The sequence below is a fragment of the Chiloscyllium plagiosum genome, unplaced genomic scaffold (assembly GCF_037043375.1).
Source record: "Chiloscyllium plagiosum isolate Xiang-an unplaced genomic scaffold, Cpla_swu_hap1 HiC_scaffold_24, whole genome shotgun sequence".
NCBI classification, from domain to species: Eukaryota; Metazoa; Chordata; class Chondrichthyes; order Orectolobiformes; family Hemiscylliidae; genus Chiloscyllium; species Chiloscyllium plagiosum.
In genome coordinates this window covers 10,834,160-11,122,517 of record NW_028270162.1, presented here as the reverse complement: position 1 = coordinate 11,122,517, position 288,358 = coordinate 10,834,160, and positions in this window count along the sequence as shown.

Sequence of the window (288,358 nt, the reverse complement as noted above, 5' to 3'; positions counted from 1 at the left end):
GTTCTTCACGTTTCCTACACTACAACACCGACTGTTCTTCACGTTTCCTACACCTCAACACCGACTGTCATCACATTCCCTACACCACACCGACTGTTCTTCACGTTCCCTACACCACAACACCGACTGTTCTTCACGTTTCGTACACCTCAACACCGACTGTTCTTCACGCTCCCTACACCACACCGACTGTTCTTCACTTTCCCTACACCACAACACCGACTGTTCTTCACGTTTCCTACACCACAACACCGACAGTTCTTCACGTTCCCTACACCACACCGACTGTTCTCCACGTTCCCTACACCACAACACCGACTGTTCTTCACGTTCCCTACACAACATCGACTGTTCTTCACGTTCCCTACACCTCAACACCGACTGTTCTTCACGTTCCCTACACCACACCGACTGTTCTTCACGTTTCCTACACAACACCGAATGTTCTTCACGTTCCCTACACAACACCGACTGTTCTTCACGTTTCCTACACAACACCGACTGTTCTTCACGTTCCCTACACCTCAACACCGACTGTTCTTCACGTTTCGTATACCTCAACACCGACTGTTCTTCACGTTCCCTACACCACACCGACTGTTCTTCACGTTCCCTACACCTCAACACCGACTGTTTTTCACGTTCCCTACACCTCAACACCGACTGTTCTTCACGTTTCCTACACAACATCGACTGTTCTTCACATTCCCTACACCTCAACACCGACTGTTCTTCACGTTCCCTACACCTCAACACCGACTGCTCTTCACGTTTCCTACACAACATCGACTGTTCTTCACGTTCCCTACACCTCAACACCGACTGTTCTTCACGTTCCCTACACCTCAACACCGACTGTTCTTCACGTTCCCTACACCACAACACCGACAGTTCTTCACGTTCCCTACACCTCAACACCGACTGTTCTTCACGTTTCCTACACCACAACACTTACTGTACTTCACATTTCCTACACCACAACACTGACTGTTCTTCATGTTCCTTACACAACACCGACTGTTCTTCACGTTCCCTACACCACAACACCGACTGTTCTTCGCGTTCCCTATACCACAACACTGACTGTTCTTCACGTTCCCTACACCACAACACCGACTGTTCTTCACGTTCCCGACACTACAACACTGACTGTTCTTCACGATCCCTACACCTCAACACCGACTGTTCTTCACGTTCACTACACCACAACACCAACTGTTCTTCACGTTTCCTACACTACAACACCGACTGTTCTTCACGTTCCCTACACCACAACACCGACTGTTCTTCACGTTTCGTACACCACAACACCGACTGTTCTTCACGTTCCCAACACCACAACACCGACAGTTCTTCATGTTTCCTACACTACAACACCGACTGTTCTTCACGTTTCTTACACCACAACACCGACTGTTCTTCACGTTTCCTACACCACAACACCGACTGTTCTTCACGTTCCCTACACCCCAACACTGACTGTTCTTCACGTTCCCTACACCACAACACCGACAGTTCTTCACGTTTCCTACACTACAACACCGACTGTTCTTCACGTTCCCTACACCACAACACCGACTGTTCTTCACGTTTCGTACACCTCAACACCGACTGTTCTTCACGCTCCCTACACCACACCGACTGTTCTTCACTTTCCCTACACCACAACACCGACTGTTCTTCACGTTCCCTACACAACTCCGACTGTTCTTCACATTCCCTACACCACACCGACTGTTCTTCACATTCCCTACACCACAACACCGACTGTTCTTCACGTTCCCTACACAACATCGACTGTTCTTCACGTTCCCTACACCTCAACACCGACTGTTGTTCACGTTCCCTACACCACAACACCGACAGTTCTTCACGTTCCCTACACCACACCGACTGTTCTTCACGTTCCCTACACCACAACACCGACTGTTCTTCACGTTCCCTACACAACATCGACTGTTCTTCACGTTCCCTACACCACACCGACAGTTCTTCACGTTCCCTATTCCACACCGACTGATCTTCACGTTCCCTACACCACAACACCGACTGTTCCTCACGTTCCCTACACCACAACACCGACAGTTCTTCACGTTCCCTACACTACACTGACTGTTCTTCACGTTCCCTACACCACAACACCGACTGTTCTTCACGTTCCATACACCTCAACACCGACTGTTCTTCACGTTCCCTACACCACACCGACTGTTCTTCACGTTTCCTACACAACACCGAATGTTCTTCACGTTCCCTACACAACACCGACTGTTCTTCACGTTTCCTACACAACACCGACTGTTCTTCACGTTTCGTACACCACAACACCGACTGTTCTTCACGTTCCCAACACCACAACACCGACAGTTCTTCACGTTTCCTACACTACAACACCGACTGTTCTTCACGTTTCCTACACCACAACACCGACTGTTCTTCACGTTTCCTACACCACAACACCGACTGTTCTTCACGTTCCCTACACCCCAACACTGACTGTTCTTCACGTTCCCTACACCACAACACCGACAGTTCTTCACGTTCCCTACACCTCAACACCGACTGTTCTTCACGTTTCCTACACCACAACACTTACTGTACTTCACATTTCCTACACCACAACACTGACTGTTCTTCATGTTCCTTACACAACACCGACTGTTCTTCACGTTCCCTACACCACAACACCGACTGTTCTTCGCGTTCCCTATACCACAACACTGACTGTTCTTCACGTTCCCTACACCACAACACCGACTGTTCTTCACGTTCCCGACACTACAACACTGACTGTTCTTCACGATCCCTACACCTCAACACCGACTGTTCTTCACGTTCACTACACCACAACACCAACTGTTCTTCACGTTTCCTACACTACAACACCGACTGTTCTTCACGTTCCCTACACCACAACACCGACTGTTCTTCACGTTTCGTACACCACAACACCGACTGTTCTTCACGTTCCCAACACCACAACACCGACAGTTCTTCATGTTTCCTACACTACAACACCGACTGTTCTTCACGTTTCTTACACCACAACACCGACTGTTCTTCACGTTTCCTACACCACAACACCGACTGTTCTTCACGTTCCCTACACCCCAACACTGACTGTTCTTCACGTTCCCTACACCACAACACCGACAGTTCTTCACGTTTCCTACACTACAACACCGACTGTTCTTCACGTTCCCTACACCACAACACCGACTGTTCTTCACGTTTCGTACACCTCAACACCGACTGTTCTTCACGCTCCCTACACCACACCGACTGTTCTTCACTTTCCCTACACCACAACACCGACTGTTCTTCACGTTCCCTACACAACTCCGACTGTTCTTCACATTCCCTACACCACACCGACTGTTCTTCACATTCCCTACACCACAACACCGACTGTTCTTCACGTTCCCTACACAACATCGACTGTTCTTCACGTTCCCTACACCTCAACACCGACTGTTGTTCACGTTCCCTACACCACAACACCGACAGTTCTTCACGTTCCCTACACCACACCGACTGTTCTTCACGTTCCCTACACCACAACACCGACTGTTCTTCACGTTCCCTACACAACATCGACTGTTCTTCACGTTCCCTACACCACACCGACAGTTCTTCACGTTCCCTATTCCACACCGACTGATCTTCACGTTCCCTACACCACAACACCGACTGTTCCTCACGTTCCCTACACCACAACACCGACAGTTCTTCACGTTCCCTACACTACACTGACTGTTCTTCACGTTCCCTACACCACAACACCGACTGTTCTTCACGTTCCATACACCTCAACACCGACTGTTCTTCACGTTCCCTACACCACACCGACTGTTCTTCACGTTTCCTACACAACACCGAATGTTCTTCACGTTCCCTACACAACACCGACTGTTCTTCACGTTTCCTACACAACACCGACTGTTCTTCACGTTTCGTACACCACAACACCGACTGTTCTTCACGTTCCCAACACCACAACACCGACAGTTCTTCACGTTTCCTACACTACAACACCGACTGTTCTTCACGTTTCCTACACCACAACACCGACTGTTCTTCACGTTTCCTACACCACAACACCGACTGTTCTTCACGTTCCCTACACCCCAACACTGACTGTTCTTCACGTTCCCTACACCACAACACCGACAGTTCTTCACGTTTCCTACACTACAACACCGACTGTTCTTCACGTTTCCTACACCTCAACACCGACTGTCATCACATTCCCTACACCACACCGACTGTTCTTCACGTTCCCTACACCACAACACCGACTGTTCTTCACGTTTCGTACACCTCAACACCGACTGTTCTTCACGCTCCCTACACCACACCGACTGTTCTTCACTTTCCCTACACCACAACACCGACTGTTCTTCACGTTTCCTACACCACAACACCGACAGTTCTTCACGTTCCCTACACCACAACACCGACTGTTCTTCACGTTCCCTACACCACAACACCGACTGTTCTTCACGTTCCCTACACAACATCGACTGTTCTTCACGTTCCCTACACCTCAACACCGCCTGTTCTTCACGTTCCCTACACCACAACACCGACAGTTCTTCACGTTCCCTACACCACACCGACTGTTCTTCACGTTCCCTACACCAAAACACCGACTGTTCTTCACGTTCCCTACACAACATCGACTGTTCTTCACGTTCCCTACACCACACCGACAGTTCTTCACGTTTCCTACACTACAACACCGACTGTTCTTCACGTTTCCTACACCTCAACACCGACTGTCATCACATTCCCTACACCACACCGACTGTTCTTCACGTTCCCTACACCACAACACCGACTGTTCTTCACGTTTCGTACACCTCAACACCGACTGTTCTTCACGCTCCCTACACCACACCGACTGTTCTTCACTTTCCCTACACCACAACACCGACTGTTCTTCACGTTTCCTACACCACAACACCGACAGTTCTTCACGTTCCCTACACCACACCGACTGTTCTTCACGTTCCCTACACCACAACACCGACTGTTCTTCACGTTCCCTACACAACATCGACTGTTCTTCACGTTCCCTACACCTCAACACCGACTGTTCTTCACGTTCCCTACACCACAACACCGACAGTTCTTCACGTTCCCTACACCACACCGACTGTTCTTCACGTTCCCTACACCACAACACCGACTGTTCTTCACGTTCCCTACACAACATCGACTGTTCTTCACGTTCCCTACACCACACCGACAGTTCTTCACGTTCCCTATTCCACACCGACTGTTCTTCACGTTCCCTACACCACAACACCGACTGTTCCTCACGTTCCCTACACCACAACACCGACAGTTCTTCACTTTCCCTACGCCACACCGACTGTACTTCACGTTCCCTACACCACAACACCGACTGTTCTTCACGTTCCATACACCTCAACACCGACTGTTCTTCACTTTCCCTACACCACAACACCGACTGTTCTTCACGTTTCCTACACAACACCGAATGATCTTCACGTTTCCTACACAACACCGACTGTTCTTCACGTTTCCTACACAACACCGACTGTTCTTCACGTTCCCTACACCTCAACACCGACTGTTCTTCACGTTTCGTATACCTCAACACCGACTGTTCTTCACGTTCCCTACACCACACCGACTGTTCTTCACGTTCCCTACACCTCAACACCGACTGTTCTTCACGTTCCCTACACCTCAACACCGACTGTTCTTCACGTTTCCTACACAACATCGACTGTTCTTCACATTCCCTACACCTCAACAACGACTGTTCTTCACGTTCCCTACACCTCAACACGGACTGCTCTTCACGTTTCCTACACAACATCGACTGTTCTTCACGTTCCCTACACCTCAACACCGACTGTTCTTCACGTTTCGTACACCACAACACCAACTGTTCTTCACGTTTCCTACACCACAACACCGACTGTTCTTCACGTTTCGTACGCCTCAACACCGACTGTTCTTCACGTTTCCTACACCTCAACACTGACTGTTCTTCACGTTTCCTACACCACAACACCAACTGTTCTTCACGTTTCCTACACCACAACACTGACTGTACTTCACATTTCCTACACCACAACACCGACTGTTCTTCACGTTTCCTACACCTCAACACTGACTGTTCTTCACGATTCCTACACCACAACACCAACTGTTCTTCACGTTTCCTACACCACAACACTGACTGTACTTCACATTTCCTACACCACAACACCGACTGTTCTTCACGTTTCCTACACCTCAACACCGACTGTTCTTCACGTTCCCTACACCTCAACACCGACAGTTCTTCACATTTCCTACACCACAACACCGACTGCTCTTCACGTTTCGTACACCTCAACACCGACTGTTCTTCACGTTTCCTACACCACAACACCGACAGTACTTCACATTTCCTATACCTTAGCACCGACTGTTCTTCACGTTTCCTACACTGCAACACCGACTGTTCTTCACGTTCCCTACACCTCAACACTGACTGTTCTTCACGTTCCCTACACCACAACACCGACAGTTCTTCACGTTTCCTACACTACAACCACCGACTATTCTTCACGTTCCCTACACGACAACACCGACTGTTCTTCACGTTTCATATACCACAACACCGACTGTTCTTCACGTTTCCTACACCTCAACACTGACTGTTCTTCACGTTCCCTTCACCTCAACACCGACTGTTCTTCACGTTCCCTACACCACAACACCGACAGTTCTTCACGTTTCCTACACTACAACACCGACTGTTCTTCACGTTCCCTACACCACAACACCGACTGTTCTTCATGTTTCCTACACAACATCGACTATTCTTCACATTCCCTACAACTCAACACCGACTGTTCTTCACCTTCCCTATACCTCAACACCGACTGTTCTTCACGTTTCCTACACCACAACACTGACTGTACTTCACATTTCCTGCACCACAACACCGACTGTTCTTCACGTTTCCTACACCCCAGCACTGACTGTTCTTCACGTTCCCTACAACTCAACACCGACTGTTCTTCACGTTCCCTACACCACAACACCGACAGTTCTTCACGTTTCCTACACCTCAACACCGACCGTTCTTCACGTTCCCTACACCTCAACACCGACTGTTCTTCACGTTTACTACACCTCAACACTGACTGTTCTTCATCTTTCCTACAGAACACCGACTGTTCTTTACGTTTCCTACACCTCAACACCGACTGTTCACGTTCCGTACACCACACCGACTGTTCTTCACGTTCCCTACACCTCAACACCGACTGTTCTTCACGGTTGCTACACAACACCGACTGTTCTTCACGTTCCCTACACCTCAACACCGACTGTTCTTCACGTTTCGTACACCTCAACACCGACTGTACTTCACGTTCCCTACACCACACCGACTGTTCTTCACGTTTCCTACACCTCAACACCGACTGTTCTTCACGTTCCCTACACCTCAACACCGACTGTTCTTCACGTTTCCGACACCTCAACACCGATTGTTCTTCACGTTCCCTACACCACAACACCGACTGTTCTTCACGTTCCCTACACCACACCGACTGTTCTTCACGTTCCCTACACCTCAACACCGACTGTTCTTCACGTTCCCTACACAACATCGACTGTTCTTCACGTTCCCTACACCTCAACACCGACTTTTCTTCACGTTCCCTACACCACAACACTGACTTTTCTTCACGTTCCCTACACAACATCGACTGTTCTTCACATTCCATACACCTCAACACCGACTGTTCTTCACGTTCCCTACACCTCAACACTGACTGTTCTTCACGTTCCCTACACCTCAACATCGACTGTTCTTCACGTTTCCTACACCTCAACACCGACTGTTCTTCACGTTTCCTACACCTCAACACCGACTGTTCTTCACGTTTCCTACACCTCAACACCGACTGTTCTTCACGTTCCCTACACCTCAACACCGACTGTTCTTCACGTTCCCTACACAACATCGACTGTTCTTCACGTTCCATACACCTCAACACCGACTGTTCTTCACGTTCCCTACACCACACCGACTGATCTTCACGTTTCCTACACAACACCGAATGTTCTTCACGTTCCCTACACAACACCGACTGTTCTTCACGTTTCCTACACAACACCGACTGTTCTTCACGTTCCCTACACCTCAACACCGACTGTTCTTCACGTTTCGTATACCTCAACACCGACTATTCTTCACGTTCCCTCCACCAGACCGACTGTTCTTCACGTTCCCTACACCTCAACACCGACTGTTCTTCACGTTCCCTACACCTCAACACCGACAGTTCTTCACGTTTCCTACACAACATCGACTGTTCTTCACATTCCCTACACCTCAACAACGACTGTTCTTCACGTTCCCTACACCTCAACACCGACTGCTCTTCACGTTTCCTACACAACATCGACTGTTCTTCACGTTCCCTACACCTCAACACCGACTGTTCTTCACGTTCCCTACACCTCAACACCGACTGTTCTTCATGTTTCCTACACAACATCGACTATTCTTCACATTCCCTACAACTCAACACCGACTGTTCTTCACGTTCCCTACACCTCAACACCGACTGTTCTTCACGTTTCCTACACCACAACACTGACTGTACTTCACATTTCCTACACCACAACACCGACTGTTCTTCACGTTTCCTACACCCCAGCACTGACTGTTCTTCACGTTCCCTACACCTCAACACCGACTGTTCTTCACGTTCCCTACACCACAACACCGACAGTTCTTCACGTTTCCTACACCTCAACACCGACCGTTCTTCACGTTCCCTACACCTCAACATCGACTGTTCTTCACGTTTCCTACACCACAACACTTACTGTACTTCACATTTCCTACACCACAACACTGACTGTTCTTCATGTTCCTTACACAACACCGACTGTTCTTCACGTTCCCTACACCACAACACCGACTGTTCTTCACGTTCCCTACACCACAACACTGACTGTTCTTAACGTTCCCTACACCACAACACCGACTGTTCTTCACGTTTCCTACACTACAACACCGACTGTTCTTCACGTTTCCTACACCACAACACCGACTGTTCTTCACGTTTCCTACACCACAACACCGACTGTTCTTCACGTTCCCTACACCCCAACACTGACTGTTCTTCACGTTCCCTACACCACAACACCGACAGTTCTTCACGTTTCCTACACTACAACACCGACTGTTCTTCACGTTCCCTACACCACAACACCGACTGTTCTTCACGTTTCCTACACCACAACACCGACTGTTCTTCACGTTTCCTACACCTCAACACTGACTGTTCTTCACGTTCCCTACACCCCAACACTGACTGTTCTTCACGTTCCCTACACCACAACACCGACAGTTCTTCACGTTTCCTACACAACAACCACCGACTGTTCTTCACGTTCCCTACACGACAACACCGACTGTTCTTCACGTTTCGTACACCACAACACCGACTGTTCTTCACGTTTCCTACACCTCAACACTGACTGTTCTTCACGTTCCCTTCACCTCAACACCGACTGTTCTTCACGTTCCCTACACCACAACACCGACAGTTCTTCACGTTTCCTACACTACAACACCGACTGTTCTTCACGTTCCCTACACCACAACACCGACTGTTCTTCACGTTTCGTACACCACAACACCGACTGTTCTTCACGTTCCCAACACCACAACACCGACAGTTCTTCACGTTTCCTACACTACAACACCGACTGTTCTTCACGTTTCCTACACCACAACACCGACTGTTCTTCACGTTTCCTACACCACAACACCGACTGTTCTTCACGTTCCCTACACCCCAACACTGACTGTTCTTCACGTTCCCTACACCACAACACCGACAGTTCTTCACGTTTCCTACACTACAACACCGACTGTTCTTCACGTTCCCTACACCACAACACCGACTGTTCTTCACGTTTCCTACACCACAACATCGACTGTTCTTCACGTTTCCTACACCACAACACCGACTGTTCTTCACGTTCCCTACACCCCAACACTGACTGTTCTTCACGTTCCCTACACCACAACACCGACAGTTCTTCACGTTTCCTACACTACAACACCGACTGTTCTTCACGTTCCCTACACGACAACACAGACTGTTCTTCACGTTTCGTTCACCACAACACCGACTGTTCTTCACGTTTCCTACACCTCAACACTGACTGTTCTTCACGTTTCCTACACCACAACACCGACTGTTCTTCACGTTTCCTACACCACAACACTGACTGTACTTCACATTTCCTACACTACAACACCGACTGTTCTTCACGTTCCCTACACCACAACACCGACTGTTCTTCACGTTTCGTACACCACAACACCGACTGTTCTTCACGTTTCCTACACCTCAACACTGACTGTTCTTCACGTTTCCTACACCACAACACCAACTGTTCTTCACGTTTCCTACACCACAACACTTACTGTACTTCACATTTCCTACACCTCAACACTGACTGTTCTTCACGTTTCCTGCACCACAACACCAACTGTTCTTCACGTTTCCTACACCACAACACTTACTGTACTTCACATTTCCTACACCCCAACACTGACTGTTCTTCACGTTCCCTACACCACAACACCGACAGTTCTTCACGTTTCCTACACTACAACCACCGACTGTTCTTCACGTTCCCTACACGACAACACCGACTGTTCTTCACGTTTCGTACACCACAACACCGACTGTTCTTCACGTTTCCTACACCTCAACACTGACTGTTCTTCACGTTCCCTTCACCTCAACACCGACTGTACTTCACGTTCCCTACACCACAACACCGACAGTTCTTCACGTTTCCTACACTACAACACCAACTGTTCTTCACGTTCCCTACACCACAACACCGACTGTTCTTCACGTTTCGTACACCACAACACCGACTGTTCTTCACGTTCCCAACACCACAACACCGACAGTTCTTCACGTTTCCTACACTACAACACCGACTGTTCTTCACGTTTCCTACACCACAACACCGACTGTTCTTCACGTTTCCTACACCACAACACCGACTGTTCTTCACGTTCCCTACACCCCAACACTGACTGTTCTTCACGTTCCCTACACCACAACACCGACAGTTCTTCACGTTTCCTACACTACAACACCGACTGTTCTTCACGTTCCCTACACCACAACACCGACTGTTCTTCACGTTTCCTACACCACAACATCGACTGTTCTTCACGTTTCCTACACCACAACACCGACTGTTCTTCACGTTCCCTACACCCCAACACTGACTGTTCTTCACGTTCCCTACACCACAACACCGACAGTTCTTCACGTTTCCTACACTACAACACCGACTGTTCTTCACGTTCCCTACACGACAACACCGACTGTTCTTCACGTTTCGTTCACCACAACACCGACTATTCTTCACGTTTCCTACACCTCAACACTGACTGTTCTTCACGTTTCCTACACCACAACACCAACTGTTCTTCACGTTTCCTACACCACAACACTGACTGTACTTCACATTTCCTACACTACAACACCGACTGTTCTTCACGTTCCCTACACCACAACACCGACAGTTCTTCACGTTTCCTACACTACAACACCAACTGTACTTCACATTTCCTACACCACAACACCGACTGTTCTTCACGTTTCGTACAACTCAACACCAACTGTTCTTCACGTTTCCTACACCACAACACTGACTGTACTTCACATTTCCTACACCACAACACCGACTGTTCTTCACGTTTCGTACGCCTCAACACCGACTGTTCTTCACGTTTCCTACACCTCAACACTGACTGTTCTTCACGTTTCCTACACCACAACACCAACTGTTCTTCACGTTTCCTACACCACAACACTGACTGTACTTCACATTTCCTACACCACAACACCGACTGTTCTTCACGTTTCCTACACCTCAACACTGACTGTTCTTCACGATTCCTACACCACAACACCAAGTGTTCTTCACGTTTCCTACACCACAACACTGACTGTACTTCACATTTCCTACACCACAACACCGACTGTTCTTCACGTTTCCTACACCTCAACACCGACTGTTCTTCACGTTCCCTACACCTCAACATCGACAGTTCTTCACATTTCCTACACCACAACACCGACTGCTCTTCACGTTTCGTACACCTCAACACCGACTGTTCTTCACGTTTCCTACACCACAACACCGACTGTACTTCACATTTCCTATACCTTAGCACCGACTGTTCTTCACGTTTCCTACACTGCAACACCGACTGTTCTTCACGTTCCCTACACCTCAACACTGACTGTTCTTCACGTTTCCTACACCACAACACCAACTGTTCTTCACGTTTCCTACACCACAACACTTACTGTACTTCACATTTCCTACACCACAACACTGACTGTTCTTCATGTTCCTTACACAACACCGACTGTACTTCACGTTTCCTAAACTACAACACCGACAGTTCTTCACGTTCCCTACACTACAACACCGACTGTTCTTCACGTTTCCTACACCACAACACCGACTGTTCTTCACGTTTCCTACACCACAACACCGACTGTTCTTCACGTTCCCTACACCTCAACACCGAGTGTTCTTCACGTTCCCTACACCACAACACCGACAGTTCTTCACGTTTCCTACACTACAACACCAACTGTACTTCACATTTCCTACACCACAACACCGACTGTTCTTCACGTTTCGTACACCACAACACCAACTGTTCTTCACGTTTCCTACACCACAACACTGACTGTACTTCACATTTCCTACACCACAACACCGACTGTTCTTCACGTTTCGTACGCCTCAACACCGACTGTTCTTCACGTTTCCTACACCTCAACACTGACTGTTCTTCACGTTTCCTACACCACAACACCAACTGTTCTTCACGTTTCCTACACCACAACACTGACTGTACTTCACATTTCCTACACCACAACACCGACTGTTCTTCACGTTTCCTACACCTCAACACTGACTGTTCTTCACGATTCCTACACCACAACACCAACTGTTCTTCACGTTTCCTACACCACAACACTGACTGTACTTCACATTTCCTACACCACAACACCGACTGTTCTTCACGTTTCCTACACCTCAACACCGACTGTTCTTCACGTTCCCTACACCTCAACACCGACAGTTCTTCACATTTCCTACACCACAACACCGACTGCTCTTCACGTTTCGTACACCTCAACACCGACTGTTCTTCACGTTTCCTACACCACAACACCGACAGTACTTCACATTTCCTATACCTTAGCACCGACTGTTCTTCACGTTTCCTACACTGCAACACCGACTGTTCTTCACGTTCCCTACACCTCAACACTGACTGTTCTTCACGTTCCCTACACCACAACACCGACAGTTCTTCACGTTTCCTACACTACAACCACCGACTATTCTTCACGTTCCCTACACGACAACACCGACTGTTCTTCACGTTTCATATACCACAACACCGACTGTTCTTCACGTTTCCTACACCTCAACACTGACTGTTCTTCACGTTCCCTTCACCTCAACACCGACTGTTCTTCACGTTCCCTACACCACAACACCGACAGTTCTTCACGTTTCCTACACTACAACACCGACTGTTCTTCACGTTCCCTACACCACAACACCGACTGTTCTTCACGTTTCGTACACCACAACACCGACTGTTCTTCACGTTCCCAACACCACCACACCGACAGTTCTTCACATTTCCTACACTACAACACCGACTGTTCTTCACGTTTCCTACACCACAACACCGACTGTTCTTCACGTTTCCTACACCACAACACCGACTGTTCTTCACGTTCCCTACACCCCAACACTGACTGTTCTTCACGTTCCCTACACCACAACACCGACAGTTCTTCACGTTTCCTACACCTCAACACTGACTGTTCTTCACGTTTCCTACACCACAACACCAACTGTTCTTCACGTTTCCTACACCACAACATCGACTGTTCTTCACGTTTCCTACACCACAACACCGACTGTTCTTCACGTTCCCTACACCCCAACACTGACTGGTCTTCACGTTCCCTACACCACAACACCGACAGTTCTTCACGTTTCCTACACTACAACCACCGACTGTTCTTCACGTTCCCTACACGACAACACCGACTGTTCTTCACGTTTCGTACACCACAACACCGACTGTTCTTCACGTTTCCTACACCTCAACACTGACTGTTCTTCATGTTCCTTACCCAACACCGACTGTACTTCACGTTTCCTAAACTACAACACCGACAGTTCTTCACGTTTCCTACACTACAACACCGACTGTTCTTCACGTTTCCTACACCACAACACCGACTGTTCTTCACGTTTCCTACGCCACAACACCGACTGTTCTTCACATTCCCTACACCTCAACACCGACTGTTCTTCACGTTCCCTACACCACAACACCGACAGTTCTTCACGTTTCCTACACTACAACACCAACTGTACTTCACATTTCGTACACCACAACACCAACTGTTCTTCACGTTTCGTACACCACAACACCAACTGTTCTTCACGTTTCCTACACCACAACACTGACTGTACTTCACATTTCCTACACCACAACACCGATTGTTCTTCACGTTTCGTACGCCTCAACACCGACTGTTCTTCACGTTTCCTACACCTCAACACTGACTGTTCTTCACGTTTCCTACACCACAACACCAACTGTTCTTCACGTTTCCTACACCACAACACTGACTGTACTTCACATTTCCTACACCACAACACCGACTGTTCTTCACGTTTCCTACACCTCAACACTGACTGTTCTTCACGTTTCCTACACCACAACACCAACTGTTCTTCACGTTTCCTACACCACAACACTGACTGTACTTCACATTTCCTACACCACAACACCGACTGTTCTTCACGTTTCCTACACCTCAACACTGACTGTTCTTCACGTTCCCTACACCTCAACACCGACAGTTCTTCACATTTCCTACACCACAACACCGACTGCTCTTCACGTTTCGTACACCTCAACACCGACTGTTCTTCACGTTTCCTACACCACAACACCAACTGTTCTTCACGTTTCCTACACCACAACACTGACTGTACTTCACATTTCCTACACCACAACACCGACTGTTCTTCACGTTTCCTACACCTCAACACTGACTGTTCTTCACGTTCCCTACACCTCAACACCGACAGTTCTTCACATTTCCTACACCACAACACCGACTGCTCTTCACGTTTCGTACACCTCAACACCGACTGTTCTTCACGTTTCCTACACCACAACACCGACTGTACTTCACATTTCCTATACCTTAGCACCGACTGTTCTTCACGTTTCCTACACTGCAACACCGACTGTTCTTCACGTTCCCTACACCTCAACACTGACTGTTCTTCACGTTCCCTACACCACAACACCGACTGTTCTTCATGTTCCCTACACCACAATACTGACTGTACTTCATATTTCCTACATCACAACACCGACTGTTCTTCTCATTTTCTACACCTCAACACTGACTATACTTCACATTTCCTATACCTTAGCACTGACTGTTCTTCACGTTTCCTACACTACAACACCGACTGTTCTTCACGTTCCCTACACCACAACACCGACTGTTCTTCACGTTCCCTACACCACAACATTGACTGTACTTCACATTTCCTACATCAGAACACCAACTGTTCTTCACATTTTCTAAAACTCAACACCGACTGTACTTCACATTTCCTACACCTCAACACCGCCTGTTCTTCACGTTCCCTACACAACATCGACTGTTCTTCACGTTCCATACACCTCAACACCGACTGTTCTTCACGTTCCCTACACCACACCGACTGTTCTTCACGTTTCCTACACAACACCGAATGTTCTTCACGTTCCCTACACAACACCGACTGTTCTTGACGTTTCCTACACAACACCGACTGTTCTTCACGTTCCCTACACCTCAACACCGACTGTTCTTCACGTTTCGTAAACCTCAACACCGACTGTTCTTCACGTTCCCTACACCACACCGACTGTTCTTCACGTTCCCTACACCTCAACACCGACTGTTCTTCACGTTTCCTACACAACATCGACTGTTCTTCACATTCCCTACACCTCAACACCGACTGTTCTTCACGTTCCCTACACCACAGCACTGACTGTTCTTCACGTTCCCTACACCACAACACTGACTGTTCTTCACGTTCCCAACACCACAACACCGACTGTTCTTCACGTTCCCTACACCCCAACACTGACTGTTCTTCACGTTCCCTACACCACAACACCGACAGTTCTTCACGTTTCCTACACTACAACACCGACTGTTCTTCACGTTCCCTACACCACAACACCGACTGTTCTTCAGTTTCGTACACCACAACACCGACTGTTCTTCACGTTCCCAACACCACAACACCGACAGTTCTTCACGTTTCCTACACTACAACATCGACTGTTCTTCACGTTCCCTACACCTCAACACCGACTGTTCTTCACGTTCCCTACACCTCAACACCGACTGTTCTTCATGTTTCCTACACAACATCGACTATTCTTCACATTCCCTACAACTCAACACCGACTGTTCTTCACGTTCCCTACACATCAACACCGACTGTTCTTCACGTTTCCTACACCACAACACTGACTGTACTTCACATTTCCTACACTACAACACCGACTGCTCTTCACCTTTCCTACACCCCAGCACTGACTGTTCTTCATGTTCCCTACACCTCAACACCGACTGTTCTTCACGTTTCCTACACTACAACACCGACTGTTCTTCACATTCCCTACACCACAACACCGACTGTTCTTCACGTTCCCTACACCACAACACCGACAGTTCTTCACGTTTCCTACACTACAACACCGACTGTTCTTCACGTTCCCTACACCACAACACCGACTGTTCTTCAGTTTCGTACACCACAACACCGAATGTTCTTCACGTTCCCAACACCACAACACCGACAGTTCTTCACGTTTCCTACACTACAACATCGACTGTTCTTCACGTTCCCTACACCTCAACACCGACTGTTCTTCACGTTCCCTACACCTCAACACCGACTGTTCTTCATGTTTCCTACACAACATCAACTATTCTTCACATTCCCTAAAACTCAACACCGACTGTTCTTCACGTTCCCTACACCTCAACACTGACTGTTCTTCACGTTTCCTACACCACAACACTGACTGTACTTCACATTTCCTACACCACAACACCGACTGTTCTTCACGTTTCCTACACCCCAGCACTGACTGTTCTTCACGTTCCCTACACCTCAACACCGACTGTTCTTCACGTTCCCTACACCACAACACCGACTGCTCTTCACGTTTCCTACACCTCAACACCGACTGTTCTTCACGTTCATTACACATCAACACCGACTGTTCTTCACGTTTCCTACACCACAACACTGACTGTACTTCACATTTCCTACACCACAACACCGACTGCTCTTCACCTTTCCTACACCCCAGCACTGACTGTTCTTCACGTTCCCTACACCTCAACACCGACTGTTCTTCACGTTTCCTACACTACAACACCGACTGTTCTTCACGTTCCCTACACCACAACACCGACTGTTCTTCACGTTCCCTACACCACAACACCGACAGTTCTTCACGTTTCCTACACTACAACACCGACTGTTCTTCACGTTCCCTACACCACAACACCGACTGTTCTTCAGTTTCGTACACCACAACACCGAATGTTCTTCACGTTCCCAACACCACAACACCGACAGTTCTTCACGTTTCCTACACTACAACATCGACTGTTCTTCACGTTCCCTACACCTCAACACCGACTGTTCTTCACGTTCCCTACACCTCAACACCGACTGTTCTTCATGTTTCGTACACACCATCAACTATTCTTCACATTCCCTAAAACTCAACACCGACTGTTCTTCACGTTCCCTACACCTCAACACTGACTGTTCTTCACGTTTCCTACACCACAACACTGACTGTACTTCACATTTCCTACACCACAACACCGACTGTTCTTCACGTTTCCTACACCCCAGCACTGACTGTTCTTCACGTTCCCTACACCTCAACACCGACTGTTCTTCACGTTCCCTACACCACAACACCGACTGCTCTTCACGTTCCCTACACCTCAACACCGACTGTTCTTCACGTTCCCTACACCACAACACCGACAGTTCTTCACGTTTCCTACACTACAACACCGACTGTTCTTCACGTTCCCTACACCACAACACCGACTGTTCTTCACGTTTCGTACACCACAACGCCGACTGTTCTTCACGTTCCCTACACCACAACACCGACAGTTCTTCACGTTTCCTACACTACAACACCGACTGTTCTTCACGTTTCCTACACCACAACACCGACTGTTCTTCACGTTTCCTACACCACAACACCGACTGTTCTTCACGTTCCCTACACCCCAACACTGACTGTCCTTCACGTTCCCTACACCACAACACCGACAGTTCTTCACGTTTCATACACCACAACATCGACTGTTCTTCACGTTTCCTACACCACAACACCAACTGTTCTTCACGTTCCCTACACCACAACACCGACTGTTCTTCACGTTTCGTACACCACAACACCGACTGTTCTTCACGTTTCCTACACCTCAACACTGACTGTTCTTCACATTTCCTACACCACAACACCAACTGTTCTTCACGTTTCCTACACCACAACACTTACTGTACTTCACATTTCCTACACCACAACACTGACTGTTCTTCATGTTCCTTACACAACACCGACTGTACTTCACATTTCCTATACCTTAGCACCGACTGTTCTTCACGTTTCCTAAACTACAACACCGACAGTTCTTCACGTTTCCTACACTACAACACCGACTGTTCTTCACGTTCCCTACACCACAACACCAACTGTTCTTCACGTTTCGTACACCACAACACCGACTGTTCTTCACGTTTCCTACACCTCAACACTGACTGTTCTTCACATTTCCTACACCACAACACCAACTGTTCTTCACGTTTCCTACACCACAACACTTACTGTACTTCACATTTCCTACACCACAACACTGACTGTTCTTCATGTTCCTTACACAACACCGACTGTACTTCACATTTCCTCTACCTTAGCACCGACTGTTCTTCACGTTTCCTAAACTACAACACCGACAGTTCTTCACGTTTCCTACACTACAACACCGACTGTTCTTCACGTTTCCTACACCACAACACCGACTGTTCTTCACGTTTCCTACACCACAACACCGACTGTTCTTCACGTTCCCTACACCTCAACACCGACTGTTCTTCACGTTCCCTACACCACAACACCGACAGTTCTTCACGTTTCCTACACTACAACACCAACTGTACTTCACATTTCCTACACCACAACACCGACTGTTCTTCACGTTTCGTACACCACAACACCAACTGTTCTTCACGTTTCCTACACCACAACACTGACTGTACTTCACATTTCCTACACCACAACACCGACTGTTCTTCACGTTTCCTACACCACAACACCAACTGTTCTTCACGTTTCCTACACCACAACACCGACAGTTCTTGACGTTTCCTACACCTCAACACTGACTGTTCTTCACATTTCCTACACCACAACACCGACTGTTCTTCACGTTTCCTACACCTCAACACTGACTGTTCTTCACGTTTCCTAAACAACAACACCGACAGTTCTTCACGTTTCCTACACCACAACACCAACTGTTCTTCACGTTTCCTACACCACAACACCGACAGTTCTTCACGTTTCCTACACCTCAACACTGACTGTTCTTCACATTTCCTACACCACAACACCGACTGTACTTCACATTTCCTATACCTTAGCACCGACTGTTCTTCACGTTTCCTAAACTACAACACCGACAGTTCTTCACGTTCCCTACACTACAACACCGACTGTTCTTCACGTTTCCTACACCACAACACCGACTGTTCTTCACGTTTCCTACACCACAACACCGACTGTTCTTCACGTTCCCTACACCTCAACACCGACTGTTCTTCACGTTCCCTACACCACAACACCGACAGTTCTTCACGTTTCCTACACTACAACACCAACTGTACTTCACATTTCCTACACCACAACACCGACTGTTCTTCACGTTTCGTACACCACAACACCAACTGTTCTTCACGTTTCCTACACCACAACACTGACTGTACTTCACATTTCCTACACCACAACACCGACTGTTCTTCACGTTTCCTACACCACAACACCAACTGTTCTTCACGTTTCCTACACCACAACACCGACAGTTCTTCACGTTTCCTACACCTCAACACTGACTGTTCTTCACATTTCCTACACCACAACACCGACTGTTCTTCACGTTTCCTACACCTCAACACTGACTGTTCTTCACGTTTCCTGTACCACAACACCAACTGTTCGTCACGTTTCCTACACCACAACACTGACTGTACTTCACATTTCCTACACCACAACACCGACTGTTCTTCACATTTCCTACACCTCAACACTGACTGTTCTTCACGTTCCCTACACCTCAACACCGACAGTTCTTCACATTTCCTACACCACAACACCGACTGCTCTTCACGTTTCGTACACCTCAACACCGACTGTTCTTCACATTTCCTACACCACAACACCGACTGTACTTCACATTTCCTATACCTTAGCAACGACTGTTCTTCACGTTTCCTACACTGCAACACCGACTGTTCTTCACGTTCCCTACACCTCAACACTGACTGTTCTTCACGTTCCCTACACCACAACACCGACTGTTCTTCATGTTCCCTACACCACAACACTGACTGTACTTCATATTTCCTACATCACAGCACCGACTGTTCTTCACATTTTCTACACCTCAACACTGACTGTACTTCACATTTCCTATACCTTAGCACCGACTGTTCTTCACGTTTCCTACACTACAACACCGACTGTTCTTCACGTTCCCTACACCACAACACCGACTGTTCTTCACGTTCCCTACACCACAACACCGACTGTTCTTCACATTTCCTACATCAGAACACCGACTGTTCTTCACATTTTCTAAAACTCAACACCGACTGTACTTCACATTTCCTACACCTCAACACCGACTGTTCTTCACGTTCCCTACACCACACCGACTGTTCTTCACGTTTCCTACACAACACCGAATGTTCTTCACGTTTCCTACACCACACCGACTGTTCTTCACGTTTCCTACACAACACCGAATGTTCTTCACGTTCCCTGCACAACACCGACTGTTCTTCACGTTTCCTACACAACACCGACTGTTCTTCACGTTCCCTACACCACAACACTGACTGTTCTTCACGTTCCCTACACCACAACACCGACTGTTCTTCACGTTCCCAACACCACAACACCGACAGTTCTTCACGTTTCCTACACTACAACACCGACTGTTCTTCACGTTTCCTACACCACAACACCGACTGTTCTTCACGTTTCCTACACCACAACACCGACTGTTCTTCACGTTCCCTACACCCCAACACTGACTGTTCTTCACGTTCCCTACACCACAACACCGACTGTTCTTCACGTTCCCAACACCACAACACCGACTGTTCTTCACGTTCCCTACACCACAACACTGACTGTTCTTCACGTTCCCTACACCACAACACCGACTGTTCTTCACGTTCCCAACACCACACCGACTGTTCTTCACGTTCCCTACACCCCAACACTGACTGTTCTTCACGTTCCCTACACCACAACACCGACAGTTCTTCACGTTTCCTACACTACAACACCGACTGTTCTTCACGTTCCCTACACCACAACACCGACTGTTCTTCAGTTTCGTACACCACAACATCGACTGTTCTTCACGTTCCCTACACCTCAACACCGACTGTTCTTCACGTTCCCTACACCTCAACACCGACTGTTCTTCATGTTTCCTACACAACATCGACTATTCTTCACATTCCCTACAACTCAACACCGACTGTTCTTCACGTTCCCTACACCTCAACACCGACTGTTCTTCACGATTCCTACACCACAACACTGACTGTACTTCACATTTCCTACACCACAACACCGACTGTTCTTCACGTTTCCTACACCCCAGCACTGACTGTTCTTCACGTTCCCTACACCTCAACACCGACTGTTCTTCACGTTCCCTACACTACAACACCGACTGTTCTTCACGTTCCCTACACCTCAACACTGACTGTTCTTCACGTTCCCTACACCTCAACACTGACTGTTCTTCACGTTCCCTACACCACAACACTGACTGTACTTCACATTTCCTACATCACAACACCGACTGTTCTTCACGTTCCCTACACCACAACACCGACAGTTCTTCACGTTTCCTACACTACAACACCGACTGTTCTTCACGTTCCCTACACCACAACACCGACTGTTCTTCAGTTTCGTACACCACAACACCGACTGTTCTTCACGTTCCCAACACCACAACACCGACAGTTCTTCACGTTTCCTACACTACAACATCGACTGTTCTTCACGTTCCCTACACCTCAACACCGACTGTTCTTCACGTTCCCTACACCTCAACACCGACTGTTCTTCATGTTTCCTACACAACATCGACTATTCTTCACATTCCCTACAACTCAACACCGACTGTTCTTCACGTTCCCTACACCTCAACACCGACTGTTCTTCACGTTTCCTACACCACAACACTGACTGTACTTCACATTTCCTACACCACAACACCGACTGTTCTTCACCTTTCCTACACCCCAGCACTGACTGTTCTTCACGTTCCCTACACCTCTACACCGACTGTTCTTCACGTTTCCTACACTACAACACCGACTGTTCTTCACGTTCCCTACATCACAACACCGACTGTTCTTCACGTTCCCTACACCACAACACCGACAGTTCTTCACGTTTCCTACACTACAACACCGACTGTTCTTCACGTTCCCTACACCACAACACCGACTGTTCTTCAGTTTCGTACACCACAACACCGACTGTTCTTCACGTTCCCAACACCACAACACCGACAGTTCTTCACGTTTCCTACACTACAACATCGACTGTTCTTCACGTTCCCTACACCTCAACACCGACTGTTCTTCACGTTCCCTACACCTCAACACCGACTGTTCTTCATGTTTCCTACACAACATCGACTATTCTTCACATTCCCAACAACTCAACACCAACTGTTCTTCACGTTCCCTACACCTCAACACCGACTGTTCTTCACGTTTCCTACACCACAACACTGACTGTACTTCACATTTCCTACACCACAACACCGACTGTTCTTCACGTTTCCTACACCCCAGCACTGACTGTTCTTCACGTTCCCTACACCTCAACACCGACTGTTCTTCACGTTCCCTACACCACAACACCGACAGTTCTTCACGTTTCCTACACCTCAACACCGACCGTTCTTCACGTTCCCTACACCTCAACACCGACTGTTCTTCACGTTTCCTACACCACAACACTTACTGTACTTCACATTTCCTACACCACAACACTGACTGTTCTTCATGTTCCTTACACAACACCGACTGTTCTTCACGTTCCCTACACCACAACACCGACTGTTCTTCACGTTCCCTACACCACAACACTGACTGTTCTTCACGTTCCCTACACCACAACACCGACAGTTCTTCACGTTCCCGACACTACAACACTGACTGTTCTTCACGTTCCCTACACCTCAACACCGACTGTTCTTCACGTTCCCTACACCACAACATCGACAGTTCTTCACGTTTCCTACACCAAAACACCGACTGTTCTTCACGTTCCCTACACCACGACACCGACTGTTCTTCACGTTTCGTACACCACAACACCGACTGTTCTTCACGTTCCCAACACCACAACACCGACAGTTCTTCACGTTTCCTACACTACAACACCGACTGTTCTTCACGTTTCCTACACCACAACACCGACTGTTCTTCACGTTTCCTACACCACAACACCGACTGTTCTTCACGTTCCCTACACCCCAACACTGACTGTTCTTCACGTTCCCTACACCACAACACCGACAGTTCTTCACGTTTCCTACACTACAACACCGACTGTTCTTCACGTTCCCTACACCACAACACCAACTGTTCTTCACGTTCCCTACACCCCAACACTGACTGTTCTTCACGTTCCCTACACCACAACACCGACAGTTCTTCACGTTTCCTACACTACAACCACCGACTGTTCTTCACGTTCCCTACACGACAACACCGACTGTTCTTCACGTTTCGTACACCACAACACCGACTGTTCTTCACGTTTCCTACACCTCAACACTGACTGTTCTTCACGTTTCCTACACCACAACACCAACTGTTCTTCACGTTTCCTAGACCACAACACTGACTGTACTTCACATTTCCTACACTACAACACCGACTGTTCTTCACGTTCCCTACACCACAACACCGACTGTTCTTCACGTTTCGTACACCACAACACCGACTGTTCTTCACGTTTCCTACACCTCAACACTGACTGTTCTTCACGTTTCCTACACCACAACACCAACTGTTCTTCACGTTTCCTACACCACAACACTTACTGTACTTCACATTTCCTACACCACAACACTGACTGTTCTTCATGTTCCTTACACAACACCGACTGTACTTCACATTTCCTATACCTTAGCACCGACTGTTCTTCACGTTTCCTAAACTACAACACCGACAGTTCTTCACGTTTCCTACACTACAACACCGACTGTTCTTCACGTTTCCTACACCACAACACCGACTGTTCTTCACTTTTCCTACACCACAACACCGACTGTTCTTCACGTTCCCTACACCTCAACACCGACTGTTCTTCACGTTCCCTACACCACAACACCGACAGTTCTTCACGTTTCCTACACTACAACACCAACTGTACTTCACATTTCCTACACCACAACACCGACTGTTCTTCACGTTTCGTACACCACAACACCAACTGTTCTTCACGTTTCCTACACCACAACACTGACTGTACTTCACATTTCCTACACCACAACACCGACTGTTCTTCACGTTTCCTACACCACAACACCAACTGTTCTTCACGTTTCCTACACCACAACACCGACAGTTCTTCACGTTTCCTACACTTCAACACTGACTGTTCTTCACATTTCCTACACCACAACACCGACTGTTCTTCACGTTTCCTACACCTCAACACTGACTGTTCTTCACATTTCCTAAACAACAACACCGACAGTTCTTCACGTTTCCTACACCACAACACCAACTGTTCTTCACGTTTCCTACACCACAACACCGACAGTTCTTCACGTTTCCTACACCTCAACACTGACTGTTCTTCACGTTTCCTACACCTCAACACTGACTGTTCTTCACGTTTCCTAAACAACAACACCGACAGTTCTTCACGTTTCCTACACCACAACACCGACAGTTCTTCACGTTTCCTACACTACAACACCGACTGTTCTTCACGTTTCCTACACCACAACACCGACTGTTCTTCACGTTTCCTACACCACAACACCGACTGTTCTTCACGTTCCCTACACCCAAACACTGACTGTTCTTCACGTTCCCTACACCACAACACCGACAGTTCTTCACGTTTCCTACACTACAACACCGACTGTTCTTCACGTTCCCTACACCACAACACCAACTGTTCTTCACGTTCCCTACACCCCAACACTGACTGTTCTTCACGTTCCCTACACCACAACACCGACAGTTCTTCACGTTTCCTACACTACAACCACCGACTGTTCTTCACGTTCCCTACACGACAACACCGACTGTTCTTCACGTTTCGTACACCACAACACCGACTGTTCTTCACGTTTCCTACACCTCAACACTGACTGTTCTTCACGTTTCCTACACCACAACACCAACTGTTCTTCACGTTTCCTAGACCACAACACTGACTGTACTTCACATTTCCTACACTACAACACCGACTGTTCTTCACGTTCCCTACACCACAACACCGACTGTTCTTCACGTTTCGTACACCACAACACCGACTGTTCTTCACGTTTCCTACACCTCAACACTGACTGTTCTTCACGTTTCCTACACCACAACACCAACTGTTCTTCACGTTTCCTACACCACAACACTTACTGTACTTCACATTTCCTACACCACAACACTGACTGTTCTTCATGTTCCTTACACAACACCGACTGTACTTCACATTTCCTATACCTTAGCACCGACTGTTCTTCACGTTTCCTAAACTACAACACCGACAGTTCTTCACGTTTCCTACACTACAACACCGACTGTTCTTCACGTTTCCTACACCACAACACCGACTGTTCTTCACTTTTCCTACACCACAACACCGACTGTTCTTCACGTTCCCTACACCTCAACACCGACTGTTCTTCACGTTCCCTACACCACAACACCGACAGTTCTTCACGTTTCCTACACTACAACACCAACTGTACTTCACATTTCCTACACCACAACACCGACTGTTCTTCACGTTTCGTACACCACAACACCAACTGTTCTTCACGTTTCCTACACCACAACACTGACTGTACTTCACATTTCCTACACCACAACACCGACTGTTCTTCACGTTTCCTACACCACAACACCAACTGTTCTTCACGTTTCCTACACCACAACACCGACAGTTCTTCACGTTTCCTACACTTCAACACTGACTGTTCTTCACATTTCCTACACCACAACACCGACTGTTCTTCACGTTTCCTACACCTCAACACTGACTGTTCTTCACATTTCCTAAACAACAACACCGACAGTTCTTCACGTTTCCTACACCACAACACCAACTGTTCTTCACGTTTCCTACACCACAACACCGACAGTTCTTCACGTTTCCTACACCTCAACACTGACTGTTCTTCACGTTTCCTACACCTCAACACTGACTGTTCTTCACATTTCCTAAACAACAACACCGACAGTTCTTCACGTTTCCTACACCACAACACCGACTGTTCTTCACGTTTCCTACACCACAACACCGACTGTTCTTCACGTTCCCTACACCTCAACACCGACTGTTCTTCACGTTCCCTACACCACAACACCGACAGTTCTTCACGTTTCCTACACTACAACACCAACTGTACTTCACATTTCCTACACCACAACACCGACTGTTCTTCACGTTTCGTACACCACAACACCAACTGTTCTTCACGTTCCCAACACCACAACACTGACTGTACTTCACATTTCCTACACCACAACACCGACTGTTCTTCACGTTTCCTACACCACAACACCAACTGTTCTTCACGTTTCCTACACCACAACACCGACAGTTCTTCACGTTTCCTACACCTCAACACTGACTGTTCTTCACATTTCCTACACCACAACACCGACTGTTCTTCACGTTTCCTACACCTCAACACTGACTGTTCTTCACGTTTCCTAAACAACAACACCGACAGTTCTTCACGTTTCCTACACCACAACACCAACTGTTCTTCACGTTTCCTACACCACAACACCGACAGTTCTTCACGTTTCCTACACCTCGACACTGACTGTTCTTCACATTTCCTACACCACAACACCGACTGTACTTCACATTTCCTATACCTTAGCACCGACTGTTCTTCACGTTTCCTAAACTACAACACCGACAGTTCTTCACGTTTCCTACACTACAACACCGACTGTTCTTCACGTTTCCTACACCACAACACCGACTGTTCTTCACGTTTCCTACACCACAACACCGACTGTTCTTCACGTTCCCTACACCTCAACACCGACTGTTCTTCACGTTCCCTACACCACAACACCGACAGTTCTTCACGTTTCCTACACTACAACACCAACTGTACTTCACATTTCCTACACCACAACACTGACTGTACTTCACATTTCCTACACCACAACACCGACTGTTCTTCACGTTTCCTACACCACAACACCAACTGTTCTTCACGTTTCCTACACCACAACACCGACAGTTCTTCACGTTTCCTACACCTCAACACTGACTGTTCTTCACATTTCCTACACCACAACACCGACTGTTCTTCACGTTTCCTACACCTCAACACTGACTGTTCTTCACGTTTCCTGTACCACAACACCAATTGTTCGTCACGTTTCCTACACCACGTTTCCTACTTCACATTTCCTACACCACAACACTGACTGTTCTTCACGTTTCCTGCACCTCAACACTGACTGTTCTTCACGTTCCCTACACCTCAACACCGACACTTCTTCACATTTCCTACACCACAACACCGACTGCTCTTCACGTTTCGTACACCTCAACACCGACTTTTCTTCACATTTCCTACACCACAACACCGACTGTACTTCACATGTCCTATACCTTAGCACCGACTGTTCTTCACGTTTCCTACACTGCAACACCGACTGTTCTTCACGTTCCCTACACCTCAACACTGACTGTTCTTCACGTTCCCTACACCACAACACCGACTGTTCTTCATGTTCCCTACACCACAACACTGACTGTACTTCATATTTCCTACATCACAACACCGACTGTTCTTCACATTTCCTACACCTCAACACTGACTGCTCTTCACGTTTCCTGTACCACAACACCAATTGTTCGTCACGTTTCCTACACCACAACACTGACTGTACTTCACATTTCCTACACCACAACACCGACTGTTCTTCACGTTTCCTACACCTCAACACTGACTGTTCTTCACGTTCCCTACACCTCAACACCGACAGTTCTTCACATTTCCTACACCACAACACCGACTGCTCTTCACGTTTCGTACACCTCAACACCGAATGTTCTTCACATTTCCTACACCACAACACCGACTGTACTTCACATTTCCTATACCTTAGCACCGACTGTTCTTCACGTTGCCTACACTGCAACACCGACTGTTCTTCACGTTCCCTACACCTCAACACTGACTGTTATTCACGTTCCCTACACCACAACACCGACTGTTCTTCATGTTCCCTACACCACAACACTGACTGTACTTCATATTTCCTACATCACAACACCGACTGTTCTTCACATTTTCTACACCTCAACACTGACTGTACTTCACATTTCCTATACCTTAGCACCGACTGTTCTTCACGTTTCCTACACTACAACACCGACTGTTCTTCACGTTCCCTACACCACAACACCGACTGTTCTTCACGTTCCCAACACCACAACACCGACTGTTCTTCACGTTCCCTACACCACAACACTGACTGTTCTTCACGTTCCCTACACCTCAACACCGACTGTTCTTCACGTTCCCTACACCACAACATCAACAGTTCTTCACGTTTCCTACACTACAACACCGACTGTTCTTCACGTTCCCTACACCACGACACCGACTGTTCTTCACGTTTCGTACACCACAACACCGACTGTTCTTCACGTTCCCAACACCACAACACCGACAGTTCTTCACGTTTCCTACACTACAACACCGACTGTTCTTCACGTTTCCTACACCACAACACCGACTGTTCTTCACGTTTCCTACACCACAACACCGACTGTTCTTCACGTTCCCTACACCCCAACACTGACTGTTCTTCACGTTCCCTACACCACAACACCGACAGTTCTTCACGTTTCCTACACTACAACACCGACTGTTCTTCACGTTCCCTACACCACAACACCAACTGTTCTTCACGTTCCCTACACCCCAACACTGACTGTTCTTCACGTTCCCTACACCACAACACCGACAGTTCTTCACGTTTCCTACACTACAACCACCGACTGTTCTTCACGTTCCCTACACGACAACACCGACTGTTCTTCACGTTTCGTACACCACAACACCGACTGTTCTTCACGTTTCCTACACCTCAACACTGACTGTTCTTCACGTTTCCTACACCACAACACCAACTGTTCTTCACGTTTCCTAGACCACAACACTGACTGTACTTCACATTTCCTACACTACAACACCGACTGTTCTTCACGTTCCCTACACCACAACACCGACTGTTCTTCACGTTTCGTACACCACAACACCGACTGTTCTTCACGTTTCCTACACCTCAACACTGACTGTTCTTCACGTTTCCTACACCACAACACCAACTGTTCTTCACGTTTCCTACACCACAACACTTACTGTACTTCACATTTCCTACACCACAACACTGACTGTTCTTCATGTTCCTTACACAACACCGACTGTACTTCACATTTCCTATACCTTAGCACCGACTGTTCTTCACGTTTCCTAAACTACAACACCGACAGTTCTTCACGTTTCCTACACTACAATACCGACTGTTCTTCACGTTTCCTACACCACAACACCGACTGTTCTTCACTTTTCCTACACCACAACACCGACTGTTCTTCACGTTCCCTACACCTCAACACCGACTGTTCTTCACGTTCCCTACACCACAACACCGACAGTTCTTCACGTTTCCTACACTACAACACCAACTGTACTTCACATTTCCTACACCACAACACCGACTGTTCTTCACGTTTCGTACACCACAACACCAACTGTTCTTCACGTTTCCTACACCACAACACTGACTGTACTTCACATTTCCTACACCACAACACCGACTGTTCTTCACGTTTCCTACACCACAACACCAACTGTTCTTCACGTTTCCTACACCACAACACCGACAGTTCTTCACGTTTCCTACACCTCAACACTGACTGTTCTTCACGTTTCCTACACCTCAACACTGACTGTTCTTCACGTTTCCTAAACAACAACACCGACAGTTCTTCACGTTTCCTACACCACAACACCGACTGTTCTTCACGTTTCCTACACCACAACACCGACTGTTCTTCACGTTCCCTACACCTCAACACCGACTGTTCTTCACGTTCCCTACACCACAACACCGACAGTTCTTCACGTTTCCTACACTACAACACCAACTGTACTTCACATTTCCTACACCACAACACCGACTGTTCTTCACGTTTCGTACACCACAACACCAACTGTTCTTCACGTTTCCTACACCACAACACTGACTGTACTTCACATTTCCTACACCACAACACCGACTGTTCTTCACGTTTCCTACACCACAACACCAACTGTTCTTCACGTTTCCTACACCACAACACCGACAGTTCTTCACGTTTCCTACACCTCAACACTGACTGTTCTTCACATTTCCTACACCACAACACCGACTGTTCTTCACGTTTCCTACACCTCAACACTGACTGTTCTTCACGTTTCCTAAACAACAACACCGACAGTTCTTCACGTTTCCTACACCACAACACCAACTGTTCTTCACGTTTCCTACACCACAACACCGACAGTTCTTCACGTTTCCTACACCTCGACACTGACTGTTCTTCACATTTCCTACACCACAACACCGACTGTACTTCACATTTCCTATACCTTAGCACCGACTGTTCTTCACGTTTCCTAAACTACAACACCGACAGTTCTTCACGTTTCCTACACTACAACACCGACTGTTCTTCACGTTTCCTACACCACAACACCGACTGTTCTTCACGTTTCCTACACCACAACACCGACTGTTCTTCACGTTCCCTACACCTCAACACCGACTGTTCTTCACGTTCCCTACACCACAACACCGACAGTTCTTCACGTTTCCTATACTACAACACCAACTGTACTTCACATTTCCTACACCACAACACTGACTGTACTTCACATTTCCTACACCACAACACCGACTGTTCTTCACGTTTCCTACACCACAACACCAACTGTTCTTCACGTTTCCTACACCACAACACCGACAGTTCTTCACGTTTCCTACACCTCAACACTGACTGTTCTTCACATTTCCTACACCACAACACCGACTGTTCTTCACGTTTCCTACACCTCAACACTGACTGTTCTTCACGTTTCCTGTACCACAACACCAATTGTTCGTCACGTTTCCTACACCACAACACTGACTGTACTTCACATTTCCTACACCACAACACTGACTGTTCTTCACGTTTCCTACACCTCAACACTGACTGTTCTTCACGTTCCCTACACCTCAACACCGACACTTCTTCACATTTCCTACACCACAACACCGACTGCTCTTCACGTTTCGTACACCTCAACACCGACTTTTCTTCACATTTCCTACACCACAACACCGACTGTACTTCACATGTCCTATACCTTAGCACCGACTGTTCTTCACGTTTCCTACACTGCAACACCGACTGTTCTTCACGTTCCCTACACCTCAACACTGACTGTTCTTCACGTTCCCTACACCACAACACCGACTGTTCTTCATGTTCCCTACACCACAACACTGACTGTACTTCATATTTCCTACATCACAACACCGACTGTTCTTCACATTTCCTACACCTCAACACTGACTGCTCTTCACGTTTCCTGTACCACAACACCAATTGTTCGTCACGTTTCCTACACCACAACACTGACTGTACTTCACATTTCCTACACCACAACACCGACTGTTCTTCACGTTTCCTACACCTCAACACTGACTGTTCTTCACGTTCCCTACACCTCAACACCGACAGTTCTTCACATTTCCTACACCACAACACCGACTGCTCTTCACGTTTCGTACACCTCAACACCGACTGTTCTTCACATTTCCTACACCACAACACCGTCTGTACTTCACATTTCCTATACCTTAGCACCGACTGTTCTTCACGTTTCCTACACTGCAACACCGACTGTTCTTCACGTTCCCTACACCTCAACACTGACTGTTATTCACGTTCCCTACACCACAACACCGACTGTTCTTCATGTTCCCTACACCACAACACTGACTGTACTTCATATTTCCTACATCACAACACCGACTGTTCTTCACATTTTCTACACCTCAACACTGACTGTACTTCACATTTCCTATACCTTAGCACCGACTGTTCTTCACGTTTCCTACACTACAACACCGACTGTTCTTCACGTTCCCTACACCACAACACCGACTGTTCTTCACGTTCCCAACACCACAACACCGACTGTTCTTCACGTTCCCTACACCACAACACTGACTGTTCTTCACGTTCCCTACACCACAACACCGACTGTTCTTCACGTTCCCAACACCACAACATCGACAGTTCTTCACGTTTCCTGCACTACAACACCGACTGTTCTTCACGTTCCCTACACCACAACACCGACTGTTCTTCACGTTTCCTACACCACAACATCGACTGTTCTTCACGTTTCCTACACCACAACACCGACTGTTCTTCACGTTCCCTACACCCCAAAACTGACTGTTCTTCACGTTCCCTACACCACAACACCGACAGTTCTTCACGTTTCCTACACTACAACACCGACTGTTCTTCACGTTCCCTACACCACAACACCGACTGTTCTTCAGTTTCGTACACCACAACACCGACTGTTCTTCACGTTCCCAACACCACAACACCGACAGTTCTTCACGTTTCCTACACTACAACACCGACTGTACTTCACATTTCCTACACCACAACACCGACTGTTCTTCACGTTTCGTACACCACAACACCAACTGTTCTTCACGTTTCCTACACCACAACACTGACTGTACTTCACATTTCCTACACCACAACACCGACTGTTCTTCACGTTTCGTACGCCTCAACGCCGACTGTTCTTCACGTTTCCTACACCTCAACACTGACTGTTCTTCATGTTTCCTACACCACAACACCAACTGTTCTTCACGTTTCCTACACCACAACACTGACTGTACTTCACATTTCCTACACCACAACACCGACTGTTCTTCACGTTTCCTACACCTCAACACTGACTGTTCTTCACGTTTCCTACACCACAACACCAACTGTTCTTCACATTTCCTACACCACAACACTGACTGTACTTCACATTTCCTACACCACAACACCGACTGTTCTTCACGTTTCCTACACCTCAACACTGACTGTTCTTCACGTTTCCTACACCACAACACCAACTGTTCTTCACGTTTCCTACACCACAACACTGACTGTACTTCACATTTCCTACACCACAACACCGACTGTTCTTCACGTTTCCTACACCTCAACACTGACTGTTCTTCACGTTCCCTACACCACAACACCGACAGTTCTTCACATTTCCTACACCACAACACCGACTGCTCTTCACGTTTCGTACACCTCAACACCGACTGTTCTTCACGTTTCCTACACCACAACACCAACTGTTCTTCACGTTCCCTACACCACAACACTGACTGTACTTCATATTTCCTACATCACAACACCGACTGTTCTTCACATTTTCTACACCTCAACACTGACTGTACTTCACATTTCCTATACCTTAGCACCGACTGTTCTTCACGTTCCCTACACCACAACACCGACTGTTCTTCACGTTCCCTACACCACAACACCGACTGTTCTTCACGTTACCTACACCTTAACACCGACTGTTCTTCACGTTCCCTACACCTGAACACTGACTGTTCTTCACGTTCCCTACACCACAACACCGACTGTTCTTCACGTTTCCTACACCACAACACTGACTGTACTTCATATTTCCTACATCACAACACCAACTGTTCTTCACATTTTCTACACCTCAACACTGACTGTACTTCACATTTCCTATACCTTAGCACCGACTGTTCTTCACGTTCCCTACACCACAACACCGACTGTTCTTCACGTTCCCTACACCACAACATTGACTGTACTTTACATTTCCTACATCAGAACACCGACTGTTCTTCACATTTTCTAAAACTCAACACTCACTGTACTTCACATTTCCTACACTACAACACCGACTGTTCTTCACGTTTCCTACACCTCAACACCGACTGTACTTCACATTTCCTACACCACAACACCGACTGTTCTTCACGTTTCGTACACCTCAACACCGACTGTTCTTCACGTTTCATATACCTTAACACCGACTGTTCTTCACGTTCCTACACAACACAGACTGTTCTTCACGTTTCCTACACCACAACACCGACTGTTCTTCACGTTTCCTACACCTCAACACCGACTGTTCTTCACGTTCCCTACACCTCAACACCGACTGTTCTTCACGTTTCGTACACCTCAACACTGACTGTTCTTCACGTTTCCTACACCACAACACCGACTGTTCTTCACGTTTCGTACACCACAACACTGACTGTTCTTCACGTTTCGTACGCCTGAACACCGACTGTTCTTCATGTTTCGTACACCTCAACACTGACTGTACTTCACATTTCCTACACCACAACATCAACTGTTCTTCACGTTTCGTACACCTCAACACCGACTGTTCTTCACGTTCCCTACACCACAACACCGACTGTTCTTCATGTTTCCTACACCTCAACACCGACTGTTCTTCACGTTTCGTACACCTCAACACCGACTGTTCTTCACGTTTCGTACACCTCAACACTGACTCTTCTTCACGTTTCCTACACCACAACACCGACTGTTCTTCATGTTTCGTACACCTCAACACCGACTGTTCTTCGCGTTTCGTACACCACAACACTGACTGTTCTTCACGTTTCGTACGCCTCAACACAGACTGTTCTTCATGTTTCGTACACCTCAACACTGACTGTACTTCACATTTCCTACACCACAACATCAACTGTTCTTCACGTTTCGTACACCCCAACACTGAATGTTCTTCACGTTCCCTACACCTCAACACCGACAGTTCTTCACGTTTCCTCCACTACAACACTGACTGTTCTTCACGTTTCCTACACCACAACACCGACAGTTCTTCACGTTTCCTACACTACAACACTGACTGTTCTTCACGTTTCCTACACCACAACACCGACTGTTCTTCACGTTTCCTACACCTCAACACTGACTGTTCTTCACCTTTCCTACACCACAACACCGACTGTTCTTCACGTTTCGTACACCTCAACACTGACTGTTCTTCACGTTTCCTACACCACAACACCGACTGTTCTTCACGTTTTGTAAACCTCAACACCGACTGTTCTTCACGTTTCGTACACCACAACACTGACTGTTCTTCACGTTTCGTACGCCTCAACACCGACTGTTCTTCACGTTTCGTACACCTCAACACTGACTGTTCTTCACGTTTCCTACACCACAACACCAACTGTTCTTCACGTTTCCTACACCACAACACTGACTGTACTTCACATTTCCTACACCACAACACCGACTGTTCTTCACGTTTCCTACACCTCAACACTGACTGTTCTTCACGTTTCCTACACCACAACACCAACTGTTCTTCACGTTTCCTACACCACAACACTGACTGTACTTCACATTTCCTACACCACAACACCGACTGTTCTTCACGTTTCCTACGTCTCAACACCGACAGTTCTTCACATTTCCTACACCACAACACCGACTGCTCTTCACGTTTCGTACACCTCAACACCGACTGTTCTTCACGTTTCCTACACCACAACACCGACTGTACTTCACATTTCCTGTACCTTAGCACCGACTGTTCTTCACGTTTCCTACACTACAACACCGACTGTTCTTCACGTTCCCTACACCTCAACACTGACTGTTCTTCACCTTCCCTACACCTCAACACTGACTGTTCTTCACGTTCCCTACACCACAACACTGACTGTACTTCACATTTCCTACATCACAACACCGACTGTACTTCACATTTCCTATACCTTAGCACCGACTGTTCTTCACGTTTCCTAAACTACAACACCGACAGTTCTTCACGTTTCCTACACTACAACACCGACTGTTCTTCACGTTTCCTACACCACAACACCGACTGTTCTTCACGTTTCCTACACCACAACACCGACTGTTCTTCACGTTCCCTACACCTCAACACCGACTGTTCTTCACGTTCCCTACACCACAACACCGACAGTTCTTCACGTTTCCTACACTACAACACCAACTGGACTTCACATTTCCTACACCACAACACCGACTGTTCTTCACGTTTCGTACACCACAACACCAACTGTTCTTCACGTTTCCTACACCACAACAGTGACTGTACTTCACGTTCCCTACACCACAACACCGACTGTTCTTCACGTTTCCTACACCACAACACCAACTGTTCTTCACGTTTCCTACACCACAACACCGACAGTTCTTCACGTTTCCTACACCTCAACACTGACTGTTCTTCACATTTCCTACACCACAACACCGACTGTTCTTCACGTTTCCTACACCTCAACACTGACTGTTCTTCACGTTTCCTGTACCACAACACCAACTGTTCGTCACGTTTCCGACACCACAACACTGACTGTACTTCACATTTCCTACACCACAACACCGACTGTTCTTCACGTTTCCTACACCTCAACACTGACTGTTCTTCACGTTCCCTACACCTCAACACCGACAGTTCTTCACATTTCCTACACCACAACACCGACTGCTCTTCACGTTTCGTACACCTCAACACCGACTGTTCTTCACATTTCCTACACCACAACACCGACTGTACTTCACATTTCCTATACCTTAGCACCGACTGTTCTTCACGTTTCCTACACTGCAACACCGACTGTTCTTCACGTTCCCTACACCTCAACACTGACTGTTCTTCACGTTCCCTACACCACAACACCGACTGTTCTTCATGTTCCCTACACCACAACACTGACTGTACTTCATATTTCCTACATCACAACACCGACTGTTCTTCACATTTTCTACACCTCAACACTGACTGTACTTCACATTTCCTATACCTTAGCACCGACTGTTCTTCACGTTTCCTACACTACAACACCGACTGTTCTTCACGTTCCCTACACCACAACACCGACTGTTCTTCACGTTCCCAACACCACAACACCGACTGTTCTTCACGTTCCCTACACCACAACACTGACTGTTCTTCACGTTCCCTACACCACAACACCGACTGTTCTTCACGTTCCCAACACCACAACACCGACAGTTCTTCACGTTTCCTGCACTACAACACCGACTGTTCTTCACGTTCCCTACACCACAACACCGACTGTTCTTCACGTTTCCTACACCACAACACTGACTGTTCTTCACGTTTCCTACACCACAACACCGACTGTTCTTCACGTTCCCTACACCCTAAAACTGACTGTTCTTCACGTTCCCTACACCACAACACCGACAGTTCTTCACGTTTCCTACACTACAACACCGACTGTTCTTCACGTTCCCTACACCACAACACCGACTGTTCTTCAGTTTCGTACACCACAACACCGACTGTTCTTCACGTTCCCAACACCACAACACCGACAGTTCTTCACGTTTCCTACACTACAACACCGACTGTTCTTCACGTTTCCTACACCACAACACCGACTGTTCTTCACGTTTCCTACACCACAACACTGACTGTACTTCACATTTCCTACACCACAACACCGACTGTTCTTCACGTTTCCTACACCTCAACACTGACTGTTCTTCACGTTCCCTACACCACAACACCGACAGTTCTTCACATTTCCTACACCACAACACCGACTGCTCTTCACGTTTCGTACACCTCAACACCGACTGTTCTTCACGTTTCCTACACCACAACACCAACTATTCTTCACGTTCCCTACACCACAACACTGACTGTACTTCATATTTCCTACATCACAACACCGACTGTTCTTCACATTTTCTACACCTCAACACTGACTGTACTTCACATTTCCTATACCTTAGCACCGACTGTTCTTCACGTTCCCTACACCACAACACCGACTGTTCTTCACGTTCCCTACACCACAACACCGACTGTTCTTCACGTTACCTACACCTTAACACCGACTGTTCTTCACGTTCCCTACACCTCAACACTGACTGTTCTTCACGTTCCCTACACCACAACACCGACTGTTCTTCACGTTTCCTACACCACAACACTGACTGTACTTCATATTTCCTACATCACAACACCGACTGTTCTTCACATTTTCTACACCTCAACACTGACTGTACTTCACATTTCCTATACCTTAGCACCGACTGTTCTTCACGTTCCCTACACCACAACACCGACTGTTCTTCACGTTCCCTACACCACAACATTGACTGTACTTTACATTTCCTACATCAGAACACCGACTGTTCTTCACATTTTCTAAAACTCAACACTCACTGTACTTCACATTTCCTACACCTTAGCTCCGACTGTTCTTCACGTTTCCTACACCTCAACACCGACTGTACTTCACATTTCCTACACCACAACACCGACTGTTCTTCACGTTTCGTACACCTCAACACCGATTGTTCTTCACGTTTCATATACCTTAACACCGACTGTTCTTCACGTTCCTACACAACACAGACTGTTCTTCACGTTTCCTACACCACAACACCGACTGTTCTTCACGTTTCCTACACGTCAACACCGACTGTTCTTCACGTTCCCTACACCTCAACACCGACTGTTCTTCACGTTTCGTACACCTCAACACTGACTGTTCTTCACGTTTCCTACACCACAACACTGACTGTTCTTCACGTTTCGTACACCACAACACTGACTGTTCTTCACGTTTCGTACGCCTGAACACCGACTGTTCTTCACGTTTCGTACACCTCAACACTGACTGTACTTCACATTTCCTACACCACAACATCAACTGTTCTTCACGTTTCGTACACCTCAACACCGACTGTTCTTCACGTTCCCTACACCACAACACCGACTGTTCTTCATGTTTCCTACACCTCAACACCGACTGTTCTTCACGTTTCGTACACCTCAACACCGACTGTTCTTCACGTTTCGTACACCTCAACACTGACTCTTCTTCACGTTTCCTACACCACAACACCGACTGTTCTTCATGTTTCGTACACCTCAACACCGACTGTTCTTCGCGTTTCGTACACCACAACACTGACTGTTCTTCACGTTTCGTACGCCTCAACACCGACTGTTCTTCATGTTTCGTACACCTCAACACTGACTGTACTTCACATTTCCTACACCACAACATCAACTGTTCTTCACGTTTCGTACACCCCAACACTGACTGTTCTTCACGTTCCCTACACCTCAACACCGACAGTTCTTCACGTTTCCTACACTACAACACTGACTGTTCTTCACGTTTCCTACACCACAACACCGACAGTTCTTCACGTTTCCTACACTACAACACTGACTGTTCTTCACGTTTCCTACACCACAACACCGACTGTTCTTCACGTTTCCTACACCTCAACACTGACTGTTCTTCACCTTTCCTACACCACAACACCGACTGTTCTTCACGTTTCGTACACCTCAACACTGACTGTTCTTCACGTTTCCTACACCACAACACCGACTGTTCTTCACGTTTTGTACACCTCAACACCGACTGTTCTTCACGTTTTGTACACCACAACACTGACTGTTCTTCACGTTTCGTACGCCTCAACACCGACTGTTCTTCACGTTTCGTACACCTCAACACTGACTGTTCTTCACGTTTCGTACACCACAACACCAACTGTTCTTCACGTTTCCTACACCACAACACTGACTGTACTTCACATTTCCTACACCACAACACCGACTGTTCTTCACGTTTCCTACACCTCAACACTGACTGTTCTTCACGTTTCCTACACCACAACACCAACTGTTCTTCACGTTTCCTACACCACAACACTGACTGTACTTCACATTTCCTACACCACAACACCGACTGTTCTTCACGTTTCCTACGTCTCAAAACCGACAGTTCTTCACATTTCCTACACCACAACACCGACTGCTCTTCACGTTTCGTACACCTCAACACCGACTGTTCTTCACGTTTCCTACACCACAACACCGACTGTACTTCACATTTCCTGTACCTTAGCACCGACTGTTCTTCACGTTTCCTACACTACAACACCGACTGTTCTTCACGTTCCCTACACCTCAACACTGACTGTTCTTCACCTTCCCTACACCTCAACACTGACTGTTCTTCACGTTCCCTACACCACAACACTGACTGTACTTCACATTTCCTACATCACAACACCGACTGTACTTCACATTTCCTATACCTTAGCACCGAATGTTCTTCACGTTTCCTAAATTACAACACCGACAGTTCTTCACGTTTCCTACACTACAACACCGACTGTTCTTCACGTTTCCTACACCACAACACCGACTGTTCTTCACGTTTCCTACACCACAACACCGACTGTTCTTCACGTTCCCTACACCTCAACACCGACTGTTCTTCACGTTCCCTACACCACAACACCGACAGTTCTTCACGTTTCCTACACTACAACACTGACTGTTCTTCACGTTTCCTACACCACAACACCGACTGTTCTTCACGTTTCCTACACCTCAACACTGACTGTTCTTCACCTTTCCTTCACCACAACACCGACTGTTCTTCACGTTTCGTACACCTCAACACTGACTGTTCTTCACGTTTCGTACACCTCAACACCGATTGTTCTTCACGTTTCATATACCTTAACACCGACTGTTCTTCACGTTCCTACACAACACAGACTGTTCTTCACGTTTCCTACACCACAACACCGACTGTTCTTCACGTTTCCTACACGTCAACACCGACTGTTCTTCACGTTCCCTACACCTCAACACCGACTGTTCTTCACGTTTCGTACACCTCAACACTGACTGTTCTTCACGTTTCCTACACCACAACACTGACTGTTCTTCACGTTTCGTACACCACAACACTGACTGTTCTTCACGTTTCGTACGCCTGAACACCGACTGTTCTTCACGTTTCGTACACCTCAACACTGACTGTACTTCACATTTCCTACACCACAACATCAACTGTTCTTCACGTTTCGTACACCTCAACACCGACTGTTCTTCACGTTCCCTACACCACAACACCGACTGTTCTTCATGTTTCCTACACCTCAACACCGACTGTTCTTCACGTTTCGTACACCTCAACACCGACTGTTCTTCACGTTTCGTACACCTCAACACTGACTCTTCTTCACGTTTCCTACACCACAACACCGACTGTTCTTCATGTTTCGTACACCTCAACACCGACTGTTCTTCGCGTTTCGTACACCACAACACTGACTGTTCTTCACGTTTCGTACGCCTCAACACCGACTGTTCTTCATGTTTCGTACACCTCAACACTGACTGTACTTCACATTTCCTACACCACAACATCAACTGTTCTTCACGTTTCGTACACCCCAACACTGACTGTTCTTCACGTTCCCTACACCTCAACACCGACAGTTCTTCACGTTTCCTACACTACAACACTGACTGTTCTTCACGTTTCCTACACCACAACACCGACAGTTCTTCACGTTTCCTACACTACAACACTGACTGTTCTTCACGTTTCCTACACCACAACACCGACTGTTCTTCACGTTTCCTACACCTCAACACTGACTGTTCTTCACCTTTCCTACACCACAACACCGAATGTTCTTCACGTTTCGTACACCTCAACACTGACTGTTCTTCACGTTTCCTACACCACAACACCGACTGTTCTTCACGTTTTGTACACCTCAACACCGACTGTTCTTCACGTTTTGTACACCACAACACTGACTGTTCTTCACGTTTCGTACGCCTCAACACCGACTGTTCTTCACGTTTCGTACACCTCAACACTGACTGTTCTTCACGTTTCCTACACCACAACACCAACTGTTCTTCACGTTTCCTACACCACAACACTGACTGTACTTCACATTTCCTACACCACAACACCGACTGTTCTTCACGTTTCCTACACCTCAACACTGACTGTTCTTCACGTTTCCTACACCACAACACCAACTGTTCTTCACGTTTCCTACACCACAACACTGACTGTACTTCACATTTCCTACACCACAACACCGACTGTTCTTCACGTTTCCTACGTCTCAAAACCGACAGTTCTTCACATTTCCTACACCACAACACCGACTGCTCTTCACGTTTCGTACACCTCAACACCGACTGTTCTTCACGTTTCCTACACCACAACACCGACTGTACTTCACATTTCCTGTACCTTAGCACCGACTGTTCTTCACGTTTCCTACACTACAACACCGACTGTTCTTCACGTTCCCTACACCTCAACACTGACTGTTCTTCACCTTCCCTACACCTCAACACTGACTGTTCTTCACGTTCCCTACACCACAACACTGACTGTACTTCACATTTCCTACATCACAACACCGACTGTACTTCACATTTCCTATACCTTAGCACCGACTGTTCTTCACGTTTCCTAAACTACAACACCGACAGTTCTTCACGTTTCCTACACTACAACACCGACTGTTCTTCACGTTTCCTACACCACAACACCGACTGTTCTTCACGTTTCCTACACCACAACACCGACTGTTCTTCACGTTCCCTACACCTCAACACCGACTGTTCTTCACGTTCCCTACACCACAACACCGACAGTTCTTCACGTTTCCTACACTACAACACTGACTGTTCTTCACGTTTCCTACACCACAACACCGACTGTTCTTCACGTTTCCTACACCTCAACACTGACTGTTCTTCACCTTTCCTTCACCACAACACCGACTGTTCTTCACGTTTCGTACACCTCAACACTGACTGTTCTTCACGTTTCCTACACCACAACACCGACTGTTCTTCACGTTTTGTACTCCTCAACACCGACTGTTCTTCACGTTTCGTACACCACAACACTGACTGTTCTTCACGTTTCGTACGCCTCAACACCGACTGTTCTTCACGTTTCGTACACCTCAACACTGACTGTTCTTCACGTTTCCTACACCACAACACCAACTGTTCTTCACGTTTCCTACACCACAACACTGACTGTACTTCACATTTCCTACACCACAACACCGACTGTTCTTCACGTTTCCTACACCTCAACACTGACTGTTCTTCACGTTTCCTAAACTACAACACCGACAGTTCTTCACGTTTCCTACACTACAACACCGACTGTTCTTCACGTTTCCTACACCACAACACCGACTGTTCTTCACGTTTCCTACACCACAACACCGACTGTTCTTCACGTTCCCTACACCTCAACACCGACTGTTCTTCACGTTCCCTACACCACAACACCGACAGTTCTTCACGTTTCCTACACTACAACACCAACTGTACTTCACATTTCCTACACCACAACACCGACTGTTCTTCACGTTTCGTACACCACAATACCAACTGTTCTTCACGTTTCCTACACCACAACACTGACTGTACTTCACATTTCCTACACCATAACACCGACTGTTCTTCACGTTTCCTACACCACAACACCAACTGTTCTTCACGTTTCCTACACCACAACACCGACAGTTCTTCACGTTTCCTACACCTCAACACTGACTGTTCTTCACATTTCCTACACCACAACACCGACTGTTCTTCACGTTTCCTACACCTCAACACTGACTGTTCTTCACGTTTCCTGTACCACAACACCAACTGTTCGTCACGTTTCCTACACCACAACACTGACTGTACTTCACATTTCCTACACCACAACACCGACTGTTCTTCACGTTTCCTACACCTCAACACTGACTGTTCTTCACGTTCCCTACACCTCAACACCGACAGTTCTTCACATTTCCTACACCACAACACCGACTGCTCTTCACGTTTCGTACACCTCAACACCGACTGTTCTTCACATTTCCTACACCACAACACTGACTGTACTTCACATTTCCTATACCTTAGCACCGACTGTTCTTCACGTTTCCTACACTGCAACACCGACTGTTCTTCACGTTCCCTACACCTCAACACTGACTGTTCTTCACGTTCCCTACACCACAACACCGACTGTTCTTCATGTTCCCTACACCACAACACTGACTGTACTTCATATTTCCTACATCACAACACCGACTGTTCTTCACATTTTCTACACCTCAACACTGACTGTACTTCACATTTCCTATACCTTAGCACCGACTGTTCTTCACGTTTCCTACACTACAACACCGACTGTTCTTCACGTTCCCTACACCACAACACCGACTGTTCTTCACGTTCCCTACACCACAACATTGACTGTACTTCACATTTCCTACATCAGAACACCGACTGTTCTTCACATTTTCTAAAACTCAACACCGACTGTACTTCACATTTCCTACACCTCAACACCGACTGTTCTTCACGTTCCCTACACCACACCGACTGTTCTTCACGTTTCCTACACAACACCGAATGTTCTTCACGTTTCCTACACCACACCGACTGTTCTTCACGTTTCCTACACAACACCGAATGTTCTTCACGTTCCCTACACAACACCGACTGTTCTTCACGTTTCCTACACAACACCGACTGTTCTTCACGTTCCCTACACCACAACACTGACTGTTCTTCACGTTCCCTACACCACAACACCGACTGTTCTTCACGTTCCCAACACCACAACACCGACAGTTCTTCACGTTTCCTACACTACAACACCGAATGTTCTTCACGTTTCCTACACCACAACACCGACTGTTCTTCACATTTCCTACACCACAACACCGACTGTTCTTCACGTTCCCTACACCCCAACACTGACTGTTCTTCACGTTCCCTACACCACAACACCGACTGTTCTTCACGTTCCCAACACCACAACACCGACTGTTCTTCACGTTCCCTACACCACAACACTGACTGTTCTTCACGTTCCCTACACCACAACACCGACTGTTCTTCACGTTCCGAACACCACACCGACTGTTCTTCACGTTCCCTACACCCCAACACTGACTGTTCTTCACGTTCCCTACACCACAACACCGACAGTTCTTCACGTTTCCTACACTACAACACCGACTGTTCTTCACGTTCCCTACACCACAACACCGACTGTTCTTCAGTTTCGTACACCACAACACCGACTGTTCTTCACGTTCCCTACACTACAACATCGACTGTTCTTCACGTTCCCTACACCTCAACACCGACTGTTCTTCACGTTCCCTACACCTCAACACCGACTGTTCTTCATGTTTCCTACACAACATCGACTATTCTTCACATTCCCTACAACTCAACACCGACTGTTCTTCACGTTCCCTACACCTCAACACCGACTGTTCTTCACGTTTCCTACACCACAACACTGACTGTACTTCACATTTCCTACACCACAACACCGACTGTTCTTCACGTTTCCTACACCCCAGCACTGACTGTTCTTCACGTTCCCTACACCTCAACACCGACTGTTCTTCACGTTCCCTACACTACAACACCGACTGTTCTTCACGTTCCCAACACCACAACACCGACTGTTCTTCACGTTCCCTACACCACAACACTGACTGTTCTTCACGTTCCCTACACCACAACACCGACTGTTCTTCACGTTCCCAACACGACAACACCGACTGTTCTTCACGTTCCCTACACCCCAACACTGACTGTTCTTCACGTTCCCTACACCCCAACACTGACAGTTCTTCACGTTTCCTACACTACAACACCGACTGTTCTTCACGTTCCCTACACCACAACACCGACTGTTCTTCAGTTTCGTACACCACAACACCGACTGTTCTTCACGTTCCCAACACCACAACACCGACAGTTCTTCACGTTTCCTACACTACAACATCGACTGTTCTTCACGTTCCCTACACCTCAACACCGACTGTTCTTCACGTTCCCTACACCTCAACACCGACTGTTCTTCATGTTTCCTACACAACATCGACTATTCTTCACATTCCCTACAACTCAACACCGACTGTTCTTCACGTTCCCTACACCTCAACACCGACTGTTCTTCACGTTTCCTACAGCACAACACTGACTGTACTTCACATTTCCTACACCACAACACCGACTGTTCTTCACGTTTCCTACACCCCAGCACTGACTGTTCTTCACGTTCCCTACACCTCAACACCGACAGTTCTTCACGTTTCCTACACTACAACACCGACTGTTCTTCACGTTCCCTACACCACAACACCGACTGTTCTTCACGTTCCCTACACCACAACACCGACAGTTCTTCACGTTTCCTACACTACAACACCGACTGTTCTTCACGTTCCCTACACCACAACACCGACTGTTCTTCAGTTTCGTACACCACAACACCGACTGTTCTTCACATTCCCAACACCACAACACCGACAGTTCTTCACGTTTCCTACACTACAACATCGACTGTTCTTCACGTTCCCTACACCTCAACACCGACTGTTCTTCATGTTTCCTACACAACATCGACTATTCTTCACATTCCCTACAACTCAACACCGACTGTTCTTCACGTTCCCTACATCTCAACACCGACTGTTCTTCACGTTTCCTACACCACAACACTGACTGTACTTCACATTTCCTACACCACAACACCGACTGTTCTTCACGTTTCCTACACCCCAGCACTGACTGTTCTTCACGTTCCCTACACCTCAACACCGACAGTTCTTCACGTTCCCTACACCACAACACCGACAGTTCTTCACGTTTCCTACAACTCAACACCGACCGTTCTTCACGTTCCCTACACCTCAACACCGACTGTTCTTCACGTTTCCTACACCACAACACTTACTGTACTTCACATTTCCTACACCACAACACTGACTGTTCTTCATGTTCCTTACACAACACCGACTGTTCTTCACGTTCCCTACACCACAACACCGACTGTTCTTCACGTTCCCTACACCACAACACTGACTGTTCTTCACGTTCCCTACACCACAACACCGACTGTTCTTCACGTTCCCGACACTACAACACCGACTGTTCTTCACGTTCCCTACACCTCAACACCGACTGTTCTTCACGTTCCCTACACCACAACACCGACAGTTCTTCACGTTTCCTACACTACAACACCGACTGTTCTTCACGTTCCCTACACCACAACACCGACTGTTCTTCACGTTTCATACACCACAACACCGACTGTTCTTCACGTTCCCAACACCACAACACCGACAGTTCTTCACGTTTCCTACACTACAACACCGACTGTTCTTCACGTTTCCTACACCACAACACCGACTGTTCTTCACGTTTCCTACACCACAACACCGACTGTTCTTCACGTTCCCTACACCCCAACACTGACTGTTCTTCACGTTCCCTACACCACAACACCGACAGTTCTTCACGTTTCCTACACTACAACACCGACTGTTCTTCACGTTCCCTACACCACAACACCGACTGTTCTTCACGTTTCCTACACCACAACATCGACTGTTCTTCACGTTTCCTACACCACAACACCAACTGTTCTTCACGTTCCCTACACCCCAACACTGACTGTTCTTCACGTTCCCTACACCACAACACCGAATGTTCTTCACGATTCCTACACAACACCGACTGTTCTTCACGTTCCCTACACCACAACACTGACTGTTCTTCACGTTCCCTACACCACAACACCGACTGTTCTTCACGTTTCCTACACCACAACATCGACTGTTCTTCACGTTTCCTACACCACAACACCAACTGTTCTTCACGTTCCCTACACCCCAACACTGACTGTTCTTCACGTTCCCTACACCACAACACCGAATGTTCTTCACGTTTCCTACACAACACCGACTGTTCTTCACGTTCCGAACACCACACCGACTGTTCTTCACGTTCCCTACACCCCAACACTGACTGTTCTTCACGTTCCCTACACCACAACACCGACAGTTCTTCACGTTTCCTACACTACAACACCGACTGTTCTTCACGTTTCGTACACCACAACACTGACTGTTCTTCAGTTTCGTACACCACAACACCGACTGTTCTTCACGTTCCCTACACTACAACATCGACTGTTCTTCACGTTCCCTACACCTCAACACCGACTGTTCTTCACGTTCCCTACACCTCAACACCGACTGTTCTTCACGTTCCCTACACTACAACATCGACTGTTCTTCACGTTCCCTACACTACAACATCGACTGTTCTTCACGTTCCCTACACCTCAACACCGACTGTTCTTCACGTTTCCTCCACCACAACACTTACTGTACTTCACATTTCCTACACCACAACACTGACTGTTCTTCATGTTCCTTACACAACACCGACTGTTCTTCACGTTCCCTCCACCACAACACCGACTGTTCTTCACGTTCCCTACACCACAACACTGACTGTTCTTCACGTTCCCTACACCACAACACCGACTGTTCTTCACGTTCCCGACACTACAACACCGACTGTTCTTCACGTTCCCTACACCTCAACACCGACTGTTCTTCACGTTCCCTACACCACAACACCGACAGTTCTTCACGTTTCCTACACTACAACACCGACTGTTCTTCACGTTCCCTACACCACAACACCGACTGTTCTTCACGTTTCATACACCACAACACCGACTGTTCTTCACGTTCCCAACACCACAACACCGACAGTTCTTCACGTTTCCTACACTACAACACCGACTGTTCTTCACGTTTCCTACACCACAACACCGACTGTTCTTCACGTTTCCTACACCACAACACCGACTGTTCTTCACGTTCCCTACACCCCAACACTGACTGTTCTTCACGTTCCCTACACCACAACACCGACAGTTCTTCACGTTTCCTACACTACAACACCGACTGTTCTTCACGTTCCCTACACCACAACACCGACTGTTCTTCACGTTTCCTACACCACAACATCGACTGTTCTTCACGTTTCCTACACCACAACACCAACTGTTCTTCACGTTCCCTACACCCCAACACTGACTGTTCTTCACGTTCCCTACACCACAACACCGAATGTTCTTCACGATTCCTACACAACACCGATTGTTCTTCACGTTCCCTACACCACAACACTGACTGTTCTTCACGTTCCCTACACCACAACACCGACTGTTCTTCACGTTTCCTACACCACAACATCGACTGTTCTTCACGTTTCCTACACCACAACACCAACTGTTCTTCACGTTCCCTACACCCCAACACTGACTGTTCTTCACGTTCCCTACACCACAACACCGAATGTTCTTCACGTTTCCTACACAACACCGACTGTTCTTCACGTTCCCTACACCACAACACTGACTGTTCTTCACGTTCCCTACACCACAACACCGACTGTTCTTCACGTTCCCAACACCACAACACCGACAGTTCTTCACGTTTCCTACACTACAACACCGACTGTTCTTCACGTTTCCTACACCACAACACCGACTGTTCTTCACGTTTCCTACACCACAACACCGACTGTTCTTCACGTTCCCTACACCCCAACACTGACTGTTCTTCACGTTCCCTACACCACAACACCGACTGTTCTTCACGTTCCCAACACCACAACACCGACTGTTCTTCACGTTCCCTACACCACAACACTGACTGTTCTTCACGTTCCCTACACCACAACACCGACAGTTCTTCACGTTCCGAACACCACACCGACTGTTCTTCACGTTCCCTACACCCCAACACTGACTGTTCTTCACGTTCCCTACACCACAACACCGACAGTTCTTCACGTTTCCTACACTACAACACCGACTGTTCTTCACGTTTCGTACACCACAACACTGACTGTTCTTCAGTTTCGTACACCACAACACCGACTGTTCTTCACGTTCCCTACACTACAACATCGACTGTTCTTCACGTTCCCTACACCTCAACACCGACTGTTCTTCACGTTCCCTACACCTCAACACCGACTGTTCTTCATGTTTCCTACACAACATCGACTATTCTTCACATTCCCTACAACTCAACACCGACTGTTCTTCACGTTCCCTACACCTCAACACCGACTGTTCTTCACGTTTCCTACACCACAACACTGACTGTACTTCACATTTCCTACACCACAAACCGACTGTTCTTCACGTTTCCTACACCCCAGCACTGACTGTTCTTCACGTTCCCTACACCACAACACCGACTGTTCTTCACGTTCCCTACACTACAACACCGACTGTTCTTCACGTTCCCAACACCACAACACCGACTGTTCTTCACGTTCCCTACACCACAACACTGACTGTTCTTCACGTTCCCTACACCACAACACCGACTGTTCTTCACGTTCCCTACACCCCAACACTGACTGTTCTTCACGTTCCCTACACCACAACACCGACAGTTCTTCACGTTTCCTACACTACAACACCGACTGTTCTTCACGTTTCGTACACCACAACACTGACTGTTCTTCAGTTTCGTACACCACAACACCGACTGTTCTTCACGTTCCCTACACTACAACATCGACTGTTCTTCACGTTCCCTACACCTCAACACCGACTGTTCTTCACGTTCCCTACACCTCAACACCGACTGTTCTTCATGTTTCCTACACAACATCGACTATTCTTCACATTCCCTACAACTCAACACCGACTGTTCTTCACGTTCCCTACACCTCAACACCGACTGTTCTTCACGTTTCCTACACCACAACACTGACTGTACTTCACATTTCCTACACCACAAACCGACTGTTCTTCACGTTTCCTACACCCCAGCACTGACTGTTCTTCACGTTCCCTACACCACAACACCGACTGTTCTTCACGTTCCCTACACTACAACACCGACTGTTCTTCACGTTCCCAACACCACAACACCGACTGTTCTTCACGTTCCCTACACCACAACACTGACTGTTCTTCACGTTCCCTACACCACAACACCGACTGTTCTTCACGTTCCCAACACCACAACACCGACTGTTCTTCACGTTCCCTACACCCCAACACTGACTGTTCTTCACGTTCCCTACACCTCAACACCGACTGTTCTTCATGTTTCCTACACAACATCGACTATTCTTCACATTCCCTACAACTCAACACCGACTGTTCTTCACGTTCCCTACACCTCAACACCGACTGTTCTTCACGTTTCCTACACCACAACACTGACTGTACTTCACATTTCCTACACCACAAACCGACTGTTCTTCACGTTTCCTACACCCCAGCACTGACTGTTCTTCACGTTCCCTACACCACAACACCGACTGTTCTTCACGTTCCCTACACTACAACACCGACTGTTCTTCACGTTCCCAACACCACAACACCGACTGTTCTTCACGTTCCCTACACCACAACACTGACTGTTCTTCACGTTCCCTACACCACAACACCGACTGTTCTTCACGTTCCCAACACCACAACACCGACTGTTCTTCACGTTCCCTACACCCCAACACTGACTGTTCTTCACGTTCCCTACACCTCAACACCGACTGTTCTTCATGTTTCCTACACAACATCGACTATTCTTCACAGTCCCTACAACTCAACACCGACTGTTCTTCACGTTCCCTACACCTCAACACCGACTGTTCTTCACGTTTCCTACACCACAACACTGACTGTACTTCACATTTCCTACACCACAACACCGACTGTTCTTCAAGTTTCCTACACCCCAGCACTGACTGTTCTTCACGTTCCCTACACCTCAACACCGACTGTTCTTCACGTTTCCTACACTACAACACCGACTGTTCTTCACGTTCCCTACACCACAACACCGACTGTTCTTCACGTTCCCTACACCACAACACCGACAGTTCTTCACGTTTCCTACACTACAACACCGACTGTTCTTCACGTTCCCTACACCACAACACCGACTGTTCTTCAGTTTCGTACACCACAACACCGACTGTTCTTCACGTTCCCAACACCACAACACCGACAGTTCTTCACGTTTCCTACACTACAACATCGACTGTTCTTCACGTTCCCTACACCTCAACACCGACTGTTCTTCACATTCCCTACACCTCAACACCGACTGTTCTTCATGTTTCCTACACAACATCGACTATTCTTCACATTCCCTACAACTCAACACCGACTGTTCTTCACGTTTCCTACACCCCAGCACTGACTGTTCTTCACGTTCCCTACACCTCAACACCGACTGTTCTTCACGTTCCCTACACCACAACACCGACAGTTCTTCACGTTTCCTACACCTCAACACCGACCGTTCTTCACGTTCCCTACACCTCAACACCGACTGTTCTTCACGTTTCCTACACCACAACACTTACTGTACTTCACATTTCCTACACCACAACACTGACTGTTCTTCATGTTCCTTACATAACACCGACTGTTCTTCACGTTCCCTACACCACAACACCGACTGTTCTTCACGTTCCCTACACCACAACACTGACTGTTCTTCACGTTCCCTACACCACAACACCGACTGTTCTTCACGTTCCCGACACTACAACACCGACTGTTCTTCACGTTCCCTACACCTCAACACCGACTGTTCTTCACGTTCCCTACACCACAACACCGACAGTTCTTCACGTTTCCTACACTACAACACCGACTGTTCTTCACGTTCCCTACACCACAACACCGACTGTTCTTCACGTTTCATACACCACAACACCGACTGTTCTTCACGTTCCCAACACCACAACACCGACAGTTCTTCACGTTTCCTACACTACAACACCGACTGTTCTTCACGTTTCCTACACCACAACACCGACTGTTCTTCACGTTTCCTACACCACAACACCGACTGTTCTTCACGTTCCCTACACCCCAACACTGACTGTTCTTCACGTTCCCTACACCACAACACCGACAGTTCTTCACGTTTCCTACACTACAACACCGACTGTTCTTCACGTTCCCTACACCACAACACCGACTGTTCTTCACGTTTCCTACACCACAACATCGACTGTTCTTCACGTTTCCTACACCACAACACCAACTGTTCTTCACGTTCCCTACACCCCAACACTGACTGTTCTTCACGTTCCCTACACCACAACACCGACTGTTCTTCACGTTGCCTACACCACAACATCGACTGTTCTTCACGTTTCCTACACCACAACACCAACTGTTCTTCACGTTCCCTACACCCCAACACTGACTGTTCTTCACGTTCCCTACACCACAACACCGACAGTTCTTCACGTTTCCTACACTACAACCACCGACTGTTCTTCACGTTCCCTACACGACAACACCGACTGTTCTTCAGGTTTCGTACACCACAACACCGACTGTTCTTCACGTTCCCTACACCACAACACCGACTGTTCTTCATGTTCCCTACACCACAACACTGACTGTACTTCATATTTCCTACATCACAACACCGACTGTTCTTCACATTTTCTACACCTCAACACTGACTGTACTTCATATTTCCTATACCTTAGCACCGACTGTTCTTCACGTTCCCTACACCACAACACCGACTGTTCTTCACGTTCCCTACACCACAACATTGACTGTACTTTACATTTCCTACATCAGAACACCGACTGTTCTTCACATTTTCTAAAACTCAACACTCACTGTACTTCACATTTCCTACACCTTAGCTCCGACTGTTCTTCACGTTTCCTACACCTCAACACCGACTGTACTTCACATTTCCTACACCACAACACCGACTGTTCTTCACGTTTTGTACACCTCAACACCGACTGTTCTTCACGTTTCATATACCTTAACACCGACTGTTCTTCACGTTCCTACACAACACAGACTGTTCTTCACGTTTCCTACACCACAACACCGACTGTTCTTCACGTTTCGTACACCTCAACACCGACTGTTCTTCACGTTCCCTACACCACAACACCGACTGTTCTTCATGTTTCCTACACCTCAACACCGACTGTTCTTCACGTTTCGTACACCTCAACACCGACTGTTCTTCACGTTTCGTACACCTCAACACCGACTGTTCTTCACGTTCCCTACACCACAACACCGACTGTTCTTCATGTTTCCTACACCTCAACACCGACTGTTCTTCACGTTTCGTACACCTCAACACCGACTGTTCTTCACGTTTCGTACACCTCAACACTGACTCTTCTTCACGTTTCCTACACCACAACACCGACTGTTCTTCATGTTTCGTACACCTCAACACCGACTGTTCTTCGCGTTTCGTACACCACAACACTGACTGTTCTTCACGTTTCGTACGCCTCAACACAGACTGTTCTTCATGTTTCGTACACCTCAACACTGACTGTACTTCACATTTCCTACACCACAACATCAACTGTTCTTCACGTTTCGTACACCCCAACACTGACTGTTCTTCACGTTCCCTACACCTCAACACCGACAGTTCTTCACGTTTCCTACACTACAACACTGACTGTTCTTCACGTTTCCTACACCACAACACCGACAGTTCTTCACGTTTCCTACACTACAACACTGACTGTTCTTCACGTTTCCTACACCACAACACCGACTGTTCTTCACGTTTCCTACACCTCAACACTGACTGTTCTTCACCTTTCCTACACCACAACACCGACTGTTCTTCACGTTTCGTACACCTCAACACTGACTGTTCTTCACGTTTCCTACACCACAACACCGACTGTTCTTCACGTTTTGTACACCTCAACACCGACTGTTCTTCACGTTTCGTACACCACAACACTGACTGTTCTTCACGTTTCGTACGCCTCAACACCGACTGTTCTTCACGTTTCGTACACCTCAACACTGACTGTTCTTCACGTTTCCTACACCACAACACCAACTGTTCTTCACGTTTCCTACACCACAACACTGACTGTATTTCACATTTCCTACACCACAACACCGACTGTTCTTCACGTTTCCTACACCTCAACACTGACTGTTCTTCACGTTTCCTACACCACAACACCAACTGTTCTTCACGTTTCCTACACCACAACACTGACTGTACTTCACATTTCCGACACCACAACACCGACTGTTCTTCACGTTTCCTAAGTCTCAACACCGACAGTTCTTCACATTTCCTACACCACAACACCGACTGCTCTTCACGTTTCGTACACCTCAACACCGACTGTTCTTCACGTTTCCTACACCACAACACCGACTGTACTTCACATTTCCTGTACCTTAGCACCGACTGTTCTTCACGTTTCCTACACTACAACACCGACTGTTCTTCACGTTCCCTACACCTCAACACTGACTGTTCTTCACCTTCCCTACACCTCAACACTGACTGTTCTTCACGTTCCCTACACCACAACACTGACTGTACTTCACATTTCCTACATCACAACACCGACTGTACTTCACATTTCCTATACCTTAGCACCGACTGTTCTTCACGTTTCCTAAACTACAACACCGACAGTTCTTCACGTTTCCTACACTACAACACCGACTGTTCTTCACGTTTCCTACACCACAACACCGACTGTTCTTCACGTTTCCTACACCACAACACCGACTGTTCTTCACGTTCCCTACACCTCAACACCGACTGTTCTTCACGTTCCCTACACCACAACACCGACAGTTCTTCACGTTTCCTACACTACAACACCAACTGGACTTCACATTTCCTACACCACAACACCGACTGTTCTTCACGTTTCGTACACCACAACACCAACTGTTCTTCACGTTTACTACACCACAACACTGACTGTACTTCACATTTCCTACACCACAACACCGACTGTTCTTCACGTTTCCTACACCACAACACCAACTGTTCTTCACGTTTCCTACACCACAACACCGACAGTTCTTCACGTTTCCTACACCTCAACACTGACTGTTCTTCACATTTCCTACACCACAACACCGACTGTTCTTCACGTTTCCTACACCTCAACACTGACTGTTCTTCACGTTTCCTGTACCACAACACCAACTGTTCGTCACGTTTCCGACACCACAACACTGACTGTACTTCACATTTCCTACACCACAACACCGACTGTTCTTCACGTTTCCTACACCTCAACACTGACTGTTCTTCACGTTTCCTACACCTCAACACCGACAGTTCTTCACATTTCCTACACCACAACACCGACTGCTCTTCACGTTTCGTACACCTCAACACCGACTGTTCTTCACATTTCCTACACCACAACACCGACTGTACTTCACATTTCCTATACCTTAGCACCGACTGTTCTTCACGTTTCCTACACTGCAACACCGACTGTTCTTCACGTTCCCTACACCTCAACACTGACTGTTCTTCACGTTCCCTACACCACAACACCGACTGTTCTTCATGTTCCCTACACCACAACACTGACTGTACTTCATATTTCCTACATCACAACACCGACTGTTCTTCACATTTTCTACACCTCAACACTGACTGTACTTCACATTTCCTATACCTTAGCACCGACTGTTCTTCACGTTTCCTACACTACAACACCGACTGTTCTTCACGTTCCCTACACCACAACACCGACTGTTCTTCACGTTCCCAACACCACAACACCGACTGTTCTTCACGTTCCCTACACCACAACACTGACTGTTCTTCACGTTCCCTACACCACAACACCGACTGTTCTTCACGTTCCCAACACCACAACACCGACAGTTCTTCACGTTTCCTGCACTACAACACCGACTGTTCTTCACGTTCCCTACACCACAACACCGACTGTTCTTCACGTTTCCTACACCACAACATCGACTGTTCTTCACGTTTCCTACACCACAACACCGACTGTTCTTCACGTACCCTACACCCCAAAACTGACTGTTCTTCACGTTCCCTACACCACAACACCGACAGTTCTTCACGTTTCCTACACTACAACACCGACTGTTCTTCACGTTCCCTACACCACAACACCGACTGTTCTTCAGTTTCGTACACCACAACACCGACTGTTCTTCACGTTCCCAACACCACAACACCGACAGTTCTTCACGTTTCCTACACTACAACACCGACTGTTCTTCACGTTTCCTACACCACAACACCGACTGTTCTTCACGTTTCCTACACCACAACACCGACTGTTCTTCACGTTCCCTACACCTCAACACCGACTGTTCTTCACGTTCCCTACACCACAACACCGACAGTTCTTCACATTTCCTACACTACAACACCGACTGTACTTCACATTTTCTACACCACAACACCGACTGTTCTTCACGTTTCGTACACCACAACACCAACTGTTCTTCACGTTTCCTACACCACAACACTGACTGTACTTCACATTTCCTACACCACAACACCGACTGTTCTTCACGTTTCCTACACCTCAACACTGACTGTTCTTCACGTTCCCTACACGACAACACCGACAGTTCTTCACATTCCCTACACCACAACACCGACTGCTCTTCACGTTTCCTACACCTCAACACTGACTGTTCTTCACGTTTCCTACACCACAACACCAACTGTTCTTCACGTTTCCTACACCACAACACTGACTGTACTTCACATTTCCTACACCACAACACCGACTGTTCTTCACGTTTCCTACGTCTCAACACCGACAGTTCTTCACATTTCCTACACCACAACACCGACTGCTCTTCACGTTTCGTACACCTCAACACCGACTGTTCTTCACGTTTCCTACACCACAACACCGACTGTACTTCACATTTCCTGTACCTTAGCACCGACTGTTCTTCACGTTTCCTACACTACAACACCGACTGTTCTTCACGTTCCCTACACCTCAACACTGACTGTTCTTCACCTTCCCTACACCTCAACACTGACTGTTCTTCACGTTCCCTACACCACAACACTGACTGTACTTCACATTTCCTACATCACAACACCGACTGTACTTCACATTTCCTATACCTTAGCACCGACTGTTCTTCACGTTTCCTAAACTACAACACCGACAGTTCTTCACGTTTCCTACACTACAACACCGACTGTTCTTCACGTTTCCTACACCACAACACCGACTGTTCTTCACGTTTCCTACACCACAACACCGACTGTTCTTCACGTTCCCTACACCTCAACACCGACTGTTCTTCACGTTCCCTACACCACAACACCGACAGTTCTTCACGTTTCCTACACTACAACACCAACTGGACTTCACATTTCCTACACCACAACACCGACTGTTCTTCACGTTTCGTACACCACAACACCAACTGTTCTTCACGTTTACTACACCACAACACTGACTGTACTTCACATTTCCTACACCACAACACCGACTGTTCTTCACGTTTCCTACACCACAACACCAACTGTTCTTCACGTTTCCTACACCACAACACCGACAGTTCTTCACGTTTCCTACACCTCAACACTGACTGTTCTTCACATTTCCTACACCACAACACCGACTGTTCTTCACGTTTCCTACACCTCAACACTGACTGTTCTTCACGTTTCCTGTACCACAACACCAACTGTTCGTCACGTTTCCGACACCACAACACTGACTGTACTTCACATTTCCTACACCACAACACCGACTGTTCTTCACGTTTCCTACACCTCAACACTGACTGTTCTTCACGTTTCCTACACCTCAACACCGACAGTTCTTCACATTTCCTACACCACAACACCGACTGCTCTTCACGTTTCGTACACCTCAACACCGACTGTTCTTCACATTTCCTACACCACAACACCGACTGTACTTCACATTTCCTATACCTTAGCACCGACTGTTCTTCACGTTTCCTACACTGCAACACCGACTGTTCTTCACGTTCCCTACACCTCAACACTGACTGTTCTTCACGTTCCCTACACCACAACACCGACTGTTCTTCATGTTCCCTACACCACAACACTGACTGTACTTCATATTTCCTACATCACAACACCGACTGTTCTTCACATTTTCTACACCTCAACACTGACTGTACTTCACATTTCCTATACCTTAGCACCGACTGTTCTTCACGTTTCCTACACTACAACACCGACTGTTCTTCACGTTCCCTACACCACAACACCGACTGTTCTTCACGTTCCCAACACCACAACACCGACTGTTCTTCACGTTCCCTACACCACAACACTGACTGTTCTTCACGTTCCCTACACCACAACACCGACTGTTCTTCACGTTCCCAACACCACAACACCGACAGTTCTTCACGTTTCCTGCACTACAACACCGACTGTTCTTCACGTTCCCTACACCACAACACCGACTGTTCTTCACGTTTCCTACACCACAACATCGACTGTTCTTCACGTTTCCTACACCACAACACCGACTGTTCTTCAGTTTCGTACACCACAACACCGACTGTTCTTCACGTTCCCAACACCACAACATCGACAGTTCTTCACGTTTCCTACACTACAACACCGACTGTTCTTCACGTTTCCTACACCACAACACCGACTGTTCTTCACGTTTCCTACACCACAACACCGACTGTTCTTCACGTTCCCTACACCTCAACACCGACTGTTCTTCACGTTCCCTACACCACAACACCGACAGTTCTTCACGTTTCCTACACTACAACACCGACTGTACTTCACATTTTCTACACCACAACACCGACTGTTCTTCACGTTTCGTACACCACAACACCAACTGTTCTTCACGTTTCCTACACCACAACACTGACTGTACTTCACATTTCCTACACCACAACACCGACTGTTCTTCACGTTTCCTACACCTCAACACTGACTGTTCTTCACGTTCCCTACACGACAACACCGACAGTTCTTCACATTCCCTACACCACAACACCGACTGCTCTTCACGTTTCGTACACCTCAACACCGACTGTTCTTCACGTTTCCTACACCACAACACCAACTGTTCTTCACGTTCCCTACACCACAACACTGACTGTACTTCATATTTCCTACATCACAACACCGACTGTTCTTCACATTTTCTACACCTCAACACTGACTGTACTTCACATTTCCTATACCTTAGCACCGACTGTTCTTCACGTTCCCTACACCACAACACCGACTGTTCTTCACGTTCCCTACACCACAACACCGACTGTTCTTCACGTTACCTACACCTTAACACCGACTGTTCTTCACGTTCCCTACACCTCAACACTGACTGTTCTTCACGTTCCCTACACCACAACACCGACGGTTCTTCACGTTTCCTACACCACAACATTGACTGTACTTTACATTTCCTACATCAGAACACCGACTGTTCTTCACATTTTCTAAAACTCAACACTCACTGTACTTCACATTTCCTACACCTTAGCTCCGACTGTTCTTCACGTTTCCTACACCTCAACACCGACTGTACTTCACATTTCCTACACCACAACACCGACTGTTCTTCACGTTTCGTACACCTCAACACCGACTGTTCTTCACGTTTCATATACCTTAACACCGACTGTTCTTCACGTTCCTACACAACACAGACTGTTCTTCACGTTTCCTACACCACAACACCGACTGTTCTTCACGTTTCCTACACCTCAACACCGACTGTTCTTCACGTTCCCTACACCTCAACACCGACTGTTCTTCACGTTTCGTACACCTCAACACTGACTGTTCTTCACGTTTCCTACACCACAACACCGACTGTTCTTCACGTTTCGTACACCACAACACTGACTGTTCTTCACGTTTCGTACGCCTGAACACCGACTGTTCTTCACGTTTCGTACACCTCAACACTGACTGTACTTCACATTTCCTACACCACAACATCAACTGTTCTTCACGTTTCGGACACCTCAACACCGACTGTTCTTCACGTTCCCTACACCACAACACCGACTGTTCTTCATGTTTCCTACACCTCAACACCGACTGTTCTTCACGTTTCGTACACCTCAACACCGAATGTTCTTCACGTTTCGTACACCTCAACACTGACTCTTCTTCACGTTTCCTACACCACAACACCGACTGTTCTTCATGTTTCCTACACTACAACACCAACTGTACTTCACATTTCCTACACCACAACACCGACTGTTCTTCACGTTTCCTACACCACAACACCGACTGTTCTTCACGTTTCCTACACCACAACATCGACTGTTCTTCACGTTTCCTACACCACAACACCAACTGTTCTTCACGTTCCCTACACCCCAACACTGACTGTTCTTCACGTTCCCTACACCACAACACCGACAGTTCTTCACGTTTCCTACACTACAACCACCGACTGTTCTTCACGTTCCCTACACGACAACACCGACTGTTCTTCATGTTTCGTACACCACAACACCGACTGTTCTTCACGTTCCCTACACCTCAACACTGACTGTTCTTCACGTTCCCTACACCACAACACCGACTGTTCTTCATGTTCCCTACACCACAACACTGACTGTACTTCATATTTCCTACATCACAACACCGACTGTTCTTCACATTTTCTACACCTCAACACTGACTGTACTTCACATTTCCTATACCTTAGCACCGACTGTTCTTCACGTTCCCTACACCACAACACCGACTGTTCTTCACGTTCCCTACACCACAACATTGACTGTACTTTACATTTCCTACATCAGAACACCGACTGTTCTTCACATTTTCTAAAACTCAACACTCACTGTACTTCACATTTCCTACACCTTAGCTCCGACTGTTCTTCACGTTTCCTACACCTCAACACCGACTGTACTTCACATTTCCTACACCACAACACCGACTGTTCTTCACGTTTTGTACACCTCAACACCGACTGTTCTTCACGTTTCATATACCTTAACACCGACTGTTCTTCACGTTCCTACACAACACAGACTGTTCTTCACGTTTCCTACACCACAACACCGACTGTTCTTCACGTTTCCTACACCTCAACACCGACTGTTCTTCACGTTCCCTACACCTCAACACCGACTGTTCTTCACGTTTCGTACACCTCAACACTGACTGTTCTTCACGTTTCCTACACCACAACACCGACTGTTCTTCACGTTTCGTACACCACAACACTGACTGTTCTTCACGTTTCGTACGCCTGAACACCGACTGTTCTTCACGTTTCGTACACCTCAACACTGACTGTACTTCACATTTCCTACACCACAACATCAACTGTTCTTCACGTTTCGTACACCTCAACACCGACTGTTCTTCACGTTCCCTACACCACAACACCGACTGTTCTTCATGTTTCCTACACCTCAACACCGACTGTTCTTCACGTTTCGTACACCTCAACACCGACTGTTCTTCACGTTTCGTACACCTCAACACTGACTCTTCTTCACGTTTCCTACACCACAACACCGACTGTTCTTCATGTTTCGTACACCTCAACACCGACTGTTCTTCGCGTTTCGTACACCACAACACTGACTGTTCTTCACGTTTCGTACGCCTCAACACAGACTGTTCTTCATGTTTCGTACACCTCAACACTGACTGTACTTCACATTTCCTACACCACAACATCAACTGTTCTTCACGTTTCGTACACCCCAACACTGACTGTTCTTCACGTTCCCTACACCTCAACACCGACAGTTCTTCACGTTTCCTACACTACAACACTGACTGTTCTTCACGTTTCCTACACCACAACACCGACAGTTCTTCACGTTTCCTACACTACAACACTGACTGTTCTTCACGTTTCCTGCACCACAACACCGACTGTTCTTCACGTTTCCTACACCTCAACACTGACTGTTCTTCACCTTTCCTACACCACAACACCGACTGTTCTTCACGTTTCGTACACCTCAACACTGACTGTTCTTCACGTTTCCTACACCACAACACCGACTGTTCTTCACGTTTTGTACACCTCAACACCGACTGTTCTTCACGTTTCGTACACCACAACACTGACTGTTCTTCACGTTTCGTACGCCTCAACACCGACTGTTCTTCACGTTTCGTACACCTCAACACTGACTGTTCTTCACGTTTCCTACACCACAACACCAACTGTTCTTCACGTTTCCTACACCACAACACTGACTGTACTTCACATTTCCTACACCACAACACCGACTGTTCTTCACGTTTCCTACACCTCAACACTGACTGTTCTTCACGTTTCCTACACCACAACACCAACTGTTCTTCACGTTTCCTACACCACAACACTGACTGTACTTCACATTTCCTACACCACAACACCGACTGTTCTTCACGTTTCCTACGTCTCAACACCGACAGTTCTTCACATTTCCTACACCACAACACCGACTGCTCTTCACGTTTCGTACACCTCAACACCGACTGTTCTTCACGTTTCCTACACCACAACACCGACTGTACTTCACATTTCCTGTACCTTAGCACCGACTGTTCTTCACGTTTCCTACACCACAACACCGACAGTTCTTCACGTTTCCTACACTACAACACCAACTGGACTTCACATTTCCTACACCACAACACCGACTGTTCTTCACGTTTCGTACACCACAACACCAACTGTTCTTCACGTTTCCTACACCACAACACTGACTGTACTTCACATTTCCTACACCACAACACCGACTGTTCTTCACGTTTCCTACACCACAACACCAACTGTTCTTCACGTTTCCTACACCACAACACCGACAGTTCTTCACGTTTCCTACACCTCAACACTGACTGTTCTTCACATTTCCTACACCACAACACCGACTGTTCTTCGCGTTTCCTACACCTCAACACCGACTGTTCTTCACGTTCCCTACACCACAACACCGACAGTTCTTCACGTTTCCTACACTACAACACTGACTGTTCTTCACGTTCCCTACACCACAACACTGACTGTACTTCATATTTCCTACATCACAACACCGACTGTTCTTCACATTTTCTACACCTCAACACTGACTGTACTTCACATTTCCTATACCTTAGCACCGACTGTTCTTCACGTTCCCTACACCACAACACCGACTGTTCTTCACGTTCCCTACACCACAACACCGACTGTTCCTCACGTTACCTACACCTTAACACCGACTGTTCTTCACGTTCCCTACACCTCAACACTGACTGTTCTTCACGTTCCCTACACCACAACACCGACTGTTCTTCACGTTTCCTACACCACAACATTGACTGTACTTTACATTTCCTACATCAGAACAACGACTGTTCTTCACATTTTCTAAAACTCAACACTCACTGTACTTCACATTTCCTACACCTTAGCTCCGACTGTTCTTCACGTTTCCTACACCTCAACACCGACTGTACTTCACATTTCCTACACCACAACACCGACTGTTCTTCACGTTTCGTACACCTCAACACCGACTGTTCTTCACGTTTCATATACCTTAACACCGACTGTTCTTCACGTTCCTACACAACACAGACTGTTCTTCACGTTTCCTACACCACAACACCGACTGTTCTTCACGTTTCCTACACCTCAACACCGACTGTTCTTCACGTTCCCTACACCTCAACACCGACTGTTCTTCACGTTTCGTACACCTCAACACTGACTGTTCTTCACGTTTCCTACACCACAACACCGACTGTTCTTCACGTTTCGTACACCACAACACTGACTGTTCTTCACGTTTCGTACGCCTGAACACCGACTGTTCTTCACGTTTCGTACACCTCAACACTGACTGTACTTCACATTTCCTACACCACAACATCAACTGTTCTTCACGTTTCGTACACCTCAACACCGACTGTTCTTCACGTTCCCTACACCACAACACCGACTGTTCTTCATGTTTCCTACACCTCAACACCGACTGTTCTTCACGTTTCGTACACCTCAACACCGAATGTTCTTCACGTTTCGTACACCTCAACACTGACTCTTCTTCACGTTTCCTACACCACAACACCGACTGTTCTTCATGTTTCGTACACCTCAACACCGACAGTTCTTCACGTTTCCTACACTACAACACCGACTGTTCTTCACGTTTCCTACACCACAACACCGACTGTTCTTCACGTTTCCTACACCACAACACCGACTGTTCTTCACGTTCCCTACACCCCAACACTGACTGTTCTTCACGTTCCCTACACCTCAACACCGACTGTTCTTCACGTTCCCTACACCACAACACCGACAGTTCTTCACGTTTCCTACACTACAACACCAACTGTACTTCACATTTCCTACACCACAACACCAACTGTTCTTCACGTTTCCTACACCACAACACCGACTGTTCTTCACGTTTCCTACACCACAACATCGACTGTTCTTCACGTTTCCTACACCACAACACCAACTGTTCTTCACGTTCCCTACACCCCAACACTGACTGTTCTTCACGTTCCCTACACCACAACACCGACAGTTCTTCACGTTTCCTACACTACAACCACCGACTGTTCTTCACGTTCCCTACACGACAACACCGACTGTTCTTCATGTTTCGTACACCACAACACCGACTGTTCTTCACGTTCCCTACACCTCAACACTGACTGTTCTTCACGTTCCCTACACCACAACACCGACTGTTCTTCATGTTCCCTACACCACAACACTGACTGTACTTCATATTTCCTACATCACAACACCGACTGTTCTTCACATTTTCTACACCTCAACACTGACTGTACTTCACATTTCCTATACCTTAGCACCGACTGTTCTTCACGTTCCCTACACCACAACACCGACTGTTCTTCACGTTCCCTACACCACAACATTGACTGTACTTTACATTTCCTACATCAGAACACCGACTGTTCTTCACATTTTCTAAAACTCAACACTCACTGTACTTCACATTTCCTACACCTTAGCTCCGACTGTTCTTCACGTTTCCTACACCTCAACACCGACTGTACTTCACATTTCCTACACCACAACACCGACTGTTCTTCACGTTTTGTACACCTCAACACCAACTGTTCTTCACGTTTCATATACCTTAACACCGACTGTTCTTCACGTTCCTACACAACACAGACTGTTCTTCACGTTTCCTACACCACAACACCGACTGTTCTTCACGTTTCCTACACCTCAACACCGACTGTTCTTCACGTTCCCTACACCTCAACACCGACTGTTCTTCACGTTTCGTACACCTCAACACTGACTGTTCTTCACGTTTCCTACACCACAACACCGACTGTTCTTCACGTTTCGTACACCACAACACTGACTGTTCTTCACGTTTCGTACGCCTGAACACCGACTGTTCTTCACGTTTCGTACACCTCAACACTGACTGTACTTCACATTTCCTACACCACAACATCAACTGTTCTTCACGTTTCGTACACCTCAACACCGACTGTTCTTCACGTTCCCTACACCACAACACCGACTGTTCTTCATGTTTCCTACACCTCAACACCGACTGTTCTTCACGTTTCGTACACCTCAACACCGACTGTTCTTCACGTTTCGTACACCTCAACACTGACTCTTCTTCACGTTTCCTACACCACAACACCGACTGTTCTTCATGTTTCGTACACCTCAACACCGACTGTTCTTCGCGTTTCGTACACCACAACACTGACTGTTCTTCACGTTTCGTACGCCTCAACACAGACTGTTCTTCATGTTTCGTACACCTCAACACTGACTGTACTTCACATTTCCTACACCACAACATCAACTGTTCTTCACGTTTCGTACACCCCAACACTGACTGTTCTTCACGTTCCCTACACCTCAACACCGACAGTTCTTCACGTTTCCTACACTACAACACTGACTGTTCTTCACGTTTCCTACACCACAACACCGACAGTTCTTCACGTTTCCTACACTACAACACTGACTGTTCTTCACGTTTCCTACACCACAACACCGACTGTTCTTCACGTTTCCTACACCTCAACACTGACTGTTCTTCACCTTTCCTACACCACAACACCGACTGTTCTTCACGTTTCGTACACCTCAACACTGACTGTTCTTCACGTTTCCTACACCACAACACCGACTGTTCTTCACGTTTTGTACACCTCAACACCGACTGTTCTTCACGTTTCGTACACCACAACACTGACTGTTCTTCACGTTTCGTACGCCTCAACACCGACTGTTCTTCACGTTTCGTACACCTCAACACTGACTGTTCTTCACGTTTCCTACACCACAACACCAACTGTTCTTCACGTTTCCTACACCACAACACTGACTGTACTTCACATTTCCTACACCACAACACCGACTGTTCTTCACGTTTCCTACACCTCAACACTGACTGTTCTTCACGTTTCCTACACCACAACACCAACTGTTCTTCACGTTTCCTACACCACAACACTGACTGTACTTCACATTTCCTACACCACAACACCGACTGTTCTTCACGTTTCCTACGTCTCAACACCGACAGTTCTTCACATTTCCTACACCACAACACCGACTGCTCTTCACGTTTCGTACACCTCAACACCGACTGTTCTTCACGTTTCCTACACCACAACACCGACTGTACTTCACATTTCCTGTACCTTAGCACCGACTGTTCTTCACGTTTCCTACACTACAACACCGACTGTTCTTCACGTTCCCTACACCTCAACACTGACTGTTCTTCACCTTCCCTACACCTCAACACTGACTGTTCTTCATGTTCCCTACACCACAACACTGACTGTACTTCACATTTCCTACATCACAACACCGACTGTACTTCACATTTCCTATACCTTAGCACCGACTGTTCTTCACGTTTCCTAAACTACAACACCGACAGTTCTTCACGTTTCCTACACTACAACACCGACTGTTCTTCACGTTTCCTACACCACAACACCGACTGTTCTTCACGTTTCCTACACCACAACACCGACTGTTCTTCACGTTCCCTACACCTCAACACCGACTGTTCTTCACGTTCCCTACACCACAACACCGACAGTTCTTCACGTTTCCTACACTACAACACCAACTGGACTTCACATTTCCTACACCACAACACCGACTGTTCTTCACGTTTCGTACACCACAACACCAACTGTTCTTCACGTTTCCTACACCACAACACTGACTGTACTTCACATTTCCTACACCACAACACCGACTGTTCTTCACGTTTCCTACACCACACCAACTGTTCTTCACGTTTCCTACACCACAACACCGACAGTTCTTCACGTTTCCTACACCTCAACACTGACTGTTCTTCACATTTCCTACACCACAACACCGACTGTTCTTCGCGTTTCCTACACCTCAACACTGACTGTTCTTCACGTTTCCTGTACCACAACACCAACTGTTCGTCACGTTTCCGACACCACAACACTGACTGTACTTCACATTTCCTACACCACAACACCGACTGTTCTTCATGTTTCCTACACCTCAACACTGACTGTTCTTCACGTTCCCTACACCTCAACACCGACAGTTCTTCACATTTCCTACACCACAACACCGACTGCTCTTCACGTTTCGTACACCTCAACACCGACTGTTCTTCACATTTCCTACACCACAACACCGACTGTACTTCACATTTCCTCTACCTTAGCACTGACTGTTCTTCACGTTTCCTACACTGCAACACCGACTGTTCTTCACGTTCCCTACACCTCAACACTGACTGTTCTTCACGTTCCCTACACCACAACACCGACTGTTCTTCATGTTCCCTACACCACAACACTGACTGTACTTCATATTTCCTACATCACAACACCGACTGTTCTTCACATTTTCTACACCTCAACACTGACTGTACTTCACATTTCCTAGACCTTAGCACCGACTGTTCTTCACGTTTCCTACACTACAACACCGACTGTTCTTCACGTTCCCTACACCACAACACCGACTGTTCTTCACGTTCCCAACACCACAACACCGACTGTTCTTCACGTTCCCTACACCACAACACTGACTGTTCTTCACGTTCCCTACACCACAACACCGACTGTTCTTCACGTTCCCAACACCACAACACCGACTGTTCTTCACGTTTCCTGCACTACAACACCGACTGTTCTTCACGTTCCCTACACCACAACACCGACTGTTCTTCACGTTTCCTACACCACAACATCGACTGTTCTTCACGTTTCCTACACCACAACACCGACTGTTCTTCACGTTCCCTACACCCCAAAACTGACTGTTCTTCACGTTCCCTACACCACAACACCGACAGTTCTTCACGTTTCCTACACTACAACACCGACTGTTCTTCACGTTCCCTACACCACAACACCGACTGTTCTTCAGTTTCGTACACCACAACACCGACTGTTCTTCACGTTCCCAACACCACAACACCGACAGTTCTTCACGTTTCCTACACTACAACACCGACTGTTCTTCACGTTTCCTACACCACAACACCGACTGTTCTTCACGTTTCCTACACCACAACACCGACTGTTCTTCACGTTCCCTACACCTCAACACCGACTGTTCTTCACGTTCCCTACACCACAACACCGACAGTTCTTCATGTTTCCTACACTACAACACCGACTGTACTTCACATTTCCTACACCACAACACCGACTGTTCTTCACGTTTCGTACACCACAACACCAACTGTTCTTCACGTTTCCTACACCACAACACTGACTGTACTTCACATTTCCTACACCACAACACCGACTGTTCTTCACGTTTCCTACACCTCAACACTGACTGTTCTTCACGTTCCCTACACCACAACACCGACAGTTCTTCACATTTCCTACACCACAACACCGACTGCTCTTCACGTTTCGTACACCTCAACACCGACTGTTCTTCACGTTTCCTACACCACAACACCAACTATTCTTCACGTTCCCTACACCACAACACTGACTGTACTTCATATTTCCTACATCACAACACCGACTGTTCTTCACATTTTCTACACCTCAACACTGACTGTACTTCACATTTCCTATACCTTAGCACCGACTGTTCTTCACGTTCCCTACACCACAACACCGACTGTTCTTCACGTTCCCTACACCACAACACCGACTGTTCTTCACGTTACCTACACCTTAACACCGACTGTTCTTCACGTTCCCTACACCTCAACACTGACTGTTCTTCACGTTCCCTACACCACAACACCGACTGTTTTCACGTTTCCTACACCACAACACTGACTGTACTTCATATTTCCTACATCACAACACCGACTGTTCTTCACATTTTCTACACCTCAACACTGACTGTACTTCACATTTCCTATACCTTAGCACCGACTGTTCTTCACGTTCCCTACACCACAACACCGACTGTTCTTCACGTTCCCTACACCACAACATTGACTGTACTTTACATTTCCTACATCAGAACACCGACTGTTCTTCACATTTTCTAAAACTCAACACTCACTGTACTTCACATTTCCTCCACCTTAGCTCCGACTGTTCTTCACGTTTCCTACACCTCAACACCGACTGTACTTCACATTTCCTACACCACAACACCGACTGTTCTTCACGTTTCGTACACCTCAACACCGACTGTTCTTCACGTTTCATATACCTTAACACCGACTGTTCTTCACGTTCCTACACAACACAGACTGTTCTTCACGTTTCCTACACCACAACACCGACTGTTCTTCACGTTTCCTACACCTCAACACCGACTGTTCTTCACGTTCCCTACACCTCAACACCGACTGTTCTTCACGTTTCGTACACCTCAACACTGACTGTTCTTCACGTTTCCTACACCACAACACTGACTGTTCTTCACGTTTCGTACACCACAACACTGACTGTTCTTCACGTTTCGTACGCCTGAACACCGACTGTTCTTCACGTTCCCTTCACCTCAACACCGACAGTTCTTCACGTTTCCTACACTACAACACTGACTGTTCTTCACGTTCCCTACACCACAACACCGACTGTTCTTCACGTTCCCAACACCACAACACCGACAGTTCTTCACGTTTCCTGCACTACAACACCGACTGTTCTTCACGTTCCCTACACCACAACACCGACTGTTCTTCACGTTTCCTACACCTCAACACTGACTGTTCTTCATGTTTCCTACACCACAACACCAACTGTTCTTCACGTTTCCTACACCACAACACTGACTGTACTTCACATTTCCTACACCACAACACCGACTGTTCTTCACGTTTCCTACACCTCAACACTGACTGTTCTTCACGTTTCCTACACTACAACACCAACTGTTCTTCACGTTTCCTACACCACAACACTGACTGTACTTCACATTTCCTACACCACAACACCGACTGTTCTTCACGTTTCCTACGTCTCAACACCGACAGTTCTTCACATTTCCTACACCACAACACCGACTGCTCTTCACGTTTCGTACACCTCAACACCGACTGTTCTTCACGTTTCCTACACCACAACACCGACTGTACTTCACATTTCCTGTACCTTAGCACCGACTGTTCTTCACGTTTCCTACACTACAACACCGACTGTTCTTCACGTTCCCTACACCTCAACACTGACTGTTCTTCACCTTCCCTACACCTCAACACTGACTGTTCTTCACGTTCCCTACACCACAACACTGACTGTACTTCACATTTCCTACATCACAACACCGACTGTACTTCACATTTCCTATACCTTAGCACCGACTGTTCTTCACGTTTCCTAAACTACAACACCGACAGTTCTTCACGTTTCCTACACCTCAACACTGACTGTTCTTCACATTTCCTACACCACAACACCGACTGTACTTCACATTTCCTATACCTTAGCACCGACTGTTCTTCACGTTTCCTAAACTACAACACCGACAGTTCTTCACGTTCCCTACACTACAACACCGACTGTTCTTCACGTTTCCTACACCACAACACCGACTGTTCTTCACGTTTCCTACACCACAACACCGACTGTTCTTCACGTTCCCTACACCTCAACACCGACTGTTCTTCACGTTCCCTACACCACAACACCGACAGTTCTTCACGTTTCCTACACTACAACACCAACTGTACTTCACATTTCCTACACCACAACACCGACTGTTCTTCACGTTTCGTACACCACAACACCAACTGTTCTTCACGTTTCCTACACCACAACACTGACTGTACTTCACATTTCCTACACCACAACACCGACTGTTCTTCACGTTTCCTACACCACAACACCAACTGTTCTTCACGTTTCCTACACCACAACACCGACAGTTCTTCACGTTTCCTACACCTCAACACTGACTGTTCTTCACATTTCCTACACCACAACACCGACTGTTCTTCACGTTTCCTACACCTCAACACTGACAGTTCTTCACGTTTCCTGTACCACAACACCAACTGTTCGTCACGTTTCCGACACCACAACACTGACTGTACTTCACATTTCCTACACCACAACACCGACTGTTCTTCACGTTTCCTACACCTCAACACTGACTGTTCTTCACGTTCCCTACACCTCAACACCGACAGTTCTTCACATTTCCTACACCACAACACCGACTGCTCTTCACGTTTCGTACACCTCAACACCGACTGTTCTTCACATTTCCTACACCACAACACCGACTGTACTTCACATTTCCTCTACCTTAGCACTGACTGTTCTTCACGTTTCCTACACTGCAACACCGACTGTTCTTCACGTTCCCTACACCTCAACACTGACTGTTCTTCACGTTCCCTACACCACAACACCGACTGTTCTTCATGTTCCCTACACCACAACACTGACTGTACTTCATATTTCCTACATCACAACACCGACTGTTCTTCACATTTTCTACACCTCAACACTGACTGTACTTCACATTTCCTATACCTTAGCACCGACTGTTCTTCACGTTTCCTACACTACAACACCGACTGTTCTTCACGTTCCCTACACCACAACACCGACTGTTCTTCACGTTCCCAACACCACAACACCGACTGTTCTTCACGTTCCCTACACCACAACACTGACTGTTCTTCACGTTCCCTACACCATAACACCGACTGTTCTTCACATTCCCAACACCACAACACCGACAGTTCTTCACGTTTCCTGCACTACAACACCGACTGTTCTTCACGTTCCCTACACCACAACACCGACTGTTCTTCACGTTTCCTACACCACAACATCGACTGTTCTTCACGTTTCCTACACCACAACACCGACTGTTCTTCACGTTCCCTACACCCCAAAACTGACTGTTCTTCACGTTCCCTACACCACAACACCGACAGTTCTTCACGTTTCCTACACTACAACACTGACTGTTCTTCACGTTCCCTACACCACAACACCGACTGTTCTTCAGTTTCCTACACCACAACACCGACTGTTCTTCACGTTCCCAACACCACAACACCGACAGTTCTTCACGTTTCCTACACTACAACACCGACTGTTCTTCACGTTTCCTACACCACAACACCGACTGTTCTTCACGTTTCCTACACCACAACACCGACTGTTCTTCACGTTCCCTACACCTCAACACCGACTGTTCTTCACGTTCCCTTCACCACAACACCAACAGTTCTTCATGTTTCCTACACTACAACACCGACTGTACTTCACATTTCCTACAACACAACACCGACTGTTCTTCACGTTTCGTACACCACAACACCAACTGTTCTTCACGTTTCCTACACCACAACACTGACTGTACTTCACATTTCCTACACCACAACACCGACTGTTCTTCACGTTTCCTACACCTCAACACTGACTGTTCTTCACGTTCCCTACACCACAACACCGACAGTTCTTCACATTTCCTACACCACAACACCGACTGCTCTTCACGTTTCGTACACCTCAACACCGACTGTTCTTCACGTTTCCTACACCACAACACCAACTGTTCTTCACGTTCCCTACACCACAACACTGACTGTACTTCATATTTCCTACATCACAACACCGACTGTTCTTCACATTTTCTACACCTCAACACTGACTGTACTTCACATTTCCTATACCTTAGCACCGACTGTTCTTCACGTTCCCTACACCACAACACCGACTGTTCTTCACGTTCCCTACACCACAACACCGACTGTTCTTCACGTTACCTACACCTTAACACCGACTGTTCTTCACGTTCCCTACACCTCAACACTGACTGTTCTTCACGTTCCCTACACCACAACACCGACTGTTCTTCACGTTTCCTACACCACAACACTGACTGTACTTCATATTTCCTACATCACAACACCGACTGTTCTTCACATTTTCTACACCTCAACACTGACTGTACTTCACATTTCCTATACCTTAGCACCGACTGTTCTTCACGTTCCCTACACCACAACACCGACTGTTCTTCACGTTCCCTACACCACAACATTGACTGTACTTTACATTTCCTACATCAGAACACCGACTGTTCTTCACATTTTCTAAAACTCAACACTCACTGTACTTCACATTTCCTCCACCTTAGCTCCGACTGTTCTTCACGTTTCCTACACCTCAACACCGACTGTACTTCACATTTCCTACACCACAACACCGACTGTTCTTCACGTTTCGTACACCTCAACACCGACTGTTCTTCACGTTTCATATACCTTAACACCGACTGTTCTTCACGTTCCTACACAACACAGACTGTTCTTCACGTTTCCTACACCACAACACCGACTGTTCTTCACGTTTCCTACACCTCAACACCGACTGTTCTTCACGTTCCCTACACCTCAACACCGACTGTTCTTCACGTTTCGTACACCTCAACACTGACTGTTCTTCATGTTTCCTACACCACAACACCGACTGTTCTTCACGTTTCGTACACCACAACACTGACTGTTCTTCACGTTTCGTACGCCTGAACACCGACTGTTCTTCACGTTTCGTACACCTCAACACTGACTGTACTTCACATTTCCTACACCACAACATCAACTGTTCTTCACGTTTCGTACACCTCAACACCGACTGTTCTTCACGTTCCCTACACCACAACACCGACTGTTCTTCATGTTTCCTACACCTCAACACCGACTGTTCTTCACGTTTCGTACACCTCAACACCGACTGTTCTTCACGTTTCGTACACCTCAACACTGACTCTTCTTCACGTTTCCTACACCACAACACCGACTGTTCTTCATGTTTCGTACACCTCAACACCGACTGTTCTTCGCGTTTCGTACACCACAACACTGACTGTTCTTCACGTTTCGTACGCCTCAACACCGACTGTTCTTCATGTTTCGTACAACTCAACACTGACTGTACTTCACATTTCCTACACCACAACATCAACTGTTCTTCACGTTTCGTACACCCCAACACTGACTGTTCTTCACGTTCCCTTCACCTCAACACCGACAGTTCTTCACGTTTCCTACACTACAACACTGACTGTTCTTCACGTTCCCTACACCACAACACCGACTGTTCTTCACGTTCCCAACACCACAACACCGACAGTTCTTCACGTTTCCTGCACTACAACACCGACTGTTCTTCACGTTCCCTACACCACAACACCGACTGTTCTTCACGTTAACTACACCACAACATCGACTGTTCTTCACGTTTCCTACACCACAACACCAACTGTTCTTCACGTTCCCTACACCCCAAAACTGACTGTTCTTCACGTTCCCTACACCACAACACCGACAGTTCTTCACGTTTCCTACACTACAACACCGACTGTTCTTCACGTTCCCTACACCACAACACCGACTGTTCTTCAGTTTCGTACACCACAACACCGACTGTTCTTCACGTTCCCAACACCACAACACCGACAGTTCTTCACGTTTCCGACACTACAACACCGACTGTTCTTCACGTTTCCTACACCACAACACCGACTGTTCTTCACGTTTCCTACACCACAACACCGACTGTTCTTCACGTTCCCTACACCTCAACACCGACTGTTCTTCACGTTCCCTACACCACAACACCGACAGTTCTTCACGTTTCCTACACTACAACACCGACTGTACTTCACATTTCCTACACCACAACACCGACTGTTCTTCACGTTTCGTACACCACAACACCAACTGTTCTTCACGTTTCCTACACCACAACACTGACTGTACTTCACATTTCCTACACCACAACACCGACTGTTCTTCACGTTTCCTACACCTCAACACTGACTGTTCTTCACGTTCCCTACACCACAACACCGACAGTTCTTCACATTTCCTACACCACAACACCGACTGCTCTTCACGTTTCGTACACCTCAACACCGACTGTTCTTCACGTTTCCTACACCACAACACCAACTGTTCTTCACGTTCCCTACACCACAACACTGACTGTACTTCATATTTCCTACATCACAACACCGACTGTTCTTCACATTTTCTACACCTCAACACTGACTGTACTTCACATTTCCTATACCTTAGCACCGACTGTTCTTCACGTTCCCTACACCACAACACCGACTGTTCTTCACGTTCCCTACACCACAACACCGACTGTTCTTCACGTTACCTACACCTTAACACCGACTGTTCTTCACGTTCCCTACACCTCAACACTGACTGTTCTTCACGTTCCCTACACCACAACACCGACTGTTCTTCACGTTTCCTACACCACAACACTGACTGTACTTCATATTTCCTACATCACAACACCGACTGTTCTTCACATTTTCTACACCTCAACACTGACTGTACTTCACATTTCCTATACCTTAGCACCGACTGTTCTTCACGTTCCCTACACCACAACACCGACTGTTCTTCACGTTCCCTACACCACAACATTGACTGTACTTTACATTTCCTACATCAGAACACCGACTGTTCTTCACATTTTCTAAAACTCAACACTCACTGTACTTCACATTTCCTCCACCTTAGCTCCGACTGTTCTTCACGTTTCCTACACCTCAACACCGACTGTACTTCACATTTCCTACACCACAACACCGACTGTTCTTCACGTTTCGTACACCTCAACACCGACTGTTCTTCACGTTTCATATACCTTAACACCGACTGTTCTTCACGTTCCTACACAACACAGACTGTTCTTCACGTTTCCTACACCACAACACCGACTGTTCTTCACGTTTCCTACACCTCAACACCGACTGTTCTTCACGTTCCCTACACCTCAACACCGACTGTTCTTCACGTTTCGTACACCTCAACACTGACTGTTCTTCACGTTTCCTACACCACAACACCGACTGTTCTTCACGTTTCGTACACCACAACACTGACTGTTCTTCACGTTTCGTACGCCTGAACACCGACTGTTCTTCACGTTTCGTACACCTCAACACTGACTGTACTTCACATTTCCTACACCACAACATCAACTGTTCTTCACGTTTCGTACACCTCAACACCGACTGTTCTTCACGTTCCCTACACCACAACACCGACTGTTCTTCATGTTTCCTACACCTCAACACCGACTGTTCTTCACGTTTCGTACACCTCAACACCGACTGTTCTTCACGTTTCGTACACCTCAACACTGACTCTTCTTCACGTTTCCTACACCACAACACCGACTGTTCTTCATGTTTCGTACACCTCAACACCGACTGTTCTTCGCGTTTCGTACACCACAACACTGACTGTTCTTCACGTTTCGTACGCCTCAACACCGACTGTTCTTCATGTTTCGTACACCTCAACACTGACTGTACTTCACATTTCCTACACCACAACATCAAATGTTCTTCACGTTTCGTACACCCCAACACTGACTGTTCTTCACGTTCCCTTCACCTCAACACCGACAGTTCTTCACGTTTCCTACACTACAACACTGACTGTTCTTCACGTTTCCTACACCACAACACCGACAGTTCTTCACGTTTCCTACACTACAACACTGACTGTTCTTCACGTTTCCTACACCACAACACCGACTGTTCTTCACGTTTCCTACACCTCAACACTGACTGTTCTTCACCTTTCCTACACCACAACACCGACTGTTCTTCACGTTTCGTACACCTCAACACTGACTGTTCTTCACGTTTCCTACACCACAACACCGACTGTTCTTCACGTTTTGTACGCCTCAACACCGACTGTTCTTCACGTTTCGTACACCACAACACTGACTGTTCTACACGTTTCGTACGCCTCAACACCGACTGTTCTTCACGTTTCGTACACCTCAAAACTGACTGTTCTTCACGTTTCCTACACCACAACACCAACTGTTCTTCACGTTTCCTACACCACAACACTGACTGTACTTCACATTTCCTACACCACAACACCGACTGTTCTTCACGTTTCCTACACCTCAACACTGACTGTTCTTCACGTTTCCTACACCACAACACCAACTGTTCTTCACGTTTCCTACACCACAACACTGACTGTACTTCACATTTCCTACACCACAACACCGACTGTTCTTCACGTTTCCTACGTCTCAAAACCGACAGTTCTTCACATTTCCTACACCACAACACCGACTGCTCTTCACGTTTCGTACACCTCAACACCGACTGTTCTTCACGTTTCCTACACCACAACACCGACTGTACTTCACATTTCCTGTACCTTAGCACCGACTGTTCTTCACGTTTCCTACACTACAACACCGACTGTTCTTCACGTTCCCTACACCTCAACACTGACTGTTCTTCACCTTCCCTACACCTCAACACTGACTGTTCTTCACGTTCCCTACACCACAACACTGACTGTACTTCACATTTCCTACATCACAACACCGACTGTACTTCACATTTCCTATACCTTAGCACCGACTGTTCTTCACGTTTCCTAAACTACAACACCGACAGTTCTTCACGTTTCCTACACTACAACACCGACTGTTCTTCACGTTTCCTACACCACAACACCGACTGTTCTTCACGTTTCCTACACCACAACACCGACTGTTCTTCACGTTCCCTCCACCTCAACACCGACTGTTCTTCACGTTCCCTACACCACAACACCGACAGTTCTTCACGTTTCCTACACTACAACACTGACTGTTCTTCACGTTTCCTACACCACAACACCGACAGTTCTTCACGTTTCCTACACCTCAACACTGACTGTTCTTCACCTTTCCTACACCACAACACCGACTGTTCTTCACGTTTCGTACACCTCAACACTGACTGTTCTTCACGTTTCCTACACCACAACACCGACTGTTCTTCACGTTTTGTACACCTCAACACCGACTGTTCTTCATGTTTCGTACACCACAACACTGACTGTTCTTCACGTTTCGTACGCCTCAACACCGACTGTTCTTCACGTTTCGTACACCTCAACACTGACTGTTCTTCACGTTTCCTACACCACAACACCAACTGTTCTTCACGTTTCCTACACCACAACACTGACTGTACTTCACATTTCCTACACCACAACACCGACTGTTCTTCACGTTTCCTACACCTCAACACTGACTGTTCTTCACGTTTCCTACACCACAACACCAACTGTTCTTCACGTTTCCTACACCACAACACTGACTGTACTTCACATTTCCTACACCACAACACCGACTGTTCTTCACATTTCCTACGTCTCAAAACCGACAGTTCTTCACATTTCCTACACCACAACACCGACTGCTCTTCACGTTTCGTACACCTCAACACCGACTGTTCTTCACGTTTCCTACACCACAACACCGAATGTACTTCACATTTCCTGTACCTTAGCACCGACTGTTCTTCACGTTTCCTACACTACAACACCGACTGTTCTTCACGTTCCCTACACCTCAACACTGACTGTTCTTCACCTTCCCTACACCTCAACACTGACTGTTCTTCACGTTCCCTACACCACAACACTGACTGTACTTCACATTTCCTACATCACAACACCGACTGTACTTCACATTTCCTATACCTTAGCACCGACTGTTCTTCACGTTTCCTAAACTACAACACCGACAGTTCTTCACGTTTCCTACACTACAACACCGACTGTTCTTCACGTTTCCTACACCACAACACCGACTGTTCTTCACGTTTCCCACACCACAACACCGACTGTTCTTCACGTTCCCTACACCTCAACACCGACTGTTCTTCACGTTCCCTACACCACAACACCGACAGTTCTTCACGTTTCCTACACTACAACACCGACTGTTCTTCACGTTCCCTACACCACAACACCGACTGTTCTTCAGTTTCGTACACCACAACACCGACTGTTCTTCACGTTCCCAACACCACAACACCGACAGTTCTTCACGTTTCCGACACTACAACACCGACTGTTCTTCACGTTTCCTACACCACAACACCGACTGTTCTTCACGTTTCCTACACCACAACACCGACTGTTCTTCACGTTCCCTACACCTCAACACCGACTGTTCTTCACGTTCCCTACACCACAACACCGACAGTTCTTCACGTTTCCTACACTACAACACCGACTGTACTTCACATTTCCTACACCACAACACCGACTGTTCTTCACGTTTCGTACACCACAACACCAACTGTTCTTCACGTTTCCTACACCACAACACTGACTGTACTTCACATTTCCTGTACCTTAGCACCGACTGTTCTTCACGTTTCCTACACCTCAACACTGACTGTTCTTCACGTTCCCTACACCACAACACCGACAGTTCTTCACATTTCCTACACCACAACACCGACTGCTCTTCACGTTTCGTACACCTCAACATCGACTGCTCTTCACGTTTCCTACACCTCAACACTGACTGTTCTTCACGTTCCCTACACCACAACACCGACAGTTCTTCACATTTCCTACACCACAACACCGACTGCTCTTCACGTTTCCTACACCTCAACACTGACTGTTCTTCACGTTCCCTACACCACAACACCGACAGTTCTTCACATTTCCTACACCACAACACCGACTGTTCTTCACGTTCCCTACACCTCAACACCGACTGTTCTTCACGTTTCCTACACCACAACACCAACTGTTCTTCACGTTCCCTACACCACAACACTGACTGTACTTCATATTTCCTACATCACAACACCGACTGTTCTTCACATTTTCTACACCTCAACACTGACTGTACTTCACATTTCCTATACCTTAGCACCGACTGTTCTTCACGTTCCCTACACCACAACACCGACTGTTCTTCACGTTCCCTACACCACAACACCGACTGTTCTTCACGTTACCTACACCTTAACACCGACTGTTCTTCACGTTCCCTACACCTCAACACTGACTGTTCTTCACGTTCCCTACACCACAACACCGACTGTTCTTCACGTTTCCTACACCACAACACTGACTGTACTTCATATTTCCTACATCACAACACCGACTGTTCTTCACATTTTCTACACCTCAACACTGACTGTACTTCACATTTCCTATACCTTAGCACCGACTGTTCTTCACGTTCCCTACACCACAACACCGACTGTTCTTCACGTTCCCTACACCACAACATTGACTGTACTTTACATTTCCTACATCAGAACACCGACTGTTCTTCACATTTTCTAAAACTCAACACTCACTGTACTTCACATTTCCTCCACCTTAGCTCCGACTGTTCTTCACGTTTCCTACACCTCAACACCGACTGTACTTCACATTTCCTACACCACAACACCGACTGTTCTTCACGTTTCGTACACCTCAACACCGACTGTTCTTCACGTTTCATATACCTTAACACCGACTGTTCTTCACGTTCCTACACAACACAGACTGTTCTTCACGTTTCCTACACCACAACACCGACTGTTCTTCACGTTTCCTACACCTCAACACCGACTGTTCTTCACGTTCCCTACACCTCAACACCGAATGTTCTTCACGTTTCGTACACCTCAACACTGACTGTTCTTCACGTTTCCTACACCACAACACCGACTGTTCTTCACGTTTCGTACACCACAACACTGACTGTTCTTCACGTTTCGTACGCCTGAACACCGACTGTTCTTCACGTTTCGTACACCTCAACACTGACTGTACTTCACATTTCCTACACCACAACATCAACTGTTCATCACGTTTCGTACACCTCAACACCGACTGTTCTTCACGTTCCCTACACCACAACACCGACTGTTCTTCATGTTTCCTACACCTCAACACCGACTGTTCTTCACGTTTCGTACACCTCAACACCGACTGTTCTTCACGTTTCGTACACCTCAACACTGACTCTTCTTCACGTTTCCTACACCACAACACCGACTGTTCTTCATGTTTCGTACACCTCAACACCGACTGTTCTTCGCGTTTCGTACACCACAACACTGACTGTTCTTCACGTTTCGTACGCCTCAACACCGACTGTTCTTCATGTTTCGTACACCTCAACACTGACTGTACTTCACATTTCCTACACCACAACATCAAATGTTCTTCACGTTTCGTACACCCCAACACTGACTGTTCTTCACGTTCCCTTCACCTCAACACCGACAGTTCTTCACGTTTCCTACACTACAACACTGACTGTTCTTCACGTTTCCTACACCACAACACCGACAGTTCTTCACGTTTCCTACACTACAACACTGACTGTTCTTCACGTTTCCTACACCACAACACCGACTGTTCTTCACGTTTCCTACACCTCAACACTGACTGTTCTTCACCTTTCCTACACCACAACACCGACTGTTCTTCACGTTTCGTACACCTCAACACTGACTGTTCTTCACGTTTCCTACACCACAACACCGACTGTTCTTCACGTTTTGTACACCTCAACACCGACTGTTCTTCACGTTTCGTACACCACAACACTGACTGTTCTTCACGTTTCGTACGCCTCAACACCGACTGTTCTTCACGTTTCGTACACCTCAAAACTGACTGTTCTTCACGTTTCCTACACCACAACACCAACTGTTCTTCACGTTTCCTACACCACAACACTGACTGTACTTCACATTTCCTACACCACAACACCGACTGTTCTTCACGTTTCCTACACCTCAACACTGACTGTTCTTCACGTTTCCTACACCACAACACCAACTGTTCTTCACGTTTCCTACACCACAACACTGACTGTACTTCACATTTCCTACACCACAACACCGACTGTTCTTCACGTTTCCTACGTCTCAAAACCGACAGTTCTTCACATTTCCTACACCACAACACCGACTGCTCTTCACGTTTCGTACACCTCAACACCGACTGTTCTTCACGTTTCCTACACCACAACACCGACTGTACTTCACATTTCCTGTACCTTAGCACCGACTGTTCTTCACGTTTCCTACACTACAACACCGACTGTTCTTCACGTTCCCTACACCTCAACACTGACTGTTCTTCACCTTCCCTACACCTCAACACTGACTGTTCTTCACGTTCCCTACACCACAACACTGACTGTACTTCACATTTCCTACATCACAACACCGACTGTACTTCACATTTCCTATACCTTAGCACCGACTGTTCTTCACGTTTCCTAAACTACAACACCGACAGTTCTTCACGTTTCCTACACTACAACACCGACTGTTCTTCACGTTTCCTACACCACAACACCGACTGTTCTTCACGTTCCCTACACCACAACACCGACAGTTCTTCACGTTTCCTACACCACAACACTGACTGTTCTTCACGTTTCCTACACCACAACACCGACTGTTCTTCACGTTTCCTACACCTCAACACTGACTGTTCTTCACCTTTCCTACACCACAACACCGACTGTTCTTCACGTTTCGTACACCTCAACACTGACTGTTCTTCACGTTTCCTACACCACAACACCGACTGTTCTTCACGTTTTGTACACCTCAACACCGACTGTTCTTCATGTTTCGTACACCACAACACTGACTGTTCTTCACGTTTCGTACGCCTCAACACCGACTGTTCTTCACGTTTCGTACACCTCAACACTGACTGTTCTTCACGTTTCCTACACCACAACACCAACTGTTCTTCACGTTTCCTACACCACAACACTGACTGTACTTCACATTTCCTACACCACAACACCGACTGTTCTTCACGTTTCCTACACCTCAACACTGACTGTTCTTCACGTTTCCTACACCACAACACCAACTGTTCTTCACGTTTCCTACACCACAACACTGACTGTACTTCACATTTCCTACACCACAACACCGACTGTTCTTCACGTTTCCTACGTCTCAAAACCGACAGTTCTTCACATTTCCTACACCACAACACCGACTGCTCTTCACGTTTCGTACACCTCAACACCGACTGTTCTTCACGTTTCCTACACCACAACACCGACTGTACTTCACATTTCCTGTACCTTAGCACCGACTGTTCTTCACGTTTCCTACACCACAACACCAACTGTTCTTCACGTTTCCTACACCACAACACTGACTGTACTTCACATTTCCTACACCACAACACCGACTGTTCTTCACGTTTCCTACACCTCAACACTGACTGTTCTTCACGTTTCCTACACCACAACACCAACTGTTCTTCACGTTTCCTACACCACAACACTGACTGTACTTCACATTTCCTACACCACAACACCGACTGTTCTTCACGTTTCCTACGTCTCAAAACCGACAGTTCTTCACATTTCCTACACCACAACACCGACTGCTCTTCACGTTTCGTACACCTCAACACCGACTGTTCTTCACGTTTCCTACACCACAACACCGACTGTACTTCACATTTCCTGTACCTTAGCACCGACTGTTCTTCACGTTTCCTACACTACAACACCGACTGTTCTTCACGTTCCCTACACCTCAACACTGACTGTTCTTCACCTTCCCTACACCTCAACACTGACTGTTCTTCACGTTCCCTACACCACAACACTGACTGTACTTCACATTTCCTACATCACAACACCGACTGTACTTCACATTTCCTATACCTTAGCACCGACTGTTCTTCACGTTTCCTAAACTACAACACCGACAGTTCTTCACGTTTCCTACACTACAACACCGACTGTTCTTCACGTTTCCTACACCACAACACCGACTGTTCTTCACGTTCCCTACACCACAACACCGACAGTTCTTCACGTTTCCTACACCACAACACTGACTGTTCTTCACGTTTCCTACACCACAACACCGACTGTTCTTCACGTTTCCTACACCTCAACACTGACTGTTCTTCACCTTTCCTACACCACAACACCGACTGTTCTTCACGTTTCGTACACCTCAACACTGACTGTTCTTCACGTTTCCTACACCACAACACCGACTGTTCTTCACGTTTTGTACACCTCAACACCGACTGTTCTTCATGTTTCGTACACCACAACACTGACTGTTCTTCACGTTTCGTACGCCTCAACACCGACTGTTCTTCACGTTTCGTACACCTCAACACTGACTGTTCTTCACGTTTCCTACACCACAACACCAACTGTTCTTCACGTTTCCTACACCACAACACTGACTGTACTTCACATTTCCTACACCACAACACCGACTGTTCTTCACGTTTCCTACACCTCAACACTGACTGTTCTTCACGTTTCCTACACCACAACACCAACTGTTCTTCACGTTTCCTACACCACAACACTGACTGTACTTCACATTTCCTACACCACAACACCGACTGTTCTTCACGTTTCCTACGTCTCAAAACCGACAGTTCTTCACATTTCCTACACCACAACACCGACTGCTCTTCACGTTTCGTACACCTCAACACCGACTGTTCTTCACGTTTCCTACACCACAACACCGACTGTACTTCACATTTCCTGTACCTTAGCACCGACTGTTCTTCACGTTTCCTACACTACAACACCGACTGTTCTTCACGTTCCCTACACCTCAACACTGACTGTTCTTCACCTTCCCTACACCTCAACACTGACTGTTCTTCACGTTCCCTACACCACAACACTGACTGTACTTCACATTTCCTACATCACAACACCGACTGTTCTTCACGTTCCCTACACCACAACACTGACTGTACTTCACATTTCCTACATCACAACACCGACTGTACTTCACATTTCCTATACCTTAGCACCGACTGTTCTTCACGTTTCCTAAACTACAACACCGACAGTTCTTCACGTTCCCTACACCTCAACACTGACTGTTCTTCACGTTTCCTACACCACAACACCAACTGTTCTTCACGTTTCCTACACCACAACACTGACTGTACTTCACATTTCCTACACCACAACACCGACTGTTCTTCACGTTTCCTACACCACAACACTGACTGTACTTCACATTTCCTACACCACAACACCGACTGTTCTTCACGTTTCCTACGTCTCAAAACCGACAGTTCTTCACATTTCCTACACCACAACACCGACTGCTCTTCACGTTTCGTACACCTCAACACCGACTGTTCTTCACGTTTCCTACACCACAACACCGACTGTACTTCACATTTCCTGTACCTTAGCACCGACTGTTCTTCACGTTTCCTACACTACAACACCGACTGTTCTTCACGTTCCCTACACCTCAACACTGACTGTTCTTCACCTTCCCTACACCTCAACACTGACTGTTCTTCACGTTCCCTACACCACAACACTGACTGTACTTCACATTTCCTACATCACAACACCGACTGTACTTCACATTTCCTATACCTTAGCACCGACTGTTCTTCACGTTTCCTAAACTACAACACCGACAGTTCTTCACGTTTCCTACACTACAACACCGACTGTTCTTCACGTTTCCTACACCACAACACCGACTGTTCTTCACGTTTCCTACACCACAACACCGACTGTTCTTCACGTTCCCTACACCTCAACACTGACTGTTCTTCACCTTCCCTACACCTCAACACTGACTGTTCTTCACGTTCCCTACACCACAACACTGACTGTACTTCACATTTCCTACATCACAACACCGACTGTACTTCACATTTCCTATACCTTAGCACCGACTGTTCTTCACGTTTCCTAAACTACAACACCGACAGTTCTTCACGTTTCCTACACTACAACACCGACTGTTCTTCACGTTTCCTACACCACAACACCGACTGTTCTTCACGTTTCCTACACCACAACACCGACTGTTCTTCACGTTCCCTACACCTCAACACCGACTGTTCTTCACGTTCCCTACACCACAACACCGACAGTTCTTCACGTTTCCTACACTACAACACTGACTGTTCTTCACGTTTCCTACACCACAACACCGACTGTTCTTCACGTTTCCTACACCTCAACACTGACTGTTCTTCACCTTTCCTACACCACAACACCGACTGTTCTTCACGTTTCGTACACCTCAACACTGACTGTCCTTCACGTTTCCTACACCACAACACCGACTGTTCTTCACGTTTTGTACACCTCAACACCGACTGTTCTTCACGTTTCGTACACCACAACACTGACTGTTCTTCACGTTTCGTACGCCTCAACACCGACTGTTCTTCACGTTTCGTACACCTCAACACTGACTGTTCTTCACGTTTCCTACACCACAACACCAACTGTTCTTCACGTTTCCTACACCACAACACTGACTGTACTTCACATTTCCTACACCACAACACCGACTGTTCTTCACGTTTCCTACACCTCAACACTGACTGTTCTTCACGTTTCCTACACCACAACACCAACTGTTCTTCACGTTTCCTACACCACAACACTGACTGTACTTCACATTTCCTACACCACAACACCGACTGTTCTTCACGTTTCCTACGTCTCAAAACCGACAGTTCTTCACATTTCCTACACCACAACACCGACTGCTCTTCACGTTTCGTACACCTCAACACCGACTGTTCTTCACGTTTCCTACACCACAACACCGACTGTACTTCACATTTCCTGTACCTTAGCACCGACTGTTCTTCACGTTTCCTACACTACAACACCGACTGTTCTTCACGTTCCCTACACCTCAACACTGACTGTTCTTCACCTTCCCTACACCTCAACACTGACTGTTCTTCAGGTTCCCTACACCACAACACTGACTGTACTTCACATTTCCTACATCACAACACCGACTGTACTTCACATTTCCTATACCTTAGCACCGACTGTTCCTCACGTTTCCTAAACTACAACACCGACAGTTCTTCACGTTTCCTACACTACAACACCGACTGTTCTTCACGTTTCCTACACCACAACACCGACTGTTCTTCACGTTTCCTACACCACAACACCGACTGTTCTTCACGTTCCCTACACCTCAACACCGACTGTTCTTCACGTTCCCTACACCACAACACCGACAGTTCTTCACGTTTCCTACACTACAACACCAACTGTACTTCACATTTCCTACACCACAACACCGACTGTTCTTCACGTTTCGTACACCACAACACCGACTGTTCTTCACGTTTCCTACACCACAACACTGACTGTACTTCACATTTCCTACACCATAACACCGACTGTTCTTCACGTTTCCTACACCACAACACCAACTGTTCTTCACGTTTCCTACACCACAACACCGACAGTTCTTCACGTTTCCTACACCTCAACACTGACTGTTCTTCACATTTCCTACACCACAACACCGACTGTTCTTCACGTTTCCTACACCTCAACACTGACTGTTCTTCACGTTTCCTGTACCACAACACCAACTGTTCGTCACGTTTCCTACACCACAACACTGACTGTACTTCACATTTCCTACACCACAACACCGACTGTTCTTCACGTTTCCTACACCTCAACACTGACTGTTCTTCACGTTCCCTACACCTCAACACCGACAGTTCTTCACATTTCCTACACCACAACACCGACTGCTCTTCACGTTTCCTGTACCACAACACCAACTGTTCGTCACGTTTCCTACACCACAACACTGACTGTACTTCACATTTCCTATACCTTAGCACCGACTGTTCTTCACGTTTCCTACACTGCAACACCGACTGTTCTTCACGTTCCCTACACCTCAACACTGACTGTTCTTCACGTTCCCTACACCACAACACCGACTGTTCTTCATGTTCCCTACACCACAACACTGACTGTACTTCATATTTCCTACATCACAACAACGACTGTTCTTCACATTTTCTACACCTCAACACTGACTGTACATCACATTTCCTATACCTTAGCACCGACTGTTCTTCATGTTTCCTACACTACAACACCGACTGTTCTTCACGTTCCCTACACCACAACACCGACTGTTCTTCACGTTCCCTACACCACAACATTGACTGTACTTCACATTTCCTACATCAGAACACCGACTGTTCTTCACATTTTCTAAAACTCAACACCGACTGTACTTCACATTTCCTACACCTCAACACCGACTGTTCTTCACGTTCCCTACACCACACCGACTGTTCTTCACGTTTCCTACACAACACCGAATGTTCTTCACGTTTCCTACACCACACCGACTGTTCTTCACGTTTCCTACACAACACCGAATGTTCTTCACGTTCCCTACACAACACCGACTGTTCTTCACGTTTCCTACACAACACCGACTGTTCTTCACGTTCCCTACACCACAACACTGACTGTTCTTCACGTTCCCTACACCACAACACCGACTGTTCTTCACGTTCCCAACACCACAACACCGACAGTTCTTCACGTTTCCTACACTACAACACCGACTGTTCTTCACGTTTCCTACACCACAACACCGACTGTTCTTCACGTTTCCTACACCACAACACCGACTGTTCTTCACGTTCCCTACACCCCAACACTGACTGTTCTTCACGTTCCCTACACCACAACACCGACTGTTCTTCACGTTCCCAACACCACAACACCGACTGTTCTTCACGTTCCCTACACCACAACACTGACTGTTCTTCACGTTCCCTACACCACAACAGGGACTGTTCTTCACGTTCCGAACACCACACCGACTGTTCTTCACGTTCCCTACACCCCAACACTGACTGTTCTTCACGTACCCTACACCACAACACCGACAGTTCTTCACGTTTCCTACACTACAACACCGACTGTTCTTCACGTTCCCTACACCACAACACCGACTGTTCTTCAGTTTCGTACACCACAACACCGACTGTTCTTCACGTTCCCTACACTACAACATCGACTGTTCTTCACGTTCCCTGCACCTCAACACCGACTGTTCTTCACGTTCCCTACACCTCAACACCGACTGTTCTTCATGTTTCCTACACAACATCGACTATTCTTCACATTCCCTACAACTCAACACCGACTGTTCTTCACGTTCCCTACACCTCAACACCGACTGTTCTTCACGTTTCCTACACCACAACACTGACTGTACTTCACATTTCCTACACCACAACACCGACTGTTCTTCACGTTTCCTACACCCCAGCACTGACTGTTCTTCACGTTTCCTACACCACAACACCGACTGTTCTTCACGTTCCCTACACCCCAACACTGACTGTTCTTCACGTTCCCTACACCACAACACCGACAGTTCTTCACGTTTCCTACACTACAACACCGACTGTTCTTCACGTTCCCTACACCACAACACCGACTGTTCTTCACGTTTCCTACACCACAACATCGACTGTTCTTCACGTTTCCTACACCACAACACCAACTGTTCTTCACGTTCCCTACACCCCAACACTGACTGGTCTTCACGTTCCCTACACCACAACACCGACTGTTCTTCACGTTTCCTACACAACACCGACTGTTCTTCACGTTCCCTACACCACAACACTGACTGTTCTTCACGTTCCCTACACCACAACACCGACTGTTCTTCACGTTCCCAACACCACAACACCGACAGTTCTTCACGTTTCCTACACTACAACACCGACTGTTCTTCACGTTTCCTACACCACAACACCGACTGTTCTTCACGTTTCCTACACCACAACACCGACTGTTCTTCACGTTCCCTACACCCCAACACTAACTGTTCTTCACGTTCCCTACACCACAACACCGACTGTTCTTCACGTTCCCAACACCACAACACCGACTGTTCTTCACGTTCCCTACACCACAACACTGACTGTTCTTCACATTCCCTACACCACAACACCGACTGTTCTTCACGTTCCGAACACCACACCGACTGTTCTTCACGTTCCCTACACCCCAACACTGACTGTTCTTCACGTTCCCTACACCACAACACCGACAGTTCTTCACGTTTCCTACACTACAACACCGACTGTTCTTCACGTTCCCTACACCACAACACCGACTGTTCTTCAGTTTCGTACACCACAACACCGACTGTTCTTCACGTTCCCTACACTACAACATCGACTGTTCTTCACATTCCCTACAACTCAACACCGACTGTTCTTCACGTTCCCTACACCTCAACACCGACTGTTCTTCACGTTTCCTACACCACAACACTGACTGTACTTCACATTTCCTACACCACAACACCGACTGTTCTTCACGTTTCCTACACCCCAGCACTGACTGTTCTTCACGTTCCCTACACCTCAACACCGACTGTTCTTCACGTTCCCTACACTACAACACCGACTGTTCTTCACGTTCCCAACACCACAACACCGACTGTTCTTCACGTTCCCTACACCACAACACTGACTGTTCTTCACGTTCCCTACACCACAACACCGACTGTTCTTCACGTTCCCAACACCACAACACCGACTGTTCTTCACGTTCCCTACACCCCAACACTGACTGTTCTTCACGTTCCCTACACCACAACACCGACAGTTCTTCACGTTTCCTACACTACAACACCGACTGTTCTTCACGTTCCCTACACCACAACACCGACTGTTCTTCAGTTTCGTACACCACAACACCGACTGTTCTTCACGTTCCCAACACCACAACACCGACAGTTCTTCACGTTTCCTACACTACAACATCGACTGTTCTTCACGTTCCCTACACCTCAACACCGACTGTTCTTCACGTTCCCTACACCTCAACACCGACTGTTCTTCATGTTTCCTACACAACATCGACTATTCTTCACATTCCCTACAACTCAACACCGACTGTTCTTCACGTTCCCTACACCTCAACACCGACTGTTCTTCACGTTTCCTACACCACAACACTGACTGTACTTCACATTTCCTACACCACAACACCGACTGTTCTTCACGTTTCCTACACCCCAGCACTGACTGTTCTTCACGTTCCCTACACCTCAACACCGACTGTTCTTCACGTTTCCTACACTACAACACCGACTGTTCTTCACGTTCCCTACACCACAACACCGACTGTTCTTCACGTTCCCTACACCACAACACCGACAGTTCTTCACGTTTCCTACACTACAACACCGACTGTTCTTCACGTTCCCTACACCACAACACCGACTGTTCTTCAGTTTCGTACACCACAACACCGACTGTTCTTCACGTTCCCAACACCACAACACCGACAGTTCTTCACGTTTCCTACACTACAACATCGACTGTTCTTCACGTTCCCTACACCTCAACACCGACTGTTCTTCACATTCCCTACACCTCAACACCGACTGTTCTTCATGTTTCCTACACAACATCGACTATTCTTCACATTCCCTACAACTCAACACCGACTGTTCTTCACGTTCCCTACACCTCAACACCGACTGTTCTTCACGTTTCCTACACCACAACACTGACTGTACTTCACATTTCCTACACCCCAACACTGACTGTTCTTCACGTTCCCTACACCACAACACCGACAGTTCTTCACGTTTCCTACACTACAACACCGACTGTTCTTCTCGTTCCCTACACCACAACACCGACTGTTCTTCACTTTTCCTACACCACAACATCGACTGTTCTTCACGTTTCCTACACCACAACACCAACTGTTCTTCACGTTCCCTACACCCCAACACTGACTGGTCTTCACGTTCCCTACACCACAACACCGACTGTTCTTCACGTTTCCTACACAACACCGACTGTTCTTCACGTTCCCTACACCACAACACTGACTGTTCTTCACGTTCCCTACACCACAACACCGACTGTTCTTCACGTTCCCAACACCACAACACCGACAGTTCTTCACGTTTCCTACACTACAACACCGACTGTTCTTCACGTTTCCTACACCACAACACCGACTGTTCTTCACGTTTCCTACACCACAACACCGACTGTTCTTCACGTTCCCTACACCCCAACACTAACTGTTCTTCACGTTCCCTACACCACAACACCGACTGTTCTTCACGTTCCCAACACCACAACACCGACTGTTCTTCACGTTCCCTACACCACAACACTGACTGTTCTTCACGTTCCCTACACCACAACACCGACTGTTCTTCACGTTCCGAACACCACACCGACTGTTCTTCACGTTCCCTACACCCCAACACTGACTGTTCTTCACGTTCCCTACACCACAACACCGACAGTTCTTCACGTTTCCTACACTACAACACCGACTGTTCTTCACGTTCCCTACACCACAACACCGACTGTTCTTCAGTTTCGTACACCACAACACCGACTGTTCTTCACGTTCCCTACACTACAACATCGACTGTTCTTCACATTCCCTACAACTCAACACCGACTGTTCTTCACGTTCCCTACACCTCAACACCGACTGTTCTTCACGTTTCCTACACCACAACACTGACTGTACTTCACATTTCCTACACCACAACACCGACTGTTCTTCACGTTTCCTACACCCCAGCACTGACTGTTCTTCACGTTCCCTACACCTCAACACCGACTGTTCTTCACGTTCCCTACACTACAACACCGACTGTTCTTCACGTTCCCAACACCACAACACCGACTGTTCTTCACGTTCCCTACACCACAACACTGACTGTTCTTCACGTTCCCTACACCACAACACCGACTGTTCTTCACGTTCCCAACACCACAACACCGACTGTTCTTCACGTTCCCTACACCCCAACACTGACTGTTCTTCACGTTCCCTACACCCCAACACTGACTGTTCTTCACGTTCCCTACACCACAACACCGACTGTTCTTCAGTTTCGTACACCACAACACCGACTGTTCTTCACGTTCCCAACACCACAACACCGACAGTTCTTCACGTTTCCTACACTACAACATCGACTGTTCTTCACGTTCCCTACACCTCAACACCGACTGTTCTTCACGTTCCCTACACCTCAACACCGACTGTTCTTCATGTTTCCTACACAACATCGACTATTCTTCACATTCCCTACAACTCAACACCGACTGTTCTTCACGTTCCCTACACCTCAACACCGACTGTTCTTCACGTTTCCTACACCACAACACTGACTGTACTTCACATTTCCTACACCACAACACCGACTGTTCTTCACGTTTCCTACACCCCAGCACTGACTGTTCTTCACGTTCCCTACACCTCAACACCGACTGTTCTTCACGTTTCCTACACTACAACACCGACTGTTCTTCACGTTCCCTACACCACAACACCGACTGTTCTTCACGTTCCCTACACCACAACACCGACAGTTCTTCACGTTTCCTACACTACAACACCGACTGTTCTTCACGTTCCCTACACCACAACACCGACTGTTCTTCAGTTTCGTACACCACAACACCGACTGTTCTTCACGTTCCCAACACCACAACACCGACAGTTCTTCACGTTTCCTACACTACAACATCGACTGTTCTTCACGTTCCCTACACCTCAACACCGACTGTTCTTCACATTCCCTACACCTCAACACCGACTGTTCTTCATGTTTCCTACACAACATCGACTATTCTTCACATTCCCTACAACTCAACACCGACTGTTCTTCACGTTCCCTACACCTCAACACCGACTGTTCTTCACGTTTCCTACACCACAACACTGACTGTACTTCACATTTCCTACACCACAACACCGACTATTCTTCACGTTTCCTACACCCCAGCACTGACTGTTCTTCACGTTCCCTACACCTCAACACCGACTGTTCTTCACGTTCCCTACACCACAACACCGACAGTTCTTCACGTTTCCTACACCTCAACACCGACCGTTCTTCACGTTCCCTACACCTCAACACCGACTGTTCTTCACGTTTCCTACACCACAACACTTACTGTACTTCACATTTCCTACACCACAACACTGACTGTCCTTCATGTTCCTTACACAACACCGACTGTTCTTCACGTTCCCTACACCACAACACCGACTGTTCTTCACGTTCCCTACACCACAACACTGACTGTTCTTCACGTTCCCTACACCACAACACCGACTGTTCTTCACGTTCCCGACACTACAACACCGACTGTTCTTCACGTTCCCTACACCTCAACACCGACTGTTCTTCACGTTACCTACACCACAACACCGACAGTTCTTCACGTTTCCTACACTACAACACCGACTGTTCTTCACGTTCCCTACACCACAACACCGACTGTTCTTCACGTTCCCTACACCACAACACCGACTGTTCTTCACGTTCCCAACACCTCAACACCGACAGTTCTTCACGTTTCCTACACTACAACACCGACTGTTCTTCACGTTTCCTACACCACAACACCGACTGTTCTTCACGTTTCCTACACCACAACACCGACTGTTCTTCACGTTCCCTACACCCCAACACTGACTGTTCTTCACGTTCCCTACACCACAACACCGACAGTTCTTCACGTTTCCTACACTACAACACCGACTGTTCTTCACGTTCCCTACACCACAACACCGACTGTTCTTCACGTTTCCTACACCACAACATCGACTGTTCTTCACGTTTCCTACACCACAACACCAACTGTTCTTCACGTTCCCTACACCCCAACACTGACTGTTCTTCACGTTCCCTACACCACAACACCGACAGTTCTTCACGTTTCCTACACTACAACCACCGACTGTTCTTCACGTTCCCTACACGACAACACCGACTGTTCTTCACGTTTCGTACACCACAACACCGACTGTTCTTCACGTTTCCTACACCTCAACACTGACTGTTCTTCACGTTTCCTACACCACAACACCAACTGTTCTTCACGTTTCGTACACCACAACACTGACTGTACTTCACATTTCCTACACTACAACACCGACTGTTCTTCACGTTCCCTACACCACAACACCGACTGTTCTTCACGTTTCGTACACCACAACACCGACTGTTCTTCATGTTTCCTACACCTCAACACTGACTGTTCTTCACGTTTCCTACACCACAACACCAACTGTTCTTCACGTTTCCTACACCACAACACTTACTGTACTTCACATTTCCTACACCACAACACTGACTGTTCTTCATGTTCCTTACACAACACCGACTGTACTTCACATTTCCTATACCTTAGCACCGACTGTTCTTCACGTTTCCTAAACTACAACACCGACAGTTCTTCACGTTTCCTACACTACAACACCGACTGTTCTTCACGTTTCCTACACCACAACACCGACTGTTCTTCACGTTTCCTACACCACAACACCGACTGTTCTTCACGTTCCCTACACCTCAACACCGACTGTTCTTCACGTTCCCTACACCACAACACCGACAGTTCTTCACGTTTCCTACACTACAACACCAACTGTACTTCACATTTCCTACACCACAACACCGACTGTTCTTCACGTTTCGTACACCACAACACCAACTGTTCTTCACGTTTCCTACACCACAACACTGACTGTACTTCACATTTCCTACACCACAACACCGACTGTTCTTCACGTTTCCTACACCACAACACCAACTGTTCTTCACGTTTCCTACACCACAACACCGACAGTTCTTCACGTTTCCTACACCACAACACCGACAGTTCTTCACGTTTCCTACACCTCAACACTGACTGTTCTTCACATTTCCTACACCACAACACCGACTGTTCTTCACGTTTCCTACACCTCAACACTGACTGTTCTTCACGTTTCCTAAACAACAACACCGAAAGTTCTTCACGTTTCCTACACCACAACACCAACTGTTCTTCACGTTTCCTACACCACAACACCGACAGTTCTTCACGTTTCCTACACCTCAACACTGACTGTTCTTCACGTTTCCTACACCTCAACACTGACTGTTCTTCACGTTTCCTAAACAACAACACCGACAGTTCTTCACGTTTCCTACACCACAACACCGACTGTTCTTCACGTTTCCTACACCACAACACCGACTGTTCTTCACGTTCCCTACACCTCAACACCGACTGTTCTTCACGTTCCCTACACCACAACACCGACAGTTCTTCACGTTTTCTACACTACAACACCAACTGTACTTCACATTTCCTACACCACAACACCGACTGTTCTTCACGTTTCGTACACCACAACACCAACTGTTCTTCACATTTCCTACACCACAACACTGACTGTACTTCACATTTCCTACACCACAACACCGACTGTTCTTCACGTTTCCTACACCACAACACCAACTGTTCTTCACGTTTCCTACACCACAACACCGACAGTTCTTCACGTTTCCTACACCTCAACACTGACTGTTCTTCACATTTCCTACACCACAACACCGACGGTTCTTCACGTTTCCTACACCTCAACACTGACTGTTCTTCACGTTTCCTAAACAACACCGACAGTTCTTCACGTTTCCTACACCACAACACCAACTGTTCTTCACGTTCCCTACACCACAACACTGACAGTTCTTCACGTTTCCTACACCTCAACACTGACTGTTCTTCACATTTCCTACACCACAACACTGACTGTACTTCACATTTCCTACACCACAACACCGACTGTTCTTCACGTTTCCTACACCCCAGCACTGACTGTTCTTCACGTTCCCTACACCTCAACACCGACTGTTCTTCACGTTTCCTACACTACAACACCGACTGTTCTTCACGTTCCCTACACCACAACACCGACTGTTCTTCACGTTCCCTACACCACAACACCGACAGTTCTTCACGTTTCCTACACTACAACACCGACTGTTCTTCACGTTCCCTACACCACAACACCGACTTTTCTTCAGTTTCGTACACCACAACACCGACAGTTCTTCACGTTCCCAACACCACAACACCGACAGTTCTTCACGTTTCCTACACTACAACATCGACTGTTCTTCACGTTCCCTACACCTCAACACCGACTGTTCTTCACATTCCCTACACCTCAACACCGACTGTTCTTCATGTTTCCTACACAACATCGACTATTCTTCACATTCCCTACAACTCAACACCGACTGTTCTTCATGTTCCCTACACCTCAACACCGACTGTTCTTCACGTTTCCTACACCACAACACTGACTGTACTTCACATTTCCTACACCACAACACCGACTGTTCTTCACGTTTCCTACACCCCAGCACTGACTGTTCTTCACGTTCCCTACACCTCAACACCGACTGTTCTTCACGTTCCCTACACCACAACACCGACAGTTCTTCACGTTTCCTACACCTCAACACCGACCGTTCTTCACGTTCCCTACACCTCAACACCGACTGTTCTTCACGTTTCCTACACCACAACACTTACTGTACTTCACATTTCCTACACCACAACACTGACTGTTCTTCATGTTCCTTACACAACACCGACTGTTCTTCACGTTCCCTACACCACAACACCGACTGTTCTTCACGTTCCCAACACCACAACACTGACTGTTCTTCACATTCCCTACACCACAACACCGACTGTTCTTCACGTTCCCGACACTACAACACCGACTGTTCTTCACGTTCCCTACACCTCAACACCGACTGTTCTTCACGTTCCCTACACCACAACACCGACAGTTCTTCACGTTTCCTACACTACAACACCGACTGTTCTTCACGTTCCCTACACCACAACACCGACTGTTCATCACGTTTCATACACCACAACACCGACTGTTCTTCACGTTCCCAACACCACAACACCGACAGTTCTTCACGTTTACTACACTACAACACCGACTGTTCTTCACGTTTCCTACACCACAACACCGACTGTTCTTCACATTTCCTACACCACAACACCGACTGTTCTTCACGTTCCCTACACCCCAACACTGACTGTTCTTCACGTTCCCTACACCACAACACCGACAGTTCTTCACGTTTCCTACACCTCAACACCGACTGTTCTTCACATTCCCTACACCTCAACACCGACTGTTCTTCATGTTTCCTACACAACATCGACTATTCTTCACATTCCCTACAACTCAACACCGACTGTTCTTCATGTTCCCTACACCTCAACACCGACTGTTCTTCACGTTTCCTACACCACAACACTGACTGTACTTCACATTTCCTACACCACAACACCGACTGTTCTTCACGTTTCCTACACCCCAGCACTGACTGTTCTTCACGTTCCCTACACCTCAACACCGACTGTTCTTCACGTTCCCTACACCACAACACCGACAGTTCTTCACGTTTCCTACACCTCAACACCGACCGTTCTTCACGTTCCCTACACCTCAACACCGACTGTTCTTCACGTTTCCTACACCACAACACTTACTGTACTTCACATTTCCTACACCACAACACTGACTGTTCTTCATGTTCCTTACACAACACCGACTGTTCTTCACGTTCCCTACACCACAACACCGACTGTTCTTCACGTTCCCAACACCACAACACTGACTGTTCTTCACATTCCCTACACCACAACACCGACTGTTCTTCACGTTCCCGACACTACAACACCGACTGTTCTTCACGTTCCCTACACCTCAACACCGACTGTTCTTCACGTTCCCTACACCACAACACCGACAGTTCTTCACGTTTCCTACACTACAACACCGACTGTTCTTCACGTTCCCTACACCACAACACCGACTGTTCTTCACGTTTCATACACCACAACACCGACTGTTCTTCACGTTCCCAACACCACAACACCGACAGTTCTTCACGTTTACTACACTACAACACCGACTGTTCTTCACGTTTCCTACACCACAACACCGACTGTTCTTCACATTTCCTACACCACAACACCGACTGTTCTTCACGTTCCCTACACCCCAACACTGACTGTTCTTCACGTTCCCTACACCACAACACCGACAGTTCTTCACGTTTCCTACACTACAACACCGACTGTTCTTCACGTTCCCTACACCACAACACCGACTGTTCTTCACGTTTCCTACACCACAACATCGACTGTTCTTCACGTTTCCTACACCACAACACCAACTGTTCTTCACGTTCCCTACACCCCAACACTGACTGTTCTTCACGTTCCCTACACCACAACACCGAATGTTCTTCACGTTTCCTACACTACAACCACCGACTGTTCTTCACGTTCCCTACACGACAACACCGACTGTTCTTCACGTTTCGTACACCACAACACCGACTGTTCTTCACGTTTCCTACACCTCAACACTGACTGTTCTTCACGTTTCCTACACCACAACACCAACTGTTCTTCACGTTTCCTACACCACAACACTGACTGTACTTCACATTTCCTACACTACAACACCGACTGTTCTTCACGTTCCCTACACCACAACACCGACTGTTCTTCACGTTTCGTACACCACAACACCGACTGTTCTTCACGTTTCCTACACCTCAACACTGACTGTTCTTCACGTTTCCTACACCACAACACCAACTGTTCTTCACGTTTCCTACACCACAACACTTACTGTACTTCACATTTCCTACACCACAACACTGACTGTTCTTCATGTTCCTTACACAACACCGACTGTACTTCACATTTCCTATACCTTAGCACCGACTGTTCTTCACGTTTCCTAAACTACAACACCGACAGTTCTTCACGTTTCCTACACTACAACACCGACTGTTCTTCATGTTTCCTACACCACAACACCGACTGTTCTTCACTTTTCCTACACCACAACACCGACTGTTCTTCACGTTCCCTACACCTCAACACCGACTGTTCTTCACGTTCCCTACACCACAACACCGACAGTTCTTCACGTTTCCTACACTACAACACCAACTGTACTTCACATTTCCTACACCACAACACCGACTGTTCTTCACGTTTCGTACACCACAACACCAACTGTTCTTCACGTTTCCTACACCACAACACTGACTGTACTTCACATTTCCTACACCACAACACCGACTGTTCTTCACGTTTCCTACACCACAACACCAACTGTTCTTCACGTTTCCTACACCACAACACCGACAGTTCTTCACGTTTCCTACACCACAACACCGACAGTTCTTCACGTTTCCTACACCTCAACACTGACTGTTCTTCACATTTCCTACACCACAACACCGACTGTTCTTCACGTTTCCTACACCTCAACACTGACTGTTCTTCACGTTTCCTAAACAACAACACCGAAAGTTCTTCACGTTTCCTACACCACAACACCAACTGTTCTTCACGTTTCCTACACCACAACACCGACAGTTCTTCACGTTTCCTACACCTCAACACTGACTGTTCTTCACGTTTCCTACACCTCAACACTGACTGTTCTTCACGTTTCCTAAACAACAACACCGACAGTTCTTCACGTTTCCTACACCACAACACCGACTGTTCTTCACGTTTCCTACACCACAACACCGACTGTTCTTCACGTTCCCTACACCTCAACACCGACTGTTCTTCACGTTCCCTACACCACAACACCGACAGTTCTTCACGTTTCCTACACTACAACACCAACTGTACTTCACATTTCCTACACCACAACACCGACTGTTCTTCACGTTTCGTACACCACAACACCAACTGTTCTTCACGTTTCCTACACCACAACACTGACTGTACTTCACATTTCCTACACCACAACACCGACTGTTCTTCACGTTTCCTACACCACAACACCAACTGTTCTTCACGTTTCCTACACCACAACACCGACAGTTCTTCACGTTTCCTACACCTCAACACTGACTGTTCTTCACATTTCCTACACCACAACACCGACTGTTCTTCACGTTTCCTACACCTCAACACTGACTGTTCTTCACGTTTCCTAAACAACAACACCGACAGTTCTTCACGTTTCCTACACCACAACACCAACTGTTCTTCACGTTTCCTACACCACAACACCGACAGTTCTTCACGTTTCCTACACCTCAACACTGACTGTTCTTCACATTTCCTACACCACAACACCGACTGTACTTCACATTTCCTATACCTTAGCACCGACTGTTCTTCACGTTTCCTAAACTACAACACCGACAGTTCTTCACGTTTCCTACACTACAACACCGACTGTTCTTCACGTTTCCTACACCACAACACCGACTGTTCTTCACGTTTCCTACACCACAACACCGACTGTTCTTCACGTTCCCTACACCTCAACACCGACTGTTCTTCACGTTCCCTACACCACAACACCGACAGTTCTTCACGTTTCCTACACTACAACACCAACTGTACTTCACATTTCCTACACCACAACACCAACTGTTCTTCACGTTTCCTACACCACAACACTGACTGTACTTCACATTTCCTACACCACAACACCGACTGTTCTTCACGTTTCCTACACCACAACACCAACTGTTCTTCACGTTTCCTACACCACAACACCGACAGTTCTTCACGTTTCCTACACCTCAACACTGACTGTTCTTCACATTTCCTACACCACAACACCGACTGTTCTTCACGTTTCCTACACCTCAACACTGACTGTTCTTCACGTTTCCTGTACCACAACACGAATTGTTCGTCACGTTTCCTACACCACAACACTGACAGTACTTCACATTTCCTACACCACAACACTGACTGTTCTTCACGTTTCCTACACCTCAACACTGACTGTATTTCACGTTCCCTACACCTCAACACCGACACTTCTTCACATTTCCTACACCACAACACCGACTGCTCTTCACGTTTCGTACACCTCAACACCGACTTTTCTTCACATTTCCTACACCACAACACCGACTGTACTTCACATTTCCTATACCTTAGCACCGACTGTTCTTCACGTTTCCTACACTGCAACACCGACTGTTCTTCACGTTCCCTACACCTCAACACTGACTGTTCTTCACGTTCCCTACACCTCAACACCGACTGTTCTTCACGTTTCCTACACTACAACACCGACTGTTCTTCACGTTCCCTACACCAAAACACCGACTGTTCTTCACGTTCCCTACACCACAACACCGACAGTTCTTCACGTTTCCTACACTACAACACCGACTGTTCTTCACGTTCCCTACACCACAACACCGACTGTTCTTCAGTTTCGTACACCACAACACCGACTGTTCTTCACGTTCCCAACACCACAACACCGACAGTTCTTCACGTTTCCTACACTACAACATCGACTGTTCTTCACGGTCCCTACACCTCAACACCGACTGTTCTTCACATTCCCTACACCTCAACACCGACTGTTCTTCATGTTTCCTACACAACATCGACTATTCTTCACATTCCCTACAACTCAACACCGACTGTTCTTCACGTTCCCTACACCTCAACACCGACTGTTCTTCACGTTTCCTACACCACAACACTGACTGTACTTCACATTTCCTACACCACAACACCGACTGTTCTTCACGTTTCCTACACCCCAGCACTGACTGTTCTTCACGTTCCCTACACCTCAACACCGACTGTTCTTCACGTTCCCTACACCACAACACCGACAGTTCTTCACGTTTCCTACACCTCAACACCGACCGTTCTTCACGTTCCCTACACCTCAACACCGACTGTTCTTCACGTTTCCTACACCACAACACTTACTGTACTTCACATTTCCTACACCACAACACTGACTGTTCTTCATGTTCCTTACACAACACCGACTGTTCTTCACGTTCCCTACACCACAACACCGACTGTTCTTCACGTTCCCTACACCACAACACTGACTGTTCTTCACGTTCCCTACACCACAACACCGACTGTTCTTCACGTTCCCGACACTACAACACTGACTGTTCTTCACGTTCCCTACACCTCAACACCGATTGTTCTTCACGTTCCCTACACCACAACACCGACAGTTCTTCACGTTTCCTACACTACAACACCGACTGTTCTTCACGTTCCCTACACCACAACACCGACTGTTCTTCACGTTTCATACACCACAACACCGACTGTTCTTCACGTTCCCAACACCACAACACCGACAGTTCTTCATGTTTCCTACACTACAACACCGACTGTTCTTCACGTTTCCTACACCACAACACCGACTGTTCTTCACGTTTCCTACACCACAACACCGACTGTTCTTCACGTTCCCTACACCCCAACACTGACTGTTCTTCACGTTCCCTACACCACAACACCGACAGTTCTTCACGTTTCCTACACTACAACACCGAATGTTCTTCACGTTCCCTACACCACAACACCGACTGTTCTTCACGTTTCCTACACCACAACATCGACTGTTCTTCATGTTTCCTACACCACAACACCAACTGTTCTTCACATTCCCTACACCCCAACACTGACTGTTCTTCACGTTCCCTACACCACAACACCGACAGTTCTTCACGTTTCCTACACTACAACCACCGACTGTTCTTCACGTTCCCTACACGACAACACCGACTGTTCTTCACGTTTCATACACCACAACACCGACTGTTCTTCACGTTCCCAACACCACAACACCGACAGTTCTTCACGTTTCCTACACTACAACACCGACTGTTCTTCACGTTTCCTACACCACAACACTGACTGTACTTCACATTTCCTACACCACAACACCGACTGTTCTTCACGTTTCCTACACCACAACACCAACTGTTCTTCACGTTTCCTACACCACAACACCGACAGTTCTTCACGTTTCCTACACCTCAACACTGACTGTTCTTCACATTTCCTACACCACAACACCGACTGTTCTTCACGTTTCCTACACCTCAACACTGACTGTTCTTCACGTTTCCTGTACCACAACACCAATTGTTCGTCACGTTTCCTACACCACAACACTGACTGTACTTCACATTTCCTACACCACAACACTGACTGTTCTTCACGTTTCCTACACCTCAACACTGACTGTATTTCACGTTCCCTACACCTCAACACCGACACTTCTTCACATTTCCTACACCACAACACCGACTGCTCTTCACGTTTCGTACACCTCAACACCGACTTTTCTTCACATTTCCTACACCACAACACCGACTGTACTTCACATTTCCTATACCTTAGCACCGACTGTTCTTCACGTTTCCTACACTGCAACACCGACTGTTCTTCACGTTCCCTACACCTCAACACTGACTGTTCTTCACGTTCCCTACACCTCAACACCGACTGTTCTTCACGTTTCCTACACTACAACACCGACTGTTCTTCACGTTCCCTACACCACAACACCGACTGTTCTTCACGTTCCCTACACCACAACACCGACAGTTCTTCACGTTTCCTACACTACAACACCGACTGTTCTTCACGTTCCCTACACCACAACACCGACTGTTCTTCAGTTTCGTACACCACAACACCGACTGTTCTTCACGTTCCCAACACCACAACACCGACAGTTCTTCACGTTTCCTACACTACAACATCGACTGTTCTTCACGGTCCCTACACCTCAACACCGACTGTTCTTCACATTCCCTACACCTCAACACCGACTGTTCTTCATGTTTCCTACACAACATCGACTATTCTTCACATTCCCTACAACTCAACACCGACTGTTCTTCACGTTCCCTACACCTCAACACCGACTGTTCTTCACGTTTCCTACACCACAACACTGACTGTACTTCACATTTCCTACACCACAACACCGACTGTTCTTCACGTTTCCTACACCCCAGCACTGACTGTTCTTCACGTTCCCTACACCTCAACACCGACTGTTCTTCACGTTCCCTACACCACAACACCGACAGTTCTTCACGTTTCCTACACCTCAACACCGACCGTTCTTCACGTTCCCTACACCTCAACACCGACTGTTCTTCACGTTTCCTACACCACAACACTTACTGTACTTCACATTTCCTACACCACAACACTGACTGTTCTTCATGTTCCTTACACAACACCGACTGTTCTTCACGTTCCCTACACCACAACACCGACTGTTCTTCACGTTCCCTACACCACAACACTGACTGTTCTTCACGTTCCCTACACCACAACACCGACTGTTCTTCACGTTCCCGACACTACAACACTGACTGTTCTTCACGTTCCCTACACCTCAACACCGATTGTTCTTCACGTTCCCTACACCACAACACCGACAGTTCTTCACGTTTCCTACACCACAACACCGACTGTTCTTCACGTTCCCTACACCACAACACCGACTGTTCTTCACGTTTCATACACCACAACACCGACTGTTCTTCACGTTCCCAACACCACAACACCGACAGTTCTTCACGTTTCCTACACTACAACACCGACTGTTCTTCACGTTTCCTACACCACAACACCGACTGTTCTTCACGTTTCCTACACCTCAACACCGACTGTTCTTCACGTTCCCTACACCCCAACACTGACTGTTCTTCACGTTCCCTACACCACAACACCGACAGTTCTTCACGTTTCCTACACTACAACACCGACTGTTCTTCACGTTCCCTACACCACAACACCGACTGTTCTTCACGTTTCCTACACCACAACATCGACTGTTCTTCACGTTTCCTACACCACAACACCAACTGTTCTTCACGTTCCCTACACCCCAACACTGACTGTTCTTCACGTTCCCTACACCACAACACCGACAGTTCTTCACGTTTCCTACACTACAACCACCGACTGTTCTTCACGTTCCCTACACGACAACACCGACTGTTCTTCACGTTTCGTACACCACAACACCGACTGTTCTTCACGTTTCCTACACCTCAACACTGACTGTTCTTCACGTTTCCTACACCACAACACCAACTGTTCTTCACGTTTCCTACACCACAACACTGACTGTACTTCACATTTCCTACACTACAACACCGACTGTTCTTCACGTTCCCTACACCACAACACCGACTGTTCTTCACGTTTCGTACACCACAACACCGACTGTTCTTCACGTTTCCTACACCTCAACACTGACTGTTCTTCACGTTTCCTACACCACAACACCAACTGTTCTTCACGTTTCCTACACCACAACACTTACTGTACTTCACATTTCCTACACCACAACACTGACTGTTCTTCATGTTCCTTACACAACACCGACTGTACTTCACATTTCCTATACCTTAGCACCGACTGTTCTTCACGTTTCCTAAACTACAACACCGACAGTTCTTCACGTTTCCTACACTACAACACCGACTGTTCTTCACGTTTCCTACACCACAACACCGACTGTTCTTCACGTTTCCTACACCACAACACCGACTGTTCTTCATGTTCCCTACACCTCAACACCGACTGTTCTTCACGTTCCCTACACCACAACACCGACAGTTCTTCACGTTTCCTACACTACAACACCAACTGTACTTCACATTTCCTACACCACAACACCGACTGTTCTACACGTTTCGTACACCACAACACCAACTGTTCTTCACGTTTCCTACACCACAACACCGACTGTACTTCACATTTCCTACACCACAACACCGACTGTTCTTCACGTTTCCTACACCACAACACCAACTGTTCTTCACGTTTCCTACACCACAACACCGACAGTTCTTCACGTTTCCTACACCTCAACACTGACTGTTCTTCACATTTCCTACACCACAAGACCGACTGTTCTTCACGTTTCCTACACCTCAACACTGACTGTTCTTCACGTTTCCTAAACAACAACACCGACAGTTCTTCACGTTTCCTACACCACAACACCAACTGTTCTTCACGTTTCCTACACCACAACACCGACAGTTCTTCACGTTTCCTACACCTCAACACTGACTGTTCTTCACGTTTCCTACACCTCAACACTGACTGTTCTTCACGTTTCCTAAACAACAACACCGACAGTTCTTCACGTTTCCTACACCACAACACCGACTGTTCTTCACGTTTCCTACACCACAACACCGACTGTTCTTCACGTTCCCTACACCTCAACACCGACTGTTCTTCACGTTCCCTACACCACAACACCGACAGTTCTTCACGTTTCCTACACTACAACACCAACTGTACTTCACATTTCCTACACCACAACACCGACTGTTCTTCACGTTTCGTACACCACAACACCAACTGTTCTTCACGTTTCCTACACCACAACACTGACTGTACTTCACATTTCCTACACCACAACACCGACTGTTCTTCACGTTTCCTACACCACAACACCAACTGTTCTTCACGTTTCCTACACCACAACACCGACAGTTCTTCACGTTTCCTACACCTCAACACTGACTGTTCTTCACATTTCCTACACCACAACACCGACTGTTCTTCACGTTTCCTACACCTCAACACTGACTGTTCTTCACTTTTCCTAAACAACAACACCGACAGTTCTTCACGTTTCCTACACCACAACACCAACTGTTCTTCACGTTTCCTACACCACAACACCGACAGTACTTCACGTTTCCTACACCTCAACACTGACTGTTCTTCACATTTCCTACACCACAACACCGACTGTACTTCACATTTCCTATACCTTAGCACCGACTGTTCTTCACGTTTCCTAAACTACAACACCGACAGTTCTTCACGTTTCCTACACTACAACACCGACTGTTCTTCACGTTTCCTACACCACAACACCGACTGTTCTTCACGTTTCCTACACCACAACACCGACTGTTCTTCACGTTCCCTACACCTCAACACCGACTGTTCTTCACGTTCCCTACACCACAACACCGACAGTTCTTCACGTTTCCTACACTACAACACCAACTGTACTTCACATTTCCTACACCACAACACCAACTGTTCTTCACGTTTCCTACACCACAACACTGACTGTACTTCACATTTCCTACACCACAACACCGACTGTTCTTCACGTTTCCTACACCACAACACCAACTGTTCTTCACGTTTCCTACACCACAACACCGACAGTTCTTCACGTTTCCTACACCTCAACGTCGACTGTTCTTCACATTTCGTACACCACAACACCGACTGTTCTTCACGTTTCCTACACCTCAACACTGACTGTTCTTCACGTTTCGTACACCTCAACACTGACTGTTCTTCACGTTTCCTACACCTCAACACTGACTGTTCTTCACGTTCCCTACACCTCAACACCGACACTTCTTCACTTTCCTACACCACAACACCGACTGCTCTTCACGTTTCGTACACCTCAACACCGACTTTTCTTCACATTTCCTACACCACAACACCGACTGTACTTCACATTTCCTATACCTTAGCACCGACTTTTCTTCACGTTTCCTACACTGCAACACCGACTGTTCTTCACGTTCCCTACACCTCAACACTGACTGTTCTTCACGTTCCCTACACCACAACACCGACTGTTCTTCATGTTCCCTACACCACAACACTGACTGTACTTCATATTTCCTACATCACAACACCGACTGTTCTTCACATTTTCTACACCTCAACACTGACTGTACTTCACATTTCCTATACCTTAGCACCGACTGTTCTTCACGTTTCCTACACTACAACACCGACTGTTCTTCACGTTCCCTACACCACAACACCGACTGTTCTTCACGTTCCCTACACCACAACATTGACTGTACTTCACATTTCCTACATCAGAACACCGACTGTTCTTCACATTTTCTAAAACTCAACACCGACTGTACTTCACATTTCCTACACCTCAACACCGACTGTTCTTCACGTTCCCTACACCACACCGACTGTTCTTCACGTTTCCTACACAACACCGAATGTTCTTCACGTTCCCTACACAACACCGACTGTTCTTCACGTTTCCTACACAACACCGACTGTTCTTCACGTTCCCTACACCTCAACACCGACTGTTCTTCACGTTTCGTAAACCTCAACACCGACTGTTCTTCACGTTCCCTACACCACATCTACTGTTCTTCACGTTCCCTACACCTCAACACCGACTGTTCTTCACGTTCCCTACACCTCAACACCGACTGTTCTTCACGTTTCCTACACAACATCGACTGTTCTTCACATTCCCTACACCTCAACGACTGTTCTTCACGTTCCCTACACCTCAACACCGACTGCTCTTCACGTTTCCTACACAACATCGACTGTTCTTCACGTTCCCTACACCTCAACACCGACTGTTCTTCACGTTCCCTACACCTCAACACCGACTGTTCTTCATGTTTCCTACACAACATAGACTATTCTTCACATTCCCTACAACTCAACACCGACTGTTCTTCACGTTCCCTACACCTCAACACCGACTGTTCTTCACGTTTCCTACACCACAACACTGACTGTACTTCACATTTCCTACACCACAACACCGACCGTTCTTCACGTTCCCTACACCACAACACCGACTGTTCTTCACGTTTCCTACAACCCAGCACTGACTGTTCTTCACGTTCCCTACACCTCAACACCGACTGTTCTTCACGTTCCCTACACCACAACACCGACAGTTCTTCACGTTTCAAACACCTCAACACCGACCGTTCTTCACGTTCCCTACACCACAACACCGACTGTTCTTCACGTTTCCTACACCACAACACTTACTGTACTTCACATTTCCTACACCACAACACTGACTGTTCTTCATGTTCCTTACACAACACCGACTGTTCTTCACGTTCCCTACACCACAACACCGACTGTTCTTCACGTTTCCTACACCTCAACACCGACTGTTCTTCACGTTCCCTGCACCACAACACCGACTGTTCTTCACGTTACGTACACCTCAACACCGACAGTTCTTCACATTTCCTACACCACAGCACCGACTGTCCTTCACGTTTCGTACACCTCAACACCGACTGTTCTTCACGTTTCCTACACCACAACACCGACTGTTCTTCACGTTTCCTACACCACAACACCGACTGTTCTTCACGTTTCCTACACAACACCGATTGTTCTTCACGTTCCCTACACCACAACACTGACTGTTCTTCACATTCCCTACACCACAACACCGACTGTTCTTCACGTTCCCAACACCACAACACCGACAGATCTTCACGTTTCCTACACTACAACACCGACTGTTCTTCACGTTTCCTACACCACAACACCGACTGTTCTTCACGTTTCCTACACCACAACACCGACTGTTCTTCACGTTCCCTACACCCCAACACTGACTGTTCTTCACGTTCCCTACACCACAACACCGACTGTTCTTCACGTTCCCAACACCACAACACCGACTGTTCTTCACGTTCCCTACACCACAACACTGACTGTTCTTCACGTTCCCTACACCACAACACCGACTGTTCTTCACGTTCCCAACACCACAACACCGACAGTTCTTCACGTTTCCTACACTACAACACCGACTGTTCTTCACGTTCCCTACACCACAACACCGACTGTTCTTCACGTTTCCTACACCACAACATCGACTGTTCTTCACGTTTCCTACACAACACCGACTGTTCTTCACGTTCCCTACACCCCAACACTGACTGTTCTTCACGTTCCCTACACCACAACACCGACAGTCCTTCACTTTTCCTACACTACAACACCGACTGTTCTTCACGTTCCCTACACCACAACACCGACTGTTCTTCAGTTTCGTACACCACAACACCGACTGTTCTTCACGTTCCCAACACCACAACACCGACAGTTCTTCACGTTTCCTACACTACAACACCGACTGTTCTTCACGTTTCCTACACCACAACACCGACTGTTCTTCACGTTTCCTACACCACAACACCGACTGTTCTTCACGTTCCCTACACCTCAACACCGACTGTTCTTCACGTTCCCTACACCACAACACCGACAGTTCTTCACGTTTCCTACACTACAACACCGACTGTACTTCACATTTCCTACACCACAACACCGACTGTTCTTCACGTTTCGTACACCACAACACCAACTGTTCTTCACGTTTCCTACACCACAACACTGACTGTACTTCACATTTCCTACACCACAACACCGACTGTTCTTCACGTTTCGTACGCCTCAACACCGACTGTTCTTCACGTTTCCTACACCTCAACACTGACTGTTCTTCATGTTTCCTACACCACAACACCAACTGTTCTTCACGTTTCCTACACCACAACACTGACTGTACTTCACATTTCCTACACCACAACACCGACTGTTCTTCACGTTTCCTACACCTCAACACTGACTGTTCTTCACGTTTCCTACACCACAACACCAACTGTTCTTCACATTTCCTACACCACAACACTGACTGTACTTCACATTTCCTACACCACAACACCGACTGTTCTTCACGTTTCCTACACCTCAACACTGACTGTTCTTCACGTTTCCTACACCACAACACCAACTGTTCTTCACGTTTCCTACACCACAACACTGACTGTACTTCACATTTCCTACACCACAACACCGACTGTTCTTCACGTTCCCAACACCACAACACCGACTGTTCTTCACGTTCCCTACACCACAACACTGACTGTTCTTCACGTTCCCTACACCACAACACCAACTGTTCTTCACGTTCCCAACACCACAACACCGACAGTTCTTCACGTTTCCTACACTACAACACCGACTGTTCTTCACGTTCCCTACACCACAACACCGACTGTTCTTCACGTTTCCTACACCACAACATCGACTGTTCTTCACGTTTCCTACACCACAACACCGACTGTTCTTCACGTTCCCTACACCCCAACACTGACTGTTCTTCACGTTCCCTACACCACAACACCGACAGTCCTTCACTTTTCCTACACTACAACACCGACTGTTCTTCACGTTCCCTACACCACAACACCGACTGTTCTTCAGTTTCGTACACCACAACACCGACTGTTCTTCACGTTCCCAACACCACAACACCGACAGTTCTTCACGTTTCCTACACTACAACACCGACTGTTCTTCACGTTTCCTACACCACAACACCGACTGTTCTTCACGTTTCCTACACCACAACACCGACTGTTCTTCACGTTCCCTACACCTCAACACCGACTGTTCTTCACGTTCCCTACACCACAACACCGACAGTTCTTCACGTTTCCTACACTACAACACCGACTGTACTTCACATTTCCTACACCACAACACCGACTGTTCTTCACGTTTCGTACACCACAACACCAACTGTTCTTCACGTTTCCTACACCACAACACTGACTGTACTTCACATTTCCTACACCACAACACCGACTGTTCTTCACGTTTCGTACGCCTCAACACCGACTGTTCTTCACGTTTCCTACACCTCAACACTGACTGTTCTTCATGTTTCCTACACCACAACACCAACTGTTCTTCACGTTTCCTACACCACAACACTGACTGTACTTCACATTTCCTACACCACAACACCGACTGTTCTTCACGTTTCCTACACCTCAACACTGACTGTTCTTCACGTTTCCTACACCACAACACCAACTGTTCTTCACATTTCCTACACCACAACACTGACTGTACTTCACGTTCCCTACACCACAACACCGACTGTTCTTCACGTTTCCTACACCTCAACACTGACTGTTCTTCACGTTCCCTACACCACAACACCGACAGTTCTTCACATTTCCTACACCACAACACCGACGGCTCTTCACGTTTCGTACACCTCAACACCGACTGTTCTTCACGTTTCCTACACCACAACACCAACTGTTCTTCACGTTCCCTACACCACAACACTGACTGTACTTCATATTTCCTACATCACAACACCGACTGTTCTTCACATTTTCTACACCTCAACACTGACTGTACTTCACATTTCCTATACCTTAGCACCGACTGTTCTTCACGTTCCCTACACCACAACACCGACTGTTCTTCACGTTCCCTACACCACAACACCGACTGTTCTTCACGTTACCTACACCTTAACACCGACTGTTCTTCACGTTCCCTACACCTCAACACTGACTGTTCTTCACGTTCCCTACACCACAACACCGACTGTTCTTCATGTTCCCTACACTACAACACTGACTGTACTTCATATTTCCTACATCACAACACCGACTGTTCTTCACATTTTCTACACCTCAACACTGACTGTACTTCACATTTCCTATACCTTAGCACCGACTGTTCTTCACGTTCCCTACACCACAACACCGACTGTTCTTCACGTTCCCTACACCACAACATTGACTGTACTTTACATTTCCTACATCAGAACACCGACTGTTCTTCACATTTTCTAAAACTCAACACTCACTGTACTTCACATTTCCTACACCTTAGCTCCGACTGTTCTTCACGTTTCCCACACCTCAACACCGACTGTACTTCACATTTCCTACACCACAACACCGACTGTTCTTCACGTTTCGTACACCTCAACACCGACTGTTCTTCACGTTTCATATACCTTAACACCGACTGTTCTTCACGTTCCTACACAACACAGACTGTTCTTCACGTTTCCTACACCACAACACCGACTGTTCTTCACGTTTCCTACACCTCAACACCGACTGTTCTTCACGTTCCCTACACCTCAACACCGACTGTTCTTCACGTTTCGTACACCTCAACACTGACTGTTCTTCACGTTTCCTACACCACAACACCGACTGTTCTTCACGTTTCGTACACCACAACACTGACTGTTCTTCACGTTTCGTACGCCTGAACACCGACTGTTCTTCACGTTTCGTACACCTCAACACTGACTGTACTTCACATTTCCTACACCACAACATCAACTGTTCTTCACGTTTCGTACACCTCAACACCGACTGTTCTTCACGTTCCCTACACCACAACACCGACTGTTCTTCATGTTTCCTACACCTCAACACCGACTGTTCTTCGCGTTTCCTACACCTCAACACCGACTGTTCTTCACGTTTCGTACACCTCAACACTGACTCTTCTTCACGTTTCCTACACCACAACACCGACTGTTCTTCATGTTTCGTACACCTCAACACCGACTGTTCTTCGCGTTTCGTACACCACAACACTGACTGTTCTTCACGTTTCGTACGCCTCAACACCGACTGTTCTTCATGTTTCGTACACCTCAACACTGACTGTACTTCACATTTCCTACACCACAACATCAACTGTTCTTCACGTTTCCTACACCCCAACACTGACTGTTCTTCACGTTCCCTACACCTCAACACCGACAGTTCTTCACGTTTCCTACACTACAACACTGACTGTTCTTCACGTTTCCTACACCACAACACCGACTGTTCTTCACGTTCCCTACACCACAACATTGACTGTACTTTACATTTCCTACATCAGAACACCGACTGTTCTTCACATTTTCTAAAACTCAACACTCACTGTACTTCACATTTCCTACACCTTAGCTCCGACTGTTCTTCACGTTTCCTACACCTCAACACCGACTGTACTTCACATTTCCTACACCACAACACCGACTGTTCTTCACGTTTCGTACACCTCAACACCGACTGTTCTTCACGTTTCATATACCTTAACACCGACTGTTCTTCACGTTCCTACACAACACAGACTGTTCTTCACGTTTCCTACACCACAACACCGACTGTTCTTCACGTTTCCTACACCTCAACACCGACTGTTCTTCACGTTCCCTACACCTCAACACCGACTGTTCTTCACGTTTCGTACACCTCAACACTGACTGTTCTTCACGTTTCCTACACCACAACACCGACTGTTCTTCACGTTTCGTACACCACAACACTGACTGTTCTTCACGTTTCGTACGCCTGAACACCGACTGTTCTTCACGTTTCGTACACCTCAACACTGACTGTACTTCACATTTCCTACACCACAACATCAACTGTTCTTCACGTTTCGTACACCTCAACACCGACTGTTCTTCACGTTCCCTACACCACAACACCGACTGTTCTTCATGTTTCCTACACCTCAACACCGACTGTTCTTCACGTTTCGTACACCTCAACACCGACTGTTCTTCACGTTTCGTACACCTCAACACTGACTCTTCTTCACGTTTCCTACACCACAACACCGACTGTTCTTCATGTTTCGTACACCTCAACACCGACTGTTCTTCGTGTTTCGTACACCACAACACTGACTGTTCTTCACGTTTCGTACGCCTCAACACCGACTGTTCTTCATGTTTCGTACACCTCAACACTGACTGTACTTCACATTTCCTACACCACAACATCAACTGTTCTTCACGTTTCGTACACCCCAACACTGACTGTTCTTCACGTTCCCTACACCTCAACACCGACAGTTCTTCACGTTTCCTACACTACAACACTGACTGTTCTTCACGTTTCCTACACCACAACACCGACAGTTCTTCACGTTTCCTACACTACAACACTGACTGTTCTTCACGTTTCCTACACCACAACACCGACTGTTCTTCACGTTTCCTACACCTCAACACTGACTGTTCTTCACCTTTCCTACACCACAACACCGACTGTTCTTCACGTTTCGTACACCTCAACAACGACTGTTCTTCACGTTTCCTACACCACAACACCGACTGTTCTTCACGTTTTGTACACCTCAACACCGACTGTTCTTCACGTTTCGTACACCACAACACTGACTGTTCTTCACGTTTCGTACGCCTCAACACCGACTGTTCTTCACGTTTCGTACACCTCAACACTGACTGTTCTTCACGTTTCCTACACCACAACACCAACTGTTCTTCACGTTTCCTACACCACAACACTGACTGTACTTCACATTTCCTACACCACAACACCGACTGTTCTTCACGTTTCCTACACCTCAACACTGACTGTTCTTCACGTTTCCTACACCACAACACCAACTGTTCTTCACGTTTCCTACACCACAACACTGACTGTACTTCACATTTCCTACACCACAACACCAACTATTCTTCACGTTTCCTACGTCTCAACACCGACAGTTCTTCACATTTCCTACACCACAACACCGACTGCTCTTCACGTTTCGTACACCTCAACACCGACTGTTCTTCACGTTTCCTACACCACAACACCGACTGTACTTCACATTTCCTGTACCTTAGCACCGACTGTTCTTCACGTTCCCTACACCACAACACCGACTGTTCTTCACGTTCCCTACACCACAACACCGACTGTTCTTCACGTTACCTACACCTTAACACCGACTGTTCTTCACGTTCCCTACACCTCAACACTGACTGTTCTTCACGTTCCCTACACCACAACACCGACTGTTCTTCATGTTCCCTACACCACAACACTGACTGTACTTCATATTTCCTACATCACAACACCGACTGTTCTTCACATTTTCTACACCTCAACACTGACTGTACTTCACATTTCCTATACCTTAGCACCGACTGTTCTTCACGTTCCCTACACCACAACACCGACTGTTCTTCACGTTCCCTACACCACAACATTGACTGTACTTTACATTTCCTACATCAGAACACCGACTGTTCTTCACATTTTCTAAAACTCAACACTCACTGTACTTCACATTTCCTACACCTTAGCTCCGACTGTTCTTCACGTTTCCTACACCTCAACACCGACTGTACTTCACATTTCCTACACCACAACACCGACTGTTCTTCACGTTTCGTACACCTCAACACCGACTGTTCTTCACGTTTCATATACCTTAACACCGACTGTTCTTCACGTTCCTACACAACACAGACTGTTCTTCACGTTTCCTACACCACAACACCGACTGTTCTTCACGTTTCCTACACCTCAACACCGACTGTTCTTCACGTTCCCTACACCTCAACACCGACTGTTCTTCACGTTTCGTACACCTCAACACTGACTGTTCTTCACGTTTCCTACACCACAACACCGACTGTTCTTCACGTTTCGTACACCACAACACTGACTGTTCTTCACGTTTCGTACGCCTGAACACCGACTGTTCTTCACGTTTCGTACACCTCAACACTGACTGTACTTCACATTTCCTACACCACAACATCAACTGTTCTTCACGTTTCGTACACCTCAACACCGACTGTTCTTCACGTTCCCTACACCACAACACCGACTGTTCTTCATGTTTCCTACACCTCAACACCGACTGTTCTTCACGTTTCGTACACCTCAACACCGACTGTTCTTCACGTTTCGTACACCTCAACACTGACTCTTCTTCACGTTTCCTACACCACAACACCGACTGTTCTTCATGTTTCGTACACCTCAACACCGACTGTTCTTCGTGTTTCGTACACCACAACACTGACTGTTCTTCACGTTTCGTACGCCTCAACACCGACTGTTCTTCATGTTTCGTACACCTCAACACTGACTGTACTTCACATTTCCTACACCACAACATCAACTGTTCTTCACGTTTCGTACACCCCAACACTGACTGTTCTTCACGTTCCCTACACCTCAACACCGACAGTTCTTCACGTTTCCTACACTACAACACTGACTGTTCTTCACGTTTCCTACACCACAACACCGACAGTTCTTCACGTTTCCTACACTACAACACTGACTGTTCTTCACGTTTCCTACACCACAACACCGACTGTTCTTCACGTTTCCTACACCTCAACACTGACTGTTCTTCACCTTTCCTACACCACAACACCGACTGTTCTTCACGTTTCGTACACCTCAACAACGACTGTTCTTCACGTTTCCTACACCACAACACCGACTGTTCTTCACGTTTTGTACACCTCAACACCGACTGTTCTTCACGTTTCGTACACCACAACACTGACTGTTCTTCACGTTTCGTACGCCTCAACACCGACTGTTCTTCACGTTTCGTACACCTCAACACTGACTGTTCTTCACGTTTCCTACACCACAACACCAACTGTTCTTCACGTTTCCTACACCACAACACTGACTGTACTTCACATTTCCTACACCACAACACCGACTGTTCTTCACGTTTCCTACACCTCAACACTGACTGTTCTTCACGTTTCCTACACCACAACACCAACTGTTCTTCACGTTTCCTACACCACAACACTGACTGTACTTCACATTTCCTACACCACAACACCAACTATTCTTCACGTTTCCTACGTCTCAACACCGACAGTTCTTCACATTTCCTACACCACAACACCGACTGCTCTTCACGTTTCGTACACCTCAACACCGACTGTTCTTCACGTTTCCTACACCACAACACCGACTGTACTTCACATTTCCTGTACCTTAGCACCGACTGTTCTTCACGTTCCCTACACCACAACACCGACTGTTCTTCACGTTCCCTACACCACAACACCGACTGTTCTTCACGTTACCTACACCTTAACACCGACTGTTCTTCACGTTCCCTACACCTCAACACTGACTGTTCTTCACGTTCCCTACACCACAACACCGACTGTTCTTCATGTTCCCTACACCACAACACTGACTGTACTTCATATTTCCTACATCACAACACCGACTGTTCTTCACATTTTCTACACCTCAACACTGACTGTACTTCACATTTCCTATACCTTAGCACCGACTGTTCTTCACGTTCCCTACACCACAACACCGACTGTTCTTCACGTTCCCTACACCACAACATTGACTGTACTTTACATTTCCTACATCAGAACACCGACTGTTCTTCACATTTTCTAAAACTCAACACTCACTGTACTTCACATTTCCTACACCTTAGCTCCGACTGTTCTTCACGTTTCCTACACCTCAACACCGACTGTACTTCACATTTCCTACACCACAACACCGACTGTTCTTCACGTTTCGTACACCTCAACACCGACTGTTCTTCACGTTTCATATACCTTAACACCGACTGTTCTTCACGTTCCTACACAACACAGACTGTTCTTCACGTTTCCTACACCACAACACCGACTGTTCTTCACGTTTCCTACACCTCAACACCGACTGTTCTTCACGTTCCCTACACCTCAACACCGACTGTTCTTCACGTTTCGTACACCTCAACACTGACTGTTCTTCACGTTTCCTACACCACAACACCGACTGTTCTTCACGTTTCGTACACCACAACACTGACTGTTCTTCACGTTTCGTACGCCTGAACACCGACTGTTCTTCACGTTTCGTACACCTCAACACTGACTGTACTTCACATTTCCTACACCACAACATCAACTGTTCTTCACGTTTCGTACACCTCAACACCGACTGTTCTTCACGTTCCCTACACCACAACACCGACTGTTCTTCATGTTTCCTACACCTCAACACCGACTGTTCTTCACGTTTCGTACACCTCAACACCGACTGTTCTTCACGTTTCATACACCTCAACACTGACTCTTCTTCACGTTTCCTACACCACAACACCGACTGTTCTTCATGTTTCGTACACCTCAACACCGACTGTTCTTCGCGTTTCGTACACCACAACACTGACTGTTCTTCACGTTTCGTACGCCTCAACACCGACTGTTCTGCATGTTTCGTACACCTCAACACTGACTGTACTTCACATTTCCTACACCACAACATCAACTGTTCTTCACGTTTCGTACACCCCAACACTGACTGTTCTTCACGTTCCCTACACCTCAACACCGACAGTTCTTCACGTTTCCTACACTACAACACTGACTGTTCTTCACGTTTCCTACACCACAACACCGACAGTTCTTCACGTTTCCTACACTACAACACTGACTGTTCTTCACGTTTCCTACACCACAACACCGACTGTTCTTCACGTTTCCTACACCTCAACACTGACTGTTCTTCACCTTTCCTACACCACAACACCGACTGTTCTTCACGTTTCGTACACCTCAACACTGACTGTTCTTCACGTTTCCTACACCACAACACCGACTGTTCTTCACGTTTTGTACACCTCAACACCGACTGTTCTTCACGTTTCGTACACCACAACACTGACTGTTCTTCACGTTTCGTACGCCTCAACACCGACTGTTCTTCACGTTTCGTACACCTCAACACTGACTGTTCTTCACGTTTCCTACACCACAACACCAACTGTTCTTCACGTTTCCTACACCACAACACTGACTGTACTTCACATTTCCTACACCACAACACCGACTGTTCTTCACATTTCCTACACCTCAACACTGACTGTTCTTCACCTTCCCTACACCTCAACACTGACTGTTCTTCACGTTTCCTCCACCACAACACCGACTGTACTTCACATTTCCTACACCACAACACCGACTGTTCTTCACGTTTCGTACGCCTCACTCCGACTGTTCTTCACGTTTCCTATACCTTAACACCGACTATTTTTCACGTTCCTACTCCACAACACCAACTGTTCTTCACGTTTCCTACACCACAACACCGACTGTTCTTCACGTTTCCTACACCTCAACACCGACTGTTCTTCACGTTTCGTACACCTCAACACCGACTGTTCTTCATGTTTCGTACACCTCAACACTGACTGTTCTTCACGTTTCCTACACCACAACACCGAATGTTCTTCACGTTTCGTACACGTCAACACCGACTGTTCTTCACGTTTCGTACACCACAACACTGACTGTTCTTCACGTTTCGTACGCCTCAACACCGACTGTTCTTCACGTTTCGTACACCTCTACACTGACTGTACTTCACATTTCCTACACCACAACACCAACTGTTCTTCACGTTTCCTACACCACAACACCGACTGTTCTTCACGGTTCCTACACCACAACACCGACTGTTCTTCACGTTCCCTACACCTCAACACTGACTGCTCTTCTCGTTTCCTACACCACAACACCGACTGTTCTTCACGTTCCCTACACCACAACACTGACTGTACTTCATATTTCCTACATCACAACACCGACTGTTCTTCACATTTTCTACACCTCAACACTGACTGTACTTCACATTTCCTATACCTTAGCACCGACTGTTCTTCACGTTTCCTACACTACAACACCGACTGTTCTTCACGTTCCCTACACCACAACACCGACTGTTCTTCACGTTCCCTACACCACAACATTGACTGTACTTCACATTTCCTACATCAGAACACCGACTGTTCTTCACATTTTCTAAAACTCAACACCGACTGTACTTCACATTTCCTACACCCCAACACCGACTGTTCTTCACGTTCCCTACACCACACCGACTGTTCTTCACGTTTCCTACACAACACCGAATGTTCTTCACGTTCCCTACACAACACCGACTGTTCTTCACGTTTCCTACACAACACCGACTGTTCTTCACGTTCCCTACACCTCAACACCGACTGTTCTTCACGTTTCGTAAACCTCAACACCGACTGTTCTTCACGTTCCCTACACCACATCGACTGTTCTTCACGTTCCCTACACCTCAACACCGACTGTTCTTCACGTTCCCTACACCTCAACACCGACTGTTCTTCACGTTTCCTACACAACATCGACTGTTCTTCACATTCCCTACACCTCAACAACGACTGTTCTTCACGTTCCCTACACCTCAACACCGACTGCTCTTCACGTTTCCTACACAACATCGACTGTTCTTCACGTTCCCTACACCTCAACACCGACTGTTCTTCACGTTCCCTACACCTCAACACCGACTGTTCTTCATGTTTCCTACACAACATCGACTATTCTTCACATTCCCTACAACTCAACACCGACTGTTCTTCACGTTCCCTACACCTCAACACCGACTGTTCTTCACGTTTCCTACACCACAACACTGACTGTACTTCACATTTCCTACACCACAACACCGACTGTTCTTCACATTTCCTACACCCCAGCACTGACTGTTCTTCACGTTCCCTACACCTCAACACCGACTGTTCTTCACGTTCCCTACACCACAACACCGACAGTTCTTCACGTTTCCTACACCTCAACACCGACCGTTCTTCACGTTCCCTACACCACAACACCGACTGTTCTTCACGTTTCCTACACCACAACACTTACTGTACTTCACATTTCCTACACCACAACACTGACTGTACTTCATGTTCCTTACACAACACCGACTGTTCTTCACGTTCCCTACACCACAACACCGACTGTTCTTCACGTTTCCTACACCTCAACACCGACTGTTCTTCACGTTCCCTGCACCACAACACCGACTGTTCTTCACGTTACGTACACCTCAACACCGACAGTTCTTCACATTTCCTACACCACAACACCGACTGTCCTTCACGTTTCGTACACCTCAACACCGACTGTTCTTCACGTTTCCTACACCACAACACCGACTGTTCTTCACGTTTCCTACACCACAACACCGACTGTTCTTCACGTTTCCTACACAACACCGACTGTTCTTCACGTTCCCTACACCACAACACTGACTGTACTTCACATTTCCTACACCACAACACTGACTGTACTTCATGTTCCTTACACAACACCGACTGTTCTTCACGTTCCCTACACCACAACAGCGACTGTTCTTCACGTTTCCTACACCTCAACACCGACTGTTCTTCACGTTCCCTGCACCACAACACCGACTGTTCTTCACGTTACGTACACCTCAACACCGACAGTTCTTCACATTTCCTACACCACAACACCGACTGTCCTTCACGTTTCGTACACCTCAACACCGACTGTTCTTCACGTTTCCTACACCACAACACCGACTGTTCTTCACGTTTCCTACACCACAACACCGACTGTTCTTCACGTTTCCTACACAACACCGACTGTTCTTCACGTTCCCTACACCACAACACTGACTGTTCTTCACATTCCCTACACCACAACACCGACTGTTCTTCACGTTCCCAACACCACAACACTGACAGTTCTTCACGTTTCCTACACTACAACACCGACTGTTCTTCACGTTTCCTACACCACAACACCGACTGTTCTTCACGTTTCCTACACCACAACACCGACTGTTCTTCACGTTCCCTACACCCCAACACTGACTGTTCTTCACGTTCCCTACACCACAACACCGACTGTTCTTCACGTTCCCAACACCACAACACCGACTGTTCTTCACGTTCCCTACACCACAACACTGACTGTTCTTCACGTTCCCTACACCACAACACCGACTGTTCTTCACGTTCCCAACACCACAACACCGACAGTTCTTCACGTTTCCTACACTACAACACCGACTGTTCTTCACGTTCCCTACACCACAACACCGACTGTTCTTCACGTTTCCTACACCACAACATCGACTGTTCTTCACGTTTCCTACACCACAACACCGACTGTTCTTCACGTTCCCTACACCCCAACACTGACTGTTCTTCACGTTCCCTACACCACAACACCGACAGTTCTTCACGTTTCCTACACTACAACACCGACTGTTCTTCACGTTCCCTACACCACAACACCGACTGTTCTTCAGTTTCGTACACCACAACACCGACTGTTCTTCACGTTCCCAACACCACAACACCGACAGTTCTTCACGTTTCCTACGCTACAACACCGACTGTTCTTCACGTTTCCTACACCACAACACCGACTGTTCTTCACGTTTCCTACACCACAACACCGACTGTTCTTCACGTTCCCTACACCTCAACAACGACTGTTCTTCACGTTCCCTACACCACAACACCGACAGTTCTTCACGTTTCCTACACTACAACACCGACTGTACTTCACATTTCCTACACCACAACACCGACTGTTCCTCACGTTTCGTACACCACAACACCAACTGTTCTTCATGTTTCCTACACCACAACACTGACTGTACTTCACATTTCCTACACCACAACACCGACTGTTCTTCACGTTTCGTACGCCTCAACACCAACTGTTCTTCACGTTTCCTACACCTCAACACTGACTGTTCTTCATGTTTCCTACACCACAACACCAACTGTTCTTCACGTTTCCTACACCACAACACTGACTGTACTTCACATTTCCTACACCACAACACCGACTGTTCTTCACGTTTCCTACACCTCAACACTGACTGTTCTTCACGTTTCCTACACCACAACACCAACTGTTCTTCACATTTCCTACACCACAACACTGACTGTACTTCACATTTCCTACACCACAACACCGACTGTTCTTCACGTTTCCTACACCTCAACACTGACTGTTCTTCACGTTTCCTACACCACAACACCAACTGTTCTTCACGTTTCCTACACCACAACACTGACTGTACTTCACATTTCCTACACCACAACACCGACTGTACTTCACATTTCCTATACCTTAGCTCCGACTGTTCTTCACATTTCCTACACCACAACACCGACTGTACTTCACATTTCCTATACCTTAGCTCCGACTGTTCTTCACGTTTCCTACACCACAACACCGACTGTACTTCACATTTCCTACACCACAACACCGACTGTTCTTCACGTTTCATACACCTCAACACTGACTGTTCTTCACGTTTCCTACACCACAACACCGACTGTTCTTCACGTTTTGTACACCTCAACACCGACTGTTCTTCACGTTTCGTACACCACAACACTGACTGTTCTTCACGTTTCGTACGCCTCAACACCGACTGTTCTTCACGTTTCGTACACCTCAACACTGACTGTTCTTCACGTTTCCTACACCACAACACCAACTGTTCTTCACGTTTCCTACACCACAACACTGACTGTACTTCACATTTCCTACACCACAACACCGACTGTTCTTCACGTTTCCTACACCTCAACACTGACTGTTCTTCACGTTTCCTACACCACAACACCAACTGTTCTTCACGTTTCCTACACCACAACACTGACTGTACTTCACATTTCCTACACCACAACACCAACTATTCTTCACGTTTCCTACGTCTCAACACCGACAGTTCTTCACATTTCCTACACCACAACACCGACTGCTCTTCACGTTTCGTACACCTCAACACCGACTGTTCTTCACGTTTCCTACACCACAACACCGACTGTACTTCACATTTCCTGTACCTTAGCACCGACTGTTCTTCACGTTTCCTACACTACAACACCGACTGTTCTTCACGTTCCCTACACCTCAACACTGACTGTTCTTCACCTTCCCTACACCTCAACACTGACTGTTCTTCACGTTCCCTACACCACAACACTGACTGTACTTCACATTTCCTACATCACAACACCGACTGTACTTCACATTTCCTATACCTTAGCTCCGACTGTTCTTCACGTTTCCTCCACCACAACACCGACTGTACTTCACATTTCCTACACCACAACACCGACTGTTCTTCACGTTTCGTACGCCTCACTCCGACTGTTCTTCACGTTTCCTATACCTTAACACCGACTATTTTTCACGTTCCTACTCCACAACACCAACTGTTCTTCACGTTTCCTACACCACAACACCGACTGTTCTTCACGTTTCCTACACCTCAACACCGACTGTTCTTCACGTTTCGTACACCTCAACACCGACTGTTCTTCATGTTTCGTACACCTCAACACTGACTGTTCTTCACGTTTCCTACACCACAACACCGACTGTTCTTCACGTTTCGTACACGTCAACACCGACTGTTCTTCACGTTTCGTACACCACAACACTGACTGTTCTTCACGTTTCGTACGCCTCAACACCGACTGTTCTTCACGTTTCGTACACCTCTACACTGACTGTACTTCACATTTCCTACACCACAACACCAACTGTTCTTCACGTTTCCTACACCACAACACCGACTGTTCTTCACGGTTCCTACACCACAACACCGACTGTTCTTCACGTTCCCTACACCTCAACACTGACTGCTCTTCTCGTTTCCTACACCACAACACCGACTGCTCTTCACGTTTCGTACACCTCAACACCGACTGTACTTCACATTTTGTACACCTCAACACTGACTGTACTTCACATTTCCTACACCACAACGCCGACTGTTCTTCACATTTCGTACACCTCAACACTGACTGTACTTCACATTTCCTACACCACAACGCCGACTGTTCTTCACGTTTCCTACACCACAACACCGACTGTTCTTCACGTTTCGTACACCTCAACACTGACTGTTCTTCACGTATCCTACACCACAACACCGACTGTTCTTCACGTTCCCTACACCACAACACCGACTGTTCTTCACGTTCCCTACACCACAACACTGACTGTACTTCATATTTCCTACATCACAACACCGACTGTTCTTCACATTTTCTACACCTCAACACTGACTGTACTTCACATTTCCTATACCTTAGCACCGACTGTTCTTCACGTTCCCTACACCACCACACCGACTGTTCTTCACGTTCCCTACACCACAACACTGACTGTACTTCATATTTCCTACATCACAACACCGACTGTTCTTCACATTTTCTACACCTCAACACTGACTGTACTTCACATTTCCTATACCTTAGCACCGACTGTTCTTCACGTTTCCTACACTACAACACCGACTGTTCTTCACGTTCCCTACACCACAACACCGACTGTTCTTCACGTTCCCTACACCACAACATTGACTGTACTTCACATTTCCTACATCAGAACACCGACTGTTCTTCACATTTTCTAAAACTCAACACCGACTGTACTTCACATTTCCTACACCTCAACACCGACTGTTCTTCACGTTCCCTACACCACACCGACTGTTCTTCACGTTTCCTACACAACACCGAATGTTCTTCACGTTCCCTACACAACACCGACTGTTCTTCACGTTTCCTACACAACACCGACTGTTCTTCACGTTCCCTACACCTCAACACCGACTGTTCTTCACGTTTCGTAAACCTCAACACCGACTGTTCTTCACGTTCCCTACACCACATCGACTGTTCTTCACGTTCCCTACACCTCAACACCGACTGTTCTTCACGTTCCCTACACCTCAACACCGACTGTTCTTCACGTTTCCTACACAACATCGACTGTTCTTCACATTCCCTACACCTCAACAACGACTGTTCTTCACGTTCCCTACACCTCAACACCGACTGCTCTTCACGTTTCCTACACAACATCGACTGTTCTTCACGTTCCCTACACCTCAACACCGACTGTTCTTCACGTTCCCTACACCTCAACACCGACTGTTCTTCATGTTTCCTACACAACATCGACTATTCTTCACATTCCCTACAACTCAACACCGACTGTTCTTCACGTTCCCTACACCTCAACACCGACTGTTCTTCACGTTTCCTACACCACAACACTGACTGTACTTCACATTTCCTACACCACAACACCGACTGTTCTTCACATTTCCTACACCCCAGCACTGACTGTTCTTCACGTTCCCTACACCTCAACACCGACTGTTCTTCACGTTCCCTACACCACAACACCGACAGTTCTTCACGTTTCAAACACCTCAACACCGACCGTTCTTCACGTTCCCTACACCACAACACCGACTGTTCTTCACGTTTCCTACACCACAACACTTACTGTACTTCACATTTCCTACACCACAACACTGACTGTACTTCATGTTCCTTACACAACACCGACTGTTCTTCACGTTCCCTACACCACAACACCGACTGTTCTTCACGTTTCCTACACCTCAACACCGACTGTTCTTCACGTTCCCTGCACCACAAGACCGACTGTTCTTCACGTTACGTACACCTCAACACCGACAGTTCTTCACATTTCCTACACCACAACACCGACTGTCCTTCACGTTTCGTACACCTCAACACCGACTGTTCTTCACGTTTCCTACACCACAACACCGACTGTTCTTCACGTTTCCTACACCACAACACCGACTGTTCTTCACGTTTCCTACACAACACCGACTGTTCTTCACGTTCCCTACACCACAACACTGACTGTTCTTCACATTCCCTACACCACAACACCGACTGTTCTTCACGTTCCTAACACCACAACACCGACAGTTCTTCACGTTTCCTACACTACAACACCGACTGTTCTTCACGTTTCCTACACCACAACACCGACTGTTCTTCACGTTTCCTACACCACAACACCGACTGTTCTTCACGTTCCCTACACCCCAACACTGACTGTTCTTCACGTTCCCTACACCACAACACCGACTGTTCTTCACGTTCCCAACACCACAACACCGACTGTTCTTCACGTTCCCTACACCACAACACTGACTGTTCTTCACGTTCCCTACACCACAACACCGACTGTTCTTCACGTTCCCAACACCACAACACCGACAGTTCTTCACGTTTCCTACACCACAACACCGACTGTTCTTCACGTTTCCTACACCACAACATCGACTGTTCTTCACGTTTCCGACACCACAACACCGACTGTTCTTCACGTTCCCTACACCCCAACACTGACTGTTCTTCACGTTCCCTACACCACAACACCGACAGTTCTTCACGTTTCCTACACTACAACACCGACTGTTCATCACGTTCCCTACACCACAACACCGACTGTTCTTCAGTTTCGTACACCACAACACCGACTGTTCTTCACGTTCCCAACACCACAACACCGACAGTTCTTCACGTTTCTTACACTACAACACCGACTGTTCTTCACGTTTCCTACACCACAACACCGACTGTTCTTCACGTTTCCTACACCACAACACTGACTGTTCTTCACGTTCCCTACACCTCAACAACGACTGTTCTTCACGTTCCCTACACCACAACACCGACAGTTCTTCACGTTTCCTACACTACAACACCGACTGTACTTCACATTTCCTACACCACAACACCGACTGTTCTTCACGTTTCGTACACCACAACACCAACTGTTCTTCATGTTTCCTACACCACAACACTGACTGTACTTCACATTTCCTACACCACAACACCGACTGTTCTTCACGTTTCGTACGCCTCAACACCAACTGTTCTTCACGTTTCCTACACCTCAACACTGACTGTTCTTCATGTTTCCTACACCACAACACCAACTGTTCTTCACGTTTCCTACACCACAACACTGACTGTACTTCACATTTCCTACACCACAACACCGACTGTTCTTCACGTTTCCTACACCTCAACACTGACTGTTCTTCACGTTTCCTACACCACAACACCAACTGTTCTTCACATTTCCTACACCACAACACTGACTGTACTTCACATTTCCTACACCACAACACCGACTGTACTTCACATTTCCTATACCTTAGCTCCGACTGTTCTTCACGTTTCCTACACCACAACACCGACTGTACTTCACATTTCCTACACCACAACACCGACTGTTCTTCACGTTTCGTACGCCTCACTCCGACTGTTCTTCACGTTTCCTATACCTTAACACCGACTATTTTTCACGTTCCTACTCCACAACACCAACTGTTCTTCTCGTTTCCTACACCACAACACCGACTGTTCTTCACGTTTCCTACACCTCAACACCGACTGTTCTTCACGTTTCGTACACCTCAACACCGACTGTTCTTCATGTTTCGTACACCTCAACACTGACTGTTCTTCACGTTTCCTACACCACAACACCGACTGTTCTTCACGTTTCGTACACGTCAACACCGACTGTTCTTCACGTTTCGTACACCACAACACTGACTGTTCTTCACGTTTCGTACGCCTCAACACCGACTGTTCTTCACGTTTCGTACACCTCTACACTGACTGTACTTCACATTTCCTACACCACAACACCAACTGTTCTTCACGTTTCCTACACCACAACACCGACTGTTCTTCACGGTTCCTACACCACAACACCGACTGTTCTTCACGTTCCCTACACCTCAACACTGACTGCTCTTCTCGTTTCCTACACCACAACACCGACTGCTCTTCACGTTTCGTACACCTCAACACCGACTGTACTTCACATTTTGTACACCTCAACACTGACTGTACTTCACATTTCCTACACCACAACGCCGACTGTTCTTCACATTTCGTACACCTCAACACTGACTGTACTTCACATTTCCTACACCACAACGCCGACTGTTCTTCACGTTTCCTACACCACAACACCGACTGTTCTTCACGTTTCGTACACCTCAACACTGACTGTTCTTCACGTTTCCTACACCACAACACCGACTGTTCTTCACGTTTTGTACACCTCACCACCGACTGTTCTTCACGTTTCGTACACCACAACACTGACTGTTCTTCACGTTTCGTACGCCTCAACACCGACTGTTCTTCACGTTTCTTACACCTCAACACTGACTGTTCTTCACGTTTCCTACACCACAACACCGACTGTTCTTCACGTTTCCTACACCACAACACTGACTGTACTTCACATTTCCTACACCACAACACCGACTGTTCTTCACGTTTCCTACACCTCAACACTGACTGTTCTTCACGTTTCCTACACCACAACACCAACTGTTCTTCACGTTTCCTACACCACAACACTGACTGTACTTCACGTTTCCTACACCACAACACCAACTGTTCTTCACGTTTCCTACACCACAACACTGACTGTACTTCACATTTCCTACACCACAACACTGACTGTTCTTCACGTTTCCTACACCTCAACACTGACTGTTCTTCACGTTTCCTACACCACAACACCAACTGTTCTTCACGTTTCGTACACCTCAACACCGACTGTTCTTCATGTTTCGTACACCTCAACACTGACTGTTCTTCACGTTTCCTACACCACAACACCGACTGTTCTTCACGTTTCGTACACGTCAACACCGACTGTTCTTCACGTTTCGTACACCACAACACTGACTGTTCTTCACGTTTCGTACGCCTCAACACCGACTGTTCTTCACGTTTCGTACACCTCTACACTGACTGTACTTCACATTTCCTACACCACAACACCAACTGTTCTTCACGTTTCCTACACCACAACACCGACTGTTCTTCACGGTTCCTACACCACAACACCGACTGTTCTTCACGTTCCCTACACCTCAACACTGACTGCTCTTCTCGTTTCCTACACCACAACACCGACTGCTCTTCACGTTTCGTACACCTCAACACCGACTGTACTTCACATTTTGTACACCTCAACACTGACTGTACTTCACATTTCCTACACCACAACGCCGACTGTTCTTCACATTTCGTACACCTCAACACTGACTGTACTTCACATTTCCTACACCACAACGGCGACTGTTCTTCACGTTTCCTACACCACAACACCGACTGTTCTTCACGTTTCGTACACCTCAACACTGACTGTTCTTCACGTTTCCTACACCACAACACCGACTGTTCTTCACGTTTTGTACACCTCACCACCGACTGTTCTTCACGTTTCGTACACCACAACACTGACTGTTCTTCACGTTTCGTACGCCTCAACACCGACTGTTCTTCACGTTTCTTACACCTCAACACTGACTGTTCTTCACGTTTCCTACACCACAACACCGACTGTTCTTCACGTTTCCTACACCACAACACTGACTGTACTTCACATTTCCTACACCACAACACCGACTGTTCTTCACGTTTCCTACACCTCAACACTGACTGTTCTTCACGTTTCCTACACCACAACACCAACTGTTCTTCACGTTTCCTACACCACAACACTGACTGTACTTCACGTTTCCTACACCACAACACCAACTGTTCTTCACGTTTCCTACACCACAACACTGACTGTACTTCACATTTCCTACACCACAACACTGACTGTTCTTCACGTTTCCTACACCTCAACACTGACTGTTCTTCACGTTTCCTACACCACAACACCAACTGTTCTTCACGTTTCCTACACCACAACACCGACAGTTCTTCACATTTCCTACACCACAACACCGACTGCTCTTCACGTTTCGTACACCTCAACACTGACTGTTCTTCACGTTTCCTACACCACAACACCGACTGTTCTTCACGTTTCCTACGTCTCAACACCGACAGTTCTTCACATTTCCTACACCACAACACCGACTGCTCTTCACGTTTCGTACACCTCAACACCGACTGTTCTTCACGTTTCCTACACCACAACACCGACTGTTCTTCACGTTTCCTACACCACAACACCGACTGTTCTTCACGTTTCCTACACCTCAACACTGACTGTTCTTCACGTTTCCTACACCACAACACCAACTGTTCTTCACGTTTCCTACACCACAACACTGACTGTACTTCACGTTTCCTACACCACAACACCAACTGTTCTTCACGTTTCCTACACCACAACACTGACTGTACTTCACATTTCCTACACCACAACACCGACTGTACTTCACATTTCCTACACCACAACACCGACTGTTCTTCACGTTTCCTACACCTCAACACTGACTGTTCTTCACGTTTCCTACACCACAACACCAACTGTTCTTCACATTTCCTACACCACAACACCGACTGCTCTTCACGTTTCGTACACCTCGACACTGACTGTTCTTCACGTTTCCTACACCACAACACCGACTGTTCTTCACGTTTCCTACGTCTCAACACCGACAGTTCTTCACGTTTCCTACACCACAACACCGACTGCTCTTCACGTTTCGTACACCTCAACACCGACTGTTCTTCACGTTTCCTACACCACAACACCGACTGTTCTTCACGTTTCCTACACCTCAACACTGACTGTTCTTCACGTTTCCTACACCACAACACCAACTGTTCTTCACGTTTCCTACACCACAACACCGACTGTTCTTCACGTTTCCTACACCTCAACACTGACTGTACTTCACGTTTCCTGCACCACAACACCAACTGTTCTTCACGTTTCCTACACCACAACACCGACAGTTCTTCACATTTCCTACACCACAACACCGACTGCTCTTCACGTTTCGTACACCTCAACACTGACTGTTCTTCACGTTTCCTACACCACAACACCGACTGTTCTTCACGTTTCCTACGTCTCAACACCGACAGTTCTTCACATTTCCTATACCACAACACCGACTGCTCTTCACGTTTCGTACACCTCAACACCGACTGTTCTTCACGTTTCCTACACCACAACACCGACTGTTCTTCACGTTTCCTACACCACAACACCGACTGTTCTTCACGTTTCCTACACCTCAACACTGACTGTTCTTCACGTTTCCTACATCACAACACCAACTGTTCTTCACGTTTCCTACACCACAACACCGACAGTTCTTCACATTTCCTACACCACAACACCGACTGCTCTTCACGTTTCGTACACCTCAACACTGACTGTTCTTCACGTTTCCTACACCACAACACCGACTGTTCTTCACGTTTCCTACTTCTCAACACCGACAGTTCTTCACATTTCCTACACCACAACACCGACTGCTCTTCACGTTTCGTACACCTCAACACCGACTGTTCTTCACGTTTCGTACACCTCAACACTGACTGTTCTTCACGTTTCCTACACCACAACACCGACTGTTCTTCACGTTTCCTACGTCTCAACACCAACAGTTCTTCACATTTACTACACCACAACACCGACTGCTCTTCATGTTTCCTACACCTCAACACTGACTGTTCTTCACGTTTCCTACACCACAACACCGACTGTTCTTCACGTTTCCTACATCTCAACACCGACAGTTCTTCACATTTCCTACACCACAACACCGACTGCTCTTCACGTTTCGTACACCTCAACACCGACTGTTCTTCACGTTTCCTACACCACAACACCGACTGTACTTCACATTTCCTGTACCTTAGCACCGACTGTTCTTCACGTTTCCTACACTACAACACCGACTGTTCTTCACGTTCCCTACACCTCAACACTGACTGTTCTTCACGTTCCCTACACCTCAACACTGACTGTTCTTCACGTTCCCTACACCACAACACTGACTGTACTTCACATTTTCTACACCACAACACCGACTGTACTTCACATTTCCTATACCTTAGCTCCGACTGTTCTTCACGTTTCCTACACCACAACACCGACAGTTCTTCACATTTCCTACACCACAACACCGACTGCTCTTCACGTTTCGTACACCTCAACACTGACTGTTCTTCACGTTTCCTACACCACAACACCGACTGTTCTTCACGTTTCCTACGTCTCAACACCGACAGTTCTTCACATTTCCTATACCACAACACCGACTGCTCTTCACGTTTCGTACACCTCAACACCGACTGTTCTTCACGTTTCCTACACCACAACACCGACTGTTCTTCACGTTTCCTACACCACAACACCGACTGTTCTTCACGTTTCCTACACCTCAACACTGACTGTTCTTCACGTTTCCTACATCACAACACCAACTGTTCTTCACGTTTCCTACACCACAACACCGACAGTTCTTCACATTTCCTACACCACAACACCGACTGCTCTTCACGTTTCGTACACCTCAACACTGACTGTTCTTCACGTTTCCTACACCACAACACCGACTGTTCTTCACGTTTCCTACGTCTCAACACCGACAGTTCTTCACATTTCCTACACCACAACACCGACTGCTCTTCACGTTTCGTACACCTCAACACCGACTGTTCTTCACGTTTCGTACACCTCAACACTGACTGTTCTTCACGTTTCCTACACCACAACACCGACTGTTCTTCACGTTTCCTACGTCTCAACACCAACAGTTCTTCACATTTACTACACCACAACACCGACTGCTCTTCATGTTTCCTACACCTCAACACTGACTGTTCTTCACGTTTCCTACACCACAACACCGACTGTTCTTCACGTTTCCTACATCTCAACACCGACAGTTCTTCACATTTCCTACACCACAACACCGACTGCTCTTCACGTTTCGTACACCTCAACACCGACTGTTCTTCACGTTTCCTACACCACAACACCGACTGTACTTCACATTTCCTGTACCTTAGCACCGACTGTTCTTCACGTTTCCTACACTACAACACCGACTGTTCTTCACGTTCCCTACACCTCAACACTGACTGTTCTTCACGTTCCCTACACCTCAACACTGACTGTTCTTCACGTTCCCTACACCACAACACTGACTGTACTTCACATTTTCTACACCACAACACCGACTGTACTTCACATTTCCTATACCTTAGCTCCGACTGTTCTTCACGTTTCCTACACCACAACACCGACTGTACTTCACATTTCCTACACCACAACACCGACTGTTCTTCACGTTTCGTACGCCTCACTCCGACTGTTCTTCACGTTTCCTATACCTTAACACCGACTATTTTTCACGTTCCTACACCACAACACCGACTGTTCTTCACGTTTCCTACACCACAACACCGACTGTTCTTCACGTTTCCTACACCTCAACACCGACTGTTCTTCACGTTTCCTACACCTCAACACCGACTGTTCTTCACGTTCCCTACACCGCAACACCGACTGTTCTTCACGTTTCCTACACCACAACACCGACTGTTCTTCACGTTTCGTACGCCTCAACACCGACTGTTCTTCACGTTTCGTACACCACAACACCGACTGTTCTTCACGTTCCCTACACCACACCGACTGTTCTTCACGTTCCCTACACCTCAACACTGACTGTTGTTTACGTTTCGTACACCACAACACCGACTGTTCTTCACGTTCCCTACACCACACCGACTGTTCTTCACGTTCCCTACACCTCAACACCGACTGTTCTTCACGTTCCCTACACCACACCGACTGTTCTTCACGTTCCCTACACCTCAACACTGACTGTTCTTCACGTTTCGTACACCATAACACTGACTGTTCTTCACGTTTCGTACACCACAACACTGACTGTTCTTCATGTTTCCTACACCTCAACACTGACTGTTCTTCACGTTTCCTACACCTCAACACCGACCGTTCTTTACGTTTCCTACACCACAACACCGACTGTTCGTCATGTTCCCTACACCTCAACACTGACTGTTCTTCACGTTTCGTACACCTCAACACCGACAGTTCTTCACGTTCCCGACACCTCAACACCGACTGTTCTTCACGTTTCGTACACCTCAACACTGACTGTTCTTCACGTTTCGTACACCTCAACACAGACTGTTCTTCACGTTTCCTACACCTCAACACTGACTGTTCTTCACGTTTCGTACACCTCAACACCGACTGTTCTTCACGTTTCGTACACCTCAACACTGACTGTTCTTCACGTTTCGTACACCTCAACACCGACTGTTCTTCACATTCCCTATACCTTAGCTCCGACTGTTCTTCACGTTCCCTACACCTCAACACCGACTGTTCTTCACATTTCCTACACCTCAACACTGACTGTTCTTCACGTTTCGTACACCTCAACACTGACTGTTCTTCACGTTTCGTACACCTCAACACCGACTGTTCTTCACATTCCCTATACCTTAGCTCCGACTGTTCTTCACGTTCCCTACACCTCAACACCGACTGTTCTTCACATTTCCTACACCACAACACCGACTGTTCTTCACGTTTCGTACACCTCAACACTGACTGTTCTTCACGTTTCGTACACCACAATACTGACTGTTCTTCACGTTTCGTACGCCTCAACACCAACTGTTCTTCATGTTTCGTACACCTCAACACTGACTGTACTTCACATTTCCTACACCACAACACCGACTGTTCTTCACGTTTCCTACACCACAACACCGACTGTTCTTCACGTTTCCTACACCACAACACCGACTGTTCTTCACGTTCCCTACACCTCAACACTGACTGTTCTTCACGTTTCCTACACCACAACACCGACTGTTCTTCACGTTCCCTACACCTCAACACTGACTGTACTTCACGTTTCCTATACCTTAACACCGACTGTTCTTCACATTTCCTACACCACAACACCGACTGTTCTTCACGTTCCCTACACCTCAACACGGACTGTTCTTCACGTTCCCTACACCTCAACACCGACTGTTCATCACGTTCCCTACACCTCAACACCGACTGTTCTTCACGTTTCGTACACCTCAACACCGACTGTTCTTCACGTTCCCTACACCTCAACACCGACTGTTCTTCACGTTTCGTACACCTCAACACTGACTGTTCTTCACATTCCCTACACCTCAACACCGACTGTTCTTCACGTTCCCTGCACCACAACACCGACTGCTCTTCACGTTTCGTACACCTCAACACTGACTGTTCTTCACGTTTCCTACACCACAACACCGACTGTTCTTCACGTTCCCTACACCACAACACCGACTGTACTTCACATTTCCTATACCTTAACACCAACTGTTCTTCACGTTTCGTACACCACAACACCGACTGTTCTTCACATTCCCTACACCTCAACACCGACAGTTCTTCACGTTCGCTACACCACAACACCGACTGTTCTTCACATTCCCTACACCTCAACACCGACTGCTCTTCACGTTTCGTACACCTCAACACTGACTGTTCTTCACGTTTCCTACACCACAACACCGACTGTTCTTCACGTTCCCTACACCTCAACACCGACTGTTCTTCACGTTTCCTACACCACAACACCGACTGTTCTTCACGTTCCCTACACCTCAACACCGACTGTTCTTCACGTTTCGTACACCACAACACCGACTGTTCTTCACGTTTCCTACACCTCAACACTGACTGTTCTGCACGTTTCCTACACCACAACACCGACTGTACTTCACATTTCCTATACCTTAGCACCGACTGTTCTTCACGTTTCCTACACTACAACACCGACTGTTCTTCACGTTCCCTACACCTCAACACTGACTGTTCTTCACGTTCCCTACACCACAACACCGACTGTTCGTCATGTTCCCTACACCTCAACACTGACTGTTCTTCACGTTTCGTACACCTCAACACCGACAGTTCTTCACGTTCCCGACACCTCAACACCGACTGTTCTTCACGTTTCGTACACCTCAACACTGACTGTTCTTCACGTTTCGTACACCTCAACACTGACTGTTCTTCACGTTTCCTACACCTCAACACTGACTGTTCTTCACGTTTCGTACACCTCAACACCGACTGTTCTTCACGTTTCGTACACCTCAACACTGACTGTTCTTCACGTTTCGTACACCTCAACACCGACAGTTCTTCACATTCCCTACACCTCAACATTGACTGTTCTTCACGTTTCGTACACCTCAAAACCGACTGTTCTTCACGTTTCCTACACAACACCGACTGCTCTTCACGTTTCCTACACCTCAACACCGACTGTTCTTCACGTTTTGTACACCTCAACACCGACTGTTCTTCACATTTCCTACACCACAACACCGACAGTTCTTCACGTTCCCTACACCACAACACCGACTGTTCTTCACCTTTCCTATACCTCATCACTGACTGTTCTTCACGTTCCCTACACCTCAACACTGACTGTTCTTCACGTTTCGTACACCTCAACACCGACTGTTCTTCACATTCCCTATACCTTAGCTCCGACTGTTCTTCACGTTCCCTACACCTCAACACCGACTGTTCTTCACATTTCCTACACCTCAACACTGACTGTTCTTCACGTTTCGTACACCTCAACACTGACTGTTCTTCACGTTTCGTACACCTCAACACCGACTGTTCTTCACATTCCCTATACCTTAGCTCCGACTGTTCTTCACGTTCCCTACACCTCAACACCGACTGTTCTTCACATTTCCTACACCACAACACCGACTGTTCTTCACGTTTCGTACACCTCAACACTGACTGTTCTTCACGTTTCGTACACCACAATACTGACTGTTCTTCACGTTTCGTACGCCTCAACACCAACTGTTCTTCATGTTTCGTACACCTCAACACTGACTGTACTTCACATTTCCTACACCACAACACCGACTGTTCTTCACGTTTCCTACACCACAACACCGACTGTTCTTCACGTTTCCTACACCACAACACCGACTGTTCTTCACGTTCCCTACACCTCAACACTGACTGTTCTTCACGTTTCCTACACCACAACACCGACTGTTCTTCACGTTCCCTACACCTCAACACTGACTGTACTTCACGTTTCCTATACCTTAACACCGACTGTTCTTCACATTTCCTACACCACAACACCGACTGTTCTTCACGTTCCCTACACCTCAACACGGACTGTTCTTCACGTTCCCTACACCTCAACACCGACTGTTCATCACGTTCCCTACACCTCAACACCGACTGTTCTTCACGTTTCGTACACCTCAACACCGACTGTTCTTCACGTTCCCTACACCTCAACACCGACTGTTCTTCACGTTTCGTACACCTCAACACTGACTGTTCTTCACATTCCCTACACCTCAACACCGACTGTTCTTCACGTTCCCTGCACCACAACACCGACTGCTCTTCACGTTTCGTACACCTCAACACTGACTGTTCTTCACGTTTCCTACACCACAACACCGACTGTTCTTCACGTTCCCTACACCACAACACCGACTGTACTTCACATTTCCTATACCTTAACACCAACTGTTCTTCACGTTTCGTACACCACAACACCGACTGTTCTTCACATTCCCTACACCTCAACACCGACAGTTCTTCACGTTCGCTACACCACAACACCGACTGTTCTTCACATTCCCTACACCTCAACACCGACTGCTCTTCACGTTTCGTACACCTCAACACTGACTGTTCTTCACGTTTCCTACACCACAACACCGACTGTTCTTCACGTTCCCTACACCTCAACACCGACTGTTCTTCACGTTTCCTACACCACAACACCGACTGTTCTTCACGTTCCCTACACCTCAACACCGACTGTTCTTCACGTTTCGTACACCACAACACCGACTGTTCTTCACGTTTCCTACACCTCAACACTGACTGTTCTGCACGTTTCCTACACCACAACACCGACTGTACTTCACATTTCCTATACCTTAGCACCGACTGTTCTTCACGTTTCCTACACTACAACACCGACTGTTCTTCACGTTCCCTACACCTCAACACTGACTGTTCTTCACGTTCCCTACACCACAACACCGACTGTTCTTCACGTTCCCTACATCACAACACTGACTGTACTTCACATTTCCTACATCACAACACCGACTGTTCTTCACATTTTCTACACCTCAACACTGACTGTACTTCACATTTCCTATACCTTAGCACCGACTGTTCTTCACGTTTCCTACACTACGACACCGACTGTTCTTCACGTTCCCTACACCACAACACTGACTGTACTTCACATTTCCTACATCACAACACCGACTGTTCTTCACATTTTCTACACCTCAACACTGACTGTACTTCACATTTCCTATACCTTAGCTCCGACTGTTCTTCACGTTTCCTACACCATAACACCGACTGTACTTCACATTTCCTACACCACAACACCGACTGTTCTTCACGTTTCGTACACCTCAACACCGACTGTTCTTCACGTTTCCTACACCTCAACACTGACTGTTCTTCACGTTTCCTACACCACAACACCGACTGTTCTTCACGTTTCCTACACCTCAACACCGACTGTTCTTCACGTTCCCTACACCTCAACACCGACTGTTCTTCACGTTTCGTACACCTCAACACTGACTGTTCTTCACATTTCCTACACCACAACACCGACTGTTCTTCACGTTTCGTACACCTCAACACCGACTGTTCTTCACGTTTCCTACACCACAACACCGACTGTTCTTCACGTTTCGTACACCACAACACTGACTGTTCTTCACGTTCCCTACACCTCAACACTGACTGTTCTTCACGTTTCCTACACCAGAACACTGACTGTTCTTCACGTTTCGTAAGCCTCAACACCGACTGTTCTTCACGTTTCGTACACCTCAACACTGACTGTACTTCACATTTCCTACACCACAACATCAACTGTTCTTCACGTTTTGTACACCCCAACACTGACTGTTCTTCACGTTCCCTACACCTCAACACCGACTGTTCTTCACGTTCCCTACACCACAACACCGACTGTTCTTCACGTTTCCTACACCACAACACCGACTGTTCTTCACGTTCCCTACACCTCAACACCGACTGTTCTTCACGTTTCGTACACCACAACACCGACTGTTCTTCACGTTTCCTACACCTCAACACTGACTGTTCTGCACGTTTCCTACACCACAACACCGACTGTACTTCACATTTCCTATACCTTAGCACCGACTGTTCTTCACGTTTCCTACACTACAACACCGACTGTTCTTCACGTTCCCTACACCTCAACACTGACTGTTCTTCACGTTCCCTACACCACAACACCGACTGTTCTTCACGTTCCCTACATCACAACACTGACTGTACTTCACATTTCCTACATCACAACACCGACTGTTCTTCACATTTTCTACACCTCAACACTGACTGTACTTCACATTTCCTATACCTTAGCACCGACTGTTCTTCACGTTTCCTACACTACGACACCGACTGTTCTTCACGTTCCCTACACCACAACACCGACTGTTCTTCACGTTCCCTACACCACAACACTGACTGTACTTCACATTTCCTACATCACAACACCGACTGTTCTTCACATTTTCTACACCTCAACACTGACTGTACTTCACATTTCCTATACCTTAGCTCCGACTGTTCTTCACGTTTCCTACACCATAACACCGACTGTACTTCACATTTCCTACACCACAACACCGACTGTTCTTCACGTTTCGTACACCTCAACACCGACTGTTCTTCACGTTTCGTACACCTCAACACCGACTGTTCTTCACGTTTCCTACACCACAACACTGACTGTTCTTCACGTTTCATACGCCTCAACACCGACTGTTCTTCACGTTTCGTACACCTCAACACTGACTGTACTTCACATTTCCTACACCACAACATCAACTGTTCTTCACGTTTCATACACCCCAACACCGACTGTTCTTCACGTTCCCTACATCACAACACTGACTGTACTTCACATTTCCTACATCACAACACCGACTGTTCTTCACATTTTCTACACCTCAACACTGACTGTACTTCACATTTCCTATACCTTAGCACCGACTGTTCTTCACGTTTCCTACACTACGACACCGACTGTTCTTCACGTTCCCTACACCTCAACACCGACTGTTCTTCACATTCCCTATACCTTAGCTCCGACTGTTCTTCACGTTCCCTACACCACAACACTGACTGTACTTCACATTTCCTACATCACAACACCGACTGTTCTTCACATTTTCTACACCTCAACACTGACTGTACTTCACATTTCCTATACCTTAGCTCCGACTGTTCTTCACGTTTCCTACACCATAACACCGACTGTACTTCACATTTCCTACACCACAACACCGACTGTTCTTCACGTTTCGTACACCTCAACACCGACTGTTCTTCACGTTTCGTACACCTCAACACCGACTGTTCTTCACGTTTCGTACACCTCAACACTGACTGTACTTCACATTTCCTACACCACAACATCAACTGTTCTTCACGTTTCATACACCCCAACACCGACTGTTCTTCACGTTCCCTACATCACAACACTGACTGTACTTCACATTTCCTACATCACAACACCGACTGTTCTTCACATTTTCTACACCTCAACACTGACTGTACTTCACATTTCCTATACCTTAGCACCGACTGTTCTTCACGTTTCCTACACTACGACACCGACTGTTCTTCACGTTCCCTACACCTCAACACCGACTGTTCTTCACATTCCCTATACCTTAGCTCCGACTGTTCTTCACGTTCCCTACACCTCAACACCGACTGTTCTTCACATTTCCTACACCTCAACACTGACTGTTCTTCACGTTTCGTACACCTCAACACTGACTGTTCTTCACGTTTCGTACACCTCAACACCGACTGTTCTTCACATTCCCTATACCTTAGCTCCGACTGTTCTTCACGTTCCCTACACCTCAACACCGACTGTTCTTCACATTTCCTACACCACAACACCGACTGTTCTTCACGTTTCGTACACCTCAACACTGACTGTTCTTCACGTTTCGTACACCACAATACTGACTGTTCTTCACGTTTCGTACGCCTCAACACCAACTGTTCTTCATGTTTCGTACACCTCAACACTGACTGTACTTCACATTTCCTACACCACAACTTCAACTGTTCTTCACGTTTCATACACCCCAACACCGACTGTTCTTCACGTTCCCTACATCACAACACTGACTGTACTTCACATTTCCTACATCACAACACCGACTGTTCTTCACATTTTCTACACCTCAACACTGACTGTACTTCACATTTCCTATACCTTAGCACCGACTGTTCTTCACGTTTCCTACACTACGACACCGACTGTTCTTCACGTTCCCTACACCTCAACACCGACTGTTCTTCACATTCCCTATACCTTAGCTCCGACTGTTCTTCACGTTCCCTACACCTCAACACCGACTGTTCTTCACATTTCCTACACCTCAACACTGACTGTTCTTCACGTTTCGTACACCTCAACACTGACTGTTCTTCACGTTTCGTACACCTCAACACCGACTGTTCTTCACATTCCCTATACCTTAGCTCCGACTGTTCTTCACGTTCCCTACACCTCAACACCGACTGTTCTTCACATTTCCTACACCACAACACCGACTGTTCTTCACGTTTCGTACACCTCAACACTGACTGTTCTTCACGTTTCGTACACCACAATACTGACTGTTCTTCACGTTTCGTACGCCTCAACACCAACTGTTCTTCATGTTTCGTACACCTCAACACTGACTGTACTTCACATTTCCTACACCACAACACCGACTGTTCTTCACGTTTCCTACACCACAACACCGACTGTTCTTCACGTTTCCTACACCACAACACCGACTGTTCTTCACGTTCCCTACACCTCAACACTGACTGTTCTTCACGTTTCCTACACCACAACACCGACTGTTCTTCACGTTCCCTACACCTCAACACTGACTGTACTTCACGTTTCCTATACCTTAACACCGACTGTTCTTCACATTTCCTACACCACAACACCGACTGTTCTTCACGTTCCCTACACCTCAACACGGACTGTTCTTCACGTTCCCTACACCTCAACACCGACTGTTCATCACGTTCCCTACACCTCAACACCGACTGTTCTTCACGTTTCGTACACCTCAACACCGACTGTTCTTCACGTTCCCTACACCTCAACACCGACTGTTCTTCACGTTTCGTACACCTCAACACTGACTGTTCTTCACGTTTCCTACACCACAACACCGACTGTTCTTCACGTTTCGTACACCACAACACTGACTGTTCTTCACGTTCCCTACACCTCAACACTGACTGTTCTTCACGTTTCCTACACCAGAACACTGACTGTTCTTCACGTTTCGTAAGCCTCAACACCGACTGTTCTTCACGTTTCGTACACCTCAACACTGACTGTACTTCACATTTCCTACACCACAACATCAACTGTTCTTCACGTTTTGTACACCCCAACACTGACTGTTCTTCACGTTCCCTACACCTCAACACCGACTGTTCTTCACGTTCCCTACACCACAACACCGACTGTTCTTCACGTTTCCTACACCACAACACCGACTGTTCTTCACGTTCCCTACACCTCAACACCGACTGTTCTTCACGTTTCGTACACCACAACACCGACTGTTCTTCACGTTTCCTACACCTCAACACTGACTGTTCTGCACGTTTCCTACACCACAACACCGACTGTACTTCACATTTCCTATACCTTAGCACCGACTGTTCTTCACGTTTCCTACACTACAACACCGACTGTTCTTCACGTTCCCTACACCTCAACACTGACTGTTCTTCACGTTCCCTACACCACAACACCGACTGTTCTTCACGTTCCCTACATCACAACACTGACTGTACTTCACATTTCCTACATCACAACACCGACTGTTCTTCACATTTTCTACACCTCAACACTGACTGTACTTCACATTTCCTATACCTTAGCACCGACTGTTCTTCACGTTTCCTACACTACGACACCGACTGTTCTTCACGTTCCCTACACCACAACACCGACTGTTCTTCACGTTCCCTACACCACAACACTGACTGTACTTCACATTTCCTACATCACAACACCGACTGTTCTTCACATTTTCTACACCTCAACACTGACTGTACTTCACATTTCCTATACCTTAGCTCCGACTGTTCTTCACGTTTCCTACACCATAACACCGACTGTACTTCACATTTCCTACACCACAACACCGACTGTTCTTCACGTTTCGTACACCTCAACACCGACTGTTCTTCACGTTTCGTACACCTCAACACCGACTGTTCTTCACGTTTCCTACACCACAACACTGACTGTTCTTCACGTTTCATACGCCTCAACACCGACTGTTCTTCACGTTTCGTACACCTCAACACTGACTGTACTTCACATTTCCTACACCACAACATCAACTGTTCTTCACGTTTCATACACCCCAACACCGACTGTTCTTCACGTTCCCTACATCACAACACTGACTGTACTTCACATTTCCTACATCACAACACCGACTGTTCTTCACATTTTCTACACCTCAACACTGACTGTACTTCACATTTCCTATACCTTAGCACCGACTGTTCTTCACGTTTCCTACACTACGACACCGACTGTTCTTCACGTTCCCTACACCTCAACACCGACTGTTCTTCACATTCCCTATACCTTAGCTCCGACTGTTCTTCACGTTCCCTACACCACAACACTGACTGTACTTCACATTTCCTACATCACAACACCGACTGTTCTTCACATTTTCTACACCTCAACACTGACTGTACTTCACATTTCCTATACCTTAGCTCCGACTGTTCTTCACGTTTCCTACACCATAACACCGACTGTACTTCACATTTCCTACACCACAACACCGACTGTTCTTCACGTTTCGTACACCTCAACACCGACTGTTCTTCACGTTTCGTACACCTCAACACCGACTGTTCTTCACGTTTCGTACACCTCAACACTGACTGTACTTCACATTTCCTACACCACAACATCAACTGTTCTTCACGTTTCATACACCCCAACACCGACTGTTCTTCACGTTCCCTACATCACAACACTGACTGTACTTCACATTTCCTACATCACAACACCGACTGTTCTTCACATTTTCTACACCTCAACACTGACTGTACTTCACATTTCCTATACCTTAGCACCGACTGTTCTTCACGTTTCCTACACTACGACACCGACTGTTCTTCACGTTCCCTACACCTCAACACCGACTGTTCTTCACATTCCCTATACCTTAGCTCCGACTGTTCTTCACGTTCCCTACACCTCAACACCGACTGTTCTTCACATTTCCTACACCTCAACACTGACTGTTCTTCACGTTTCGTACACCTCAACACTGACTGTTCTTCACGTTTCGTACACCTCAACACCGACTGTTCTTCACATTCCCTATACCTTAGCTCCGACTGTTCTTCACGTTCCCTACACCTCAACACCGACTGTTCTTCACATTTCCTACACCACAACACCGACTGTTCTTCACGTTTCGTACACCTCAACACTGACTGTTCTTCACGTTTCGTACACCACAATACTGACTGTTCTTCACGTTTCGTACGCCTCAACACCAACTGTTCTTCATGTTTCGTACACCTCAACACTGACTGTACTTCACATTTCCTACACCACAACACCGACTGTTCTTCACGTTTCCTACACCACAACACCGACTGTTCTTCACGTTTCCTACACCACAACACCGACTGTTCTTCACGTTCCCTACACCTCAACACTGACTGTTCTTCACGTTTCCTACACCACAACACCGACTGTTCTTCACGTTCCCTACACCTCAACACTGACTGTACTTCACGTTTCCTATACCTTAACACCGACTGTTCTTCACATTTCCTACACCACAACACCGACTGTTCTTCACGTTCCCTACACCTCAACACGGACTGTTCTTCACGTTCCCTACACCTCAACACCGACTGTTCATCACGTTCCCTACACCTCAACACCGACTGTTCTTCACGTTTCGTACACCTCAACACCGACTGTTCTTCACGTTCCCTACACCTCAACACCGACTGTTCTTCACGTTTCGTACACCTCAACACTGACTGTTCTTCACATTCCCTACACCTCAACACCGACTGTTCTTCACGTTCCCTGCACCACAACACCGACTGCTCTTCACGTTTCGTACACCTCAACACTGACTGTTCTTCACGTTTCCTACACCACAACACCGACTGTTCTTCACGTTCCCTACACCACAACACCGACTGTACTTCACATTTCCTATACCTTAACACCAACTGTTCTTCACGTTTCGTACACCACAACACCGACTGTTCTTCACATTCCCTACACCTCAACACCGACAGTTCTTCACGTTCGCTACACCACAACACCGACTGTTCTTCACATTCCCTACACCTCAACACCGACTGCTCTTCACGTTTCGTACACCTCAACACTGACTGTTCTTCACGTTTCCTACACCACAACACCGACTGTTCTTCACGTTCCCTACACCTCAACACCGACTGTTCTTCACGTTTCCTACACCACAACACCGACTGTTCTTCACGTTCCCTACACCTCAACACCGACTGTTCTTCACGTTTCGTACACCACAACACCGACTGTTCTTCACGTTTCCTACACCTCAACACTGACTGTTCTGCACGTTTCCTACACCACAACACCGACTGTACTTCACATTTCCTATACCTTAGCACCGACTGTTCTTCACGTTTCCTACACTACAACACCGACTGTTCTTCACGTTCCCTACACCTCAACACTGACTGTTCTTCACGTTCCCTACACCACAACACCGACTGTTCTTCACGTTCCCTACATCACAACACTGACTGTACTTCACATTTCCTACATCACAACACCGACTGTTCTTCACATTTTCTACACCTCAACACTGACTGTACTTCACATTTCCTATACCTTAGCACCGACTGTTCTTCACGTTTCCTACACTACGACACCGACTGTTCTTCACGTTCCCTACACCACAACACTGACTGTACTTCACATTTCCTACATCACAACACCGACTGTTCTTCACATTTTCTACACCTCAACACTGACTGTACTTCACATTTCCTATACCTTAGCTCCGACTGTTCTTCACGTTTCCTACACCATAACACCGACTGTACTTCACATTTCCTACACCACAACACCGACTGTTCTTCACGTTTCGTACACCTCAACACCGACTGTTCTTCACGTTTCCTACACCTCAACACTGACTGTTCTTCACGTTTCCTACACCACAACACCGACTGTTCTTCACGTTTCCTACACCTCAACACCGACTGTTCTTCACGTTCCCTACACCTCAACACCGACTGTTCTTCACGTTTCGTACACCTCAACACTGACTGTTCTTCACGTTTCCTACACCACAACACCGACTGTTCTTCACGTTCCCTACACCTCAACACCGACTGTTCTTCACGTTTCCTACACCACAACACCGACTGTTCTTCACGTTCCCTACACCTCAACACCGACTGTTCTTCACGTTTCGTACACCACAACACCGACTGTTCTTCACGTTTCCTACACCTCAACACTGACTGTTCTGCACGTTTCCTACACCACAACACCGACTGTACTTCACATTTCCTATACCTTAGCACCGACTGTTCTTCACGTTTCCTACACCACAACACCGACTGTTCTTCACGTTTCGTACACCTCAACACCGACTGTTCTTCACGTTTCCTACACCTCAACACTGACTGTTCTTCACGTTTCCTACACCACAACACCGACTGTTCTTCACGTTTCCTACACCTCAACACCGACTGTTCTTCACGTTCCCTACACCTCAACACCGACTGTTCTTCACGTTTCGTACACCTCAACACTGACTGTTCTTCACGTTTCCTACACCACAACACCGACTGTTCTTCACGTTTCGTACACCTCAACACCGACTGTTCTTCACGTTTCCTACACCACAACACCGACTGTTCTTCACGTTTCGTACACCACAACACTGACTGTTCTTCACGTTCCCTACACCTCAACACTGACTGTTCTTCACGTTTCCTACACCAGAACACTGACTGTTCTTCACGTTTCGTACGCCTCAACACCGACTGTTCTTCACGTTTCGTACACCTCAACACTGACTGTACTTCACATTTCCTACACCACAACATCAACTGTTCTTCACGTTTTGTACACCCCAACACTGACTGTTCTTCACGTTCCCTACACCTCAACACCGACTGTTCTTCACGTTCCCTACACCACAACACCGACTGTTCTTCACGTTTCCTACACCTCAACACCGACTGTTCTTCACGTTTCGCACACCTCAACACCGACTGTTCTTCACGTTTCGTACACCTCAACACTGACTCTTCTTCACGTTTCCTACACCACAACACCAACTGTTCTTCACGTTTCGTACACCTCAACACCGACTGTTCTTCACGTTTCGTACACCACAACACTGACTGTTCTTCACGTTTCATACGCCTCAACACCGACTGTTCTTCACGTTTCGTACACCTCAACACTGACTGTACTTCACATTTCCTACACCACAACATCAACTGTTCTTCACGTTTCATACACCCCAACACCGACTGTTCTTCACGTTCCCTACATCACAACACTGACTGTACTTCACATTTCCTACATCACAACACCGACTGTTCTTCACATTTTCTACACCTCAACACTGACTGTACTTCACATTTCCTATACCTTAGCACCGACTGTTCTTCACGTTTCCTACACTACGACACCGACTGTTCTTCACGTTCCCTACACCTCAACACCGACTGTTCTTCACATTCCCTATACCTTAGCTCCGACTGTTCTTCACGTTCCCTACACCTCAACACCGACTGTTCTTCACCTTTCCTACACCTCAACACTGACTGTTCTTCACGTTTCGTACACCTCAACACTGACTGTTCTTCACGTTTCGTACACCTCAACACCGACTGTTCTTCACATTCCCTATACCTTAGCTCCGACTGTTCTTCACGTTCCCTACACCTCAACACCGACTGTTCTTCACATTTCCTACACCACAACACCGACTGTTCTTCACGTTTCGTACACCTCAACACTGACTGTTCTTCACGTTTCGTACACCACAATACTGACTGTTCTTCACGTTTCGTACGCCTCAACACCAACTGTTCTTCATGTTTCGTACACCTCAACACTGACTGTACTTCACATTTCCTACACCACAACACCGACTGTTCTTCACGTTTCCTACACCACAACACCGACTGTTCTTCACGTTTCCTACACCACAACACCGACTGTTCTTCACGTTCCCTACACCTCAACACTGACTGTTCTTCACGTTTCCTACACCACAACACCGACTGTTCTTCACGTTCCCTACACCTCAACACTGACTGTACTTCACGTTTCCTATACCTTAACACCGACTGTTCTTCACATTTCCTACACCACAACACCGACTGTTCTTCACGTTCCCTACACCTCAACACGGACTGTTCTTCACGTTCCCTACACCTCAACACCGACTGTTCATCACGTTCCCTACACCTCAACACCGACTGTTCTTCACGTTTCGTACACCTCAACACCGACTGTTCTTCACGTTCCCTACACCTCAACACCGACTGTTCTTCACGTTTCGTACACCTCAACACTGACTGTTCTTCACATTCCCTACACCTCAACACCGACTGTTCTTCACGTTCCCTGCACCACAACACCGACTGCTCTTCACGTTTCGTACACCTCAACACTGACTGTTCTTCACGTTTCCTACACCACAACACCGACTGTTCTTCACGTTCCCTACACCACAACACCGACTGTACTTCACATTTCCTATACCTTAACACCAACTGTTCTTCACGTTTCGTACACCACAACACCGACTGTTCTTCACATTCCCTACACCTCAACACCGACAGTTCTTCACGTTCGCTACACCACAACACCGACTGTTCTTCACATTCCCTACACCTCAACACCGACTGCTCTTCACATTTCGTACACCTCAACACTGACTGTTCTTCACGTTTCCTACACCACAACACCGACTGTTCTTCACGTTCCCTACACCTCAACACCGACTGTTCTTCACGTTTCCTACACCACAACACCGACTGTTCTTCACGTTCCCTACACCTCAACACCGACTGTTCTTCACGTTTCGTACACCACAACACCGACTGTTCTTCACGTTTCCTACACCTCAACACTGACTGTTCTGCACGTTTCCTACACCACAACACCGACTGTACTTCACATTTCCTATACCTTAGCACCGACTGTTCTTCACGTTTCCTACACTACAACACCGACTGTTCTTCACGTTCCCTACACCTCAACACTGACTGTTCTTCACGTTCCCTACACCACAACACCGACTGTTCGTCATGTTCCCTACACCTCAACACTGACTGTTCTTCACGTTTCGTACACCTCAACACCGACAGTTCTTCACGTTCCCGACACCTCAACACCGACTGTTCTTCACGTTTCGTACACCTCAACACTGACTGTTCTTCACGTTTCGTACACCTCAACACTGACTGTTCTTCACGTTTCCTACACCTCAACACTGACTGTTCTTCACGTTTCGTACACCTCAACACCGACTGTTCTTCACGTTTCGTACACCTCAACACTGACTGTTCTTCACGTTTCGTACACCTCAACACCGACAGTTCTTCACATTCCCTACACCTCAACATTGACTGTTCTTCACGTTTCGTACACCTCAACACCGACTGTTCTTCACGTTTCCTACACAACACCGACTGCTCTTCACGTTTCCTACACCTCAACACCGACTGTTCTTCACGTTTTGTACACCTCAACACCGACTGTTCTTCACATTTCCTACACCACAACACCGACAGTTCTTCACGTTCCCTACACCACAACACCGACTGTTCTTCACCTTTCCTATACCTCATCACTGACTGTTCTTCACGTTTCCTACACCTCAACACTGACTGTTCTTCACGTTTCGTACACCTCAACACCGACTGTTCTTCACATTCCCTATACCTTAGCTCCGACTGTTCTTCACGTTTCCTACACCTCAACACCGACTGTTCTTCACATTTCCTACACCTCAACACTGACTGTTCTTCACGTTTCGTACACCTCAACACTGACTGTTCTTCACGTTTCGTACACCTCAACACCGACTGTTCTTCACATTCCCTATACCTTAGCTCCGACTGTTCTTCACGTTCCCTACACCTCAACACCGACTGTTCTTCACATTTCCTACACCACAACACCGACTGTTCTTCACGTTTCGTACACCTCAACACTGACTGTTCTTCACGTTTCGTACACCACAATACTGACTGTTCTTCACGTTTCGTACGCCTCAACACCAACTGTTCATCATGTTTCGTACACCTCAACACTGACTGTACTTCACATTTCCTACACCACAACACCGACTGTTCTTCACGTTTCCTACACCACAACACCGACTGTTCTTCACGTTTCCTACACCACAACACCGACTGTTCTTCACGTTCCCTACACCTCAACACTGACTGTTCTTCACGTTTCCTACACCACAACACCGACTGTTCTTCACGTTCCCTACACCTCAACACTGACTGTACTTCACGTTTCCTATACCTTAACACCGACTGTTCTTCACATTTCCTACACCACAACACCGACTGTTCTTCACGTTCCCTACACCTCAACACGGACTGTTCTTCACGTTCCCTACACCTCAACACCGACTGTTCATCACGTTCCCTACACCTCAACACCGACTGTTCTTCACGTTTCGTACACCTCAACACCGACTGTTCTTCACGTTCCCTACACCTCAACACCGACTGTTCTTCACGTTTCGTACACCTCAACACTGACTGTTCTTCACATTCCCTACACCTCAACAATGACTGTTCTTCACGTTCCCTGCACCACAACACCGACTGCTCTTCACGTTTCGTACACCTCAACACTGACTGTTCTTCACGTTTCCTACACCACAACACCGACTGTTCTTCACGTTCCCTACACCACAACACCGACTGTACTTCACATTTCCTATACCTTAACACCAACTGTTCTTCACGTTTCGTACACCACAACACCGACTGTTCTTCACATTCCCTACACCTCAACACCGACAGTTCTTCACGTTCGCTACACCACAACACCGACTGTTCTTCACATTCCCTACACCTCAACACCGACTGCTCTTCACGTTTCGTACACCTCAACACTGACTGTTCTTCACGTTTCCTACACCACAACACCGACTGTTCTTCACGTTCCCTACACCTCAACACCGACTGTTCTTCATGTTTCCTACACCACAACACCGACTGTTCTTCACGTTCCCTACACCTCAACACCGACTGTTCTTCACGTTTCGTACACCACAACACCGACTGTTCTTCACGTTTCCTACACCTCAACACTGACTGTTCTGCACGTTTCCTACACCACAACACCGACTGTACTTCACATTTCCTATACCTTAGCACCGACTGTTCTTCACGTTTCCTACACTACAACACCGACTGTTCTTCACGTTCCCTACACCTCAACACTGACTGTTCTTCACGTTCCCTACACCACAACACCGACTGTTCTTCACGTTCCCTACATCACAACACTGACTGTACTTCACATTTCCTACATCACAACACCGACTGTTCTTCACATTTTCTACACCTCAACACTGACTGTACTTCACATTTCCTATACCTTAGCACCGACTGTTCTTCACGTTTCCTACACTACGACACCGACTGTTCTTCACGTTCCCTACACCACAACACCGACTGTTCTTCACGTTCCCTACACCACAACACTGACTGTACTTCACATTTCCTACATCACAACACCGACTGTTCTTCACATTTTCTACACCTCAACACTGACTGTACTTCACATTTCCTATACCTTAGCTCCGACTGTTCTTCACGTTTCCTACTCCATAACACCGACTGTACTTCACATTTCCTACACCACAACACCGACTGTTCTTCACGTTTCGTACACCTCAACACCGACTGTTCTTCACGTTTCCTACACCTCAACACTGACTGTTCTTCACGTTTCCTACACCACAACACCGACTGTTCTTCACGTTTCCTACACCTCAACACCGACTGTTCTTCACGTTCCCTACACCTCAACACCGACTGTTCTTCACGTTTCGTACACCTCAACACTGCCTGTTCTTCACGTTTCCTACACCACACCACCGACTGTTCTTCACGTTTCGTACACCTCAACACCGACTGTTCTTCACGTTTCCTACACCACAACACCGACTGTTCTTCACGTTTCGTACACCACAACACTGACTGTTCTTCACGTTCCCTACACCTCAACACTGACTGTTCTTCACGTTTCCTACACCAGAACACTGACTGTTCTTCACGTTTCGTACGCCTCAACACCGACTGTTCTTCACGTTTCGTACACCTCAACACTGACTGTACTTCACATTTCCTACACCACAACATCAACTGTTCTTCACGTTTTGTACACCCCAACACTGACTGTTCTTCACGTTCCCTACACCTCAACACCGACTGTTCTTCACGTTCCCTACACCACAACACCGACTGTTCTTCACGTTTCCTACACCTCAACACCGACTGTTCTTCACGTTTCGCACACCTCAACACCGACTGTTCTTCACGTTTCGTACACCTCAACACTGACTCTTCTTCACGTTTCCTACACCACAACACCAACTGTTCTTCACGTTTCGTACACCTCAACACCGACTGTTCTTCACGTTTCGTACACCACAACACTGACTGTTCTTCACGTTTCATACGCCTCAACACCGACTGTTCTTCACGTTTCGTACACCTCAACACTGACTGTACTTCACATTTCCTACACCACAACATCAACTGTTCTTCACGTTTCATACACCCCAACACCGACTGTTCTTCACGTTCCCTACATCACAACACTGACTGTACTTCACATTTCCTACATCACAACACCGACTGTTCTTCACATTTTCTACACCTCAACACTGACTGTACTTCACATTTCCTATACCTTAGCACCGACTGTTCTTCACGTTTCCTACACTACGACACCGACTGTTCTTCACGTTCCCTACACCACAACACCGACTGTTCTTCACGTTCCCTACACCACAACACTGACTGTACTTCACATTTCCTACATCACAACACCGACTGTTCTTCACATTTTCTACACCTCAACACTGACTGTACTTCACATTTCCTATACCTTAGCTCCGACTGTTCTTCACGTTTCCTACACCATAACACCGACTGTACTTCACATTTCCTACACCACAACACCGACTGTTCTTCACGTTTCGTACACCTCAACACCGACTGTTCTTCACGTTTCCTACACCTCAACACTGACTGTTCTTCACGTTTCCTACACCACAACACCGACTGTTCTTCACGTTTCCTACACCTCAACACCGACTGTTCTTCACGTTTCGTACACCTCAACACTGACTGTTCTTCACGTTTCCTACACCACAACACCGACTGTTCTTCACGTTTCGTACACCTCAACACCGACTGTTCTTCACGTTTCCTACACCACAACACCGACTGTTCTTCACGTTTCGTACACCACAACACTGACTGTTCTTCACGTTCCCTACACCTCAACACTGACTGTTCTTCACGTTTCCTACACCAGAACACTGACTGTTCTTCACGTTTCGTACGCCTCAACACCGACTGTTCTTCACGTTTCGTACACCTCAACACTGACTGTACTTCACATTTCCTACACCACAACATCAACTGTTCTTCACGTTTTGTACACCCCAACACTGACTGTTCTTCACGTTCCCTACACCTCAACACCGACTGTTCTTCACGTTCCCTACACCACAACACCGACTGTTCTTCACGTTTCCTACACCTCAACACCGACTGTTCTTCACGTTTCGCACACCTCAACACCGACTGTTCTTCACGTTTCGTACACCTCAACACTGACTCTTCTTCACGTTTCCTACACCACAACACCAACTGTTCTTCACGTTTCGTACACCTCAACACCGACTGTTCTTCACGTTTCGTACACCACAACACTGACTGTTCTTCACGTTTCATACGCCTCAACACCGACTGTTCTTCACGTTTCGTACACCTCAACACTGACTGTACTTCACATTTACTACACCACAACATCAACTGTTCTTCACGTTTCATACACCCCAACACTGACTGTTCTTCACGTTCCCTACACCTCAACACCGACTGTTCTTCACGTTCCCTACACCACAACACCGACTGTTCTTCACGTTTCCTACACCTCAACACTGACTGTTCTTCACGTTTCCTACACCTCAACACCGACTGTTCTTCACGTTTCCTACACCTCAACACTGACTGTTCTTCACGTTTCCTACACCACAACACCGACTGTTCTTCACGTTTCCTACACCTCAACACCGACTGTTCTTCACGTTCCCTACACCTCAACACCGACTGTTCTTCACGTTTCGTACACCTCAACACTGACTGTTCTTCACGTTTCGTACGCCTCAACACCGACTGTTCTTCACGTTTCGTACACCTCAACACTGACTGTACTTCACATTTCCTACACCACAACATCAACTGTTCTTCACGTTTTGTACACCCCAACACTGACTGTTCTTCACGTTCCCTACACCTCAACACCGACTGTTCTTCACGTTCCCTACACCACAACACCGACTGTTCTTCACGTTTCCTACACCTCAACACCGACTGTTCTTCACGTTTCGCACACCTCAACACCGACTGTTCTTCACGTTTCGTACACCTCAACACTGACTCTTCTTCATGTTTCCTACACCACAACACCAACTGTTCTTCACGTTTCGTACACCTCAACACCGACTGTTCTTCACGTTTCGTACACCACAACACTGACTGTTCTTCACGTTTCATACGCCTCAACACCGACTGTTCTTCACGTTTCGTACACCTCAACACTGACTGTACTTCACATTTACTACACCACAACATCAACTGTTCTTCACGTTTCATACACCCCAACACTGACTGTTCTTCACGTTCCCTACACCTCAACACCGACTGTTCTTCACGTTCCCTACACCACAACACCGACTGTTCTTCACGTTTCCTACACCTCAACACTGACTGTTCTTCAAGTTTCCTACACCTCAACACCGACTGTTCTTCACGTTTCGTACACCTCAACACCGACTGTTCTTCACGTTTCGTACACCACAACACTGACTGTTCTTCACGTTTCGTACGCCTCAACACCGACTGTTCTTCACGTTTCGTACACCTCAACACTGACTGTACTTCACATTTCCTACACCACAACATCAACTGTTCTTCACGTTTCCTACACCTGAACACCGACAGTTCTTCACATTTCCTACACCACAACACCGACTGCTCTTCACGTTTCGTACACCACAACACTGACTGTACTTCACATTTCCTACACCACAACACCGACTGTTCTTCACGTTTCCTACACCTCAACACGGACTGTTCTTCACGTTTCCTACACCACAACACCAACTATTCTTCACGTTTCCTACACCACAACACTGACTGTACTTCACATTTCCTACACCACAACACCGACTGTTCTTCACGTTTCCTACACCTCAACACCGACAGTTCTTCACATTTCCTACACCACTACACCGACTGCTCTTCACGTTTCGTACACCTCAACACCGACTGTTCTTCACGTTTCCTACACCACAACACCGACTGTACTTCACATTTCCTATACCTTAGCACCGACTGTTCTTCACGTTTCCTACACTACAACACCGACTGTTCTTCACGTTCCCTACACCTCAACACTGACTGTTCTTCACGTTCCCTACACCACAACACTGACTGTACTTCACATTTCCTACATCACAACACCGACTGTTCTTCACGTTCCCTACACCTCAACACTGACTGTTCTTCACGTTCCCTACACCTCAACACTGACTGTTCTTCACGTTCCCTACACCACAACACCGACTGTACTTCACGTTTCGTACGCCTCAACACCGACTGTTCTTCACGTTTCGTACACCTCAACACTGACTGTACTTCACATTTCCTTACCAAAACATCAACTGTTCTTCACGTTTCCTACACCTGAACACCGACAGTTCTTCACATTTCCTACACCTCAACACCGACTGCTCTTCACGTTTCGTACACCTCAACACCGACTGTTCTTCACGTTTCGTACGCCTCAACACTGACTGTTCTTCACGTTTCCTACACCTCAACACGGACTGTTCTTCACGTTTCCTACACCACAACACTGACTGTACTTCACATTTCCTACACCACAACACCGACTGTTCTTCACGTTTCCTACACCTCAACACGGACTGTTCTTCACGTTCCCTACACCACAACACCAACTATTCTTCACGTTTCCTACACCACAACACTGACTGTACTTCACATTTCCTACACCACAACACCGACTGTTCTTCACGTTTCCTACACCTCAACACCGACAGTTCTTCACATTTCCTACACCACTACACCGACTGCTCTTCACGTTTCGTACACCTCAACACCGACTGTTCTTCACGTTTCCTACACCACAACACCGACTGTACTTCACATTTCCTATACCTTAGCACCGACTGTTCTTCACGTTTCCTACACTACAACACCGACTGTTCTTCACGTTCCCTACACCTCAACACTGACTGTTCTTCACGTTCCCTACACCTCAACACCGACTGTTCTTCACGTTTCCTACACCTCAACACTGACTGTTCTTCACGTTTCCTACACCACAACACCGACTGTTCTTCACGTTTCCTACACCTCAACACCGACTGTTCTTCACGTTCCCTACACCTCAACACCGACTGTTCTTCACGTTTCGTACACCTCAACACTGACTGTTCTTCACGTTTCCTACACCACACCACCGACTGTTCTTCACGTTTCGTACACCTCAACACCGACTGTTCTTCACGTTTCCTACACCACAACACCGACTGTTCTTCACGTTTCGTACACCACAACACTGACTGTTCTTCACGTTCCCTACACCTCAACACTGACTGTTCTTCACGTTTCCTACACCAGAACACTGACTGTTCTTCACGTTTCGTACGCCTCAACACCGACTGTTCTTCACGTTTCGTACACCTCAACACTGACTGTACTTCACATTTCCTACACCACAACATCAACTGTTCTTCACGTTTTGTACACCCCAACACTGACTGTTCTTCACGTTCCCTACACCTCAACACCGACTGTTCTTCACGTTCCCTACACCACAACACCGACTGTTCTTCACGTTTCCTACACCTCAACACCGACTGTTCTTCACGTTTCGCACACCTCAACACCGACTGTTCTTCACGTTTCGTACACCTCAACACTGACTCTTCTTCACGTTTCCTACACCACAACACCAACTGTTCTTCACGTTTCGTACACCTCAACACCGACTGTTCTTCACGTTTCGTACACCACAACACTGACTGTTCTTCACGTTTCATACGCCTCAACACCGACTGTTCTTCACGTTTCGTACACCTCAACACTGACTGTACTTCACATTTCCTACACCACAACATCAACTGTTCTTCACGTTTCATACACCCCAACACCGACTGTTCTTCACGTTCCCTACATCACAACACTGACTGTACTTCACATTTCCTACATCACAACACCGACTGTTCTTCACATTTTCTACACCTCAACACTGACTGTACTTCACATTTCCTATACCTTAGCACCGACTGTTCTTCACGTTTCCTACACTACGACACCGACTGTTCTTCACGTTCCCTACACCACAACACCGACTGTTCTTCACGTTCCCTACACCACAACACTGACTGTACTTCACATTTCCTACATCACAACACCGACTGTTCTTCACATTTTCTACACCTCAACACTGACTGTACTTCACATTTCCTATACCTTAGCTCCGACTGTTCTTCACGTTTCCTACACCATAACACCGACTGTACTTCACATTTCCTACACCACAACACCGACTGTTCTTCACGTTTCGTACACCTCAACACCGACTGTTCTTCACGTTTCCTACACCTCAACACTGACTGTTCTTCACGTTTCCTACACCACAACACCGACTGTTCTTCACGTTTCCTACACCTCAACACCGACTGTTCTTCACGTTTCGTACACCTCAACACTGACTGTTCTTCACGTTTCCTACACCACAACACCGACTGTTCTTCACGTTTCGTACACCTCAACACCGACTGTTCTTCACGTTTCCTACACCACAACACCGACTGTTCTTCACGTTTCGTACACCACAACACTGACTGTTCTTCACGTTCCCTACACCTCAACACTGACTGTTCTTCACGTTTCCTACACCAGAACACTGACTGTTCTTCACGTTTCGTACGCCTCAACACCGACTGTTCTTCACGTTTCGTACACCTCAACACTGACTGTACTTCACATTTCCTACACCACAACATCAACTGTTCTTCACGTTTTGTACACCCCAACACTGACTGTTCTTCACGTTCCCTACACCTCAACACCGACTGTTCTTCACGTTCCCTACACCACAACACCGACTGTTCTTCACGTTTCCTACACCTCAACACCGACTGTTCTTCACGTTTCGCACACCTCAACACCGACTGTTCTTCACGTTTCGTACACCTCAACACTGACTCTTCTTCACGTTTCCTACACCACAACACCAACTGTTCTTCACGTTTCGTACACCTCAACACCGACTGTTCTTCACGTTTCGTACACCACAACACTGACTGTTCTTCACGTTTCATACGCCTCAACACCGACTGTTCTTCACGTTTCGTACACCTCAACACTGACTGTACTTCACATTTACTACACCACAACATCAACTGTTCTTCACGTTTCATACACCCCAACACTGACTGTTCTTCACGTTCCCTACACCTCAACACCGACTGTTCTTCACGTTCCCTACACCACAACACCGACTGTTCTTCACGTTTCCTACACCTCAACACTGACTGTTCTTCACGTTTCCTACACCTCAACACCGACTGTTCTTCACGTTTCCTACACCTCAACACTGACTGTTCTTCACGTTTCCTACACCACAACACCGACTGTTCTTCACGTTTCCTACACCTCAACACCGACTGTTCTTCACGTTCCCTACACCTCAACACCGACTGTTCTTCACGTTTCGTACACCTCAACACTGACTGTTCTTCACGTTTCGTACGCCTCAACACCGACTGTTCTTCACGTTTCGTACACCTCAACACTGACTGTACTTCACATTTCCTACACCACAACATCAACTGTTCTTCACGTTTTGTACACCCCAACACTGACTGTTCTTCACGTTCCCTACACCTCAACACCGACTGTTCTTCACGTTCCCTACACCACAACACCGACTGTTCTTCACGTTTCCTACACCTCAACACCGACTGTTCTTCACGTTTCGCACACCTCAACACCGACTGTTCTTCACGTTTCGTACACCTCAACACTGACTCTTCTTCACGTTTCCTACACCACAACACCAACTGTTCTTCACGTTTCGTACACCTCAACACCGACTGTTCTTCACGTTTCGTACACCACAACACTGACTGTTCTTCACGTTTCATACGCCTCAACACCGACTGTTCTTCACGTTTCGTACACCTCAACACTGACTGTACTTCACATTTACTACACCACAACATCAACTGTTCTTCACGTTTCATACACCACAACACCGACTGTTCTTCACGTTTCCTACACCTCAACACCGACTGTTCTTCACGTTCCCTACACCTCAACACCGACTGTTCTTCACGTTTCGTACACCTCAACACTGACTGTTCTTCACGTTTCCTACACCACACCACCGACTGTTCTTCACGTTTAGTACACCTCAACACCGACTGTTCTTCACGTTTCCTACACCACAACACCGACTGTTCTTCACGTTTCGTACACCACAACACTGACTGTTCTTCACGTTCCCTACACCTCAACACTGACTGTTCTTCACGTTTCCTACACCAGAACACTGACTGTTCTTCACGTTTCGTACGCCTCAACACCGACTGTTCTTCACGTTTCGTACACCTCAACACTGACTGTACTTCACATTTCCTACACCACAACATCAACTGTTCTTCACGTTTTGTACACCCCAACACTGACTGTTCTTCACGTTCCCTACACCTCAACACCGACTGTTCTTCACGTTCCCTACACCACAACACCGACTGTTCTTCACGTTTCCTACACCTCAACACCGACTGTTCTTCACGTTTCGCACACCTCAACACCGACTGTTCTTCACGTTTCGTACACCTCAACACTGACTCTTCTTCACGTTTCCTACACCACAACACCGACTGTTCTTCACGTTTCCTACACCACAACACCGACTGTTCTTCACGTTTCGTACACCACAACACTGACTGTTCTTCACGTTCCCTACACCTCAACACTGACTGTTCTTCACGTTTCGTACACCTCAACACTGACTGTACTTCACATTTCCTACACCACAACATCAACTGTTCTTCACGTTTCATACACCCCAACACCGACTGTTCTTCACGTTCCCTACATCACAACACTGACTGTACTTCACATTTCCTACATCACAACACCGACTGTTCTTCACATTTTCTACACCTCAACACTGACTGTACTTCACATTTCCTATACCTTAGCACCGACTGTTCTTCACGTTTCCTACACTACGACACCGACTGTTCTTCACGTTCCCTACACCACAACACCGACTGTTCTTCACGTTCCCTACACCACAACACTGACTGTACTTCACATTTCCTACATCACAACACCGACTGTTCTTCACATTTTCTACACCTCAACACTGACTGTACTTCACATTTCCTATACCTTAGCTCCGACTGTTCTTCACGTTTCCTACACCATAACACCGACTGTACTTCACATTTCCTACACCACAACACCGACTGTTCTTCACGTTTCGTACACCTCAACACCGACTGTTCTTCACGTTTCCTACACCTCAACACTGACTGTTCTTCACGTTTCCTACACCACAACACCGACTGTTCTTCACGTTTCCTACACCTCAACACCGACTGTTCTTCACGTTTCGTACACCTCAACACTGACTGTTCTTCACGTTTCCTACACCACAACACCGACTGTTCTTCACGTTTCGTACACCTCAACACCGACTGTTCTTCACGTTTCCTACACCACAACACCGACTGTTCTTCACGTTTCGTACACCACAACACTGACTGTTCTTCACGTTCCCTACACCTCAACACTGACTGTTCTTCACGTTTCCTACACCAGAACACTGACTGTTCTTCACGTTTCGTACGCCTCAACACCGACTGTTCTTCACGTTTCGTACACCTCAACACTGACTGTACTTCACATTTCCTACACCACAACATCAACTGTTCTTCACGTTTTGTACACCCCAACACTGACTGTTCTTCACGTTCCCTACACCTCAACACCGACTGTTCTTCACGTTCCCTACACCACAACACCGACTGTTCTTCACGTTTCCTACACCTCAACACCGACTGTTCTTCACGTTTCGCACACCTCAACACCGACTGTTCTTCACGTTTCGTACACCTCAACACTGACTCTTCTTCACGTTTCCTACACCACAACACCAACTGTTCTTCACGTTTCGTACACCTCAACACCGACTGTTCTTCACGTTTCGTACACCACAACACTGACTGTTCTTCACGTTTCATACGCCTCAACACCGACTGTTCTTCACGTTTCGTACACCTCAACACTGACTGTACTTCACATTTACTACACCACAACATCAACTGTTCTTCACGTTTCATACACCCCAACACTGACTGTTCTTCACGTTCCCTACACCTCAACACCGACTGTTCTTCACGTTCCCTACACCACAACACCGACTGTTCTTCACGTTTCCTACACCTCAACACTGACTGTTCTTCACGTTTCCTACACCTCAACACCGACTGTTCTTCACGTTTCCTACACCTCAACACTGACTGTTCTTCACGTTTCCTACACCACAACACCGACTGTTCTTCACGTTTCCTACACCTCAACACCGACTGTTCTTCACGTTCCCTACACCTCAACACCGACTGTTCTTCACGTTTCGTACACCTCAACACTGACTGTTCTTCACGTTTCGTACGCCTCAACACCGACTGTTCTTCACGTTTCGTACACCTCAACACTGACTGTACTTCACATTTCCTACACCACAACATCAACTGTTCTTCACGTTTTGTACACCCCAACACTGACTGTTCTTCACGTTCCCTACACCTCAACACCGACTGTTCTTCACGTTCCCTACACCACAACACCGACTGTTCTTCACGTTTCCTACACCTCAACACCGACTGTTCTTCACGTTTCGCACACCTCAACACCGACTGTTCTTCACGTTTCGTACACCTCAACACTGACTCTTCTTCACGTTTCCTACACCACAACACCAACTGTTCTTCACGTTTCGTACACCTCAACACCGACTGTTCTTCACGTTTCGTACACCACAACACTGACTGTTCTTCACGTTTCATACGCCTCAACACTGACTGTTCTTCACGTTTCGTACACCTCAACACTGACTGTACTTCACATTTACTACACCACAACATCAACTGTTCTTCACGTTTCATACACCCCAACACTGACTGTTCTTCACGTTCCCTACACCTCAACACCGACTGTTCTTCACGTTCCCTACACCACAACACCGACTGTTCTTCACGTTTCCTACACCTCAACACTGACTGTTCTTCAAGTTTCCTACACCTCAACACCGACTGTTCTTCACGTTTCGTACACCTCAACACCGACTGTTCTTCACGTTTCGTACACCACAACACTGACTGTTCTTCACGTTTCGTACGCCTCAACACCGACTGTTCTTCACGTTTCGTACACCTCAACACTGACTGTACTTCACATTTCCTACACCACAACATCAACTGTTCTTCACGTTTCCTACACCTGAACACCGACAGTTCTTCACATTTCCTACACCACAACACCGACTGCTCTTCACGTTTCGTACACCACAACACTGACTGTACTTCACATTTCCTACACCACAACACCGACTGTTCTTCACGTTTCCTACACCTCAACACGGACTGTTCTTCACGTTTCCTACACCACAACACCAACTATTCTTCACGTTTCCTACACCACAACACTGACTGTACTTCACATTTCCTACACCACAACACCGACTGTTCTTCACGTTTCCTACACCTCAACACCGACAGTTCTTCACATTTCCTACACCACTACACCGACTGCTCTTCACGTTTCGTACACCTCAACACCGACTGTTCTTCACGTTTCCTACACCACAACACCGACTGTACTTCACATTTCCTATACCTTAGCACCGACTGTTCTTCACGTTTCCTACACTACAACACCGACTGTTCTTCACGTTCCCTACACCTCAACACTGACTGTTCTTCACGTTCCCTACACCACAACACTGACTGTACTTCACATTTCCTACATCACAACACCGACTGTTCTTCACGTTCCCTACACCTCAACACTGACTGTTCTTCACGTTCCCTACACCTCAACACTGACTGTTCTTCACGTTCCCTACACCACAACACCGACTGTACTTCACGTTTCGTACGCCTCAACACCGACTGTTCTTCACGTTTCGTACACCTCAACACTGACTGTACTTCACATTTCCTTACCAAAACATCAACTGTTCTTCACGTTTCCTACACCTGAACACCGACAGTTCTTCACATTTCCTACACCTCAACACCGACTGCTCTTCACGTTTCGTACACCTCAACACCGACTGTTCTTCACGTTTCGTACGCCTCAACACTGACTGTTCTTCACGTTTCCTACACCTCAACACGGACTGTTCTTCACGTTTCCTACACCACAACACTGACTGTACTTCACATTTCCTACACCACAACACCGACTGTTCTTCACGTTTCCTACACCTCAACACGGACTGTTCTTCACGTTCCCTACACCACAACACCAACTATTCTTCACGTTTCCTACACCACAACACTGACTGTACTTCACATTTCCTACACCACAACACCGACTGTTCTTCACGTTTCCTACACCTCAACACCGACAGTTCTTCACATTTCCTACACCACTACACCGACTGCTCTTCACGTTTCGTACACCTCAACACCGACTGTTCTTCACGTTTCCTACACCACAACACCGACTGTACTTCACATTTCCTATACCTTAGCACCGACTGTTCTTCACGTTTCCTACACTACAACACCGACTGTTCTTCACGTTCCCTACACCTCAACACTGACTGTTCTTCACGTTCCCTACACCTCAACACTGACTGTTCTTCACGTTCCCTACACCACAACACTGACTGTACTTCACATTTCCTACATCACAACACCGACTGTTCTTCACGTTCCCTACACCTCAACACTGACTGTTCTTCACGTTCCCTACACCTCAACACTGACTGTTCTTCACGTTCCCTACACCACAACACCGACTGTTCTTCACGTTTCCTACACCTCAACACCGACAGTTCTTCACATTTCCTACACCACTACACCGACTGCTCTTCACGTTTCGTACACCTCAACACCGACTGTTCTTCACGTTTCCTACACCACAACACCGACTGTACTTCACATTTCCTATACCTTAGCACCGACTGTTCTTCACGTTTCCTACACTACAACACCGACTGTTCTTCACGTTCCCTACACCTCAACACTGACTGTTCTTCACGTTCCCTACACCACAACACTGACTGTACTTCACATTTCCTACATCACAACACCGACTGTTCTTCACGTTCCCTACACCTCAACACTGACTGTTCTTCACGTTCCCTACACCTCAACACTGACTGTTCTTCACGTTCCCTACACCACAACACCGACTGTACTTCACGTTTCGTACGCCTCAACACCGACTGTTCTTCACGTTTCGTACACCTCAACACTGACTGTACTTCACATTTCCTTACCAAAACATCAACTGTTCTTCACGTTTCCTACACCTGAACACCGACAGTTCTTCACATTTCCTACACCTCAACACCGACTGCTCTTCACGTTTCGTACACCTCAACACCGACTGTTCTTCACGTTTCGTACGCCTCAACACTGACTGTTCTTCACGTTTCCTACACCTCAACACGGACTGTTCTTCACGTTTCCTACACCACAACACTGACTGTACTTCACATTTCCTACACCACAACACCGACTGTTCTTCACGTTTCCTACACCTCAACACGGACTGTTCTTCACGTTCCCTACACCACAACACCAACTATTCTTCACGTTTCCTACACCACAACACTGACTGTACTTCACATTTCCTACACCACAACACCGACTGTTCTTCACGTTTCCTACACCTCAACACCGACAGTTCTTCACATTTCCTACACCACTACACCGACTGCTCTTCACGTTTCGTACACCTCAACACCGACTGTTCTTCACGTTTCCTACACCACAACACCGACTGTACTTCACATTTCCTATACCTTAGCACCGACTGTTCTTCACGTTTCCTACACTACAACACCGACTGTTCTTCACGTTCCCTACACCTCAACACTGACTGTTCTTCACGTTCCCTACACCTCAACACTGACTGTTCTTCACGTTCCCTACACCACAACACTGACTGTACTTCACATTTCCTACATCACAACACCGACTGTTCTTCACGTTCCCTACACCTCAACACTGACTGTTCTTCACGTTCCCTACACCTCAACACTGACTGTTCTTCACGTTCCCTACACCACAACACCGACTGTACTTCACATTTCCTATACCTTAGCTCCGACTGTTCTTCACGTTTCCTACACCACAACACCGACTGTACTTCACATTTCCTACACCACAACACCGACTGTTCTTCACGTTTCGTACACCTCACTCCGACTGTTCTTCACGTTTCCTATACCTTAACACCGACTATTCTTCACGTTCCTACACCACAACACCGACTGTTCTTCACGTTTCCTACACCTCAACACCGACTGTTCTTCACGTTTCGTACACCTCAACACCGACTGTTCTTCACGTTTCGTACACCTCAACACCGACTGTTCTTCACATTCCCTACACCTCAACACTGACTGTTCTTCACGTTTCCTACACCACAACACCGACTGTTCTTCACATTCCCTACACCTCAACACCGACTGTTCTTCACGTTTCCTACACCACAACACCGACTGTTCTTCACGTTTCCTACACCACAACATCGACTGTTCTTCACATTCCCTACACCTCAACACCGACTGTTCTTCACGTTTCCTACACCACAACATCGACTGTTCTTCACATTCCCTACACCTCAACACCGACTGTTCTTCACGTTTCCTACACCACAACATCGACTGTTCTTCAGATTCCCTACACCACAACACCGACTGTTCTTCAGGGGCTGGCCCCCAGTCGCTGTGAAGTAAAGAACCAAGCAAATTTACAGCCCAGGAATACGCCCTTTGGCCCTCCAAGCCTGTGCCAATGCAAATCCAATGTCTAAATCTATCGCCCAATGCACTGCACAGTGAAGTGAAATTGTCAAATGGCGTTATCAGCCCACAGTATTTCTTCCCATAAATATATTAGATTAGATTAGATTAGATTACTTACAGTGTGGAAACAGGCCCTTCGGCCCAACAAGTCCACACTGACCCACTGAAGCGCACCCACCCAGACCCATTCCCCTACATTTACCCCTTCACCTAACACCACAGGCAATTTAGCATGGCCAATTTACCTAACCTGCACATTTTTGGACTGTGGGAGGAAACCGGAGCACCCAGAGGAAACCCACGCAGACACGGGGAGAACGTACAAACTCCACATATCTGTTGAACACTTTTAAGTGGGCTGTATATTAGAGGGAAACAAGGACAATCCCAACTCCAAACATAGTGACACCTTCAGTTTGCAGTTTTAACTTGAGCTGAGGCCAGCTGTACCTCTGGAAGGAGCCCACTCTGTGTATGTTACAGAAGGGCACAAGTGAAGCTTTCGAACCTTCTCTTTAACACTTCCCTTTTGAACTGGTATTGGCTTTCATTCCAGTGGGAGCAGACAGCTGCACTTCTAACACAGTGTCAAGGACCACCTGGATACATGGATACTTTCATTATCCAGCAGGGAGCGACACCAAAAGGATGGCCTGGGGGGAGATGGAGAAAGAGCGGGGAGGGGGAGGGTTGGTGGGAAGGGCAATAACACCATCTCCAATGGTTATGTTTCCCCTGCTGTTCTCCTCACGACCCATACAGTGTTATTTTGATATTCCTGACCCCTTTAGTACCACAAAGATCAGTTAAGTGTCAAAGTTTTGACCAGGATGAGCAAATGTTATGTTTCACGGAAAATCAAGTGGACGGCCCCATGACCCAACAGTTCAACAATTCCACTGATGCCTTTAACATTCCTGCCTGCTCTTCCTTTCATCATCAGCTCAGAGTTCAGACCCTGCACTTCATCAGTTTCTGGAGGGTGGCGATTCAGGGCTGATTCTGAACAGGAAGGATAATTTGTGAGAAGAATTACTCCTTTGGGTTTCTCAGGATAGTGGGTCATAGACCACTGTCAGCCCTCATTGCTTACGGATTCCACAGGGCAATACTGAACACTGGACTCCACCCTGCAACATCATACCCATGCCATGCTATGCCAATGTCTCACCTCTTTCTCACTGACTTACTGCACTGGCTAGACCATTTCAGCTGGCCACTGTAGCCATCCAATCCCAGAGGGGACCACAAGGTGGATTAGCAGATTAGCAAGCAAGTGTTCAATCTTTAAACCACTGTACAAAAAGCAACCAACAATGATCAGCGCTAAAATGGTTAAAATATGCGGGTTAGTTGCATTGATTCAGCTGGGTATCACTTGGTTTTAGTAAATGAGGTTTGATCTAACTGAGGTGATTGAATGATTTAAAAGAGTAAAATTCGGCCAACCCATCAGCTCGACCAGTGGATTCACATGGGGGAGAGACCATTCACCTGAAACGTGTCCACACTCCAGAACTGTGACCTACACCTGACCTGTGACCTACACCTGAACTGTGACCTACACCTGACCTGTGACCTACACCTGACCTGTGACCTACACTTGAACTATGACCTACACCTGAACTGTGACCTACACTTGAACTGTGGCCTACACCTGAACTGTGAACTACACCTGAACTGTGGCCTACACCTGAACTGTGACCTACACCTGAACTGTGACCTACACCTGAACTGTGGCCTACACCTGAACTGTGACCTACACCTGACCTGTGACCTACACTTGAACTGTGACCTACACCTGAACTGTGACCTACACTTGAACTGTGACCTACACCTGAACTGTGGCCTACACCTGAACTGTGGCCTACACTTGAACTGTGACCTACACCTGAACTGTGAACTACACCTGAACTGTGACCTACACCTGAACTGTGACCTACACTTGAACTGTGACCTACACCTGACCTGTGACCTACACCTGAACTGTGACCTACACCTGAACTGTGGCCTACACCTGAACTGTGAACTACACCTGAACTGAGACCTACACCTGAACTGTGACCTTTACCTGAACTGTGACCTATATCTGAACCATGACCTACACCTGAACTGTGGCCTACACTTGAACTGTGACCCATACCTGAACTGTGACCCATACCTGAATTGTGACCTATATCTGAACTGTGACCTATATCTGAACTGTGACCTACATCTGATCTATGACCTATGTCTGAACTATGATTAACACCTGACCTGTGACCTACACCTGAACTGTGACCTACACCTAAATGGGATCCAATCACCTGAACTGTGACCATACTACAGAACTGTAACCTACACCTGAACTGTAACCTACACCTGAACTTTAACCTACACCTGAACTGTGTCTGAACTCCTGAACCTAGTGGGGATTGGTGGTGGTGGTGGGTTCCAGAACAGCCTCACACACGCTTAATATGAGAGTAAAGCCATTCAGGCCTGTCCAAAAATATTTCTTCACACAAATGCAATGGAAATCTGGATCTTTTCCCCCAGGAAGATATGGAGTTGGGGGTGGGAAGTCCATTGAAATTTTCAGAAATATTATCAGTAATCAGTTGGGCTAACTTCCAAAGTTACAGAAGCAAGGCAGGGATTTTTTTTATATGTACAGACAGAAGTGACAAGATCTAGAGAGTAGCAAGAAGTAATTGTCCAGCATTCGGGCGCAGTAAAGAAATCTCCAAATCTCCCATGCTGAGCGATGTATGGCATACGGCTTACAACAGTTTCTGTGGCTAGTATTTGCTGGAATAGTTTACTGGCCTATTACAGGGGTAGGATCTCGAGGGCTGTCACCTTCCATAGCATTTCTGCTTGGCCTGGAGACTCTCCCACTGTTACCATGTGTTACAGATGTATCAGCAGGGATTACAAGCTGTACATTACAATGCACCTTCCTTAGCTATTGAGTCGTGGACTGGAACTTGAACCTGGGGTTTCCTGGCTCAGAATCCTTGATACCACCTTGTGTCTAGTGCCATAAGTAGATATTGTTAAGAGACAGGATCAGGCATAACCTAACAGAGTGGCAGAACCGACTTGGGGGCATTGAATGGTTTTCTGTAGCATACATAATTCACAATAGTAAACACAGGAGGAGCCTTATGACTCAATGTTAAAATGACCCCTTGTACTGCTTTTGGGTGAGTCGTAGAATTATAGAGCTATGCTGTATGGAAGCAAGCCTTTTGGTCAAACTTGTCCATGCTGACCAGATATCCTAAATTAATCTAGTCTCATTTGCCAGCACTTGGCCCACATCCCTCTAAACCCTTCCTATTTACGTACACATTCAGCCTTTTAAATGTTGTCATTGTACCAGTCTCTGGCAGCTCAATCCATACACACAACTGTGTGAAAAGGTTAGGCCCTGCAGGTCCTTTTTAAATCTTACCCCTCGCACCTCAAACCTATGCCCTTTAGTTTTGGACTCTCCCACACTGGGGAAAAGACCTTGACTATTCACCTTATCAATGGCCTTCATGAGTTTATAAAGCTCTATAAACCTCCGCCTTACTGTGAATATGTACAATGGAGTGGTTACTGTTAAGTTTTAAAAATTAATGGAAAAGGATCAGCTTTTTATAAAAGTTAATATTCTTAAATGGAGTATGGCAAATTTTAATGCAATGAGACATGAGCTTTCAGAAGTTGATTGGAGTAGATTGTTTGCAGGTAAAGGAATAACTAACAAGTGGGAGGCTTTCACAAGTGGGATAGCAAGAGTTCAGAAACGTTATGTTCCTGTTAGAGGGAAGGGTAAGGCTGCTAAGAGTAAGGAACAATGGATGAATGAAGGTATTGAAGTTCTAGTCAAGAATAAGAAAGAATTGTATAGACAACAGAGATCAAATGAATCTCTCGAAAAGTATAAAGAGTGGCAGGGCATTCTTAAGTGGGAATATGAGATAGCCTTGGTAGATAAGGTTAAGGATAATCCAAAGAGATTCTACAAGTTCATTAAGAGCAAATGAGCAACTAAAGAAAGAATAGGGCTCCCTAAAGATCAATGAGGTCATCTATATGCTGAGCTTCAGGTGATGGGAGAGGTACTAAACTAATATTTTGCATCAGATTTTACTGTGGAGAAAGAAATGGAGGCTAGAGAACTCAGGGAAATAAATATTGATGTTTTGGAAACAGTTCACATCACTGAAGAAGAAGTACTGGAGGTCTTAGAAAACATTAAGGTGGGTAAATCTCCAGGACCTGATCAAGCATGTCCCAGGACATTGTGGAAAGTTAGGGAAGAAATTCAAATTAGAATTAGAATTATTGTCACACATACTTACTTGCAAGGCCCCATGTCATTTATAATCATGGGTGAGGTGCTGGAAAACTGGAGGGCGGCTAATGTTGTGCCTTTATTGAACAAAGACTGTAAGGAGAAGCCTGGGAAGTGTAAACAGTTGAGTCCGGCATTGATGGTGGGTACATTTTTGGAGGGGATTCTGAAAGGTAGGATTGAGATGGATTTGGAGAGACAAGGACTGATTAGAGATAGTCAGCATGGCATTGTGGGAAGGAATTTGTGTCTCACAAACTTGATTGAGTTTTTTGACTGTGGAAGTAACCAAAAAGATTGAAGAGGGTAGAGTAGTTGACATTGTTTACGTAGGATATGTGGAACAGTCCATCTTCCGCAGCTACACTGGCACCACCCCCCACCTTTTCCTCCACTACATCGATGACTGTATCGGAGCTGCCTCATGCTCCCACGAGGAGGTTGAACAGTTCATCCACTTTACTAACACCTTCCACCCCGACCTCAAATTCATCTGGACCGTCTCAGACTCCTCCCTCCCCTTCCTAGACCTTTCCATTTCTATCTCAGGCGACCGAATCGACACGGACATTTACTATAAACCGACCGACTCCCAAAGCTACCTAGACTGCACCTCCTCCCACCCTGCCCCTGTAAAAACGCCATCCCATATTCCCAATTCCTTCGTCTCCACCGCATCTACTCCCAGGAGGACCAGTTCCAATACATACAACCCAGGTGGCCTCCTTCTTCAACGACCCCAAATTCCCCCCAGACGTGGTCGACGATGCCCTCCACCGCATCTCCTCCACTTCCAACCGCCACCAGGACAGAACCCCACTGGTCCTCACCTACCACCCACCAACCTCCATATACAGCGTATCATCCGCCGACATTTCCACCACCTCCAAACGGACCCCACCACCAGGGATATATTTCCCTCCCCTCCCCTATCAGCGTTCCGAAAAGACCACTCCCTCCGTGACTCCCTCGTCAGGTCCACACCCCCCACCAACCCAACCTCCACTCCCGGCACCTTCCCCTGCAACCGCAAGAAATGCAAAACTTGCGCCCACACCTCCCCCATTACTTCCCTCCAAGGCCCCAAGGGATACTTCCATATCCACCACAAATTCGCCTGCACCTCCACACACATCATTTATTGCATCCTCTGCACCCGATGTGGCCTCCTCTATATTGGGGAGACAGGCTGCCTACTTGCAGAACATTTCAGAGAACACCTCTGGGACACCCGGACCAACCAACCCAACCACCTCGTGGCTCAACACTTCAACTGCCCCTCCCACTCCACCAAGGACATGCAGGTCCTTGGACTCCTCCATCGCCAGACCATAGCAACACGACGGTTGGAGGAAGAGCGCCTCATCTTCTGCCTAGGAACCTCCAACCACAAGGGATGAACTCAGATTTCTCCAGTTTCCTCATTTCCCCTCCCCCCACCTTGTCTCAGTCAAATCCCTCGAACTCAGCACTGCCTTCCTAACCTGCAATCTTCTTCCTGACCTCTCCACCCCCACCCCCACTCCGGCCTATCACCCTCACCTTGACCTCCTTCCACCTATCGCATTTCCGACGCCCCTCCCCCAAGTCCCTCCTCCCTACCTTTTACCTTACCCTGCTGGACACACTTTCCTCATTCCTGAAGAAGGGCTTATGCCCGAAACGTCGATTCTCCTGCTCCTTGGATGCTGCCTGACCTGCTGCGTTTTTTCAGCAACACATTTTCAGCTCTGATCTCCAGCATCTGCAGACCTCACTTTCTCCTTTAGTAAAGCCTTTGCCAAGATTCCGAATGATAGGCTAATTAGTAAAGTTAGATCACATGGGATTCAGGGTAAGGTTACCAACTGGATACAAAATTGGCTTTAAGGTAGGAGCCAGAGGACTGTGTTTCTTGGACTGGAGGCCCGTAACCAGTGGTGTTCCACAGGGATCGGTGCTGGGTCCACTTCTGCTTGTCAGTTTATATAAACGATTTGTGTGAGAATATGAGAGGCATGGTTAGTACGTTTGCAAATGACACCAAAATTGGAGGTGATGTGGACAGTGAAGAAGGTTATTTAAGGTTACAAATGGATCTTGATCAATTGAGTCAAAGGACTGAGAAGTGGCAGATGGTGTTTAATTTGGATAAACGTGAGATATTGCATTTTGGTAAAACAAACAAAGGGCAGGATTTATAGAGTTAATGGTAGGGCCCTGGGTAGCGTTGACGAACAGGGAGCCCCAGGGGTTCAGGTACATAATTCGTTGAAATTTGCATCACAGGTAGACGGTGGGGGGGGTTGTTGATCACACTTGCCTTCATTGCTCAGACCTTTGAGTCTCGGTTGTTAGGATACCATGTTGGGGTTGTACATGATGTTGGTCAGGCCTCTTCAAGAGCACTGTGTGCAGTTCTGATCGCCCTGTTATAGGAAGGATATTATTAAATTGGAGAGGGTTCAGAAAAGATTTACCAGGGTGTTGCTGGGAATGAAGGGTTTGCGTCACAAAAAAGGCTGGAGAATTGGGGTCTTTCTTCACTGGCATGAATGAGTTTGAAGGATGTCCTTATGGAGGTTAGATTAGATTAGATTACTTTACAGTGTGGAAACAGGTCCTTCGGCCCAACAAGTCCACACCGACCCGCCGAAGCGTAACCCACCCATACCCCTACATTTACCCCTTACCTAACACTACGGGCAATTTAGCATGGCCAATTCACCTGACCTGCACATCTTTGGACTGTGGGAGGAAACCGGAGCACCCGGAGGAAACCCACGCAGACACGGGGAGAACGTGCAAACTCCACACAGTCAGTCGCCTGAGACGGGAATTGAACCCGGGTCTCTGGTGCTGCGAGGCAGCAGTGCTAACCACTGTGCCACCGTGCCGCCCACGGTTTATAAGATCGTGAGGGATATAGATACGGTGAATAGCTAGGAGTTCAAAACTAGGAGGCATGTTTATCAGGTGAGAGGAGAAAGATTTAAAAAGGACATGAGGGGCAATGTTTTTACACAGAGAGTGGCTTGTGTGTGGAATGAATTGCCAGAGGGAGTGGTGGGCACAGGTAAAGTTACAACATTTAAAAGACATTTGGATAAGTACATGAACGAGAAAGATTTGGAGGGATATGGGACAAACACAGGCAAGTGAGCCCAGTTTAGTTTGAGATTATGTTGGCATGGACTAATTGGGCGAAAGGGTCTGTTTTCCGTGCAATATGACTCTATGACTCTATAAGTGCAACATATGATTGTGGAACTAATTCCGGAGAAACTCAGCGGCATCTGTGAAGAGAGAAATAGAGTCAAGGTGTTGACTCTGGTGTGAGTCTTTTTCAGAACGCAGGCATTCCCTGTGTTTGTTTCAGATTTCCAGCACCCAGAGTAATTTACGTTGACAGCATTGTGAAGGAGATTGTTTGTGAAGACATTGGTGCGGTTAAATGGATTGAGTTTGAAACAGCTCAACCATGAAGCTACAGCAAGGAGTAGAAAAGCAACCGTGGTGGGTGGGAGGAAACAGAAGGGAAAGAGGCGAGGAAGGAATGAATCAAAGAAAATGAAGAATTCCGGATCTGAGACAACTCGTATGAAGGCTGTGCAATCGGACTAGTGATTTATACTATGGGACATCTTTCATGTTGTAGCCATTGACAGGGTGTGAACAAACAGCGAGGGAATGAGAAATTTTCCCATGGTGTTAATGTGTGACTCTTTGCTGGCCTCTTCAACACATTTCCCCGAAATAGTTTAGCAATCCCAGGTTAAAAAAAAGTGATTTTTATCCATCTGTCAATCCACATATGTTAACATTTTAAATTGCCCCAAGAAACGTTTTGACTTAAATTGGTTCCCGAGCAAGGAAAGAGACCACATTTGGAACAGATGTTTCCTATTTTATGTGTTGTCAAGATCTGAGTGTACAGCTGGTTAACGGTGTCCCTAAGTCACAGCACACAGAGGGCAATTTAAGAAAAATAAATCAGATTCACCCTCCCTAACACCACGTTAAACAATGTTGAACTAAATATGAAAACATCCTTTTTTCATTCCTGATTTCATTTGAGACCCAACATCAAGTTGAAAAAGCAAGTTTTCTTTTGCAAAATAACCTACACATTAATGTTTCCCAAACTCTTTCCAAAATGATTCTTACTTTTTAATTCATTCACATGATGTGGGTGTCACTGGCTGGTCTTCATTAACCTTAAACTGAGTGGTTTACCAGGGTTTTATTGTGGGTTTGGATTCACATGTGGGCCAGACCGAGTATGGATGGTGGTAGATTGCCTTCCAATAAGGACCATTAGTGAACCAGATGGGTTTTAAACATTAGACAGGGAAACAAATTGTTATTTTACATCAGGCAAGCTTCTTCAACTCCAGTTTCTTTAATGAATTTGAATTTCATTCGCTGTCACAATTAGAAACCGTGTGCCCGGAATGTTAGACTGGGCTTATGGATGACTAGTCTAGTGACATTACCATGGGTAACATCAACATGGGTCAATAAAGACAAGGCAGTAGCATTCTAGTGATATATTTATGATTGTCTGTGTATTACGTAACATATATAGAGCTGAACGTCTGCAATGACAACGTCATTGACCAGTCTGTCACCGGTCGCCAAGCCTGCATCTACACCTGTTGCTGTCACTCTGGGAAATCACTTGGGGAGCTCCCTACCCTATCTACATCAATATTAACCTTAACCCTAACCCTAACCCTAATCACACACCAAGCTTAACTCTAACCCCCACCCCAACCATAACCCTACATCGCAGTTCACCTGATTCGGGATACCACAATCAATCACAACGTCTAGCGCTGGTGATGAACCATTTATGACTGTTGTGTTATGGACCAGGCTCGACTCCCCTCAAAATATTTTAAGAAGGAACCCTAGACCCTAACTTTTTCTTATGTTAAAGCCAGATGTGAAGTGGGTGTTCCAGGTGTGATGCAGCTGGTCAAACCACTCGGCTTTAAGCAAAACAGAATTTATTTAAACACTGAAGTTGAAACACGAGCAAATGAAAGCAGAATTTAGAATGACTTAACTATTTGAAAACTTAACTGATTGGTACAGTAACTATTACTGTTTCAATGCAATAACATCCCATAAACACACTCTTTGGCAAAGAGATAGATTCAAACACAAATTCTTACAGGCAGGATGAAACAACATCCAGACAGAGACTTCAGAGAAAATCAGAGGATCCTTTCGCTGAAGTTTGCAACTTTTCTGGTACTCAAAGCTCTTTGTGATTGCTGCAGCCAAAAGGAAAACTAGAAAAAAACCCTGAACAGGGAGAACTGACCACTTCCCTCCCATTGTTAAACTGCTAAACTCCATGACTCTTTAGCATCTCTCTTAAATACGGTTTCTCTTAAATAAAAACCAAGGACAAACTAACCTATTTAAAGTGACAGCATCGTCACAGGAAGAATATAAGAAGCCGGGAGATTATGATGATTTTATTTCCCATGATCCCTCTTCTCAGGGTGGGGTGGAGGGGGGATGGGGATGACAAGATCTGAATCATGCTCCACTACTGACTTCAGCAGAATCTGACACACTGAAGGCTTTTCTCACCTTCAGTTCTCACTTACCAATTACTCGCTAATTCTGCTTACTTTACATCAGGATTTGAGAACCGACAACTGTCAGTAATTACTCTTGAACATGTCTTTCCAATTGTGGCAATTGGGCATGACTGTGTGTTGCAGGAAATGTCTAATACCACAGAGACGTTGCTGTAATGGGGCACAGATGTATCCCTTCAGCCGACTGTCCCGGTTTGGCCAATCTCAGCAAAGTGGCAAAGCACACAGAACGTTTCAAATTCTCTTGCCTCTCATCCCTGAAGACACGACAGTGCTTCAGTAATCCTTCATCCTTTCTACAAGTTGTGCAAAAGAATATCCCAAGCCTCTTCTCTCCAGTCTCTGACATTCCTTAAGCAAACTGCTATCTCAGTTTCCTTCTGTGAATTGTTTGTGGCCCCATTGCGGGACAGAGATATTGCTGAAACGTTTCATCAAGACAAATGCAAAAATTCCAAATTTCACAATAAATCACAAATAATGCTACAGGAAAGAGCTGATTGGTTGACAAGTCGACAATAACTGGTCAAGGCATTGCCATGTAGAGAGCAATGGGGACCTCTGGGATCCCCAAACCCCTGGGAAATCTCAAAAAGGTGCAAGACCTTTTGTTCACAGAGAACATGTGTCACTTTGGTGGAGTGTGTTAGAACAGGAGGTCTCAGGTAATGAAGATAGGGATGAGAATTCCAGCTGCTTCTAGCTGAGGCACAAGTTGGGCAATGTTACGGAGATGGAACTAGTCAGAATGACCGATATGCAGCTGCAAGTTTATCTCTGGGTCAAATACAACATGACCCTTAGGAACAGTCTGATTTGGTCTCTGTCTATTGCAGGGGACAGTGATCAAGATTGGAGTATAAGGATGCAGAAGCTATGCTGCAGTTATGCTGATTAGGTCCCACTTGGAGTTACTGTGAGCAGATCAGCGCACCACACCATAGATTGGTCTTGGATGGAGTATACTGTAGGTTTACCAGAATGATACCTGGTCTTCAGGGGTTACATTATAACAAGAGTCACACAAATGAGGCCTGTTTTCTCTAGAATGTGAAGGTTAAGGGTAAGTCTTCAAAATGTTAACAGGAAAAGACAGGGTACATAAAAATAACTATTCTACTGGGTGGGGACTCCAGAACTAGAGGGAATTAATCCTAGAATTAGGGCCAGACCGTTCAGGAGAGATGTTGGGGAGCACTTCTACAAATAAAGGGTGGGAGAGGTTTGGAACTCTCTTCCACAAACTGCAGTGGAAGCTGCATCACATGTTAATTTAAATCTGAGATAAATATATTTTTGTTGAGCAAAGATATTTAAAGATATGGGCCAAAGGTAGGTAGATGGAGTTAGGTCACAGATCAGCCATCATCTCTATCATTGAATGAGGGACTGGGGGCTGAATGTCCCTGTGTTCCTAAGGGTTGCTGGTAGTGAAGCAGAGACAGGGAGGCCATAGTCTTCAGCCTTTATAATATTTGAGAGAAGGAGATTTCCTCTCAGGCAGCTCTGGATGTAGGGCAATACTGAGAACTTAGAGGGAGATGAGCTCACATCAAAGTTTTAATAAATATCAAGGTGATTGAAGGGTTTGAAATGTTCAATAGAGTGTGGGCAAGCCAGAGGTCCCACACAAGGGGGTGGGACCTTTACACTTGAGAACTAGTCATTCAGGAATGATGCTCGGAAGCACTTCATTGGAAAACTGGTGGAAATCTGGAACGTTGTCTAGTATACGGGGAGTCGATGATCTGGTGATATTTCTGCTGGACTGTTAATCCAGAAACCCAGGTAACATTCTGGGCACCCAGGCTTGAACCCTGTAATGGCAGATGGTGAAATTTGAATTCAATACATGCCTGGAATTAAGACTCTAATGACCACTATAAATCCATTGCCAATTGTTGGATAAACACATCTGGTTCACTAATGTCCTTTAAGGAAGGGAATCTGCCACCCTTACCTGGTCTGGCCTATGTGTGACTCCAGACCCACAGTAATGTGGTTGACTCTCAACTGCATTCTAGGCAATAAATGTTGCCTGGCCAGCGATGCCATACTCCTTCCAAGATGCTGAGGCTTAGGTGTCAACTGAAAATTCAAAACTGAGATTGTTAGGTTTGAGAGGAATGGGGTTCCATGTTTCAGGTTGGTGACCTGAGCTGGGGAGAGCCATGTCTTTCTTCAGGTCTGAACCATTATGGGCAGAATCACCCCTTCCCTAGAAGAGGCCGGAGGGGTAATAGATAACTGGGTTTACACCAGAGAGATGAGCTGAAAATGTGTTGCTGGAAAAGCGCAGCAGGTCAGGCAGCATCCAAGGAACAGGAGAATCGACGTTTCGGGCATAAGCCCTTCTTCATAAGCTCATCTCCCTCTAAGTTCTCAGTATTGCCCAACATCCAGAGCTGCCTGAGAGGAAATCTCCTTCTCTCAAATATTATGCCCGAAACGTCGATTCTCCTGTTCCTTGGATGCTGCCTGACCTGCTGCACTTTTCCAGCAACACATTTTCAGCTCTGATCTCCAGCATCTGCAGTCCTCACTTTCTCCTCTGACACTAGAGAGATGCCCACTGTAGAAATTAGGCTCTGGGCAACAAGGTACATGTAGGACCTTCCTAATCCAGCACTAGTTAAAGCTCTTCACTGGGAAATGAACAATCAGTTCCAAGCCCTGAGCTCACATTAGCCCCATCACTAGCCTTTCACAGCCACCCTACACACTGGTAAAAACCAGCCGACCTGTCTGACGATTTGCCCCAATCTGGAGGTGAGGGGTAGAAAGAATGGGGGAGGAGAAAGGGGCAGCCAATGAAAGCCTATTGCCCTGCCTTGCCTCCAGCCCCTCTACTCTGGCCTCCCCTCTTCGTACGACCCCAACTGATGATCTTCTGTCAAATAAAAATCCCTTTTCCTATTCCAGACTTCCGGCATCTGCAATAGTCGACTTTGAGCTTTGTTTAGACAACGTTAGTAAGGGTGTCCGAGAGGGATCCGCCACAGTGAATATACTCCAAAAGTATTTCATTGGCTGCCAATCACTTTGGGACAGCCTGAGGTCTTGAAAGGTGCCATACAAATGCAGGATTTTGTTTTTAAGCTACTGAGGACAACTCTGACCCTCCAGCATCTGCAGTCCTCACTTTCTCCTAGCTACTGAGGTACAGTCTAACTGGATATCCCATCGAGCTCGACAGGCAGAATGACATCCTCTTGTGTCCGTCTGTATGGTCAGGACACACGTCAGATTATTTCGAATCACCAATCACACAGGGTTGGAACCAGGCCTTTGTACAAAGGGCTTTCTTCTCCAATTTGTTTCAGGTTGACACCTTTAATCAGATTTTAGATATTTATAAAATAGGTTTCAACTGAGCTCCTGTCACTCTGCATATGAGGGGAGGTCTCCAAAGGCCTTGGGGGTTAATGAAACTTATAAATGATGCACACTCATCCGACTTGCCTTGCATACCTTAAAATGGAGCTCCAGCATGATCATTTGGAACAATGGAGTTAGGAGCGGGAGTAGACAAGACAGCCTTTCAAACCCACTCCGCCATTTAACACGATCATGGCTGATCATACCCTGGTCTCAACTCTACTCTCCTGCCTGCTCCCCATAGCCCTTTATCCTGCTTTTCATCAGAAACATAACCAATTCTTTCTTAAGCCTGCTGATTGATTCTGCCTCCACTGCACTCTAGGGCACAGTTCCACAGATTCATAACCCTCTGGGAGAACCTATCCCCTCGCACTCTATATCTATGACCTCTTGTTCGATACTATCCCACAACAGGGAGTATCTGTTCGACACACCTTATCAATCCCCTTCAACATTTTACAATACCTCAACGGGCAGCACAGTGGCTTAGTGGTTAGCACTGCTGCCTCAAAGCACCAGGGACCTGGGTTAGATTCTACCCTCGGGCAACTGTCTGTGTGGAGCTTGCACATTCTCCCTGTGTCTGTGTGGGTTTCCTATGGGTGCTCTGGTTTCCTCACACAGTGTAAAGATGTGCAGGTTAGGGTGGACTGGCCATGTTAAATTGCCTGTCGTGTTCAGGGATGTGTAGGCTAGATGCATTAGTGAGGGGAAATATAGAGTAACAAGGTAGGGGAATGGGTCTGAGTGGGATATTCTTCGGAGGGTAGGTGTGGACTTGTTGGGCCAAATGGCCTGTTTCCACACTGTTGGGATTCTATCCTGATGATGATTCAATCAGATCCCTCCTCATTTCTCTGAACTCTAGTGGGTACAAGCCCTTTGAGGTATGACTGATTGGTTTCACTGGATTTTCTCTCTGGGATATTGATTAACCATGCCGATCAGAAACAATTCACTGTATGCTGGGGCCTAGTCACTTCCTAACGGTTAGTTATGGGATTAGACACTGGTAAATCACACAGGTCTTGGGAAGAAATAATGTTTAATAACAAAGCAGAAGGATCATTTGTACTAGAAAGTAGTTTTCTTTTAAACAATTTACACAATACATTTTTTTATTTTTTTAAGTGAAGGAGTCGATTTGCTAAGCAGAAGTCTGAGGCCACTATTAGGTCTGACAGCATTGGAGAACATGATGAGGAGGTGCTGGTGTTGGACTGGGGTGAACAAAGTTAAAACTTTACACAGCACCAGGTTATAGTCCAACAGGTTTATTTGGAAGCACTAGCTTTCGGAGCGCTGCTCCTTCATCAGGTAGCTAGTGGGGCAGGTACCTAGGACACAAATTTATAAGTAAAAGATCAAACTGTCATACAACTGATGCAATTGTATGAGACAAAGCTAGATTGCTGTTAAGTCTTTAATCATTTAGAATGGGGGTGCAGGTTGTTATGGATCAGGCCAGACCCCCTCAAAACAGTTCAAGAAGGAAGCCCAGACCCTAACTTTGCTGGCTGTTTTAAGCAGATGTAGAGTGGGTATTCGAGGAGGGATGCAGCTGGTCAACCATTTAGTTTTAGACAAAACAGAATTTACTTACGACATTACTGAATGAAACACAAACAAAAGAAAACAGAATACAAAACAACTTAACCCTATCCAAAAATCCAATTGATTATCCCAACGTAATGATGCTGTTCCAAATACTTGCAACAATCCCCATAAACACCCCTTGGCACAAAAGGGAAAATCAAACACAGGGTCTTGCAGGAGAGATGTCAGAGAGACATCCCTCTTTGGGTGCAGCTGCTTTATAACACGACTGCTAAAAACCAAACCAAAACCAGAGGAAAGCTAAATTGGGAGAACTGGCCACTCCCTTTTCATTGTACAAGTGTTTTTTTCCAAAACCTTGAAAGCCTGTTGTTTGAGGTAGTATCTGTTAGCTATCGTCAAACTGGCCCTAACACCGTTCGAACGCAGACTTTTCGGAGCCTGTGTCATCTACAACCTCCTGAGAAAATGAACAAGGGCAAGATAACCTTGTAAAAGGAGCAACTTTGTCAAAATGTTCTGATTGATTAATATGTAAATCCCAGAATGTCTTTCAAGTCACAGTCCTGAGATAACTTAAAGTTTTATCAGTGGACCAAAAAAGGTGACATATCAGCTCAGACAGCGCATTAAGTGTCTGAGATTAAAGTCTGTCTGTATCCCCATTCTAAATGATTAAAGACTTAACAGCAATCTAGGTTTGTTCAATACATCACGTCAGCTGTATGACACTTTAGTCTTTTACTATAAGTTTCGTGTCCTATGATCCTGCCCCATTAGCCCCCTGATGAGAGGCAGTGCTCCGAAAGCTGGTACTGTTGGACTGTAACCCGGTGTGGTGTGACTTTTAACTTAAGCATTGAACACACCAGCCAGTGGCTGCTTCTGCATCCAATCAGTGCCCCTGTTTCCATCAGCTCCTTTCCCAGCTCAATCCCTGGCTGAGTGCAGCCACATATAGCAGAGCAATAGGAGGGTTTTTGTGCTGCAGTGGTAGTACCCCTAACTCTGGACTTGGGGAGACCCGGATTCAAGTCCCACCTTTGCCCGAGGGGGTGTAACAACATCTCTGAAAGGGTTAGTTATCTCAATAAAAATGGCAGTGGCATGGAAAGTGTACTTCAAGTCACAAGTGGGTTAAGTTGAATAGGAAAAACACTCTGTAGTATAATGGGGTTTGAATTTAACAATGGAGCTCTCACATTAATATGCGAGTAAGACTCGAAGAGAGACAGAAGGAAAAGATTCGATGAGGGGGATATCTTCATTGTGATGCATATCGTGACTTCCCAAAGTGGAGTGGGAGGGGGGGAAGGGGATTTGAGAAATGTCCTTTAAGGAAGGAAACTGCTGTCCTTACATGGTCTGGCCTACATGTGACTCCAGACCCACACCAATGGGATTGACTCTTACTCTGGGCAATAAATGCTCACCCAGCCAGTGAATGAATGAAAAAAGCCTCTGCTGTCTCGCCATACTCCCTGACTGAGGGCTCACAACAACGTTCAAGCCTCAAAATTGGGGAGAAAACGTGGGAAACAATGAGACAGCACAAATAAAGTGTACAGTATTACAGAGAGAGAGAGAGAGAGACTTACTCAGACTCAGTGCCTCTTAAACCTTCTTCAGATGTGATCCTACTTTAAAGTCTAAAAATTGCGGAAAGACTGAGAGAGTGGGTGGGGATGGGGACTGAGGAGGGTGTGGGAGCTCTGATGGTAAGGGAGGAAGTACAGTTGTTACAATTAATAAGAACAACATGGTGGGGTCTGTGGGCTTGGGGCTCCAAAAGTTCAGCTGGTGATCCAACTTGGGATCCCGCCCCTGACTGTGGGAATTGCTGCTCCAAGTTAAGGACAAACTAGGGATAAAGTCATAGAGTCATAGAGATGTACAGCATGGAAACAGACCCTTCAGTCCAACTCGTCCATGTTGACCAGATATCCCAACCTAATCTAGTCCCACCTGCCAGCACTAGGCCCATATCCCTCCAAACCCTTCCTATTCATATACCCATATGCCTCTTAAATGTTGCAATTGTACCAGCCTCCACCACATCCTCTGGCAGCTCATTCCAAACATGTACCACCCTCTGTGTGAAAATGTTGCTCCTTAGGTCCCTTTTATATCTTTCCGCTCTCACTCTAGTTCTCTAGGTCTGGACTGTCCCATCCCAGGGAAAATACCTTGTCTATTTATCCTATCCATGCCCCTCATGATTTTATCAGCCTCTATAAGGTCCCCCCTCAGCCTCTGATGCTCCAGGGAAATCTGGAAACACCACTCCACATGGATATAGGTGACAGCTGACTGTGTGGGACTGCCAGCTTTCTCACTCACTCTGTCACTGAGTCGGACATCTGGTACAGGCTCAGCTGGAATATCCTCCCGTTCAAAATCATGAAGACCAATGTAATCAGGTAGTATCCTGTGCCCATTCCCATAGCCGGTTCAGTCGGCACATTGAATCAGGCAAGAAGGTGGCAGGTTGGCAATATGCCACCTTCCTGCCCGATCCCCTTAACGTGTGTGGTGAGGAGGTTTGTGGATGATCCTCTGTTGCCAGTTGGGTTCATTAAGATGGATGATCCTTGCTGCTGACATTGCCAGACCTATTGAATGATCCCCGCAATATCTGTCTTTAGATTAGATTAGATTAGATTCCCTACAGGCCCCTCGGCCCAACCAGCCCACACCGACCCTCCGAAGAGTAACCCACCCAGACCCATTTCCCTCTGACTAATGCACCTAACACTACGGGCAATTTAGCACGGCCAATTCACCTGACCTGCACATCTTTGGACTGTGGGAGGAAACCGGAGCACCCGGGGGAAACCCAGGCAGACACGGGGAGAATGTGCAAACTCCACACAGTCACCCAAACTTTCACCATCTGCAGTCTGTTCCTTTTTGTAAGGGGAATGGATAGTTCACTCTAAGAGATGCAATGGGCTGAATATGAGAAGCAAAAAAAGACTTGCATTTAGATGGGACCTTTCACAACCTCAGGACTTCTCAAAGTGCTTTACAGCCAATGAGGTCCTTCTTAAAGTACGGTTCCTGGTTTTTTATTCACTGATGGGATGTGGGTGTCACTGCCTGGGCCCAGCAATTATTGTCCGTCCCTAGTTGCCCCCTTGAGAAGGTGGGGGTGAGTTGCCTTTTTGAACTACTGCAGCCCACCTGCTGTGGGTTGACCCACAATGCCCTTAGGGAGGGAATTCCAAGATTTTGACCCAGCAACAGTGAAGGAACAGCGATATATTTCCAAGTCAGGATGGTGAGTGGTTTGGAGGGAAACTTGCAGGGGGTGGTGTTCCCATGTATCTGCTGCCCTTGTCTTTCTGAATGGCAGTGGCTGTCTGAGGATCTTTGGTGAATGTAGCCAGAACGGTAACCAATTTGCAAAAAGCAAACTTGCCCAAATTGAAATGTGATCATGGAAATGTACTGTTGTGGTGTTGATCTTTAACATGCATTGCTGGTTAGGCCAGTTTCCACAGTCCATCACTAATTGTCCTCAAGACGTGGAGGTGATTGAGAGTAACATTTCCCCAACTCCCATTTTCTATGTTTTTATATCAGTGAAATTTATAAAGGATGGGCTGGATAAATCTGTTTAAGTGGCTGTACAGCGGAAACCTCCAAAATTTCTTGACTTCCAGAATTATACATATACGTGTGTGTGTCTGTGTGTGTGTGTGTCTGTGTGTGTGTGTGTCTGTGTGTGTGTGTCTGTGTCTGTGTGTGTGTGTGTCTGTGTGTGTGTGTCTGTGTGTGTGTGTGTGTCTGTGTGTGTGTGTGTCTGTGTGCGTGTGTGTGTGTCTGTGTGTGTCTGTGTCTGTGTGTGTGACTGTGTCTGTGTGTGCGTGTGTCTGTTTCTGTGTGCATGTGTGCGCGTGTGTGTGTGCGTCTGTGTGTGTGTGTGTCTGTTTCTGTGTGCATGTGTGCGCGTGTGTGTGTGCGTCTGTGTGTGTGTGAGTGTGTGTCTGCGTTTTGTAAAATATGAGGTTTTAGAACCTCATGCTTCTAAATCCATGGAAAGTGGAGTTAAGGCCTGAGCGTTTAAAGTAAACATGTCTCTTTTAAGTAAACAAATGGAGAACTTTGGTAGCTGGCCAGACAGCTGCTAGTGAAGAATAAAAGTTAATCACCTCTCCGTTTAAGACCCTTGAGTTATTTTTTACTGTTCCTTAGGCTTACAGGATGCTATCATTTTATTTTGGTAAAGCTTTTTTATTTAACCCTGTCTTTCCGAGTGAAGCAGAATGTTTTTTAATGAAGAGAACACTACAATAATTAGCCACTGGCTGGGGCAGATCGGCCTATGGAGTATCTTTCTCCCACAGACTAGCTTTCCCTTCATGGATTCCATTCTCTGTTTGTCCTTTTGGGTGTTTGGTGTCTACACTCACACCCTTAGAGGCTGCTCTGTCTTTCCAGGCAGAATCATCTCACATAAATGTGAGGTGCTGCATTTTGGGAAAGCAAATGTTAGCAGGACGTATACACTTAATGATAAGGTCCTCGGGAGTGTTGCTGAACAAAGAGACATTGGAGTGCAGGTTCATAACTCCTTGAAAGTAGAGTCGCATGTAGATAGGATAGTGAAGGAGGTATTTGGTATGCTTTCCTTTATTGGTCAGAGTATTGAGTACAGGAGTTGGGGGGTCATGTTGCGGCTGTACAGGACATTGGTTAGGCCACTGTTGGAATACTGCTGGTCAATTCTGTTCTCCCTGCTATTGGAAATATGTTGTGAAACTTGAAAGGGTTCAGAAAAGATTTGCAAGCATGTTGCCAGAGTTAGAACATAGAACATAGAACAATACAGCACAGAACAGGCCCTTCAGCCCACGATGTTGTGCCGACCACTGATCCTCATGTATGCACCCTCAAATTTCTGTGACCATATGCATGTCCAGGAGTCTCTTAAATGTCCCCAATGACCCTGCCTCCACAACTGCTGCTGGCAACGCATTCCATGCTCTCACAACTCTCTGTGTAAAGAACCCACCTCTGACATCCCCTCTATACTTTCCTCCAACCAGCTTAAAACTATGACCCCTCGTGTTAGTCATTTCTGCCCTGGGAAATAGTCTCTGGCTATCGACTCTATCTATGCCTCTCATTATCTTGTATACCTCAATTAGGTCCCCTCTTCACCTCCTTTTCTCCAATGAAAAAAGTCCAAGCTCAGTCAACCTCTCCTCATTAGATAAACCCTCCAGTCCAAGCAGCATCCTGGTAAATCTCCTCTGAACCCTCTCTAAAGCATCCACATCTTTCTTGTAATAGGGCGACCAGAACTGGACGCAGTATTCCAAGTGTGGTCTAACCAAAGTTTTATAGAGATGCAACAAGATCTCACGACTCTGAAACTCAATCCCCCTGTTAATGAAAGCCAAAACACCATCTGCTTTCTTAACAACCCTGTCCACTTGGGTTGCCATTTTAAGGGATCTATGTACCTGCACACCAAGATCCCTCTGTTCCTCCACACTGCCAAGAATCCTATCCTTAATCCTGTACTCAGCTTTCAAATTTGACCTTCCAAAATGCATCACCTCGCATTTATCCAGGTTGAACTCCATCTGCCACCTCTCAGCCCATCTCTGCATCCTGTCAATGTCCCGCTGTAGCCTACAACAGCCCTCTATACGGTCAACGACACCTCCAACCTTTGTGTTGTCTGCAAACTTGCTGACCCATCCTTCAATCCCCTCATCCAAGTCATTAATAAAAATTACAAACAATAGAGGCCCAAGGACAGAGCCCTGTGGAACACCACTCACCACTGACTTCCAGGCAGAATATTTTCCTTCTACTACCACTCGCTGTCTTCTGTTGGCCAGCCAATTCTGTATCCAGACAGCTATGTTCCCCTGAATCCCATTCCTCCTGACCTTCTGAATGAGCCTACCATGGGGAACCTTATCAAATGCCTTGCTGAAGTCCATATACACCACATCCACAGCTTGACCCTCTTCAACTTTTCTAGTCACATCCTCAAAGAACTCAATAAGATTAGTGAGGCATGACCTGCCCCTCACAAAGCCGTGTTGACTGCATTTAATCAAGCCATGCTCTTCCAGATGGTCATAAATCCTATCCCTCAGAATCCTTTCTAAAACCATGCAGACGACAGACGTGAGACTTACTGGTCTGTAATTGCCGGGGATTTCCCTATTTCCTTTCTTGAAGAGAGGAATTACATTTGCCTCTCTCCAGTCCTTAGCACGACTCCAGTGGAGAGCGAGGATGAAAAGATCTTCGCAAGTGGCGAAGCAATTGCATTTCTCGTTTCCCAAAGCAGCCGAGGACAAATCTGGTCCGGGCCTGGCGACTTATCAATCTTAATGTTTGACAAAATTTTCAGCACATCAGCTTCCTCTATCTCTATCCATTTCAGCATTTCAGTTGGAGCGTTTGAAGTATAGGGAGAGGTTGAATAGGCTGAGGCTGTTCTCTCTGCAGCGTCAAAGGCTGAGGGGTGACATTATAGAGGTTTATAAAATCATGAGGGGCATGGATAAGGTAAATAGCCAAGGTCTTTTCCCTGGGATGGGGGAGTCCAGAACTAGAGGACACAGGTTTAGGGTGAGAGGGGAAAGATATAAAAGAGACCTGATGGGCAATTTTTTCACGCAAAGGGTGGCGTGTGTATGGAATGAGAGGAAGTGGTGGAGGCTGGTATAATTCCAACATTTAAAAAGATATTTGGGTGGGTATATGAATAGGAAGGGTTAGAGACATATGGGCCAAATGTTGTCAAATGGTACAAGATTAATTTAGGATATCTGGTCAGCATGGACAAGTTAGACGGAAGGGTCTGTTTCCATGCTATACAGCTCAGTGACTCTATGACAATATTGAACCCCTTCTTGGAAACATTCAATATTTTAGCCTCAGCCACGTTCTGTGGCAGAGAATTCCATAGGCTCACCACTGTCTGGGTGAAGAAATTTCTCTTTATTTCAGTCTGAAATGGCCTACCCCATACCCTGGCTTTAGACTCCCTCACCATTGGGAACATTCTTCCTGCATTGACTCTGTCTAGTCCTGCTAGAATTTTATAAGTTTTGATGAGAACCCTCATTCCTCTTTCCATCCCATGACTCTGTGGAAAGTGAGCCAGTTCAGGAATGGCTCTGTTCAAGTCTGCTTTGTTGCTGGTGACTGCCCAGTCTTGGTTACTGTGGGTCACCTACAACCTGCAGAATGGGGAGCAACAGACCAACCGTTCTGAGTATCCCACTCTGTATCAAAGTTTATTCATGTTTATTGTTCAATTGCTCTCATGCAAGAAACAAAGGAAAAAGACTTGTGTTTATACTGTAACTTATATATCCTTACTACATTCTCAAGAACATCACAACCAACAATTTATTTCTTTTGGTGTGTGGCCACTGTTTTGTAAGCAAACTTTCCTGTTAATTTGTGCACAGCAAGTTCCCACAAAGAAAGTCCAAGATAAGTGTTCAGTGACTCTCTTTGTCTTTGTTCTGGTTAAGGGATAAATGTCATTCAAGACACCAGGAGAACTTTCCATCTCCTCTTCAAATAAGGCCCATGAGATTTTTTTTCCACTCAGATTACCATCTCAGCCAAACGTTGGCATCTCTGACAGTGCAACCCTCTCACAGAACAGCGACAGAGTGGGAAGTGAACTTGTGACGGACTAACTCTGCGAATGGATGAGACTCTCAAAGGGTTAAATATAAAGAAATCTATTCAAATAATTCAAAAACAAGCTGCTAGTCCCATACTGCCCGGTGTGAATGACATCAGTGTAGCTTGATCATTAGATAAGGCAGCAGGATATAGGGGCTACAACACTTGGGGAAGTGAAGAAACTACAGTTAATGTGGTGTATTAATTGTCTTTAAAGCAAAGATTCTGTAGGGTTAAGTGTACTTATAAGCACACACACACACGCACACACACGGACACACAGACATATACACGCACTTGCAGACACAGAAACACACACAGACACACACACATGCACATACACACATGTGCAGACACAGATATGTACACACAAAAGCACACACAGACACAGATAGGCATGCATATGTACACAGATATAAAAAAAAACTTACATGTACCTGCACAGACAGAGACGCACAGACATGTATATGTATTAATGCAGACACACACAAACATTTGTATATACATACCCAGACAGACACACAAACACATGCGCAGACAGGCATGCATATATATATACAGACACCCACAAACACTTTACAAATACATACACACTGTCACACAAACAAACAGACGCACACATCGTGCCTTTTATAGTAGCACAGTGTGCAGCTTTGCTGTCTGTGTTAATTTTGCAGGCACGATTTCTCCTCAGAATGCTAGTAAATATTAGTAAAAGGACACAGTGACATTCAGGTTCTTTGTCCACAGATGATTTAAGACTCTTCATTCCAGGCCAGCTCTCTGTGCTGTTTAAGAATGTTTGAAACGATAATAAGCAGTTGTCCCGCCCATTCATTCCCAGACTCAGTGCTACTTCTAACAGTGTTCCTGGGATGATGGGACTGACACACAGGGAGAGACCGGATCAGTTAGCATGATATTCACAGGAGTTTAGAAGAATGAGGGCAATCTCATAGAAATCTATAAAAATCTAACATGATTAGACAAGGTCAATGCAGGAAGTTGAGTTTTCTAGCAATTTCTGTTTTTGTTGTAAATGCAGAAAAATTATTCCCAGTGACCAGGAAATGCAGAACCAAGGTCACAGTCTAAAGGTCAAATCGCCATATTCCTATTAGACAACACAGTTGCTCTCTTATTAGGGAGAGGAGACTGCTGGTGGTCTAACCTGAGGGCCACCACGCCTCAGGCGAGGGGAGGGTTTGGAAAGGAGAGCCCTCCGTGGTAAACTCAGTCAGCACAGGAATCAAACCCTGCTCTTGGCATCTCTCAGCATCACAAACCAGCCATCCAAGCTAACTGACCCCTTTACGCTCTACGGATATGGGGTAGGCCATTGAGATGAGGAGTAATGTCTTCACCTAGAAAGTGGTGGAATTATTGTCACAGAAAATGGTTGAGGCCAAAGCATTGGAAACTTTCAAGAAATTTGTATGTTGAAGTTGCACGGGACATTGGTGAGGCCTCTTCTGGAGCACTGTGTCCAGTTCTGGTCACCCAGGTAGAGGAAGGATATTATTAAGCTGGAGAGGGTTCAGAAGAGATTTACCAGGATGTTACCAGGTATGGAAGGTTTGAGTTATAAAGAAAGGCTGGATGGCTGGGACATTTTTCACCAGGGTGTAGGAAGTTGAGAAGTGAACTTATAGAAGTTTATAAAATAATGAGAGGTCTAGATAGAGTTGAACGTAGTTGTCCTTTCCCTAAGATGGGGGATTTCAAGACTTGGGGGGGGGCACAATTTTAAGGTGAGAGGAGAGAAATTTTAAAAAAGACATAGGAGACAAATTTTTGACACAGAGGGTGGTTCGAGTGTGGAATGAACTTCCTGAGGAAGTGGTGGATATGGGTACAATTACAACATTGAAAAGATGTTTGGATGGATACATGAAGAGGAAAGGTGTGGTGGGATATGGGCCAGGAGCAGGCCAGGTGAGACTAGTTTAGTTTGGGATTATGGTCAGCATGGACTGGGTGGACCAAAAGATCTGTTTCCCTGCTGTATGACTCTCTGACCCAATGTAGATATGGTTCTTAGAACTGAAAGGATCAAACGATATCGGGAGAAACTGGAGGGCACTGAGTTGGATGATAGGTGTTGTAATGCTGTTGCCTCCTCCAACTAACACTACTGTCGCTCAGGCCCCTCGAGGACGTGGTATTCCCACTCTGGCCAGTTAAATTAAAATTACCCCCAGAAGAGAGAAGAGGACCATATTTAAGATTTATTACAGCTTAAAAAAACGCACACAATTTGAAGCATTATTGTTGGAATCACTTGAGTTTGGTTCACCTTGGAATATCTGTTCCTTTGTTTGTTCACAGACACATTATCCTCCTCCCTTCTTGAGAGGGCTTGCTTTATCTCAAATTAAACTGATTTGCAACATCAGAGAGTGACTAATTCTGGCATTCTGACAGATTCAGGAATGAATGACTCCCTGTTTTCATCCAACAATTCCAACAATTCCTCTCCCCTTATTATTTTTAAGCAATGATCCCTGCCAAGAAATTGGTCCATGCTAAATCAGGCCCTAAATCTCTCCGAGTTTACGGTTAGCAGAGCTTTGTGTGAGTCAGTGTAAAATCTATATCGCACTGAGGGAAAACTATATTGTTGGTAGATGTCACTTTGAGCCCGATTTGGATAGATACAGCTACAGGAAGAAGATGAGGACTGCAGATGCTGGAGAGTCAGGGTCAAAAAGTGTGGTGCTGGAAAAGCACAGCAGGTCAGGCAGCATCTGAGGAGCAGGAGAATCAACGTTTTGGGCATAAGCCCTTCGTTAGGAATGTGGGGGTGGTAATGGAGGCTGAGAGATAAATAGAAGGGGTGGGGGTGGTGGTAAGGTCGCTGGGAAGGCGATAGGTAGATGCAGGTGGAGGGGGTGATGGTGATAGGTCAGAGCGAAGGGTGGAGTGAATAGGTGGGAAGGACAATGGAGAGGTGGCATCAACACTGACTTCACCAGTTTTCCTCATCACCTCTCCCCCCACCTCATCCCAGATTCAACCCCCCAACTTGGCACTGCCCTCATGACCTGTCCTACCTCGTCATCTTCCTTCCCACCTCGCCGCTCCACCCTCCTCTCTGACCTATCACCTTCACCCCCACCTGCATCTATCTATCGCTTTCTAAGCTCCCTTCCCCCAGCCCCACACCACCCCCTCCTGTTTATCTCTCAGCTGCCCCTCCAGCCACATTCCTGATGAAGGGCTTATGCCCGAAACATCGATTGTCCTGCCCTTCGGATGCTGCCTGACCTTCTGCGCTTTTCCAGTGCCACACTTTTCACCTCGATACAAACCCGTGGCAATATTTAATATCCCTGCTTGTGAGCCTTTGCAATCTCCCGCAAAATATTCATCAAAATTTCTGCAAGCCAATTCCATCCATTTTTGAAGTGTAGTTGTACAAAGCACTGTAGCCAATTTGCGCACAGCAAGATCCCACAAACACCATGACCAGAACATTTGCATTAAATGCAGGAAGGGGAATAAATATTGGCCAGGACTGTAGGGAGAATTCTTTCAAAATACAAACTTGGGATGTTATATGTGCCTGTGGGGACAAAGTGAGTCTTTGATTGATAGTCTCATCAATAAAACAGCACCTCTGGCAGTGTGGTATTCTCACAGCTGGGTGCTGGAGAGTCAGTGTATGCGATGTGCTTGAGTCTCTGACATTTCTCAGAGGTACGAATGTTATCACTAGGAGACGATGGAGATTACACTCACAACAAAATCACCACGAGAGGAGTGCATACCTGGAATTGTCACATATGCGCCACACAAATGCCAGATTATGACCATCTCCAATGAGAATGCCCCTTGACATTCAATGGTGTTACCATCGCTAAATACCCCACTATCAACATCCTGGGGGATACCATTGCCCAGAAACTCAACAGGATTCACCACATAAACACAACGGCTACTAGAGCAGGTCAGAGACTAGGAAAACCGTGGCAAGTAACTCACAAGCCTGTCCACCATCTACAAGGCCCAAATCAGGAGTGTGGTGGAATACTCCCCATTTGCCTGGATGGGTGCAGCTCCAACAACACTCAAGCAGCTTGACACCATCCAGGACAAAGCAGCCCGCTTGATTAACACCACATTCACAAGCATCCCTCCACTACCGACATTCAGTAGCAGCAGTGTGTACTATCTACGAGACACACTGCAGAAATTCGCCAAAGATCTTGAGACAATACCTACCAAACCCATGACCACTACCATATAGAAGGCCAAGGGCAGCAGGTACATTGGAACACCACCTGCTGCAAGTTCCCCTCCAAGCCACTCACCGTCCTGCCTTGGAAGTATATCGCTGCTCCTTCACTGTTGCTGGGGTCAGAAATCCCTTTCGGATAGCACTTTGTGGGTTTACCTACAGCACACGGATTGCAGTGGTTTAAGAAGGCAGTTCACCCCCACCTTCCCAAGGTCACCAAGGACAGGGAGTAAAATGGTGGCCCAGCCAGCGATGCCCACGTCCCATGGGTGAATTAAAAAGAACCTCTGTGGCCATAGCACAGCTGGAAGGTGCTGCAAGCCTTCCCTCAGTGTTAGCTGCCAATTTGAACAATGGTGCTGTGAGGAAACCTGCGAAGAGTTCCTCAGCTTACAATATGGAGTCTACTCCACATTGCAATTCCAGCTACAATCAAACATGAATCATCAACCTTTCACTACCTTGCTGCAGAGATTAAAGAGGGCTGGAGGGCTATTAAAATATCGACTTTGTTTCAATCTGTGCCTCCAATTTATCTTTCTCTCTAGTTGCTGCAAGAAGGAATAAGGGGTTTGGTTAGCTCATTCCTGAAGAAGGGCATGTGCCCGAAACGTCGAATCTTCTGTTCCCTAGATGCTGCCTGACCTGCTGTGCTGTTCCAGCAATAAAGTTTCAGGTTTGGTTAGCTCAGCTGACTAGGCAGCTGGCTTGTAGCTCAGTGTGATGCCAACACCGTGGGTTCAATTCCCACACCAACCGAGGTGACCAGGAAGGGCTCTCCCTCTCAAACTCTCCCCTTGCCTGCAGCATGATGACCACCACCAGTCACCTTCCCCTAACAAGAGAGCAGTCCTGTGCTATAGTAGGACTATGGTGAACAGATTTCTAATTGAGGTGGAGGAATTCTCTTCTGTTCGGACCCCGAGGGAAGATTCCCAAAATTAGCACAGTTCCAGATGGTTACCCCAAATGGTTGAGCCCCCAGGTTGGGAAGGTGTTGAACTGACTCCCTCTTCTTTCTTCATCCACTCCCTCAGTTGGACTTGTAGACGTCTACAGTACAGAAGGAGGGCATCCAGCCCATCATGTATGCTCCACCCAACGGAGATCTGTCCATACTAATCCCATTTTCCAGCTCTTGGCCCATAGCCCTGGAGGCTATCTCAATGTAAGTGAATATCTAAACACTGCTTCCATTTCACAAGAGTTTTTGACTCAACAACTCTTTCAGGCACTGAGTTCCAAACATCCCCATCTTCTGGGTGAAAGAAAACTCCTCAATGCTCCCCTTAGCCTTCTCTCTCTCAACTTAATCTATCCCACCTGGTTATTAACCCCATTAACAATGAAAAAGTGCCATCCTATCCAGCCTGTCTACATCCTTTAGGATCTTATACATCTTCATCAGGTTACCCCTCAACCTTCACTTGCCAAGGAAAATAATCCTAGCCTATCCAATCTTTCCTTACAGATTCTCTAGCCAGGCAACATTCTGGTGAATCTCTTCTGCACCCTCTCCAGTGCAATCACATCCTTCCTATAATGTGTGACCAGAACTGCACATAATACTCCAGTTCTGGCCTAACCAGCAGTTTATACATTCCCAGCACAACGACCTTATTAATGTAAAGGTTAATTTTTTAAAGGATCCCACGATTGGCTTTACGTCCAGGCTAAATGCTTTAAAAGGAGCAAATTTAATCAGAATCCCTTGAGTTAATAAACAACTACGTTAATTAGTTACTAAACACTAAAAAAAATTAGAAATGCAACTGATTAAGAATAAGAAATGAGTTTAAAAAAAAGATGAAACTTATAAGATATCCAGCTCAGTCTTGCTGGATTAGTTCACCAAGAGAAGATGGTGAAATGGTAATCATTGAACTATAGACTTTGGGATTCTTCACGTTTGCAGGTTAGTTGAAATCCTTTAGTCCCATTTTGTTTTGACAGGGTTGGATGGGAGCACTGAGCACACATTCCTGACTGTAGTTAATAAAATCGCTGCATCTCCCCTTGATTTGTTTCCCAATTATTTTCCATATCTGACCCCTCATTCCAAGTTCTTCTGCCAGTGATACATTTATTTCCTGTTTACTCGAACAAAACTTTATATAAGTTTGAACACCCCTACTGTTAAACCTCCCCTCAATCAAACCGCCGTGAAAGTAATTCAAGAATGAATATGCTGTCATTTCCCATAATGCTTGCTATCTTGCTTACCACAAATTCAACCCAAACTCTGGGTCAGATACGTTGATGACACCTTTGTAATCATTAAAAACACAGAAATAGAGAAAACACACCGGATCATCAACTCCACACTCACAGGAATCCGATTCACGAGAGAGGAAGAAAAGGACAACCAACTCCCATTCCTAGACGTGATGATACAGAGAACACCGAACGGAGAATTCACCACAAAGGTACACAGGAAAGCCACACACACAGACCAAGTCCTGAACTTTGAAAGCAACCACCCCAATACACACAAACGAAGTTGCATCAAGACACTATTCAAAAGGGCCACAACACACTGCAGTACACCAGAACTGCAAAAAGAGGAAGAGGAACACCTATACAAGGTATTCGCCAAAAACGGATATCCTCGCAATTTCATCAACAGATACCTAAGGGAAAGACAACGGAACGAGGACATGCCACAACCCAAAGGACTAGCCACACTACCATACATCAAGAGCATTTCTGAACTGACAGCCAGACTACTGCGACCACTAGGACTCATAACAGCACACAAACCAACAGCCACCCTCAGACAACAACTCACCAGAACGAAGGACCCGATACCCAGCATGAGCAAAACTAATGTAGTGTACAAAATCCCATGCAAGGACTGCACAAAACACTATATAGGACAAACAGGAAGACAGCTAACGATCCGCATCCACGAACATCAACTAGCCACGAAACGCCACCACCAGCTATCCCTAGTAGCCACACACGCAGACGACAAGCAACATGAATTCGACTGGGACAACACTACCATTATAGGGCAAGCCAAACAGAGAACAGCCAGGGAATTCCTAGAAGCATGGCACTCATCCACAAACTCCATCAACAAACACATCGACCTGGACCCAATATACCGGCCACTACAGCGGACAGCTGAAACTGACAACCGGAAGCGGCAGGGATAGGCCACTATAAATGCCGGAGGAAACACCACAGAAGCGCTTCACAGGAGGCTCCCAAGCACTGAGGATGTCACCTAGACAGGGGACGAAACGTTTGCAACAAAAACTTCCAGCTCGGCGAACAGAACCACAGCATGCTTGCTATCTATCGTAGTCCTGCCTCAACAACAATGTGCAGTGAAACTATATAAATTATCAATGAGGAGCTCAGAGCAATGTTTACAGGACCCTTCAGCCCATCGAATGTACTAGGAGAAAGTGAGGACTGCAGATGCTGGAGATTAGAGTCGAGAGTGCGGTGCTGGAAAAGCACAGCAGGTCAGGCAGCATCCGAGGAGCAGGAGAATTGGCTCCTTCAGGGCTTAGGCCCAAAAAGTCGATTCTCCTGCCCCTCAGATGCTGCTTGACCTGCTGTGCTTTTCCAGCACCACACTCTCGAATCACATCCGCACTGCCAATCATACACTCCTACCTACACTTTTCCACAGTAGGTTCATCGTGTTGAATATTACGAAATATCAAGAGCTTATCTCTACTTTTTAAAGGTTGCGAGGTTTCCTGCCTCCCAGGGAGTGTACTCCAAAGTCCCACCACTCCCTGGGTGAAAAGGGTTTCCTCAAAACCCCTCTAAAACCCCTGCCTTTCACTTTAAAATGATGCTCCTTTGTTACTGATCCTTTAACTAAGGGGAACAGCTAGCTTCTATTCACGCTGTCCATGTCCTTCATGACCTTATACACCTCTATCAGGGTCTCCCCCCCTCAAAATTCCCTGATATAAGGAAAACAACCAGAGCGTATCCAGCCTTTCTCCATCGCTGAATCACTCCATCCCAGGGAGTATCCTGGTGAATCCTCCTCTGTACCCTGCCTAGTGCAATCACATCCTTCCGACATATGGTCACCCAATAGTTCTAGTTTTTAAACAGATTTTCAGCAGATTGTGTTAAAGTGGGAGAAGTGGAGTTCATTTATCTGTCATCATTGATTATCGTTTCCCCAAAGGCACGTGTTTGTAGCTGGCAATAGGTGCATCGTGAATGTTAAGCAGCAGGGTTACAATTCGTCCTCATCTTTCTTACTGTTTTACCTAATCAAATAATTGTGCAGTTTCGGGGAGATGGAAGACAGTCCAGTCCCTCGGGAGGGGGTCTGGCCTGGTTCTAACCTGCAGAGGGTCTCACAGCTACCACATCGAACAGACCACAGTGACATCCAGAGTGGGGGCCAAAGTGCAGGGTGCAGCTGGCAGGGTCGTGCTGGCCTGGCAGCTCCAGCCAAGAGTGTTGGGCTGTGCCCACTAAGGGTGGCTGGCATTCACAGAGGTGCTGCTGGGAGCGGTGGTATCAGAGGTGTACGAAGGAGGTGACCCTGAAGGAAGTGAGTGTGAGGGAGATGAGTCTGAGGGAGATGACCCTGATGGAGGTGGGTCTGAGGGAGGTGACCCTGAGTGAAGTGACACTGAGTGAGATGACCCTGAGGGAGGTGAGTCTGAGGGAGATGACCCTGATGGAGGTGGGTCTGAGGGAGGTGACCCTGAGTGAAGTGACACTGAGTGAGATGATCCTGAGGGAGGTGAGTCTGAGGGAGGTGACTGTTAGGGAGGAGGGTCCGAGGGAGCTGACCCTGAGGGAGGTGACCCTGAGGAGATGACCCTGAGGGAGGTGAGTCTGAGGGAGGTGGGTCTGAGGGAGGTGACCCTGAGTGAAGTGACACTGAGTGAGATGAGTCTGAGGGAGGTGAGTCTGAGGGAGGTGACTGTTAGGGAGGTGAGTCCGAGGGAGCTGACCCTGAGGGAGGTGACTCTGAGGGAGGTGACCCTGAGGAGATGACCCTGAGGGAGGTGGGTCTGAGGGAGGTGAGTTTGAGGGAGTTGGCCCTGAGGGAGATGACTCTTTATTCCTGATGAAGGGCTTTTGCCCGAAACGTCGATTTTGCCTGTCCTCGGGTGCTGCCTGAATTGCTGTGCTCTTCCAGCACCACTGATCCAGAATCTGGTTTCCAGCATCTGCAGTCATTGTTTTTACCTGAGGGAGATGAGTCTGAGGGAGGTGACCCTGAGGGAGTTAATTCTGAGGGAGGTGACCCTGAGGGAGGTGATTCTGAGGGAGGTGGTTCTGAGGGAGGTGACCCTGAGGGAGGTGATTCTGAGGGATGTGGGTTCTGAGGGAGGTGACCCTGAGGGAGGTGAGTCTGAGGGAGGTGATTCTGAGGGAGGTGAGTCTGAGGGAGGTGACCCTGAGGGAGATGATTCTGAGGGAGGTGACCCTGAGGGAGGTGAATCTGAGAGAGGTGATTCTGAGGGAGGTGGTTCTGAGGGAGGTAACCCTGAGGGAGGTGAGTCTGAGGGAGGTGGTTCTAAGGGAGGTGACCCTGAGGGAGGTGAGTCTGAGGGAGGTGAGTCTGAGGGAGGTGAGTCTGAGGAAGCCCTCTCCCTGGTCACTGTGCAGCACACTGTGAGAATTTTCCATTTTTCTGACAATGAATTAAACATGAGGATGTGAGAAATGGGAGGGTCTCAGTGCAGGTGAAAACCCCAGTCTGTTTACTGAAAACCCAATACCTTAGACAAACTGAGCTATGTGGTTATCCTCTTTCTCTCACTGTACTCCCTGTCTGCCCCTGCTCTCTCTCGTTTTCTCTGCTTTTTGTCTGTGCCCTTTCTCTCTCTCTATCTCTCTCCTTGTCTGTCTTTCTGTGCCTCTGCCTGTCTTTTGTTCTCTCCCTGTCTCTCTCTCTCTCTCTCTCTCTCTGCAGTTCTCCCTCCCTATGTCTCTCTCTCTGCTTTTTTCAACAGAAATTTTCCCACAAAGTATAATATTTCACACAAAGCAACGGAGATATCTGCAAAGTCTTTCCCAACAAAAGAATGTGAATGTTCAGATAATTAGTGCTTTTAAGACTGAAACTGACAGATTTTTGTCAGAAGAGAAAATCGAGGGATTTGCAGCACTAGGGAAAGGGATCAGAGGTTGTCTGAGACCATAAGATATAAGGCCGAATTAGGCCATTTGGCCCATCAAGTGTGCTGTATGTGAGGCAATGATGACTGAAGTGAAGGGTGGTACGTATCTGAGAAGCTGAATGTGTTCCTCCTTCCCGAACCTTCTTGTTGATGTATTTCACTGTTTGCCAGACAGTGTCCCCTCCTCAAAACTCAGCTGCTCAGGGTTGGTTACTCAGAGTTCTCAATCATGTAGCACGACCTTCACAATCTTGTTTTACGTCATGCTTGGCTTAGTTTCATTCAGTGTTCAGCTTAAATGAAGCAAACCGTCTGACGCCTAGAGAGCTTGAAGATAAATGAATAGGACCCAATTTGCCAACTTCAGGCTCTTTCAGGCAGGATTAAGGAACCTGGACTGAGTTGTGGAGCATCAAAACACAGTCTGAGTAATTCTCCTGTGATGACATACATCTTTAAAAACAGGAGCCAAGCAAAGGCGAACTTCAATAAAGGACTTAACAGAGTGGAATTTCGTAGTGTGCAAGTTATCAGCTCTCACAATCAACATAGCTCTATTCTGGAATTTCTGAAGCCAGTCTCACCCACTCGTTCTGTAATAACCTAGCATTTGGGACAATACTAATATAAATACTTCCTCTTTTAACTCTCTTTGTCCTCAGGTCTCTCTCAGTAACAGCAAATACTCTGGGAGAGTACAGTAACACCATGCTGACTCCCCTCAGTTACAACTGAGCATACAGGTCTTAAAAAGGGCACAGATGTTTCTAGGAAAGGAAGCTGGTTTGCAGGACTCTAACAATGCGCCAAGACTACCATAGCTGGCTTCGGAAGAATCTCCAGAAATCTACAGTCTTCAATAGGATCTTCACTTCTGAAGAAGAGTCATACTGAACTCAAAATACTGTTTCTCTCTCCACAGAAGCTGCCAGACCTGTTGAGTTTCTCCAGCAACTTCCATTTTCATTTCACATTTCCAGAAGCTGCAGTATTCTGATTTTATGCTTCCTGGATTTTCACATCATGAGGATGTTTAATACCTGTTGTGGTTCTGTTCGCCGAGCTGGAAGTTTTTGTTGCAAACGTTTCGCCCCCTGTCTAGGTGACATCCTCAGTGCTTGGGAGACTCCTGTGAAGCGCTTCTGTGGTGTTTCCTCCGGCATTTATAGTGGCCTGTCCCTGCCGCTTCCGGTTGTCAGTTTCAGCTGTCCGCTGTAGTGGCCGGTATATTGGGTCCAGGTCGATGTGTTTGTTGATGGAGTTTGTGGATGAGTGCCATGCTTCTAGGAATTCCCTGGCTGTTCTTTGTTTGGCTTGCCCTATAATAGTAGGGCTACTGCAACCACTAGGACTTATAACAGCACACAAACCAACAGCCACCCTCAGACAACAACTCACCAAAACGAAGGACCCGATACCCAACGTGAGCAAAACTAATGTAATGTACAAAATCCCATGCAAGGACTGCACAAAATAGGAAGACAGCTAACGATCCGTATCCATGAACATCAACTAGCCACGAAACGACACGACCAGCTATCCTTAGTAGCCACACACGCAGATGACAAGCAACATGAATTCGACTGGGACAATACTACCATTATAGGGCAAGCCAAACAAAGAACAGCCAGGGAATTCCTAGAAGCATGGCACTCATCCACAAACTCCATCAACAAACACATCGACCTGGACCCAATATACCGGCCACTACAGCGGACAGCTGAAACTGACAACCGGAAGCGGCAGGGATAGGCCACTATAAATGCCGGAGGAAACACCACAGAAGCGCTTCACAGGAGGCTCCCAAGCACTGAGGATGTCACCTAGACAGGGGACGAAACGTTTGCAACACAAATTCCCAGCTCGGCGAACAGAACCACAATAACGAGCACCCGAGCTACAAATCTTCACCCAAACTTTGATGTTTAATACCATTTCACTTGCAGTCTTATCACTGACAAGTAAAGATAAAATGGAGTATTGAATTCACTCTCAATTAACAACAACTTATATCTATATAGCACCTTTGACCTCATAAAATATACCAAGATATTTCACAGGACTGTTATAAAAATCAGCAAGCCATATATGGCAATGTTCTGGGAGATGGTCAAGGGCTGGTCTATAACTCAATGAGTCAAAGAGGTAGGTTTTAAGGAGAGGGGAATGAGTTACAGAGGGGGAGAGGGTTGGGGAGGGTGTCCCTGAGATTAGGAGCAAGGCAGTTGAAGGCTCAGACACCAGTGAAAGAATGATTCATACTGGGAACACTCCGTGAAGGAAAGACCAGTATAACTGGTGAATGAGGCATACTTGTCTGACTTGTCTTCTTCAACATGGAACTCCATTACAGCTTCATTTCCAAGTTTTTTTTTGGTTTTTAAAGCTGGAATTACGATAGCATAAAGATTAGATTCCCTACAGTGTGGAAACAGACCCTTCAGTCCCACAAGTCCACACCGACCCTCTGAAAAGCAACCCACCCAGACCCATTCCTCGCTGACTAATGCACCTAACACTACGAGCAATTAGGCATGGCTAATTCACCTGACCTGCACATCTTTGGACTGTGGGAGGAAACCCATGCAGACATGGGGAGAACGTGCAAACTCCACACAGTCACCCGAGGTTGGAATCGAACCCAGGTCCCTGGTGCTGTGAGGCAGCAGTGCTAACCACTAAGCCACCGTGCCGCCCTGTGGATCCAGAGTTGTGGATCTGGAGGAATGGGCAGAGATGGGGGAGCCCTTGGAGGGATGTGAAACAAGGATAAGGATTTTAAAATCAAGATAGTACTTGACCTTGAACCAAAGTCGGTCAGCGAGCAGAGCTCTCGGGGTGTGATGTGAGTTAGGACACAGAGTTTTCGATAACATCAAATTCCCAAAGGATGAAACATGGGCGGGTGACAAATTGGCATTGACAAATCTAGAAAGTAACAAAAGAGACGAGAGAGTGATTCAGTCGCGAATGATCTGAGACTGAAGCCGAGCCAGGCATTTTAATAGGAATAGGTGATCTTACTGATGGCGTGACAGTCACAATCATTTCGAATCATTTATATTTGATGTGTTGCAGCAAAAATATTTTTGTTCATTATGCAGCATCATGTCTTGTTGCAAAATGAGAATATTCGTCAATCTCTGTCTCCCTCTCACCCAATCTGCTTCCTCTTCTTTTGATAGAGTCGGGCCACAGCATTATTCCCTAATCCCAAGATCTGCTCCATCGCCAGGCAAGACAGTGAGTGACCTCCACAGCAATTACTCACTTCACCCACCTCACCTCTGCTTTGAAGCACTAGTGCTGTTTGACAGGGTCTGTAAACCTCTGGAAATCAGGGAAAATAATATTTGATGAAGGGAGGAAGTTCAGAAAGGGAGCTCCTTGGTTTGCCAAACCCACACATGCAGCAGTGAGTTGAGAAGATGGGTTTAAATCTCCCATAGCTTTACAATGGCAGGCAGTGAGCAGCTGAATTCCTGGTTCATTGTCCACACAAGTGAGAATCCTTCACCAATGGACAGACTATTGAGAGAGAGCTCCCTCTTACATGTCTGTATTACTGAACTGAATCTCACAAAATAAGTGCTGTATTTCTATTGGGGCTGAAAGGCAATTACTAGGAATGCTGGAGATCTGAAATAAAAACAGGACATGTGAACAAAGAGGTGTAGACCACTGAGATCACAGCTGACCTGACTGTAACTTCACATCCGCCAACCCCTGATAACCTTTCACCCCTTGCTTAACAACAATCTGCTTTACAAATATCCAAAGACTCTCTTCTCCCATTTTTTCAGGAAGACTTGAAAAGACTCACTACCCACTGTTAGAGAAAACCATTCACCTCGTCTCTCTCTCTGATTTAAATGGGTAACCCCTTTGTTTTAAACAGTGACCCCAAGCTGTAGACTCTCCCATTAGAGGTTACATCCTCTCTAAACCCACCTTGTCAGCACCCCTCAGGATCTTCTCAATTCCAGCGGACATAAGCCTTCTGTGTCCAATCTGTCTTCATAAGACAACCCACCCAGTTCAGGTATTAGTTTAGTATATCTTCGCTGAACCCTTTCCAAAGTGTTTACAAGTCTTCCTTAAAGAAGGAGACTCATACTGTACATAGTACTCCAGCTGTGGTCTCATTAACACTCTGTATAATTGGAGCATAACCTATAAACTTTGACATTCAATTCCCTTGCGATAAACAATCACGTTCTGTTAGCTTTCCTAATTACTTGCTGGATCTGCATACTACTCTTTTGCAATTCATGCATGAGGACATCCCAATCCCTCTGCATCTCTCACTATTTTGATAATATTTTTCATCTGGCCAAATGGACAATTTCCCATTTTTCCACATTACACTTCATTGCCAAATCTTTGCCCCACTTACGTAATCTATCTATATCTTTCAGTAGACTCTTTACATCCCCTTCAAAATTTAGTTCCTCATCTCTCTTTGCGTCATCAATAAATTGATAGGCTGGCACGGTAGCTCAGTGGTTAGCACTGCTGCCTCATAGCGCCAGGGACCCGGGTCCGACTCCAGCCTCGGGCGACTGTCTGTGTGGAGTTTGCACAGTCTCCCCGTGTCTGTGGGGGGTTTCCTCCGGGTGCCCCGGTTTCCTCCCACAATCCAAAGATGTCCAGGTTAGGTGGGTTTGTCATGGGAAATTCAGGGATGGGGTGGATGCTCTTTGGAGGGCAGGTGTGTACTTGATGGACTGCTTCCACACCATAGGGATTCTATGGAATTTGCAACAGTAACCTCTCAGCCAAGCACCTTATCAGAATTGTGAGCAGTTGAGGTCTCAGTGCTGCTCCCTGTGGAAGGGCCTATTTACACCTGCTCTCTGCTTCCAGTTAGCACATAGTTCACAATCCTGAGAAATACACAACTGTTCTGGAAGTTCAGCAGGTATCATAAACAGTAGAATGAGTCAAGATCAACATGAAAGCCAGCAACCACCCAATCACAGAGCAGGTTTGAAGGATCAAACTGCGTATTCCTGTGTTTTATGACCTGAAACCTGAGGAGAAATTCCTTTGTTCCGAAGCTTGCTGATCTTTGGGATTGTCTATCCCAGAGAGCTATGGATGCCCAGTCATTGGGCATATCCAGAGATCAATAGAGCTTGGGAAAGGGATCAGTTAGCTCAGTTGGCGGGCAACAAGAAAGCTGCAGATGCTGGAATCCAAGGTAGACAGGCAGGAGGCTGGAGGAACACAGTAAGCCAGGCAGCATCAGGAGGTGAAGAAGTCAACCTTTCAGGTATTAACCCTTCTTCAAGACCTGCAGTTGGGGTGAGGGCAGCTACAGATAAATGGTGGAGTATGAGGGGGGTGGGGGAGGGTTTTGGGCGGCGAGGGGGGAGGGGCGGAGTGGTGGGGTAGTGATAGGTGAACACAGGTAGAGGGTACGGCCTAATTGGTCAATGGGAGGAATGAATCCAGTTGGTGGCTGGAAGGAAAGATCCGTCGGCTGGATGGCTGGTTTCCAATACAGAGTGATGCAAATGGCATGGGCTCAATTCCAGCAATACCTGAGGTTAGTGTGTAGGACTTACCTCAAGTTTAGTGACCTTTAGCTTAAACCATCAACCAGGCATCCCCCTTTCCCTCTCTCAAGAGAGAATAGCCCTATGTTCTGGTATGTCTATAACAAGTTACCCTTCATGTTTTGGGCTATTAAAGGATATGATTTGGAATAACAGAACAACATAGAACATTACAGCGGGATACAGGCCCTTCGGCCCTCGATGTTGTGCCGACCTGTGAAATCAATCTGAAGCCCATCTAACCGACATTATTCCATTCTCGTCCATGTGTTTATGATTTTTGATTTTATTGTCATGTGTATTTTACAGTAAGAATACAATAAAATACTGTGAAAAGCTTTCACTTGTTGCCACAATATGGCACCATCTTGAAGGATTGAAGAATAAGCAAGATAAAGATTAAGGAGATTTCATCAACCCTGAGCCAGCTCATTACCATCGATGATGCCTGTGATGCCAGCCCTGGATGGGAGAGGAGACACAAACGGCCAAACTTCTTATGATCTCATTGAATTCAAATTACACCATTATTAAGATTCAACGGGCTTCTGTCTGCTTAGTTTAGGTTGGTTTGTTGGAGCTATTGAACTCCAGGCTTAAACTGTGTCAAAGGCAACATTGTACAGATCCACCCCCCAGCTCTAGGAGGTACGCCCTGTGGGTGAGAGATTGCAGGTTGAAAGGATCACGATCACGTAGCAGAATCCGAGAGGAATTAATGTTCCCTGATATCCTACACAATTATCTCAGTGAGTAATTGAACAAAGCTGTTTGGGAATTGGACAAGAAAAGGTTTGTTTCCAGGGAAGGGATGCTGGCGGGGGCGTGGAATCCAAGAGATAAAGAGGAAGCGATGAAAATGTGAAGGATTGATGTTGGTAACAAAAAGCACAGCTGGGATTATTGGCATTTCTTCAATCCGGCGCTGTTACTAAACTCATGCTTCAGTCACTTGCTGAATGGATTTTATCTACATCCCGTGACGCAAACCTTCCAGTTACAATTCAAAGTTTGGGTGCCATCCCGACCATAGCGTTCTCCCAGGAGAAAGTGAGGTCTGCAGATGCTGGAGATCAGAGCTGAAATGTGTTGCTGGAAAAGCGCAGCAGGTCAGGCAGCATCCAGGGGACAGGAGAATCGACGTTTCGGGCATAAGCCCTTCTTCAGGAATGGCTTATGCCCTGAAGAAGGGCTTATGCCCGAAACATCGATTCTCCTGTTCCCTGGATGCTGCATAGCGTTCTCCCACCCCTGGCCAATGGTACCTACTCAGTTCCAAATCCCAAAAGGACTCTAACTTCCTCATTCATCTTCTTCAGCACAAATTACAATCAGGGAATGAACATCACACAGGAAGAGGCCATTGACCTATCACCCTGCTGCTAGATACATGTAGGAGTAGGAGGTTACATCTCACTCTCCCAGCCTCATCCCATGGAACTGTGTTTTGTTATCCCTTTAATTGTTTATCTGATTCCCTTTTGGGGTATTTAGTGAATGTGCCACACTCCTCATTGTAAGCACATGATACGTAGAAATGTTTTTCTTGATGCCTTTGCTCTGCTTCCTTTCCATAGCAACATGGCTGTGAAATTGGGTAAAAGTGAGTAATCACTTTTGGATATTTTTCAGGCAAAGGGAAGGTTTTTATTGGACGGTGTTGGGAGATATGTTTGTTCTGATGTATTTTAATATGGAAACACAGAAGATAGGAGCAAGAGAAGGCCATTCGGCCCTTTGAGCCTGCTCTGCCATTCTTTGTGATCATGGCTGAATGTCCAACTCAACAACCTAATCCTGATTTCTCCCCATAACCTTTGATCCCATTCACCCCAAGTGCTATATCTAGCTGCCCCTTGTATACATTCAATGTTTTGGCACCAATTGCTTCCTGTGATAATGAATCCCACAGGCCTGCCACTCTCCGGGTGAAGAAATGTCTCATCTCCATCCTAAATGATCCACCCTGAATCCTCAGTCTGTGACCCCTGGTTTTGGACACCACCACCATCGGGAACATCCTTCCTGCATCTACCCTGTCTAGTCCTGTTAGAATTTTATAAGTCTCTATGAGATCTCCCCTCATTTGTCTGAACTCCAGCTAAAACAATCCTAACCTCGTCAACCTCTCCTCATACGTCAGTCCGACATCCCGGGAATCAGCCTGGGAAGCCTTCACTGCACTCTCTCAAGATCAAGATCATCGTTCCTCAGAAAAGGAGGGCAAAACTGCGCACAATATTTTAGGTATGGTATCACGAGGGCCCATTATAACAAACCTAGACATTGGTGTAAAAGGGGAAACTGAGGACTGCAGATGCTGGAGATCAGAGTTGAGAGTGTGGTGCTGGAAAAGCACAGCAGGTCAGGCAGCATCCAAGGAGCAGGAAAATCGACATTTCGGGCATAAATCCTTCATCAGAAAACCTTACAGAAAATCTGATGAAGAGCTTATGCCTGAAACGTTGACTCTCCTGCCCCTCGAATGCTGCCTGACCGGCCGTGTTTTTCCAGCTCCACACTCTCGATTTTGGTGTAAAAGGAACAGTTTCAACATTTGCAACTAATACAAAATCTTGAAGCATTGTCAACTGTAAGGAGGATGGTGCAGTGTTTCAAAAGGACATTGATTTGGTGCAGTAGGTGGATAGGTGGCAGATGGCATTCAATGCTGAGAAGTGGGAGGTTATGCTACAGCTGTACAAAACTCTGCACTTGGAGTATTGCGTGTAGTTCTGGTCACCGCCTTAAAGGAAGGATGTGGAAGCTTTGGAAAGGGTTCCGAGAAGATTTACCAGGATGTTGCCTGGTATGGAAGTAGGTCTTATGAGGAAGGCTGAGGGACTTGAGGCTGTTTTCATTAGAGAGAAGGTTGAGAGGTGACTTAATTTAGACTTATAAGATAATCAAAGGATTAGATAGGGTGGACTGGGAGAGCCTTTTTCCTTGGATGGTAATGGCTAGCACGAGGGGGCATAGCTTTAAATTAAGCGGTGATAGATATAGAGATAGTTTATTTACTCAGAGAGTAGTAGGGGCATGGAACACATTGCCTGCAACAGCAGTAGACTCACCAACTTTAAGGGCATTTAAATGGTCATTGGATGAAAATGGAATAGTGTAGGTTAGATGGGCTTCATATTGGTTCCACAGATTGTGTGACATCAAGGGTCGAAGGGCCTGTACTGCACTGTAATGTTCTATGTTCTATGTTATAAATCTCTTCTCAACCTCCTGTTAACTCAGCAATGCTTTATACACACATATAGATAATATTAGACAAAAAGGAAATTACATCGTCTAAAGTCAATAGACTGTACTGTACGCATAGTATTACTGTAAGCAAAGCTCTTCATTTGTGTAAAAAGGTGACTTTTCCCTCCACACATAAACTATACATTTGATTTAGAGACTGGAAACATTTCTGTATAAGCATTGAAGCTTTTATGTAACACACTGGAAGTGTCTCTTTCTAAAACTAGCATATTCCTAATTTTCACAAGCCCATCCCAACACCATGTGTTCCCAGGATTCACTGTGGGTGTAACCATGGGACCACAACCATCAAACTCAATCAATGGCCTCTTTGAGTCTTTGTGATGCTAACCCATTTGTACTAAATCCTCAACCAGAAATCCAGAAGCAATAGAATGACAGCCTCCCATTGAAAGAGGAATTTAGGGAAAAGAAAAATGGGGGTTATTGCAAGAAAGAATACTTTACTCCAAATGGGAACTGAGGTCAAGAGTCTGGTGTGACTTCAAAGTGAATTGATAAGTATTTCAAAATTAAGACTCTACCAAGGATAGAAGATTGGATTGGAGGGGATAGCTTTATTTGCAGAGTAAACAGGCACACTGGGCCAAAGCCTTTGACAATGCAATTTCAAGGATTCAGAATTGTATGGCTTCTCTATATAGTTAGGAATATCGGAGGAAGGGTAGATCATTCAGCCCATCAAGCTAGTATCACCATCTAGACCATGGCTGATCATCATTTTCTTCTGCTATCCCCATATCCCTCGATGACATCAGCATCTTGAAACTTCTAGATCTCTAACTTGAACTTACTCAGTGACTGAACTTCCACAGCCTACTCGGTCAGAAAATTCCACAGATTCATCATCCTCTGAGTGAACAATTTCCTCCTCATCTCAGTCCTAAATGGCCCCTGCTTTATTCTGAGACTCTGTCCCCTGGTTCAAGACCCCATCCCCAACTAGTTGTCGATATCAGTGTTACAAGACCCCACAACTTTAGTAAGACTTCCCCACATCCCAAGACAATTTTAGAGTCTTACCATGTTTTTTTTTAAAGAAAAGAAAATCAATTAATTATTGACCTGCTTGGAATTATGGAACAAAATCAGAAATTGCTGGAGAAACTCAGCAGGTCTGGCAGCTTCAGTAGAGAGAGAGAGAGACAGAGTTAACATTTTGAGTCCAGTGATACTTCATTACAACCTGGACTCAAAACATTCACTCTATTTCTCTCTCCACAGATGCTGCCAGACCTGCTGAGTTTCTCCAGCAATTTCGATTCTTGTTTCAGATTTCCAACATCACAGGTCTCTGTTTTATCATGGAATTAGAGTCATACAGTCAGAGAGCTGTACAGCACGGAAACAGACCCTTCAGTCCAACTGTCCATGCTGACCAGATATCCTAAATAAATCTAGTCCCATTTGTCAGCACTTAGCACATATCCCTCCAAACCCTTCCTATTCATGTACCCACCCAGATGCCTTTTAAATGTTGTAATTGTACTAGCCTCCACTTCCTCTGTCAGCACACACACCACCCTCTGCGTGAAAAACTTCCCCCTTAGATCCCTTTTATATCTTTCCCCTCTCACCCGAAACCTATGCCCTCTAGTTCTGGACTCCCCCACCCCAGGGAAGAGACTTTGACTAGTTATCCTATCCATGCCCCTCATGTTTTTATAAACCCCTATAAGGTCACCCCTCAGCCTCCAACGCTCCAGGGAAAACAGCCCCAGCCTGTCCAGCCTCTCCCTACAGCCCAAACCCTCCAACCCTGACAACATCCTTGTAAATCTTTCCTGAACCCTTTCAAGTTTCACAACATCCTTCCTACAGCAGGGAGACAATTACAGCTTGTAATTCAGCTGATGAAATGAATTCTGATGCTGGAGTGGAACCTGAATCCAGATATCAAATCCAATGGGTAAAATAATTCCCATTCATTCCGATTGGGTTGGATCAGGCATCCAAGTGCATCAGCTTCACTCGAAACACTGATACAGCAACATTCCCCAATTAATCGTTTTCAACACACAAAGTCAACAAGATTTTTAAATGCTTTAAAAACAAAGGTGTTTATTCCCGTTAATGTTTTAGACAAACAGAATAGAATACCAATTTATTGCTGTGTATATCTTTACAAACAAAATTCACTGAGAAGTTTCATTAGTTGCACTGCACCTAAATTAATGACTGCACCTAAATTAATGACCACTGCACCTAAATTAATGACAGAAATCATAACTAAAAAGAAAAAGAAAGTAGAGTTCATCAGTTAACGACTCCAGGATTTGGGATACAGTCAGACTTTCTAAAACGCGATTGCTGTGTTTTTGTGCAACCCCGCGTTATATAAATAGCGCGTTTTAGAAACAGCATTTAAAGTGTTGGCGATGTAATTGTGTTACAGCCAATGCACATTCTGAAAGTTCGCGCTTTAGAAACAGTGTCCCCAATTTGTCCATCGCACTACAGCGAGTTCGTGTTGACAAAACGTGCGTTATAGCAGAACGGCCTGTATGCTAGAAAACTGGGCCAAGACCACCCTGCCCAGCCAAACTAGCAAGCCATGGAGAGACGCGACCACTCCCACCGGGCTGAAACCAGCAAGCTGCAGCAAGATGAGACCACCCCCACCAGGCTGAAGCCAGCAAGACACAGCAAGATGAAACCACCCCACTAGGCCGAAACCAGCAAGCTGCAGCAAGATGAGACTACCCCACTAGGCCGAAACCAGCAAGCTGCAGCAAGGTGAGACCACCCCCACTAGGCCGAAATCAACAAGCTGCAGCAAGATGAGACCACCCCCACCAGGCCAAAACCAGCAAGCTGCAGCAAGGTGAGACCACCCCCACCAGGCCAAAACCAGCAAGCTGCAGCAAGGTGAGACCACCCCCACCAGGCCAAAACCAGCAAGCTGCAGCAAGGTGAGACCACCGCCACCAGGCCGAAACCAGCAAGCTGCAGCAAGGTGAGACCACCGCCACCAGGCCGAAACCAGCAAGCTGCAGCAAGATGAGACCACCGCCACCAGGCCGAAACCAGCAAGCTGCAGCAAGGTGAGACCACCCCCACCAGGCCGAAACCAGCAAGCTGCAGCAAGATGAGACCACCGCCACCAGGCCAAAACCAGCAAGCTGCAGCAAGATGAGACCACCGCCACCAGGCCGAAACCAGCAAGCTGCAGCAAGATGAGACCACCGCCACCAGGCCGAAACCAGCAAGCTGCAGCAAGATGAGACCACCGCCACCAGGCCAAAACCAGCAAGCTGCAGCAAGGTGAGACCACCCCCACCAGGCCAAAACCAGCAAGCTGCAGCAAGATGAGACCACCCCCACCAGGCCGAAACCAGCAAGCTGCAGCAAGATGAGACCACCCCCACCAGGCCGAAACCAGCAAGCTGCAGCAAGATGAGACCACCCCACTAGGCCGAAACCAGCAAGCTGCAGCAAGATGAGACCACCGCCACCAGGCCAAAACCAGCAAGCTGCAGCAAGGTGAGACCACCCCCACCAGGCCAAAACCAGCAAGCTGCAGCAAGGTGAGACCACCCCCACCAGCCGAAACCAGCAAGCTGCAGCAAGATGAGACCACCCCCACCAGGCCGAAACCAGCAAGCTGCAGCAAGATGAGACTACCCCACTAGGCCGAAACCAGCAAGCTGCAGCAAGATGAGACCACCCCCACCAGGCCAAAACCAGCAAGCTGCAGCAAGATGAGACCACCCCACTAGGCCGAAACCAGCAAGCTGCAGCAAGATGAGACCACCGCCACCAGGCCAAAACCAGCAAGCTGCAGCAAGGTGAGACCACCCCCACCAGGCCAAAACCAGCAAGCTGCAGCAAGGTGAGACCACCCCCACCAGCCGAAACCAGCAAGCTGCAGCAAGATGAGACCACCCCCACCAGGCCGAAACCAGCAAGCTGCAGCAAGATGAGACTACCCCACTAGGCCGAAACCAGCAAGCTGCAGCAAGGTGAGACCACCCCCACCAGCCGAAACCAGCAAGCTGCAGCAAGATGAGACCACCCCCACTAGGCCGAAACCAGCAAGCTGCAGCAAGGTGAGACCACCCCCACCAGGCCGAAACCAGCAAGCTGCAGCAAGATGAGACTACCCCACTAGGCCGAAACCAGCAAGCTGCAGCAAGATGAGACTACCCCACTAGGCCGAAACCAGCAAGCTGCAGCAAGATGAGACCACCCCCACTAGGCCAAAACCAGCAAGCTTCAGCAAGATGAGACCACCGCCACCAGGCCGAAACCAGCAAGCTGCAGCAAGGTGAGACCACCCCCACCAGGCCGAAACCAGCAAGCAGCAGCAAGATGAGACCACCGCCACCAGGCCGAAACCAGCAAGCTGCAGCAAGGTGAGACCACCCCCACCAGGCCGAAACCAGCAAGCTGCAGCAAGATGAGACCACCGCCACCAGGCCAAAACCAGCAAGCTGCAGCAAGATGAGACCACCGCCACCAGGCCGAAACCAGCAAGCTGCAGCAAGATGAGACCACCGCCACCAGGCCAAAACCAGCAAGCTGCAGCAAGATGAGACCACCCCCACCAGGCCAAAACCAGCAAGCTGCAGCAAGACGAGACCACCGCCACCAGGCCGAAACCAGCAAGCTGCAGCAAGATGAGACTACCCCACTAGGCCGAAACCAGCAAGCTGCAGCAAGATGAGACTACCCCACTAGGCCGAAACCAGCAAGCTGCAGCAAGATGAGACCACCCCCACTAGGCCAAAACCAGCAAGCTGCAGCAAGATGAGACCACCGCCACCAGGCCGAAACCAGCAAGCTGCAGCAAGGTGAGACCACCGCCACCAGGCCGAAACCAGCAAGCTGCAGCAAGGTGAGACCACCGCCACCAGGCCGAAACCAGCAAGCTGCAGCAAGGTGAGACCACCCCCACCAGGCCGAAACCAGAAAGCTGCAGCAAGATGAGACCACCGCCACCAGGCCAAAACCAGCAAGCTGCAGCAAGATGAGACCACCGCCACCAGGCCGAAACCAGCAAGCTGCAGCAAGATGAGACCACCGCCACCAGGCCAAAACCAGCAAGCTGCAGCAAGATGAGACCACCGCCACCAGGCCAAAACCAGCAAGCTGCAGCAAGATGAGACCACCGCCACCAGGCCGAAACCAGCAAGCTGCAGCAAGATGAGACCACCCCCACCAGGCCAAAACCAGCAAGCTGCAGCAAGGTGAGACCACCCCCACCAGGCCGAAACCAGCAAGCTGCAGCAAGATGAGACCACCCCCACCAGGCCGAAACCAGCAAGCTGCAGCAAGATGAGACCACCCCCACCAGGCCGAAACCAGCAAGCTGCAGCAAGATGAGACCACCCCACTAGGCCGAAACCAGCAAGCTGCAGCAAGATGAGACCACCGCCACCAGGCCAAAACCAGCAAGCTGCAGCAAGGTGAGACCACCCCCACCAGCCGAAACCAGCAAGCTGCAGCAAGATGAGACCACCCCCACCAGGCCGAAACCAGCAAGCTGCAGCAAGATGAGACTACCCCACTAGGCCGAAACCAGCAAGCTGCAGCAAGATGAGACCACCCCCACTAGGCCGAAACCAGCAAGCTGCAGCAAGGTGAGACCACCCCCACCAGGCCGAAACCAGCAAGCTGCAGCAAGATGAGACTACCCCACTAGGCCGAAACCAGCAAGCTGCAGCAAGATGAGACCACCCCCACTAGGCCGAAACCAGCAAGCTGCAGCAAGATGAGACCACCCCCACTAGGCCAAAACCAGCAAGCTGCAGCAAGATGAGACCACCCCCACCAGGCCGAAACCAGCAAGCTGCTGCAAGATGAGACCACCCCCACTGGGCTGAAACCAGCAAGCTGCAGCAAGGTGAGACCACCCCCACCAGGCCAAAACCAGCAAGCTGCAGCAAGATGAGACTACCCCACTAGGCCGAAACCAGCAAGCTGCAGCAAGATGAGACCACCGCCACCAGGCCAAAACCAGCAAGCTGCAGCAAGATGAGACTACCCCACTAGGCCGAAACCAGCAAGCTGCAGCAAGATGAGACCACCGCCACCAGGCCGAAACCAACAAGCTGCAGCAAGATGAGACCACCGCCACCAGGCCGAAACCAGCAAGCTGCAGCAAGATGAGACCACCCCACTAGGCCGAAACCAGCAAGCTGCAGCAAGATGAGACCACCCTCACCAGGCTATAACCAGCAAGCTGCAGCAAGGTGAGACCACCCCCATTAGGCCGAAATCAACAAGCTGCAGCAAGATGAGACCACCCCCACCCGGCCGAAACCAGCAAGCTGCAGCAAGATGAGACCACCCCCACCCGGCCAAAACCAGCAAGCTGCAGCAAGATGAGACCACCCCACTAGGCCGAAACCAGCAAGCTGCAGCAAGATGAGACTACCCCACTAGGCCGAAACCAGCAAGCTGCTGCAAGATGAGACCACCCCACTAGGCCGAAACCAGCAAGCTGCAGCAAGGTGAGACTTCCCCACTAGGCCGAAACCAGCAAGATGCAGCAAGATGAGACCACTCTGCTGGGCTGAGCTGCTGGAAGACCAAGAACAAAGGCAAGACCTCCGTGCCTAGAGTGTCATACTGGGAGACCGCTCCACCAGGTGGCAGGCTTATACTGCCATTCCAGGCCTCATCACAGGGCCTGGGTTGGAGGAGACTTCTGCCACCAAAGTCATTTACAGAAGTTAAAGTACAATAATAAATGGAAACATTAAAAAGAAGCTTAGAAATAAATACAGAAGTAGAGGAGATGGAGTAGATGAGCTCTGCACTCCTGGGCTGAGGAGTCCACACTCTGTCACCATCTTGAAAGTGAAAGTACTTTGTGTTGTAGAAAGATGCATTGGGATAGCACCTTAACACGGCTCTCAAATGTCTCACGATTTTGCAGTCACTGCGAATACAGAGGCCAATGCTGTAATGCTGTTTCTATTTCTGAAACAACAATGTGTGAAGAGAGAATGATGTTTGACCTTTGACACTGTCTCCCTCAATCAGACTGAACCAGGTCACACAGAGCTCAGGTTCAAGCTCAGAGACCATGTCTGTCTATCCCTCTAACTGGCACTGAGATATGTGGAAAAACTCACTGTCGGAGCATTACCCCTTCACCACAACCACCCGATGAAGGGGCAGCGCTCTGAGAGTTAGTGCTTCAAATTAAACCATTTGGACTATAATCTGGTGTTGTGTGATTTTTAGGTTTGTCCACCCCAGTCCTCCTCTGCATCATGGCACTGAGAAATGCTCAGCTGTTATTGAAAGTTACTCGATATCCATTCCCAAAGGCAATGAAATAAACTAATAAAGTAGTCTCTGTTGTAACAAATGGAGCAGTAGGACCTGCCTCATATCAAGCTCCCACAACATGAGATCCCTGACAAATCACTTTGGTCTGGTGAAGCAGGTTGAGGTATAAACACTGCTCTGGGAGACCCAGGGAGGCCCTTTATTTGATCCATGACGTGAGATCGAGTATGCTGACCTTGGTCTAGAGTCACACCTGAAAGATAGCATCTCCAACAGTGCAGCACTCCCTCGGTACTGCACTGTCCGGTCAGGCCAGGATTAAATCTCTGAAGTGTGGCTTTTTCTTGTATCCTAGCCAATGTTTCGCGATTGTTCTAATTATTTTGCAAGATGTTAGAATTTATCAGCAATCATTTTTTCCAGGTATTAGGCAATAAGCGCAGGTTTTCTGCTGTGTGCAGGGTTCAGAAAAGTTTAAAAACATCGCCATTCAGAAAAAAACATCTTTCACGTCAATTAATTTTAAACAAAGATGCTCTTGGAATATACTTATATCCCTGAAGCTTTTTCACCACAACTAATCCCTAGTCTTTTGCGAGTTATTTTTAACCTGGCAGAGCACCAGAAAAGCAACTAGCACGATAGATGAACCTGCTTTTAATTATGTCATCTCCGTGTCTACTTGTGCTCAAAAAGGAAACAAAAAGATTTTGTTTGAACAAAGTGTCTCGTCTGCATCTCCAGAGTTCAAACCAGTGACTCCTGCATTGCCACACGAGCGATGGGGACCCTGCAAATTTACCTCATCTCTGCTTCAAAGCAGAGGAGGTCTTGCATTTATATATTGCCTTCCATGATCACAGGATGGTCAAAGCACTTTGCAGCCAACAAATCTTCACCTTATTCATGGGGGCATAGAGTCATGCAGCACGGAAGCAGAGCGTTCGGTCCAACTGGTCCATGCTGACCAAACTCCCAAACGAAACTAATCCCAACTGTCTGCACTTGGCCCGTATCCTTCCAAACATTTCCTATTCATCTACTTAACCAGTACCCAATTCCTCTGGAAGTTCATTGTTAGAATCATAGAGTCATAGAGATGTACAGCACAGAAACAGACCCTTCGCTCCAACTCGTCCATGCCGATCAGACATCCTAAATTAATCTCATCCATTTGCCAGCACTTGGCCCATGTCTGTCTAAACTCATTCCTATTCATATATCTATCCAGAAGCTTTTCAAATGTTGTAATTGTACCAGCCTCCACCACTTCCTGTAGCAGCTCATTCCATACACACACCACCCTCTGTGTGAAGAAGTTGCCCCGTAGGTCCCTTTCGTACGTGCTCAGGCAGCTGGTTCTCTACCAAGTTCATAAAGGACATTTGAGTCGGGTAGCAAATTAAGGACAATCTGTCTCGTGACACACATCCTGGGAGTGAGAATATAAATGAAGTATTACACTGAAGTGTAAAGGACAAAATGCAGTCACCTGTTTGATCACAGCGAGTGCCTCCAGTCAGCACATGGTAAAGACCAGATCATCTGCTCTGAGCACTGGGTCTCTTCTGCAGCCACGTAGAAAGCAATTGGGGCCTCGAATTAATGCTTCGCCCTAAAGACAGCACCACCAACTGTGCTGCACTCCCTCAGCACTTCGCTTGATTTTGGTCTAGGACTGACTTGTCCATGCCGACCAGTTTCCGAAACTGAAATAGTTCCCATTTTTCTGCATTGGGCCCATATCCCTCTAAACCTTTCCTATCCATGTACCTTTTCAATGTCGTCATTGTACCAGCCTCCACCACTTCCTCTGGCAGCTCATTCCATACACGCAGCACCCTCTGCATGAAAAAATTGCCCCTCAGGTCCCTTTTAAATCTTGCCCCTCTCGTCTTAAACCTATGACCTCTGGTTCTGGACGCTCCTCCCTGGGGAAAAGACTTCAACTATTTACCCTCTCCATGCCCCTCATGATTTACAAACCTATCCAAGGTCACTCCTCAGCCTCCGATACTCCAGGAAAAACAGCCCCAGCCTTTCCAGCCTATGCTTATAAACCCTCCAACCTTGGTAGCGTAAATGTTTTTTTGCACCCTTTCCTGTTAGTATGCATCCTTCCTATTGCAGAATTGTACTCTACATCTGGCCTCACCAATGCCTTGAACAGCTGTAATGTGACATCCCAACTCCCATACTCAATGCTCTTGCTCAGCCTTCTTCATCATCTCGTCTACCTGTTACCCTACTTTCAGAGACCTATGTATCTTCACTCCTAGGTCTCTCCATTCAACAACTTTCCCCACAGCCCTACCATTAACTGAGTAAGTCCTGCCCTGGTTGGTCTTCCCAAAATGCAACACTTCACATTTATCCGAATTAAACATCCTCTGCCATTCCTCAGCCCACTGGCCCAATTGATCAAGATCCTGTTGTACTCTTAGATAACCTTCTTTACTGTCCAGTATAACACTGGTCCTTCTAATACCGACGCAGAAACACTACCAACTGATCCATAGCTGGTACACATAAAACAAGAATTAATCAGTGTCACCATCCAATGTAATTTAACATTGACTGATGGCGTCAAGTCATTCCTAGGGCACACACAATGTGGTGTATCAATTGTTGAGGGGTTAAATAGAATTGGTGTGGTAATGATATTTGCTGTTCATTGATTTCTAGGGTATGATCTTAACTATAAGCTCATTTTCATTGTATTTTTAAGTTGCACATATATGTTTCTGCTAAGTTACATGGGCATTTCTGTGTATGAATATTCCATGAATGTAAGAAAGAACTTGCATTTATATAGCACCTTTCATGATCTCAGAACGTCCTCATGCACTTCACAGTCAAGACAAGTCCCTTTGAAGTGTAGTCATATTGGCATGTAAGAACTGCAGCAACTAATTTGTACACAGCAAGCTCCCACTAAAAGCAATGCTATCGGGGTCAGTTCACCTATTGGGTGATGAACAGTTATTGTAAGACCTCAGAGCTGAGGATCAGAGGACAAACCCATGTGGAGAGGTTGCTGGGCCAGATGTGCCCCTGTCCCAGCCTGTAGCCCCCTCTCTCTGGGGCTAGGAACCTGCTGAGTTTGGCCTTCACACAGTTAACAATCTCCACACGCAGCATGGAGCTGCCCTGTCATTGACAAGATGCCAAGGGTACCTTTAAATGGTCCGCCATTGGGATATTTATTATACAAATCGGATGCCTATTGCTAGCCTTTCCACACCCAGTTCTGCCTTTAGTGAAATGTCACAATGGGAGGACCATTGGGAAGCCATTCTGCCCAATGGCTAGAATGTTACTAGCCCCTCCCCCTTGCCCAGCTGCTTAAACTGAGATAGTAAAGCCCCCGACATGGTTTAGCAGTTATTTATTATATTTCTCTGTGACAGTAGTTCTTAGGTGGATCAAAGGGTATGAGGAGAGAGCAACCTGATGAAGGGGCCGCGCTCTGAAAGCTTGTGATTTCAAATAAACCTGTTGGCCTATAACCTAGTGTCGTGTGACTGCTGACTTTGTATTCTTAAGGCATTTTGTTCTTAATCTTGTGATGATGGCCACACTGGCTACACTTTGTCAACTGTCAAGGCCACTTGTTCATTTAACCTTGAGTTACTCGCAGAAATACTTTGAAGGGATGTCTTTCGTGCGGCTGTCAGCCATTAGCTGAACAGACCACACACTAGTAGACCCTGATCAATGGCAAATAGGAGGTTTCAAGGCTGCGTTTCAACACGGAACCATTCACATCAACCTGAGGTATAACCCAAACATTAGTGAGTATTGTTACAGATCAGGCATGATAATCAGGTTGATTGTGCACACTGTGGGAAGACCTACACCCTAGCCTGATGTGCAGCCTTTCTGACCCCATGCAGCCTGTTGTGCTGGCTCTCACATTTTAAACACATGATAACATCTGAGAGAACAAAGGTCAGGAGTTGGATTCAACACCAAGACAAAACACCACTATCTCACATTCACTTCATAAAGCATGGCCCCCTCTGTACCGACCCTTCATATAGAGATGTTAAAAATATCTACAAGCAAAACAGTATTAGCCAAAAGGAATACAGCGTCCATTTTTAAAGTCTCAAAATAGAATTAGATTTTTTTTTAATCCTAAAAAAAAATCTAATCTAAGGTAACCTGCATCTGATTGTTAGCATGCAATAAACTACATCTGGTTTAAGGCAAGATGGTTTCCCTTGTAAACCAAGTTAGCCCTTACTCCCTATCAAGGAAAGAAGATAAACTATCTGTCCCACAAGCTGCTGGTGGTGGTTAACATCACAGCACATATAGCATAACTTAGGTGTCAGTTTAAAAAAAGTGGGCGGCACGGTGACACAGTGGTTAGCACTGCTGCCTCACAGCGCCAGAGACCTGGGTTCAATTCCCGCCTCAGGCGACTGACTGTGTGAAGTTTGCACGTTCTCCCCGTGTCTGCGTGGGTTTCCCCCGGGTGCTCCGGTTTCCTCCCACAGTCCAAAGATGTGCAGGTCAGGTGGATTGGCCATGCTAAATTGCCTGTAGTGTTAGGAAAGGGGCAAATGTAAAACGTAGGGGTAGGGGTAAGGGTGGGTTGCACTTCGGCGGGTCGGTGTGGACTTGTTGGGCCGAAGGGCCTGTTTCCACACTGTAATGTAATCTAATCTAATTTTATCTACAATAATGGAATTAAACTGTGAAATTTCGGAATAGTTCCAAAGAATGAAAGGTCATTGCCAAGATCATAAATGCAGCAAGGAAATGATTCTTATGAAGTTTTGGTCAATGGAGACCAAGTGAGGGACTCAAACTCAATTTGCAGCCAATCAGAAACCACACTGCACTGACCTTGACAGAAACTAATCAAAGCAAAATAAACCGGAGTCTGGGAATCTAAAATAAAAAAAACAGAAATTGCTGGAGAAACACAATGGGTCTGGCAGCATCTGCGCAGAGAGGAACTGAGTCCAAAATGACTTTTCTTCAGAAAAGTTTTCTTCAGTGATTTGGGACTCGAAATGTTAACATGGTTTCTCTCTCCACAGACCTGCTGAGTTTGTTGACAAAGTAAAAAACAATCATGCAACGCCAGGTTATAGTCCAACAGGTTTATTTGGAAGCACTAGCTTTTAGAGCACTGCTCCTTCGTTAAGTAGCTAGCTGATGAAGGAGAAGCACTCCAAAAGCATATACTTCCAAATAAACCTGTTGGACTATAGCCTGGTGCTGTGTGATTTTTAACTTTGTCCACCCCAGTCCAACACCGGTACCTTCACACCAGAGTTTCTTGACAGAATTAAAAAACCAGGTTATAGTCCAACAGGTTTAATTGGAAGCACACTAGCTTTCGGAGCACTGCTCCTTCATCAGGTGGTTGTGAAGCAGGACCATAAGACATAGAATTTATAGCAAAAGATTACAGTGTCATGCAGCTAGATTGTTAAGTCTTTCATCTTTTAGCATGGGTTCGCTTGTTTCGGCTCTTTAATATGTAAATTCCAGAACTTCTTTTAAATCACATTCTCAAGATAACTTAAGGTCTTATAACAAAAGGGGGACTAGATTAGATTGGGATATCTGGTCAGCATGGACAAGTTGGACCAAAGGGTCTGTTTCTGTGCTGTACATCTCTATGACTCTATATCAGCTCAGACAATGCATTAAAGATGTGAGGTCAGAGTCTGTCTGTATCCCAATCTTGAGTCAGACTGGTTCTATTTCCTAAAGTGGAATTTACAAAATATTACATGGATTCACTGCCTGCATTGAGTGAGCAAAATAGAATGTATCTGCAAATATAATTTTGCAAATACAGATTCATCCCATAAACATATACATATCATAGAGTCAAAGAGTCATAGAGATGTACAGCACAGAAACAGACCCTTCAGTCCAACCCATCCATGCCGACCAGATATCCCAACCCTATCTAGTCCCACCTGCCAGCACCCGGCCCATATCCCTCCAAACCCTTCCTATTCATATACCCATCCAAATGCCTCTTATATGTTGTAACTGTACCAGCCTCCACCACTTCCTCTGGCAGCTCATTCCATACACACCCTCTGTGTGAAAATGTTGCCCTGCGCATATGCAGGACATAGAGACAGAGTGAGTGTGCGCATCTGAGTGTGAGTGCATGTGAGAGTGTGTGTGTTTGTGTGTGTGCAAGCTTCATAAAGTATGTACATGTTTGTGATGGGGTATGAGCCTGTGAGAGGGTATGTGCATGGGTGTGAGTGTGGGGGGTGTATGTGTGTGCATTTGAGAGAGAGCTTGTGTATGAGAAAAGGTCTGCTTGTGTGTATGGGTCTATAGGAATATGTGTGCGAGCACGTGTGTGTGTGTGCACGCATGTAGTGCAGTAGTGTCACCTAGAATGTAACATGAACCCACGGTCCCGGTTGAGACTATCCCTATGCGTACTAAACTTGGCTATCAGCCTCTGCTCGGTCACTCTGCACTAGACTATTCTGTCACTCGGGAGAAATTGAGGTCTGCAGATGCTGGAGATCAGAGCTGAAAATGTGTTGCTGGAAAAGCGCAGCAGGTCAGGCAGCATCCAGGGGATAGGAGAATCGACGTTTCGGGCATAAGCCCTTCTTCGGGCTTATGCCCGAAACGTCGATTCTCCTGTCCCCTGGATGCTGCCTGACCTGCTGCGCTTTTCCAGCAACACATTTTCAGTTCTATTCTGTCACTCGATCTTCCTATTATCACAGAAACCATTATAAACACCATCACTCTCTCCCTTTGCATGACACAAGTCCTCTGCCAGTATTTTCTTTTCACTGATGTAATAAATGCTGATTTGATAACTCTAGCTCAGTAGGCATTAAGAAGCCTTTCACTGTGTGATTTAAGATGTCCCTAGTGAGCTTACTAGGGCCCAACACCACCCCTTAATTCCCTGGTATAGTGAGCAATCAGATCACAATCATGGTCAGTGGACACTCTCCCTCTCGTCAACCCTGAGCTGGTTAATCACTCAAAATCAGAATACTGTGGAAGTTGGAAATCTGGAAGGATATCAAGAAGTGCTGGAGAAACTCAGCAGGTCCGGCAGCTCCTTTGGTGAGAGAAACACAGTTAACATTTTGAGTCCAGTGATTCCACTATGGAATAGCTGCCAGACCTAAAACACAGAGGACACTGGTGCAGATGGTGCAGCCCATCACATCTGCTCCTCTATTCAATGAGGAAAGGGGTGACATGGTAGCTCAGTGGTTAGCACTATTACATCTCAGCGCCAAAGATCCAGTTTCGATTCCAGCTTCGGGCAACTGTCTGTGTGGAGTTTGCACATTCTCCCTGTGTCTGCGTGGGTTTTCTCCAGGTGCTCTGATTTCCCCCCACAGTCCAATGATGTGTAGGTTAGGGTGGATTGGCCATATTAAATTACCCGTACTGTTCAGGGATGGGAGGGGTAGGTGCATTAATCAGGGGAACTGATAGGGGAGGGGAATGGGTCTGGGTGGGTTCCTCTTCAGAGGGTCAGTGTGGACTTAGAGCAGAGAGCAGAGAACGTTACAGCACAGTAAAAACCCTTCGGCCCTCAATGTTACGCCAACCTGTGAAACCAATCTGATACCCATCTAACCTACACCATTCCATTATTATCCATATGCAGGTCCAAAGCCCATTTAAAGTCTTTAACGTCTATGAGTCTAATACTGTTGCAGGCAGGCTGTTCCATGTCTCTACTTCTCTCTGAGTAAAGAAACTACCTCTGACATCTGTCCTAAATCTATCACCCCTCAATTTAAAGCAATGTTCCCTTGTGTAGCCATCACCATCCGAGGAAAAAGGCTCTCCCTGTGCACCTTATCTAACCCTCTGATCATCTTATACGTCTCAATTAAGTCTCCTCTCAACCTTCTTCTCACCAACGAAAAGAGCCTCAAGTCCCTCAGCCTTTCCTCGTAAGACCTTCCCTCCATACCAGGCAACATCCTAGTAAATCTCCTCTGAAACCTTTCCAAAGCTTCCACATCTTTCCTATAATGCGGTAACATTGACTTGTTGGGGCCAAATGGCCTGTTTCCACACTGTAGAGATTCTATGAAAACGTCATGGCTGATCTGACCATCCTCCACTCCCCTGCCTTTTCCCCGTAATCCTTGCTTCCCTTCCTGATTATAAATCTCCCTATTTCAGCCTTGAATATACTTGATGACCCGGGCATGCAGACCTGTGCAGGAAACAATTCCACCGATTCACAACCCTCTGAAAGAAGAAATTGTCCTCATCTCTGTTTTAAATGTGCAACTGGTTATTCTGAGACTATTCCTTCTGGTCTTAAACTTTCCCACAAGGGAATATAACCTTTCTGCATCTACCCTGTCAACACCTCGAAAATCTTGAATGTTTCAATGAGGTAGCCTCTGATTTCCAATCTAATCAACTCTCCTCATGAGAAAATCCTCCATACCTGGTACAAGCCCATGAAACGTCTCTGGATTGCCTCCTTTGATGGTATAGCTTTCATTGTTGTTCAGCACGGTAACTCAGTGGTTAGCACTGCTGCCTCACAGCACCAGGGACCCAGGTTCAATTCCAGCCTCGGGTGACTGGCTGGGTGGAGTTTGTACATTCTCTCTGCGTGAGTTTGCTCCCACAGTCTAAAGATGTGCAGGTTAGGGTGGATTGGCCATGGGAAATTGCCCCATAATGTCCACAGATATGCAGATTAGGGTGGATTGGCTATGGAAAATTGCCCATAGTGCCCAGAAATGTGTAGATTAGGTGGATGAGCCATGGGAAATGCGGGGATAGGGTGGGGGGTGAAGGCTGGGTGGATGCTCTTTGGAGAGTTGGTGTGGATTTGTTGGGCCGAAGGGCTTTTCTCTGCTCTGTAGGGATAGGATTCTATTGGATCAGGGACCAGGACTGCTGACAATATTCCAGGTGTGTTCTAAGTAATGCCTAGCATGGTTTTAGCAAGGTTTTCCTACTTTGACACTCCACTCGCTTTGCAATAAAGGCCTTCTGAGTTCCTCAGGCACTTGTTGATTTTGTTAACACAGTGTCAATAATTACACCATGATATTGAGATCTGACTGCAGACAAAAGGATTCACATTGACAAATCAAGTACTGAACAGAAATCCCCAAAATACATCTTCACGTCATAAAATCATCCAGGTATTTAAAACGACTTTAAAGTTATTTTTATCTAATAAAACTATTCAAAGATGTTATGATATGCTTCTGGAGCAGGTAGTACTTGAACCCAGGCCACCTGGCACAGAGGTAGGGACATTACCGTTGCCCCACACTAATCTCAGGGCACTCTCAACTACCTTGTCCCCAGCCCCAAAATCCCCCCCCTCCCTTTTATCTCTCCACCCCCAAAGCTTCCAGCCTCATTCCTGATGAAGGGCTCCGGCCTGAAACGTCGATTTTCCTGCTCCTCGGATGCTGCCTGACCTGCTGTGCTTTTCCAGCAATACACTCTCGCCTCTGATCTCCAGCATCTGCAGTCCTCACTGTCTCCATACTAATCTCTGTTACCTTATTGCTAGGCAGGAGAAGCATTTGTGTGAGGATGGGTGTTCATTCATCCTCTTTGTCTTCAGGCCCCCTTAAGATGGATTCTGATGATCACATGACCTACTCTCACTAAGAGCGTCACCTCCCCCTCCACCCCACCTCCACCTCCACTCTTCTCCCAAATGTGTTCATCCTCAAGGGATCTTGGTGACCAATTGGAAGCAGAGCAGACGCTCTGTAGACAATTCCTGACTTTGAGCCAAACAATGTTAGCTTCTCCAGCTGTGCATTTTTCTGGCTAATAAAGTCAAGTTCCTTAAAGATGAGTCTTTTTTCAAGGCAGTGTGCCGGAATCTTCCATTAGGGACAAGGCAGGGTTAGCATCTTCAGGTCCACTTGAATTGCAAGAGCAAACAATATTTGAATGCTACTGCACATCTTGTGTAGAGTTCTGGCTCAAAACATTTAGTGTACTTTTTACTTAAATTGTTGTGGGTTTGGGGTTCACTGTGTGTAATCCCCTTCCAGCTGAACACCGAAATTATATGTTACACATTAAATTAAATCAAAAATGATATGTAAAAAATAAGTTAATCAAAAATTGTGTTTTCAGCTCCTCTATCAACATAATCCAGATTCTGAGAGTGTTTTCAACAGATGTCCATAATCTTTGCTCTGTATACTATATGAGATTTGCAGATTGCATATAATTGCCTTGGAGTATGATACACTGGCACCTAAGGACATCTCCAACCACTTTACAGCCAATGATGTGCAATTGAAACATGATATAAGGTAGAAAAAAACCACAGTCAAATTGCATGCAGAAAGCTCCCATAAAGAGTGATGTGGTAAATAATCTGACAACTGTTGTTTTAGTCAAGTCAGTTAGGGATAAATATTGACCAAGGCATGAGGGAGAGTTTTCTCAGTTTCCTTGGAATAGCACCAAGGACACCCTTACACCCTGCCTGAGAGGGCAGGTACAGTCTCGGTTAGCTCATCTACAAAATGCCACATCTGACAGTGTCGCACTCCCTCAGCGCTCTCCTATCCATTCAGCGCATGTGGGCATCACTGATAAGTCCAGCATTCGTTGCTCATCGCTAATGGCCCTTGAACTGAATGGGGTTTGCCAAAGCCATTTCTGAGGGCAGGTACAAGTAACTCACTATTGAGAGGGAGGGACCTCCAACCAAGAGCAGCAGGTTCTCTTCCATAAAGTGGACACTAGTGAACCAGAAGGGCTTTTAACACCCATCAGTTGTGGTCATTGTTACTGAGGCTAGCTCTCCCTATTCCAGGTGCATTAATTGATCTTCAGTACCATGAGTTCTCATAGTGGGATTTGAAGCTGCCCACCAATAATCTGTGCCTCCAGAGTAGGGGCTGTCCAGCAACATTACCACCACCTCCCCACACTCATTGCAATTGTCTAAATTTGATTTGATTTGATTTATTATTGTCACATATACCTAGGTTCAAGTTATTTTGTTATCATGTGTTTCTTCAACACAAATCCACTGTAACATGATCAACTAATTGGGGACGCTGTTTCTATAGAGCGAACTTTTAAAATGCGTTGGCTGTAATGCGATTACATCACCAATACTTTAAGCATTGTTTTTCTATAATGTGAGGTTGCACAGGAACACAACCATCATGTTATAGACCAACTACCTGCACAGTGAAAAAGTTTGTTTTGTGTGCAGTACAGGCAGATCATACCATACAAAGTTCATTAAAGGTGATACAACAGAGAGAGGAATATAGTGTTACAGCAGCAGAGAAGGTGCACAGAGAGTGACATCAACATTAAATTTAAAATTTTAGGGGTCCTTTCAAGAATCTTGTAACAGCAGTGAAGAAGCTGTTCTTGAATCTGTTGGTGTGTGTTTAAGCCTTTGTGTCTTCTGCCTTGTTAGAAGGGATTATAATCAGGGGTGGGAGGGGTCTTTGACGATGTTGGCTGCCTTCCCGAGGCAGTGAGAAGTGTAGATGGGAGTCAATGGATGGGAGGTTGGTCTGTGTGATGGTCTGGGATGTACTCACAACTCTCTGTAGTTTCATCCGGTCCTGGGCAGAGCAATTGCAGTACCAAGCCATGATTTGAATAGAATGCTTTCTATGGTACAACTATGAAAATTGGTAAGATTAGTGTGGGTAGCACAGTGGCTCGGTGGTTAGCACTGCTGCCTCACAGCAGGGACCCGGGTTCGATTCCAGCCTCGGGCGACTGTCTGTGTGGAGTTTGTACATTCTCCTCGTATCTGTGTGGGTTTCCTCCCACAGCCCAAAGATGTGCAGGTCAGGTGAATTGGCCATGCTAAATTGCCCATCGTGTTAGGTGCATTAGTTGGGGATATATATATATACCCATTGAGCCAAGGCTGTAGCCTGAGGAGTGGCACACATTGGTTACTTGTATCTGCTCCCTGTGCTGCCAGAACCTGGATCGAAAATCCATTATTCTCCTCTCACCCTTCATTGTAGGAGATTCCTGAGCCTCTGTTTAAAAGCAAGCCAAGGACAGTGTCGCATTGTTTGAGCACCTTTCATGGGTGCAACATGTCCCAACGCACTTTACAGTCAACAAATAACTTTCTGAATTGTAATCACTGTGGGAATGTGGTGAACGTAACAACTAAGTTGCACACAGCAAGGTGCCATCAACAGCAAAGGGATAATGCAACAAGTTGAAAGTAACAATACAAACCGTAGGGATTTTAAAGGAACATTTGACAACGAACCCACATAACGTGATATTGGGGAAGGTGGCCAGAAGTTTATTCAAATGGGTAGGTTTTACAAATAGCTGTTTGGTAATACTGAACTGGGACCCATTTTGTCAACGCTTTTCATCTTGCTCTCATAAGAACAATTCGCAAGAAATACTGAAGTAATGGGGAAACAACATGGTTACACTGGGTGAGAAGAGAGTGCTGATTGGCTGAAAACTGATTGGTCGAGGCATTACCATGGACCAGTTAGCTAATGGTCCTAGGGAGTGTTACTGAACAAAGAGACCTTGGAGTGCAGGTTCATAGCTCCTTGAAAGTGGAGTCGCAGGTAGATAGGATAGTGAAGAAGGTATTTGGTATGCTTTCCTTTATTGGTCAGAGTATTGAGTACAGGAGTTGGGAGATCATATTGCGGCTGTACAGGACATTGATTAGGCCACTGTTGGAATATTGTGTGCAACTCTGGTCTCCTTCCTATCAGAAAGATGTTGTGAAACTTGAAAAGATTTACAAGGATGTTGCCAGGATTGATGGGTTTGAGCTAAAGGGAGAGACTGAACAGGTTGGGGCTGTTTTTCCTGGACCATCGGAGGCTGAGGGGGTGACCTTATAGAGGTTTATAAAATCATGAGGGGCATGGAGAGGATAAATAGATTAGATTAGATTACTTACAGTGTGGAAACAGGCCCTTCGGCCCAACAAGTCCACACCGCCCCGCCGAAGCGCAACCCACTCATACCCCTACATTTACCCCTTACCTAACACTAGGGGCAATTTAGCATGGTCAATTCACCTAACCTGCACATCTTTGGACTGTGGGAGGAAACCGGAGCACCCAGAGGAAACCCACGCAGACACGGGGAGAATGTGCAAACTCCACACAGTCTGAGGCGGGAATTGAACCCAGGTCTCTGGCGCTGTGAGGCAGCAGTGCTAACCACTGTGCCACCGTGCCGCCCAAAGTCTTTTCCCTGGGTAGGAGAGCCCAGAACTAGAGGGTGACAGGGGAAAGATATAAAAGAGACCTAAGGGGCAACTTTTTCATGCAGAGGGTTGTATGTATATGGAATGAGCTGCCAGAGGAAGTGGTGGAGGCTGGTACAATTGCAACATTTAAGAGACATTTGGATGGGTATATGAATAGGAAGGGTTTGGAGGGATATGGGCCGGGTGCTGGCAGGTGGAACCAGATTGGGTTGGAATATCTGGTCGGCATGGACGGGTTGGACCGAAGGGTCTGTTTCCATGCTGTACACCTCTATGACTGACAATTTACTGACAAACTTTGTTTAAACTTAAACTTGACTCTGATTGGTCAAGGTATTGCCCTGAGGAATAAACTGCAAGAAAAAGAAAGAATTGCCCTGACGGATGCAAGTTCAAAAGCTTCAAAAAATGTTGCTTTTTTTCAGCATTCGTCAGCAGGGATTTTACAGAGTTCCTTAGAGGAGGGAAGAAATGTTGAGAAATGGAACAGTGTTTTACCCACTGCACCTTTGCAGATTGATCTTCCCCAACAATGCAGAGTTGAGAATGGTTAGTGCATGCAAAGCACTCAGTGTGTATCCTACTCTTTTCTCCATGTTTCTGGTCCTGCTCTCAAAGGTTCTTTTATAAAACGCAGTCATGTCCATGTCTGCAGTCCCGACAAAGTTTTAAGAAACAGGTCCAATTTACAGCTAGGCTAAACAAAGCACAAGTTTTAAGAAGCCTCACTTCCTAAGAAAGAAAGATGAAATGGGAACGAATACAAGGATTGGGGAAGAAATGCAATTAACTTGTCTTGCTGTTGTCAACTATAATTCCCATCACATCCCTCACCTGCAGGGTCTAACCTTGACTTAATTTCAGCTCTCAGAGCAAGGACAGCAGCCATTACAACATAAAGAACCTCAAACATCACCCTAATTTATCCCTTGCAGTGAAACAATGAATGATAAACGTCTGCTCATCTTACTGCGGCTGCATCCATTAGAACATAGAACATTCCAGCGCAGTATAGGCCCTTCGGCCCTCGATATTGCTCCGACCTGGGGAACCAATCTGAAGCCCATCTAACCTACGTTAATCAATCTTCGTCCATATGACTATCCAATGGCCATTTAAATGCCCTTAACGTTGGCGAGTCTACAACTGTTTGCAGGCAGTTGGTTCCACATCCCCTACTATACTGTGAGTAAAGAAACTGTAAAGACATCTGTCCCATATCTATCACCTCTCAATTTAAAGCTATGTCCCTCATACTAGCCATTACCATCAGAGGAAAATGGCTCTCGCTGTCCACCCTCTCTAACCCTCTGATTATCTTATATGTTTCAATTAAGTTACCTCTCAACCTTCTTGTCTCTAATGAAAACAGCCTCAAGTACTCAATCTTTTCTCGTATGATCTTCCCTCAATACAGGTAACATCCTAGTAAATCTCCTCTGCACCTTTTCCAAAGTTTCCACATCCTTCCTATAATGCGGTGACCAGAACCATACGCAATACTCCAAGTGCAGCCACACCAGAGTTTTGTACAGCTGCAGCATGACCTCGTGGCTCCAAAACTCAATCCCTCTACCAATGAGAGTGAACACACCATATGCCTTCTTAACAACCCTATCAACCTAGGTAGCAATTTTCAGGGATCCATGTACATGAACACCGAGATCTCTCTGCTTATCTACACTACCAAGAATCTTACCATTAGCCCAGTAGTCTGCATTCCTGTTACTCCTTCCAAAGTGAATCACCTCACACTTTTCTGCATTAAACTCCATTGGTCACCTCTCAGCCCAGCTCTGCAGCTTATCTATGTCCCTCTGTAACCCGCAACATCCTTCAGCACTATTCACAACTCCACTGACCTTAGCATCATCCACAAATTTACTAACCCATCTTTTGAGACCCTCATCTAGGTCATTTATAAAAATAACAAACAGCAGTGACCCCAAAATAGATCCTTGCAGTACACACTAGTAACTGAACTCCAGGGTGAACATTTCCCATCAACCACCACCCTCTGTCTTCTTTCAGCAAGCCAATTTCTGATCAAAGCCGTTAAATCACTTCAATCCCATGTCTCCGCATTTTGTGCAATAGCCTACTGTGGGGAACCTTATCAAACACCTTACTGAAATGCACATTCACCACATCAACCACTTTACCCCCATCTACCTGTTTAGTCACCTTCTCAAAGAACTCAGTAAGGTTTGTGAGGCATGACCTACCTTTCACAAAACCATGTTGACTATCCCTAATCAACTTATTCCTCTCTAGATGATTATAAATCTCCTCTCTCTCTTATAACCTTTTCCAACACTTTACCCATAACCGAAGTAAGGCTCACTGGTTTATAATTACCAAGGTTGCCCCTACTCTTCTTGAACAAGGGGACAACATTTGCCATCCTCCAGTCTTCTGGCACTATTCCTGTAGACAATAACGACATAACCATCAAAGCAAAAGGCTGGGCAATCTCCTCCCTGGCTTTGGAAGTGCATCGTTGCTTTTATATTCCAACCCTCTTGAGATAAATGACAACATTACATTTGCTTTCTTAACCACGGACTTAACCTGCAAGTTAACCTTTAGAGAATCCTGGACTAGCACTCCCAGATCCCTTTGTACTTTGGCTTTATGAATTTTCTCACTGTTTAGAAAATAGTCCATGCCTGTATTTTTTTTCCAAAGTGCAAGACCTCGCATTTGCTTAGGTTGAATTTCATCAGCCATTTCCTGGCCCACTCGCCGAAACTGTCTAAATCTTTCTGCAGCCTCCCCACCACCTCAGTACTACCTGCCTGTCCACCTAACTTTGTATCATCGGTGAACTTCGCCAGAATGCCCCCAGTCCCTTCATCCAGATCATTAATATATAAAGTGAACAGCCGCGATCCCAACACTGAACCCTGTGGGACACCGCTTGTCACCGGCTGCCATTCCGAAAAGAACCTTTTATCCCAACTCTCTGCCTTCTGTCAGACAGCCAATCCTCAATCCATGCCAGTAGCTCACCTCGAACACCATGGGCCCTCACCTTACTGAGCAGCCTCCTGTGAGGCACCTTATTAAAGGCCTTGTGGAAGTCTAGATAGATAACATCCACTGGGTTTCCCTGGTCTAACCTACTTGTTACCTCTTCAAAGAATTCTAACAGGTTTGTCAGGCATGACCTCCCCTTACAAAGTCTGTGCTGACTTGTTCTAATCTGACTCTGCACTTACAAGAATTTAGAAATCTCATCCTTAACAATGGATTCTAGAATTTGACCAACAACTGAGGTTAGGCTAATCGGACTATAATTTTCCATCTTCTGTCTTGATCCCTTCTTGAACAAGGGAGTTACAACAGCGATTTTCCAATCATCTGGGACTTTCCCTGACTCCAGTGATTTTTGAAAGATCACAGTCCGCGCCCCCGCTATGTCCTCAGCCACCTCCCTCAGAGCTCTAGGATGTAGCCCAACGGGGCCAGGAGATTTATCAACTTTTAGACCTTTTAGCTTTTCTAGCACTTTCTCTTTTGTAATGGCTACCATACTCAACTCTGCCCCCTGACTCTCCTTAATTTTGGGATATTACTCATGTCATAGAGTCATAGAGATGTACAGCATGGAAACAGATCCCGCGGTCCAACTGTCAATGCCGACCAGATATCCCAACCTAATCTAGTCCCAGATACTGACCCATATCCCTCCAAACCCTTCTTATTCATATACCCATCCAAATGCCTTTTAAATGTTGCAACTGCACCAGCCTCCACCACTTCCTCTGGCAGCTCATTCCATACACATATCACCCTCTGCGTGAAAAAGTTGCCCCTTAGGTCTCTTTTATATCTTTCCCCTCTCACCCTAAACCTATGCCCTCTAGTTCTGGACTCCCCTGCCCGAGGGAAAAGATTTTGTCTATTTATCCTATCCATGCCCCTCATAATTTTGTAAACCTCTATTAGGTTACTGCTCAGCTTTCAACGCTCCAGGGAAAACAGCCCCAGCCTGTTCAGTCTCTCCCATAGCTCAAATCCTCCAACCCTAGCAACATCCTTGTAAATCTTTTCTGAACCCTTTCAAGTTTCGCAACGTCCTTCCGATAGGAAGGAGACCGGAATTGCATGCAGTATTCCAACAGTGGCCTAACCAATGTCCTGTACAGCCGAAACATGACCTCCCAACCCCTGAACTCAATACTCTGGCCAATAAAGGAAAGCATGCCAAACGCCTTCTTCACTATCCTATCTACCTGCAACTCCACTTTCAAGGAGCTATGAATCTGCACTCCAAGGTCTCATTGTTCAGCAACACTCCCTAGGACCTTACCATTAAGTGTATAAATCCTGCTAAGATTTGCTTTCCCAAAATGCAGCACCTCACATTTATCTGAATTAAACTCCATCTGCCACTTCTCAGCCCATTGGCCCATCTGGCCCAGATCCTGTTGTAATCTGAGGTAACCCTCTTCGCTGTTCACTACACCTCCAATTTTGTTGAAATCTGCAAACTTACTAACTGTACCTCCTATGCTCGCATCCAAATCATTTATGTAAATGACAAAAAGTAGAGGACCCAGCATTGATACTTGTGGCACTCCACTGGTCACAGGCCTCCAGTCTGAAAAACAGCCCTCCACCACCACCCTCTGTCTTCTACCTTTGAGCCAGTTCTGTATCCAAGTGGCTAGTTCTCTCTGTATTCCATGAGATCTAACCTTGCTAATCAGTCTCCCATGGGGAACCTTGTCGAACGCCTTACTGTAGTCCATGTAGATCACACCTACCGCTCTGCCCTCATCAATCCTCTTTGTTACTTCTTCAAAAAACTCAATCAAGTTTGTGAGACATGATTTCCCATGCACAAAGCCATGTTGACTATCCCTAATTAGTCCTTGCCTTTCCACATACATGTACATCCTGTCCCTCAGGATTCCCTCCAACAACATGCTCACCAGCAACATCAGGCTCACTGGTCTATAGTTCCCTGGCTTGTCCTTGCCACCCTTCTTAAACAGTGGCACCACGTTAGCCAACCTCCAGTCTTCCAGCACCTCACCTGTGACTATCGATGAGACAAATATCTCGGCAAGAGGCCCAGCAATCACTTCCCTAGCTTCCCATAGAGTTCTAGGGTACACCTGATCAGTTCCTGGGGATTTATCCACCTTTATGCGTTTCAACCCATCTAGCACTTCCTCCTCTATAATAGCGACATTTTGCAAGGTGTCACCATCTATTTCCCTACATTCCATATCTTCCATATCCTTTTCCACAGTAAATACTGATGCAAAATATTTGTTTAGTATCTTCCCCATTTTCTGTGGCTCCGCACAAAGGCCGTCTTGCTAATCTTTGCGGGGCCCTATTCTCTCCCTAGTTACGCTTTTCTCCTTAATGTATTTGTAAAAACCCTTTGGATTCTCCTTAATTCTATTTGCCAAAGCTATCTCATGTCCTTCCGCTGTGTAGACTAACGCAGAGAACTTAATAAATTCTTCAGCTATTTCCTTATCTCCCATCACTAACCTTCCTGCATCAATTTGGAACGGCCCAAGGTCTACTTTTGCCTCTTATTTGTTTCTTATGTTATTGAAAGAAACTTTGACTATCATTTCTAATATTACTGGCTAGCTTACCTTCATATTTAATCCTCTCCTCCCTTATTTCTCTTTTTGTTATCCTCTGTTTGTTTTTGTAACCTTCCCAATCTTCTGATTTCCCAGTGCTCTTGGCCACTTTGTAGGCTCTCTCTTTTCCTTTGATATATTTCCTGACTGCCTTTGTCAGCCATGGCTGTCTAATCTGTCCCGGATAATCTTTCTTTTCTTTGGGATGAGCCTCTGTACTGTGTCCTCAAATACACCCAGAAACTCCTGCTATTGTTGCTCTATTGTCTTCCCCACTAGGCTCTGCTTCCAGAATCGTCAGTTCCTGTCTCATGCCCTTGTAATTACCTTTATTTAACTGTAACACCATTATATCTGATTTTGCCTTCTCTCATTCAAACTGCAGACTGAACTCTACCATATTATGATCACTGCCTCCTAAGTGTTCCCTTACTTTAAGATCTTTTATAAAGTCTGGCTCATTACATAGGAGAAAGTGAGGTCTGCAGATGCTGGAGATCAAAGTTGAAACTTTATTGCTGGAACAGCACAGCAGGTCAGGCAGCATCCAGGGAACAGGAGATTCGACGTTTCGGGCACAGGCCCTTCTTCAGGAATCCTGAAGAAGGGCCTGTGCCCGAAACGTCGAATCTCCTGTTCCCTGGATGCTGCCTGACCTGCTGTGCTGTTCCAGCAATAAAGTTTCAACTCATTACATAGCACTAAATCCAGAATAGCCTGTTCCCTTGTGGGCTCCATCCACAATTCCTGCTATACCTATAGAAAGCTTTAGGGTTTTTATTGATCCAATCCAGCAAAATTCTCATGTTCCCTCCCTGACTCTTCTTAGCTCTCTCTTTAGGTCTTTCCTGGCTAACTTGTAACTCTCAAGTGCCCTTCACATCTCATCCTAACATAAGCCTTCCTTCTTCCTCTTGACAAAAAATTCAACTTCTTCAGTAAACCACGGTTCCCTCGCTCAACCACTTCCTCCCTGCCTGACGAGTACATACTTATCAAGGACACGCAGCAGCTGTTCCTTGAAAAAGGTCCACATTTCTATTTCACATTTGACTGTCAATAGGATCGATTTGACCAAAGACCCAGTCCAGATGTAGCTCAATTGATGCCACTCTCACCTCCAGGTCACAAGGTGCAGGACCCACTCTGGGATTTACAGAGAAATGATCCAGACTAGTACTCCAGGATAGTACTGAGGGAGTGCTGCACTCCATGATGATGCAGCCTTTTACATCAGACCTAAACCTTCGATACTCTCTGCCTACCCGTGCTGTGAATGTGAAAAGCAAGGGAATTGGCTGGCTCAGTGGTTGGCACTGCTGCCTCACAGCGTCAGGGACCTGGGTTCGACTCCAGCCTCAGGCGACTGTCTGTGTGGAGATTAGATTAGATTCTCTACAGTGTGGAAACAGGCCCTTTGGCCCAACAAGTCCACACCGTCCCTCCGAAGAGCAACTCACCCAGACCCATTCCCCTACATTTACCCCTGACTAAGGCACCTAACACTATGGGCAGTTTAGCATGGCCAATTCACCTGACCTGCACATCTTTGGATTGTGGGAGGAAACTGGAGCACCCAGAGGAAACCCAAGCAGACACGGGGAGAATGTGCAAACTCCGCACAGACAGTTGCCCAAGGTGGGAATCGAACCCAGGTCCCTGGTGGTGTGAGGCAGCAGTGCTAACGACTGAGCCACCGTGCCGCCCCCTTGGAGTTTGTACACTCTCCCCATGTCTGTGTGGGTTTCCTCCGGGTGCTGTAGTTTCCTCCCATAGACCGAAGGTGTGTAGGTTAGTTTAGACTGGCCGTGCTAAATTGTCCATCGTGTCCAGGGATGTGTCGGTTAGGTGGATTACCTATGGTAGTTATGGGGATAGAAGATGCTCTTTGGACCAGATTTGTTGGGCTGAATGGCTTCTTGCTGCATTGTAGAGATTCTATGAATTGTGTCCTGGCCAATGTTAATCCCTCAATCAGCGCGATCCTAACCAGGCTATGTGCTTGTGATCATATTACTGGCTGTGCAGTTGGTCTGCTTTCTACATGAGAGCAGTGATTACACCTCAATATGTTTTGCATTGGCTGAAATGCATCATGAACTGTCCAGTGATGGTGAAAAGCGATATATTAGTGCACATTGTAGGGTCACAGTGGGCTGAACGGCCTCTTTCAATGATTCACTGAGGAGCACAACATATGCTGCCCCCTTATTTGGAAAGCACCTTCGATCTCACTCTGGCAAGGTTTCAGCTGCAAATACACAATGCCTAGGTGTCAGGCTGTTCCTGGGAACTGCAGTTCTCAGTATCACGGATAACAGACAGAAAAAAAACACCCCACACACAAGCAACATCAGACAATCCTCCCATTGTAAAGCTGTGTACACAGTGACGCACTGGAAAAGCTTTAAATAAAACAGATTGATTGGAGAATTGGCAAAGTCATCAGCAAATAGCGAGGACAAGAGTGGAGTATCTGCTGAGCTGGAAATTCGATACCTCACATTACAGATACAAAGACTAAAGTAACAGAAAGAGCAAACGTTTACTGCACATCTTTGAAATTTTGTTTGGCTTGTTTCTTCCACAGCAGCATGGAACCAGAACAGCACAGAAGGAGGCCATTTGGCCCATCAAGTCATTTTCACTGCTACTTTCCCTCTATTTTGTAGCCGTGTTAGACTCACCCTTTTAAAATTGTCAAAAACCTGACTGAGAAGCTCTATCAGAGTGCAGCACTACAACCTCTGTCCAACACTGTACACCAGAGCCTCACAGTGCAGAACCAGGCCATTCCGTCAGAGAATCATTGAACCCTTACAGTGTGGAAGCTGGCCATTCGGCCCAACGGGTGCACACTAACCCTTTGAAGAGCAGCCCACCCAGACCCACCCCCCCACCCTATCCCTGTAACCCTGCATTTCTCCATGGCTAATCCACTTAACCTAACCTGGATGCTATGGGACAATTTATCTAACTTGCACATCTTTGGAGTGTGGGATGAAACTGGAGCACCCGGACAAAAACCCAGACAGACTGTGCAAACACTGAGCCACCATGCTGCCCCACAACTCTTGATGCTCCCTACACATCTCCTTTCACTTTCACCTCCCTTAGCTTCGCCTGTTAACAAATTTTTCTCTCACGTATTTGTCTCAGTTTAAGTTTACTATATTAAAGCCCTCAAATGTCTTTTTCCATTAAACAACCAGCTCCTACAAACATTCAGCACTACAATACTGCATGTTCTCTGACACCTTCTGCTGCAATGCCATTTGTCCACAGGGACTGGCAGCCCACCTCACTCATCAGGACAGGGCACTCTACTGGTCTCTTCACTTGTGTACACAGCTCTCACACATACACTTGGCATGTATCTGGATACTCAGTATCTCCATTGTGCCTATTAACACAGGTGGGCCCTTGTCTGACAGAGTTCTGAAGAAGGGTCACGCTCTGAAACATTGACTCTGATCTCTCTCCACAGCTGCTGCCAGACCTGCTGAGTTTTTCCAGCAGTTTCTGTTTCTGATTTCTTTTGGTTTTTCTTTTGTTTATTCACATCTGGCAGCGTTGAGCACTGTGGTCAGTCAGGGGGCTGCTCCACAGACAGTCAGGACAGGTGGTGAGGGATCTCGAGTGAGTGAGTAGGAAAGTGCAGAGGGCAGGAAGGGTTAGCCGTGTATGGGGATGGGGGAAGGGGGTGTGAGTAAAGGAAGACATTGCATGAGCTGGTGAGGGCGGTGGAGCGTGAGCATTGGTGGGGCTGGATGCACTAGCAGTTAGTGAGTGAGAGGTAACAGAGAGAAAAGGCCAACACTAACCTAATGGAGTGAAGGAGAACAATCATCTTCATGTGGCATTGCTGCCCATAGTATCCTTACAGTACAGGAAGATGCCATGTGGCCTCTCAACCCTCTGAGGATAAGAAAGAAAGAAGGAGAGAGGGAGAGATGGAGAGAGAAAGAGAGGAAAGAAAGAAAGAAGGAAAGGAAGGAAGACTGGAAGGGACAGAGAATGAAAGCTAGATAGAGAGAGAGAAAGAGAAAAGAGAGCGAGAAATCAAGAGAGGACAGAAATAAATAAATAAACTGGCACCAATCACAGTCACAAAAACCACAGTTCTCCCCACCTCCATGTACAGGCAGGTCCTCAGTGCAATATCTCGTCCTGCACTGTGAGTGTGAGTGAGGCTTCTCCACACCCAGGCCCACTGGGGAACTTGGAATTTGACCTTAGCTTCACTTCCTGGCGACAGGACATGCAGAGAGAGCAGTGAGTAAGGCTTCAATACCCTGGGCCTTACGCAGAGTATGAGAATAGGGAGGTGATGCTGAACTTGTATAAGACACATCTTGTTAGTCCTCAGCTAGAGTACCGTGTACACTCATGGGCATTGAAGGAAGTTTGGAAATGAGTTACAAGAATGGTTCCAGGATGAGAAACTCCCCTGTGAAGGTAGATTGATCAGGCTCGATAGAATGGACAGGGATAAACCATTCCCACTCCTAAATGGAAAAAGAATGAGACAACTTAGGTTTAAGCCGGCACAGTGGCTCAGTGGTTAGCACTGCTGCCTCACAGCGCCAGGGACCTGGGTTCGATTCCACCCTTGGCCGACTGTCTATGTGGAGTTTGCATGTTCTCCCTCTGTCTGCATTCCCCCTGGTGCTCCAGTTTCCTCCCACAGTCCAAAGATGTGCAGGTTAGAGTGGATTGGCCATGGGATATTGCCCATAGTGTCCATGGACGTGCAAGTGAGTTATGTGCATTGGCCATGGAAAATGTAGTTATTGGGTGGGAGGTGGGATGCTGCCCAGAGGGTTGGCATGATCTCGATGGGCCAAACTGGACTGCTTCCACATGGTAGGGATTCAATTCTAAAGTGATTTGCAAAAGGAACTACTGTGATGCAATGAAATATCTTTGTCACACAGTGAGTAGTTAGGGAATGGAAGAGACTTCTTCGAAGTGTGGTGGAGGCAGGTTCAATTGAGGTATTCAGGAGGGAATTGAACAATTATTTGGATAGAAATAGTGTGTAAGGATAAGGGGACAAAGCAGGAGATTGGCGTGGAGGTAATGACACTCGTTTGATGAGCCAGAGGCAGACACAATGGGCTGAATGGCCTCCTCTAACCCATAACAATTTGGTGATTCTGATGTCAGTTCAGTCCTAGTTTTCCTGTTTGTCTGGGAAGTGACATTGTGTCAAAAGCCTCATTGTGTCCGATTAGCAAACATGGAACAGCAGGAGAGCTTCCTGTGTGAGTGAGGGAGTCAGTCAGACCTGGGTCATGCAGGAGAATGTTTATCTGTCTCCTCTATGCGAAACAAGGCTCATGTGTCTTTATTTGGTTCTGGAAGACGTCAAATAAATCGAGTGTGGTTGGAATAAAGATAAAGGATATCAATCAGGAGCACGTTCCAAGTGCCGTTGGACAACTTGGCATTCTTTCTGAAGAAAGGATCTTATTCTCACTCCATTTGGTAATCATCAGTGAGAGACTTTGGGCATGAAAATATGCAAGATGGATAGACAACGTTTAATTGTTTCTTAATTCCATTCACTACATTTTTTGGATTAGGTTGAGCACAGTTCTAAATTTATATTACAAACATGTTTTACAGCAAAGCGCTTGTGTATAACTGGGAACTAGAAATTAGAAGGTGGTCGGCTTAAGTTCCAGTCTCACATTTGGACAGGACCAGCGGTCCTGAAGAAGGGTTACACTCGAAATGCCAACTTCTCTGCCTCCTGATGCTGCCTGACTTGCTGTGTTCTTCCAGCCTCCTGCCTTTTACCACTCTCGGACTTGAGCATTAAAGTTGAGGCTGACTTTCCATTGTTGTGCTGTACTGAGGGTGTGCTGCATTGCCAGGGGTGCTGATTCTTACATGGGATGCTGAAACAAGATCCCACCCATCCCCCAGGTGGATGCCAAACATCCCAGGGCTTTATCCTGAACAACAGCAAAGGAATTACCCCAGTGTCCTCGACCAATATTTATCCCTCAGTCAACATCCCGAAAACAGAATACCTAGCCGTGATCACACACTTCTGGGAGCTTGCTGTGCATTAATGGGCTGCTGCTTTTCCCATGCAACCACAATGAGCAGATTTCCAAAAATCCTTCATTGGCTGCTTTGAGAGGCTTCAAGAAATCTCACTCATAAAAGGAACAAGAGCAGGAGGGCACAGATCAAAAGAGGTGTTCAAAAGAAGGGCCGAATGGCCTACTCCTGTTTTCTAGAAGGAAGGACAGTGTGTGGAAAGCGGATCTGGAAGGCAGACGACTGTACACAGTACTCTAGCTGAGGACTAACAAGACGTGTCTTACAAAAGTTCAGCATCCCTCCCTGTTCTCACACTCTACATAAGGGTTTGGAAAGGTGAGAGAGGTGGGTTTTACTGAGACATTCAAGACAAATATTGAATGGTTATTTGGATAGAAATGACGCACAAGTGGATGGAGACAGAGGAAGAGATTGGCAGTCGGTAATAATGCTTGTTTGCAGAGCTCGATGGGCTGACTGGCCTCCAGTAACAATCCTGGAAAATGCAAGCCTTGGTCTGTGGCTCAGGGGAGAATCACAGAAGAGCAGGTGCACAAATTTCCAATCCCGTTTCAAACGTTGAAAAGATTTAGGTTTCTAATATAGCTCAGCTTGAAAGCCATCTACTGGGTTGGATGTTGCAGACAGAACAGACAAGGCCAATCACTGAAGTCTCCTGTCCAGCACAGTATGTTGTCACTCCAATTTCCTTTTGTCTAAAACCAGGGCTGTCCATTGTTCTGGGGCTGATGTTTACTCTGGCAGTACACACCGTCCATCCACATTAGCTCACAAAGCTAGAACTGCAGCTTCAGTATGGCTCCTGTCCTCCCTGGTTAATGGGGAGAGTGGAATCGCTGTAAACATTCAGCCCTGAACTCATTGAACTCAGTGGCAGCCTTGGGGGACAGTATTGACCTCTTCCTGATTGAACCTCTTATCTCCTTAACAAGAAAATTCAGTCAACTTTCACACCATCAAGTGCTGTCCAATGATTTCAGCTTCAGAGCAAGCCCAGCTCCCTTAAGCGCAGAAGCGCCGTGGGGAACACTATCCCACATTCGAGTCCCCCATGTCTCACACCGTTCTTGCTCAGAGATCTTCCGGCTAGTCCTACATCACCACTGAGTCAAACATTCTGGAGCTTCCCATCCAACTGTGTGAGACTGCTTTCAGTTAAGAAGGCAGCTCACTACCTCATTCTGCAGGACAGCAAATGCCAAAGACACCAATGTCCCATGAAATATTGTGTATTGATATGCGTAAAGTTGAGTGAAGCAAGAAGTTAGATGTGACACCCTTGCTGGTTAAATAGTCTCCTAACGCCCTGCTCCCAGGCTGGGGACGTGGGGTGGGGAGTTGGGGGGATGGTGTGTGAAGAATGAACGGACACCTCATGGAGTGGAGCATGACAGAGTGTCATAACTGGTACATGTCAGTTGACATTCAGTTGACAAAATGAACTGAACACCTTCCGTTCTGTAAGAGATGTGATTCTCTGCTTGGGGTTTTCACACAGCAGGAGGTCTGGTGGAGTAGTGGGTTGCAGTGGTTCCCAATCTGGTCTTCTTGGTCAGGGCGATGTGTCCCCACACAGCTCAACACATTGCTTGTTAATCTATAAATCCGTGTGACGTTCCTGTGGTGAGAGTGGGCAAGTCACCTGTTTAGCCGGATATGTGCGGGAGTTACAACACAACTGGCTCCCCATGTCAAAAATCTCCACAAGCCGTCTCTAGCCCTGAGCAAGGGTCATTTTCATCCCAGGAGAGATGACAATCTCGCTGACCTCCAGCCAACCTTTCATCAATCAGTGCACGATTGAAATAAAATCGCTGATTAAGCCATTCCTTAATGATCTGTTCTACTCCACCAGATCTCTTGTGTGAGAAATCCAAGCAGAGAATGGCCATCACATCTCTGGGCAATTAGAAAAGAAAGGTGAACTCAGAAATTTGGTGACATGGGTGAATTTAACAATCTTTTCACTGTACCCCAGTATGTCTCAGCACTTTGCAGTTTACTGGCTGCTTGGGTTTAGGGAACACAGCTTGCACACAACAACTCCCATGAATAACGGTAAAGACCAGACATCCTTGTGGTGTTGGTGGAGGGATAAGGATTGGCCTGAAGCCAGGAACCACTCCCCCGCTCCTCTCCGTGATAGTGCCATGGAACCTTTGTGCCCATCTGAGCTGGCAGTCCAAGTCAAGGTTTAAAAGTCTCGCCCAACAGATGGCACCTGCGGCAGTGGGGCATACCCTCAGTAATGCACTGAGGGGCCTGTTAGGATCGTGTGCTCGGGTTTCTGGAGGGAAAATCAAAGCCTCTTGGGGCTAGCACCCAATGACGGTGGAGAGCATGAGGTTGCATAATGTCATCCAGCACAGAGCAGCATGGAGGTCTTTGCAAACCCATCTCCATGAGGTGTCTGGAACTATTACTCATTGAGCACTCAGTCCAGGGTAATAGTGACTCAGTCAGGGCTGGTGTCTCCATGCTGGATTCTCTAGGAGACTGCGTTCAGCACAACTGCAGGGCAGCTGTTCAAGGTTGCGTGGAAATCTTTCCAAATCGATGAGACACAAGCCGGCAGTTTACAATTTCTCCTTGCCTGACCTTCAACCTTGCTACTGTAGTCAACTATTGACAAGAACAACTGTGGCAGAAGCTTCTTTCACTGAGTGGAAGGAAATAAATATTTGTCGAAGCGCAGTCCATGGAGTCCAGGATCTCACTGAGACAGGACAAGGTGGAAATGGATTTCCTGCTGTTTTATCTTACAACAAGTGCCTTTTGGATTGGTGTGCCCCTCCCTTTGCCCGATTAACTCATAAGTGATCATTTCCAGCATTTAGTTCAGGAATTCCAGCCTGACTGAAACCAATCTGTTTATGAAACACGACTTTGCTCTGCTGTCTTGGCCCTCCTGATGCAGGAGTGAGGGAGTGCTGCATTGTCGGAGGTGCCTTTTAGATAAGGCCTTAAAATGGGCAACCCCACAAAGGGAGCTGATGGCCGAGTGGCGATATCACTAGCCTATTAATCCAGAGATCCCAGGGAATGGTCTGGGACCTGTGTTCGAATCCCATCATGGCAGATGTGGGAATCAATGATCTAATGATGGCCACGGTGGCTCAGTGGTTAGCACTGCTGCCTCACAGCACCAGGGTATCAGGTTCAATTCCACCCTCGGGTGACTGGCTGTGTGGAGTTTGTATGTTTTCTCCATGTCGGTGTGGGGTTTCCTCCAGGTGCTCCGGTTTCCTCTCACAGTCCAAAGATGTGCAGTTTAGGTGGATTGACCATGGGGAAATGCAGGATTGTGAGGGTAGGTCTGGTTGGGATGTTTTTTGGTGGGTGGCTGGGCTGAATGGCCTGCTTCCACCCTGTAGGGATTCTGTGGTTGTAAGTGATTGATGGGGGAGATCCCTTCCTGTTCATTAATGCCCTCGGGGAGGGGAAGTTGCTATCATCAGCTAGTCTGGTTGTGACTCCAGATCACACAGTAATGTGACTTACCCTTAACTGGTCTCTGAGCAATGGGAGACAGCCAATGACTGGCCCAACCAATGGCACCCCTGTCTTGTGAATGAACTAAAATAAAACTGCCCCCTTCAAGTGGATGTACAAGATTCCTTGGCACTATTTCAGAGAAGAATGTGTGACTTCTCTGTACTGACCTGGCCAGTATCTATTCCTCAACCAGCATTGCTTGGAAGGGTACTTGCAGGTGGTGGTGTGTCCATGTATCTGCTGCCTTCATCCCTCCAGATGGTAGGAGCCATGGATCTTTGATGAGTTTCTGCAGTGCATCTTGTAGATACTGCTGCTACTGAGTGTCGGTGGTGGAGGGAGGATATGCTTATGGATGTAGTGCCAATGAAGATTTGTCCTGGAGGGAGTCAAGCATGATCACCTGATGAAGGGGCAGCGCTCCGAAAGCCTGTGATTTCAAATAACTCTGTTGGACTATAACCCGGTGTCATGTGCGACTTCTGACTTTGTCCAACACCTCCACAGCACAGAATAAAAATCACCAGGGCTCTGCCCAGCTGAAAGACAAGCTATAAGTTCCCAAACTGGGAATAGAATGGAAGTAAGCCTTTCGGGACTTACAATCGCAATGGGCTGGCTCTGAGGGCAAACTGAATTGCGATAGAAGGGAGGTTGCAGGATACACATGTGACAGGGGTTTGTCAGTTGTGACAAAAGGTAAAGAAGTTTGGTTCAAAGTAAAAGTTGCCTACTTGTAGCCTTTTGTTACAGTAAAAGTCTTAAAATATGAAATCCCGTCCTTGTCAACTGGTACAAACTGGAAACTTGAAACTTTTTATAAATTATTGGTCTCCATGGGGATTGTAGAACTTCTGAATCACAGGCCAGCTGCAACTGAGTAAGGCACAGCTGGCCACAAGGTTACAAGAATATCCAAATGGAGTTTCTCTTAAAGGTGGTTGCTGTAGCTTTACTGTGAGATTTATGTCAACTAATGCATTGCCAAACTAATGCACCTTCTAGTCCATTTTAGCGAATACAGCAGCAAAATGCTGCAGACCCTGGCAATCTAAACTAAAGACAGATAAACGCTGGAAACCTAGGCAGCATCTGTGGAGGGAGAGAGACTTAATCTTTCAGGCTGATGACCTTCCATTAGAGGCAAGCAGCTCCATCAGCTCATTGATGTGAAAGCTTTGACTAGATTTCTCTGCTGAACAACACTGTGGAGCTAATTGCAAAGCTTCAAATGGAAAACCTGACGACATTGGCACGATGCCAGTGTGCTGCCAAAAGACAGGGAGCCAATTAGATGGGTTGGTTTTTATTCTCTCTGAAGCTGGGACCCGGGATATTAAGCAGGTTTGTTCTTCACGCCTGGTTCAACTCACAGCTTGTGGAGGGAGAGCTGGGCATGTATCTAAACAGTTGTGAGTCACAAAAACCCGTGAGTAATCTGTGTGTCGCGAGTCACCCTAACAACAGGGTTAGAGAGTTATCCTTTTCAATCTTACAATGAATTTACTCCGGTAAATGGGAATAGAGAACCGACTTCTCATTATTGGGACTTAAGTTCAGGCAAGAATGCTGCAATAAAATATTCAGCCCCTACAGTGCAGACACAGGCCATTCAACCCATCGAGTCCACACTGACCCTCCACAGAGCCACACCCACCTCCCTTTACCTGATCCCCACGACCCTATGTTTCACATGGCCAACCCACCTAACCTGCACACCCCTGGACACTATGGATTTAGCATGGCCAAACCCTCCCCACCCTAACCAACACATCTTTGGACTGTGGGAGGAGACCCATGCAGATACGGGGAGAATGTGCAAACTCCACACACACAGACAGCCATCCAATGGTGGAATTGAACGCAGGTCCCTGGAGCTGTGAGGCAGCAATGCTAACCACTGAGCCACCGTGCCACCCATTTAACAAGCTGTGAGGGCACTTAGTACATTAACAAACCCATTCAGACAGTAATAACTGATTATGGGCCCAGGGCCACCTCTATGACTCAAAACTCACTTGCAAACTACCTCCACGGAGCTCTCTATTCACTCGCGGGACGCGGGTTACAATGCCTCTGTCGTACTTAATGCCTGTTCCACGTTTCCCTGAACTGAGCGACTTGTTTTGCCATTTCAGAGGGCAGTAAAGAATCAAGCACATTGCTGTGGCCCCGCGGTCACATGCAGGACAGGGAGAAACAGTAGATTGCTTTTCCTAAAGAGACAGTAGTGAACCAGATGGGGTTTTTATGACAAATGACAGTAACTACACAGTTGCCATCAGAAGAGTTTTTAATTCCGGATCTACAGTGGTGGCCAATGTTCCCTGAGCATTAGCCTGGGAGTTTGGTTACTAATCCTGTACCATTGCTACTACTCAGGGTTGGAGGATTTGAGCTACAGGGAGAGGCTGAACAGGCTGGGCTGTTTTCCCTGGAGCGTCGGAGGTTGAGGGGTGACGTTATAGAGGTTTACAAAATTATGAGGGGCATGGATAGGATAAATAGACAAAGTCTTTACCCTGAGGAGTCCAGAAATAGGGGGCATAGGTTTAGGGTGAGAGGGGAAAGATATAAAAGAGACCTAAGGGGCAACTTTTTCACACAGAGGGTGGTAAGTGTATGGAATGGGCTGCCAGAGGATGTGGTGGAGGCTGGTACAATTGCAATATTGAAGAGGCATTTGGATGGGTATATGAATAGGAAGGGTTTGGAGGGATATGGGCCGGGTGCTGCAGGTGGGACTAGATTGGGTTGGGATATCTGGTCGGCCTGGACGGGTTGGACCGAAGGGTCTGTTTCCATGCTGTACATTGCTATGACTCTTTGACTCTACTCCACCAACTCCCCTGAGCCCCACAAATAGCTGGTATGGAAAGTGTAAAAAATAATGGTGACTTCGGAAAATGTCCTTAATATCCTGACCAAAGGATTGTTGGGTTAGATTTGCTTCTTCCCAAGAATATCGATATGTACTTTGCATCACTCAGACCCTTCGGTCAAATTCGTCCATGCCGACCAGCTATTCTAAATTAATCGAGTTCCATTTGCAGCACTTGGCCCATATCCCTCCAAACCCTTCCTATTCATATACCCATCCAGATGCCTTTTAAATTGTACCAGCCTCCACCATTTCCTCTGGCAGCTCATTCCATACACGTACCACCCTCTGTGTGAAAAAGCTGCCCCATAGGTCTCTTTTATATCTTGCCCCTCTCACCCTAAACCTATGCCCTCTAGTTCTGGACTCCCACATCCCAGGGAAGAGACTTTGTCTATTTACCCTATCCATGCCCCTCATGATTTTATAAACCTCCATAAGGTCATCCCTCAGTCTCCGACGCTCCAGGGAAAACAGCCCCAGTCTGTTCAACCTCTCCCTATAACTCAAATCCTCCAACCCTGGCAACATCCTTGTAAATCTTTTCTGCACAACATCTTTCCGATAGGAAGGAGACCAGAATTGCTTGCAATATTCCAACAGTGGCCTAACCAATGTCCTGTACAGTCGCAACATGACCTCCCAACTCCTATACTCAATGCTCTGACCAATAAAGGAATGCATACCAAACACCTTCTCCTCTATCCTATCTACTTGCAACTCCACTTTCAAGGAACTATGAACCTGCACTCCAAGGTCTCTTTGTTCAGCACCACTCCTCAGGACGTTATCATTAAGTAGATAAGTCCTGCCCTGACTTGCCTTTCTGAAATACAGCCTCTCACATTTATCAAAATTAAATTCCATCTGCCACTCCTCGTCCCATTGGCTTCAGTTACTGGTTTGTAACACTACTGTATTATCAATAAGTTCCTACATCGAGGTGAATCTGTGATAAGTTAGTGCAACTTGAATTATCCCCACTCTGCTTACCAATAGGGAAAAGGCAGCCAAGCCATTTTATTCACCTCATTAGTCAAGAGGGAGGCTGAATCTATTAAACAGTCAAATAGCTGGAATGTTTGAATCTCCCTTTAATTAGGGAGTGGTGGCCATGGAGGTAATGTCTTTCGACTCATAACCCTGGTATCCAGGCCACCGTGTTGGGAGAATGGGCTCGAATCCCACCTTGGGAGTTGGTGAAATTTGAATTCAATCACAAATCTACATTAGAAAGCTCGTCTCAATCATCACGGTCATGGTAGCTAACATTGATCAACATCCTTTAGTGAAACCAGATGGGTTTTTACAATAGTCAGTACATGTTACTGTGTTTACCATTGCAAAGGCTTGTTGTAGGGAGAGGAAGCTACCTTTTCTGGAATTGGCTTGGCCTATGTGTGACTCCAGACCAACAATAATATGGCTGAGTTATCACTGCACTCCAATATGTTCAGAGCAAGCACAATGAGAGATTGAGTGTCCTCAGCCACCCACATCCCACTGAGTAATAAAGAATAACAACGTTGCTTTCACTCCAAACTGACTATAAAACCACAACAAGTTGTGAATTTTTTCATGAATACTTGATATGTAAAATAATCCTCTTTAATCTCTAAATGACGTCTAGAATGAGACATTCATCATTCGATCAATACAGCAGATGGCAGCTGGTTAGAGTGACATGCTGAGCATCAGGCTACAGCTTGAAATTGGAAGGAGGATGGGAAATTCCAACTCACACATCATTTCCCATCCAACCTTCTCCCAGCTCAACTCCTATTCCACACTAACATCCACTTGCCCCTCTCAACCCTTATACCCCCCACCTTGCCAAACCTCCCTAGATTCCTCAACTGGGGAATAAATCTTGTCTGCACATTCGCTCTCTGCGATACACCAGCCTATCTCATTGGATTGGCTTGATTTATTTATTGTCACGTGTATCTTGTTACAAAATACAGTAACCACTCTCAGGTGCCATCTTAAAACAGAAGAATAAAAAAAAAACATAGGATATAAAGGCAGAGAAATGAAGAAATAAAGAAAATGTCCAACTTTTCAGTTTAGTCTCTCTTACTCACTCTTTCGGTGTGTGTGTGTGTGTGTCTCTCTCAGTGTCTCTCTCTCTCTCTCTCTCAGTGTCTTTCTCTTTCTCTCTGTCTCTCTCAGTGTCTCTGTCTCTCAGTGAATCTCTCTCAGTATCTCTCTCTCTCTGTGTCTCTCTGTGTCTCTCTCTCTCCCTCAATGTCTCTCTCAGTCTCTCTCTCAGTGTCTCTCTCTCTTTCTCTCTCTCTCTCTATCTCTCTCTCTCCCTCAATGTCTCTCTCAGTCTCGCTCTCTCTCTCTCAGTGTGTGTCTCTCTTTCTCTCTCTCTCTCAGTGTCTCTGCGTGTGTGTCTCTCTCTCTCGATGTGTGTCTGTATGTGTGTGTGTCTCTCTCTCTATCCCTCTCTCTCGATGTGTGTGTATCTTTCTCTCTCTCTCTCAGAATGTGTGTGTCTCTCTAGTGTCTCTTTCTCTCTCTGTGACTCTCTCTCTTTCTCAGTGTCTCTCTCTGTTTCTCTCTCTCTCAGTGTGTGTGAGTCTCTCTCTCTCTTTCAGAATGTCTCTGTCTCTCTCTCTCTCAGTGCATCTCTCAGTGTCTCTCTCTCTCTCTCTCTGTCTGTGTCTCTGAGAGACTCAGTGTCTCTCTCTCGCAGTCCTCTCTCTCTCTTTTTATCTCTCTCTCTCACTCTGTCTCTCTCAGTACCTCTCTCTCTCAGTCTCTCTCTCTCTCTCTGTCTCTCTCTCTGTCTCTCTCTCTCTCAATCACTCTCTGTGTGTCTCTCAGTCTCTCTCTCTTTCTCTCTCTCTCAGTTGTTTCCATGCTGTACATCTCTATGACTGTGACTCTCTCTCTCTATCTCTCAGTGTCTCTCTCGCTCTCTCTCTCTCTCTCCCATTAAGAGCTCCCTCAGGGCCCATGGGCCTAGTGGTCAGGTATGAGGCCCTGTTCACCCTGTTGCCAATGGAATGAAAGTTGCCCACTCTTCAGCGCCATCTCACCTCCACCGACATAACCAACACTATCCAGGTTACACATTTGATAATAAGAAGAACAGCAGAAAGAAAGGGAACAAGGGCAGCACGGTGGCTCAGTGGTTAGCACTGCTGCCTCACAGTGCTAGAGACCTGGGTTCAATTCCCACCTCAGGCAACTGTCTGTGTGGAGTTTGCATGTTCTCCCCGTGTCTGCGTGGGTTTCCTCCGGGTGCTCCAGTCTCCTCGCACAGTCAAAAGATGTGCAGGTCAGGTAAATTGGCCATACTAAATTGCCCCGTAATGTAAGGTGCATTAGTCAGGGGTGAATGTAGTGGAATGGGTCTGGGTGGGTTACACTTCGGAGGGTCGGTGTGGACCTGTTGGGCCAAAGGGCCTGTTTCCACACTGTCGGGAATCTAACTTTAAAAAAAAGGCTGAAAGGAATGAGAAAACAAGTCTTATTTAACTCTTTCAGCTCTGGCCTCCTCCATTCCAGTTTTAGCCCAGTGTTTATCAGCGATGCAAATCTCATGTAAAACTCAAACCTAAACATTGACAGAGGGCCGCTTACTCAGTTGACTGAACATTGTTTACACAGTCAGGGGCAGGTCCTTCACAACTCACTCCCAGCCACAGTGCTCAAAAATATGAGACGTTCACTCTTGTGAAAGAAATGGTGTCCTCATCACAACCCTACACTATGCAGAGTTTCAGAATCTCCCTGACTAGAGGAGAAACACACTTTATTGTTCCTGCCTTGTCAGTTTTTGCCACAATCTCTTGTCTCCTGCGCTCGTAAGGTCACACACACACATACATTCCCCAGATGACTTTGGTTTCACAGGCAGGTGACGTCATTTCTTTTTGTAGCCAATTGGCCTGACATCTTTTTATTCATTCCTCGGATATGACCATCACTAGCAATTGCCGGGAGCATTTTTGCATCATCGCTATCATAGGACACGATGTATGAGTCAACTCAGAGTATTGCCAATGGTTATTTACATACACTCAGCACATAGCTTCATCCTTCATTTCAACAATAACATGGTGCTACTACCATGCTGCCCCACTATCAACATCCTAGGGGTTACCACTGACCAGAAACTCTAATGGACTCACTACATAAATGCAGCAGCTACAAGAGCAGGTCAGAGGCTGGGAATATTGCAACAAGTAACTCCCCTCCTGACTCCCCAGAGCCTGTCCACCAACTACGGGGCACAAGTCAGGAGTGTGATGGAATACTCCCCATTTGCCTGGATGGGTGTAACTCCAACACCATCCGGGACAAAGCAGCCCGGCTGATTTGCACCACACCCACAAACATCCATTCCCTCCACCACCAACGTTCAGTAGCAGCAGTGTGTACTATCTACAAGATGCGCACTGCAGAAATTCTTTATGGCCCCTCATTTAGCATCTTCCAAACCCAGAATCACTGACACCTAGAAGAACAAGGGTAGCAGATACATGGGAACATCACCACCTATCAGTTCCCCTCCAAGTCACTTGACCTAGAAATCTATCACCAATCCTCAGGCCATATTACCATACAAAATAGGAGCTGAATTGGCTATTCAGCCCACTGAGTCTGCCGCACTGTTCAATCCTGGCTGAAAAGTTTCTCCTGAAGAAGGGCTCATGCCCGAAATGTCGATTCTCCTGCTCCTTGGATGCTGCCTGACCTGCTGCGCTTTTCCAGAAACACATTTTCAGCTCTGATATGTTTCTCAACCACATTCTCCTGAATTCTCCCTCCAACCTTTCATTCCCTGACCAATCAGGAACTTATCTCTGTCTTAAATACAGTCAATCCTCCACAGACTTATCCTCCACAGCCCCCTGCAGCAATGAGTTCCACAGATTCCCCACCCTCTGGCTGAAGAAATTCCTCCTCATCTCAGTTCTAAAAGGTTGCCCCTTCATTCTGAGGCTGTGCCCTCAGGCCCTGGTCTCCCCTGCTAATGGAAACATCATCTCTATCTTCACTCTATCCAGGCCTCTCAGTATTCTGTAAGTTTCAATCAGATCCCCCTTATTTTTCTAAACTCCATTGTGTACAGGCCCAGGATGCTGAACCACTCCTCATATGACAAGCCCTTCAACCCCAGGATCATTCTTCCACAGGCTCCATTGCCCAGTACATGAATGTATAATGTGAATAGTTGTGTTACAAATACTGACACTGCAGAATTCCACTAGTTATCAGCTGCCAACCCTTTATCCCACTCTCTGCCTTCCACCAGTCAGCCAATCCTCTATCCATGCCAGTACATTGCCCCAGACACCATGGGCTCTCTCGAAGTTCTGGTGTGCTGCTGGTGTCTTCCACTGAGAAAACTGATACAAAGCACCTATTCAGTTCCTTTGCCATTTGTTCACCATTATTACTTCTCCAACTTCATTTTCCTACAGCACAATGTCCACTCTTACCTCTCTCTTACCTTTTTGAAATCTAAAAAGAAATCAATATCCTGGAAACTTTTTTAATATGACCAGCTAGCTCACTCTCTAATTTCACCTTATTGCTTTTTAAAGGTTTCCCACTAATCTTCACCACATTATATGCTTTTTCTTTTATACCTGACTTGCCTTTCTCAGCCACGGTTGCCTCATCCTCCCCTCAGTATGTTCCTTCTTCCTTGGGATGAATTTCTGCTGGGCCTCCCAAATTGCCCCCAGAAACTCCTGCCATTGCTGCTGCATTCTCTTCCCCACTCAACCCCCTCCCCCCCCCCCCCCTTCCAATCAACTCTGGCCAGCTCCTCCCTCATATCTTTGTTGTTTCCTTTGCCTTTTTATTAACCAGCACCTCAGCGTGTGCTGATTGATCAAATATTCCAGTTAATCAAGGGGTCCACATAATCAGGGTAAAAACACACACAGCGTAATAGAAACATAATGCAGGAGTATGCACCTCACTGTTATACCTAAATTACAGCATAAATCACTGGAATATTGCAACTTTGCCTTAAAAAGAACTCACTGACAGACCGTGGGTCTCACTTGCACCCTCAGTCGAATACAGGTATATTATTGAGAGTGCGGTTGATAAGGTACCATTTATAAAAAAGTGATTTCTGTACCATTACTCACTGTCGCTGGGTCAAAATCCTGGGGTTCCCTCCCTAAGGGCATTGTGAGTCAACCCACAGCAGGTGGACTGCAGAGATTCAAGAATACAGCTCACCCCCACTTTCTCAAGGGGCAGCTAGGGCTGGTGCAGCCAGCGATGCCCACATCCCACAAGTGAAAAGAAAATGCATACTATACTTGCATAACTTGCATTTTCCAGCCCACACATGGATATTGTACTTAGCGGTCTTTATCACAGGTGATACAAGACTGCGTTTCAAAGATGCATAAGGGTTTAAGATAAGCCCATGTGAAGTGGATGACAAATTTGGCAATCACCCAGACCCATGCTGGTCACTTTCACACACAACATACAAGTCGACTCACATTTTTCGGTGGGATTTTTCGAGGCTTCCAAGCCTGTGGCATTGACAGTAATTTCTCTGGAGAAGCTAACTTCTGGAGCCACAGTAGTCCCTCAGGTATGGGTACACACCCACATTATCTGCTACCAGGTTAGTTCCAGGATGTTGACCCAGTGACAGCTAAGAAATAGTGATACAATGCCATGTCAGGATGGCTTGGAGGGGAACCTACAGGTAGCAGTGTTCCCATGGGTCTACTGCCCTTATTGCACTGGCTGGAAGACATTGCGAGTTTGGAAGATGCTGTCTGAGCAGCATTGGCGAGTTGCTGCAGGACATCTCGTAGATGGTACACACTGCTGCCACTGCCCATTTGTGCTGCAGCGAGTGGGTGTTGAAGGTGGTGCCAATTAAGCAGGCTACTTTGTCCTGGAGACAGTGAGATCTGCAGATGCTGGAAATCAGAGTCGAGAGTGTGTTGCTGGAAAAGCACAGCAGGTCAGGCAGCATCCGAGGAGCAGGAGAATCGACATTTCGGGCCAGAGCCCTGCATCAGGAATGAGGCCTGAACCGTCGATTCTCTTGCTCCTCGGATGCTGCCTGACCTGCTGTGCTTTTCCAGCAACGCCCTCTCTACTTTGTCCTGGATGGTGTTGAGCTTCTTGAGTGTAGTTGGAGCTGCCCTCATCCAGGCAAGGGAAGAATATTCCACCACACTGTTGACTTGAAAATGGTGGACAGGCTTTGGGGAGACAGGAGGTGAGTTGCTCACTGCAGTGTTCCTCACCTTTCAACAGTAAGCATTAATGGCCTATTGACCCAGATGGATTACCAAGCTTGGTCAACCTCGCTTTCAAATGATAATCGCACAACGTAGACTTTCACCAAGACTCCTGAGGTTATTGCTAATCCCTGCCTGAGTTCAAAAACAAACTGGGCAAATCCCTGATTGACACAGCTCAGTCAAAAAGAAAAGGTTTGAACTTATATGGCAGCTTTCACAACGCGATCCTTCTGAAGTGTGGTCACTGCCATAATGGTGGAAACGCAGCAGCCCTTGTGCACAGCAAGCTCCCACAAGGACAATGATATTGCTGGAACACCAGGCAGAACGCCCTGATTTCTTCAAAATAGCATCAGGGTTTTTTTACACGCACTGGAGACAGCAAATGGAGAAACCAGTGAATCCGCAGCAAGTTGCAACATACATTCGGATGCTGCCTGAATTGCTGTGCTCTTCCAGCACCACTGATCCAGAATACATTCATCTTAGTTGCATGAAGCATGTGCATGATTTATGAATAATGTCAGTATGCTCATTCAAGAGCCAGTTCATAGATTCATAGAATCCCTACAGTGTGGAAACAGGCCCTTTGGCCCAACAAGTCCACACTGACCCTCCGAAGTGTAACCCACCCAGACCCATTCTCCTACACTGTTTTCCTGTATTAGTCCCTGACTAATGCACCTAACCTACACATCACTGAACACTATGGGCAATTTAGCATGGCCATTATATATCAGGACTGAGTTTAATCTATTATTTATTAGGCTCTCTCTCTATTTTATCCTTTTCCGATCAGTGACTGTTGTAACGTTGAGTAATTTTCAACTTTTCAAAAAGAAATTTGATTTTGACCTCAGTCAATCACATCAACAGCAGCCATATGCAGGGGAGAGGGTAGCTCCCTTGACAGTACACTGGTAATATGCTTTAAGTTTCCCAAAACCCAATGCAGGATAAAATCTACACAGTGACACTTTGACCTGACCTGCCATCAGCCTTCACTGCTTTTCAAGTGAAATGGAAAGCCGTGTTGTTTCCCCAAACTCATTAGACTTGGACTTGGTCAAGTCTGTCTAAACTGGGCAAGACCTGGACTATTGTGCTCAACTCTAGAGGCTAAATTTATAAAGATGTGGAGGCACCAATGGAAGTATACAAAAGATTTGCCTGAATGAATGGAGGTTTTTCTAATTATTCACTCATGGGAAGTGGGTTTTACAGGCTGGGCTAGCACCTATTGCCTATCCCTAACTGCCCCTTCAGATGGCGGTGGTGAGCTGCCTTCTTGTCTGGCTGCAGTGCTTTTGGTGTAGGTACACCCACAATGCCGTTAGGGACGGAGTTCCTGGATTATAACACTGAGGAGCAGGGATATTTTCCCAAGTCAGAATGGCGAGTGGCTTGGAGGGGAACTTGCAGGTGCTAGTGCTCCCATGTATTTGTAGGAACTTGTTCTTCCAGGTCACAGAGGTCGTAGGTTTGGAAGTCGCTAGCGAGTTACTGCAGTGCACACTGCTGTGACTGAGCGTTGGTGGTAGAGGGAGTGGGTGCTTGCGGATATGGTGCCAGTTAGATGGGCTGCTATTTCCTGAATGGTGTCATGTTTCTTAAGTGTTGTTGGAGCTACCCTCATCCAGGCAAGTGGGGAGTATTCCATCACACTCCTGACTTGCGCCTTGTAGACAGAGATGAATTACTTGGAACAGAATTCCTAGCTTCTGACTTGCTCTTGTAGCCGTGATGTTTATATAGCTGGGCTGGTTCAGTTAAAGAGCAATGGCAATTGACAGGACGTTATAGTGGGAGGATTCACTGCTGGCAATACTATTGACTGTCAAGGATGGTCACTGCCTGGCATTCGTGTGGCACAAATGATATGCTCTACTTATCAGATCAAGCGGGATATTGTCCAGGTCTGGCTGTATTTGGGAAATGGATCACTTCAGTACCTGAGGAACTGTGAATGGTACTCAATATTACACAGTCCCATTTCCAACCATAGAGATCATTGACGAAGCAGCTGGAGATGATCACTTTCACCAAGAGTTAATGATGATTTGGTTAAGAAAAGGAAGGGAAAGCATTTGCAGTATCCACTTCTGCCTCCTTTAAACGTTTCCTCTTTCACCTTAAACTTTTGCCCCCTCATATTTGCCATTTCCACCCTGGGAAGGAGATTCCAACTATCCACCCTATCCCTGCCTCTCTTAACTTTACACACTTCTATCGGGTCACCCCTCAGCCTCCGACACTCTGGCAAAAACAATCCACGTTTGTCCAGCTAATACTCTCCAATCCAGACAACATCCTGGCAAACCGCTTATGCACCCTCTCCAGAGCCTCCACATCCTTCATAAGGTGTGGAAATCCGAACTGCGCTGTGCTGTGCTCCCCCATCATTGAGGATGGGGATACTTGTGGAACATGGTATTTTTGCAAGCTGTATTTCAAACATGTCTCAGAAATGAAAGACTTTTTAATGTTAATGGTGTTTAAAGGTTGTAATGAACATATTGATCATTGTTTCTACAATTCGGTACAGATTTGGGAACATTGCCTGTCATTCATATTGAGCAATTGACATCGATCTGAAACTAACGGGAGAGAAGACTATAGTCTCAGTGTCAGTGCAAATTACATTGAATCAATATCATTGAAGCAGAAATATTGAAAACAAAACATTGAACATAAGAAGATTTATTGAAAGAGGGGAAGATGAACTGTGAAAATGGTCAAATCAGCTCACCAACTTCATCATTTATTCATTGCAATCGAAGGAAATCAATGTCAATGACAAGGGTTTATGTCACCGAGTTTACTCAGTCCAGGTTACATGATGCCTTACGCACTGGGGTTAGCCTTCCTGTGGACCCATTGAAATGGATGATCTTTCAATTGCACACTGACAAGACATTGTATGCAGATTTGGTTTCCTTATCTGGGAAGGATGTTCTGGTTATGGAAGGGGTGCAGCGAAGGCTTACCAGACTGCTTCCTGGGATGGTGGGGCAGGTGTATGAAGACAGACCGGACCAGTCAGGAGTATGTTCCTGGAGTTTCGAAGAATGAGGGCAAATCTTGTAGAAACGCATGAAATTCAAACAGGAATGAGCTGCCAGAGGATGTGGTGGAGGCTGGTACAATTGTGACATTTAAGAGGCATTTGGATGGGTATATGAATAGGAAGGGTTTGGAGGGATATGGGCCGGGTGCTGGCAGGTGGGATTAGATTGGGTTGGAATATCTGGTCGGCATGGACGGGTTGGACCGAAGGATCTGTTTCCATGCTGTAATCTATGACTCTAGGAGTGGGCAGGAAGCATGTTCCCAATGTCCAGAACCAGGGATCATAGTCTCATGGTACGGGGGTAGGTCATTTGGGACTGAGATGAGGAGAAATGTCTTCACCCAGAGAGTGGGGAGCCTGTGGAATTGTTTGCCACAGAGGGACATTGTGGCCAAAACGTTGAATGTTGTTAAGGAATTATCAATATTCTTTGGGCTAAAGGGATCAAAAGATATGAGAAGAAAGCAGGAATGGGATATTGAGCTTGATAATAAGCCATGATTGTATTGAATGGTGGAGCAGGCTCGAAGGGCCGAATGGCCTCTTTCTGCTGCTATTTTTGACATTTATGTTTATCTGTTTAACCTACTTGGTGCAGTATCAAACGAAAGTCTCTGTAAGATTTCCACTCAATTCCATGTACAGCCATGTACCAGAGAAGGTAAGGCAGCCTTGTCATGCAGTGGGTAGTGTCCCAACCTCTGAGCTAGATGCACCAGGTTCAAACCTGACCTCTGAGGCCAGAGCAAGAGATTCCTGACTGAAGCATCTAGCATGAATGTTCCTAGCTCCAGACTACAACATGGATGCAAAAGTTACCATGGCAACCACGACTCATTGAGGGAACGGTAACATGTCGCCACCATCAAAAAAGGGGAGGCAGATGAAACAGCGGGAACAATATCCTGTCATGTATGGGAGCTGTAAAATACGATGTAAGAATGAAACTCTGGGTCCTGTCTGCAACAAGAGAGGATCTCGTTTTACTTGTGGATAAAAGCCTCTTGGCTCGGAGCCTGATATGACATCATTTCACTCAAGCCTTAGCTAATACTAAGACACAGATGTGCGAATCATCATGTTACCAGCACAGTTCATGCCCATTAATGTGGTTTTCAAAGACAAAGACAAGCTCTGATTGTACAGAATTGTGCAGGTAACGTTCCAGGAATAGACGACAGTGGCCTGCCTGAGACTGTGTGATGGACAGAGAGCTGTTCACTGGCAAATGGAACCGAGAGGCTCCAACACAGACATTTCAAGGGGTACCTGCAAATAATTGCTCTCTCTGTGTGTCTCATCGACCATTGCCAGTGGGGTGTACAGGCTAACGATCCATCAGGAGAACAGCACACCCCTTAAGACTGAGCAAAGAACCACTAGATAGAGGAAGGAGGGAGAAGGATGGATCCAATTGTCCCAGCAGCAACCACCTCTTTACTTGTGCCATTTGTGGGAGAATCTACTGGGCACAGACTGGCCAAACTATTCACCAGCTGGTGGGCAATCAATAAGTACTACCTTCTCAAAATCCTCAGACACAAAATAACAAAGGATTCTACAGCAGATTAGAGAGTGTGTGGACATTATCTTTTCTGTTATTTTTAGAAAACAGTTGCGATGAGAAAGGTAATGAGAGGTTTTGAAAAGTTTCTACCTTGAGGATTGGCCTCACTTCTGTGACAGAAGATTATGCATTCAGCTTCCAGTCCAGCACAAGGTCTGGGTGACGATGCCAACGCAGTACTGAGGGAGTGCTATACTGCTGCCTTTTCAAAAAGATGTGAAACCTAGGCCCTATCTACCCCCTCTGGCAAAACATTCCATGGCACCATTTTATAGAATATAGAACATAGAACAGCACAGGAACAGGCCCTTCGGCCCACTGTGTCTCTGCTGACCATGATTATTAATCAGTCAATGGAGGAGGGCGTCGCTGGCTAGGCTAGTGATTATTGCCCCATCCCTAATTGCCCAGAGGGCAGTTAAGAGTCAGCCCCATTGCTGTGGGGTTGGAGTCACATATAGTCCAGACCAGATAAGGATGGCCATTTCCTTCCCTAAAGGACATTAGTGAACCCGATGGGTTACAATCAACAATGGATTCATGGTCACCATTAAATTCTTAATTCCAGATTTTTTTTTAAAAGTTGAATTCAAATTCCAGCATGGCAGGACTCAAACCCAGGTCCCCAGAATATTACCTGGGTCTCTGGATTAATAGTCCAGTGATTATACCACTAGGGTATCTAGATACCACTTGAAATTAATTTCCTAAAGCACTTTGCAGTCAACATGTTGATGTACAGTTACTGTTCTAGTGCAGAAAGGATGGAAATCAACTAGGAGAAAGTGAGGACTGCACATGCTGGAGATCAGAGCTTAAAAATGTGTTGCTGGAAAAGCGCAGCAAGTCAGGAAGCATCAAAGGAGAAGGAGAATTGATGTTTCGGGCATAAGCCCTTCTTCAGGAAAGATGGAAGCCAATTTATGCCCAGCAAGCTCCCAGCAATGTGATAATGTCCAGATAATGTGTTTTTTGTGATGCTGATCAAGGGATAAATGTTGGCCAGGAGAACAAGTAACTTCTTGCTCTTCTTCAAATGTGTCATTGGACCTTTCACATCTACCTGAGAGCACAGACACATTTGCAGTTTCATGACTTAACCAAAAACCTGCACCTCTGACAGTGCAGCTCTCCCTCGGTACTGGTGTGTCAGCTGTACTTTTGTACTCGAGTGCCAGAGTGGGGTTTGAGCCTCCGAAATGGTTACTTGTCAATCTGCACATCCTGGAAGAAGGTGAGCACTGCAGATGCTGGAGATCAGAATCGAGAGTGAGGCGCTGGAAAAGTACAGCCGGTCAGGCAGCATCTGAGGAGCAGGAGAATCGACGTTTCCTGATGAAGGATTTATGCCTGAAATGTCGATTCTCCTGCTCCTCGGATGCTGTCTGACCTGCTATGCTTTCCCAGCTCTCGAATCTGCACATCCTTCCAGCACTCTCTACATATCACCTAAGATATGGCCAATGTCATAATATGCTCTAATGTGAAAAAGCAGAGAGTAAATCAACAGCCCTTTGCAGTTTTAACCCCTACCCATTTGTATCTCCTCAGGAGCAGGCCAGCCCATTCTCTGTCACTCATTTCTCACTATCACACAATGTCAAAATCTAGCCCATAGACTGAATACTTCAAACCCAACTGACATCCTCTATATTCCCCTACTGTCTACATTCAAATAATGCCATGACAAATATAGTACATTATTACCTCTGTGCCATTGGTAAATAACAAATGCATTTCAAACTTATTGCATTCTAACATTTTTTATGATGCCAACAATGCAATAAGTAATACAGGACTTGAACACTTTGCTTTCACATGTGGCTGCTAACCTCAGTGTCACACGGTCATAAAACATAATAATTTCATTAACATATGCATCCTTGTTATAATGCAGCATATATCTTCCAGCAGCAACTTTCAGGGGTCTACTTTCTAACTGAGCTCCAGTCAATCACCTAAGTTTACTCACCATTTACCTGTAAATAATAGTGAGCAGTATTAGCCCGAGTGCTCCCTTGACAGTAAATTATGGATCAATTATATTCACGCTTGACTCCCAGTCTGCAGAAGGACATTGATGCATTACACAGAGTTGTGTAACAGAACAATGAAGCACTTTTGTGGGTCAGCTATTTGAAATGGGTACTTTCTCATGACAGAAACAAAAACGATCAGGAAACATGGTCCAGATGTTTAAACGCAAATAACAAGTTTGTTTAAAAGTTGTGATCATTAGATTGCAAGTGCAGAATTGGCAGCATACAAGCAATACTTGGAGGGTCATTGTTCATGCTTTTATCTTCATGTGTTGCGTAGGTGTTCCCCATGGAGTCTCACTGGCCAACTGTACCGTTTAGATCTATGTTCCCATTAATCTCGAGCTGCTTATATCAAACAATTGCCATGTCAAAGAGCCAGTAGGGCAAAAACAGCAATTTCCAAACCCCAAACAGGACAAACTAGCAACTGTAAAACATAGCAGAAATAGGACTATCCGGTCTGGGTGTGGAGGGCCAGACTGTATGGCACAGCCACAGCTGGTAACAAGGCTGGTGTCTTCAAGTTACCCATTCTTCAACTTGGACAGATAGAATCCAGGTTGACACTCCACTGCAACACCGAAGCAGTGCTGCACTGTCAGAGGTGCTGTTTACTAGATAATCTACTGCATTTAATAAACTCCCTATGGTCCCTCCCTCTGGTGAATGTAAAAGACCCCTCGACGCTATTCAAAGCGGTGCACGGTGTAGTTCATGGTATTCGGGCCAATATTTACACCCCTAACCCCAACCAATATCCTGAACACAAATCCTGGAATGTCCAGAAATTGTAAAAGGCACCATGCGAATGAAATGTAAATGCAAGCCACTCTGTGAGGCATTTAATGATTTGGTTATGTTTGTCACAAATGTTGGTTTGTTTACCGTAAGCGGATTAGGCCTGGCTCACAAATAGAGAAATATAACAGAAGCCCTTATTAAAATTCTCTCCAAACCTGGGACCATTGGCAGTGAGCCCAGCTTTTATTGCCCAGCCCCGAAGACTCTTGAGGCAGTGGTTGTGGTGAATTACCTACAATCAAGTGGCAGGCCATACCTACTCAGGGGGCAGGGAAGGGCTAACTACACTGGGGTGGGTCTGGAGTTACGTGTAGACCAGACTAGGTCGGGACAGCTGCTTTTCCTCCCCAAAGGGCATTAATTAATCTACTCGTTGAACCAGGAAAGAGGCCATTCAGCCCATTGAGTGTGCACTGACTCTCCAAGGAGCATCCCACCCAATGCTATCTCTGCATTGACCATGACTAATCCACTTCTCCTGCACATCCCTGAACACTACGGGCAATTTAGCATGGCCAATCCACCCTAACCTGCTCATCTTGGGATTGTGGGAGGAAAACGGAGCACCCGGAGGAACCCCACGGCAGACACGGGGAGAATGGGCAAACTCCACACAGACAGTGGCCTGAGGGTGGAGTCGAACCGGAGTCCCTGGTGCTGTGAGGCAGCAGTGCTAACCACTGAGCCACCACGGCACCCCGAGTTTTTGTTTTACAATGATCCAGTAATTTCGTGATCCCTGTTCTTGAGATTTATTTTTATCCCAGATTTAACAATTGAATTCGAAGTCCTGCAGCTACAGTGGTGGGATTTGAACGCGACGGTCCAGATTTCAGGCCAGGTTTCTCGATTACCAGTCCAATAACAATACTGCAATTCTACAATCCCTGTAAAACTTTGCTGACCCATCCCGCGCTTTTGTATTTCCGCCATGAGCAGAATACATCTGCACAGTTTCATTTCTGTCAGCGTTCCTTGATGTACAGAGGAGGACAAGATAGAATTCAATCCCTGGAGTCAAATAGCCGGGTTCATCCCCCCACCCACCCCAGTCTCCCTCGCAAAGTGCCTGTGCAGTATCCCAACATGGTTCAAGGTCTTTGGCAGGCAGGCAATGGGAGGAGAGTGGAGGGGGTGGGAGAGGGGGGGAGGAGAGTGGAGGGGAGTGGGAGTAGAGGGGGAGGAGAGTGGAGGGGAGTGGGAGTGGGGGGGGAGGAAACCATGTTCTGACACATGCTGACAGATGTTGCTCACATTGACAGTAGGAATTACCGATTTAGTGACACATGTTTTGGGGTGGGGGGGCGGGGGGGTCAGTTCCGTGTTAGCTCATAACTTTCTTTGAGACTTCCTCTCCCACATATGGAAGCACTCAGCTGAGTCCCGATTGCTGGTGTATTTTGACAATCAGTGTTTCTAAGAATTGATAAGGAGCCACGATTAGTGGCCAGCACCATCTCGAATGGAAATGGGAATGATGGAGCAAAGAGGTTTTCCTCTCATCCCCAACACAGCAGCCTTGGAGAGGATTGAAAACAACAGAGAGGTGTGGATATAATCTTACCCTTTCCATACCAAAGCACAGGAAAAGGCCATTCACGCCACATTTATGCTCCTCCTTGTGTCCCTTTTTCATCTCACCCCATCACCATTCCCTTTCCCTCCTTGTGTTCAGCAAGATTTCCCTCAAATGATATTCTCAATGCAAGTTCAACATTCTCTGGCTGAAGACCTTCATCCTGTATTCCTGATCGGATTCATTCATATTGTATCAACAGCTCCTCACTCTCCTCTCACCCCCGACCAAAAACATCATCTCCACACTGACTCTGTCAACCAACTTTCGGAATATCAAAGATTTCCATCAGATCAGCCCCTCAGCTTTCTCTGTGCTGGAGAGAAAACAAAAATCATAGAATCCCTCGAGTGTGGAAGGAGGCCATTTGGCCCACCCAACCCTCCAAAGAGAATCCCATCTAAACCCATACCCTACCCCTGCATTTCCCATGGCCGATTCACCCTAACCTGCACATCTTTGGACTGTGGGAGGAAACCCATGCAGACACAGGGAGAACATGCAAACTCCATGCAGACAGTTGCCCGAGGCTGGGATCGAACTGGGGTCCCTGGCACTGAGAGGCAGCAGTAGTACCAACCACTGGGCCACCATACTGCTCCAACCTACTTAGTCTTTCACAGCAGATAGAACCTCTTCATTTCTGTTTGTATATTATTTTTGCCTCTTGCGCATCGCTAATTCTAACCTCATCGGGTGCTGTACCCTACAGCAGCCCAGCCCTTAAAGGCTCGCTTTTCCTGATGAAGGACTCTTGCCCAAAACGTCGATTCTCCTGCTCCTCGGATGCTGCCTGACCTGCTGTGCTTTTCCAGCACCACCCTCTCGACTCTGATCTCCAGCATCTGCAGTCTTCCCTTTCACATTAAAGACTCTCTCCCTTCTCCTTACAGCCTGCCTCACTGACCAAGGTTTGCACCATGTATCCTCAATTACAGTCAGACAGATGTACAGACCCTTCGGTCCAACCCGTCCATGCCGACCAGATATCCTAAATTAATCTAGTCCCACCTGCCAGCACCCGGCCCATGTCCCTCCAAACCCTCCCTATTCATATACCCATCCAGATGCCTTTTAAATGTTGTAATTGTACCAGTCTCCACTACTTCCTCTGGCAGCTCATTCCATACACGCACCACCCTCTGTGTGAAAAAGTTGCCCTTTAGGTCCCTTTTAAATCTTTCCCCTCTCATCTTAAACCTGTGCCCTCTAGTTCTAGACTCCTACATCCCACGGAAAAGACCTTATCTATTTATCCTATCCATGCCCCTCGTGATTTTATAAACCTCTATAAAGTCATCCCTCAGTCTCCGGTGCTCCAGGGAAAACAGCCCTATTTAGCTTCTCTCCATAGATCACATCCTCCAGCCCTGGCAATATTCTTCCTATGTGACTCAATAGCAAACCAGTAACACTCGTGTGAGCTGCCTTGGGACATTTTAGTACATTGAAAGGGTTATATAAATGCAAGTTATTGTTGTTCGCTGTTTTGCAATCTCCACAGCTGATACCCAGTCTGCTGACTACTTCCTGCATTTTCTGTTGCAGTCTCGGATTTCAAGAGGTTATTTCAACATTTATATTGTTGACTTTTGATATCTTGTTTAGTCTTGTCTCCTTCCTATCAGAAAGACGCTGTGAAATTTGAAAGGGTTCAGAAAAGAATTTACAAGGATGTTGCCAGGGTTGGAGGATTTGAGCTATAGGGAGAGGCTGAACAGGCTGGAGCTGTTTTCCCTGGAGCGACGGAGGCTGAGGGGTGACTTTATAGAGGCTTATAAAATCATGAGGGGCATGGATAGGATAAATATACAAAGTCTTTTCCCTGGTTTGGGCGAGTCCAGAACTAGAGGGCATAGGTTTAGGGTGAGAGGGGAAAGATATAAAAGAGACCTAAGGGGCAACTTTTTCACACAGAGGGCGGTACGTGTATGGAATGAGCTGCCAGAGGAAATGGTGGAGACTGGTACAATTGCAACATTCAAAAGGCATCTGGATGGGTATATGAATAGGAAGGGTTTGGAGGGATATGGGCCAGGTTCTGGCAGGTGGGACTAGATTAATTTAGGATATCTGGTCGGCATGGATGAGTTGAAATAAAGGGTCTGTTTCTGTGCTGTACATCTCACTGACTCTATGACCCTACGTGTTAAGGAGTACAGAGGTTGACAACTCTGCTCAGGGCATTGTGGGAGGTTTCTGTTTCAGAAGCTCATGGTGCTGAAAGTGTTAATGAAGAAGCTGTATCAAGCTCCACCCAATGTGACACAGTCTGGGTGTGTAAGAAACATCAGCAGTTTAACTTTCAGGCGAAAAGTGTAGAGAGAGCTTCACTTTCTATCTGATCTTGTGCTGTACCTGTCCTGAGTGTGTTTGATGGGGACAGTGTAGAAGCAGCTGTACTAAAAGTTTAAAAGAGCAGGGGGAGCTTTACTCTGTATCGAAGCTTGTGCCACGCCTGTCCTGAGAGTGTTTGTTGGAGACAGCATCAGGAGAGCTTTACCTACAGTTTACTTTCAGTTTAAAAGACTAGAAGGAGATTTATCTTCAGTTGGTTCGAGCGCAGAGTTTATTTAAAGTTGGAAAGAGTAGAGGGATCTTTACTGTGTATCTAGCCCCGTGCTGTCACTGTCCTGGGAATGTTTGATGGGGACATTGTTGGAGGAGCTTTACCTACGGTTTACCTTTGAGTGGAAAATAGTAGAGGGATCTTTACTGTGTATCTGGCCCCACGCTGTCCCTGTTCTAGGAGTTTTGGATGGGGACAGTATCAAGGGACATTTAGTTTTGATTTAAAACAGTGGATGCATGTTAGCATAAGGACACGATGGAGGTAGATGTGTGGTCGCTTGCTGCTAACAGTCTTTGTGTCTGAGCGACCACACCTTGGAAAGTGCAACGAGAATAAGATGTGGACCCCCGGGGTTAAGTTACAAGGAGGCTTTACACTAACGAGGGTTCCATTCTTTGGAATTTAGACTAGTGATTTGAAGAAAATGTTCATAATGCGAGGGTTTACTGACAGGGCAGATACAGAAAAACTCGGTATGTTGTTTGGAGAGTCGAGTTCTGGTGAGGTGGAAGGGTGGAGTGAAGTGCAGTCGAAAAACTAACTGCAGACCTTTGAGGGATGTGAAAAAGAATGCTTTTCACAGTTGGAGGGTGAAGAGAAATCTCTTCCAGCAATGACACTTGATCAATTGTTCATTTTAAATCTGCGATTGATAGATTTTTGCTAAGCAAACGCATTAAGGGATATGGAACAACTATGGAATTAGGTCACAGTTAATGCATAACTGTGTGGGATGCCAGGTCAGATTTGAGAGGTGAAATAGCCTCCTATGTTTCAAGCTGCTGTAATATTTTATATGAGGCAGTGACTGTACACAATGCATTGAATCAGGCTGAAACAAACTACAGAAAGGAATTCTTTGAACCTACAGCTTAAGTTCCTGGGCTAAAAATGGAGTGAACGCCACAGGTGTACAAATAATATTGGTTTATGGAATTCCAAACTTCTATTCATTTGTGTTCCCGTAATTAAAACAGTGCGGGCTATAAAACTGTAATTGGACGTGTTCCACACTTTGATGCTGGGGCCACTAATGTCTCGATTACAGGGCGGCAATCCATGCAGTGCTTAAGCAGCTCCATGAGGGTCTGGTTGCTGTTGCACGGTCTATTGGAGACAACGGAGGGAGATAGCAGTGAAATAGAGGGAGGGACGTATGTAATGCTCTACCACCACTCACTCTGCCTTCCTCCTGCAGTTTTCCATTCACTCCATGACACCCCCCAGGCACACACCCCCATCCCATCAAACATTCCCAGGACAGTATTAGCATGGGGTTCGATACAGAGTGAAGATCCCTGGACAGGGCTAAATCATGGAGTTACAAACTCCAGCCAAGTCTTCCAAGCTTTCTACATCAGAGCCCAAATGGTTAGGTCTGAAGGCTATTCTGCTGCAGGGAGCATCACAGCCGGCCTGATCTAATTTCGCAAACGTCCATTTTTCGGGCACCTGGGGAGGTATTGAGTTCAACTATTCACCCATGATCAGAGGCAGAGAGCATGGAGAGCAAAGCAGAGGTTGAACACCACAGTAAGTGGCTCACTGACAAACCACTGGCATCCCATCCACAAACCTTGAGTAAAGAGCGTATTTGCCACTCACCTGGGTGGCAATGACTGCAACAGCACTCAGCACTTCCAGTATGAACACACTGTGGTTGTAATATTCATAACCCCCCTTCCTGAACCTCTCTGGCTCTCAATCACCTTAATCACCAATCACTGCCACCTCGTTATTGGCAACTGTGTCAATGTTTTATCTGGTGCCACTCCAGGGAAATGCTTTGGAAAGTTTCTCAAATTATGGAATGGTTACAGCACTGAATGAGGCCAGCCAGTCCATCTCACCTATGCTGGCGCTTTCTTTTAATGATATCACACTCTCCCGCTTTCTCTCCCCTTGCCAGATGTTTATCCAATTCCTTATTGCATCGGCTTCACTGCCTTTTTGGGAAGTGTTTTCCAAAGCCTAACTACTCACTGTGCACAAGAGATTCACCTTATCTCCCCACTAGCACTTTTTCCAAAGAATACATGTCACTGTCCCCTTGTTTAACAACTCTTTGCCCACTGGAAAAGGCTTTCCACCTCCACACTTTACCATCAACCATTGTGGCTTTGAAGCGCTTTATATAATCTATCAACTCCTTTCTCTGTGCCAAAGCGAACTCCAGTTTCTCCAGTCTCTCCGTGGAACTGAACCTTCAATTCCTGGTAGAATTTCTAGGAAATCTCCACTGCAACCGTTCCACAGTCTTACTACACTAGAGGTGCTATACAAATGCAAGTAGTCCTTGTTGATTGACAGGTTGCTCTGCAAAATCCCTGCCTTCCCATTCTTGCTTCAACTGCGTCTTCATCCTGCTATACTTGGGAGGGTTAGAAGAGTGTTGTGGTTTGGAACAGAGTCTTTAAGATAAAAGGGAGGTGGATCATGTGACCCATTCCGCGGTCACCTTGACAACATGCCTGAAATGGTCAAAGATCACAGAGAGGCCAGATTGTGTTGCTGAGGCAATGCTGTAAGATGTTCATTAAGGGCAATGGCAGTAGGCCCTGAGTTCATGATGCATAGATTCTGAGCCCCTCAGTGTCAGAAAGTTATTGGAAATAGCGGGTTACCAGATTAAAAAGAATTGACTAACCAGCTCTTCTCCATGGACAAGGTTGATGTGTTCACATTGTCATGGGAGCAGAGTACAGAGGAAGTCATTTCTTGAGATCAGGCTCCCCTACAAAATTGATGCAGGTCAGTAAACAGTGATCAGCAGAGAGAAGACGCTTGGCTTTGTGAATCTCTACAGCCAAATGCAGGAGGAGGAAAGTCTCTGTCTAGTCAAACAGATACACCCCACTGCCATAGAAGGATTCTGTGTGATGCATCTAGGGGGGCACAACCAGTCATGGATTTAGGCAAGTCTCCAAAAACAAAGGGAATCACCTGGAAGTGGTCACTTGGAGCGACTATGTTTGAAACAAGGAAATGGAAATCCATTGAAAACTGGGAACAACCATTAATTTGCCCTAAGGACTATAAAGACATCTGTGGAGAATATGAAGAGTGATAAATATAAAAGTGGAATGTACCTCTCCAACTTTAGAAGCATAAGGTGCCTACCAAGTGTTTAGTGGATTTTGTGGTCATGATGTGGAAGTGCCAGTGTTGGATTGGAGTGGATCAAGTCAGAAGTCACATGACACCAGGTTATAGTCCAACAGGTTTATTTGAAATCATGAGTTTTCGGAGCGCTGCTCCTCTGTCAGATGAAGTGGCTTCACTTGATGAAGGGGCAGTGCTCCAAAAGTTTGAGATTTCAACTAAACCTGTTGGATTATAACCTGGTGTCGTGTGTGATTTCTGCCTTTGTGGTGTCATTCTTTAAGTGATTGAACTAGAAATCTGAATTTCCTTTAAGACTGACTGATCTCTGTGGGGCCCAAATTATCTCTGTAACCTCTACCTCTAAGATATGGGAACACTACCACAACCAAGTTCTGCTGCAAATCACCCAGCACCTTAATTTGGACACAGGTCACTATTCCTTCAGCGTGACAGTTTTGGTTTTCATTATTTTCTCGAGAACGGTGATGATGCAAGAGGGCAGCTCATTGCTACCCTCTCAGGGTAATGAGAAATGACCAGCCAAATCAGTCACATCCATATGAGCCAAACCCCTAAGTAGTTTTGCCGGTACTTTGAGATTGTCCTGGTGTCTCCAGCCAATGAAGATTAATCCCCAAAGCACTGCTGAGAGTAATGGGGAAGAAATCCTCCTGATTTGATTCGATTTAATTTAATTCGTTATTGTCACATGTACCTAGGCACAGTGCAAAGTTTTGTTTTGTTTGCAGTACAGGCAAATCATACCATACAAAGGTCATTAGGGTGATAGAACAGAGAGAGGAATACAATGTTACAGCGGCAAAGAAAGTGCACAAAGAGTGGGATTAACATTACATTTAAAACTTGAGAGATCCTTTCAGAAGTCTGATAACATTGGGGAAGAAGCTGTTGTTGAATCTGTTGGTACATGTGTTTAAGCTTTGATATCTTCTGCCTGACGTAGGAAGTTGGAAGAGAATACAACCAAGGTGGGATGTTAAAGAGAATTTGGGGATGGGGGGAAAATAGTTGTTTGACGGAGTTAACAGCTAGCCAAACAGATGATGGAGAATTTGGTCAACCTCCATTTGGTGCAGAGAACCACAAGGTGATCAAACTGTTGCACTTTCAGAATATGTTCAATGATAATTGCTGGCCTTAGGAAAGTGACTCGATCACCCCTGACCATTGAACTGAGTTCCTGAGTTAGACAAAAGTACTGACAGCAGAGACAGATGGGCTGGTGTGAAAACAGGAGCAGTGTGAGAGGAACTCCGCACTGTTCATTACATATGGTCCGGTCTAGCACATATACTGACTGAGGCTGGAACAGCACAGCAGTTCAGGCAGCATCATTGTTTTTACCATATACTGACTGAACCACACAAGGGAAGTACATTCCCAAATAAGAACAGAATCTGATGGGAGGGGTGAGGGGCTCGTTAGCTGGGCCAGAGACCCAGTGAGAGACCTGTTTAAGGCAAGGTTTGGCAAATCTAACACCAATCTTGGGGGCGGAAAGTGGTGGGGGAAAGGATGTCACCCGAAATTAGGACCCCCTCCCAGGAAGGATTCCTGTTCAATATGGTGGGGTTAATCTTACGTCAGTAATTCTCACGTTCAGGAGTGACAGAAAGGAGGCTGTGTCTGTCAGACAGATAATGGGGACATCCAGGGGCTCGGCTGACTAATGTAACATGTTGGCAGGGAGAGAGGGGCAAGGACTCAGAAACATAGGTGCTGGGGTGGTGGGAAGCAGGGCAGTCCTAGTGGGCTACTCTCGTCATCAAGAACGGAGTGGCATTGATTGAAGGACCCTCCTCTGAGGTAACAAGCTGTTCACCCCAGGTTAACCTGGTGGGCAGACTGATTGGCACCTGATCCTCCAGCCTGAGGCTGGTAACTAGGGCAATCACTGACCATTGACACAGTCTTGGAGTCATACAACACGGAAATAGACCCTCCGGTCTAACCAGGCCATGCCGACCATAATCTCAAACCAGCTCCTGGCTCATATCCCTCCAAACCTTTCCTATTCATATACCGATCCAAATGTTTTTTAAATGTTGTGACTGTACCCTCACCCACAAGGGACAGGAAGGTCTAGTGGCACACAGAATACAGTGGGGCTTGGGTAGGATGCCATCCAACTTAATCGTGACTTTCAAAAGGGAATTGGATAGGCACCTGAAGAGACTGGGAGCTGAGGAACTCCTATCACCCAGAGGGTGGCAGGCATCTGGGAACTCTCTGTGCTACAGGCAGGTGAGACAGGCAGGAAACAGCAAGGCTTTGAAGGTAAACACTTGAAAGCTCAAAACGAACAAGGCCAAATGCCGGAAAGTGGGATCAGAATAGACAGAGACCTGCCTGGACGAGGTGGGTCAAAGGGTCTCTTTGCATGCTGTTTAAAAACCCTACAGCAACCCAGCGAGAGCAGATTTTGGTAAAAGATGCTCTTGTGGGTGCTGGAGATAAGGCAAGGAGAGGAGGATTGAGGATGATCAGAGCAGTTATGATCTTACTGAATGGCTGGGTGGGCCGAATGGCCTACTTCTATGCTATAACCACTCCCTGTGCTAGGACTGCGGCCCTCTTAATCTATTCAAAGCAGGAAAAGGTGCTTAAGTCCATCAATACTGACCTAATGTGCTCAAAGGATTCAATGGAGACGTAGTGAAAGTGCATTTAATGAGGGAGGAATTTACACTTTTTTTAAAATGGTCACTTCATCTTATAAACTCCCTTGCCAGCCCCCCAACCTCCACCATTTCCCCAGCCCCTGAACAGATGCAATGGTTTCTCACTGCTGTTAGCTCTCTCACACACGCACACACATCCTGACAGTTCATTCTGACTGTGGGCCATTCTCCCCATCCCCCAGAGACTAGCCCACAGTGCTCTGACGCTGACTCGCCACTTCCCCCACCCTGGAGCCCACCATCAACAATGAGATTTCGACGGGAAGTCTCACTATCTGGGTGCCCCCCCACCATCCACCCCACTTTGGGGGCCGAAAATCAGAGAGGGATCCATCATTCCCAGCTTGAGGAATAGCTTGCTCTCCAGCATTCAGACAGAGACAGCTGCAGGAGAGATGGACTCAGTTCCCAGCAACTAATTGCTGTTAAATATTAACTTTAAAGGAAGCAAGCTTTAATGGACAAGGAACATCTCGTTAAGCTGGATGGTTAATTTACGTTTCAGGGATAATACCAAATGTTTACTTTGTGAGAAAAAAATACTGCGGACACTGTAAATCACAAACAAAAACAGAAAGTTCTGTAAAAGCTGTTTTTAACACCGTTACACACTTAACTCTGCTTTCTCTCCACAGATGCTGTGCTTTTCCAGCGATTTCTGGTTTTGTTTATTTTGAGAGTTTGCAGGATCCTGTACAGACATACACCTCCAGCAAGTCCCAGCCAATCAAGTCCCAAAGAGTAGAGTAGAACTCAATCAGTAAGCAGTCACTTTATTCTTCTCAAAGGACCCGAGGGCCTTGGTCAGCTCATCCAGAGATAGCGGCTGGTCCAGCCTCTCCCTTGTTCTGTCGTCTTAGACCTCCGTGATAGAGGACAGGGTCAACCGGGAGGATGCGCAGTCTGTGCTCTGTGAAAGCACTTTGTACTCCTGCCCCTCAGACGCTGCCTGACCTGCTGTGCTTTTCCAGCACCGCACTCTTGACTCTGATCTCCAGCATCTGCAGTCCTCACTTTCTCCCTGTACACAGAGCCTTATCCAAAGGTAGTGATTGCACAGCCAACTGCAGCTTCACCAACAACAGAATTAAATCCCTTTTGCTGTATTTTTCACTACATTTCACTCAACTGTGGAAAGGAGCACTCACTCCCCCATCACAGTTTTTGACTTTTGTTTTAGCAACTCTCGTTTCCCAACAGGTTTGGCGACACACGTGTCATCGCATAATGGAATGTGAGGCTTGTAAGGACATTGTGGAAACATGTTCCATTTTTTAACCAACAGGAGCTTGGGTAAGAACCAATACCGACAGAATACTGACAGCAGCAGCTAGAGGTCGGATTCCCTTCAAAATTCCCGTCTTGTTTTAGCTTCCTCACTTGCTGTTTTTTTATATAAAGGCCCATTTAATAAGATACAACTTTACAGATCTACATTTCTACAGATCGACATTTGTACAGCGCCTTTATGGATAATTGAGCAAATGGGCCATTGGTGGGGTGGGGTAGAATATTAGAAGAGGGACTGACTGGCACTGACCCTCCAAGTTCAGTTAGATGACACCCAAGGGGGGGGGGGGGAGGGGCGCAATTCGGCCCATCAGGTCTGCACTAGCCCCTCCACAGCGTTAGCCAATTAAAGCCAGTCTTTTTCCCACCTCCCAAAACAGATTTGCATAAACAATGCAAACTGGCAGGTCTGCCGCAAGTCATGGTGCTGAAGGGCTAGCACAGCTATGTCGGACCAAGTGGCACCTTAAGATTCTCGAGTGTTAGGTGGGTTCCAGTAACCGGGAGCAGATTACAGATCCCTCACATGCAGAGATCTGGGTTACACTGGGATTGGGGACGGGGTTACCCTGATATTGGGGACAGGGGTTATATTGGAATTGGGAACAGGGGTTACTCTGGTATTGGGGATGGGGTTACACTGGGATTGGGGACGGGGTTACACTGGGATTGGAGACAGGGTTACACTGGGATTGGGGATGAGAGTTACTCCGGGATTGGGGACGGGGGTTACTCTGGGATTGGGAACAGGGGTTACTCTGGGATTGGGAACAGGGGTTACTCTGGGATTGGAGACAGGGGTTACACTGGGATTGGGGACAGGGTTACACTGGGATTGGGGACAGGGTTACACTGGGATTGGGGACGAGGGTTACTCTGGGATTGGGGACAGGGGTTACTCTGGGATTGGGAACAGGGGTTACTCTGGGATTGGGAACAGGGGTTACTCTGGGATTGGGAACAGGGGTTACTCTGGGATTGGGGACAGTGGTTACACTGGGATTGGAGACAGGGGTTACATTGGGATTGGAGACGGGGGTTACTCTGGCATTGGGGACGGGGTTACTCTGGGATTGGGAAAGGGGGTTACTCTGGTATTGGGGACGGGGTTACTCTGGGATTGGGAAAGGGGGTTACTCTGGTATTGGGGACGGGGTTACACTGGGATTTGGGATGGGGGTTACTCTGGGATTGGGGACGGGGGTTACTCTGGGATTGGGACGGGGTTATACTGGGATTGGGAACGGGGGTTACTCTGGTATTGGGGACAGGGGTTACACTGGGATTGGGGACGGGGTTACACTGGGATTGGAGATGGGGGTTACTCTGGGATTGGGGACGGGGGTTACTCTGGAATTGGGGATGGGGGTTGCTCTGGGATTGCTGACGGGGGTCACACTGGGATTGGGGACATGGGTTACTCTGGGATTGGGGACGGGGGTTACACTTGGATTGGGGACGAGGGTTACTCTGGGATTGGGGACGGAGTTACTCTGGTATTGGGGATGGGGGTTACTCTGGGATTGGGGACGGGGGTTGCTCTGGGATTGGGGACGGGGTTACACTGGGATTGGGAACGGGGGTTACTCTGGTATTGGGGATGGGGTTACACTGGGATTGGGGACGGGGTTACACTGGGATTGGAGACGGGGGTTACTCTGGGATTGGGGACAGGGGTTACTCTGGGATTGGGGATCGGGGTTGCTCTGGGATTGGGGACGGCGGTTACACTGGGATTGGGGACGTGGGTTACTCTGGGATTGGGGACGTGGGTTACTCTGGGATTGGGGACGGCGGTTACACTGGGATTGGTATCGGGGGTTACTCTGGGATTGGGGACGGGGTTACACTGGGATTGGGAACGGGGGTTACTCTGGTATTGGGGATGGGGTTACACTGGGATTGGGGACGGGGGTTACACTGGGATTGGGGACAGGGGTTACACTGGGATTGGGGACAGGGTTACACTGGGAGTGGAGACGGGGGTTACTCTGGGATTGGGGACGGGGGTTACACTTGGATTGGAGACGAGGGTTACTCTGGGATTGGGGCGGGGTTACTCTGGGATTGGGGACGGGGGTTACTCTGGGATTGGGGACGGGGGTTGCTCTGGGATTGGGGATGGGGTTACACTGGGATTGGGAACGGGGGTTACTCTGGTATTGGGGACGGGGTTACACTGGGATTAGAGACAGGGGTTACTCTGGGATTGGAGTTGGGGGTTGCTCTGGGATTGGGGACGGGGGTTACACTGGGATTGGGGACGTAGGTTACTCTGGGATTGGGGACGGGGGTTACACTGGGATTGGGGACGGGGTTATACTGGGATTGGAGACGGGGTTACTCTGGGATTGGGGACGGGGTTACACTGGGATTGGGGACGGGTTTACACTGGGATTGGGGACGGGTTTACACTGGGATTGGGATCGGGGGTTACTCTGGTATTGGGGACGGGGTTACACTGGGATTGGGAACGGGGGTTACTCTGGTATTGGGGATGGGGTTACACTGGGATTGGGGATGGGGTTACACTGGGATTGGGGACAGGGTTACACTGGGAGTGGAGATGGGGGTTACTCTGGGATTGGGGACGGGGTTTACACTGGGATTGGGGACAGAGGTTACAGTGGGATTGGGGACGGGGTTACACTTGGATTGGGGACGAGGGTTACTCTGGGATTGGGGACGGGGATTGCTCTAGGATTGGGGATGGGGTTACACTGGGATTGGGAACTGGGTTTGCTCTGGGATTGGGGACGGGTTTTGCTCTGGTATTGGCGACGAGAGTTACTCTGGGATTGGGGACGGGGGTTACTCTGGTATTGGGGACAGGGGTTACTCTGGGATTGGGGACGGGAGTTACTCTGGGATTGGGGACGGGGTTACTCTGGGATTTGGGACAGGGTTACTCTGGGACTGAGGACGGGGTTACACTGGGATTGGAGACGGGGGTTACTCTGGGATTGAGGACGGGGCTTACACTGGGATTGGGGACGTGGGTTACTCTGGGATTGGGGACAGGGGTTACTCTGGGATTGGGGACGGGGTTACTCTGGGATTGGGGACGGGGGTTACTCTGGGATTGGGGACAGGGGTTACACTGGGATTGGAGACGGGGGTTACTCTGGGATTGGGGACAGGGGTTACTCTGGGATTGGGGATTGCTCTGGGATTGGGTAGTGGGTTACTCTGGGATTGGGGACGGGGTTACTCTGGGATTGGGGACAGGGTTACCCTGGGATTGAGGACGGGGGTTACAATGGGATTGGGGACGGGGTTACTCTGGTATTGGGGACAGGGGTTACACTGGGATTGGGGATGGGGTTTGCTCTGGGATTGGGGACGGGTTTTGCTCTGGATTGGGGACAGGGGTTACACTGGGATTGGGGGCGGGGTTACACTGGGATTGGGGACGGGGGTTACTCTGAGATTGGGGACGGGGTTACACTGGTTTTGGAGACAGGGGTTACTCTGGTATTGGGGACAGGGGTTACACTGGGATTGGGGACAGGGGTTACACTGGGATTGGGGACGGGGATTACTCTGGGATTGGGGACGGGGATTACTCTGGGATTGGGGACGGGGGTTACTCTGGGATTGGGGATGGGGTTACTCTGGGATTGGGGACGGGGGTTACTCTGGGATTGGGGACGGGGGTTACTCTGGGATTGGGGACAGGGGTTACACTGGGATTGGGAACGGGGTTACTCTGGTATTGGGGACAGGGGTTACTCTGGGATTGGGGACGGGGGTTACTCTGGGTTTGGGGACGGGGTTACTCTGGGATTGGGGACGGGGTTACACTGGGATTGGGGACAGGGGTTGCTCTGGGATTGGGGACAGGGGTTGCTCTGGGATTGGGGACGGGGGTTGCTCTGGGATTGGGGATGGGTGTGCTCTGGGATTGGGGACGGGGGTTACTCTGGGTTTGGGGACGGGGTTTACTCTGGGTTTGGGGACGGGGTTACTCTGGGATTGGGGATGGGGTTACTCTGGGATTGGGGATGGGGTTTACTCTGGGATTGGGGATGGGGTTACACTGGGATTGGGGACGGGGGTTGCTCTGGGATTGGGGACGGGGGTTACTCCGAGATTGGGGATGGGGTTACTCTGGGATTGGGGACGGGGGTTACTCTGGGTTTGGGGACGGGGTTTACTCTGGGTTTGGGGACGGGGTTACTCTGGGATTGGGGACGGGGTTACTCTGGGATTGGGGACGGGGTTACTCTGGGATTGGGGATGGGGGTTACTCTGGGTTTGGGGACGGGGTTACTCTGGGATTGGGGATGGGGTTACACTGGGATTGGGGACGGGGGTTGCTCTGGGATTGGGGACGGGGGTTACTCTGAGATTGGGGACAGGGGTTACTCTGGGATTGGGGATGGGGGTTACTCTGGGATTGGGGATGGGGTTACTCTGAGATTGGGGACGGGGGTTACTCTGGGATTGGGGACAGGGTTACTCTGGGATTGGGGATGGGGTTATACTGGGATTGGGGACGTGGGTTACTCTGGGATTGGGGACGGGTGTTACTCTGGGATTGGGGACAGGGGTTACTCTGGGATTGGGGACGGGGTTGCTCTGGGATTGGGGACAGGGGTTACTCTGGGATTGGGGACGGGGGTTACTCTGGGATTGGGGACGGGGTTACTCTGGGATTGGGGACAGTGTTACACTGGGATTGGGGACCGGGGTTGCTCTGGGATTGGGGACAGGGGTTACTCTGGGATTGGGGACGGGGGTTACTCTGGGATTGGGGACGGGGTTACTCTGGGATCTGTCACCTTCTGCCTCAGCGTGTCCACAGACACATCCACTCCCCGAGTATCATCCCCGTACTTTCGGATGAATTTGCTGCTCAATACGGGTTGTTAGTTGCTGATATACAATCTTGGCTTGGAACCACGGGCAAACATCTTGCCTCATATTTAGCACCACTCCCCGATCCGTCCCCATCCCAGAATCCTGAAATCCCCTTTTACCCGGGAAAAGCATTTCTATTCCATCCTGCTATGAAACTACACTCTCTCTCTCCCTCTGTCCCACACACTCACTCTCTCTCTCTCTCTCTCTCTGCCCCACTCTCTCTCTCTGTGTCCCACTCTCTCTCTCACACTCTCTCTACCCCACTCTCTCACTCTCTCTACCGCACTCTCACTCTACCTCTCTGCCCCACTCTCTCTCTCTCTCTGCCCCACTCTCTCTCTCTCTCTGCCCCACTCTCACTCTTTCTGTCCCACTCTCACTCTCTCTGCCCCACTCTCTCATGCTCTCTCTGCCCCACTCTCACTCTCTCTCTGCCCCAATCTCACTCTCTCTCAGCCCCACTCTCGTTCTCTCTCTCTCTCTGCCCCACTCTCTCTCTCTGCCCCACTCTCTCTCTTTCTCTCTGCCCCACTCTCCCTCTCTCTCTGCCCCACTCACTTTCCCCTCTCTCTGCCCCACTCTCTCTCTCTGCTCAACTCTCTCTCACTTCCTCTCTGCCCCACTCTCCCCCTCTCTCTGTCCCACTCTCCCCCTCTCTCTCTGCCCCACACTCCCCCCTCTCTCTGCCCCACTCTCCCCCTCTCTCTCTGCCCCACGCTCCCCCTCTCTCTCTGCCCCACGCTCCCCCTCTCTCTCTGCCCCACGCTCCCCCTCTCTCTCTGCCCCACTCTCCCCCTCTCTCTCTGCCCCTCTCTCACTCTCTCTCTCTGCCCCACTATCACTCTCTCTCTGCCCCACTCTCTCTCCCTTTTTCTGCCCTATTCTCCCCCTCTCTCTGCCCCTCTCTGTCTCTCTCTGTCCCACTCTCCCCCTCTCTCTGTCCCACTCTCACCATCTCTCTCTGCCCCACGCTCCCCCTCTCTCTCACTGCCTCATGCTCCCCCTCTCTCACTGCCCCACGCTCCCCCTCTCTCACTGCCCCACGCTCCCCCTCTCTCACTGCCCCACGCTCCCCCCCTCTCTGCCCCACTCTCCCCCTCTCTGTCCCACTCTCCCTCTGCCCCACTCTCTCTCTCTGCTCAACTCTCTCCCACTTCCTCTCTGCCCCATTCTCCCCCTCTCTCTGTCCCACTCTCCCCCTCTCTGTCCCACTCTCCCTCTCTCTCTCTCTGCCCCACGCTCTGTCTCTGCCCCACTCTCACTCTCTGCCCCACTCTTACGCTCTCTGCCCCACTCTCTCTCTCTCTTTCTCTCTGCCCCACTCTCTCTTTCTCTGCCCCACTCTCTCTCTTTCTCTGCCCCTCTCTCTTCCCCACTCTCCCCCTCTCTGTCCCACTCTCCCTCTGCCCCACTCTCCCTCTGCCCCACTCTCCCTCTGCCCCACTCTCCCTCTGCCCCACTCTCTCTCTCTGCTCAACTCTCTCCCATTTCCTCTGCCCCACTCTCCCCCTCTCTCTGTCCCACTCTCCCCCTCTCTGCCCCACTCTCCCCCTCTCTCTGTCCCACACTCCCCCCTCTCTCACTGCCCAACGCTCCCCCTCTCTCTCTGCCCCACGCTCCCCCTCTCTCACTGCCCCACGGTCCCCCTCTCTCACTGCCCCACGCTCCCCCTCTCTCTGCCCCACGCTCCCCATCTCTCTCTGCCCCACGCTCCCCCTCTCTCTCTGCCCCACTCTCCCCCTCTCTCTCTGCCCCACTCTCCCCCCTCTCTCTGCCCCACTCTCCCCCTCTCTCACTACCCCACGCTCCCCCTCTCTCACTGCCACATGCTCCCCCTCTCTCTCTGCCCCACGCTCCCCCTCTCTCTCTGCCCCACGCTCCCCCTCTCTCTCTGCCCCACGCTCCCCCTCTCTCTCTGCCCCTCGCTCCCCCTCTCTCTCTGCCCCACTCTCCCCCTCTCTCTCTGCCCCACTCTCCCCCTCTCTCTCTCTGCCCCACGCTCCCCCTCTCTCTCTGCCCCACTCTCCCCCTCTCTCTCTCTGCCCCACTCTCCCCCTCTCTCACCGCCCCACGCTCCCCCTCTCTCTCTGCCCCACTCTCCCCCTGTCTCACTGCCCCACGCTCCCCCTCTCTCTCTGCCCCACTCTCTTTCTCTCTCTGCCCCTCTCTCTCTCTCTCTGCCCCACACTCTCTCTCTCTGCCCCACACTCTCTCTCTCTGCCCCACACTCACACTCTCTCTCCCTCTCTGCCCCACTCTCACACTATACCCACTCTCTCTCTCCCTCTGCCACAATCGCACTCTCTCTCTCTCTCTCAGTCTCTCTGCCCCACTCCCTCTCTCTCTGCCCCTCTCTCTCTCTGTCTCTCTCTGCCCCACTCTCTCTCTCTCTGTCCCACTCTCTCTCTGCCCTATTCTCTCTCTCTCTCTCTGCCCCACACTCTCTCACTCTCTCTCTCTCTCTGCCCCACTCTCCTCCCCTCTCTTCCCCACACTCTCTCTCTGCCCCACTCTCTCTCTCTCTGCCCCTCTCTCTCTGTCTCTCTCTGCCCCACTCTCTCTCTCTGCCCCACTCTCTCTCTGCCCCACTCTCTCTCTCTCTCTGCTCCTCTCTCTCTGTCTCTCTCTGCCCCACTCACACTCTCTCTCCCTGCCCCACTCTCTCTCTCTGCCCCTCTCTCTCTGTCTCTCTCTGCCCCACTCTCTCTGTCTGCCCCACTCTCTCTATCTCTTTCTCTCTCTCTGCCCCACTCTCTCTCTCTCTGCCCCTCTCTCTCTCTCTCTCTCTGCCCACTCACACTCTCTCTCTGTCCCGCTCTCTCTCTCTCTGCCCCACTCTCTCTGCCCCACTCTCTCTCTCTCTGTTCCACTCCCTCTCTGCCCCACTCTCTCTCTCTGCCCCACTCCCTCTCTCTCTCTGCCCCTCACTCTCTCTCTCTCACACTCTGACCCACTCTCTCTCTCTCTCTCACACTCTGCCCCACTCTCTCTCTGTCTCTCTCTCTGCCTCTCTCTCTCTTTCTCTCTGCCCCACTCACTCTCTCTGCCCCACTCTCTCTCTCTCTCTTTGCCCCACACTCTCTCTCTCTGCACACACTCTCTCTCTCTCTGCCCCACACTCTCTCTCTCTCTCTTTCTCTCTCTGCCCTCTCTCTCTCTGCCCCACTCTCTTTCTCTCTCTGCCCCACACTCTCTCTCTCTCTCTTTCTCTCTCTGCCCTCTCTCTCTCTGCCCCACTCTCTTTCTCTCTCTGCCCCACGCTCTCTCTCTGCACCACTCTCACTCTCTGCCCCACTCTTACGCTCTCTGCCCCACTCTCTCTCTCTCTTTCTCTCTGCCCCACTCTCTCTCTTTCTCTTTCCTACTCTCTCTCTCTCTCTGCCCCTCTCTCTCTCTCTCTGCCCCACTCTCTCTCTTTCTCACACTCTGACCCACTCTCTCTCTCTCTCACACTCTGCCCCACTCTCTCTCTGTCTCTCTCTCTGCCCCACTCTCTCTCTCTCTCTTTGCCCCACACTCTCTCTCTCTGCACACACTCTCTCTCTCTCTGCCCCACACTCTCTCTCTCTCTGCCCCACACTCTCTCACTCTCTCTTTCTCTCTCTGCCCTCTCTCTCTCTTTCTCTCTCTGCCCCACGCTCTCTCTCTGCACCACTCTCACTCTCTGCCCCACTCTTACGCTCTCTGCCCCACTCTCTCTCTCTCTTTCTCTCTGCCCCACTCTCTCTCTTTCTCTTTCCTACTCTCTCTCTTTCTCTGCCCGACTCTCTCTCTTTCTCTGCCCCACTCTCTCTCTTTCTCTGCCCCATTCTCCCCCTCTGTCTCTCTGCCCCACGCTCCCCCTCTCTCACTGCCCCACGCTCCCCCTCTCTCACTGCCCCACGCTCCCCCTCTCTCACTGCCCCACGCTCCCCCTCTCTCACTGCCCCACGCTCCCCCTCTCTCTCTGCCCCACTCTCCCCCTCTCTCTCTGCCCCACTCTCCCCCTCTCTCTCTGCCCCACTCTCCCCCTCTCTCTCTGCCCCACTCTCCCCCTCTCTCTCTCAGCCCCACACTCCCCCTCTCTCTCTGCCACACTCTCACTCTCTCTCTCTGCCCCACTCTACCCCTCTCTCTCTGCCCTGCTCTCCCCCTCTCTCACTCTCTCTCTCTGCCTGATTCTCACTCTCTCTCTGCCCCACTCTCTTTCTCTCTCTGCCCCACGCTCTCTCTCTGCCCCACTCTCACTCTCTGCCCCATTCTTACGCTCTCGGCCCCACTCTCTCTCTCTCTTTCTCTCTGCCCCACTCTCTCTCTTTCTCTTTCCCACTCTCTCTCTTTCTCTGCCCCACTCTCTCTCTTTCTCTGCCCCACTCTCTCTCTTTCTCTGCCCCATTCTCCCCCTCTCTCTCTCTGCCCCACTCTCCCCCTCTCTCTCTCTGCCCCACTCTCCCCCTCTCTCTCTCTGCCCCACTCTCCCCCTCTCTCTCTCTGCCCCACTCTCCCCCTCTCTCACTGCCCCACGCTCCCCCTCTCTCACTTCCCCACGCTCCCCCTCTCTCTCTGCCCCTCGCTCCCCCTCTCTCTCTCTGCCCCACTCTCCCCCTCTCTCTCTGCCCCACTCTCACTCTCTCTCTCTGCCCAACTCTCACTCTCTCTCTCCCTCTGCCCCACTCTCACTCTCTCTCTCTGCCCCACTCTACCCCTCTCTCTCTGCCCCACTCTCCCCCTCTCTCTCTGCCCTGCTCTCCCCCTCTCTCACTCTCTCTCTCTGCCTGATTCTCACTCTCTCTCTGCGCTACTCTCTCTCTCTGCCCCACACTCTCCCTCTGCCCCACACTCACACTCTCTCCCTCTCTGCCCCACTCTCACACTATACCCACTCTCTCTCTCCCTCTGCCACAATCGCACTCTCTCTCTCTCTGCCCCACTCTCTCAGTCTCTCTGCCCCACTCCCTCTCTTTCTGCCCCTCTCTCTCTCTCTGCCCCACTCTCTCTATCTCTTTCTCTCTCTCTGCCCGACTCTCTCTCTCTGCCTCACTCTCTCTCTCTCTCTGCCCCTCTCTCTCTGCCCCACTCACACTCTCTCTCTGTCCTGCTCTCTCTCTCTCTGCCCCACTCTCTCTCTCTCTCTGTCCCACTCTCTCTCTGCCCCACTCTCCCTCTCTCTCTCTGCCCCACACTCTCTCTGCCCCACTCTCTCAGTCTCTCTGCCCCACTCCCTCTCTTTCTGCCCCTCTCTCTCTCTCTGCCCCACTCTCTCTATCTCTTTCTCTCTCTCTGCCCGACTCTCTCTCTCTGCCTCACTCTCTCTCTCTCTGCCCCTCTCTCTCTGTCTCTCTCTGCCCCACTCACACTCTCTCTCTGTCCCGCTCTCTCTGCCCCACTCTCTCTCTCTGTCCCTCTCTCTCTCTGCCCCACTCACTCTCTCTCTGCCACACTCCCTCTCTCTCTGCCCCTCTCTCTCTCTCTGCCCCACACTCTCTCACTCTCTCTCACACTCTGCCCCACTCTCTGCCTCTCTCTCTCTTTCTCTCTGCCCCACTCACTCTCTCTGCCCCACACTCTCTCTCTCTCTTTGCCCCACACTCTCTCTCTGCCCCACTTTCTCTCTACTCAATTCTCTCCCATTTTCTCTCTGCCCCACTCTCCACCTCTCTCTGCCCCACGCTCCCCCTCTCTCACTGCCCCACGCTCCCCCTCTCTCACTGCCCCACTCTCCCCCTCTCTCTCTGCCCCACTCTCACTGTCTCACTGCACCACTCTCACTCTCTCTCTCTGCCCCACTCTCACTCTCTCTCTCTGCCCCACTCTCCCCCTCTCTCTCTGCCCCACTCTCCCCCCTCTCACTGCCCCACGCTCCCCCTCTCTCTGCTCCACGCTCCCCATCTCTCTCTGCCCCACTCTCCCCCTCTCTCTCTGCCCCACTCTCCCCCTCTCTCTCTGCCCCACTCTCCCCCTCTCTCTCTGCCCCACTCTCCCCCTCTCTCACTGCCCCACGCTCCCCCTCTCTCTCTGCCCCACGCTCCCCCTCTCTCTCTGCCCCACGCTCCCCCTCTCTCTCTGCCCCACTCTCCCCCTCTCTCTCTCTGCCCCACTCTCCCCCCTCTCTCTCTGCCCCACTCTCCCCCTGTCTCACTGCCCCACACTCCCCCTCTCTCTCTGCCCCACGCTTTCTCTCTCTCTGCCCCACTCTCTCTCTCTCTCTGCCCCTCTCTCTCTCTCTCTCTGCCCCTCTCTCTCTGTCTCTCTCTGCCCACTCACACTCTCTCTCTGTCCCGCTCTCTCTCTCTCTGCCCCACTCTCTCTGCCCCACTCTCTCTCTCTCTGTTCCACTCCCTCTCTGCCCCACTCTCTCTCTCTGCCCCACTCCCTCTCTCTCTCTGCCCCTCTCTCTCTCTCTGCCCCACACTCTCTCTCTCTCACACTCTGCCCCACTCTCGCTCTCTCTCACACTCTGCCCCACTCTCTCTCTGTCTCACTCTCTGCCTCTCTCTCTCTTTCTCTCTGCCCCACTCACTCTCTCTGCCCCACTCTCTCTCTCTCTGCCCCACACTCTCTCTCTCTCTTTGCCCCACACTCTCTCTCTCTGCCCCACACTCTCTCTCTCTCTGCCCCACGCTCTCTCTCTCTCTGCCCCACGCTCTCTCTCTGCCCCACTCTCACTCTCTGCCCCACTCTTACGCTCTCTGCCCCACTCTTACGCTCTCTGCCCCACTCTCTCTCTCCCTTTCTCTCTGCTCCACTCTCTCTCTTTCTCTTTCCCACTCTCTCTCTTTCTCTACCCCACTCTCTCTCTTTCTCTGCCCCATTCTCTCTCTTTCTCTGCCCCATTATCCCCCTCTCTCTCTGCCCCACTCTACCCCTCTCTCTCTGCCCCTCTCTCCAACTCTCTCTCTGTCCCACTCTCTCTCTCTCTCTCTGCCCCACTCTCACTCTCTCTCTCTGTCCCACTCTACCCCTCTCTGTCTGCCCCACTCTCCCCCTCTCTCTCTGCCCTGCTCTCCCCCTCTCTCACTCTCTCTCTCTCTCTGCCTGATTCTCACTCTCTCTCTGCCCCACTCTCCCTCTCCCTCTGCCCCACTCTCACTCTCTCTCTGCCCCACTCTCACTCTGCTCCACTCTCACTCTCTTTCTCTCTCTCTGCCCCACTCTCTCACTCTTTCGCTGCCCCATTCCCCCCCTCTCTCTGCCCCACTTTCTCTCTACGCAATTCTCTCCCATTTTCTCTCTGCCCCACTCTCCACCTCTCTCTGCCCCACGCTCCCCCTCTCTCACTGCCCCACTCTCCCCCTCTCACTGCCCCACTCTCCCCCTCTCTCTCTGCCCCACTCTCACTGTCTCACTGCACCACTCTCACTCTCTCTCTCTGCCCCACTCTCACTCTCTCTCTCTGCCTCACTCTCACTTTCTCTCTGCCCCTCTCTCTCTCTGACCCACTCTCTCTCTGCCCCACTCTCTCTCTCTCTCTGCCTCTCTCTCTCTGCCCCTCTCTCTCTCTCTGTCCCACTCTCTCTCTCTCTCTGCCCCACTCTCTCTCTCTGCCCCACTCTCTCTCTGCCCCACTCTCTTTCTCTCTCTGCCCCCC